This window comes from Molothrus aeneus, chromosome Z, assembly GCF_037042795.1.
Source record: "Molothrus aeneus isolate 106 chromosome Z, BPBGC_Maene_1.0, whole genome shotgun sequence".
Lineage (NCBI taxonomy): Eukaryota > Metazoa > Chordata > Aves > Passeriformes > Icteridae > Molothrus > Molothrus aeneus.
In genome coordinates this window covers 24,034,386-24,322,743 of record NC_089680.1, presented here as the reverse complement: position 1 = coordinate 24,322,743, position 288,358 = coordinate 24,034,386, and the positions used below count along the sequence as shown (strand labels likewise).

At 37.5% G+C, this 288,358-nt stretch overlaps 1 protein-coding gene across 5 annotated transcripts; it reads right to left on the bottom strand.

Moving 5' to 3' along the window:
- Positions 1–103,359: 103,359 nt before the first annotated feature.
- Positions 103,360–269,459, bottom strand: NFIB (nuclear factor I B). Of its 5 annotated transcripts, none has more exons than XM_066568723.1 (12): positions 269,165–269,459; positions 262,586–263,117; positions 171,113–171,166; positions 159,998–160,066; positions 157,790–157,910; positions 155,774–155,892; positions 141,804–141,935; positions 139,183–139,367; positions 128,552–128,717; positions 124,926–125,008; positions 116,034–116,122; positions 103,360–105,286 (listed from the first exon to the last, which is right to left on the bottom strand). In XM_066568723.1, exons 1-12 carry the CDS (start codon positions 269,192–269,194, stop codon positions 105,157–105,159), a joined length of 1,710 nt encoding a protein of 569 aa, XP_066424820.1. In that variant the 5' UTR covers positions 269,195–269,459; the 3' UTR covers positions 103,360–105,156. The 5 variants fall into 5 exon arrangements, with proteins under 5 accessions (XP_066424820.1, XP_066424821.1, XP_066424817.1 ...); XM_066568724.1 differs by having other exon boundaries at positions 128,579–128,717; XM_066568720.1 differs by lacking the exon at positions 116,034–116,122 and having other exon boundaries at positions 105,166–105,286.
- Positions 269,460–288,358: the final 18,899 nt, after the last annotated feature.

The following is a 288,358-nucleotide window of genomic DNA, read 5'->3' as shown; positions in this document are numbered from 1 at the left end:
TTGAAAACTCTCTGAATGGCTGGGCTCTGAGAGTGGTGATCAGTAGGGGCAAAGCTGGCAGTAATAATTAGAAGTGAACCCCAGGAGTCAGTGCTGAATCTGATCCTGTTTAACATCTTCATTAATATTTTGGATGATGGGAGAAAGCATGCCCTCAGCAAATTTGCCAGTTATGCAAACTCAGAAGTCGTGGTTGATACACCAGAAGCTCACCCTGCTTCTGTATTCATCACCAGAGAGATCTTGGCAGGGTGGAGAAATGAACCAACAGATTTTTCATTAAATTCATTAATGAAATTTTCATTAATGAAAATTTATTTTTAATTCATTTTCAATTCATTAAACAAGGAGAAGACCAAAGTACTACCCTGGGGAAAGAGCAATCAAATACACCCAAATATCCTAAGGGTCATCTAGAACCCATTTCGGAGCCATTATAAAGGCAGAATTTTCTTGCAAGTCACAACAAGTGGAAAATTGGCCACCTGTGACTTCTCTGAAACTCTCTTCACTTTCTGGGAATGTAACATACAGCCAGAAAGGGGACTACTAATCAGCTTACAACAAGGATTATGTAACAGTTTTTCAAAGCACTGTTTACAAGAAAGATAGTTCCTAAAATACCCAAGGTATGTTATGTCCCATCTAGTCTTCAGAAGGCAAAACCATACATAGCTATGGATGCTTTTTTCCTTATAGTGCTTTTTTCCTCAAATGTCAGTTTTCTGTTTCTGTACTAAATTGTCTAATTTTTGAATAAAGAATACTAATGAAAATCAATGAAAATTTAAAATTTTTACACACATTGTTTTTAAATCTTTTCAAGATTTTATGAATCTCAAATCTATTCCTGGGTACCTGGGAAGTATAGGACAGCCTATACTTCCTTGAATATTTTGTGTTAGCTAAATTAGATTTCCACTGAACTCAGCACTTATTCATGGACACAGTCTTTGGTCTGGTTTTGGTTTTGGAGATCATTTCTTTATTACAAGTCTGCCAGATCCATTCGTCTGTGATCAAGAAAATCTACCTCTCTGGATGGAAGCAGATAATGGTATGCATGAAGACCCATATGCATGAAGTATACACAGTGGAGGTTGTGGACAACTTTACCCTTAATTCACAACATACAACTACTGCATCCAAGCCCAGGCAGGTCAGAAACTGAACAAGAATGTGGAACTCCTATACCTCAGGTAACTCTTTCAGCCAGCACATTTAATTTTCCCAATTAAATGGAAGTTACCACTCCAAAATAACTGAAAATGATTTCTTTAGAAGAGACAGTGAGAAAATGCATTGACAAGCTTGTATTGGTTTGGAAATACCATGAGAATCCTGTTTTAAAAGCCAAGTTTACATTAAGGATGAAGATGTTAGAGTAGACTAGGTGGACTAAGTCAGCTGGCCTTGTACTATACATAATACAGATATTGGGAAGAGAGGGGAACAGGTAGGGTTGGAAGCTATTGAGATACCTGACCTTCTACTTAATGGAGAGGAAACATTTTGTCATGTACTTCAGTCAATGCCTTCTGAACTCATAGCAAATGGGAGGCCTTGAGCACTTATTGCTGAAGATCTGCTGGCACCTTTTGCAGTAGTGGAGAAAGTTACCTCCAGTGTCTTGGGCAATTTTCAACAACAGTAATTATACTCTGCCAGCACAATTTCCCTTGTAACTGCAGTTGAAGCAGATATTTTTTACTTCCTCCTCCTAAAAAGAATGCTTTGCATTTTGTGGAATGGAGGAGCTGCTGTGCTCCACCCCAGAGATGGTTACGTTTCACTGGTGGTTGAATTGATCTTTAAGTGTGTACAGCTGGCAACACACTTGGAGTCCTTTCTGGAACGGAAGACATTTTGTAAGTATAGAGTAGTCTTAAGAAAGTAGCACAAGATGAGATGTTATATACCAAACCTCTGACTCATTTCTTGCTCCCCCAGTTTAAGTAGATCAGCTCTCAAATCAGATTAGTATGAAAACATATTTTGGCCTTGAACTTTTGGCGCAATGTCTACAAAGAATTACAGGTTTTGGCTTGTTTACCTTTTCCTTCTGTGGCATAGGATGCTATGTATGACTTGGTAAAAATATATATTAATTCAATACACCCATCTGCCTTCCTTCTGCTTCTCACAAATACACACACTACATGTTTAATCCAACTAACCTTCTTAATTTAAGAAACAGCCTTGGTGAGTGGCAGTTTTTAAAGTAGCTTAACACAAAACACACAACAGAACTATGAAAAATTCTCAGGTTACTCTGTTTGGCACTTAATGATTTGGATCGGTGCCAAAGCCAAGCTACTGAAAAAATCCTCCACTCCAAGGCCTGTGCAAGGTGACAATGCCTCCTTTAAGAAACATAAACTTAACTCACATGATTTAGCTTGCCAATTGTTCTAATCTGCTAAATCACATATTGTTCCGATGTGTTTTGAGACTAAGAGAGGGAGGAGATGTGAGAATTTAAAATGTGTGCTTGGTAGGGGAAGAGCTGGCCCTTTAGACCAAGAGGCTGAGCACACAATATAGTAAATATCCTTTTAATATTTTGTTCATTTCAGCAAGCAGCAACAGGAAAAATAATTTTGAAATCTGTCAGCACATTTCAGCATCATTAGTTTCTGTATCAGATTTGCTACCATTCAAAAATGCATCAGGAGACAAAGCAGGAAGAGTTAAATATCTTTACTGGAATCTGAGGTCTGTAAGGAGGTGAAATTGGATTAGATCTGTGGAAATAGGGACAGTTTACATTACCAGAGGGGCCCTACCTGTCTCTTGGCTTGACAAGGAACAATGCCTTCAGCATATGGCATTACAATGGATTAGTGATCAAGTGCAATTAATCCTAATACATCCTCTCTTGAACCTCAGTGGCTTGTTAGCTGGGGAAAAAAAATCTGCTGTCCCTAAAGTGTCAGGTGAAACTCATTTGAGGTAAGGCTACCATGTGGAGCTGTGCCTCCATCTGGTGACTCCCTTTTGTGATATTCAAACAGAAGGTGTTTTAATGAGGCTTTTATAGCAGGCACCACCTGCCACTGATCTTCCTCTCTAAAAAGTTGCAATTAGAGGATTGATTTTACAGTATGGCTTGAATCTTAACCCTGGGAATTCTTCATGAGATGCAAATCTGGGAGTGATGTTGTAATTCTAAAATACTATTTTGGCTTTTGGTTTAGACAGAATTGGTTAGAGAAAATTGTGGTTTGGCTAATTGCAACCAGTTATATGGTGGCTTCTCCCTTTTCAGATGGATTAATAGAATGTCATCTCAAAATTAAATATCTAAGCTGATGGTGACCATATGTCTCCACTCAAATCCTTGTATATTAGTGATAGAGCTAAACTACTAACAGGATAGGGTGGGAGGCAAGGAGGGAATTAGGAAAAGCTTCACAACTAAGAGAATAATGGCATTTTAACCATGCATGAACTTCAAGAAATCTTACAACAGTCACTGTGACAAGTAACAGGAGGACAGCAATTCTGTGATTTTTGAACTTCAGTTTTAAGGTCGGTTTTAATTATGGAGTGAAAAAAGGAGAAACTTTTACTCCAAAATAAAGTAAAAAATAACTATTTTCTGCCTTGTGGTATCTTCGTCATTGCCCAAGTATAACAGCCGGAAGACTGCTGCTATCTTTCCTACCATGCTCTCAGGAAAGAAGATGATGATAGTCCTTGCTCTGCCTGACAGAACTCCTTCACACTTTCACTACCCAACTAAATTGGCTTCATATGTTGGCACAGCGCACCACTCCTCAGATTCACACAGTGTGAGCTGACTGGGAACTGTACACACAACAAGCAGCTCTTTTCAGAGCTTCAAGGTTCAGTAAAATCAAAGCCAATTTTTTCCTTAAGGGCCCCCATTGGCCCTTTCACAGAGACTATTTCCAGGCCTAATGTTCATGATAGAAAAGAGCAGTTTCTTCTGTATGCATAAATCTTTCCCCTCTGATGCATGTGCTTTTTTGGAAGAAACAGGCAGGAAGCAAAGGCATCAAACACACTTTTCAGGCAAAGAAGAAGGTTTCATCAAAGCAGTCAATGAAACAGTAGCAAGAAGCAGAAAATACTGCAAAATCTTAGCTGTGGAAGTTATGAGTGCCTATGTATTTGCCTGTGTCACAAAATCGCTGTGTTCAGATGATGCTGTGTAGAAAGAGAATAGGAAAGAAAGTAAAGCACAGACTGAGGGAAGTATGAGCTGTCTGCCCTATGTGCTCAGCTCTTTAATGGTCAGTATCCAACAGCCAGTAGCCATTGTCATCAAATCACAGGTCAGAAAATTAGATTTAGCAGAATCTTTGTTCTACATTTCATAGATGACTTACCTTGCTATAAAAATGACAAGTCTTCAGGTGTGAATTCATTACCCCTAACGTGTGATAGTAAAAAACTTCTAAACATTCTAGAAAACAAAGGCAAAAATTACTTTTAATAAGGCTTGCTTCTGTATTATGTTGCCCAAAAGGCAAGAATTTGCATAGCTTTAGTGCTGGACTCAGCTCTCAACCTTCAGCAACAGGAAGTTAGCCAGCTACACCATGGTGCAAAGCAAATTACTTTCACAAGGCTTGTAATATGTCATTCATTAAGATGACTCTCTTGGCGTCCAGTGTGGGTGTCCGCTTGCTCTACTGTAGAGCTTGAGGGAATATGAAAGTTGCCAAACCACTAAAAGAGCTGAGCATTAGAAGCCACTGTGGTCACAGGGCTAATGCCAGCACCAAATGGAATGTACCAACCAAACTGCAGATGTGAACTCTGGCTATGTAACTCAGCATGCAGTCCTTTCAGATTAAATGAGCTGAAAAATTACAAAAGTTTCATCCTCTAGCCCATGTGTGTATGCCTAAGTAGGCCTATAATTCATTGTTGCTCAATAAGGTCTTTTAATTTTCCTTCATATTCACTTCTCCTCTCAAACTTCCTTTAAGCAGGCTGATTTTTTAATGTTTAATGTGAATTCTAAAACTTTGGAGTTAGAAATAACCTCCCATTTATATGAAAAAATATTCTTACACACTGAAAGCAGAAAAGAATATAGATATAGCCAGTAATTCTTCAACTTAATTGATATTGTTTAATTCTAGATGCAAATTAACTACCATGCAGGCCCTTTCTTACTCTTCCCATGCCCCTGTCTGGTGGGGAGGAGAATCACAAAGTAAAAGTAAACCTTGTGGGTTAAGAACAATTTAATAGCTGGAAAAGAATACAACAGTAATAATAACAGTTGTAATTATATGGAGAGGGAGAGAGAGTAATGCAACCCAAGAGGAACAAGTGATGTGCAATAAAATTACTCACCACCTGCTGGTTGCTGCCCAGCCCATCCCCCAAAAGTAGTCAGGCCCTTTCTGTGTAACTCCCTACAGTTCACAGCAGTCACCCCCCTTCCACATAACTTCCCCAGTTTATATACTGAGCACGATGTTCTACTGGATGGTAGATTCCTACTCATCTGACCTGTCTCCCTTACAGCTCTTTATGTAGCTCTTCATGGGCAGCTCATGAGACAATGAAGTCCTTGACTTCAGGTGAACACTACCTACCAACAGCCAAAACATCAATGTGTTATCAACATCATTCTCATCTAAATCCAAAGCAATGGACCAGCTGTTAAGAAAATTAACCCTATCCCAGCAGAAACTAGGACAAATTTTGCTGTGGTTTTCTTTGTGTCACAGTTCAGGCCTGAAAATAATCTTCTGCATTAGGTCTAAAGAAACTAAAAAACATTAATAGAAATTATGTTATAGAAATTGGTGTATTTAGATGTCAGAATTGCTCCCCAGAAATTAGGTAATATAACATTTTCGCTTTCATGCTGTTACTTCAGGCCAGTCTAAAACAGAGGTATTTCTTAAAAGTGCAATGCATAACATCAAAGTAAAGGCTGAATTAGACAGATCAACTCCATCTCTACAGTCTGAATAAGCAGTTTTTAAAAATCTTAAGTTGAACAGTAATATAGAGAGACTTCTTTAAGATGGGTGAGGAGACATGAGAGAAGGATTTTATTTATGCATTGCAACTCAACTCATCGGCTGTATTTCTTAGGATGCACTAGGAAGTGCTGACCCCGTTCTTTGACTGAATTAACACACTCTGACACCACTCATCAATTATCTCTTATGCAAATACAGAATCTGTTCTATATCTTACATATGACCTGAAACACAGTTGTATAAAAGCGAACACAGACATTTTGTTGACTTTACATTGGAAAGCTTACTTTTTGTTCTTGGACATCTTAGAAACTGTTCCATAGTATAGTATTTGATGATACATATCAGAGCAGAAGTAGAAGTAAGCTTTCAAGTGATGAGTCATAAAGGTTATACCAAATGCACTACCTGATAAATTATATTAGTGAAATAACCTCATGGTGTCCTGTGTTGTTAACCTCACAATTATAGCTGGGAAAACAGACTTCAAGACTGAAGACTGAGATGGTTGTGTAGCCTAAATACATTATTTCCACGGAACACCTATAAGCAGCTAAGCTCTCCATCTCAGTATATTCTTTCCCTTCTTCTTTCTGCCTACATACATCTTTCAGCCATGATCCTTTCCCTGCAACTTGGTACCCAGAGCCCTGGAGTTTTGCATTTTGGGAGTTTACGTGCTCTGCTGTGTGATTCCTTTCTGTTTGATGCCAACTATTTCACCATGAGGGATATAAGCTGCTATAATCATAAATGCCACCAGTTGCAAACTCCCATAATTTTATTATGAATGCTGCAATATGTGGTTTTAATTAAAGTTTCATATGATACTATAATTCGTAACTTTCACTGTCCTGATTTTCCTTTATTTGAAATGTCAGTCACTGTTTATCTCTGTTAATGAAGTCACATTTCAGTTATTTTCCTTCATTGCATTGTCATACATGACGGTAGGGCTACACTTCACTGAGATGGTGATCAGCTCTCTCTATTTTCAGATTCAGCTTGACCAGGATTAACTGAGGATACCCACAGAAAAACAATCGTCCACTTCCTCACATAAAGCCTGATAAGAGGTAGATGATGCAAACAGCTGACAAGAGTCTTGAAGGACAGGACAATGTCTCTGTAAGTGGTTTAAAATAGGGGGGAGAGAGCAGCATGAGCACAGTCTGTATGCATTCACTTTACAGAAATCAGGTACTAATAAAAAGCTTAAATTCTACTGTATTCCAGAGCTCCTATATTTTATTGAACCTTGATTTTTGTACAAATTTGTCAAAACTTGATAGTGCTGTTCCTCTGTTATTCCCGGGAATGGAGGTACAAAACAACATTATCTGTTAGTATCTCCCAGGACTCACCAATGAATATAGCAAGTAGTCAGAGCTGGAATCCTGCACTTGCACCTACAGATTCTCTAGATTTCCTCAGAGTTTGCAAAGTTTTCTCCCACCACTTTTTTTCTGCTTTCAGAAAGGACGAGGGAAATGGTTTTAGTGGATCAAGTTCAACATTCACCTTAATTTCTGTTTGAAATATAAGAATGTTTGAGAAAAAACAGCCCCTTCTGTCCAGGAATATAGTCTAGGTGAGCTCCAGAGCATCTGCCATTTCAGGTAACATTATTTTCTGTATCTGGAACTGAAATCTTGCTAAAAAATGGTGTCATATGTTTTATACCTGGCCATTGCAGAAAGACTATTGATTTGTTTTCTTTTACATTCTAGGCCCTTCATTATGTTCAGAAATAAATCTTCTACCTTTTCCTTTCATGCTCTTTTTTTCACAGCTCCTCTTCCCCTACTGTCTCATGCTATATCAAGGTATTCTTTTCCTTCAGAATATGGGCTCCTCCAGTTGGTTCTGTATATTTTCCCCATATGGCTCAGGGGAGAATTTTCTGGGAGTGAAGGGATAGAGTTGCAATTTTTTACTCCATAGTTGCAATTTTTTACTCCAGCACCAACATGAGATTGAGCATGTAGTTTCCAGGACTTTCATAGAACTGTTTGGTTGTGTTACTGCATACAGTGCAACTGGAAACGTATTACCCATAGTTGTGTCCTGGGACTGTGGTTGGACTCAATTTCCTCAAAATGTAACTGAAAAATATTTATATTATAGCCACAATATCCAACACATATTATACTTTATTATTCATCCAACACTGAAAAGCTCCAGACCCCAATGGGAGAGACCAAACTCAGGTGAGCACAGAGTTCTTTCCTAACAAGCAGCATTCTGTCACTGCAAACAAATGTGTTCTCAAACCCATCATCTAGCATTTTGGTATCTGAGGGTGAGAGAGAAGGAAAGGCCAGAGGAATCTGTCTTCTTCGGGAAATTTCTTGAAATGGGGAGGAGGGGGACGGTTCTCATCCTTTGAAGGGTACTTGAAGATTCAGTTTGAAAGATGAAACTGAGAAAGTCCCTCAAATAGGTCTCTGAAACTGTCTACACTTTGGGTTCAAGAATAACCCAAATGCAGAGGGCAATCACCATGTGTGCCAGTTCATGTAGTTTCAGTTAAGGTCTTCATTCTGATTTTTAAGTGCTGATGCATCGGTGAGAAATATAATCTGATTAACCTTAAGAAATTAGCTGTTGAGGAAGGCCACTTGGTAAGAACAGTGTGGGTTAAGGGGGAAAAAAATCTCATCTCCAGCTTTGCAATTCCTATCTCTTTTTTTAAAAAATAAGAGTTTCATCTATTCTTCTGTCACCTAGAAGAGAAACTTTGATAGTAAGGAAGAAATCCTTACTGAAAACCACATATAAAATCAGTTTGAATAGGTTTTAGGAGAAACCTATCCTCCTTTTTCTTTTACTAGATAGTAAAATTAAACAAGGTGCTGGTATTCAGGTCATTTTTGTGGAGAGTAAAACTATAATTGCTGTGATAATGTGTCATTATTGCTGCTTTAATACAATGGCAAATACACCCCACCTTAGCCATCATATCTCTTATCACCATAATATCTAACCACACACTGCTTTCATTACAGCTGCCATGCTGCTTTCTCAATGTAGACAGAACTGGTGGGAGGAGAGGGGATGCCACCAAGGTGATACAACTGAAGTCTTTGTTCTTCAAGGAGAATCTTGCAGAATCTTCCAAGTGGAACCAAGGCTGGTTCAGCTGGGAGAAGACACAGCTTCAGGGACACCCAGCAGCATTTCTGACACTGGCAGGAGGGGATGGAGAAGATGCAACCAGGCTCGGTGTTGCTTGGCAGGAAGATGAGAGGTAGAAGCACAAGCTGAAACACACAGAGCTCAGGCTTCAGAGAAAAGACCCTTTCCTCCTGAGTACAGCCCGGGGGTGGGACAGCTGCCCAGGGTGGTTGAACTGTCTCCATCATTGGGAACATCTCACACCTTGACTGGAAGAGCACCCAAGCAGGCCAGTCTGAGCCCACAGCTGAGTCTGCTCTGGGCAGGGCCCGGGTCTGGAGACCTCCCCTTCTTCTAGAATATGTTGTCTTATGATCTCAGTGCACAGTAATCCTCGTCATATTTCAGGAATTGGAAGGACATAAAAAAGTGTGATTCATCCTATGATCCAAGTTTACACAGAAAGCCAATTGCTAAGCAAGGAATTTAGTTCCAGTCTTCCTCTAATCATTAAAATTTGGATTCCACTGAACACAAAGATGCAGGTTTCAAGACTCTAAAACATAAATGTAGATAAAGTTGTGTTGAATGTGGTAATATCTGAAGTCCTAAAAAAGAACTAATTTCTGTTCTAAGAACAGTCCCCAATCATTTATGTTGTCCTTGAAATTGAATTTTCTAGTAAGTGAAAGTGGTAACTAATTACTCAAGAGATCAAAGAAATTGATGTGAGGAGCACTCCTGCATTTGTATCCACGGTATGTCTGACTGGAGTTGTTTGGAGGAAGAATGGCTGCTGCATGTAAAAATTAAATGTTGTGTCTGGTTAGCCTACTCGCCTGTAAGAAACAAAGGCTAGAGTCAGCACTTTTGCACTATGATGTCCTACCTTAGCTATGTGCTTAGAAATGGGACTGGGTGTAACAGAGCACAGAGTTAAAAAACTCACAGCACAAAGCTTCTCAGATTTTTGATACTTAATTAAAAATTACAGAAGATAGAAATTAGGAAAAGACTGTGAGAGCAGACTTTGGAGCTGTGACAGATGTGGTTGATGTAAACAGAAATACAGCAGAGGATCTGATCCAAGGACCATGCCCACAGTAAGCAGGACATTAGCAAGATATCTCCTACCTCCTTCTCATGGTTCTGGGACAAGGAAATATTAAAGACTGACTAGGCAAAACTAGAAAAAAAGAGAAAAGCTTATGGCTTGACTGAGATTTCTATGAACTGAAAGTCTGAAGAAATACCACTTACTCAATGCTAGTGTGAAAACAGGATAAAAAATTAGTATGTCAATTTGTTTCACACAGGTATTTTCCTCTAATATTGAATCATAGGTTTCCAAAAAATTGTGGTAACATATGGGATGCATATGCAGAATTCAGAAAAATAATACCTATATACCTAGTGGGTTTTGGAACTTAAATGATACAGTAAGGTGGGGGTATTTTTGGGAATCTTGTAATTAGTGGCTTCTGTAACAGATGATTTCATTTTTTGTTGACACTTTCATTTTTTCAAATGTTATTTTTTTGTCATCAGACTTACTGAAAAGATGTTAGCATATTCTATTCAACAAGTATGATCCCAAAAACCATTTTTTTATTGTTCAGATATGTTCCAGAGTTTTAGTTAAGTAATTGCTGACTTATTCCCTAGTCCTGTGGCTTTCTTGGACAGGTGAAATAAAATGTTTCACAAGTCCCTTACTTCTGACGTACCAACTACCATCATGTGGCAATATACCCAGTGATTTTGGCTCTGTGGCTTGTGTAACTGTCAGAATTTTGTGGCTTTTTAATAATGGCTTGACCTACATGGCACCAGGTATGCCATTATCAGACAGGACTTATCCTTCTCAAAGGGGTGAAAGGACTTTGCTCACAACCTTATTGAGAGAGCTTTAAACAAGACTTGAGGGGGGAAAGGTATAAGATCAGGATTGGCCATGACAAGCCATGGTTACCCGTGGTATACACTAAGGTTAGAGGGAAGGATACTAGTGAGGACCCTCAGCCTGCTGCCCTGAGATGTGCTGAGTACACCAGAGCACACTTGAAGTCTTAGAGGGGCTCCAGAAGTAAGAGGAGTCAACAAGGAAACTCCCGGGAAATATCTCAAAGAAATGATGGGATGCTTCACTAAGGCAATACAACCAACAGCCCAGCAGCAGTGCTTCTCTGCCAGTGCATGCAGCGTGGGCAGCAACCAGGAAGAGATGGAAGCCACCCTGCTGCTGGAAAGCTACTAAATAGTCGCCATTACTGCAACTTGTTGGGGTGAATCCCATGTCTAGAGTGTAGTGATCAATGGCTACAGGCCATTCAGAAGTTTCAGGAAAGGAAAGAGAGATGGTGGGGTTGCCCTCTACATCAAGAAGTGGATTGAGTGTGAAGAGTTGTCTCTGAAGAGCAGCCATGAGCAGGTCAAGAAGTTTCTGGGTAAGAACTCAAGACCAACACAACAAAGAGATCATTGTGGATGTTGTCTACTATAGGTCCCAAATCAAGGGGAACCTATCTGCGAAGCCTTCTCACTCCAGCTACAAGAAGGATCATGCTTGCAGGCTCTTGCTCTGCTGGGGGACTTCAACCACCCAACATCTGCTGGAAAGTAGCACAGTGAACTGCAGGCAAACCAGGAGATGGCCAGAACACATGAAGGATAACTTCTTAAGCCAGGAAATAGACAGCCCTAACAGAAGGAAAGCCACACTGGATTTGATGGTCACCAGAGAAATCAGATACAACAAGATTGGAGCAGCTTGTGATCAAACACTGGTCGTCACAGTCCTAAGAAATAGGGGTCAAGCAAAGAGTAAAATCAGGACCCCAAACTTTAAGAAGAACAACTTTCAGCTCTTCAAGGAGTTAATTTGCAGGAGCCTCTGGGAACTGCCCTCAGGAACAGGGTAGCAGAACAGATCTGGTACATCATTTAGGATATTTTCCAAAGAGCAGAAGAGCTCTCAATCACCAGGTGTAACAAGAAAACAAGGACAGCATTTTTAAGAGGACTTGTTGAGACAGAAAAAGCAGTAATCCTTTTAAAACATAAGAGGGTAAATTCAGACTAGATAGAAGGGAAAAAATTTTCATGATGAAGTGAGTGAAACACTGGCAGTTCACTCAGGCAATCTGATCGATGCCCCATCACTTGATATAGTAAAGACGAGGCTGGATGGGGCTCCAAGCAATGTCACTAGTATATGCTATCTCTGCTGACTGCAGGAGAGTTGGAACAAGGTAATATTTAAAAGACCCTTCCAACATAAAAAAGTCTATGATTCTGTGAGATTAATTAGAATATAAATTAATTTTTATATCATAACAGTGTTTTCACTGAAGAATGTGTAACTGTACTCATTTTTAACTAAAATATACCTGTGGCAACTGGATAGCCTAACTCTCAAGTGCTGCTTTCAAATTTTTCACTCCATCTGAGGGTATAATTTGTCTTTATCCAATAGTATAGTAAGCAGCAACCATTTCAATTATCTTTAAATTATGTCCCCCTGAACAGAAACAGAGGATTAAATGTTGCATGGAGAACATGATTTGCCATCTCTCCCCTGTCTGTCCCATACACCCCACCCCACCCACAAAAGTCAGTGCCTTGTTAATCTCAGATTCAGCGACTCCTTGGAAGAAAAGGTTCAGCTGAGATGGTGGAATTTTTTGAGCTTTCAACCTCCATTTGGCTGTGATCCACTGGCCTTAGGAAAGGGGATTAGATTTTACATTTCTTATCGCCACTGGTGTTATCAGACTCTGTTTTTTTTTAAACCAGAGTCTGTCTGCTAGAATTTAATGAACAAAAGTGCTTCTATGAACTACTGGTATGTATAGTCAGATGTAATTCTGTTTATTCAAGACAGTGCAAGAGAATAGATCCCACTGTATTTAACAACTTAATCTACCAATTGTATAACAGCATTTGTGACTCATTTTCCATGAGCACTGTAGCTCTAAACAGAAATGGATTAGCCACGGTATATTAAATCTTTTTGGTATTATACAGAGTTTGGTATTAAACAGAGTTGTAGTGTGCTTCAGGGGAGGTTGATATGGAAATTTATTACTGGAAAATATTTTTAAAGACATATAATGCCAATAATGCATTGTACCTCTCTGTCACAGAAAGAAAATTTTCCTTCCTATAATCACTAAAAAGGTGTCCAGGGAAGACACCACTGCAAATCTACCAGTAAAGTGTGCACATAAAAGTATCTGCTTTTGTAGAAATAATAATTGCTAGCATTATCCTAGATATTCAGGTAGAACCAAATGCTAGAGTCACTGTCACACTTTGAGCAAAGGAGTAACTGAAAGGGTATCAGAAACATTTTCTGGAGCTCATCTCTTTATACAGGATTAGTGGAATTTGTTAGAAACATATGTTATCCGTGTAGAGGGGGGTATGGTTAAACTTTATTTTGAGGTTTGATGTCTCTCACATTTGCTAAATTACTTAAGTGGTTTTAGATTTAATGCAGGTAAATAAAAGAGTAAAAAAAATTAATATTGGAAGTAAAAGTTCCACAGGCTCACTATCAGATTCCATTATAAATCCTGTTGTCAGCCAGTTTATTAAAGGGCCTAAAAAAGTTGGCTTGATAGAGAAGTTACTAGGGGTAGTCTGAAAGACAAACATCATTTTTCTACAAAGTTTAAAAAATTCTGGACAAACTTTTTAATGTGCAAGCTATTACTCTGTCCAGTTTTAACTAGTCTCTTACTTGTTTTTACATCCCTAATAAAATACTTCTATGAAAATATTCATCCAGATGTTATTTATCTTTAAAATGCATTTAAATATGTTAGTAAATCTAATTTCAAAAAGAAGGTGCAAGTTACTGAATTGTTGAAATCCAAGTCAGTAGCTAGCTCAGAAATCCTATAAGCCTTTCTGTTTCTTATGGAAAGGTGTGAGTTGATTTCCTTTCATATAACTGGTGAGGTTAATTTTCTTCCTGGGAACCCTAGAAATCCAAGGTTAAAATAAAATCAGTACTTTGAACAAGTAAATATGCTGAATATTTTCAGCCTCTTGTTACATTTTAGCAAGAACCCAAAATGATTTTCAGTGAAGTAGGCTTCTGGTCTTGACTCTCAGCTTTCAGTAAACTGAATAAAGGTGAATTATATGAATAATTTTTTTAAAAAATGCACTATTTGTTGCTGATGATCCGATTTTATTATGAGATGTTGGTCAGAACAAAATTATGTGCATTATATTTTAAATATTTCATACGTATTCTAGTACCAAAATGGTTAGAGACCAAAAGTATTGCGCTGTAAGTTTTTTAACAGATACTATGATCATGGGTTTTTTTGAGTTTGATGTTGAGCAAAACCCCAGGAATTACTGCTTCATAATTTGTGTTGTGGTGCTAAATTAATTTGCAGATTGTGGTAATATTTTTTAATCAGTAAATATTACCTCCATAGCATAAAGTGCATCACAGTCATTCCTAATGCAGGAGTAAGGTGGTAAAATAATGTCATTTATTTATCACAGTTTCATTGGGGAAGAAAATAAAAATAGATATATAAAACTTGGCTGTACTAGTGGTACAGCAATGCAAATTTTCAGAATTTAATTTTCAAGTACTTTAGTAAAGCTCGGAACTTTATCATTGTGGTAATGAGTGCTTCCCGCTCTCAACTACTGGTACCTGCTCAGCTTAACACAGCTCTCTTAGACTAAGATTTTTTTCAAAGAGAGACTGTAAATCCAGAAATATTGATTTTTCAGTTCGCAGAAGCATTCATACCTTCACATTCACTTCAGATTTATTTCTTTGATTTGTTTTTGTGACTCAGCTGCTTTTATTTACATGAAAAATTCACTTTTCTTTCTACAGCATACAGAAAAACATTCTTTGATGTTTGGCTTAAGTAAAGCCAAAGAGAAAATCATGCTTTCTTAATTAGCAAAGTACAAGAATTTGTACTTTTTGTATTTTTTATTCCTAATTTGCATGAAGAGCATCTCTAGTCAAATAAATTCTTACATGACATAATTTCAAAATTATTTCCCATCTTGGACTTACAGCCCTGATCTACAGATGTCACTTCCTGATACCTTCAAGATGAAGATGGCAAAGAATAGGAGAACTTTTCAGTAAAATATTTTCCTTTTGTAAGTTCCTATATTATTGACAGCTTGTTATATCCAAGGATGTGAAGAAAGTTTATAACAGGCAAATGCACAATGCAAGTGGAGGGTACCATCCCACTATGCAATATATAGTATGGAAAACACTAACAAAAATTCCTTTGAGTGTTACCTGGACAACTCTGTGAAATATTCAACTTGTGACACCCTTAAAATACTTCCTGCTGTCAGACACACTGAATTGATAGTGAATCTGGCCCTCAAAATCTGTCCCTACTTTACTGTAGCCATGGCTAAAGTTTAGCCAAAGATTTTTAAATGAAAGAATGACAATATGTTTAGTAATATCCATTTAGAAGGCCCATTTAAGTCAGATGAGAGCAGAAAAATTATTTAAGTTCAAAAATGCATCAGACATTTATATGGCCTTGAAGTCAAATAGGGGGTAAATGATGCTGTTTGGCAGAGTTAAATTTTATACAAAGTGTTGTGAAGGATATAGTTTTTCCATTTCACTGGTAATAATGTCCCCCTTTTGGAAGTAAGGCATTACTGAAATCACAGTCAAGATAAATTCAGAGTGTGTTACACACATAGACAAAAACCGAAGTGTAATACGCACAGTGTAGAGTCATGTGAGGGCGTTACAGAGATACATGTAGGAACAGAGCTGAAATTCCTTAACAAAATAATATAATGCAGAAAACTACTGGATATATTTTTGTCTTGTAAGAAGCCAAAGAAAAAACTTTCTAAAATCGAAAAGAAAATAAAAGAATAGTCATTATTCCTTCTCTTTTACCTGCTCAAGTTTGAACACATCTTCTACTTTTCTTCAAAGATCTGTTTCCAGTACTGCAGGTGTGACTCACAGAGCATAGACATCTGTGACTCATAGCACAAAACAGAGGGGAAATCTATGAAGAGTTGGCAGATTATATCAGCTACTGGCAAGCAACAACCATTGCACCTCTATGTAAAGCTTCAAAAACTAAGAGACCAGTAAGTTTTTCCAGCTGCACATTCTTACCTTCTTCAATCTACAGCAAACATAGCGAACACAGGCTAGCCACGCACAGAGTTCCCCTATGAAGACTTAAATGCCATCTACTGTAGGGTCTTCATTTTCTGATCAATGCATTCTCTATGATAAAATAGGTATTTAACCAAATAATGGTTTGGTATTTAACCAAAATAATGTCAATACTTAATGTTACCATAGACAATTAAAAAAAAATTAAGTACAGATTCAGTATTGTCTTGTCTAAAAGTTATGCAACATCATAGCAGAAGAACCAACTCTTGCTTCTACACCCAGAAATATTTTTATATGTACATAAAAGCAAACTAAATTTCAATTCACTTAAATATCATACAGACAACAAGCGGGCACATTCTGATATCCTCACTTTAACACAGCTGATTTCACTGAGAGTTGTTCTGGAAGAGCTACAAACCACCCTTGCCTATGAAGATATTTCAATTCATTCCTGGTTGTGGGCATGAATATTAACTGGAGTCTTCCAAAAGCATTCTGTTGACCTTCACGGATAAATCCCATTAAAAATGTGCTCTTCAGCCACTAAATTATTGCCACTAAATGCATAGCTGTTGCTGCATATGGTTGAAGTCTTTGTCTTCCATTATTGCCCAGTTTCCAAAGTATCAACTTTTTCTCTGAGATGCCTTCATTTGCTTTATTTATAAACATATTCTGTCATTTATAGCTGAGCTAGAACCATCTGACAATTCCTGAAAAATAAGAATTGGGTTTTCTATTAAACCAAATATAGTGAATGTCCAGCTTTTTAATAATTCTTCTTACAGTAAAGTGCTAATGTAGAGCATATTAATAATATTGAATACAACCTATTTTAACAATATTGAAGACTAAAACCTTTTTTTTTCTCTTCCTAGAAAGACAACTTCACACAAAAAACATTGGAAGGGTGGAGAAGCTATATTTATTAGGGTGCTAACAGGCGTTGGGCTGTTTATGAAATAGTATCAATTTCAGAAAAGATAATGAAATTGCTTATAAATTAAAATTCTAGTCATTTGAATCACTGGAGTACATTGAACTCCTTAAAGCCAAGTAAAAAGAAAAGCCAAGTAGTGATACTCCATAGTATCACTAAGGGCAGTTTTATGATATTTTTGCACTTACTCCAACACTCATAGGATTAAAGAATAAAAAATCTTACTTTGATGATTATAGACAAAGTGACAAATGAGTCACTTTATGGTAGAAATGACTAGGAAAAAAGCAAACACATGGCTTGTTTGCATGTCTTTGTACAAGTTTTGCTAATCCTGCACTACTTTTGTGTAGAAATCTGTGGCGGTATGTCTAACGGATCCCAGGAAGAATAACCAGACACCTCATCACCTCTGTATCATTGTATTTTTCTATAAAGTGCAGAGGTCAACAAGCAGCAACTGGCTTACTAGTGGTAGAGTAGTTGACATGCACTAAAACAGATTGCCAGTTGGATGAATGCTTATCTGTGGTAACTTAACTGGGCATTGGAAGCAGAGTTTGAATTGGCTTTGAAGTCCTTTCTTCTTTCTTAGATTCTATCTTTTATAATTTTAGCAGAAGATACACATTACAAGAAATGCTGTTAGCAAATGATAAGGCTGTCACAGTTTTAAACAATCTATCTTAATATTTATGAGAGGTGTACATGTTCATAAGCAGAAAAGGCTACCCCTGTTGATGTGAGCATCTCAAGAATGTACCTTGTCTCATATAAATTTTTCCTTGTAATATTTCTGCTATCACTTCAAAGTCAATTGAAAACTCCCAAAGCAGAAATCTTTCTACATTATATTTCGCCCATTATTAAAAAGCCCCAGCTAAAGGCACTATTAGCAGAGTTTTTAATGGTTACTGCTGTGCTTACATGGTCATATTAATCCAGAATGATCTGGAGTTTTTCCTAACCATTTGGTTTTTTCAGTGTAAAGTAATGAGCACTAGGATGGAGTCTGCATATTTTCTGTCAATGCAGAAGTAAAAGTGTCTGTGGACTCAGTAACTCACATCACCAACACTGAATGAGCAGCAATGAAAGATTAAGCTCCCGTATTGCACCCTCCTTTAATGTTAATTACATTCTCTAACAGGACACATCTTTTCTTTAAATCACATATAGCATGTGTTGAAAATATAGCTATGATCAGAATAATAACTATACAAAATGGCAACTTAAAACTTAACAGGTCTATGCATAGAAAGCATTCTGACCTAAAACTGATTATCTTCTTACCACTATGAACTGGCATTGCCTTTTATTTATTGTGATTCTGTTAGCTCTATGACACTAATCTTACTGTGAGAGAGTAAAATATATTCTGGCTAAGACATAACCGATAAAATGCTAACACTTTAGCTCTAGCTGAAGTTTGCTTAGGATCTGGGCTATAGAACTACATGAGAAAAGATGAAAGCTGGGTCTTAGAGACCTGGCTGACTTTCCCAAGCATGGATACTGGGCATTCAGGATTTAGTATTTCTCTAATTTCATACTATTTTTTTAATTGATATATTTGATCTGAGACTTGATAGAAAATTTTCGTTCAATAGAAACACGCAAATTAACTACTGTACATTATATAGTGCATATAAACACATAGTATATATATATATATTTTTCTTTTCAACATTCCTGGTATCTTGCCCTCCAGCTGAAGATACAGAACATTGCACACAAGTTTCAGCGAGTCAGAACTAATATAGGGTAGATACCTGCTCTTCTACTGAGTCACCTTTGGTGAAAACCTGAGACGTTTTGGATAAAGCCTTCAGATATGATGTAAATTACTAAAATAATAATTGTTGACCCTATACATATATCTGCTTCCCAGAGTGTAAAAGACAGCATGAAACTTTCACTTATGAATAAGAAAGTTGCATATAAAAGTCAACGTGAAACTCAATTCCATGTCAGAAATGTAGGGACTTTAAAACTTAATGTAAGATGGCAAATACTGCAAGAAAGGGGGAAGACTTCAGAGGAATAACCAGTTTTGAGTGCAACACATTCATGTACAGATTTTCTGAATGGATTTGGATGGATTTTATATAACATCTATAAAATGCCACTTGAAATTATAAAAATGTACACTCTTACAAACCTGAATTTACATAGGCTGTGATTTTAATTCTAATAGCAAGTTGTCTTTCATCTTAACAGGACAAATTCACCTTTAGATATACCAAAAATACACAACTGTTTGCAGCTTATAAAAAGGATGCAAACATTTAGTATGTGGTGACCTTGACTTTATTATGGTGAGAGCTTTCCCTACTGCTCACCTGATATCAAAGTCTCAACAGTAGTATTTACATTTAGTATCAGCTAGAGCCAAGTGAATTTTGAAGAATTTTCTAAATCAGCATTGGTCCACTTGACCTAGCAAAACATCCTCAGGTTAGAAAATGGCCTGTTTTTCATTGTTTCCCAAGAAACTCAGGAAGGCTGTTTTACCAGGATAATGGGACACAAGATTTCACAATTATGAGTACACCTCACCACAAAAAAGGCTTTAATTTGACACATAAATAACCACAAATTATCACACTCGTAGAATCATATAACTATAAATTAATTGGGGCTGGAAGGATCAGCCATAAAGGTCATACAGTTCCAACCCGCCTTTCATGGAGTGGGACACCATCCTCATCTGCCCTTCCAAATCAAAGCGAGCCAAAGGGAGGACTAATTGAAAGTTTTCATGGTAAAATAGCTTCTACATCAGCAAAGCCATGAGACTTGAAAGTTGTCACCTATATGCAACTGAAAAACTTTTCCCTCTTGATAGCTTGAACAACACAGCCACTTTCTTAAGGACAGAATGAGTCCAGAAAGGCTGCAAAATTTTTTTCCTTCTATTCCTTTCTCTCCTCTTTCTTTTTTCATTAAAGAAACAGAAGAATTTTCACAATGTATTTTCCAAAAACATTTAGTGTTGTCATATTTAATATTTCTGTTTTCTCTGCCAGTGATAGGGTAAAAAATTCAACAAAGATATGCAACACAATAGGACATTTAATAACATTTGATGAAATGAGAATGCAAAAAATTATGAATTAAGATAGATATTTTATCAATATCTTTGCAAGCTGTATAAACAAGTAGAAGAGAAGTCTTGTAGGAGTTTTCAATCTGGAATAAAATTTTGTTGCATGTGATTTTTTTTGAGTCCTTGAACAAATGATTGGCTTTGAAGGGTTCATGGTGCATTCAAAGCTTTAAAGACTTTTCATCTAAAATTACATCCATTTCAGCAGAGTAACATTCTTATTGCACTGTTTATTTTACTTCTGTTATGCCAGTATATGCATACACATAACATACATGGAGTCATATGTGTCCCCACTTTGACATTACACTATTAAGAATGTGGTCTCAGAGCTTTTAGTTGGATTTGAGTCTTAAATGTCCCCTACTATTAAGGCAGGGGAAAAGAATGCATAAAAATTTGTCCCAGAAAATAAAATTCTTCAGATAATTTTGTAAAAAAAAATTCTAATTTTTTTACAAGTTTGATCTAAGATAACAGTAATGATTGTATTCACACATGTTTTTACTCTTTAATAAGTTTTTAAAATAGCCTGTACATACAAAAAGGGTGGAAAAATTCTCCCTGTAAAAATTTGTAAGTAGATCTTCCACAAAAATTATAGAAGGTTTTTGAGCTAAACCTAGATAGTTTTGAACAGCTCTAGATCTTTAATCACTGCTCAGTTCTCAGACTTCAAGCTCTGGTGCAGTCAGAGATATTTTATACACACAGCATGTGCTTCACTATAAAACAAAGCAATCAGCTTCCAACAGAGATCCCAACAGAAAATTGTCTGTATGTGTGATTAAGTTTTTTCCATGTTACTCCATTTTTGGGAATCATGCTGTAAAAAACCACAAAAGGTAAAATGAGTTCTTGATTTGTGAATGTCTAAACTGTAGAAGAATTTTATAAAAGGAATAAAAAAGGTATAGAGAAACCCTCCTTAGTATTGTGCAGCAGGAGCACAGACCCTGCCATATGAGCCTCACCAGGGAAATTTAAAGTAGGAGTTCTAGCAATGTAACGTGATTTGGCAAGAGCTGAACTTGAATGTGGTTGTGAGGTCCCCATAAGCAACATATGCTTTCACTAAGCTGCAGTATTCCTTCCTTCCTTAGCCCAAACTTTGAAATTACTGCTTTGTATTTAAGAAAATTATATAGTTCTACGCCAAACCAAAGTTGTTAGTTCTTGATAAAACTATCATATTATGAAATTACAACTCATCCAGAGGAAGAGAAAAAAAGTGAATATTTAATTTTAACCACTTTAGGGGAAAAAAACAAAAAGAAACAAAAGTGGAGAGAAGGAGGGGGAGAGAATGAAGGAAGAAGGAGAGGGAGGGAGATATCTGCATATGATTATGAAATGAACTTTGAATCTTTTCTATTTCTGCAGCCAGGAATGTCTGATTTTTTTTATACCTTACTGGAGTGAAAATTTGAAATATACCCTGAATGTAGAAACCTTGTACTTACGTGATTGTGGAAAATTATATATTAAAATGGAAAACAAACACCTTCCAGACACAACTGGAGATTGAAACACATCTAAAAGCAAAGTTGCCAATCTGGAATTTGGAAACAAAGAACATATTTTAATTTCTTTTGCTTCCCACTCAATGAGTGGGATGACAGCGCTGCCCAGGAAGGTTCTGACATGCCCTCAAATTATTCTGTGTAGTTTTACTTCCTGTATTCTTTGTCATGTGAAAGCTGACAAACTTTCCTTTTCAAACTAGATTAATTTAACCATCATAATAATATCACCCTTCTATTTCTTGTATTATTATTATTAATACCACACCAGTAGCATGCCACGACAGGAAAACCAGCTCTAACATACCAGCTCAGAGAGTTATCCCAAGACCAAGAGAATAAGAACTTATTCTGAGGCTTGCTTGCTGAAGGAAGACAATGCAAGACTAAAGGAGAAAGACCAGCAGTTTACCAGAATGATCACCTTATTTTCAAGTTACATTTTAGAAATCAAATATGTTTCTGCACATAACCACAGCCCTTTTGTGAGGGTGTGGCCCTGGTCTGACATAGGTGTTCTCTGCTCTTGCTCTTGTGGGACAACACAGGACCCTGAAGGCAAGCAGTGTTTCTCCATGAGCCACACCCTAACTCTGGATGAAGGATTGCTACCCAGTCTTTCCTTTATCCCAGGTGGGATGTGTCTGATGTAACACCTTCAGATCTTTTCCAGTGGGTGCTTTAGGCTCTTATTCAGAGTGTATCTGTAAACTGCAAGCAAGCTACCTTTAAGAAACCGAGGGCTCTCTTAAGAAGCTAGGGCAAGGAAGGGAGGATTAGGGAGTATTTTCCAAAAAAAATAACCACAAAAAAGCTGAAATGAAAATGGACATCCTTTAATACCAAATAATAGAGAAAAACCAGCACAAAGAGGGAAAAAAAACCAAACAACACACAAACAGAAAAGAAAACATTCTCCAGAAGAATCCCTACACTGCAGTTTGTTTCAGACTAACAGAAGGTACTTGACAGAGTCTTCTTACACCCAACAAGTACAAGACCAATGAGACTAGGCATATTGCTGAAAATGATGGTAAATTGTGTGCACTGCAGAGTGACCAGAAGTACTGGCTCTTAAATTTACATTGTTAGGAGCAACTAGCTTCTATCAATTTTTGTGACAATTAGATCGATATTTAGGTATGGAGGAACAGGATTGTACCAGACCTGGGAATCCCAGACCAGAAATGGGGATTTTTTTTTTCTCATGGTTTAAGTTTTAGTTTTTTGGATTGGTCAAAGAAAAATTTTCTGAAAACCATATCTTCTTAAGCACATCAATTCCAATAGGCTAGACCTGAATAACATTGCCACTGCATTTTCCAGTCCACTCCCAGCCCTGACCCTGATTATCATCTGGAACCATCACTGTGAAACCACATCACATGTGAACCTCATGAAATTCAAGAAGGACCAGTGTAAGGTCCTGCACCTGGGTCAGTGCAAACAGCAGTATCACCAGATACTGCGAGGTGAATGGATTGGGAATAGCCCTGTGGAGAGGGACTTAGCAATACTGGCAGGTAAAAATTTAGACATCACCTGGCAGTGTACACTTACATCCCAGGACACCAACCTTACCTTGGGCTTCATCAAAAGAAGCCAGCAGGTGGAGGGAGGTGATTCTGCCCCTTTAGTCTGCTCTTGCAAGACCACACCTGACCAACTGCATCCAGCTCTGAGGTCCCAAAACATGGATCTGTCCAAAGGAGGCCAAAAAATTATCAGAGGACTGGAACATTTCTGTCATGAATGGCTAGGAAAGCTTGGGCTGTTCAGCGTGGAGAAGAGGCGTCACTTAGGTCATCTGGTAATTTTAAATGGGCCCTATAAAAAAGAGGGAGGGCTACGATTTATATATAGAGAGAGGTAAAAGAGGAACAGTTTTAAACTAGAAGAGATTAGGAAGGAATTCTTTATTGTGAGGGTGGTGATGCACTGTCACGGGTTGCCCAGAGAGCTCAGGAAATTCCAGTTCTGGAAATGTTCAAGGCCAGGCTGGGTAGGCTTAGAGAAACCTGGTATAGTAGGTGTCCCTCCCCAGGGCAGTGGGGTTTGGAACAGAAGACCTTTGAAAGTCCCTTACAACCTAAATCATTATATGACTGCATGATCCTCCATAGCAGGAAACTGGAAGCCTTCATGTCAGCATCTTAAAAATTGACATTTTAAGATTCTTCAGAATAAGGTGCCCCCCTGGAGAAACAAATGCTCATAAAAGACATGAAAGGCAGTTCAGCTTGTCTTTTGACTAATAGGCCATGGCACAAACATGAATAAATTGTTTTAATTCATCTATTTTTAAAACTAGGCAGGCAGGAGTAATAAACTACCTATCAGAATCATCCCAAATACAGAAATTTCAAATCCTCTACTAAACTCAGCCTCACCTATTCCTCATAGCAAGAAAAATCTAAGCATCCCAAGCTCTGAGGAAGTTCTGATTTCAAAGCCAGCAGCTGGCATTATTTACCATTTACCTATGCAAGCATGAGCTCCAGGAATATACATTTAAAATGAAAAATAATTTAGGCAGATACCAAAAACCTGACAATAATTTCCAAATAGGAAATATTACACTAATTAAATGCCACAAATCACCAAAAAAATCTGTAGGAGTGAAAAAGCACAATCTTAACCAACCAGGGCAAAATTTATGCCTCTTACATGTCTGCTGTGTCTGATGCCTCAGTAAATAAATGTTTTACATGGTACATTGGTGATAAAAAGAGCAAAATTTTATCTTATTAAATTCTAGTATTCAAAAGTATATCCTCAAAACCTGTATTTGTGTGTTTCTGAGCTACTCTTAATTAACTGGCTGCTCGATATAGCCATTGTTTTAAAATAGATAATCTGCACCAAAATTCTCTTTCAATAAGCAAATGAAGGGAATGTAGTGCTAAAGTATTTATAAACTGTTTCTTTTTTTCTTCAGATTTTGCCATATCCTGCTTTATGTTCTGGGATATTATCAAATCATCAGAATAAGTCAAATACAGCTAAGGGCCAGATTTTCTACTGTACTTTCCTTAACCAATATGACGCTAGATTAAAAAAACAAAACCAAACCAAAACCCTAAGAAGGTAAAATTATGTCAGAAAAGTCTCTTGAACATGCTTTATTGCTGAAATTTGTAAGTTCTTCTCTGTGAAAAATATAGTTCCTGGAACACTATCAAACTCAGTAACAGGGGATGATAACTGGCACAGGAAACACTAGAACATTTGCTGTGGAGTAACATTATTTAAAAGAATTTTTCATGTTGGGTTTTTTCTGTGCTGCTCTTCATGTTATTGAATAATGTTTCTTAATAAACCTTTTTTTTTCCTTCTAGCATATTTCTTACTACAAAGTTCACATGGAAAATTATCAAGTGCTACTTATATTTTCTTGCTTCATAATCAATCAATAACAATATAGGAATGGAATGTTAATGAACTGGTCAAGTCATCAGAGTCTAGAATTAAAGATAGTATGAAAAAAGAATTAGACCTAGTTTGAACACAGGATTGTTGGTGACCATCTCTCCAATTTACTTTCTCCAGTTATAAAATAAATTAATATCATCTCTTACAGTAGTATGAAGATAAGTTTTATTTACTGGGCAAAAATTTTCACAATTTTCAGATGCAAATTTCTAAAGGAACATTACAAAAAAAATCTTACTGACAAGGCCAATGAAAGAATCATAATATCACAATATACTTTGGCACTTAGCTGTTTACAAAAAAATTATCTGCTATTATTTTTGAAAGCTATTTAGAAGAAATTTTCACCTGCATTTGTGAAATACTTTGCCATTAATTTACTGAAGTTTCATATTTATTTCTGAAAGAGCTCTAGCAGCGTTCATTCCAAATTTTAAGAAACAAAATTAAAAGGGTGTGCCTTTCTTATTAACCTGGAATAATTTAACAATTTTCTGTAGGGTATTTTTATTCCTTTTTCTTAATTGCTAAGACTACTTGCTAATTTCATCTACTTTTCACATTTTTGCTTCTGGCAGAGCTTTTATTGTATAAAAGAGTGGTTTTATTGGGTTTTGGTTTTTATCATTTAGCAGAAAGCCAAAACAAAGTAGCTGGAAATCATTTTGAGTGGAATTTTGGCAGTGGAAAAGAGAGATGGGTAGGTATAGTGTGTGCCTAGATAATACAGTTTTTCTTTTTCTACAGAAAGGTTTTTTTTCTCATGTTGGCAAAAAAGTCTCAACACACTAATGCTTTATTCTGTTCTATAATTTCTCAGCATGATGACTGGTTTACCTTGCATAACAATGACAATTCTTTGCTGCATTTTTATGCATTCTTACAAAATTCATTGTGACAAAATATTCTGCTTTCAGCTAGGAGAGAGTTAATTTCTCCTCAGCAGCTGCTACAGTGCTGTGTTTTGCATTCAGAATGAGAATGGTGTTGGTAATGCACTGATGTTTTGGTTTTTAGCTAAATTGTGTTTATCCTAAATAGAGGATTTTTCCTTATCTCAAGAACTTGTCTCCCACTTCTTTCACTCACCTTCTCTGCCAGTGAGAAGGTGAGTGAAAGAACTGGGAAGGAGCACAGGCAGAACAGGTTACCTGAACAGTGCAGAAGGATATGCTACACCATAAAATGTCATGCCCAGTATATAACTGGGAGGGGTATCCAGAAGGGGTCAATCTGGGTTTGGGAAGGGGAATCTGGCACCAGTCAGTGGGTGGTGAGCAATTACATTGTGCATCACTTGATTTTTCCCTTATTATTATCATCACTGTTATTATAGTTTACCATTATTACTGTACTTTTACTTTATTTTCAATTCTAAAACTGTTCTTATTGCAATCTACAGGTTTGACTTTGATTTTTCTTCCCATTCCACCCGCTTGAAGTAGGGAGAGAAGGAGATTGATTGAGAAGCTTAATTTCCAGCTGGGAATAAACCCCAACATGCTTCAGAAGTTAATCACTGTGCCATTTAAATGATTCAGCTTTTTGTTGTTGTTCATGCTGTAAAAAATCAATAAGACATAAGAAAAGAAAACATATAAAGATATCCCTTACCAGATAAAGAGCTATAATCCTTTAGGTATTTTGTAATTTTCTAGTAGTACTCACATTCTGTGACATACTTGTTTACTTTTGAGTCATATATTTATTATGTACTACAGTAATAGAATTATACAATAATTGAAATTAATCCATGCTATATTTTTTCAACAAAGATAAAATGGGAGAAGCCTTAAAAATATTGAAGAATGTTAGGGTTTTTTGGATTCCTTCTTTTCAGTTGTGTTATTAGGCAACTCAAAGATAAGACAAATTTAATTTCCACCACTTCAGACTTTATGAGGTCAGAAAGTCAGACTTTGCATTCTGCACTTTGCAATAACTCTTCTACCTTTAATTGGTACAATCAGATAAACCTGAATTGGTAAACTGAATGCAAGAAGCAGTGAAGAATCCATTTCTCATTTCTGCACTCTGTTTCCCTTTTGCAGTAGGACTTGAAGTGATGGACAAAAACCAGCAGTACTTAAATATTTTGGCATAGCCAAGTATTGGCATACCAGTATTGGAACAAATATTGTGTTCAATCACGATCCCATTGTTTTACTGTTTCTACCAAAATTGAAGCTTGAATTCATAATGAAAGAAGGGGAAAGAAATTTCCAAACACGAAGATGTTTAGATGCTAAGCTTCATTATTCCATTCTTAAACTCTATCCACTCTTTAATTAAAAAGAAATAATGCTCACCCAATTAATATTACTGCTGACCATTTAGCATGGCAATGGATGGGAAAAGGAAACCCAATCTGCAACCAGAAACTACTCACAGCCACCATGAATGGTTAAGTAGTAGAACTCATGCAACAGAAGGACAGCGAAGTAAGGTGTTGACTGATTTCTCTCTCCCTCTGTCTTCCTCTACTCCACTCTCCAACTTTTGTTAAAGTTTGGTCCAAGCTGCAGGTATCTAAAGTTAGCTGCTTTACCTCATTCCAACAAAACAAATCAAGCATGAATCACAGCCCTTCCTTCCCCTGAGCATTGCCAGTAGATCTGAGGCTTCTGTTCAGATCCAAGAATTTGTCTTTTCCCTTCTACTGCCAACTAAAATACATTTGGTAATATTTAATTGAGGTTCCTATTCGGATTATATGGTCTCTATGCTAAGAACAAGGCTTTAGCTTCCCAACTCCCAGTGGCATGGTTAAAGACACAAATATCAAATTGGGAACATAACCCTTCATTTAGATTTAATATGGAGAGTTATTGTGAATTAAATAACTATCAAGTGATTATTAAACCTTACCTAGAGATTAACAAGCATTATTAATTTCATAGCAGTTAACCCTCTGTAACTGTGTCTTTTGTAATCAGTTGGCATTTACTTATTAGTGTTATAGAGAGCTGTCACAGCTTTGAACGTTATGCCACTGTTTTATACTATTACAGATATTTTAATAGCCTTTAGTTATCTATATTATGAGAAATAGCCACCTTAATTAATTACAATTTTATGTATTTTTGAGAGCTAAAATTCAAAGTTCCACCTAATGAGCATATTACAGTGTGAAGTCAAACAAGAGGCATATTGGGCCTGTATTTTTTCCTCATGTGGGAAAGTGTTTTACAAGCAGAAGCTCACATTTAGCAGTGTTAAGTGAAGCAGGCAATATTGAACACAATATCTGGCGTTTCAAAATTTAGTATTTCACTTGATTCTGAAGAGCACATGTGTAGGGTACTGTAAGTATTAGTGTAAGTGCAGTATAAAATGTGATGAGTACAGCAGGAAGCAATCTGATCCCATATTCTTGAAAGTCTGTGATGTAGTCACTGAGAGCTGCTGTCTGTAAAAAGAAGCAGTACTCAAATAAGAGTCACTAAATTTACTTCATTGGCTGATCATCTCCCATGAGCTCCATCTCACCCAAATCAGCTTGCTACATAGCTATGCCATATCCATTTTTTCACTATTTTCTTTTAGCAGTCTATGGCTAGGCAGTAATTTCTCAATAGGTAGTGGTCATTTTTTCACTACACTATCACTCCCATAGAGGATTTATCTAGATTTGTGTTGGTCATGAGTATTTTAAATTTCTGTAATCAAGATGTGTGATTAAAGGTTGTGTTGTTGTAAGTTCCTTTTTCTATTTTTTTTTTCCTTTCTGGTTTTTACATCTACATCTATGTACTTATGCTGCCCCATACAAAATCAATATCTTCAGTTTGGCTGACAGCTGGATGAGAATATTAAGATCTGGCTGCAAAACCATTGAAGTGCAAGGGAAGGAAAGAAACCAGGCAAGAGCATACATAACATATCACTGTCCCAGACAGCACAGAGGTTCATAGAGTCACTCTCCCTGAGTTTAAATCAGAGCATAGGAGACTTCTCTCATGTGGGTTTTAGATCCTAATCATGTTTCTGTCCTTCCCATGTACACAGATACATCTGAACAGTGGGTCTTCTTGGTACACCCACACAAACAGTTGTCCTGGGGAAGAGCTGGAGCATCACTTGAGTGCAAAAAGGGCTGTTCCAGACCTGTCGCTCTCATACTATAGAGATGTTATTAATCCTTGGCAAAGACAGCTTGATAGTCCAGGCATGCTTCCCCCATATGGTAGAAGTCCAATTGTTCCTTGTAGGAATCCTTATAGGTCTGCTAGTACAGCACTTTCCCCAGCCACTCACCTAGAACATCTTCATGTCCATAGAGAATAAGAGAATTTCTCATGATATTAGAATAACAGTGATTACCAAGTCCACTTTTTCAGGGGTTTTTAAACCTTATTTTGCCATGTGGAATGTGGTTCATCTCCTGAGGTTGTCTGGACTAATCTTCTACAAATGCAGTACACTGAAAAGTCTAGAGCCTCAGGTGTCAGCAGTACCATGGTCCTTCCAGGTCCTTTTCTGGATGCCCTTGCTGCTTTCAGACTGCAGAAATGTTTAAACCCTCTGACAGGTTTGGAGCTATGTGTAGGGATAGCTAAATGAAGTTTTAATGGCCTATGATGTACAAAAGGTGAGGTGGGGTGATATAATGGTCCTCCCTGGCCTATTTAATAAGTCTCAGGAAAACAAATTTCAGAAATATACCTTCAGGGATATTTTTCCTCCCTTTTATTGCTAATTTGGCAGTACTTCTGTGTTCCAGTCAACTGTAGCTATGTCAGACTGATGAAAGACTGCCCCTGGCTCACCCTTTAATGGGCTGATGCAGCCATGTGGCACCAGTTCAAGCAAGAACATTTCCATCCCGTTTCTGCTATCTGCTATTAAAAACTGTTTTCCTGTGTAGGTAGTGGGAATGTAAGTGTCTGCAAGCAACTTGTACCAGCCCAACCATTTTGTACAAACTAATGAAATTACATCACTGGGCAATGACAGACCCAGCCCTCACAGAGACCACATTAAACCCTGAAGCAGTTCAACTCCTCTCTCACAACTGTCTCAGACTATGGGGTAGTGACAGTTTGGAAGATTTAGAGGGTGAAAAATGCCTCTGCTTTTACTTGGCACTGAAAAAAATGACACCAATTATATTTTAAAAAAAGAAGAATTTTGTCTAGCAGTAACAACTAAAAGTTCTATTTTCTCATTTTTAAAGACTTTCCATGCAAGTTAGCTGACTGATTAACAGGCATCATTAAATTACTGTATTTAGAAAGCTGGAATATGGTCAAGTGTTGGCTTGTTCTCCTCCCAGGACCAAGGATATGAAACACATTTGTAATTCTATAAAGATGCTTCCAAAAAGGAAAGTCACACAGAGCACATGCCTGCTTCCTCTGTGAAGTAGCTGGTATGTCTCCAGTGGCTTCAACAGAGCAGGCGTGATTTATGCCAGCTCAGGGTCTGGCCCACAGTATCCATTTTTTCTCACTAAAATAAGCTTATTTTGCCTGCCTTCATGCATGCAAAGATATTCAGCCTATAATCAAAGGATGGTAAAAAGCACTAGGACTACCAAATATGAAAAGAAACACTTCCAGTAGTCATCCCTGGAGCATACCTAAACATCACACACGGGCACAATGATATCAACTTCCTGCAACTGTTCATGAAAACCAATTTGCATCTTCCCAAAGAGTTAAGGGAACACAGAGTTAAGAGCCCAGCAGGGAAGGATCATCCTGGTTAACACCTTCACCTAGCCTGAGCATAGGTGGAAGTGGCCCAGGACAAGAAATGCTTTTGAAAGAAATCTCTTGCACTTGGAAATTTAGTCTCTAACAGACTGAAAACCTGATATCTCTCATTGTACAATGTGCTGATTTTCAACAGATTAGAAATCCTCAAAACTCATCAATAACTCACAGTGTATGTCAGAGGTTGTTGAGAGGTTAGCACATAAAATAGACCACCTCTGTAGGGAAACTGCCATGTGCCTTTAAAATTTACTTAGTCAAAGAAGGACAAAGGAATTGTTTTAATGAGGTTGTTTTCAGTTGTCTTTTGTTTCGTATTTTACACAGGAAAAAGGAAAATATTTTTTCAGTTCAGGGCATCTGAATCATATTTCCAATGGGACAGGCACTTTTAGGACAGTAAGTTCTGAGGTATAAATAACCTTCAGTGAATTGAATCATAGTCATTTCGTTTTTACATATGTGGAAACACTCAACTTCCAAAAGCTGTGCTAAAATTCTGTTTTAGGGAGGTATTACATCTGTGTTTAAATTAAGGTATTTTGGCACATAACATCTCAAAACTACAGATTGAACAATACAGTACATTACATATTGATGAGAAATTCAGCTGTATCAATAATGTACATTTATTCCAGGTTTCTGCATACAGTCAGCGCCTTTGGTCTATAAATTGCAAAAGACTCAGTTTGGTGAAAATTTAGTCTAATTGCCAAGCACTGTTAAAAAGGGAAAATAGGGAATAGAAAACAACAACACTTAAGAGTTGAGGACATTCATTAATCCTCTTTTCAGAAGATATTTTGAATGGATAAAGTAGCATTCTTTTCATTTTTCTGTTTGTTTGTTTCAATTCTGATGCTCAACAGACATTATAGGTTCAATTTATTTCTTCAAGCTTTCATTAAGGTTAGTCTGAATATCATAGTCGGGAAAATGCAGAATATCACATTTACTACAGTTCAATTCTATACCTTTTTCTTTGATAGGTGAGGATCTTGAGTACAAGGTAGGATAATTTTTTAAAAGTGTGTTACTTTTAAAAGTAACAGGTATGAGTGTCCTGGAGTAATGTGCCCAGGAAGATGTGATGACCAAGGCCCCAGTTTCACAGCCTCTCCCACACAATCTACAAATGCCCAGATCCTCAAATGGCCCCAGAAAAGACAGTCTTTTGGTTTAGAGTTTTGACATCCCTGCCTGATGCCTTTATGTTTCTAGATGTGTGGTGACAGTTTAGATATGGTCTTGGAGGTTCTGTTTGTTTTATAAGCAGAAAGGGACACAATGCTATCATAAAAACACAAAACCCTCAGATTGTGTCTTTCTGGTTCTCTAGAGTAAAATAATTTTGCTGGTTAGTTAGCTTTTGAAGCATTTCACATTGGCTTATTACTCAAAAACAATACAAGTTAAATCTGCTTTAAATGAAGAAAACCTGAGTATTAAGTACTGACCATAATGGCTATTGTAAAACACATACACAAAGAAAAACAGTCAAGACTGTTTTTCATACACAAAGAAAAACAGGTCAAGACTGGGTCTCCATTTGTACCATGAAAGACTTTCAAAAAAAGAGCAGTGAAGCTAACTAGTCAGAGTCAAAGTCAAGGTAAAACTTTTGGGGTATTAGAAGAGATGTAAGCAGCACACAAAAAACAGCTTTCACTATCTGCACACTTTAAATTTCCAGCACTTTTAGGACTCTGAAGAAAACTAGCAATATGAGAAGAGTGAATGTTTCTTCTGAAGCTGTGTTTCCTTCATGGAGATACCTTATGTCAAGAACTATATCCCCATATATGTTAGTACACTAACCAGTGAACCTGTTTCTTCATATGACAGCTATGTTAATGACAACAATAAAAATGCAGCATAAGAAACATGAAATGAAAAATTGATTCAGCCCCCAAACGTTTCTGAAGATGGAAGAACCATTTATAGAGAGTGAATTAAATATAGTGCTCCTCATTTATCAGCAATAAATCACAGAAGGGTTTTAATCACTATAAGCCATGTCTTGATGCTGGGACAGTGCTCAGAACTTAGGCTGGTCTTGCCTCCACTTCCAGTGTTTCACAGAACTGTCAATGGGTCATGCTCCCATCATGTTTCTGTGTTCAATGAAAGCAAAGAGCATGAAAGACATGGTGATAACCATCATCTTCTAGAAGAAAATTATATTCGTTTTATTTTCCTTGGGTTTTTTTTTGCTTTTTTTTTTCTTTTTATTTTTTGTGCAGAGAATGATCTCTAATACATGGTCATCATGCAAATATTAACAAAATATGAGTGAAACAATGCACTGATCATCTGAATCCAGCAATAATTGGTGGGCTGTGAAAGAAAAAATGTCTTGCTGAAAAGCATAAATTATCCATCCAAGCAAGAAACATGGCACAGAAAAAGGAAGGAAGGACTTGTTGTTTTTAGCAACTCTTCTTTTTCAAACAGTTCTTCAGCCTTGAAAAAAAGGCAGTTAATATTGGTTATACAAGCTACAGTGTCAGAAAACTATTGCTGCTGAACCAGATCAGGTGACTTGAAGTGAAAACCATAAATGATTCCAGAAAATTAAAGATTATTGGCACCATTTCAAATATTAAATTTACCTCTTAAGTTACCAAGATTTTATTTTATTTTATTTTATTTTATTTTATTTTATTTTATTTTATTTTATTTTATTTTATTTTATTTTATTTTATTTTATTTTATTTTATTTTATTTATTTTTTTATTAAAGCATCACTAAGTTTTAAATTCAGAACCTATATAATAAAACATGCAGAATTTAAAGATTGGTTGGCTAAGGGTGTGGTTAATGATGAGTAAAAGGACATACTTTATAAAACTTAATAGGAGTTTATAGGAGTTTCAGTTTATCACATATAAAATTTTCCTCTTGTAACACCTACAATTTGTGCTGAAAAGTGAAAAAAGATACATTTAGATGTAGTCAGAAGTTACTCAGGTGCTAGCAAAGGAAAAAATATCAAACTCAAGGAATATTTGTCTGAAAAATTCCACAATCATAGCAATAAAAATAACTCCTCTGTTGCCATCCCTGTCTTTTTCCTTTATTTTTTATAATTTAAGCTCACTATTGGGGAACTCGTCTTACCCAAAAATCATGCTCAAAAAAAAAACTGTGAGTCCATCTACAGTGGGAAGAGGGGCTTTTTGAAGTATTTCCAGGGAAAAGTCTATAAATGTAATGTTCAACTTACTTTAAAAGTAAGCCTTTCTTTAAAGATAGGTAACTAATGATATATTTAATGAATTTTCAAGGGGTAATTAAGAAGCTTATCATAGGCATGCTTACCATGAAGAGCGCATGGATATTTCCTGTAGATAGAAAAGTTTTGCCACAAGTTTTCCTCTCAAAAACTTTTGCCACTTTACTTTTATGCCAGAAGACTAAAGAAGATTTTAACTATGAGGATTGGGTAGAAAAGTTTAAAGAATTTAAGAGATTGTTCATCCACCACAAAACTACCAGATCTCTTTTTTGATCTGAATTGTGCTGCAGTTTCAGATAAGCTTAGATGGAAAAAAAGCAGCTGCAGAATGGTTACTTTAGCCTAAAGATTACAACACTGGTAGCCACAGAAAGCCCCTCCAAAAAATAAATGTCAAGAAAAAATCCATTGATACAGTCATCCTCACCTTCAGTTCTTTAAACCAAATAATGTATGATCCTGAGCTCATCTCAGAGCTCAGTTTGATAGTAACAGATGCATAAAAAGATTGTGAAGAACAAGCACAGACAGGTGACATGTGAGAAAACACTTTCATTGCAAAGCCTGGCATGAACAAGAATGATTGAGCATTTTTTATAGCCTTTTCATCTTTAGACGTTAATTCTGTTTCAACACCTGGAGAAACTGAGACTCATGATTAGATAAGCTGACAAGTTAAAAGAAGCAGCAGCAAAATTAAGGTGAAAAAAAGAATGAATGAGAAGCAGTCAAGACAAAGTTCATCTTCCTCGCCCAGAATCTTCAACATTTTGGCGACATACCATTGGATTTCAGGAACTCAGCCTGGGGAAAGATCTATGGGGAATGGCTGCAAAAGTGCAAATAAGACCCCTCAGAAGTAATAAGAAAATTATGAGCTTGACACAGCTGTCCTTTACTCTTCTCCTTAGTTATGTCCACTGTTCTATCCTCTCTTTATTTTATCTTTTCTCTCACTTTTTTCCCTTCCTTTCATCAAAGCCTTTTAATTAGCCTTCATCACCTCGCCACGTGTTCCCCCCAACCAACACACTACTGGCATCTGCCCCTGTTGCACTATTCATGTTGCTTATTGCAGCTGAGCCTATTCTTTGTCTTGTTTTTCTCTATTCCATCCAACAAGTAATTCAGAGCAATTCTGAGATACTTTTTTTTAAAGCCTCTAGGTCCGAGCATTATCATAGTAATTAATTATATGGAAGCAAGGAGCTGGCAGTCAAGATAAGAAATCTACTCCCAGTCTTCTGTTGAAATTATGCTGCTTTGCTGCTGCAGTATAAACAGATAGCTGGACCATCTGCCTCAGTTCTTCTGGACTAAAAACTTCTTGGCTGCCTGTGATTGTGCATTTTGCTTTGTTTTCAGAAACATTACTGTACATACTCTGACCTGGCATAGCTGATGAGGGTAAATAGTTCCACTACCTTCAGTAGGTTCAATAGCATGAAACTCAAATCTCTGTCATGACAAAATAATGAAAAGTGACATCATGTGAAAATCTAAACCATATACTTCAAACAGTTGTTATTGTCCTCCTATCATCCATCACTAACCACAATTAAAAATAATGACTTCAAGAAAAAAAGAGGCCAAAATTTTGTGACTATAAAGGGGAAAATTCCTAATTTCTGTTTGCAGCCTTCTAAAGATATGTCTCGCTGCATGATTTTAAGTGCTTAGAAATAACTGTTGAACACAGCCAAGATGGTAAAAGAGATGTAGCCTGTAATTAAAATAAATCAATTAATGTTTTTGTTCCCTTCAGTTTTACCTATAGGCTATGTACTTCCCATGGAACCAGGCCACCCATTGAAGCAATCCACCCAAGTGTGGCATCTGTTTGTTCAAAATCCCCTGAGAATAAAACACCTTCTATCTCAACAAGTGTGAAGAAGCATAATTATTTGTACTCATGTAACTTACAAATTTTCTACTCAATCTCAAAAAAATATAGTTTGTTTTTCTGCTTTTCCTCTCCTCTTTTGATGTTAGATTAAATATGACAACCCTTATCAGTCAGCAAAATGAAACAAACTCATTCAAAAGCCTCAGGGGCAAGGGATTTCTTTAATCACATTCACACAAATTATGAGGATTTCAGATAGATGAGGTAATATAGTTGAGTATTAGCGGTTGTAATTTAACAACTCATGAAGCAACAAAAAACCAAACCCAAAAACACATAGGTTATGTCTGCTTTGCTAAATAAGTGATAAGTGCTTATCATGGAAATATATTTGTACATCAGGTGCCTTGATCAAGGAGTCCAAGGTAGAAGATGGCTCCTGATAAGAATGTCTTGCTGAGATTGCATCCAGGCTAGTTTACAAATTAACTCAGTTCAAACTGTGATCATGTCAAATTTCTTAAGCTGGAGAAAGGGAAGATCATCTAATTGTGTGTCATCAACACCGGGGATGACTGAGAGGTAGAGACAAGAACTGTACAATGGTCAGCAAGGAAAAATTGAGAGTTAAACCTGCCTTCATTTTTGTGGTGGCAAAATAACACCCAGTACTAATGTACCTTAAAATCTAGTAAAGAAATGACTGAAGTAAATGACCAAAGATGCTCCTTTACTCAAAGGAACTTTGGTTTTGTATGAATTAGAAAATTGTTGCTTGTACAATATAGGCATCAAAACAGATGAAGAATATGGAAAGAATATGGAAACTGATTTAGAGTGCAACTTTTGAAAGAAGAAATGTAAGAAGTGCTTTTCTTCAGCCAAACTGCAATACCAAGGGCATTCTGCCCTTCAACCCTGATCAGAGTTAAAAAGAAAAACTTTCCTAAACATTATCATCTAATATTGGCCTTTTCTCATAGGAGAAATTATGCATTTTTTTCATCATTTTTGTGTCCCTTTGCTGGACAATGTTCATTATGTCCATGCCTCTCTTGCTTTGAGGAGCCCAGAACTGAACCCAGCACTGTTGCCTCACCAGTGCTGAGGAGAGGAGAATCACCTCCTTCAACTCACTGGAAGTACATTACTACATCATGAGATCCCTCCTGCTGCCTTTGCTGCAAGGGCACCTTTCTGGCTCCACCAGGATCCCCATGCTCTTTTCTGCAAAGCTGCTCTTCAGCTGAGTATTCCTCAGCATATAGGGGTACATCGGATCATTCTTCATCAAATGCAGGATCCTGCACTTCTCGTTGTTCAACTTCATGAAGTTCCTCCATCTTCAATTCCTTCACTCAATCCTTATTTCTTCAACATTTATCGCTTCTAGTATATTGGTGTGGTGTCTTGTTACTTCTTCAATTAATGGTAAATAACATGAATTCTTGAAAGCTTCTAACTATTCTTCCATAGTCAACAATAAAAAATTAAGGGGCATGCTTTCTTCTAAATAAATTTAAAATCTTTCATCACTTCATGAAAGTATAATGGCTCAACTCTGAATTCAAAATCATCTTCTCCTCAACGGTCACTGCAATACCCTTCCCACAATAAAATTCCACCCTGATGGTGATTACATTTTAGTGATGACTGTAGGGAGCTAGTTTATCTCCTAAATCTGCACTGGGATTTGAAAAGCCTTTTTGATTACTTCTGAGAGAAAAATCATTGTACAAATGAAGTTGAGATAATGAGGCACTTGTGTGTAAAGTGCGTTTGCTATTTCCAGCTTTTGTGCTAGAAAATAGTAGAAAATATTATCACTCAAATAAAAGGTGAATTGAATCTAGGGGTTCTGCAGAATGTCACATGGAACAAGATTCCTGTACCGAGGACAGAGGAAACCAAGTCCACATCCTCAAGGACAGAGGAAACCAAGACTGTTTTCTGAAAAGCTTGTAATTGCCCAAGAATTTCCTCCATGAAGAAGAAGAAACAGCAGACAGGTAGATCTGGTCTTTTTAGACAAGAAGACAGACATATGTTAAGGTTATTTGTTGTGATGGCCCTACACAACAAGAATGCTGTTCAGAACCTACCTGTGAAAATGGAGAATGTGAAAACAGGTTGTGCTTATTTTGCTTTTATACTGGATTTGAGTATGAACTGAGTTCTACAGGGGAAAAAATGAGCTAGTGTATCTCAGTATCATTTAATTAAAACAATTAATTATACAAACCATTCAGATGACAATTACCCCCAAAGGTATAGGGATAGGATCACTCAGTTAAGAAGAAACAGTTGCAATAAACAAGACTGTAACAAAACGAATAAATTAAAAGGATGGACAGAAAGAAGTTCTGTTTTCCATTCTTTGATTGTAGTATCATAGATGGTAGCATAATGAGGAGTGAGTTTTATGGTGCACTGATAACTGCTAGAGAAGAGAAAGAGGCCAACAAGAAATACTCTATACTTATTAATATTCTGAAAACATAGTCTGCAAGTTTGGTTGATAATCCTAAAAGTCAAAGCTTCAACCAGCAGCTCGAGAGTAGTGAAATAAATAACTGCTTAATGCATAATTTTCTAGGCAATTCATTAGTAAAGCATTAAAAATATTTCAAACTAATTTTTCTACTTTATACTAAACAAAATATAAGCATGAAATGCCATAGGTGAATATTTTAATTTTATTCTTTCCTTCTTCTAGTCCTTACTGTAGCACTTAGAAAATTCTAAGAAGAATTGACAAAAGCAATAGAGATTTCATCAGGTGAGCTTATACAACTTCATATCTGCAATCAGCTATTTGATACTCCCCAATACAACCGTTACTGAAGTTGATTAATATTCATTCAAGAGGTAGAAAACTCTTGAAAGAAGTGAATTGCTTCTCCTGCAAAATCTTCTCACAGGCTTACTTATTTTCACTGTATCATAAACAGACATTTGGTTGATTTAATCACCTTGGAAACATAGAAATTGCATTGACTCAGAGTAACACCATGCAAACGTGGCTTTCCACTACACATAGGTAAGTCTTCCTTGCCTTGCCTAGTGCCACATAAAGGTAACTAACTCATCAGAGTCCTTCAAGAGCACCAATCTCTGTATTGCATTCCCAGTTCCTCCTTCCCATTTCTGAGGTACTATTTCCTCTCAGAACAGTATTCTACATTTCACCATCTTCCACATCTCTTCTCCAAATTCCTGGTGTAGGTAGTGAGAAACTTTGTCACAAGCTAAGACTTCAGTGGTGGGATTAATTTCAAATCTAAACTGAAATAGTGGCTTTCTACCCAAATGCCATAAGACCAAACTCTTTTTAAACTAAATATCTCATACCTCTCACTGCTTCACGTGCTTCAGTAGTCACTGAAATATATTCAAGGAGTTGAAAAGCACGGTGAAAATAATCCCCATAGTTACTGACAATAGAAGGAACTGTAGCACTTCACTTGTCTTTGTGGGAACTCGTTTCCCTTGTGAGAGACAAGAAGAAAGTCTGTATTCGACTGCTACCTCCCTCTGTGTTATGTATCTAGAAAACTCTCAGAATCACATCTGGAGGTTTGATAGTATCAGCTGTGCTATATAGGAAGTATTGCAGTTACAGTCCGAGCACTTCCTTGTTAGGAAGGATTAAACAGTTACCAAGACTCAGCCAGGCATCTAGCTCACTTTTCACAGTTCCACCAGAATGAATTGCTGTAAGGATCATGGAGAAACACTGGGGTGTCTTAGGGTGGAGTCCACATCCTCAAACCTAAAAGGTTCAATAGCAGCACCAATGGTGCTGTACTCTCAGAGGTGGAGCTTTGCTGTGGGAACATTTGCAGTCCTGGGAGTTAATTCAGGTTAGATGTGCCTGCCAAAAAGTCAGATTAACTATGTAGTAAATGTCTACATTCAAAATTGATTTGTAAGATGTTTAGTTTAGGGGTTTTCTTACTTATCCACTAAAGGCACCTTTTTAATGGCACATGACAATGAATTGATTGATTGGATAGCACTGAAACCCGTGGAAAGGGCTGCAGAGGAGCCTTTGAAGCTCCCAGACACCTTACAACACAAGCATAGATTGAGCTTGTCACCTTTTGAGGAGCAAAAACAGTCAAGGTACACTGAAAAAGCCATTTTTTAACTAGGAAGCAAAGTGTGACAGTATTGCTGCAGATGTCTGTAGACCCCTGACATGAACTGTCATTAAATAATTTGTCATTTCCATCTAATTAGATAACAATATATCACAAAACCCAGCAACAGAAAGCATACCTTGTAATCCACCAAGTACAAGTCAATGGATGCACCTGGCTTACTGCAGTTTGATATACTTAAGGCATTTCAACAAACCAGGGTGGGGAGGCAGGATGGGGAGAATATTACAGCTGCCAGACCACAAGATGAGGCAAAACTGATACAAGTGTGTGATAGATCCAAGTGTTTATTTGTACATGGACATCATTCAAACATTCCAAGAGATGTGCTGACATCTTCCAAGATGAGAGCATGCCAGCTGGCCTGGTTTAGGATCTGTGTTATGAGTGGAACCAACAAAAGAGGTTTCATTCTACTCAGTATTCCAATACCTCCAAATTTGTTAATTTTCCAAATCAGAACAAATAGACCACTTTAAATACAATGGAAGGTAAAAAAATTCAGGCATTTATCTTTAATTATAAATAGCCCTGATATGGTGGTGGCATAATTTATAAAAGGCAAATCTGGTTGAGAATCTTATCAATTTATTTAAACAATTTCTGTTACAAGTGAAAGTTCTGAAGTTCGGGAAACAGGGGGTTGGGGGTTCATTTAGTTTTCAAGTGTAGAATTTTTGCCAAAAATAAGTATAAGCAACTGACATTGGATTAGAGTTGTTTTTTTTTTAACACAAACAGAATTCAGACCTTTGTCTCAGGCAGAATTCAAGGCATTTCTTTAGAAATTGATCAAATCTACCTTCACCCGTCTGAATGCTGATTGATTTTTCCAACTGAATTAAATACAATGAGAATTAAATAATACTTTTCTGGCTACAAACTGAGGCTTAACTACATATTTAGCTAACAACCTTCTGTAAAAACATATTCACATGCTTATTTAAAAGGGAAATAGTCCATAATCTAGAAAAAATCTTTTAAGCAAAATAGGTTCATATCTTATAAAATGTGTCATAGTAAAATGAAAATATAATATTTTGACCATATTTGATCCTAAATTATCCTTCCCTTCTTAAGTTTTCCAATTTTAAGGAAATCTAATTCCCTATTTAACATTTATATGACCATATTGTACCAGTTCATATCTGAGGGTAACAGAGGAATTATATAAACTATGTAATAATCTCTCTCTAGAAAAGTCTTTTGACAAAATGGAATATTCCAGTGCATTCATAAACCTGTCCAGAAACTGTTGTTTTACCAGCTTTACCAGAACTGTAACAGGTGTGAAAAAAGCCTCCAAGACAGTAGCAAAGAAATAAGCACCGAAAGCAGTTCAAACATCTTCAGCTTCCCAATTCCATTTCCAAGATATTAAGAAAGAGAAAATATCTCTCTGAAGGGCTGCTGTGAAATGCAAGCTGACACCATTCCCATTTCTAGAAAGAGGATGGCAACATGAGGAATAAAAGAGGATTTAAAGCTCATTACTTGTTATTATATTGAGACATGTCAAAAGGACCATTTTGGAATCTGAGGATTGTTATGTAACATTTCAGAAAAAGGATAAAACCAACTTTTTATTAGCATATACAGTAATCAATGGTGAAAACACTTCCCTAGGATGATATTCAGAATGAACCAATATGTTGATGACATCTACACACTGGGTTATGAAAATCAAACAGGTGTAATGTTTTGTAAGCAAGTGCTTTCATTAGACACTATTTCAAACATATGCAGAAAGTTACAGAGTTTGGTTTTGGACTTTTTTGATTTTCTAAATGTTCAGTACAGTAAACTATTTGAAGTGGTCAGGATGGATTGTGATCTACCTAAAATTCACACTTACATCATTGTCTGTTGTCACTTTCAACTTTCATTTAGACAATGGAAAAGAGATTTGTATCCCTAGAAACATTCACAACAGCAGAGTAGTTTAAGTTTTCAAGATAAAATTGTAAGAGACAGCATTATCATGGTCATGTCAGGCTTTCATTCATCTGGATGGGCTGAATGGCTCTAGCAGATGCCAACATGCCAAATTTTGTTTCCTGAATTACATCCTTACCATGTGAAATCCTGCCATTTAAAACATCCCTCCATAAAACCTCCATATGAAGTAGGCCAAGCAGGAAAGCAACTGAAAATGAGGAGTATATACATCTTGCCTGTCCAACTCCGAGGCACTGGTGACACTTTTGAACAGATGTGCCAGCCCAAAAGCTGTTCACAGTAGACTGGTGGGTTTTTGGCTCCTTCAACCACTCAGGTTCCTCAGCAGACCCCTCTACTCTTTTTTATTTCAACATCCACTCCATATGCAGATATTTTATGTGCAATAAGAAAGTGATTTTTCTGTGTTAAAAAATAAAACCAAGCCAGAACCCCAGCAAACAGAGTTGAAGTACATTTTTTTTTTTAATGGATGTTCTAGTTATTTAATTACTCTTGTTATTTGTTTTTTGTGAATAGTTCCTCAGGTGGGCTAACACAGATAAGACCAAAGAAAATGCATTCTGGTTTTGTCATTTTTCTGCTTAGTGTCTGTTAAAGTATAAAACTGGGGCTAGATGAAAAACCTGCATGATTGATTTTAGGCACAAGATGTTCTAATCCAGCAGTAAAAAGCAAACTCTCTGAGGCAAAAATTCTTTACCTTGTAAAAAGTACACCACTATAATGTTACTGGAGTGCCTCAACAAAGTGCATTTCTTCTAGTTAAAGGTATTAGTGAGAATGGCATGTTCTGACAGCATCCAGCTTGGAACAGCCAAAGAAATATTTTTTAAATGTGCTTAATATCAGCAGCACCAACTAAAGAACAATGCTCTGGACACTTGAAAAGATGCTGACCTCCATTGTCTTAAAGTGTTCAAACCAACCTCTGCTTTCTGCTCATAATGTACAAAATAACAAGAAACCTTGATGCTTTAAGTCAAGGCAAATACCAGAAACAGCAAGAGGCAGCAGTCAAACCTAAAATTTTTTAAGGTGAAATTATGACATGACAAAGATCTACCTATCCTGGGGTCTTATCATACCTGCATATTAAAATGGTGAGGTATATGTTCCCCATTATTTAGGTCTACATTATTGCAAATTTTCATACTTATATTTCTTGCAAAGATTTCTTATCAGATAGATACTCCTCATATCCATAAAATCAGAATTCTGTTACCTATCAACAGGTTGTAGAACAGACTGACATACATCCTAGTCTTGCAAAGCAACGAGTCCATTTAAAAGTGTAATTGAAACACCAAACGTTTAGCTGTTCCATTGCTGTGAAAATGTTATTTATTACAAAGTGTTTCCATTGATACAAATGGACTTTTTTTTGCTCCTCTACTCAGATTCACAGCAGTTTTACTAATTCTGAGAATGAATCAGAGAAAAAGAAATATACCTGCTGCTTATTTGTGTGCTTACAAGCATCATTAAATTTGCCTGCTTACAGGAGTTATATTCCCTACTTTTTCTGGAAATCAAATGACAGAAAAACAAACTTGGAATGAGCCCAAACCCCAAAATCAGATCCAAACCTACAGCAAACATCTCTAAAATGTGAAGTTATTTATAGCAAGGGTGGTGGTTTCGGTATATCTCTAACCAAAACCTCAGACTGAGCTTTGGTTTTGATTCAAAGTGTTAAAACTATAGGTTCCTTCTGATTCTCTCTAAATTATTTGGCTCGTTGCTTGTCTGAGGTACAAATTACTCAAGCAGGAATTCTCTGGCAATTTGTCCATGGAATAGTGATTAAATCCTGTCTGCAAAGACATAACATTAGAGCTGATACAATAAAGTTTGCATTCAAAGATGAAGCATTTGCAGTTGGAGGTGGCCCACACTGGGAATTCCTTAGGAGGCCCTTAAAACCACAAGCTACTTTTTCCTTTCCAGGGCCCTTCCTTATTATTCCTTTCTTTTTCATCTCAGACTGCAGTTTGAAACTTGATCCTATTTCACGAGATGGGGGTTGGTGTGGAGTTAGAGGAAAAGGAAAAGAGGAGATTTTATGCCAACAGAAGAAATACAACAGTAACACTCCAGAAATATGCTCTATTGTAACTAATAATGTGAAGTTATAAAAACATGTAGGTACAATTTGCAGACAGCACTGGGCACAGTAAAGGCCCATCACTCTGCTGTTCTCTGGTTTTTTTCTCATTAGGAAGATTGTTTCAGACTGCCTTTCCTGATTCCGAATACTCACTCTCCCTTGGGTTTGCAGCATTCTTTCCTTTAACTGCCTTATTGTCTCTATAAACCATGGGCTAATCTCCCAAAGGCAAAATAATTCAGCATACTTCTTCTCCCTCTCTATTTCCCATCCCTCTCCCTTGTCACCTTCACATGCCATTTTTACTATAATCACGGCTCCGGGATCAGGGCTGACAACATACCATTCACCCTCTTGACTCTGTACACACCCCAGCCAGGTTCCAATATCTTGAGAGAGAAACCAGGACATCTATATTAGAAGCAAGCAAAAGCCTGATTTCTGAACAACATTACCAAGCCCCAGAGAAGACCTGAGAGATTTCCTGTGCCACAGTTTCAACACAGGCAATATTCTTCCTGCATATGCATTGCCTAGCAGTGTAGCTTGATCCTCTCTGCAGCCTCTTGACATTATTGCTATGCTGCTAAGAAATGTTGAGCTGTGAAGTGAGAGACAGTAGGAAATTAAATCCTCTTCATTTTTCTTGCTTTCTCTTGCCTCTCACTTCCCTGCTCTCTGCCCCTGTCTTTTCTATGACAGAAAACCTGAAGATTTATTTCCCTCACCTCTAACTGGCATATTTATTGTTGAGCAGTAGATTCACTATTAGGAGTTCTTACAGGAAAGCCAGAGAGAAATTTTGAAAACCACTTTTCTATTGAAAATCTGGATTAGAAGACAACTGCTGTCAACACTGCCCACCTGCTGTTCTTAAACACTCTTCTATGAACAGTTCAAACACTAATTATGCCCCTAGGCTGTTGGTGCTGAACAAATAACCAAGAATTTTACCGAAGAAGTGAAAACACAGAAATGGAGAAAATTGTTTGAAAGGATGAGGAAAATTCAAGTCTTTCTGAGATATCTTAATGGAAGGCGTGTCATAGAGCTGGGAACACAGTATGAGCAACCTGTGCCTGTACTACTTTCATGATAAACCCATGTGGAAGTTGTAGGAGGCTTTTTCCATTATAGCACCTCAGTTAAATTACGATTTTCACGGTCAGTGTTAAGATTCCCATGACATGGTGCACATATGCTACAGGTGCAATGTGCCTACCACTGTTTGAAATTTAGGACAAAATCGTGGTAATGGGAGATTGTGTTCATTCCCAACAGCGTAAATGCTGCATTTATACAACAGCCTTGCAAGAACACATGCTGTTGAGACCATCCAGGGTAAAACTAGTATCTTGCTGAGAGCTAGTGAGCTGTTTTGTGAAAGCTGGTTGCACACCTTGTTGTGATGTGCAACAAAGCTAATAAAACTTTTGAACCATGCTGGATGATGTGATCTGACTGCAGTTTGTTCAGCTTCATTGAAGAGGTAATTAAAAATAACTCGGGAAGGCAATAGTTTTAATCCAGCAGGTGAATTGAAGACCTAATTTTATACTGGATAATTCACATTTTTTGAATCTTTCACTTAAAACAAAAAAAAAAATCATAACCAAAACCAAACACCAAGCAACTAAAAAAACCCACAAAAAAGAAAAAATTGACAAAAAAACCACCAACCCTTCCCCTTTCCTCACTACCCCAAACAAAACAAAACACTAAACAACCCTAAGCCAAACAAACAAAAAAAAACAGCCTGGGGAGAAAAGCAGACCCCAAAATGCATAATGAAACACTGCTGCAATTGGCTATGTCTGTGGACTTTAGGCCTCTCCGCTCTCAATTATAGACACAAGGCTTCTGATGGACAGTAGGTTGGTTTTGTTTTATTTTTCAGCTTTCTGTGTTTCTTTTAGGATTCGAATTCAGGTGACCTTACCCAGAAAAATGGCTGGGAGGGAATCTGGGGCTGCAGGGAAAGAAGTCATGCCCTGGGAAAGGCTGAGTGAGTAGCCATAGAAGCCAGATGTGGTAGAAAGAATGTGTTGGTGACCAGAGGAGACTGCAGTGTCACTCTGAGACTGCAGTGTCAGACTCTGAAGATTACAGAAAGCAATTCAAAGCAAGTATGAAACCTACCTTTAAGACCACAATAGCAAGTGGAAAATCTTTGTATAAACAATACTTTTAAAAAGAACCCTGTTTTGTCTCCCTACATTTTATGTTTCCCTTTCAAAAGCTGAATGACCCACTGGGTTCTTTTAATAAAGCCTAATGATGATGATGATGATAATAGAAGTTAGAGGAGGAGGAGGAGGAGTAATAATAATAGTAATAATAATAATAATAATAATAATAATAATAATAATAATAATAATAATAATAATAATAATAATAATAATAATAATTTTCTCACACTGGGACATTATCTCAGCCTATTCATATCAAATCTCTGTTCAGTTTAGTTTCTGTACTCTATAGAGGATTGTGATCTTGCTCACTAACACCTCTTGCAAGAATTTTTAACGACCAGGGGCCCGGATTTTCTCTTGCTGCAGCTGTACCTTAACAGTCAAAATTCTAGAGAAAACATAGTCAAGGAGCAGCAAGGGAATTTCGTTATTTGGAGAGGGTTGAAGTCCTTCACAGAATAGAGCATAAATCCTGCAAGTATCTTGAGCAGTGAGTATCACTTCACACTACAAAGGACTAGACAAACCAAGAAAGGACCTGTAGTCCCATTTATATTTGCAAAAAAGAGTTCCAGAAAAAAAAAAGAATAGTAGAAAGATGACTATCTCAGAGCTAGCCTTGTCTCATGTATTTGATGTTTTTAATCTCAAGTTCGACCTGATTTTTCATTTAACTCCCATAGAGAGGACTAAGAAGACAGCATTAACAAATGGGTTTGTAGGAAGCTGTATGACACATATGAGTGAGATTCTGTGAGACAGAGGATATAATTAGGAGAAAATATATGTCAGTAGCAGATGTAGGTGAAAGGTTAAAAAATGCAATACAGAGGCAAGAGGTCTAAAGCAACTACTGGAATAACTAGAGTTAACCAATATAAGACAGTCACGTGTCTGAGGCCAAAGCTTATGGAAGGCCAACAGTGTTTTGGCACTCAATGCTCTTTAAATAACTTCAACATATTTCTAAAAAGAAAGGCTATAGGAACTCCACATTGCAGGAAAAATACTAACCAGACACAGGTTCACATGTTATTGCAAACAGCAAAAATCTATATCATAACCAGCACATAAAAAGAAATGCAAAACTTATAACATTTTGCAAGCATCAGCAAAGTGAACTAAGATAATGAAAACATCACTAGCTAAAAATTTTGAGGGAAATATGGATGCTGTAGAAGAAATCCTCATTTGAAATACCATTCTACCTGAAGATTCTGTGCATTAGTTTTCATCTGGACATGAGTATTTAATGAATAGTAAAGAAAAATTTTTATTATAAAGGAAGAAAAACTACATGCATTAGGGAACAGAATGTGAGAACAAGGAAAACTAACTACATTTTAGAGGCTGATATCAGTTACCAAACTTGCAGATAGACCCAAGGGACAGAGCATGTAGAGCACATACAGAGAATGTAGTAGTATACAAAGAAAAAAAAAGCCAGAGTAAAATAATGATTTTGAATTAAGCACTCCACCATGAGAAAGATCTATTTATCTTTTTTATGAATGAGAACAATTGCAAACTGCAATATTGTCACTGTCAGGATAGGTTAAAACTCAGACACATAGGCAATGCCATTTCTTCCATTTTACCTATCCAAAGGCCCTGAAAGAAGATATTAAGCTGCTTCACATCTGTCTTTTTGTTCAAACAGACTACAGGGAGTTAAAAAACAAAACAGGACAGATTGAAGAAAGAGAGATTCAGGAAACAATGACCAGAACAAGTGGCATTTATTCTTAACAGCTGCAGTGTTTATTTTAGAAGAAAACGTGTGCATGTCTGGGTGCAAGACACCTCAGGGTTTAATCAGGCATTCTTATGAAAGTCAGCTATGAGGTGCTCTATGAATATGCGTAATTGTGTTTTTGCTGTTGATTGAAGAACTGGGCAGTTAATTTTTGTCAGGGGTATGACGTATTATGGCATAGACTGTGCCTCTCCATGGCAGAAAACCTAGGCACCAGGGGTGTCACTGTCATTCAGAGTTAGTCAGTCACTCTTTTGGAGACTAAAGCCATTGTTTGACAGGAACTACAAACTGTAATCCCTGGACTGTGAAGGGGAGGCAGGGCACTCTCATTCAGTGTACATATGTATCTGAGACAAAAGGACTCATGCCTTCATACAAAACTGATTATCAGCCAGCACTAGTAAAAGACTTCTCCCCTGGTTAAACTGTTCCATGACTTTGTGCCTTGCAAGCAATTTATGTTGTCCATGGAGGCACTTAGAAATTCTTTTTGACAATAGATTGGCCTAGGCTGTTCATAGGTTTGTTCCTCTTCTGTAATTAGTGTATACTAATTACAGTATAACTAACTATACGATAGTTACAAAGATTTCGTGAAGATTTCTGAAATAACTTTGTTGTACCAGAGGTTCAAACAGGTTGGACTTGAAGAATTAGCACTTCAAGTGGCAGAGATCCTTCATCCCCATTCAGAGGTTTCTTTGGCACAAAATCTTTTGGGCAGGAACTATAGGTCAATCTTCAACTGCCAAAAAGACATTAGGAAAATCAGAAATAATTCAAAAATGTGCCATTAGTTGTCTAACTATGTAGACAAATATTTTAATCCTGTAAAATATAGATAAAACGTAAACACTGAGCTTTCTGTGTGTCTATTTTCTGCTAAATAAAATATTTTAATACTTCATAGTTGTGTCCAGTCACCCAAAAAAAAGTAAAACGCCATCTCAGGTTTTTATAATAAAATTACCTGAAAACTAAGCAAAAGATTAAATAATCAGTTATGTATGATTGCTATCTCATGTTTAGATATTCATACTGCATTCCTAACACAATTACTATACACTGTGGAATAAAACTCCATTGGCAGCACCCACTGTCATTGTCTTCTTTGCTTCATTTCAAGTATAATCATCTTGATGTGGGTTATTCATTAGAACATATAAACTTGTCATTTTCAGTATTTTTCTTCTTTTTCTGTCAGTGGACCCAGAAAGACACATTCACTGAAATTCAAATTTGTTGAAAATATTATTAATATTGATTAGAATTTAACAAAACTATGTTAAATATGTATTCTTGAATCCCTTCTAAAAACACTTATCTTTCTCAGAGCGTGGCTTTGGTAAAGCTTTCTGATTAAAGAGAGCAGTTACACTATAACTTCAAAAAGAGGAACAGAAAATAGAGCAGAATCTTTTTATATTAATACATATAAATATATTGTTGCATTAACATAAACAATACTAGCAATAGTTCTAACAATTTCAATAGGAGCATTTTTTTCCTAGGAGGTACACTGGCTGGAGTTTAAGGAGATACAATAGCTATGCAAAAGTGTTTGATCCAGAGGTCATCGAAGGAAAGAGCATGAATGATTTATGTTGGAAGCAACCTGTGGATATAATCTGCCTTGTTCAAGCAGATCCAACTGCCCTGATCAAGCAGGACCACCTGGAACAGCTGGACCATCTCCAAGGATGGAAATTCTCTGGGCAATCTTCATTAGTGCTTGGTCACCCTCACAGTAAAGTACTTCCTGAAGTTCACAAGAAACTTCATATATTTCAGTTTGTGCCCATTTCCTCTGGTCCTGTCTCTTTAAAGAGCCTGTTTCTGTCCTCTTTGCATTCTTCCTTTAAGTATTTATATGCATTAATGATTTTCCTGAAGAGCCTTCTCTTTCCAGCCTGAACTGTCTCCAGTCCTTTCTCAAAGGAGAAATGCTGCATTTCCTTCATGGTCTTAGTGGCTCTTTGCTGGAAAATCTTCAGAGTATGTCCACATCTCTCTTGGACTGAGGAGCTCAAAACTCAACCAGGACTCCAAGGGTGGCCTCACTAGTGCTGAGGAGAGATGAATCATAGAACCATTACAGTTACAAAAGACCTTGAAGTCCAGCCATCAACTTGGCACCACTATGTTCACCACTAAACCATAACCCTAAGTGCCACACCCACACACATTTTGAACACTTCCAGGCATGGTGATCCTACCACTTCCCTTGGTGGTCTGTTCCAATGCCTGATTGTTCTTTGAGTAAAAAAAAATGTTTGTAATTTCCATTCTAAACCTCCTCTGGCACAACTTAAGGCCGCTTCCTCCTGTCCTTTCACTTGTTACTTGGGAGAAGTAACAAAATCCATGCCTTACCACAAACACCTTTCAAGCAGTTGTAGAGAGAGACAAGGTGTTCTCCTGAGCCTCCTTTTCTCCAGTCTGTACTACCCCAGTTCCCTTGGCTGTTCCTTACAATACTTGTGCCACAGACCCTTCACCAGCTTCTTTGCCATTCTCTAAACATGCTCCAGCACGCCAAAGCTTTTCTTCTAGTAAGAGGCCCAAAACTGAGCACAGGTTTTCAGGTGAGGCTTCAGCAGTGCCTAGGACAGGGGGTGGGGTGTGCAGTGAAGGATGGCCTCCATCGACCTGCTGGCAATACTTCAAAGCAGCACAGGATCCCATCTGCTCCATTGGCTGTGTTTTTTGCAAGGACACATTGTTGCCTCATGTTCAATTTGGGATCTACCAGGTTCCCTGAGTCCTATTTGCCTAGCTGCTCTCCAGCTGAGTGGCCCTCAGCATACAGTCAAACATCAGCTTGTTTATCCCCAGGGGCAAGACCTTGCACTTCTCCTTGCTCACCCTCATGTGGTGGTTTGACAGGAAATGTGTTTTTTGGGATGCTGTGTTTTTGGCCAATGGATATTCAGGCTTTAATATTGGCATTTAACCTGGCCATTGGGACATGGACACGCCTCTGAGAACACGGGGTTAAAAGCAGGGCTCTCCCTTGGGAGGGTCCTCTTGGGTTTCTGGCGGGAAAGAGTTCCGGTCTGTCCCCAGGCCCAGCTGCTGGCTGGGCAGGGGAGGGGAAAGCCATGTGGCCGGGAGAGGTAGGCCTGAGCCCGGGGGTGGAAGGGTGGAAGAGAGAGAGAGAGAGAGAGAGAGAGAGAGAGAGAGACACCGGGAGCCATCGGGCAGCCCCCCCTGAGAGACACAGAGAGAGAGAGAGAAAGAGAGAGAGACACCGGGAGCCATCGGGCAGCCCCCCCTGAGAGACACAGAGAGAGAGAGAGAAAGAGAGAGAGACACCGGGAGCCATCGGGCAGCCCCCCCTGAGAGACACAGAGAGAGAGAGAGAAAGAGAGAGAGACACCGGGAGCCATCGGGCAGCCCCCCCTGAGAGACACAGAGAGAGAGAGAAAGAGAGAGCCACTGCCTGGGACTGTAACCTTGAAGCTTGATAAACATGGGCCTGTGCCGGCAGCACGGCTGGGACGGAGAAGAGGGGGGGGTTCAGCCGGCCGCTTGTAGGAGCTTTTAACCCCTTTTTGGAGAATGAGAACTTTACAGAACATTGACCTTTCCTAGAAGATAGAGTGGAAGATGAGGAAAGAAATGGGCCAGTGTGAGAGAGGTCTGGGCGAGTGAGAGATAGTGGAAGAATAGAGAAGAATCCTAGTGGGAAGAGATGATGGAGTGGCTTTTGCTGGACTCTTTTTGTACAGCCATGGACAGACCCATGTTCCTTGTGATACAGAGACTGCATTCTAGGGGGAGGCAATGGCCACAGAACCAAGAGGGTTCAGTGTTGATGCCCCTCGGCCCCAGGGGGTGAAAATATGGGGGGTACAGGTGTCCCAAAGGAGAGATTGTGGGGACAGGTGTCCCAAAAGAGAGATGGACAGAACCATGTTCCTTGTGATACAGAAACTGCTCAGTGTTGATGCCCCTCGGCCCCAGGGGGTGAAAAAATATGGGGGGGACAGGTGTCCCAAAGGAGAGACTGTGCCTTTTTAACCAAAAATGTCATGGTTTGACACTGGCACAATGCCAGTGCCCCCATGAAGATTTTTGGTTCCCTGACCAGGAATCGAATTTTGGGGGAATGATAAGATAAAGTTGTGAGTAAAGCTGTGAGATGGGACCAAAGAAGAATAAGAACAAAGCATGTATTGAGTTAAGGTAGATGCATAGTAAAAATCTGGGGATGAAGGTTTTATGGTCAGGGAACCAAAAGTCTTCATGGGGGCACTGGCATTGTGCCAGTGTCAAACCATGACATCCTCACCGAGTCCTTGTTGCCCCATTTCTCTGGGCTGTTAAGAGCCCTCTGGCTGGCAACAGGATCATCTGGTGTATCAGCCACTCCTTCCTGTTTTGTGCCAGCAGCAAATTTGCTGAGGGAAAATTCTGCCTCATCAGCCAGATTATTAATGAAGATGTTTCACAGAACCTGACCCAGTCATAACCTAATATTTTACTGTCATTATTGGCTTCCAACTAGACTTGGTTTCACTCTCTGGACCTGGGCATTCAGTCGGTTTTCAACCAACATCACTGACAATTCATCCAACATTAACAGGGATCTTATGGGTGACAGTGTGAAAGGCCTTACTGAAGGCATGTAGGCAATATCCTCTGCTCTCATATCATCTATTAAACCAGTCATTTATGGCAGAAGCTTATAAAGTCAGTCAGTCATTACTTCCCTATGATGAAGCCATGTTTCTGATGATTGTCGCATCCTTTTTTCATCCTTCATTTGCTTAGAAATGGTTTACAGGATTAGGTGCTCCACCACTTTCAGAGAGGTCAGGGTGAGGCTGACTGACTTATGAGAAAAAGAGTAGATCCACAATGCTCAGATAATGCGTGCAGATTGATTTGTTGGTTTCAAATGGTTTAAATGTATTATGACTCAAGCAATTTTTAGGCCAAAACTCCACAGGCATCCCAAACACAGAGTAAAGTCATTAACAAATGAGCAGGAAACAAAGAACTTTGGGTCATTCCACTTCTTTGCATCATTGGAGTTCAATATAGGAGGATTCATAAATGGAACAGCACAAGAGGATTCATTATATTCACTGCACCACAGCTTAGCCTTTCAAAATTCTACCTTACACAAAACTTTTCCATCCACTCCCCCTCTGTACTTCCAGTTCAAGAACATTTTATTTAAAAGGAATGAGAAAAAATAAGCCCTCTATCTGCAGTGCTTCAAGTCCCTTCTAACTAAACTTGGACTTCAAAGTTAAGCACTGTGTCACACATATTGGTATTTACCCATCCCTGTTTTTTCCGCTCAATGTAGAAATGCTAATTTTTTTGTTGAGGTAGTGTGATGTCCCAGAGGTGGATGGGAAGGAGTCAAATAATTAACTAAACTCCTGCTGAAAATATAGACATTTTCTCCTTTCTTTTCCCCTTAAACCCCTTAAAGATTTGGGGTTTTTTTGTCATCTCAGAGCCATTATTAACTTCTCCTTAACTGTTATAAATTGTGGGGAGTGGACAACCTCAAAATTAAAACATAGAAATGCAAAGAAAAGTGAGAAAATTGCTCTGTAAGGACTTACTTTTAAAAAATTTTAATGTTCCATAATGGAATGTTATCACTATGTAAGTGCAATCCCAATCAAAACCTTGTGTTTTGTTAAAAATAAATCTTGCTTAAGACATTAATTACTCATTTCCAGACTAAATAGCAAACTTTCAACATGTAAGGGAATAAGGGTCCTTCAATTATACTATCTGGCTGCTGCCAATAACATGGTTTCTTTGATATTTATCTTGCAGTTTTTATAGTTTATTGCTATTTCCCGCATATTCAGGTATCTGACTCAAATCCCAGTAAGAAAAGAATAGGTAATGGCTGCATACCCTTGATGAAGTACCTTTCTTAGTACAAGATGTTTGATTGTTCCACACATAGCCACCATTTTCTTTTTGTTTTCCCTGTCCGACCTTATCTGATTGTTCCACTGGACTTTCTTGCCGGCTTGCACTTTTTTCCACTCTAGAAGTGACCTTATGACAAGCATCAAAGCTCATCTGGAGAGACAAATGAGAGGAGGCTCCCAGATATCACACAGTAGCACTTATGCCAGCTCCTTGTCTGAAGGGTGGAGAAAGCACCTGGTCTTCATTAGGATCACTGCACTGGTTAAGGAATTGCAGGTTTAAAAGTATATAGCTAAAATCTGACAAAATACCTTTCATAGTAACATTAGATCTGCCTCAGGTATGTTTTATCCTGCCTTGAAAGCTTGAGCAAGCAGTGTCCTGTAATTGTGAAACCAGAGTTATCACTTACTGGGAAGAATTCTTTAACAAATTATAAATAATTTCTCTGAAATTACCTTAATTTATGATAAAAGCATGGCTAAACTCTGGTCTCTATCACCTTCCCTTTTATCTTTTTGCAAATATGATTCCATACTATCAAACAGGCCCACCCAGTCATAATGAACGGCTGCAGCTAGTTCTCTCTTTAATGAATTTGGAACTGGACATGTTTCATAGATTATGCTTTCTGGATTGCTGCAAAATTATTTAGTTCATTCCCTGTCATCACTAATTTTTCCCTCCCACTCAAGGCATTGGTGTTTGGATATAAGATATTGTTTTAGTCTCTTATACAGAACAGAAACAGTAGAGGAGACTGGTTCTGTTTGAATTTCTCCAAATATGTTGAGAATTTGGACAAGACTTTGAGTTTTATCTCAATTTAACACCTCAGGGAGGCAAAAAATGCTTGAAGATCTTGTTTAACTAACTTCTTGCTAAGTAAGATATAGGTTTGTAAACATATACAGATATTAATTTTTTTATTATTTGTATTATCAACTTCAGACAAGATGTCCATTTATTCATGCTAGGAAGATAAACTGTTCAGAAGCAGACCTTAATATGGAAAAGGGAAATACCAACTATTTCACTATGTTGCTGCACTGAAAAAAATTATTAATAAGAAACAAATTTTTTCAGATAAACAAAATTATTTTCTGTGTCACAGGTTGTCTCAGGGCATGATAGATTTCTCTCTGAAGTAAGAATAGAATAATTTTTTTTTACTTCACTTCACGATCTTCTTTTTATCTCTGTGTCATTTAGAATACAATTTTAAACCCATTTTCTTATAATATCACTTATTAATATAAATCTAAGTCCCTAGTAGCAGCTGTCCAAAGACAGCAATGGTGAAGCTGACCTATAAGGAATTGATAAATGGTAGCAGCTTTGCTCCTTTAGACAGATTTGTTCTGTAGTGGAGAGAAACATAATATATCCAAGAACATTTTTTTTCACCTTTCTTTCTAGCCATTGGTTTTTTTGGGGTTTTTTTTGGGGGGGGGGGCTGGTTTGGTTTGGTTAGTTTGTTTATTTGTTTGTTTATTTATTTTGTGTTGGGATTTTTGTTTGTTTTGGGTTTGGTTTTGTTGTTGTTCTTATTGTTGTTTATTGTTGTTTTGTTTTGTGGCTTTTTTTGGGTTTTGGGGTAGTTTTTAGGTTTTTGTCTTTTTGGTTTTTTAAGTTAGTTATGGGTAATACAGCTTGTGTTAAAACTGGATCTCAGTGAGTAGACATTCAGACATTACTGAGATAATGAATTCTGATGCATTCAGGCATTTGTTTATCCATCTAATATATCAGTTTTGGATCAATCTTTTCATCAGAAATTTGTCTTTTCAGAAAGTTCTATTAGAAACCTCAAGGAATACAGTCACAAAGGAGTTAAACCACAGAAAAGCAGCTAGGACTAAAATTGATGTTTTTATTCAAAATTTATTTTAAAATTTTAAAGTTCAATTTAGAGTTTAAAAGAAAACTTCTTGGATTGTCCTTTGGAAAGTATACTGAACTCCCTCTAAGCAATTTTATTTATAGGGTTTCAATTTTCCAGCATGAGATGCAACCGGTGGGCCATAAATCAGTTTTGAATTTCTTTAACGAAAACATTCCTTTCCGATTTAATTCTTCCCATGCAGGATCATGTTCTCTTCTGAGTGACAAGAATGTGTGAATGCTGAACTCAAATGCACAGACTCCTAAACTACTATAATCACAATCTACCTGATCCCTAAATGTTTTCAGCAGTTTGTTACCAATATTTTGTTACCAAACATATTTTTAAAATGTAACTTCATTGTGCAATGACTGTCCAGCTTTAAAACAAATAATATTTTGTACATCTCAGTACACTTGTATGACAAACTGTATATATGGACGCCATTAAGAAAAGATTTCTCTCACCTTTTTAAATTAAATTTTCAGCTTCCTTACAGAAATAATAATTTCTTCATTATGCAGCAACAGAGCTGCAAAGCTTATAGTGTGCTGATCTGCAGCATTTGGATAGTCTTTACTTTCAGAGTGTACATGAGTCCTGTTTCTTTGAGCAGGTGGTAGAACAGAGGCAGTGAAAAGGGATCCAGTTGCATATACAAAACATCTTTCATCAAAAGGCCTTTGTTAACCAGTTAGACTTTGTTGGATGTAGTTCAGGCTCAGTGACCCCTTTCCTACTACATATTGAACCTTTCAGCTGAGAAACCTCTCATTCAAGGTTATTAGAGACAGTATGGTGTATAGAGGAAAGTCTCCGTGGGACAGGAGTGTTGTAAAGAGTTCATTACATCACTATTGTTCTGGGCATAGCTATCATATAGCAATTTTTGCTCCTTTCATGGAAAATTTCACTCTGGATTCCTGTATCCCAAGATTCAATAATAGGCAAGACATTAGCACCTTTTCCCACTGACTTGTAGTCGTGGATGGACCAGCCTGTTGTACAACTCCACTTGCTTCCTTCTCAGAAATTTTCTGTTCTAGAGCCAAATCCTAAGAACAGTTTCCTACTAGTTTAGCCTACCAAACCAAAAGCCCAAAATATTTGTCTGATTTATTTCCTGGCAGTACATTTCAGGCCCTCTGTACATATCTCAAACACCCCCCCACACCTTTCCCCCCCAGAAGAATGACCAAGAACTATACAGCAATCTTTAATAAATTTGTATTGAAGCAATGGATCAATTCCCCTTTTTTTAATATATATATAGCTTTGTTTCCCCAGTACATCTGCAACATCCCCTCTGATTATTCCAGCTGCTTCTAACTCTGATATTCACAGCCATTTAAATTTCTTTTCCTTTAGTGAAAAAGTAATGAAATAATTTTAGCTTTCTCCTTATACTGCAATTATTTTAAATGGCTGATAAGTAATACGCCTTTTAAAGTAGCAGATATCTTTTACACCCAAAAATGAGACTAGAGAACAAATATCTGTTAACTACAAATACAAATACATACAAATGCAAAATGTGAGTGAAAGAGAGCCCAAGTTTAGTGCCTGATTCAGGGGAATGGCTGGTAGCTCAGATACCTGCTTAAAGAGGTCATAGCTGCCCTAGCAAGCTGGCATGAATCCCAGCCCAGAACAGTGCTTCTGCCTGCTTCTTCCCGTCCAGTAGGGTACTGATCTCTCCAGGAGGGAGACTCAAGAGGAATTTGAGGTACATATAGGCTAAAGGCTGGCTGACAACTACAGTTATGACAGTGTGGTCATGGAAGTTGAAAACAGAGTCAAAGTCACTGAAAACTGAGCATCATTAATTTTTTTCACTCACATACTTTAATTACTGTTCTTTAAAATGTAATTCACATTCTATTCTTACTAGCATTCTTTAATGATCCTAATTTATCATGATTGATCTTCTCCCAGATTCTTTAAAAATGCCATGATGGTGCAGTTTATAGTAAACTTGGACAAAAACACACTTAAGTGCTATCAGAAGAGTTAATTTCAGCTACAGTACATTCCTGAGTGAATTCACTATTAAGTGTGTATTTTATGTCATTAAAATAAATTTTAAAAAAGTGGTAAAAACAAGCCAGTAAGAAGGTAGTAAAATACTTCCAGGATTTTTAGAGGAAAGAAAAAAAACCCACAACATTTATGTCTGAATAAATTCTGGACACGGAAATATACTTCAATGCAACATTTTCAAATAATAAAATTATCTTTTTTGTAAAGTAAGTGTGAAGTTGTTTGAGGTTTTATTGATACATAGTGTGGAAGTGATGCATTGCTTAAACAGACCTTAACATTTTCAGTCTAAAAATTTATCCTAAAACGGAGTGCCTTGTGCCGTATTCTGAACACTAATTGGTGAAATATTGCAGTATGACAGGGAACAGGCACTCATGAACTCATAATACAGTTTTTTTCTCCAGGCTCCGCCCTTACAACTATTCAAGGTTTTGCCAGTCTGCTATCATTTGTCAGTACTGCTATCATTTAGTACTACACAGCTTTCTGTTCCCATTTATTGTAAAATTATACCAGTTCCTTCTTAAAGGATTAAAGATTCTAACTGGTTTTTCCTAAGGTAGCTATTGGTTTGAAAGATCATAGTAGCTTTGGAGAATCCTTGAAGTGTTCTCAGTCCCTTTAACCATTCATTTGAAGCACAGGAACTTCTGCCTTCCTTGCAAGCAACAGAAAATTAATCATCATTCAGTTTCTGTTTGCTGCTAATTGAGTGGCATTATTCCCCAGCCTTTTATTTGAATGTGCCATATAGGTACAGTATATACAGTATATGTTCATGTATCCCAGCAACTGCAACAACGCAATTATGCTGATACAGGAATTCATCTGCTCCAAAACAGGCATGGGAATGAATCTTAATATTTGTCAAAGATCCAGCTAACCAATGTCAAAAAAAAAAAAAAAAAAATTCAGACTGTATGCAGGGCTCTCCCAGTCAGGTAGTCCCAATTGTCCACCCCTTCTCTTATTTTTCCATACAGCGGTAACTCATTTTTGTCAACATTAAGATATAGATTCACACCTAGGGCAATAAAACCCTAGTGCCACTTAAACCTCAAAAATATCAAGTAGTAAATTACTGTGTTACTGTCATCTTAGTGCCCCTTCCTCAAGTTGCAGAATTTTCATATGGAGGATGGCAGGGGCAGTGTTTCTCTTCAAAGATAATGCCTATTTCCAATAGTCCCTGTCCCACCAAGGCAGACTTGTCTGATAGCAAAAAAATGAAACTCAATTTTGTTTTGCTTGAATTATGTCATAACAATTCCTATCAAAATGCAAGCATTTACATAGAAGACTTCAATCTGTTCACTAGATTTTACTCTTAAGCAGACACATGAAGAGCATGTACATGAATATGTATATTCAGGCATATGTATTTTTATTTTGTGTGCAACTACATATTTTTAAAATCTCAATCCACATACAGAGACATCAATGCATAGATGTGGAGCTCTGAAGCTAGGAGTTATGATACTGTTGCTTTGTAACAAAAAGAAGTGAAGAGAGCATCCACCCCCCCAGCTCCCCCATCTTACTCTTCCTGACACACTCACTTCACTCCTCCATGATTCCAATACCAACTTAATAACCAGCACTGAGATTAGCTGAGCTTGGGCTGATGTTTTGGCAAGTATTCTCATACTCTAGCTGAGTCAGGAAGATTTTCCAGGTAGCTTTCACACAAAATTAAACTGTGTAGAGAGGTTGAGCCAGGGCAGTATTTTTCTCTAATACTACAAGAGTTCATGTCAGAGTTTATCTCCTATTCCTTCCACGGACTCTAGTTCATGTGTGCCAGTTCAAAATCCTCAGTGTCCTGACAAGTTTCAACTAAGGAACTCAGGATGAAAACCTCTCTAGAATTTGTCAGCTGCAGAGGAAATCAAGCCAAGTAGCCTGCGTTTTGCATAGCTTCTGGTTTGCCTTTGTGGTGCTTGAAGCAAGGAAACAGGGTCGGCAGACTAGTCACAGTAAGATATATTTAGCCACTGTCTGCAGACTTCACATGTTGCCATTTGGCATTTGTTCTTGATACAAGCCAAGTGCTAAGTATAAGAAAAACCACATGCCAAGCTGTTATGCACCTCCAGCAAGACAATGGTTTAATTGCACTGTGGTCTGTCTTAAAGGCTTTAATGTTAAGTGGTAGAAATAGTTTCTTCACTGTGTGGTTTGGAGCAAGGCAGGGGATAGAATGGAAAGCTGTACAGTGTGAAAGACAATTAAATAGCAAGACATGATAAATCATGCATTTTTATAGTAGTCATTACACCTTATGTGTTACCAGCCTAAAATATGACTTAGTAGTGTCCTGGTTCTGTATGTTTCTTTGATTTGATTTAGGACATGAAGCATAAAATGTGTGATGCCTTTGCTTTGAATATTTCTCAAAATATTAACCTCTGCCTGCTGAAGTGAGCAGAGTGTAGCAAACATTTGCACTCAATCTCCTTTCTCCCACAGACACACTTGGTAGTTGAGCTGAAAGGCTTTATTTCCTCTCCACTCCACCTACAGCACCTTAAGCTTGGAGATGTTCTGTGTTATTCACTGCATTTGAGTGGTGACTCTCACTCTTCCAGAAGTCAAAACCACAGCTGATCTGCCTCTGGCCTGCTAGGCAAATTGAGGTTTTTCTCCTTTTTCTGCCTCTGCTTTCCCAAGTGCAAAATGCAAAATGGTTATTTCAAGGTCCATAGGTTTAAGTTTATACGTCTCACTCTGGTAACCAGCCTTAGACATACATCTGAAGCTGCTTTGGACCTTATTGTCTCCCAGATGCTACTTGCAGACTCATACATACAAAACCAACTCTCTCTGTTAGCTGCTTCAGACTGGTGGAAGTTACAATTACCCAGTTCAGACCCTGGGTCTCTGACTTGAATCTACTGTCAGTCCAGTGGACAAGTCTCAGAACTTCTATTCTCAACCGTACCCAGTGCAGGCCACCCCAATTCATGGCTCCCAAACCTCTTACCCTATTTACCACTAATTTCTCCAGTTGTGGGCACCTTGTGCACACCCCTGTGACCCATGTGATCCTGTGACCCATAATTGGGACTGAGCCACCACAAAAGAATACTCACAGATATGCCCCATTCAAAACAGAAATGATGATCAGTGAGTGGACAGACACTGCTGAACACACCCTGCTCATACACGTCCCCTTCCAGTAAAGTACTGGACCTGTAGGAAAAACATGGGAGACAGAGCCACACTACCTAGAGCAAAGTTTCTGCTTTTCCTACAACTACACACCAGGATTTTTCTTCCTGCCACAAAAGGGACTTCTAATCACCTCTTGTATCATGAAGGCTTCACAGCAAGGTGAAAGGGTTCTATTTTCTTGCTAGATAGAGGAAAATTGAAAAATGCACCATTCGTTTTTCTTGTAAATATGGGTAGATTTAGTTTGGTTTTGTCCCTCTGTTTACTTTTATGATCTGGTGGATGAACTGATAATGTGGGTATTTTTCACATAATGACAGAGACATGACGTCCTAAACAAGAAGTAGACCAATGAAACCCCAGGAAAGTAATGTCATGCTGTTCCTAACGCATTACAATAAAAATATATCCCATTGCCCATCAGTTTTTGTGAGGTTATGGATGTTTGGATGAAAGAAAGCATGTAAGTGCAGCATGGGAGTAGGGACTTTTTTAGCTGCTTTCAGTCTAGAGCATTATATTTGTTTTATTTCGCTGATTATAAAATGATTACATCTGGGGAACATATTTCAGAGCTGTAATTCTGCACTCTTCTACCAGTGTCTGTCTGCAGGTGACAGCACAGATGAAAGGACAAATCCTATGATCTGCCTAGCACATTATTACCTTACTACACATGTAGGTCCACTAATTTTAGCCTACTCATTGACTATGATTTGACAATGATCAAAAGAAGGAAGTACCACAAAATGCAGAGCAGAATAAAGTAGCCAGATGTATGATTTTTTACTGATCAAGTTGATTGAGAAGTGGACCAATGAAAAGCTGGTCTGAAAGTTGATTAGAAAAAAATTAGATATTGCCCTACATATGAATGTTGTTACACAGGCCTGTAGTTAGACATTTTGCAGTATCTCTTTTTTTTTTCTTTTTAATGAAAAGCTGAGCACAAATGAATAGCCCCTTTGTAGAAAAAAACACCTATTGTTTTTTTGTCTTAATTTGTTTATATTTTAAATACCATTGGCTCAGGAAGTCTGACAAATCCTGTTTCTCAGAAGAGAGAAAAACATTGTTGACTGACAGTTTTTTGGGAGGATAAGTATTGGTGCAAATCATCCCACCCTTTTTGCTAAACATTTTTTTTCAAACGCAGCTGGGCAACTACCTGAATGATTCCATATCCAATTTGATAATTTTGATGCTATTCTAAGTAAAATTTTCATTGTGCAAATATTTTGCAATTCCTCTTGTTTATATGTAGTATCTTGTCTGTTGTAGGCTAGGATGAGAGTTGTATCAATAACCATGAAGGCCTCATTTTTACTCCAAAGTTAAAAAACTAGAAGGCAAAATGGCAAGTGCAATAATTTTTCCCCACAACTACATCTCACGCACCTACAAAACTGCTTTATAAAATTGATCAAAACCATGGTTTGCTTCCCAACATAGTACTGTAAGTGTACTCTAAGTACATGACCACTCTGTGGAAGTAAGCCTGGAAAGAGTGAAAAGTGGGAAGGGGGACTGAGAGTATCTTAGAATGCACAAAAAAAATACAAAACCAAAAACCTTAAACCAAAACAGAACAAAAAAAAAAAAAAAAATCCCTGCTATGGAAATGAAAACATGTACCCTCATAAAGGAAAGCATGAGTAATTCAATGGAGCTGCTGTTCAACAACAGTTTGTCCAGCTGAAAATATTACTTCTGTCAAGTAGCCAAGGTGAATGTCAGCTTAGGTTATCTGCTGTAGGAGTGCCAGAGATGTGGGTGAGATCTTCACAGGAAGACTCAGCACACATGTACTTAACTGTGAGGTCCAACTCCAAGTTTTCTTTAGTCAATTATACTGGCATCTCTTTTTGCTTATTACCCGTCTTCCTGTGTACTTTGCAGACTCCCTGAGGCTCATCTTACCTTCTCATTCACCCCTTCTGAAGAGATAATCTTGGGAGAACATTCTGGCTAGTATCAAGGGTATTTAGGTACACAGGGGTTTTTTCTCTACAATCCATAAAACACAAAACATAAGACATTTTAAACTGGAATATCCCTTTCATAATCTTCATTGTGTTTTCAGGAATTAATCAGCCCATTCCTCAACCCTCTGCAGAGTTTATCTCCTTCCTTTGAACTTGCTGGACATAAAAAGCCACAAAGTTACTTACCATGGAAAAGAAGGAAGTCAAAAGTTTTTTGTCCAGCCAGAAACCTGTGTTCAGCCATGCTTTTGCTAGTCTCAATCTGGAGTAGCTCTCTAAAAGTATTAATGCACCTGAGTAATAATGGCATAAGACCTTAATAAGCCATAACCTTTACAAAAAGATGCTGTTACCAAGCACCAGCAGAGTTACAGCACCTCTAATAGTGAGCTACAATCCCACAGTAATGGCCCAACTTTTTCCTGCTCTTTGATAGACTCTTAAACTTTGAGTGATGGGAACCCAGACTTCACATTGTTCCCAGACATTTGGACACACTGTGTGTAAAGGATGTCTTTCCAGACAATGCTGCTTAGCTTCAGGGAAAGCATTTTCTTATTTCCACATTTATTAGCTGAGCAAAATCAACCCTTTACTGCATGGTCATCCACCTGGAATTGCTGTCATATGAAAGAAGGGGATCTTAGTAGACAAAGAATAGGAGCACTAATAGAAAAGTTTATAAAAGCTCATTATAGCTGCAGCCCCATCAGCAGTCTTGGCATTCAATTATTCCCTAAGAGAGACTGATGTGTAAAGAACATTTCCTGCTCTCATATGCACTCTGTCCCTCTTCTAGTAAAGAAAATGAATCTTTCTTTAATTAATTTAGTGCAGGCCAATAGTGTTCAACATCGGAAATAGTGTATTACCTACATTTTTATAAAGAATTTATAGTTCCACTCAAAAATATCTTCCAAAGGAAACTGCTAGAAGGTGACCTGACTCATAAAGTCTTTCAAAGGAGTGAGGGAGTGTGACAAAGAGACATATTTCATAACATACAGGATACCTAGTAATTGTGATGGCTAACTCTTTACCACTGGAAGGGGTTTTGCAACATCTTCAACAGTATTCATATCAAAAAGTTATAAGGAAAGCCCAGTAAGTCTGAAATTTCATAATCATTGCATTACCATTTATTAATAGTTCCTGTTCTGTGATTTAAAAAAAAAATCATGTCATTTTTTTCTTCTAAGGTACCTTCTGAGATGATCTGTTGTTCAGAACTCAGTCTCTAGGAGGACTTCCTTCTTCTGTAACTGCTACCCTCTTCCTTTAGTAGTTTTTCCTACTAAATCTGAAAAAAAATATTGCTAATGGTATTTTTTCTTGACTCTTGATGTTTTGTACAGATGTTAATAAACTAATACCACAGTCCCAGCAGAGAGACAGAGCAGTTTGGTGCTCAGGGTGATAGAAAGAGGCAGTGACATAACTTGTATTAGAAGATATGCTCAGCTGACTATGAGTGACTGTTGCATAAAACCACATTTCTCCTTCGCCAATTTCTTAATGTTTGAGTCACAGGTGTGTACACACATGAAAAAAAAAAAAGATAAGAGAGCAGACAGACCTCTTTTACTCCTGTTGAAATGGCACTGGTCACTTCTGGGAATCATAACAAAGGTGAGATTTAAAGTAAAACTCAAGCTGCGGACAGACTGTTGGAACCATGTTCTCCCTTGAGCAATTCCAGTAATATACAATTTTATTGATCTTGTTTGCTTTATAGAGCATACACTTCTTATTTTTCTTTCCTGTTTCCCAACACTTTCCTAATAAGAGCCTGTTTTGTGGAACTGTTTTATGGAAATCATTAAAAGTTGATGGAAGTTTAAATTTTGCTGACTTTTTCTGAGAAATGGAATGGAAGGGAATGGAAACATCAAAACAAGAAGTCTTCAAGCGCAATTAAATAACAAGGTCTGCTCAAAATCAGTAATTTATCTAGGACCTAGAGAGAGCCACTTTCATCTCCCTAAAAGTGCATTGGCGCAAACAGTACAGTATATCTGACATCTGTGCACCCATATCTGTCAGATAAAATGTTTAAACCTGCCCTACTCATTCTATATAATAAAAAAAAAATATTGCTCTAATAGAACAGTGTCAGAGGATCAGCTGTTTGGAAAATAAATGCTTCTGCATTCATGAACCAGCAGGAGGTCATTGACCTATTCTAGTCCATGGGCATTGGCTCTTAATTATAAATAATTTTAAAATGTTCTGTGAAATGAATGTTTATATTAAAAATATTTTGCTATAAATACAGGGTTTATTAAGGAATTTTATGATCAGCACAGCCCTACAGCATGTCTTTAACATTCTCTTTTCATATAATGAGGCTATAGAGACAAAACCACAAGTTAGGGACACCAGGACACGGAAGAAATCACTTGTTGTCTCTCCAAGAAATACTTTTTGTGACTTCCCAGAATTTATCATCATATTAGGAACTATTATATATGTAAATCTCTTTACTAACTCTATTTGTACAGAGGACCACTTTTTGAGGCTAGTGTGCTTTTCTTAATTAAATTGGATTCATGATTATTTTGTAGGTTTGTGGTGATAACTGCTTCCTGTTTTTATTTAAGTTCTTCAGAAATAGAACATAGCAAATACTTCTATATACATTTATAATATTAAAAGCCTCAATTTTACAGTAATAACTTGGAAAAGAGGAATAATTAGCTAATACCTGTAATTCAAATATTAATGTTTTGTTGGTCAGGATTCTTTCTGACCTTAAAAATTAAAAAGTATAATAAGACAAAATTATAATTTTACTAGCACTTAAATTTCTAAATATGATCCAATGCTCACAAATTTTTCCATGTGGTCTTTCAGTTTAAAAAAAGGGAAAACTTAAAAAGCACAGCCTCTGGATACTCCTCAAGAAGTATCATCAGAAAATCTGACTCAAAGCTCCAAAACTAGGAAATTTCCATGTCTCCTTACTACAGTATTCAGTGAGAAAGATGTATACAGGATAATCTGCCAAGAGACCCTGAAAGAGTGGGTCAACTTACATATCCTTCAGGTACACCTGGAAACCTCTATGCTTGACTAACCCTGGGCTTTTTTAGAAAATGTGTATCATTAAAAAGTAGATGACTGAAAAACCATCAGTCATCTTTTAATTCTGTTCATATAGAATGTCTGTTACCCTCCCAAGTACATAAATTGTCCATTTCACATAAACTCTAAGATTAAATCTTTGACATATTTTTTAGGATGATTCTCAGCACAGAAAGGACATCTTGGAGCAAGTCCAGAGAAATACTGTCAAGTTTATTGGAAAGATGGACCACCTCTGAGGAGGTGAGGAAAGGCTGGGGGAACTGGGGTTTTTCACCTGGAAAAGAGAAGACTCCAGGTTGACTTAATTGCAGCCTTCCAGGACCTGAAGGGAATTTACAAGAGAGATGGAGAGACACTAGTTCTGTGAGCCTGTAGTGACAGGACAAGAGGGAGTGGCTCCAAACTGAAAGAGAGTAGGTTTGGATGAAATGCTAGAATAAAATTCTTTACTGTGAGGGTGGTGAAGAAGAAGGTGTCCAGAGAAACTGTGGGCACCTGGGAGTGTTCAAGACAGGTTGGATGGGGCTCAGAGCAATCTGTTCCACTGAAAGGTGTCCCTGCACATGGCCACGTGTTTGGAACTAGATTCTCTTTAAAGTCCCTTCCAACACAAACCGTTCTATGATTCTATTGGTAAAGCTAAAATACCATGTAAAAACTGCATTAAAATTTGTATGAGTCATCTTTAATGCATCCTCTAACTCTCTAGTGTAACCACTACACGTTTACTTTAAATCTAATTAGAGGATTTTAAGAAAAGATAGCTATGATTGTCTACACATCAAGGGCTGTAATCTGTTCTAGGCCCCTCACTACAAGACATTGAGGATTGTGTCCAGAGAAGGTCAGCAAAGTTGATTAAGGGTCTGGAGTTCCATGAGAGGCAGCTGAGGGACCTGGGGTTGTTTAGCTGGAGAAAAGGAAGGTCGGGGGGACTTAATCACTCTCTACAACTTGGGCTTGTGGCAAGGTGGGGATCAGTCTCTTTTCTCAAGTAACAGGGGACAGAATGAGACTGAATGATCTCAAGTTGCACCAGGAAAAGTTTAGATTGGATATTAGGAAACATTTATTCACAGAAACCAGACAGGCATTGAAAAGGGCAACCCAGGAAACTGGTTGCTTCATTCTCCCTGAAGGTACTTAAAAGAGAGGTAGAAGTGGCACTAGTAGTGGACTTGCCATTGTCAGGTTTATGGTTGGACTTGATGATCTCACAAGTCTTTTCCAACCTAAGTGGTTCTATGAACAATGACTGGATTATGTGGACCTTTGCATTCACTCTGGACTTTAGCAGGTTTTGCAGTCAACACAACTGTAGCAAACAAAAGATAACAAAAGATTTTATGCTGCCTCAAACTTTTGAGAAAACAGGTCCTGCTTGCCTCCCTCAAGCATCATCATAGGAATACATGTGTACAATTCACAGAAGTCACATTTAAAGAAAATTTTCACTGAGCTTTTATAGACCTACCAGGTGCTATGCTGCCAATCTTTTTTAATTAAAGAGAATACTGCTTGCTTTTCTACCTGTGCGTTCACATGAAGATGGTCTTTTGATTTTAATCCTACTTGCTCAATAAATTGAAAAGTTTTGAATTACTGTCCATGTGTCCATAGTATAGGTCTTCAGACTACAAATTTTTCTTCAATGCCTTTGAAAATCATGTTTTGGTATATCATTCCTAGCAATACCATAAATGCCAACCAAAAATTCTGGGAAGCAGGCCTACACCTTCTGCAAATACTTAGCAACACTATGTCTTTGGTTTATTTCTTGTGTGAATCATGGTCTTACCTTTAAATGCTCTGGCTTTTGTCACTCTAGGCTTCAGTCACTGCTCTTGTCACTATAATTTTGTCAGAGAATTATCCAGGCAGAGCAGAATGGGCAGGAATACTCAGCACAGCAGTGTAATCTTTCACGTTATCCTAATACTGTCTGGCTTGGATGTATTGAAGTACATAGCTCCAAGACAGGCAGCAGTGGAAATGTAATTTGCAAAGACTTATTGGAAGGCAGAGAGCCCCTAACGAGATGAGTAATTTAGAAGTCATGATACCAATCCTATTTCTCCCAGTAGACTCTTTGGCAGCTTACTGGTTTCTCTTTTCCTCTCTGCCCCACACCTACTACTTGCCTGTGTTCAAAGGGTTAACAGCAAATCAGGCTGAAGTGGCATGTATTACCATGTCTTCTGCATGACTGATACTGCAATCGATCTGCAGCGGTTCATTTTCTCTCTGGAATCTCTGCCTACTGAGAACAAATACAAACACATGTGGAACCAATAGGAAGCAGACCAAGGGGTTTAAGAGTGTGTACCAACCTATGTCAGAAAGTTCTCACTTAACAGATGGGGCAATTAATAAAACAGTCAAGTGGTATGACTGCGTCAAGGTGCCTTTAAGTGCTAACAATCCTCTTTTGTCTTACTACTGTAGTGTACAGATGGATTTCAACTGAGAATAAGCAGTGCTTTGTGCCCATGTTTGCCATCGTACAGTGTCACAGTATTTATAGGGTGCCAGGTGTCCAGTGCCTATTATTTTAAGTATAAATAGGAAACTGGTTCCCTCCCTTCTAATTCCCCCCTGCTCCAAGTATTTCAAGTGATGAAGTGATCACTAATCAGGGTAGAATTAAACTTTACAAGTAAATCAGCCTTTTTATCAATTTATAAAGGACTGATTTGCCATAAAGTAAAGCTAACACAATGCTGCCTCAGTTAACGCGCATTTTTACTGCACTGGTCCTACACAAGAAAGTGCTTTATAGGGCAGTCCAAACCCCACAGTATGCCTTGTGACATCATATGTTGATTCTCAGAATAAGATAATAATTTTTCCCTATATAAATGAGTATGAATTGCAAAATTTTCTATTTCCTATATATGACTTTCAGGGATTTTTTACCAAGATTATTAATCTTTGTGTCCCTACAAATTCAGCTGTACTCCTCTGCACCTCTGTCTCATGTTCATTCTCCTTTTCTTCTCTTCCTTTTCCCTTTTTCTTTCCTATTATCTGTTTTTTTTTTCCTGACAATTGCATATCATAGCTGGCACAGAACATCCCTCATCCTTGGAGAGGACTGTTTTCAGTTAACCACAAATAATTTTAGAGTCCTTTGAGATAAAAATGCTGTAAAAATACTTTCATGCTCAAAATAGAGTATAATAAATGTTGGTCTGTATTTGCATACATCATCAAAAATTCCTTCTCAGTCCAGGACAGAAATAGAGCAGTGAAGGTGAGATTGTTTCCTCAGGACCACTGACTTAAGCCTCGGAATCATCATATGCTGCCCAGCTGCCAGTTATTGTGCTAGCAGTGCACTAGAGAAGGGCGTTTAGCGAGACACTTGATGCACAGGCAGCCTGATATCTTTTGAATTTTACTTTCTCCTTTTGTTAAACTGCTAAATGGAGGAGTGAAGTCTAGCAAAAAGACGCCATTGCAAGATATTGGAGTGTTTTAGTTCTACTGTTGTAAGGAGTAAGTATTTGATTCCATTCCCTAAACATTACATGATTTGTCATTACATACTGCATAACTAATAATATTCTTTATTGTGCATTATTGGCTTTATTGTGGTTATTGCTATAATGCTTTTTACCTCAAGTACACATCAAAGTAAAAATGGAAGACTGATTTAAACCTCAGAGCAGACAAGAAAGGGTATCCCTTTATCAGCAGCAGAAATATTCTATTGATGGCAAAAAGGGAGGAAAAAATATGTTTGTTTTGATCTTTTTTTCTCCTTTATTTTGCACATAACAAAGGCATTGCCTCAAACTATTTTTCACTCTGGTGAGTAAGGTTTGCAGAATAAAGTCCTGGCTATTATAAATGTAATGAGCTTGTCAATTCACCAAAAATTGATGGAGTCACCCCCACCCATTTGTGAAATCATTAAATTAGATGCCACTCACAGAGAAATCTCTTACTATGACTGATGATGACTACATGCAATTTCCCCAATTATACTTGTTCCAATTTAAAATAGAATTTGCTGCTGGCTTTTCTTTCACTATTCTGTGTTCACTCAGCTTATACACCAGCTAGCCAGTTCACCATAAGGAGAACATTTTTACTCAAGACAAGACTTTTAATTAAGGCTGGAGAGAATTGTAGGAAACCTGTGTGGTTGAAAATTAAAGAAAATTGCTGTAAAATCAAAGACCGAGTCTTTATGACAAACTAATTGCAAACATTCATAAGCTTGAATCTGAAGAAAAAAGAAGCTTCAGCCAGTCCTAACTAAAATGAGTCCTACTGCCCCACTAGTGCAAGTTAGTCCTTTAGATAGTAAGCTTTACAGGCATCTCCCAATCTATTGTAAATTTTCTCTGTGGACTGAGAGAGTAGCATGTTGCCACTTCTGCCCACACCTTCACATTGGGTTGCAGAGCATGTAGACAAATAGAGGTAGATTTACTGCCATGTCTACAACATGACATCCTTGATCAAACATCCACTAGCCACTTACAGTATAATGGAGTGACAACACTCGGGGAAGGAAGAGCATTTTAAATTTCCACAATAAACATTACAGCATCCTTTCCTCTTGTGGAATCTTTATTGTGTTTTCATGACTAAGGTCTGGCACTAAAGAAGCTGTAGGTCTTAGTTTGGTTAAAGCTGGTTGGTTTCTTTGTTTTATGCTGTGCATGTGTTGTTTGTAGATTAAGAGACATTTGGAGGAGAAATAGCCTCCTGGAGTTAGACCAGATTCTCCTTATCTCCTCCAACACACCTTGGACACCTAGTGCACCTACCTATAATTAAGGAAATAAATGTCTCTACAGTGATCCATGGACATGTAGATGACTCATCTGCACAGGAAAGAAAGGAACTCTAGACACAACACGTCAGACAATTCTTTTCAAGTTTTACAGTGTGATGGGAATATACTAATGTCCAATGGGGTGGTGTGTTCCACTGATTTCCAAAAAGTTGTAACTGTTGTCTCACCACAGCATTATCTGCTCCACATTTCAACTTACCTTGACATTTTTGCAGCATAATAGTTCTTGTATGGCTGGCAGATCCTGAGTAGGTGGAAAACATGTGACTCAAGAGAAGCATTCAATTTCATTATGGTTTAACCAAGCCAGCAAATAAGCACCACACAGCTGCTCATTGAGGCCTGCACAGTGAGATGGGAAAGAGAATTGAAAGAGTAAAACCAAAAGAATTCATGAGTTGAGATAAAAACAGATTAATAGGTACTGCAGAAGCCACACGTACAAGCAAAGCAAAACAAAGAATTAATTCACTGATTCCCATGGGCAGGTAGGTTTTCAGCCATCCCCAGGAAATCAGGGTTCCATCACGTGCAGCAGTGTCTTGGGAAGAAAAATCCTACAACTCCAAATGTCTCCCTTCTACCTTCTTCCTCCAGCTCAATATGGTGAGCATGTCACTCTGTGGTGACATCCCTTTGTAGGTTACTCTGTGGTAGGTTACATCCCTTTGGTCAGCTCTCCTGGCTTGCTGTACCCCAGGACTCTCAGTGGTAGGGCAGTGCAAGGAGCAGAAAAGGCCTTGATGGTGCATCAGTGCTGCTTAGCAGTAACAAGGACATCCACCCTTATCAACACTGATTTCTGGCAGAAATCCAAAACAGAGCCACACACCAGCTACTACAGAGAGATTTTACTCTATTGGCTAAGACCAGTACAAATATTCACAGCAGAAGTTTTGCTTTTCATTGAGTCTAGCACTGTAAGGCAACACAAATGTCCTTGTTTATGACCAGTGAACAGAAACTCAACTTTCTCATTGTTATTCAAACTTGCTGCCAAAATTCATTAGGCTCTTTGCTTGAACCACCATTGATATTAAGCAATTGCTGCTGCAAATGTGCCAGATGGTATCACACACCAACTCAAAGCTGACATCTTTTAGTTCAAAGCCTTTCACAATAGTAAAAAATCTTTCACAGTTGAACAAATTGCAAATAATTTGCAAGCCCCCTTTTTTAAGAACTAACTTCAATTTATTTTGGTGGTTTCAGAAAATGCTGTTGAGTCTCAATGACAAGATGGTACATTTCTAGATATGCCTACTGGAAAGAATAGGAAAAAAAACCCCAAATTCCACTTCCCAGTTATGACTGTCCTTCAAATACAGTCTGATTCAACAATCCCCTCCTAACAGGCTTTAACTTCTTGTGTGCTGTATGGATGGCTAAACTAGTTATCTGGTTGCTTGTAGAGATGTATAAAACCTGCAAATTGCTCCAGGCTACTTTTCAGGAGAGAAGCAGCAGAGAAAGCCAGAAGGCTTAAAAGACTGCAGTCTAATGAAGAGCTGTCTCACTTTCCCTCATTGTAGGAGCTTCCAGGTTGCAGCACAGCTCTAAGAGTTTTGGAGAGTGACTGAGCAGGAGATACTGCCCAGGCAGCTGGGAAACATGCTTGCTCAGCACATACACTGCAGCTTTGGCCAGCTGGACTTGCATACAGTGTCCCACAGAGATTAAAGCTAACCTTCTGTACAATGCCAGAGTGGCACTAGTACAACAAAAAACCTGATCTGCTTTACGGTTTGAGCTGTGATAGACCCAAAAAGTAGAAGGACATCTGCTCTGGACACTGATCATGGAGACAGACCAAGTTAACGTAGAAACTATTGCCAATACTGTGTACGAGAAATAAACCCCACTGGGATGGACACATACAGATGGGTGGTTTCAGCTCCATGCATTCTACAGTGTGGCTGAAGCACAGCCTATGAGAAAAAAAAGTGTATGTAATATGCCAGTTATATTTAACCTCAGTTATATATTGAGAAATCACACCCTTACCCATTCCTCCCCCCATTTACTCTTGCAACTCAATTAATCTAACAGCAAATATTTTAATAAAAGGCCCCTTTGGGTTTGTATCATGCCATTGTTTTGGGAAAACAAGTTTATAGTTTTTGTAATGTCCATCTTCCCCTTCCCCAAACACTCTGTTTCCTGCCAATCATACAGGAACACAGAGTGCCAGGCGCATTGACAGGATGTTTGTTTGCTGCTGACGTTAGCTGAGTTGCAAGTCTCAGCACTTATGCTGAAAATCCAAGCACAAGAAAATTCTCAAACAATTATTTTAGCATTAATAGGGTTGTTTATACTCTAAATGAGCAATAGATTACTCCCAAGTGAGGAAAACTTGCTGGTGAACCCACAATCTTCAACAGTTTTCATATTCTAATAGTTCTGAAAAACAAACACCAGAAAACATAAAGTTTTAAACTCTTAAACACAACTAGACCTTTTAGGTATTGTCAGTAAAGTAAAAAATAATACCAGCATTCCGCAAGCTGAGAGATCTAAAGAATATTTTTTTTTTCCTCTAAATTAATTTTAAATAGTTGCTATTTAGCATTCCATAGGCAGGCTTCTACTCTGATAATAAAACATAATTATTTCAGGATATCAAATGTTGTAACAGTGTGAGATACAGTGCAAAGACAATCAAAAGACATTTCTAGGTATCGTACTAGTTCATTATGTATTTCCTATGTGCTGCTCCATTCTCTACTGCTAACCTGCTTGTGGATCTTCCAGATAAAACACAGCTCTGTCATGTTGCATCACTATAACTGAAGAGGCTGGGTCACTTTACACAAAACGGTGAAAATTTTGCCTGTTTGGACAGAAGAAAGCAAAGACTCCAAGATAAATTTGATCCCTACAACTGGTTAAACAGTAATAAGTGTAGTATTATTACTCTGTATTAACTAAAAGGCCACACAGCAATTCTGATTAATTCAGAACATAAATGTTCACACTTGTCACAGGCTAGAGGATTATTCTATTCACAGGCTTCTGTCCCTCTCTGCCAATCCATTCTTAAGAGTTGGAAAGGTTCTGTTTATTTTTTCTTTCAATATTGTATGCCTTCATACATATCTCAAGTGTAGCAAGTGTGCTCAGACCCAGAGTCCTATTTTTTTTTCTCAAAAATGCAATATATGACTACAACTAAATTAATATTTTAAAAAGGACTTTAAAAATCTGCAGGTTTCTGAAGACATATTCCAGAATATACCAAGATTCAATTCAAAGTAAGAATATGATGCACTAATTAGCAGATACATATTTGTGAGACGAATACAGTGAAATCAGTGCACAACTCTGAATGATGGAGTGTGTCTATTTCCAAACTAAAAAATGCTTACCTTCTAGGCTTATACATTGTTCTTAGGTTTCCAGCTTGCACATTTTCTTAGAGCAATCAGCTGCATTACCCCACAACATCTTTCAATGCCTGGACTTGTGGGTAACAAAAAAAAGCAGCACTAGAGAAGCCTTCAGAGTGGGGCTTTCCTGAGTTGTTGATTTGCGCATATCAAGAAGGGGCCAATAACAGCCTGAAGACATCTATTAATAGCATACTGACCCAGGAACAGAAAGGATAGTCAGCCTCAATAGACAGTGTTGATCAGATTTTTTCTGCTATGGACTTTTTGTCAAATTGCCTTTGCAGAGATATAATTCTAACTGAGATAATATTCTACATAAACAGAAACATATTTGTGTGATAGTACATTTATCCTATCTCTTCAGCAGTCTCTCCTCTGTCTTAATGGCCTGAGACCAGTGCCTGTTGATTATCTACTGGCTCCCTTTTTTGCATGTCCAATACAAAAGCCTGATCCTTCATCCTGACAGCCTCAGTGGACTGAGGCCAAAGTGACCTCTCAAGTCCACATGATTTGCAGCATTTCCAAAGAACTGCAAATCACATGTGTGAAAATCATCTATGTCTTCAATGAATCTTACATCTTCAATCAATCTTTCATCTTCAATGAAATTAGGTCTTGTGCTTAAGGACCTTACAAGGACTCAGAACAGGAAAAGTAAGTTTCTTTTGCTGCCAGAAGTTTCTTGTTGTGCCATAGGGTATATTTGATTTCCTGTCTTTACCTGGGCTAATTGGAGGATAGACGTCATTACATATGCCATGATCCTATGTTTACATTTGTCAGGACTGGTGTGTGGTAAAAGTACTCCCTAGCTCTACTGGACCCATATACTTTGGCAAAAATCCAGACTGAAGAGTGCCATCCTGGTTCTTTGTCTTCCCCTAAAGAGAGCACTGGAACAATATAGTGGATCTGGGAAGCCCTCCTGAGATTAGATATGACCTTTTTCATAACTGTTCTTCTGTAGACACACAAAAAAAAATATGTTTCCTTCTGCATTTTGACTCAGATTTAAAGGTTTGTTTCAGGTACTGAGCTGCATGGTTTTGTAAGTGGGGGAGTCATGTTTTAATAACATGCACTTACTGTATCTTCTAAGTAGGCAGGAGCTTTCAGTCTATCATACATACAAAATGATGAAGATGGCATGCATTTTCTGTGCAGCTGTGAAAAGCTTTGCTTGAGATCAGAGCATGCTCTAGGCTGACCATTTCATTTCCCTGTGGAAAACCAGCCTTCTATATCAGCTGTTCTTCCACAGAAAAAACATAGATTACAAAAGCAGAGAGAGAACATGGAAAGATAATATAATAATATGAAGAAACAAATCCAGCCCCCTTGAAGTAACAAGAGTTTGGTTTGCGTTTTGGGGTTTTTATTTTCCATGCTGTACTTTAGCATTTTGGTACTGTGGTGAAATATCTAATTAAAACAGACACACTAGCTAGATTAAACAGCCAACAGCCAACATTCTTTTTTTTTTTTCTTTTTTTTTTTCCTTCTTTCCCATGGCTGGAAGTATCTGAGAATACAGTAAAAAAGGTTTGAGGAATTTTCTTGTTCAGGACCATAGAGGTCACTGACATTATTGTCCTACCTAGGCATTTTAAAGTGGGAACCCCAAAAACAGCATGGGAGAGGTACTTTTTTACGCCTTCAGGGAAAAATTATTTTCAGAAAAAATGCACCAGAAATCATAGCACAGTCTTTAGTTACAGTTGAAAAAAATGTACAACCAAAATTTAAATGGTATGACTGAAATCTCATTTAAAAAAAATATGGTCTTACAGATATTGAAAATATTTTAATTTTAGAAACAAAGTTGTAGTAATTCTATTTTACAGGCCTTGCAAACAACAAAAGAATAATGGGCTTGTTACAATAGGAAGCAGACTTCACAAAAAAATGGAAAGGAAAAAAAAGAAAAGTTAATGAAACCAGGGGTTAAGTGAATTTAGTTTTGTTCCTTACATAAGTTTCGGTGTTGTAAAATATGGCACATTTAGTACTGTGCGTTCACTCAGAAAGCCAAACAGAAACTTGTCATCATGGTTTGGAGAGCACAAGGGCTCTCCTTTCTCATGTTTCAACTAAACAGTCTCCACTTGGGCTGAGGAACATATCATATATCATAAATCACTCTCTGATAGATATTTGGCAGCTAGTCAGAACCCCAGGCTATGCAACATACAGTATGGAACATTTTTAAGGTGGAATCTAGATTTTGGAACTTAAAGACCTAATAACATCTCAAAATGTTTTATTACTTTCTGGAATTAAAAAAAAAAAAAAAAGAGAATGCCTAAGAAAGAATTCTCCATATGGTTTTAGGTTCTGAATAGTGCATGTGCATACACGTACATACCTAACTACATACATAGGTACATACGTACAGAGAGTCATGGAACTTTAAACCTGAAGGGTTCGTTCAAATGAATAAAAATGAAAAAAAAAAAAATAAGGAGCATGATTACAGCTAACCCTTACAGCTATGAAATAGCAAAGAAGTACTGGAATGAAGTACTGGAATCTATTTTTCATCGGTTAAAGGTCTTAACTATTTCATTGCCTTGGAATGCAAGAGGTTTTAAGATACCCAAGCACATGTACTCCAGATTCTGGTCGTTTTGATAAGAAGATTTTGTGCAAAGGTTTTTATCTTCTTATTTATGAAATGCCATGTGTGCATAAGGTGGTGAGAGTACTGATGACAAAAACAGTGTTGAGTACATAACTGATGGTAATTAACCCCTTCATCAAAGTGCATCACTGATCAGTTCAGGAAGGCATGCTTTATCACAATTTCAGGGCTGTGGCAGCTTCTAGAAGTATGTATTGATTGACAAGATTATGGAGGAACTGTTTCCCTGGGTTTGTGCAGTGTGTCACGGGACACTTATGGGTTAACTTTATGTCATGGTGTTCTCAATGTACTCAGTACTTAGACTGAGCAGTTCTTAGAAGGGTGAAATGGAAACAGGAGAAATTGCAGAGCATGTGGTATGGGGGTTGGACTGCAAGAAACAGAGACACATGAGAAAAAAAGAAAGCTGCTGCAAAAAGTCCAGAGCAAGCTAAATTCAAACTATGTATTTACTGATATTTTTGGAGAACAACGTAATAATTTCCAATATGTTTTATAATTTAGGCTCTAATCTTATTAACACACAGGATAGTAAAAAGATTGCACTTAAAAATAATTTTGTTTACATTTGATTATGCCACTTTTGTTAAATTTATGCAATGCTTAAATGTTTTATTTTATATTAAATGAGAATATGAAAAATTGCAACTCAGTCCCTGCTTTATCTATGACTGTGACAAATTTAGACAGATTCTGTGCTGAAAACGCACAAAAATCTATTTATGCTTAAGTTGATTAAACCACTACTTGATTATCTATCTTACATCAAGGAAAAGGAATCCAGGGCCATACAATCATAAAGCACTGAAATATAGCTATTTTGTGTATAAACTTCTCTTTCTAAAGTTTTCTAAAGCTAGGCATATAAAATTTAATTAGCAATGAATGTTGCACTTTTCCGAAATGGTCAGTACAATTAAGTGGAATACAGATGATCATCCTTGTTATTTACATGTTTGATAGTTTCACTCTTCATATGATTATCTAGCTGATACAGTGTATTAGTGAAAATACATTTTTCTGCTCTATAAAAAGACAGTTCTCTGAGTAGGTAGCAGGCTATTTAAGATGTCAAGAAATGAGAAGTATTTATAAATTTCTGTCCTTGCTGCTCTGACTGCTCCTTCAATTCACAGTCTAAATGATTTACATCCTGTTTATATATATGCATATGCCTACTCCGACATCCTACAATAACATGTTACAAAGGTCATACAGTGCTTTCTATTCTAGCCCTCTTTTCCTGTAGCTCTGAATTTCAATTTATCACTTTTCAGTCTTGAAAAAGACTGCAGAACTTTGCATTCTTGGTTTATACCTGGAGGACACTATTTATTTATTTATTACTTTGCAGGTCAAGCAGGTCATGCTTAGCCCCTGCAGATCTCAGGATTTCCTACCCAGCATTTCTTGTTGTATAAATACATATGTCCATGTTTATAAACTGTGTTCTACTCTCTGAGAACTTTGATAAGGGTAAAAAAAAGATACAGTCCACAGATGTGTCTATGCTTTACAAACAAGATTCCAAAATTCCTTTTAAGAGTTTGTGAATATATATATTTTAATAAAATAGTAATTCAACATTAATTATTAATGTAATTAAGCATTAATTATTAATTAAAACCATAGCTGCAATAAAATTTAAAAAGTTTAATCCAGTAGACAGGGGCATTGCATGCAGTATTAAACCCTGATAGTCTGGCCCAAATGATCATGAGAATAAACATAATTAATCCTGTAGTTTACAGAACAATTTGAATATATAACAAAAAGCTCTGCTAACTTTTCAATAAGTAAGGAGATAATGTTCTTCTAAATGCTTCATCTATATGTTTGCTTTCATAGAATCATAGAATTGTTAAGGTTGCAAAACACCTTTAATATCATTGATTCCAACTCTTAACTGAGCACTGCCATATTCAGAGCTAACGCTTGTCCCCATGTAACATATCTCCTTTATTTTTTTTTAACACTTCCAGTGATTCCATCACTTCCCTGACAGCCTGTTTCAGTGTCTGAACACCTTTTCATAAAAGACATTAATCTACAATTTGCTATTGTCAGAACTTAATTTTGTTTTTAGATCTATTTTGGCTATTTTAAGTGTTTACAGGAAGAATAAAAGGATTACCATGGAAAAACCTTGCCACTTCCATAGTAAGGCAGCTCTAACCAGGTATTTTAAAGATCACACTTTGTTCTTTTCACCTTTGTCATAGATCTCAGGTGACTTCTTACACCTGAGGATATTTTATGTTCATGTTTAAATCTTCAAAAGACTTTTTAAAGTCTGTCTATAAAGCTAATGTTATCTGTCTGCTGCCAATGAAAATCAGTAACCTGGATAACAAATCTATAAGGTATCTTTGAAAGTGTTAGGCTTGTTCTACTGAACAAATTGTTAACTTATAATTAAACTTTTAGTTTCAGCCTTCATTTCAGTTTAAAACGGAGAAAAGCAAAAACTTCTTTTCTTAAGTTATTTTTGAACAGCATCCACTCATGCCAGCCTTTTAGGGCTGTTACTATTCATAGGGAAATAAAATTTAGTAGACTTGTTACAATGAATTCTAAAATTTGATTCACACATCGTTTTAATTCCTCTCCACTTCTTTTCTATCCAATGACTGTTTAGAAAGAGCTGAAAATATATCAGCAGGGGGGAAGGGAAATGGATTATTAGAGTCTGTCAGTGTTAGTCTTCTTTGCCTTTGAAAGAACAGCCTTGAGGACTAAAAAAAACTTGATATTTGGGGAGTCGGAGAACATTATTCAGCATCAACTATAAAATAGGCTGTATAAAGGGGGAAAACTGTCATGCTAATGTAGTTTCAAAGCTGTCATTTTCTATAATTTAGTAATCATATTTATTAAACAAAACCAGGAGCAGCGCTTTCACCAGTAAAGTTAAATAAGGGGTCCCAGAAAATTTTTAGGTTTTTCAGAGCAAAACTTTTGATTTTGTGTCTGGCAGCACAATTTAAACAAGGCATCTTGGAGGAACCAACCTCCTTTTCCAAGAAAACTGGCTTGTGTATTTTCTCTTTTTGATGTTCATAAATTGGCCATGGATGTGTTCAAACCCTAAAGTGTTTAAACAAGATGTCAGCTACAGGAGTAAAGTTTTACTGTTTCCTGAATAATCTTTAGTCTTCTTCACAGAGTGGATCCCAGCCAGCTACCCTTCCAAGCTGTGAGAACACTTCCCATAAACTGCTACTTCCATGTGAAGAAAAACAACAGCAGAATCTTTTATACTCACAGGACAGATAAGAACATGAGACAAAAAAGAGGAAATGTGGGAGTAGCCTCTCCAATGAGAGAGCTAAAACTCACCTCACCTCATTGTAGGGGTGCAATTTATTAAACATTTTCTAATTGCAAAAGTTCCAACAAGGCCCCTGGAGAGAAGAGCATGTGGAAGGTAGCCTGCCTGCTCATGGGGCTTCAGGTATATGTGAGCATTTCTGGTAAGGCGATCAGTGGACGTACGAAGCCACAGAACACAGTGCTTCAGGGAATGGCAATGAGTTTGGCACAGGGTAAGGAGAACCTGAGTGCTGCTAGGAAGCCCTCCCTTGAATTTCTGCAACATAACTAACAACAGCTGAATATGGCATTTTATATTCAGCTAATAGGCAGCTTAGCAAACTGACTTTGCACAGCATTTTATTTAAATGCAGCTGTAGAGTGGTCTTTTCTGATAAAAGAAAACAAAAAAAACCCCCAAAAGCCAAAAAACCCCATCCTACCACACCCCCCCCCCAAAAATAAAACAAAAGAAAACAAACAAACAAAAAAAACCTCTCTTTGAAATTAGTTTAATTATCTTATGTTAAAACAGCACTAAAAAAAATATTTTTGGATATTTTAGCTTCCCACTGACTGAGTAAATTAGTTTTCCCTACTTGTGTTATTTAACCTGATGTCTTAGAGAAATGAACTCCCACCATTACTTACCGTACAAAATCTACAGTGTGTTATTCATTGAAAAGGAAGAAGCATCTTGGCTAGATTCCTTGGGGAAAGATAGCCTGTCATATTTGAAAAGACTTATTTGTGAAAATGCACTCAAGAGGATTTTTTTTTGCACAGCCCTCCTTGTTTCTGCTTTGAGCACCATTATCAGAAACTGAGTTTCAGGATTCATTTGAAATCATAATCATGAGAAGTGAAGAAGGACTTTTCTCTCTAGTCATCGGCTCTTCCACTTAGTTATTCAAAATTTCCTTGTAATTATGATTGCATATTTTAAAGTCACGCATCTGGTTCTGCCTCTCCCTCCATTTGTTTCCCTGCTCCCAAGATAATTACATTTTGACAAAAATTTATTGAGACATCTGTTTTTTGCTTCAGATCTCCAGGTCATTCTGCAGCCATAACAGCGGCGCAGCACGGCTCAGCCATTTTCACCATGGAGGGGGCTGCAGAAACTAAACTGATGGCCAGACTGGGGAGAAATCTCAGTATAAATTTGCCAGCTGGTTTAAGGTGGAAAGAAAGAGAATGCTTGTGAATGGAAGGGGAGATAAAAAGGAGCATCTTTCTGATGATATTATCCTTCCAGCACTTGTAGTTCACTTCTGATGAAGTTAACTTGTACAAAATCAGCAGTGCCAGCAAGCAATCACTCTGTAAGGCAAATGCTGAATTAGTACAGCAAGGCACAGGGACAACTGGCAAAAAGTAAAAGGAAATTTTAATAACATAGCAGACAGAACCTCAACTAGAACATTTTGTGAAAGAGCAGGCAGGAATAAAGCAATTCATTAAAAGGAGGGGGCCATGTCTTTAAATACACGTGTTTAAAACCACTGCCTTTCTGGCTGGCCCTAATTAGGATCCATGACACTGTAGTCCAGACAGATTACATTTCAATATACAATCTTATCTTAGTTATCTTAGAATTTAACACATACACAAGCAAAATGGTATGATTTAAAGACTGCATGATCAGATGATATTCAGGAGAAGCAGAAGCTAGAATGCTTTATATTTGCTACCACCACAGCTTAGTCCTAAAATAAACTGCCAATCCCTTTAGTAGCAGTAATACCTCCTAATTTTCTCTATTCACTTTTAGGATATGTTACAAACATTGTGTGCATGATCAGCTATATTTCCCATTTCAGGAACTACCAAAATATAGTCCAAAATATTCAGTGAATGTTGACATTAGTCAGAATTTATGTTCAGGGTAGGGAGAACTTGGAGTTCTCTTAATAAAGTTTTTTATTAAGACCCTAAAGCATATTTTATTAAATGTCTCCCAAATCCCAAACAAACCACAGTTTATCATTATTAAACCTCATCTTAGCTAAATCCCACATAGTGAAAAATTTTCTGTTGCTCCATAGGATTCCTCTCACAAACCCCAACATATCCTTTCTAAACTTAACAGAAAAAGTTTCTTTTCCAGTTTTTCTTAAACCAAGAAATTTTCCATTTGGTAATGTGACATCAGTGATCTGTTGCCGTATTTAATTTTATAAGCCAGGAGATATTTCCCTGTAGAAACAAAAGTTTGTCTTTCAGCTATAGCAAATTACCTGCTTCTTTTGAAGAAGTGCTATTCTCTTCATACTTCAAGGCAAACCATGTAATTATACTCTAGCCACTCCCTTATTGCAGTGGAAGAAAGGCATAGTGATCATGGGCGAGAAAAAAAGGTATTTTATGAACTATTTCATTGAAATGAAATTAGTTAGTAGTCATCCCCTGAAGAGAAAGATGTATCACAAAGAAACAGGGGATCCTCATTGCCTGTAAACTCCATGGACCAAAACAAAAGAAAAAAAAAAAAAGAGAGTATGTGCTCAGTTTTCTTTGAGGTTTTATAATGTTTGAGGTTTTATAATGACACAGCACTTTCTTGGGTTAGGCCATTAGGTTTAGAAGGAAATAACTTACAAATGTTACTATGCAATTGCAATTGCAAAGTTCAACCAGTTTTTACAGAGACTTTTTCCCTTGCACTTCAGATTGGGCATTTTTGCTTGCTGGACAGTTTTCTGATCAGTAATTTTGGTAAGAAGTTTCCCTTCTTTTCTTAGTTTCTTTTTTGTCATCCCTGTTTTAATGTGCTCTTTGTTGCATCTGAGCAAAGTCAGTCTGACTTTGGGAAGTAGTGCATTTTGGAGAATGGAGGAGGGAAGTACTTATTATCTTAATTCATCCCTATATCTCTGGGAAGATAAATGTTTCCTCGTCCCTCCATGCTCCTGGAGCAGAAGCTGAATGCAGGTTGCTTAAACTGGTGAGCACTTGGCCCATTGCCAAATATTCTTCCACTTGTTCACTTAAACATTTCCCTTGAGAAAATGCCCTTTATTTGATATATGAGGTGTAAATTCAACCTCCATCTTCACTCTTTTCTGCCATTTATTGAGCTTACATTGCTAGCTGTGCCAAGACACATCAGTTGGACTAGTGATGAGTTTGTCAGTTTACAGGTTACCCCAAGAGGCCCTGAAAACTTATCTCAAGTGTAGAACTCATTTCACTATCAGATGAGATCATGCAGATGAGAGAGACAGAGAACCTGCTTTCATTTTGGCAGCACAAGGAATGTGCATCATTGAGAGATGCTTATAAAAGCCTACTTAAAAAACAAAAAGGATCTCAAGCACAGAACACTTTTTTCATTATGTGTTCTGTAGACACTAATATGATGACCCAAGATATTTCTACTTAAAACCAAATTGAATATGCAGGAAATAAAACAAATAAATAAGCAAACAAAATGAACAAAGTAAAACAAACCATTCCTTGATTTTCCTATGCACTGATAGAAGAAAGTACAGTCTGTTTAGCCTCATGAAATCTCTGACAATGGACATGGACACAAAGTATTAAATGTATATAGGACAAAGGAAGACTCAAACCCCTACATGTTTTGTCAGATGTTTTGCTGGCTGCTCAGATTTGATAAATGTTAGACTAGTAATGACCACTGTATAACAGCAATTTAATCTCACAGACTCATTCACAATTTTTTCCCATGCCATTGCTCAGAAAGGCCAATATTTGTGTTTTATGAAAACATAAATGTTTCTGTAATTGTGCTCTTATTTGTTGGCTGCTCTGTGTTCCTGTGTTTTGATGCATCTGTTTATGTCACATTTGCTATGGCAAGTTTTGTCTGACACAGCAAGCATTTTGATTCCTGAATTATTAATACACAAATATGAACTGTGATTGAACAAGAGCCATTGAAACTCAAGTTTGAATGAGTATAATGTTTTGGTTTACTCTAATAAATAAAGCAGCAAGTCCTTCTTGAGTGTTCAAAACCATTCTGTTTTCACAAGTAGCAATATTTTAGGAGTCTTCAGGACTCTTCAAGAATATATGTAGTAAAAGAATACAGAAAAATATAATTATTGTTATCATACAGGTTGTCTTTACACAGTTCATTGTAGTGTTTTGCTCAATTGGCTTTTTGGAAATACGTTAATCTTGTCAGTTCTCCACTGGTGTTCCTACACTGAGACAAGCAATACTGTTACTCTTACTGTACCTCTCTCTGATGCTGGGTCTCTTTACTGTGTTCCCACTCTGAATTTGAATTTAGTTCTGCTCTAAAAAAGAACTCTTAAAGTATTGTATTTGAACCTGTGTGTCACTGAATTGTAATACAAGAGAGTATCTAGTATACAAGATGTACTACTCCTAAAAGGCCCAGCAAGAAGAAAAATATTTTAGCTGTTTAACACACAATCTTGAGACTCTATCTCAGTCATTGTGTGGACAGTCATTAGGCAGAATATCCTAAATCCCACCCAAGAGACACTTTTTTACTTTCTTGATAGGAAGGAATGATTTTGTATTTTTCAATAAAATATGCATCAAAAAAAATTCTTTTTTTTTGTTGTTGTCGTCTTCAAGCACAAAATATCATAGGAACCTGAGTGTCTTGTGGCATGAGAATTACCGCAGTGAGCTGGCACATGTGGGAATGCTATCCATGGAAAGGTCTGATTTTGGAGTCCCAGATCCTGAAATACCTGCCAGTACTCCAGGTGATGTCAAACATTTGGGCATACCAAAAAAAAGGCTGAGAAAATGCAAGCTGTATTTGATGCAAAACTTTTCTACTGGCTCTGTCTTCACCAGGAACTCCTGTAATAGGGCTGCAGCCCACTTCTGTGTATTTCCCTTCACTCCAAAATTATTGTGTGGGACAGGAAAAACACCTGGCTTCTGGCATCAGTTTGTTCTAGTACCTTATTGTTAGTCTTGAGTTTGTTTTGTATGTTATCTCCACCTCTTTGCAATCATGTACAAACCTGCTCAAATGGCTTGAAGGGATTAAAATAATTTTGAAAAAATCATTAATCTTAGCTAGTCTCTGCACAGCTACCATTGAACAAAGGGTCACACTATTTTTTCTTCATCCCTGGGAAGAGTGTGCATAAGTAGTGACAGCCTCTGGCGGGTTAGATCAGCCCTTAGCCCACTGCACACAGAGAGAACTGTAGTTGCTCATATTCTCTGTGATGTTAAAACATGTGCAGCCACTAGAATTTGTTCTGTTGGACAGAGCTTAAAAGAGGAAGGATGTTGAATTTATTCCTTTATCCCCAGAAATAAAAAGAGCCTGTCTTTTCTCTGGTGACCAGAATGAGTGAGGCAACTGATCAGTTCAACTTGTGCGTAAGTTTTACCTACCACTGCAGAGTCTTCATTTCCTTGTCATTAATCAGTCACAAGGCTTGCTGCTCCCTCTGCCCTCAAAGTAGCTTGCACAGCAACAGTAATGTCTGTCTCCACTCTTCCACTTCAAGAAATGACTGGGACATTTTCTCTTCCTACTACTGAGCTAGAGCCTTTTCAAAGGAAACTGTAATGCATCTTGTTTTGGAAGTTATCAAGAAAGGAGTTATTTCAAAGTGCTTAGATAAGCAAACCCACAGCCGCAGGCTGGCTCTCTGCCCTCTGCTTCAACTCCCAAAATTTATACCCCTTCCAAGTACAGCCATTGAGAAGCTCATCACTCCCTCCATAACTTCATTCAAATAATCATTTCTCATCAAAACCAAAATTGCCAGTAGGAGGAATTTTACATGAGTGGTTCCACAAAATAATATCAACTTTGGCAACAAAAACTTTTCTGTTTTCTTGCAGCACAAAGTACAGTTATCTAACCTATAATCCTGAGGATAGATCAGACAAAGGAAAATGACAAGCATACTGAATTTAGGTGTAAAGAAGTTGGGAGTTTGGTATGAGTTTGCCTCTGTGGAAGAATTTAGTGTGCGCTGTGCTAGACACAGGTGGCTCCAACAGACCCATCACAGGACACAGCTGAACCCATCAGCTAAGTTGTGACACCTTGTGGAAAACATATGTAAGACTGAGCAAAAAATACTGCACAGACAGTGAAGAGTGGGGGGAAGAGGCTGAGGAATGGACCTGTGAACACCTAGGTCAGAAAAGGAGATGGAGGAAGAGATAGAGCAGACCACACTAGAGCACTTAATTCCCTTTAAGCCATGGGAGGAATACCAGAACAGATATTCACGCTACTGGCCATGGAGGATCCCATGTTGGATCAAGTGCTTGTTTCCTGGAGGCCCGCTTGTATGAGTTACCTCACTTTGGAGCAGGGGAAGAGTGTGAGGAGGAAGAAGCAGCAGAGAGGAGCTGCTATGGACAGACTGTAAACCCCTATTCCCTATCCTCCTGTGCTTCTTGGAGAAGGGGTAAGGTAGACGATTTGGAGTGAAAGACTGAAGTTGTTCCTTGGAAAAAGGGAGAGGTGGAGGGAAAGAGATTTTTGGTTTCATCTTTGTTTCTCACCAGTCTATTTTTAAATGGCTATAAATCAAATTAATTTTCCATATGCCAAGTTTGTTTTTGCTTGTGAGGGCAATTTTTAAATGATATACCTGTCTTTATCTCAATCCAACAGCTTTTTCATCTTATTTTCTCTTAATCCTTTTGAGAATGAGGAGTGAGAAAGCAGATGGCAGGGGTCTTGCAGCCAGGAAAGGTCAGCCCTCAACAGACACAAAAGGAAAAATTCTGATTTCAAGAAAGTTGTATCTCCAGCATACACATACAAAGAGTTTACCTGCACCATATTCACACAGAGTTTGAATAGCCTGATAAGGAAAGAAAAGATAAAAGTAAAAACACTTAAAAATTAAACCCAGGTAGAACTCAGGAAATATTTCAAAATATTACTGAAAAAAATTAAAATGTAAATAGCAAATCAAAGTTTAAAATAAAACTGATGGAGCCTCTCAGACAGAAATAAAACTTTTAAAACCAAACTTGGATAACGTGCAGACTTTATTTTGAAAGTATAAGGCACAGTTCAATAGCCATTTGGTTTCACAACCGAGAATTTTTTATTTGTACAAAGAATGAAATGGTCAAGAAAGAAAACCTACAAATAAATCCTGCTTCCACCAATTCTTTAACAATTATTTTAACCTATTCCTTTGTACTTTCTTATTAGTAAGTCATTCCTTGGCAATGATACTGAAAGATAACAGAAGGAATTAAGGCATTACACGTTCAAGAACAGACATCTGCAAAAGGCGCTAAGTAACACAGTATGGCACCAGTCTGGTTTGAAGTCCAGTCATTACTGTTTAGTTAATTTTATCCAGATATTCTTATTTTGATATGAAGGTAATTTTTGCATTGGGTGGAAAAACAGCTTAAGAAAAGATGTTTAAAAAAGTATTTTATTTGAACCTGAGAGCTGAAGACTCTACCATCTCTTTTGGTTGCTTTGTAGTAACATCAATCTTTAAAAAAACCCAAAATCTACGTGTTTTTTAATTTTAATTGCCCTGCTTCAGCTTAAAGGCATTTTCCTACTACTGTATGTCATATATATTTGATAAAGAAACCACTCTTAATTTTAAGCACTCTAAATTTTCCACAATCCTTTTTTCTCAATTCCAAGTATATAAAAATATTTCTTCCTCCAAGATGATCCATTCCTGCTACAGCTTTGAGCTATTGCAGGACAACCATAGTACTTTCACTATCATTGCAGACACACATAAAAACCACAGCAATGCCCCAGTTGAATGGGAGTGTTAATCTGCTGGAAGGTAGGAAGGCTCTGAAGAGGGCTCTAAACACTCCGGTTCGATGGGCCAAGGCCAATGGCATGAGCTTCAACAGAAACAAGTGGAAGGTCTTACCCTTGAGTCATAAAAACCCCATTAAAAAAAAATGCAACTGTCTGGTGGAAGAGCAGCTGGAAAGCTTCTTAGTGGAGAAGGACCTGGGGGTGCTGGTCAACAGAGGCTGAGCATGGCCTAGCATGTGGCCAGGAGAGAAGAAGGCCAATGGCATCCTGGCCTGTATCAGCAGCAGTGTAGCCAGCAGGACCAGGGAAGAGATCATTCCCCTGTCCTTGCAACTGGTGAGCCTACACTCCAAATCCTGTGTTCAGTTTTGGGGCCCTAATGGCAAGAAGGACATTGAGGTACAAGAGTGAGTGCAGAGAAAGGAAATGAAGCTGGTGAAGAGTCTGGAGCACAAGGTTCATTAGGAGTAGCTGAGGTTGTTTAGGCTGGAGAAAAGTAGGCTCAGGGGAGACCTTGCTGTGTTCTAGAACCACCAGAAAGGAAGTTGTAGTAAGGCGGCAGTCAGTCTCTTTTTCCAGGCAACTAGTGATAGAACAAGGGAAAATGGCCTCAAGTTGCATCAGGGGAGATTCAGGTTGAATATTAGGAAAAATTCTTTACTGAAAGAGTAGTTAAGCATTGGAACAAGCTGCCCAGGGAACTGGCAGAGTCACAGTTCCTGGAAATGTGCAAAACCAAGTAGACTTGGCACTTTTTGATAAAGTTTAGTGGGCATGGTACTATTCAACAGAAGGTTGGACTTGATGATCTTGGAGATCTTTTCTAACTTTAATGGTTTTGTGGTTCTATGAGTAACTTGTCTGGATTTTTTCAGTTCACATTACTTTTTATGATACAGTTATTTTTTAAACCACCCATTCAAACTTTAACATTTTTTCAGGCTTTTGGAACTTCTATAGTGCTTAATATTTTTTTAAGTTAACATGTTGCATAGAATCATAAGATAGTTTGGGTTAGAAGGGACCCTACATAGTATTTACTCACAACTCCACATTTATATACTTGCAGGTACAAATCACCTTTGACTCTCCTCGAGAACTCCCCTGTGGCCCTGTGCTTTGCAGATACTGCTCTTCATCCTTGGCAAAGAACTGTGAAGCATGTCAACATCCTGATGACATACAGGGACTATTTTCTGCTTCTTTGCAAATAGGAACACTTTTAAGGGACCACCTCTCTGGAATCAGTCTCTCCAGCATCATTATGAAATTTTCATCATCTCCATTTGGTAATGGATCTGTTTTGCTGCAAGGGTTTCTTTGTTCCTAATGTTTCTGGCTCCTCTTTATTCTGAGCCCATTACTTTTTAAGTGTGGGGTTTTTTCCCTCTATCATTTTTTGTCATGTTACATCTGTCCTTTTTTGGACAGCTTCTCTTTTTCCCTTCCTTTCTTCTTTTTGTTTTTTGGGATGGTTTTCACTTTTGGTTTGTTTCTGTATTGTTGCTGTTCTTGCTGTTACCTTTTGGGGTTTTTTGAAACACTACATTCGGATGCATCAGAGAAGATGTCAGATTAATTTCTTTTCACTTAAAAGGACTGAAATCCAAATTATTCATGAAAGTGTTCAAGTTGGAAAAAAAAAGTCTTGCAAGGTGATTGTGAAAGTAGTTATTAGACCATCATCACCATTAAATTTCTTACTTCTTTTGTGCTGGATTAGTTAATTGCTGTCTAGGAGAAAAAGGCATATCCCATCAGCATAAACCTAATCAGAAGACAAATATCTTCTAAGCGTTTAAGGCAACAAAACACATAGTAAATGAGGAGAACAGAAGTTGCAACTCATGCTATGCATGTTAACAGCAATAAATGATGTTGGTTCAGAGCATATTATTGGCAAAAAATTATGATTTAAAAAATTTTGCAGCCTGTGCAGCATACACATTCCCTCACAACAAATGACATAGACCCCAGGCAGACTGAAAAATGACAATAACTCATTCAATAGTGTCTAAAGGCACCTCTTATTTATTTTTAGACAATGCTTGGTTTTTCTATCCCAGCCTTTTGACCTAGACACCAAATCCCATCTAGCAGATGGGCTCCTCATTTGCAGATTTTGACAGTAAAACAAAGGAAAAACATCAGGCAAGACCAACAAGAGTGCTCCTCCTGCCACTCTCGGCCCCTCTAAATTGATCCTTCTAAATGGCAAACCAGGCCATAATTCAGCAGTACGTTCCTGCCCTTTATTGACAGCAGTTCCTATCGTTGCCTTACAGTATTTGCCCTGCAGATTTGTTCATCAGGTCACCTCTGCTATGCTCTCAGAGCAGCTGTTCAGCTGCAAAATGCAACACCACTGTATGGGACACTTGTTTTAGTTTAAAGCTGATTCATTCATTTGTGAGCTGACTTGCCATCCGGATATACATCTCTTCAGCTTTTTTAATTTTGATCCCTTTCAGTGAAGATTCTCATACTTTAGAGAACTTTTTCAAAAAACAGGTATTTGGTAAGGGAACAAAGACTTTCATCCAGGTTCTGAATGTAAAATCAAAATGGTAACAGAACCATACAGATCATGCAAATTGTGTAAAGGAACATCAACAATCAATTAATTTGATAACATTTCCTCCAACTGAAGAATTCATTTGAATGCCTATAAGTATAATCAACACCACTTAAATAGCTGAAAAGAAAGAATTTAATACAGAATGTGAAAATAGTAAATGGGGACAATGTCAAAAAATTGTAACACTCAACTCGGGGAACTTTATTCTCCAATTATTCCTGCATGTGGTGTTCAGATTTTCCAGTGGCCTGCTGTGGAGGTAATATATTGTTTATATTGAATCAGGCATCTCAGCCATGAATCCCCAGGTACAGAGCCCATATATGCAGTTATGTAGTCCTCAGGAGAATTTTGTATCTTTCTCCTAAGTATCAGATTTTTTAACTCAGCCACTTAAGGCTGTCTTTGCTGAAGAAAGTTTACACTTTTCCCAATTCCTCTTCAGAGAGGAAGTCTCAGCACTAAAATACAATCTAACACTGCATTTTTAGCAATGCAAAGGCTCTGGCTTTGAGCAGCAGTCATATTAATATTTCCTTTTCTCCTATAACTGCTAAGGTGATGACATCACTGGAAATCATATCCCTCTATTTATTTCATTAGCAGGTGAGACCTTCTGCTCAACCAAAGACCAGTTGTGGAAATTAGATGATTTTACATATTTCACTAACAAAAAAAGCAGAGTAGTACTAGGAGCCAAGGCAAACAGGTGAATGTTTTCATACTTTGCAAGGTTTCTGACTTGCAAGAAAACTTTGACTGCAGAGGAAGTGATTTTGATTCCTTCACTCAAGCTAGAAAACTTCAGCTTGAAGAATCTGAGGTCTGTTAAAACTCTTAATGTAGCCAAGTGACTTCCACAGAGAAAGCACTGATCATCACTCAGACTTTATGAAAACAAGCTATGTTAGAAGGCTGCCAAATCTGGTTCTTCCAAAAATGTGAATTTAGGTTGTAATAGTAGTTTCTTACTTATATTGATGGGAACACGTAGAACCCTCAGTGAAATCTAGGGACATAAGTTCTTATAGGCTAAGTATGTGCTGTGATCCTGTTTGGCCATATAGAATCAAAGGTACAGGAAGGTTAAAGCCTGACTATTCTAGCTTTCATCCTCCATGGGCTTTCATTTTCAAAATGATTATTGGAAATCATCGTTCAGTTTTGCTTCTGCTAAGAACACTCACAATTAAGCCTTTGATGGCACACATACATATTTTATCAGCAAATCAACGGGTAAGTTCAATGTGTAGCTCTCAAAACACAACCTTGAAATAATACTGGCTTCAAAAGCTACTTTTTCTTATGAAACAACATTAAATATTGTTGCGTCTTAGTGACCTTTTTAATCTTCAACATCTGCTCCGTTCTCTATTAAGAGTTAATGATAATGATTGCAATTTCACCCATATTCCTCAGGAAGTACCTGCATTTTTTTTTTAAGCAGATTTTTAATTCAGCCCAAGTATCTTTACACTGTATAGGTGTTGTCAATGTGCCTGGATAGTGGCACACAAGACTAAGAGCAGAGCACACAAGTTTGGTGTCATTACTCCAGGCTGGTGGAGGCATCAGAGATTAAGCTCCTGCTTACAGACTGCTTTTAATATTTCTGCTTTTAATCTCCTATAGAGTCTGTGGCACAGCACCTGGGACCTACCAGAGTGCTACATATATCAGCAAGCACAGAGCACAGTTTGGTCCTAGGGCAGGCTCCTGACCCCAGCTCACATCTCCCTGCTTTCTCAGCCTGGGGGCTTGACTGAAGCACAAAGCCCCTGAGGTATTGCCTGTCCCAGGGAACAGGGAGTGAAGACATCCTTGAAGCTGCTTTGAGGTGCCATTAATTTGAAACATTCCCTTTCTATACCAATCCTTCCTTCATTTTTATAGATTGTCCCCCATCCACTCTTTTACTGTTAACTGCTAGAAAACATAATTTAAAACCATAATTTTGCCTTATACTATGATCAAGCTGCAGGAATATTCTCTTTGCTGGATACTTCTGGACAGGACCTCCCCACCCATTGCTCTACTCATGCCTAACAAAGCCCTGCAGAAAGGTTTTGTCTACCAGCATAACTCAACCATCTTTGTTAAGTCTTTCTTGCTTTCCCCACAACTCTTGATCAAATATGTCAAAGGGAAGTTGTTTTTCCTTACAATACTACAATCACTTGACTTTCTCTATAGGATAAAATAATCCAGCCCCAGCAATAAAACTCTCAGCTTTTGTTAATTTTTTTAAGTCACCATTAAATACTGGATTTAAGTGCAACGAAGACAGAATTTACCTGAAGTTTAAATTATGAGATGACTGAACCCAGCAAGTCCCACCTCCTCTTGAGACATGAAGTCAGCCAGCCTTAAGTCAGGCTGGAGATGGTCTTCTGATCCCGTGGTGCTGTGGCATAACTACTCCTTGCAGAATTGCTGCCACTGGAGGTGAAGAGGGTAGGATATCTGCCATCTCTGCAGGTGCTCTTGGTGCTCATTCATCCTTCTACTGCTCCCTGGGATGTAAAGGGATCCTACCTGAGCTCAGGCTCACCCATTGTTTGCCACCTCCCTCCTTGGGGCAGAGTGATCCAACTCTACCACCTTTCATCCTCAGGAGAGACAAGGAGGGAACTTCTGATTGACATCAGGCTGAGATAGTGGGGAATGGCAAGTAAGGAGCCTTAGCAATTGAAGAATGAGGGCAAAGACAAGAAGAAGAAGAAGGCCTAATTGAAGAATTAGGGTAAAGAATTAGGGTAAAGGGAAGGGGGTTCACTGAGCATACTGGAGAAGAATCTGAGCCCGCGGAAAGACAAGGACAGGACTGGCAGCAGGAGTTGCTTATGAAGGCAGCTGCTAGTCTGGATATGTCAGCTGCCCATCTCTTCAGCCCCTAGAGAGTTTTAATGTTTCACAGTGAGATGCTGTGCCAAGCCAAATTTCATCCTTGAGCACAGGACAAGACACTTCCTTTTCTAGTTTTACCCTAATATCATCCTCCTGGGATACTCTGAACAATTATCAAAATTCAAAGTGAATTAACTTGTAAATGTATAAGATAGCAGGGGTTTCTGTTCCTCACATTGTTCTTTGCCTGAAACATCAAAAGTCTGAACAGAAGGTTTATATATCAAAAAACTGCTGTGAAGGATCCTTGCATATATCCTTAAAAACAAGAGATGTGACCGGAAAACTGGCTACTAGAAGGTCATCATTGTATCACTCAATTTATCTTCCCTATTCCACTCTACATAAGTGTTCCAAAGATCCTCAAGACTTCTTAGGACCAAAGATTGAAAGCCACTCTCCTAAAGGAACACACCATCCACAGCAAATACTGTTGGAGCTTCCTATTGATACATCAGTCCAGGCTTGCCAGGACCCCATAGCTCTTGCTGCTGTCTCCTCCTGAGCAGAGAGATCCTGGCCCCCCTAAACGCACACTCATCCTAGTGTGATGCTAGCTTGGCATGCCCAGAAAGCACTAAGTAAAGAAGATTAACAGGTGGACATCTGATTGCAGCAATTTTTTTAGCATTATCTACTTACCTTACTTTCACATACTCCAAAGTGTCTTAACTCATCTACAGTCCACAATTTATTATTTCCAGCTTGTGCAAGTTCTGAGTCTTAGAGGCATCATGTTATATTTACTTAATTTTCTCATCAATGAGTGGATTTTATGAGTACTGTGGTGTATGTCCTCCTCTCCTGTTCAAAGTAAAACCAAATTAACATACATTAGATACTTTAGGTATTGGATACAAGTGAATTCCTATATCACATTCCTTCTAAAGGAGGGACTGAGGGTGGAAGGAGATCAAGCCACCTAAAAAGAAGAAAAAGAAAGGCAACAAAAGGAAAACAACCAAAACACCACCAAGAAAAAAACCCAACCTTATCTTTATATTCTTGTCTCCATGAAAGAGAAAATACTCTCAGGTTCTAATGGTTATCACAAATCAATGTTTTCTGGTCTGTGAAACAAGTCTACTATAAGTAACTGTGATATTTTTCCACTGTACTTTGGCAGAAAACTACACTACGGGAAACATTTCAATCTCAAATAATTTGAGAGAGAGGTGTTTTACAACCAGAAAAATGCCTGAAAAGTGTTTAAGTACTAAAACCCCCACCTACCCTTGGGTGACCTCATTGCATTGTGTGGCATTTCAGTGCTCTAACTGAGGGAACCATTTGTTTCTTGAAACATCAGCAACTATCTGATCGGAGAGTTTCTGAAAATTGAATAGACAGCTGCCTACAATTGATATGGCTCCAGCTTCACGGTGCTGCAGTGCTTGATTTGTCAGTTATGTAGAGATATATTTCTTACCCCTGCCCCAGTCCTTGGTGTATCAGACTTTCTTGCCTGTCTGCCCACAGCAATGAGTGCTGGTTTTGGCAGCTGCAGTGTGTCTAAATTAAGCCAATGGAGACAATTGTTTTGTAGTGAGCATCATCTTAGCTGCAGAAACTATTATTTTCTGCTTCGAACATCTGCTTTCACCCTCAGGCACCCATCTCAAGGGAAAAAAGAAAAAGGTATAGATATTAAGGCCTGGAAAAAATGTTCACCTTAATTAAGATGCTTTGGCAGCAAAATAGATGTTTTCTAATAAGACCTGTTAGAAATCAGTTGAGGGATTTCTAGTAATTCCCAGTGGCATCAGTCAGCTTTTTCAGAGGAGATGTCCCACCTACTCCTCAATCTCTCTTTTTTTAAAGCAGCAGATTCTGTTTAGATACCTCATAACAGCATGTGCAGACAACCACTATAAGAGAATGTTGATATGAAAGACTGGTGGTGTCCTTATAATTCCCATATGTTGCTTTTTCCTTAAATTTCATATTTTTCAATGTCCTATAACTTTGTTCATTCCATTCTTTCTCAGAACATACTGATATGACAGAGTAAGAAAAGTGGATACAGGGTACAACATAATGGTGAATGCCATAAAAGGTAAATTTAGAAATTGAGTTCAAGACACACTTGAATGCTTGCTCAGCTCTTTAGAGCTCTCAGTAGCTCAGTCCATCAACATTTCTGGGTAATGGCCTTGGTCATAGTGGCTGCTCTCATGTCAAGAACCTTAAATAAACTATTTGTGAACACTAAAGATGCATTTTCCAGGCAGAAGTAGGATGCCTCTTCTAATGAAGATCTTGGTTAGGTCCTGCTTATGTCTGTCAAAATGACAATGCCAACAGTTTGCTTTAGTTTGGACTCTGTTCTTAAATCTTAGTCGACATAGTTCTACCATTTCTTGGGGTGACTTATATAATCTATCTATGAAAAAAATCTTGTGAAACAATCCTGTAGTTACCTTACCAGAAAGACTTTAGGTTGCAGCTCTCCTGAGTGGAGATGTGACAAAGCGCCTGAGAATCACCTGGATAGCAGCAATCTTCTTCCCTCCAGCAAATTCCAGACAAAATTCAGTTCAGTCCTGAGAGTTCAATAACCATGTGTTCATACACACTCCTGGATGTGACTCAGACACTGGCAGTTAAACACTCCCAAGGGTCCCCTAGCATTCAGGAGAACAGATCCAAAGAAACAGAATGCCAGGGGAACATCCCCAAAGAAATGGACACCCATGGGCCAAGGCTCACAAGCAAGATGCCAAGACAATGTTTGCTTTAAGTATTACCCAAGAAATCAGAAGCTGATTGACCAACAGTTTTACTGTGCAAATTTAGATCTGTAATGAACATAAAAATTAAGATAATTCTCAAAAAGAAACTCAAATATAGCAAAGATTTCAGAACTTCATGTAATGATTTAAGCAGCAAAAATCTTTGTGGTTGCTCTGCACACTTCTACTTTGTTGCTCGTGCATGTGTTTGGATCTGGTGTCAAGATTTATGTTATTTTTCAATTATAATTTTTATGCTCATGGGAAAATACACAAAAATAACACTGGACCTGTTAAAAAACAGTTGTTTGTCCATTTTTTCTCAAAAATCTTGTAAATGGGAAAGCTGTAAGGCCTGAACTAGTAGTGTTCCTCTTTTTGTATCACCACAACATTGCAAGCCATGCTCTTTGCATTCTCTCCTTCCTGCTCCTTTCATATTGGTGGTATAGGACACTGTATTGTGTATCTTGAGCATGGCATTGCAGCTCTGGCTATGGCATTGGCAGTCTCAGGCAGCTGCCATTCTCCTTCCAGCTATTTGCATCAGAGTCACCATAGAGCTGGCACGCACAGAGTCGGGGATCAAGGTCGTGGAGGATTGCTGCACACTTCATCAGCGGCCTGCTTTGCGGTCAGCTGAAGAGTGGCTGGAGAAATAGGGCAGGTTTTTATCAGAAAGAAGAGGCTGAACTCAATTGTCTCTGGATTATTCAGGAAAGTTTTCTGGTTTGGAGCTTTAAACATGGAACCTGAGGGCCTTAATATAGTCTTCAAATCATGGCCAAATGGCACCACTCAATGAAACCCCAACTGGAAAAATCATTTGAATTTCCTAAATTTTCATGCCTGACAATTTGTTTTGGAAAGACACACACATAGAAAAGGGCCTCACACAGAAAAAAATGAGTGCATTTAATAAACAAATGGTCATTGTGTTAAGAAACCAGTAGGGAAAAATTAAAAAAAAAAATTATATTTTTCACATCACTGGTTGCAGGCGGATAAAACTTATGCTCTAGAAACTGAAGAATACTTTCATTTAAGTATATGGAGAGCTGCTTCACTTCACTGTGGGGCAAAATTTTATTATTTATATATAATCCAGTTTAAATGTTGACACTCTTATCCCACCAGTAATTTGACCATATTCATGTTACTTGTTAACTGTTGGTACTGATTTATGGAATCCTAGTGGTTTGAGAAGAAAATTTTCTATTTCCCAGAACATGAACTGAATGAAACATCCCATATGTACATCTGATTCATGCTTACGAAAAGTAGTTCTTTTGTAGAATTGAAAGATCTTGACCTAATGTAAAGATTCCTGGTTTCAGGAAGAATTTTGGGAAGATTCGATATTCCTGTTTTTATTCAACAAAAATGTAATCATGAAGATGGTTAAGAAATCAAGGATTGACTGTCTGTCACAAATCAATAACATTAAAACAAAACAGAGGTCTCCTGACCTTCTGCTATCATGCCTAATTTTACATCACAGGAGATGCAGTTCAGATTGATGCCTTTTTCTGATCCCTGAAATCATGAGCTAGATACAATTAGGTGATAAAAATGCAGTTACCTTTTATGAAGGGCCCCCTCAGGTGCACAACATGCTGAAGTAAATGCCAAAAATATGCTGAAAATGCACACGTGACACAGAGGAAATACAGTTTTATAAGTTTAGAAAATTAGCATAATTGACAAGAATCCCCAATTAGAAACACAGATGTTGAGGTAATTCCCCCTTTTGGTTCTACCCTCTTCAGAAGCCTCCCTTCCTTGCTAGTTGTTTATGGGACAATGTCTTGACCTTCGTTCTCAGAAGAAGGAAGATAGGATAGGGGCCTAGGAATGTAGTTTGTCTTTCTGTCAAACAGGATGGGAAACTACTAGCACAAATCTATATAGTTATACCATAATAAGCTACAGAGCTACAAATATTTCTGAAGAGTATATAAAAGAAAAAAAATTGGTTTGGCATCAAGATTACCTGTATAATTACTAGTGTTGGTTGAATATGATGAAAACTAAATGTAAAATTTAAATTGAGCTGATTACCTGATTGCATCTCCTTTTGCTCTTGTTTTCCTCCATTTTCAGTGTAAGTAAGTTAAGCCTAAATGTGCGCAAACAAATATGTAAATCTCAACTAGACATACACAGAATTCCATAAGTTTTGCCATGCTATCAGGCTACAAGGTTTTAGGTTTGTTGCTAAAATATTCCCAATTATGACTTTTAGAGACAGAAAAGAAAACATAAGGCCAGGTCTGTAGCATAGCTCATTTTTATTGTTTAAACAGTTTTTGCATAGGAAATATATCCGCTTCCAGTAATTGACTGCAGTATGAGCAGCTGCTAGCAGTATAGGCTGGATATAACAGTAACAATCACATTAAGTCAAGCTTGATTTACACCAGTTTAAAACTTGTGGCAGTTGAGTTCATTTGTAACCTAAAAAAAAAAAAGTACCAGAAAGAACACTTTATCCTCCAACCAGGCACAATAAAAACCTTTGTTAACACTCAGGCTAAAATCAGGTCTGATGCCAGAGGGCTCTAATTCCAAAATTAAGTAGCTGTACTGTAATGCATCCTACTAGTGAAGGTTCATTACACAAAGACTCTGTAGGCACCTTCTTTTTAATTAAAATGTAACCTTCAGGATTTATGGCCTACAGTATGGGAAAAAATGCCAAAAGTTTTAAAATGGATCAACCCTGGTATGTAGCTAGCAAGCAATAACTGACTACTTGTCACCTACAGTTGTACTAAATGTATCTAAAGAAACACACAGCCCTACAAAAGTTTTCTCAGAGAAATATCATTGAGATGGGGTGCCTCTTCCCAGATTACTAAATGTTCTATATGATATAAGCACAAATTAACAGCTTGATGAAGACATAATCTAATGCAGCTCTTTAGAAGCCTATGCCTGGGACTGAGGAACCCCTCACATTCTACAATGTTGTAGAGATTATTTTTGAAGAAAATGTTATCTGAAACATATTTACAACTGAACTCAACAGAGACTGTGAAATTGAACAGGCACTGCTCATTTGTTTGAGTTTTTGGTAAACATTTTGCTGGTTTTTGTTTCTTTCTCATTTTGCATCAACTTCTATCAGTCCATGCAACTTCAATGCCCTCAATGAAAAATGCATAATAAGCCATACTTCTTAAAAAACTTCCTTCTGCATATAGAGATACATTTGCCACATCAGTCCCTGTAGCACAGTTTTCAAAATCATTCTGTCAAAAATACAGTAATACAAAGACTAGCTTTAGTGTCACTAGCTCACACTGCTCTCCATTTATTTAGGCCACCTTTTGTTTTACTGTTACGGTATCATGCAATGAAAGTATCAAAGGCTTATTCTATTCATGATGCTAGTGGCACTGAAGCCCTTTTCACAAATTCAACATACATCTGAATTGCAACACACAGATATTTCTAAAGAGTACTAACTAGTGAACCCTTTTATCATAAAAAAAAAAAAACCAAACAACTACTTACAACCATTGAAGAAAAAATTGCAACAAAAAAAATGTAAAAATTGACCGTCTCCAACTTGTCCCCTTTACTATTGACAACGTGACCAACAGAGCTGTGGCATGGAAACAGTACAAAGAGTTGTCATGGCAATAAGTTTGGCTGATGCAAAGGTCATTGTGCAGGTTTAAAGGGCAAAATCAGTGGTCCATGTTATCCTCCAACTGCAGTGCTCCACCACACCCACACAATTTTGAGGAATTAATAAAACTGGGGAACTAGCAGAAAGTGCAAATAAGAAGGAGGCGGTTTTTGGCTCCTTCAGCATGGAGAAGAACATTCAGCTTTGAGCTTTTACTGTTTAACTTGATTAGCTGGCATGGGATTTTACTCTCTTTTTTTTTCCCCTAAAGTTTTCTATAGAAACCCAATAAAAAATCCAGGAGCATACAGCTGGTTAACTTTAGCAAAAGACCTTGACAGGATCATGTAAACCATAAAGGATGTCATGCTTGGGGCCTTACTGCCAGCAACATTAGAGAGTTTTTTCATTAAAAGTGAAAACTGTACACTGAATATGGGAAAACTTTCTGCAGCCTTCATAATCTCACACAGTACATATAATTTAGGTCTAAGTACAGAACACACTCCGGTGTCACAGATGTCTTTGTGCAATCTCTTTCATTAAGTCCTTATGAAGCTACAAGTTGCAAATCCAAAATTCTGCTCCCTGAGGACACAGCTGTGTGAGACTTAAGTACTGTTTTAGCTCTCTGCCTATCCTGAATAGCTCTGTGAACCTAATCTTAAATACCATCATGTAACAATCACAAAAACTTTTGCTAAAGGCCATATATACTAATAAAAAAAAGACAGTGGTGCTTCCAACATTTTGAAATGCTCTGAAAACCAACTTTTCCAATACTAAATACAACAAAATAACCTTCATAAAATATAATTTTCTCCATTTACATTTTTAAAGAATTAGTAACCTATGCTTTTCAAGCACAGGAATATGCGAAATAACTCCTAACATGGACAGATTTTTTTTTAATACATAAATTAAGAAACTGGAGAGTTTTAACCCAAGTCCAGTTTCTAAACAAAGAATATTCTTGTTTAAAAATGGAAACAAATTTCCATTATAATTGTTAAAAAGTTAGCTTTACAAACAAGGGTATTTTAATTAAAAAAAAATTCTTAACAAAACTATACAGTGTACAAATTACTGTCTACAAGGTAGGCGGTTTAGTCAGAAGATCATCCTTTCTTCTTGCTACTTGCAGCTTCACAAACTCATTCACATATTTTCAATGGAGCTGCCCACCTGAACATCACCCCACAACTATATTGCTATAATTAATATTTTTGCCATGTCTTTATGTACAGTCTCCTTCACTGCCTTTTTTTTCCTTAGTCAAGCCTCAAGCGTTCATGTCACTCCAGGGGAAACACACTTCAGTGGCACAGCCATGAGGCCAGGGCTGCAAAGCAACTTAATAAAGGCAGAACAGTGCACATAGAACGGGGTGGCTCAATTTAGTCAGAATACACTTCCTGGTGAAGGAGGAGGCCAGAGACTGGATTTGAGTTCTCAATCTTATCTTAATCTTTTGACTGCTGAGCTTAAAAAAAAAAACCAACAAAACCAAACTAAAACCAAGCATACAGTAAATGAAAAGCTCATTATCTTCCAAGAAGGCTTTTCTATTAGAGAGGCAGGTGACAAAAACCCACAGTTGCTGAATAACCCAGTTTAAAGAAGGAGTTTACTTCTCTAAAAAATTGCATCTTTAAGCTCAGATTTTTTCATACAAGAGGCCAGATAAAAAAAAAAAAACCTCTCTTAAGGGCATCTCTCTACCTACAAAAGGCAATTTCCATTCTGGATATTTCATGTTGAAGCCTGAACTTGTTCCAGTTTTGTCCCAGTGTGGTATTAAAAGCTTCCAGGGAATACCTTTTTAATGGAACTAATCAAGGATATGCCCTCAGCACAGTTCTGCTCCCAGACTACTCTGTATCATGACGTGTAAAGGACAACATATACTTTGTTTTACCAGGCCAAGGCCTGAGGCACATTGTGATTGGGTCTAGCAGACTTTGCCACGTGCTTAGCAAACAAATTTACTTACTGAAGGGTTCTGAAAGAGAACCAAAGAACCCCACATTTCTTTTTGTGTCTGTGTCTTATCTGTTTGGTTTTTTTTTTTTTTCCAGTTTAGCTAAATCTCAAAGTTTATTTTCCTACAATTCCCATCTCTGTAGCCATTCAAGCTCTGCCTACACACTCTGTTCTTGTGGACACATGGGGATGTGGCACCACCACTGCTCTTAACCACAGCTGGAGCCAGAAGGGACTGATGGTGGTACACCCTGACCAGGGCTCATTGGGGTGGCTGCTGCTGGAATTGTGCCTCTGGCACTGTTCCAGTGTAGGAAAACCTCCCAAACACAGAGACAACTGCAAAGGGATGAATTTTCCCATCCACATGACTATATGCTCCTCTGCTTTCACCCTAGTAGAAGACTGGGCTTTAAAGAAAGATTAACCCTGTGTTGAGCCCTACATTGCAGAGATGCCCTGTGTGTAAGAGATCACCAGCAACATGCCCATTACTGGTCTGCAAAATGAGATCTTACTGGAAATGCACTTTTATTACCATGGTCTAATTCCTTGCGTAAAGAAACTCCTTCTCCACTACACCCCAGAGGTCTCCATTTGATCTCTATGAGAAGACTGCAAATTTCTGACATAGTCCAACCAGGCTGAAAATTGTAATTCAAATGCTGAATTTGAATTGCTGGGGCAAGAGGGGACTGGAATATAAAAAAAAAAAATATGTACAGGAAAAAAGTCAAGCAGAATAAGGGGGCAAATTCTCTGCTTGAGCATCTCTAGAGTCTACTGAAGTCAGTGGAATTATGTCAGCAAAGATTTTGGCCCTGTACTTGCATTTCCTAGACAAAGCAAACATCGTTGTCATTCTGAGCTAAAAACATTTTCTAACATGAACACTTCAGGATGCATTATCTTTGCCAGAATGGAAAAGACTTCATCTCACTGTGGGTCTTGACCTCTTTCTCTGTCTGTCTCTCTTTCTCGTGAAAAAAAACCTTGAAGTAAAACAATTTCCTCAAGTCAAGTCTGCCTCCAACAGAATTCATTATTTATTTTTAAAATCCAGAAATGATTTCAGCTTGCACCCCAGGTGGGAAGTTAAAAAGAGGGAACCTATTTGAAAGTTTGTCACAGTAGGCAGAACAGTTGCTTTGCAGCCCTTGCCTGGCTAAGGGTGCACTGCTTCACAGCTACACTGTAAAGTGTTAAAAATCCTCCCCCCACCCCAGAATATATATATATGTATGTATAAAAAAAAATCCCCTGTCCACCTCTCAGTACAGAAAAGGACCTCATCACACTGCAAAAATAGCAGTACCCACTTTGGTCAATTAAAACAAACAAAAAAAGCATACATTATTTTTTTTTTTAAATCTGTGTACTTACCTATAATAACCAATACAGCTAAAAGCACTACCTACATAGGCAAAACTTGGTATTGCATAATTCGTATAAATTTGTATCCCCTCCCCCCAATATTAATTGGAAGATGAAAAACATGAAAGGTTAATAGAAAAAACACCAAAATACTGAAAATATTGCTGGTCGATTACAATTCTTAAGCGGCAACTATACACAGCCATGATATGCTCTATAAATGTGAGATAAAGGTATAACTGTCTAAAAAATCCATGATGTCACACATTTTTCGCATCTGGAGTACAAAATATTTTTTCATAAAAATGGTAAAGATTTAAAATTATAATAAATGCAGCAAAACAAGTGTAGTGATGTCAATTTTTTTGTAGTTTTTTTTCTTTTTTTCTTTTTTTCCATTTTTTAGATTTCAAGGCAAGGCACGTAATGTGGACATTATATCTTCGTGCAAATTAGGATTACTGGAAAGAGTATTTTAAATTTTTAAAGAGACATATAGGCAAAATGTCTGCCCATGCACATTATATTTCTGTCAATATGTGAAAATTGTTGAACAAGGCTAACTTCTGAAAGCACCATGCAAGTTTACAGCACCCTGTAATTAGACTTACATTAAGAGTGCATTATTTAAATACAACATATCCCCATCCTGGTATTACCAGTTTGTAAACGGTAAGCTTTGCCCTTGTGACATGGATTTGCCTATGTCTTTGTCTCTATGATGTAGATTTTACAGAAACATGTAAACCCTATGGGTTCTTGATGCAACAAGTAACTTTAAATAAATAAATCCTACCCCTCTGTGGAAGCAGCAGCTAAACCAACATAAGTGCTGTGTTTCCATTGATTTCTTATTCTCAAGGACGTGATTTGTCTTGACTTAATGCCTTTTAATGCCCTCAAAAACCGAGGGGAAAAATAAGTTTGTTCAAAGTAATTTTTTTATTTTTAATCCCCTCAATTTAGAGTCCAAGGGCTGAAGGACTTATAGTGATGACCTCTTAGATATGATTTTTAAATTGCACTTGCCTCTGTAAGTGTTTCTTTACTGGGGAAAATGTCACTTTTTTTCTTTTTTTACTGTTGCATGAGAAGATAACACTTTTACCTGCGTAGAGGCATTTCTTCCATAGAGCCCGTGTGTTCATACTGATTGAAAATTTTAACTGCATAACACACTAGAAAAAGGCTGAATTAAGGGCCAAAGTTTAATAAATCCATACTGATAACTAAAGGCTACAGAGCTTATTTTTAAAACATTTAGAAATCAGACTGTTGAGAAAATATCTGGCTCACGGCCCTTGTCCTCCCGCAGCTCCGCTGCCTAGCCTTTGTTTTGTGAGATAACCAGGAATAGTGATCTCATGCGTAAACAACAAGAATACTAAACCAACAGAACTAGCTTATCATGCAAATATTAAGGCATCTAGAAAGTCAGTTAAAATATATTGTCAGAGACAGAACATCTATTTCCCAGTGGACTTCATATAACAAAGGCTACTAAGGAGGAGCTGCATTCTACTCATCAGTGAAATATCATCGACCCTTTGTATATCATTTCAGTTTCAACCATAAGAGAATTAATGATTGTAAGAGCTGCAATTGCTGGTCTATTTTTGTTCTTCTTTCTTCAGGTTCTTTTCTCATACTGTCTTCTTCTCTTTTCCCTTTTTTCTTTTTTTTTTTTAATTTTGCTTTTAATTTTTTTCCCTCAGTTGCTTGTTTCTGCTTGAAGGAAAGGCTCTCCAATTATGTTCAAACCATAATTTGGGACATTTGTCGGCAGGATCGGTGTCCTATTTGATACTTGGAAAGGAACCAAGCTAGCCCAGGTACCAGGACTGTTGAAAAGGGGAAAGAGACAAGGAGGGAAAGAGAGAGAAAAAAAAAACATATATTAAACATGTATACAATGAATTTGAATCAAGGTCCAGCTAATATTCATTAATAATAGCACTACTTAAGATAAAGCTGGAAAGAAAATTTGTGAATGTAACTTGAGATTCTACTTCCTAGTTTTCTTTGTGAAAGTATGAGTTGTTTGAAAGAAAAATAATTGTGTTGAACTCAGTAGCAAGTTGTATGATTCCTGAGTTACACTAAGTGGTCTGTTTGTTTATGAAAACCTCCAAAAATGTCATATGCAAATATATAGAGAAGACACAACTAAACCATACAAATGACACTACACAGTGCAATGGATATCATTTAAGAGCTAGTGAAATATACCACAGGGTACAGGTGTTCTTTTTTCAAGAATACAGCATAAAGATTCAGTGGTTCAGCATCCTGTGAGATTTCCTCCACTTTACAACACATCAGTTTATCTTGTCACCATCCCAAGATGGGCCTCTGAGATTTAAGGATGCCCATAAGAACAGAGGATTTTTATGTTCAAAAAAATTGGTTTTAAAAAAAAAATTCCCTAAGAATGTCAGTTTCAGAAACACCAGTTAACACAGGATCCAATCATCTAAACACTTGCAGCTAAGGGTAGCCATGAGTTGAGGGTAACAGCAAGTACCATATTTTTTAAAACAAGCCTCTGAGAAAAAAAAGTATTTTCAAGGATGATTCAATGACTAGGAACTTAAGTCATCATTTTAAAAGAACTCTGTCACTAAGGAGCTGAAGTCCCAATGGCATTCACAGGTTCACCAGGCACCAATCAGTAGTACTTGCAAGATGGATGGATACTCAAAGATGGGTCTCATCTGCTGTGTTCAGTACCCAGTAGCCTGAGCAGCCCTTTCCTTAGATGTGGTTCTGGCAACCCAGAAGTCCAAAACAAACTATCGTAAGCTATATGATTCTATGACTTCAGAGAAAGTTTTGTCACATTTATTCAGAAGAAAAACAGCATCATCAAGTCAGCATCACTGCCAAAGAGCTAATACCAGCACTGGACATATAGCATGCAAACCCACCCTTCCTCTGCATTTCATTGTATTGAGCTTTTCCAGTGTTTATCTCAAACATAAGTGCTTATTTCGAATTATATTCCAGGATTAGGCCAACAAGCTTCCTGATAACACATCTGCAGCCCTTCAACATGTGTATCGTGGAGGCAAAAAGTTTTCTTCCTTCTATATCTTTTGGCCCATTTCTTCACAGCTCTCTCCCTGGACAGGCAGATGCGCTTTTATGGCATCAGGTGTAAAGAGGAAAATTGACCTTTTTTATCTATTTCCAATGTTCATGACATAATTACATTTCATTTGGCAGCTTTTATGATCATTTCAGTTGCTGAAAAGTGGTCAACTTATTTTGTGAATACCAGGGGACAAGTTTCTCAGGTCTTTCACAGTAAAAAAATACAAACAGCTTCTGTAATTTACTTCTGTTTGAAAATACTTACCTCACTAAACTTGCTAATTTACTATTTTAACTCCTAGCAATTAATTTCCGGTGCTATGTTTTACACACACAAAAAAGTGGAAATAGTTCTTGACCTGCTTGTCTCAATAAAGACCATATTCCCAAAGGAGAAGGACTAATCTTATTTCATGAAGAAAATATAATAAATATTAATATCTTAATGCTTTCAATGTCTGAAGTATAAATACTTTTCAATAAGGCTGTTGTTTTTTTACTTCAGTTGGGTGTATTCTCAAAGAACACCTAAAAATCTGCAGAGTCTTAACTTTTCAGAAAATCTTTTTTTAAAATTGCTGTTTTCAAAAATTTAAGATCAGCTAATATGTTTAATTTTTTTTGTTGTTTTAATTCTATTGACTATTACAAAAAAAATCTGCTATTGAAGGAAAATAAAAACCTTTTTTGAAATTTGAAAATCACAGTTAGACCACAAATCTTGAAGCACTCACAAAAAACTTAAACCTTGTTATGCACGAAAGATTTTTCCAAGATGATATAATGAAAAGAATATGTTCCAAAAAGAAAATAAAAATTCAATACCAGAATTTCATTTAAGTGGCTTAATTGTTTCAACTTATTCTTCATCTTCCTTCACAATTTGTTTTAAAATGCATTTTTTGTTCCTTCCTCTTTGGATTTCAGTGATGTTAAGAAGTAAATGCTGAAATAATGGACACAAAGCAAATTGCCTCCAAGCATGTGGATTTATAAAAATAAGAACTAGTAGTAAAAAATAAAGACCCAGTCAGATTTGTTTGCTTGGGATCTGTCTGCATATATGTTTACAATGCACAGTTCTTTGCCGTCCTGTTACATGGGATTTACAGTGTTTAGTGACTTCAAAAAGATAGAGGACTAACTCAAAGATTATAAATTTTGTTTGAGGTCAACACTCTATTTAAAAAATTTCTTTGGCAAAGGCTAAACACACAGGCTCCAGGTTATCTTTCTGAAGATTTATAGTGCATGTCAACAATTGGATAAATACAGTTTTGACTTTTTGTTTTGTTTTTAAGTTGCCAGCCCTCTAGTGACTACAGTGGGTGAAGGAAACAAGTCAGTTCTGACTAAAAGCAAATTAGTATTTGCAACAAAGTTTTTATCTGATACTTCAAATACAAGACAGAGATCTTGATTTTTATGGAAACTGCTCAATAAAAATAAGTTGTAGCAAGTTCCTAATATGACCGTTGTTGCCATATGACCTAACAGTTTAATATAGGTGTTTATTTAAACATTTCAAGCCTCCCACCTTGTATTATGACCATGACAAAAATGCAGACTGCAAGAAATTTGTCAGTACTACTTATGAATCCTGAGGGAGTAATACATCACCCATGTTAACACTGTGCATATCCCACAGGAGTTTCAAAGCCCCTTGTCTCAAAGCTCACACCAAGCCTTCTGCCAGAGATGTTGCACAGGCAGCAGAGCACCTGGGGGGACCAAGACAGCCACACACTGTCTGCCTGCAGGACTGGAACAGCCACCTCTTCCCCACCTCTGGAGGTAGTTGAAGTCCTGGTCTAAGCACACACACTGGGCAGAGTCTGGCTGCACTGGCCCATTCCCTCTGTTTGCTGGCATTTCCTAAGACATTCTTTTCAAGGCTTGATGAGTTCTGGTTGTAGTTTAGAAAATAACATTATCATACTGCAGGTGGATGCAACTCTATCTTGGGCCACCCCAGTCCAGGTACCACCATCAGGGGCTTCCTGAAGACAAAGGAAGAAAACTGAATGAAAACTATTGAGGAAAACAGCCCTAGTCACAGCACAGAGCTCCAAGAACAGCTGTGACACAACTGTGAATAACCAAACACACAACACAAGCTCTGCTAAGCTACATGCATATGGCTGTCTATCCAATATTCCCACCACCCCCTTTACATTTATGGCAAATTTAGTTGGACTTTCATCTGTCCTATGAGCCACACTCTGCTTTGTAGCTCCCCAGCACTTCCCACAATATGAAGCCAAGCAAGGCTAACTGCCCAGAAGAGCAAGGTCTTCCTGTTAGCCTTCTCCAGCCTACTCAGAAAGGACCTCTCTGAGTATTGCAGAGCTTAGCTTCTGCCATGGAAACCATCCAATGTCTTTTTTTGCAGAACATCCTAGCAGGAGTGACAGATACTTCAGGTTGCAAAGCAACCTCTGTCTAGGTGCCCACATGAGCAGGAAATGGAGGAACACTTTTCCCTTCACCATACCATCCAGCAGTTGCTGTGAGTTAAAATTCAGCACTTGGTTTCACAAAACCAAGAGGCAACACTCTGCCTTTGTCCACTAAGCGCCTCAACCAGGGAAGCCAAAATTCTTTCCATTGCCCAGAACACAGACAAGGTGGTTGTACTTGTAGAAGTTAACAGGATGCCCACATGGCTGCTTCCTCAGATAAGAAATCTTTGTATATGAGTGGAATTAAGCAGGTCTACCCCACACTCCCGTTTACTACTCCTGAGGAAATCTGTTATCCATTTGCTGACAGAAGTTATAATATAAATGCCTTTCCACTGAAACATGAAGTGAGACCTAAAAAACTGCTCAAGGCTAAGTTTTGAAGAAAATTACGTGAGAAGCACCATAAGAATCTGTTGTGAGATTCAGATCTATCTTTGTTGCAGGACCACCTTCCTGAAGCATCACACTTTTAAGTGATTTCACTACTGCTAGCAGTTTTCTCGTCACCATAGCTAGACCATCAAATACATTATACAGTCAACAGTTCCCTCTCTATCTACAGGAAGTATAATGTATTTATCTGTTCAAATGCAATAAAACAGCAAAGGAAAATTCTGCAAGCATACTACAGGGTTAACATTCTCCATTATACTTTCCATTACAGTTTCCAGATGTTAATTCAATCAAGATTTCTGCCATGATTTCCTCTTAAAGATAATAATTTCTGTTTCAAGAACCTCTGATTAAAATATTACTGGAATGGACCACAAGTAGTGCTTATATTATATGTATATACAGTCCACTTTGGAGGTTATAATAACATAAAGACCATAATAATGTTAAACAATTAACTAAATGCAATAAAAAATAAATCTAATCTGACCTGAATAAATGTGGAGGTCTTTCATATTCTTATTTTCCATCAGTTACTACCTTCCTTCTTTTGCAGTTTCAGAAGTCTGTAAGAGTATTTTACCATTCAGAAAGTACATCTAAAGCAGTATTTCCTTCTTGCAGCTTTACTATAATATACATGAACTCACTAGCTTACAGAAGGTAGAGGAGAGCCTGCAAAGTCAGTCCTTGGATGGAAAAGGTAGAAATACCTTTCAATCAATGTTGAGTGAAATGACGGTAGTAAACCACCAAGCAAGGAACTTCTCTCTAGTAAGTATTTGCCCATGTAAATGCAGGGAGTTTTACCATTTAAAATTATTTGGATCATAAGAATTTTGGAAATGCAATTTTGCTACTCTCAGTGTCCTGGTTAAATTTCCACTTCTGCATTTCTGCCAAAAGAATAACCACCCTTCCAACATCCACTTAAAGGAGTACTTCTGTTACCATTATGAACTGGCATCCATAGGTAAATAGCTTCCAAATTTCACCTCCAAGTTGAGTACTTGTTTCAAGACATGTGTGAAGTATCTTAGTTTAGTTTAGGATGACTTCTGCAGTTTAGCAGGCACATATCACCCATCTAGCAGACAGAGGAGTTAAAGATTTATGCCCATGGGAGGGAAAAGGAAAATCTATAAGAATACTATTTATTCTATTCCCTGCAAAACTTCTTTTTGTGGCAGTGAAACACAAAAAGGTACACAAAGGTCAGGAAGAGGCTACAGAACCCATTACTTACAAAGAATACCCACAACAGAGGGAGTGCCCAGAGAAATCGTGCATTTCCATGCTGTGCTTTGGACCATTCATGTACAAGAATTTGGTGCAGGAACAGGACTAACAGCAGATTTCAAACATGCACTTGCACAGAGGAGGCTCTGACCAAGTCAAGACAAACCACAGAGAACTTGTGCGTGGTTACCAGAGTCCACTGGGGTGCCCATGAAAAACTAACTCTCAACTTTACACACCTGCACTACATTTTTCTTTTCCCAAATATCACTATTTTAATTTCAAACCATTAGAATTTTTACCTTAACATTTTAAAAAAATGTAACTACAAGTTTATCAAATTAGCATGACTAAATAATAATACAGATGATCCTAATTGTACCAAACAAACAAACAAAATAAACCCCAAACAAATCAGTTCTACTGATTCAAAAGAAACAATTGGAGGTAACATGATAAGGAAGTAGAAAGCTGGAGTAACCAAGGGGTTAAATATAAAGTTTACACTTGGGAATTCTCAATAATATGCTCCTCCTTCCCTAGCAGCTGCCAAAAATCATCTGACAGGAAACATAAGATTAAGTTTGTCCCACCTAAGAGAACAAAGAGATCTCAGAACAGGCAACCAGTTCACTGCAGAGCAAGAACTTTTCTAATTCTGTTGGAATCTGCAGTGCTGCTCAGAAATTATTACTGAAGTTGTTTTCTTTATTTTAGCATCTTGCTTCTAGATCAACTCATTCATTTTGGTCACACTGCAGTTCTTGTTGCTTCTCCCATAAAGTTTAACTTAAAGCTCCAAACATAATCATGTGGAAAATGGACATTATTGATTCCTATGGTCCATTGTTCCCCCATTCTAAGTCCCTGAAGTTCAAGTTCAATCTGGAATTACATCATGTCTGGTTTCTCCTGGTTACCAGACGGCTTGAGACGTGACCACAGCTACAGAAAAAACAAACAGCCTTCTTCACGCTTCGGCTCCCCTATCGATTCAAACATAAACTTTTTTTTTTTCTCTCAAGTATGCCTCAAGTATGGAGCATGGTTAATTTAGAGATTAAGTTCCAAATTAGATTATCTAATGGCATCTTAATGGATTGCTGACCCATTTCCTGTGAGATGGCAGCATGCAAGTCTGGCTTGAATACAACTAATTTCTTAGGAAGTGTTCTTAGGAAGTGTTTCTTAGGAAGATCCTTGCCTGGATGGGGAGGAAACAATGTTTTGTACATCATTATGCATTACAGAGTTGTGCATAACTATTAGAATTAGTTACTTAAATTTATAAAGATAAGAAATCATTTGATTTTCTCTCTATGAATATTTTTGCACTCAGGAAACTTAAGGCTTTTTGTTCTTGAATTGTAATGAAATGCTACTTTTATTCCAAACCATTGCTGGGGAGAGGAATGAGGGAGGGACACAGGTCACAGTGTATGAACTACTGCTCTAACAGGTGTCTGTGTTTGCCAAAATGTGTTTCCACAGACATCCTGTGTAATTTTAGCTATATGCTTTCTCAATACAAATCGTGAACAAGATATTGTAAGGCAAAAGCAATATGCACCCATTCTCAATTCCCCTTCGACTTCTCTCTCTGATAAATCAGATTTCCCCATTTGATTGCCTTATCAGCACTGTTAGCATAAATACACAGTGGTGTGGGGAGGGTGGGGAGTGGGAGGGAGAGGAATGATGCTTGGAATGCTGAATACCCCACAGCTACAGCTGAGAAAGAAATTCAGCACTCTGAGAACAGTGCTCCCCTCAGCATCTCCAGGATTGAGCCAGCTGTTGTACTATGCTGATGTGTCAAGATAACAGAATGAAAGCATGAAATTCTAGCCTAGTCCATTTGCCTGGATAGGGTAAAGGTAATGTTAAACAGTTAATGCAGAATGATTGTTAAAAGAATTAATATAAATAAAAATACATTTGTTGATAGCTGAATTGAAGCGTACACTTTGGCAATGCAAAGTTGCTAACAGTCTGTGGAAGACTTGCAAAAATTCCACACAGTCTAGGAGAGACCCATCATGCCAGCTTTTATGAGTATTTATACTGGAAATACCATCAGTGGTGTAATGAGTGGCTTAGATTTAGGATCAAACTCATGCTATCAGCCTCACACACACACCCCCATTTTTGTCACTCTCACTTTTTTCTTAAATGTACTTTTTGCATACAGTCTTTCCCTCACATAGTGACTGAGACTGTATTTTTCTAAATGAGCCTTACAGATTTTCACAGCTTTTCCTCGCCTTCTGTCTCTAGGAAAAAAGAACTGCCATTATCAAAAAAATAAGGATTTGGGGTTTTTTAATGGTTTTGAATATCTTCTTCACAAGTACACCAAAAAATTACCTAAATGATCATAAAAGTATTGGAAAGTTTATTTCTACTGATGTGTTTAAATGGTGTTCAATTTCAGCAGACACAAAAAAATACATTTTTAATAAATATAAAAAGTCATATAACAACAGAATATTCTAAATGTTCTAAGTAAGCAATGAAAAAATCAAACCAATCCAAATAAAAGCTGTAGATGGTTTGATATGAGGAGCAAAGTAAAAATTACTACTTCTAAATACTTCACCAAATAACTGGGATAGGGTTTTTTTCCATTTTATTTTGGGTTTTTTAGGATGCTCACTGAATGTTTAATATAAATATTTCTTTTAAAGATACTAGAATGTTTAACTCAGCTATGCAGACTATTTATTTTTTGTTATCACTTTTCACTGCAAGACTTCTGGGTTTGTAGAAAAGGGTGTATCAGTGATCTAAGTTTTTGTGGCTTTTTGGTCCTTTTTTGTTTAGTATTACTCATATTCTCTTTTCTGCAAAGTTCAGTCTTTGCATACAGACCACTACTGTTTTATACCTGAATATTTAGATGCCAACAGACACATAATTTTCTAAGGAAATAAAACAAAAAAGAAGAAATTTGAAATCTATGCATTTTACCTACCACGAGGTGGGATAGGCAACTATTAGTAAGACAAAGACACACAGAAATAACAGAAAATTTTTTGTCATTCACCTTTTCCAAACTTCCAAGGTGTGGTTCACCAACAATGCCTGACGACAAAGGTTTCAACCTGACCATATCTGCTACCTTGTATCTGTAGAGACAGAGCAGCTAACACTGAGGGACTGCCAACATTTTCACCTGCCTGAGGTCAATAACCCTTCTGAAAATCAGTATACTTAACCACAAAAGACTGATGTAAAAGGTGAGATTGAGTACAATCAAACTGAGCTCTGCAGATCTAAAGAAATCACATAATCAAACATTTATCGAACCATTTGGAGTTGCAACAACTTGTTTGGATTGGTGTATATTTCTTTGCCCACATGTGACAATTACTTTTGAAATATATTCTTGTTTTCTTATGTTGGCTTTAGTGTTAGAAGACTCACTGCCCATTAACCTGTGCAGGTATAATTTCTCTTCTTAGGTCCTTATCTCTGTGGCATTTGAAGAATGTCATTTTTAAAAACCCAACAACTAAAAGCCATCTGCTTAGGCGGAACTGTTTGCTTCCTTGTCCTTCTAGGCTGTGCATAATCCAAGAGAAAGTGGCATAGCCTAGGCCTCAAAAAAATGTCCATGGCAGGTTTTGTGCCCAAGCTCTTCTGCCAGTGCTTGTGTTTGTTGGTAGGGTCACAGTGGCAGGCAGCATTCTGGAGTGATCTGCAAAGCAGTGTGGTCTGTAACAGGAAATGGATCATGGAGAAGGCTTTCAATCACCACTAAAGTTTCCTGGATCATCACATAGAAATGTTTTCCTCCACTTTTCCTTTCTTTTCACAATTTATGCCCAGGGTGTTGTATGATGGTACTGAAAAACAGAATTCACCAAACTCTAGGACAGCGCTTCTATCGGTGTAACTGGCATTGCTTTAAGGGGGGCTCGAGTGACGACTGATTAAAACTGTGTGAGGATGCTCCTAGCTAGGTTGTTGTGATGTAATTTTCTAATGCCTGTCAATGCCCTGAAAAATGTCACTTTGTAGTGGGAGAATAAATCACCCCCTCTGTGCTATAAAAGCTTCGTTTCCATTCACTCCTGGCAGTACATTGAAAACTATAGCAATTACTGTGTGATGGGGATTTGTAATGTGAATCACAGCCCTTGAGGAGATGAGGTGAATCCATTAGCTAATTTTCCATTGTACTCTCTAATATATAAGGAAAGAAATGACAAGGTCTTATTTTACCGCCACAATTCTTCCAGATTTAAAACATTGCTTCATATAAATTGAAGAAAAAAAAAAAACAAACAACCAAATACAGGAGAAATTAAACTTCAGATTTGTAAACAGCACTAGTTTTTAAATTCAGTAATTTCTTTTCCAAGTTGATACTCAAAACTCCCAAAACTTCTAGCAATCCATAGTACCATCAGCACAATGCATCAGAAGGCATTTTGTTTATAGTACGTATAAATTACACTCACACACATACTAACACTATCTATTCAGAAGTACATATATTTTCATGTACACATAAATTTCTAAAAAAATATTTTAAATTATTTAATGAGTGAGTGGCTAATACTTCATCTGATAGGCTCCCAACCTACAAGCCTTACATGGACAACTCTCATTGAGTGCTACAGATAATCCTGTACATGAAAAAGATGAAAACTGATGTATCAAAATTATGTTGATTAGTTTATATGCCTATTTAGATAAACAGGCTGTTTATCTAAATTATTTAGATAAACAGGCTGTTTATCTTTCTGCTGTTATCACAGTCCACTATATACCAAGAGATGTAAAATCTAATAAATTAATAATATATCAAAGGTTAATAAAGTTTATTGTTTGGTTTATTTGTTGGGGGGAGAATAGGGTGGGCTCATAGAAAAAGAAACTTCTTTTGTAAATCGTTCCTAACTTTTCTGTTATCTAGTTGAAAAATAAAATGGTTCGTATCTTACCTTTAGTGACCTAAAACTACACCAGCCAATTGGTAAGAAATGTCTCTAGGAATAATATAGTTATTCTTCACCCAAAACCAACCACCACCTCAGCCATTTATTATTATACTCATCTACACCTCTAAAAGCACAGTTTTCTTTCTCTTAACAATCAGGTCCCAAAAATATGAGAGCAAAGACATTTTTAAAGCCTAAGATCAGCATTTCCTTCAACTCGCAAACCCTTTGCATAGGACAGCAAATGACATTATTTCAGGTGTCACATTAAGGGATCATCTAATGTCAGCTTGCATGAAAGATAACCTGAATGTGTTTAGGAGAAATGTTACACACATATTTTTATCATAATGCTGTCACATATAATCTGGAGGCCCACTAAAACAGATATTGCCGCTCTATGCAACTTTTTAGAGGCAGTGTAGGGGTGGAAATAATTAAAATGTTACCTTTGCCAAGTAATTCCCAATGTATCCTCACTGGCACTGGGGTATAAATGCCTGCCGTTTTGATTCATGGTCCAGTCACAAATTCTCAGCTGTCAATTGAAACCTAGCAGTCAGATATGGATCGAGCATACTACAGTTTTTAGTACTTAAATGAATACATGCAAACTAGTACTGTACATGGCAAAAGTCTTACTTTCCCAATAAGTAACTTTAAAAAACAAAACAAAGAAAAATAACTTATTTTGAGAGATAAATGCCTATAGACTTGTTTAATATAATGCCACTTTAATATGATCCTCTATTAATAAAGCATAAAAGAGTAACTTGTGTGTAGCACATAACAATTAGCCATTATTAGATTACAAACTGAGCTGGAATAAAAGGAAATGTTAATAATCAATAGTGCGATACTTTAAGAAAGGAAATAATTATGCTGTCTTTTTAAGCAGTGCTCTATATAATGTGTATTTAGTATGGTAAAATATAATCAATATCTTCTAGCATGCTTTTGGTAAATATAGAAGACATGCAATTTATAGAAAATTTGCCAAAATTAAACAAATTCTATGTTGTTATCTAACCATTTAAGAAGAGTAAAGATATTTTGTAACTGAAGTTTATTAATCAAGTGTTACTGAAAGGGGTATCACTTCGCAAGAGGTGATAAAATAATCTAATCGTGTTCAGACTCAGAAAAGTAGAATTTAAAATACTTACTGCATTTTAATATAAAGACAAATGTACTAAATATTAGCTGAAACAAATTCTTCCCAGATCCTCAAATCATCAGTTCTGCCTTCACAGACTGTTCAAGCAACCCTCAGCAGCTCTGTTTATTTAACAGCTGCCCAATAGTGTTAGCAGATTTATTGAAAATATATGCTGCTTATTTTTAAGCTTAAGAAAGTGAACTTATCTGGTTTCTGAAGAAAATATATGTTTTATTCTCTGTATAGTCATGTTTATATAAATTGCTGTACTATAATATATTATTAGACACTCTGAAGATAATCTTGCCGAGTTTAATTGCATTCAATGCATTTTAGTTTTCTCTGTCCATGTTCCCATTCTTGAGATAGCACAGGCTACAGCAAACAAACTACAATAAACTGTTTTCACAGGAGCACAATTTATTGCAGTCTTTTCCTGAAAAATACAAATGCTGAGGACAAGACAATATTGCAAACCTGACCCTGTCTGGCTGTTAGACTAATAAGCTTCCTGCTGTTAAGGTCTGAGAAATGGAAATGTTAGTCTTTGATGTTTTCATAGGGATTGTTTCTTGTTTGTTATCTAAAGAACTCCAAGGGACCTTCTAAAGGCCATTAAAAGCATGACTAAACCACATGAAATTAACCAGAAAAGGAAACATGCAGTTTAAAAGTTTGCTAGAGGTAACTGTGAATAATATATTAAACATGTTTAAAGAAATGGGTAAGTAAACATTTGATTTAGTCACTATACAAAATGGGATCCTGAGCTTGATTTTAATAATGAAAACATAATAAAATATGTCAGCCCAGTTATTCAATGTACAGTAGACATATTTCTGCTATTATACTTAAGGATGTCATCATCTTCACTACAAATGCATATTTTAGAGCTTCTTAACTTAGCTATAAAAACTCAGTTGCAGCTGAAACAAAAGACTGAAAGGTTAAACCCTCCCACCCATCCACCTCTTTTACTTCTTCACAAAATATAAAATCTATGCATAAACAACCTGTGGCTGATTAGAACCATTAAAAATATACTAAAATCACAAACTTAGCATTACCAAATTATTATATTCACTTAGTTATAACTCAAAAATCTGGCAAGCACTTAACTTGTTATATAGATCTTAATTGCATTTGCCATTTGGGGAAAAGAGCAAGAGACTGATATATTGCATTTTAGTAAATTAGCTTCTGCACTATATCACTGTATTCTTCCCACAGTCTGTGTGAAAACCTTCCACACATACAGTTTATGTGTTAAATTTATCATTAAGAAAGCACCACAAAGTTTTTGAAACATATTTCATAAATGTTAGTAATGGCATGCTGCTTATTATATACAGTCACATGTACCTCGACTCACATACAGCCAAATACTGCAAAGAAAATAATGCAACATGTTCATTTCATACCTAATCTGTAAGCATGTACGTGCACATTTATAAGAAGGTTCATGCTCCATGAGACTCACAGTTAGTACTGTGTTCACTGCACCATGCTTGCAGTACAGACAACACCGTGGAGAGGTGCAGGTTTGCATGACAGCTGGCTCTGTGACAAGCCCAGGGCTGTATTAGTTGTACTGAAATACACCTTCCAATGTAAAAAACTGCTGTTCCACATTCCTCAGTTGGCTCACATAGATGCCCCATTGTCTTTAAAAATTAACCTGCCCGGAATTTTTATTTTTTTAAACTCTCCCTCATGTAAAACTTCCTCTCCCAAGTCACCCCTATTGAAAGATGTCTGCATGTCTAAGATTTAGAAATACCACTTCCAAAGTCTGCATCTGCATCCTTTGCATATGTTGAGTGGCTTCTGGGTAAAAATACTTTAGAATTTAATAGAACTCTGTAAGTCTGGACTCCTTTTGATGGAAAAAGTCTGATCTCAGCAGCAGTGGGAGGCTGCCCTGGGAGCAGGGAGGATGTCCACGTAGCCCAGAAGGGAAAGCTTGGGTGCATAGACATGACATGAATACTAAGCTTTGGAAGGACATAAGGCACTTTACTACAGTATTTCAAGTGCTATATATCATCTGGAGTAATACTGAAAGCTTTCTGTCTAGTTCTCCTCAGAGTAACTTAGGTACCTCTAAAACCATGCTACAGTGTTAGCTGGAGTGGAGAAGGCACAGTCATTCTTACCCACTATAAGCCACCCTAAAAGTATTTCTCTGCAAGATATATGAAGAGGAGAGGCAGGAAACTAATTGAGAAAACTTACATTCCTCAGTAGAGAGTCATAAGAAATGGTCCCCAGGAGATATCTAATAACTGCTGAAAACATTACTAATTTTCTCAAATGTATGTTATGAATGAAAAATCAATTACCTGACTTGACATGTGACATGGTGAAAAGTCTTCCCTAGAAGGCTGCTGAACAGACTTGACCTTGAGTCCACAGTTCTGTGGATTTTTAGCAAAGCAAGCCACAAATACCTCACTACCATAACATCTTCCATCCTCAAAACATTATCAGTGATTTTCTTATTTATCTCTTATTTAACTACAAGAGAAAGAGGATGAGTCTATACTATGAAGTGGAAATGGATGCCCAGCCTTGCAGAAGATGAGGAATCCTCACAGGTAGTTGAGGCATTTTCCTAGTCCTGGATCCTAGGCTCTGCCCTTATTCCTATGACACACCCCCACTGCTGCACTCATGAAGCAGCTGAGAGCACAAAGCACTGCATGCATCTCTCCTGGGAGGCAGTGCAACTCCTTCATTCACCTCAGATATTTTACAGGAAGGGAACACAAGCTTGGAAGTGGACACAGGCCTGGAGACAAGCAAAGAAGAAGACTGAATGCTTCTCTTCTGTAGAATGCCAGGAAATTGATTTTGTTTTACACTTTCCAGAGCTGTGAGACATACTGATGTGAAGTTCTACCCAAGTGCTAGATTTTACTATAGCTGTCTTCACAGTTTAAACAGCACCTTGCAAGCACAACCATCCTGCAGTGTTTTAAGTATGCAAATCACACATACATTAAAAACCCACAGCCCAACAGCTCAATCTTTAATCACAGTATGAATGATTTTTAGGGGTTAGTATTTAAGCAGATTTTGTAGCCTTGTATGTAAAGAATGGCTAAGACTAACATCCATTTCAAGTTTCTGTGATAGCTAGTGAAAGAAGAATTGTAATTTGGAAAGTGTAATAGGAGACTGCTATAGCTTCTGTTAGTTGAGAAGAGACCATAAAACTTAACATTTGCATATTGTCATTGTTCTGACTGAAACTTCCTTTAAATGTGTTTCCTTTCCAGCAAGCTTATGTGAAAGGTGACCTCTTAGCCATTTACATACCTCCCTGGCAATCATGTGACCCAGTTTTACGTCAAACTGTCAATTATGATAAGGGACACAATAAGAACAGGCTAAGTGTTGATAACCTGTTTCCTGACTTTACTGACAAGTTCTCTTTAGGAGTCCGCCTGTGTTCTTCTTTCAGCTGCTGCTGAATGCAAAAGTAACATCCACTCAAAACATTTTGTAAACAAATACTCTGTGTTCAGTGGACATTTAAGTTCAAAATTTCCGTGATTAATATAGTATGAAGAGAACTACATTTTGAACTGTGCAGCTCAGCAACTAAAGGATTCATCTGGTAAGAAGAAATTTCTACTGAAGAGACAGGGAAGGCATTTGTGGGAAATAAAAAGCTATCTACAGTTTTCTGATTATTTTGGAGACCTTATTGCTATGTATATTGAAAAGGTCTCACTCATTATTGTAAAATCTGTGTGAAAATCATGAATGCAACATAGCATCATACCCAGAAAGTGGAAGCTTTAGTGAAAACCATGACACTGAGTTTATCAGTGCAAAAATTGGAAGAGTTCATTAACTCCTCAGCAACTGGGACAGCATTAGTTAACACAGTGAAAGTTTTAGAGATTATTGTTAACAACCTTAATAGCTATTCCATTTATTTATGTTTTCTAATTAAAAATAGAATCATCCATACAAGGCCAGAGGTGCACTAAAATTAAATGGTCAAGAACAAAAACCTTGCAGTTATTTCATTCATTCGAACAGAAACCTTATTTTTTTGTGGTATTATTCATCTGCACTTGCAATAAATACAAGTGTCTATCCATCCATCTATCCATCCATTCATCCATCCATCCATCCATCCATCCATCCATCCATCCATCCATCCATCCATCCATCCATTCATCCATCCATCCATCCATCTTTTTAAACTATTTACACAGGCAAAGTATATGACTAGTATTTCTGGCAACCTTCTAGCATTATTGCCAGAAACAACATGACCTGACTCTAAGTGTTTGTCATTTCAATACCATAATAAATCCATGAAGTTGGAGAACCATGACACAAGGAGGCTAAATGTCATCACATAACTGTGAGGATCCTGATCATTAGGACTTTGTTACTGAATTAATGATCTGGCCATTAAAGTTCCTTAGACAAAGTTACTAGAATCTGGCAAGGAGTTGTGTCCACTTACAGAGGGCAGAATTTGACTGACTTTCCTCAGTTTGTTTGTTGTTTTTTTCCTCTAGTCTAGGCTTAGAAATCTTCAATAAATGCACATTAATAGGGAGGAGGAGGATGAAGGTGCACCCATATAACTGAAAAGATTACCCACCTCTCTTTTATTTTATTTAATTTAGCTAGGATGTCTCTCAGCAGAGATAAATAACAGTGAGCATTAGATTTGGCTTCAGAAAATACTTCCACCAATGACCAACAATAAAATCAAGAAAAATTTTCTCATTCAGTTACTAGCTCTTATCATGTCCCTTGCCCTCTCCCATGGTGTTCTTCCTGCAGTTATGTTATCAACACTTAACAAGTCTCAGAAGCTGATGCTGAATCAAAAAAAGAAAAAACAAGTGGTCATCACTCATTTCTAATAGACAGAGGAGGTATGATATGAATTTTTTTACAAGTAAGTGCCAAGATATATATGATTCTCCAAATTCCTCTGAAGCAAGATGTTATTTTTTGTAACTATTTATGCCACAGCATAGAAATAGATGGCATTTCAAGGCAAGTAATGGGGAGATCCACCAGCTAGTGTATCAGAAAGTGGACTGCATAGTTATCATTCCCCATTAGAATCTAGTCTTTCTAAATATCAATGTTACAGGCTAAGTAATGCATATAACATCACAATTTCATAGTATTCACATCAGTAAAAGCCAAAAAATTCTCTCACTGGCCCTATTAGGTATTGTCTTTCAAAGTTTTTTTCAGTGCTTCCTATCTAAATGTGAGTATTTAGGGTTGCTTTGCGGTACATGGTTTACTGGAACTTCTAGGAAGCTATCACTTTGTCCAGACTCCATGTGAGCGTGTGTTACAAAATACATGTGTAACTTTCTAATTCATTGTGGTTACTGTAACTTAAATGGGCTACATAATGGCTCTTTTTAACAGCAAAAAAAACTACTCGTGGGTACTTGCTAATATTCCTCATAACCAGAGAAAATAAATCTTCATAAAGACTCCTCCAATGAAGTAAAAAAGGTACTAGTGACAATATTTATTCTTGAGGGGTCACTGTGCATTACAGGGAGGAATGTTTAAAAGATTTCTCTGGAACTAAAACCAATGGCTTTCTAATTGAAAATTTCTCTCCACTAATACAAAATGATTAATCACCTTATTTCACGTACCCCTTGATTTTTCTTTTCATTCATCATGGGTTGCTTTAAAGCAAATGCATTTAAAATATGCCACAAGAAGACTGGTCTCTTTTGAATTGTTGTAAAGTAATGAAAGGACATAGTAAATCAATCCCATTTGTGCCTTACCAAAGGATAACCTTTGCTCTATTGAAGTTGTTTAGACAATCTCAATGCTCTACGTTACTTTCTACACACACACACACACGTGTCATCTCTAGAATTGGAGATGAAGGTAACTAATGAAGGTAACTAGTGAAGGTAATTAATTCATTAGAAACATACCTATAAATACTTAGATATCCATATTTATCCATCTGAAAAACTTCAAGTATTCTGTTCTTTCAGATAGTTTCAGCTGGCCATACTAGTCCTTAATTTTCTACGCATCTGTAGGCATTCATACACACAAACACACTCAGGCAAACACAGACATGTCCATTGCATATGTTAGAAGAGAATAGTGAGTTAAGCACAAAGACAATAAAACATTGATATTTTTAAATATATTACATGGCTCATTGGTCACCAATTGATGCTCTTGGATTAATACAATGAGACCATTAATCAATACACTTTAAAAAGGGAAACATTGGTTTAACACAGTAGCATTAAATAATTTTTCTGCTTCTGAAGTGAATATGAGATTTAGTTTAGTTTCCCCTTCCCTTTAAGCCATTTGGCCACATGTTTTACCACGGAAGGGAGTATCAGACACAACACATGTCAGTACCAAAGACCTATGAGATCCCCCTCACTTTGATGTTCCAAGAACACTGCTGAAATTTTGAAATCTATTTTGATCTACACAAAGACAAAAATAAATAGAAGATGCCAAACATCAGCAATATATATGTCAAGTTCAGCCAGGACAAAATTAAAAATGCTTCTACTACTTTCTGGCATGTGATGAGAAGTCTTTCAATGAGCTTGGAACGCGGAGTTGGCCTAAGTAGGAGCAGCCTGCAGAAAGAATTGTGTCCAGAACTACAAAGGGGAAAAAACATATTACACATCCCTAAATTAACAGGATGTCAGAGATATTTCAAAGAACACTGTTTAAAACTTCACAAGAACTCTACAAATTACATTCACTCTGCATAAAAAAGAGAGGTGTTGTGTGTGCCTTAAAAAACAATAATCATATGTTGTGTATCTTGAAAAAAACCATTTCATAGTAATTACAACATATTTCATAATAAAAAATCTTGGGGAGGTTAAAAAAAATCTAACAAAACAATATGGCAGAAAAGTTTTTGAGAAATTAATGGCTGGAGGAGCTACTAATAGTCACTACATATTTTCATAATAAAGTGTATAGATGTTTGAATTTAATCTTACTAGTCAAAAAAATAGTTGGCAATGCATCAGCTATTTTGAATAAATTATCATCTTTATGATTTTCTCTGATCTCTGCATGTGGTGACCTTTAAAATGGACATACTGCCTCCTTGCCATGTGAGTGGGTATGGATAGGGAGTTTCAGCTGAAGCAAGGGTCAGCTATATCTTAACAATGTAGAACAGGTAGGTTTTACTGAAAAATGAAACAAAAATGCATATAAACTGCTGACAGTAACACAAGTCTGAGAAAAAAATACAGTATGACAAATACCAAGCCTACTTAACACCCTCTTTCTTATTGCCACATTCAGCTTTTCTCCTTGTAACATTTCTATTGCTGTGAACTTCAAAGTCCTATACTGTTAACATCTAAGAGGAACACAAACACACATCATAAAGTACATTAAAATACTAAAGGGTCTGAATTTATTTTTGAAATGTACCATTTCTGTATATGCATGGCCTTGCTACTGACTGCAGCTAATTTATTTGTATGCCATCATTAACCTCAGCTCTATATTTTCACAGTTTGGGTAAACACTTCATTTGCATTAAATTTGCAGCATTAATGAGATGTGAAATTTAAAATGCTACTTGAAATATAAATGATGTAAGAAACTAGAATAAAAATGTGGTTTTGTCACGTTTGAAATCAGCAGACCAATTTAAATCTATTACGCTAGAAATGATAATGCACTGCCTTGAGAATTTGGTTTTACAACCGATCTTCTAAAAGTAAAATGAAGAAATGTGTTAAACATCTGGAGGAAATGGAAACAAAACTTGAAAATAATAAACTGTATTTTTTGTTTTGAAAGTTTTGCTTATTTTTATAAACTGATTTTGAAATTAGTATTTGTTTCTTAAACACCTCATTCTACTTCCTAAAATCCTATTAAAGATTAAATGTATGAACGCCTGAAAAATAAAATATTGAAAGAAACATATCAGGAGTTCCTTAAGATGGGACCAATCTAAGAAAGAAAGAATAGTCTGAACTGATATTTCTTAAAGCATTCAATTTGTTTCGAACAAACATCATCTTCACATGACAAGTGCTGAAAACCTCAAGATTTCAGTCTAATCCAAGATACCCGTGGCAGCATGTAGGAAGGTAATACCACAAAAGCTTCTCTACATCATTACACCTATGTGAAACTTGCCCACCTGTTGCTGGTGTAGGAAGGATGGGTCTCTTGGGCTTAGTCCCACATATCGATTGGCTTGGGATGTGCCTGAGGCTGTATAGGCTGATTAAGGAAGAACAAAACATATTGATAAAAATACCAACCTATCATATCTATTACCTTGTGCAGGTACAGTACAAACATGAGAGATCCAGAGTTATGATTTTGCAATATATAGGAAGTGTCTTTGGCTTTCCTTTAAGAGAAAGCAAAAGAAATATTAGACCAAATTTGGAAAGGCATGTGTAAATTCCTATAAACTTCAATGGAAGCTGCATGTGTAAATCACAATGATGTCTCTTGACAATAGTAGTTCCTTTGATTAATTTTTTTTCAACTTATTTCCTAATTTATTTATTTGAACTAATCACACTTTTAATTTCTATTATACCAATCTAAAGCAACGGTGAAATCACTGAAATTGCAATGCTGACAGAAAATATTCATGATCATGATATTTTTATTTCTGTAAAGGCCCTGTTTTTAACGAGAAAGTACCAAACAACTGTAAAAGTAGAACATAAATTTGAACAAAAAGTTTGCTTATGTGGCATTAAATGAATTTTTGCAGTAATGGGATATAATCTGATTTATATTTTCCTAAGAAGGGAGCTAATTCTTACTGTGCAATATAACAGAAAACATTCAACTCCACCATACATCAGAAAACAATATTTTCTGAGGGGAGCGACTAAAACAATTCTCTCTCTACCTGCTTCAGAAGATTGAAGAAATCCATTTCTGAGGAGAAAGGGAATGTCAAGTGAAGCTAGGATTAGCTACAGGGAATGGATCCCCCACCTGTAGGACAAATTCCTCTCTGGTCTCTCCCAGTAATTCCTAAAAGTCATTATGTTCCTATGTGGCAGTTATCAAATTAGTTAGGTGGTCTTACTCAGCTTACCAGTGTGGAGATGTCCACACTGCAATCTGTAGCATCAGAGCCTGGAAATTTGCTGGAAAACTAGCAAAGACTTAGTAGCAAAACTACTAAAACTGGACAGACATATACAAGCATGCCAGTGAGAAGCTAGATGAGAGTACTTACTAAACTGGCCTGCTAATATTAAGTTCACATGGGAAAAAAACCAAGAAAATGTATTCATTTTTTAAAAAATTAAAAATTCTATATACACTAAATAGGCTTTACTGAAAAACTATAATAAGAATTAACCAATTATTAGAAGGAAATTATGATGGAGGCCTCAGGGTTCCACAAATATTATTTGTAAAGCATGATGTTCTTTCTCATTAATAAAAATTCTGCTATTGCACTTCAGAATGAAAAGCAGTGCAAATCATTTGTCAATTTATTTCCATCACACTGAATAATAATGATATTTTTTTGTCCAAGTTATATAAATATATAACTATATGTATTTTGGACCAATCAAACAGTCAATTACTGCAAATAAAAGTAAAACAATGTATAAATCATGCTAAGTGTTGATTTTCCCATTAGGTTAACATCAGTAATCTGTGCGGTGGACCTATTATGACTGATAATACAGTTTGACTGATTATACAGTTTATATGCATTCATATATAATTTATATATCAAAAGGACACAATCCCTCATTTTTATTGTTATTTTCTTCATCAATAAGCTATATTTCTTCATTTTTTTATGCTCTTACAGTTTTCAACCCAGTGTCAAAAGCCTATATCAAGGAGATAGTTTTCTGAGAATCATAACATACCTGAGCAGGTGAGCTGTATACCTATCTTGTAGGCAGTACAGCCACATTGAAAAAAACTTGCATATAGGGATTTTTCCTATTATTATTTATGTGCTGTAGTGGCAAGAATTTACTTGGAAACTAATATGGAAGCATGGAGAAAGCCTTATTTTATGTATCTAAGCCAAGGTGTTCTAAAGGTTCCGCAGGAATCAGCTACTCAGGTTCCCATGAGTTGCACAAGAAACTGGGTGCTTATTTGATTGGAAAATATGATCTAAATAGTTCACTTGGTAGTAGAACAATGTACAGATTAGGTATGCTTTCCTATAATGATGATTAAGGTCATATAACCAGAAAACATCCCTAAAAAGTTCTGGCATTTACTGTGTTCTTTTTGCCACTTTTATCAGAAACCCTGTCCTCATCTAAGAGAGATATGTAGGCCAAGCACAATCATGTCAAAGTAGAATGAAACCACAAGTACTTGAAACTGTACAAGAATTTAGTTTTCTCAGTTTTCTGTTCTGGTGCAAATGTTTAGAGCATCAGCTTCTACTTTGCTGCTAAAACTAACTTTTCTTAAAAGGTCCAAAAACTGTACCAAAAATCACCAGTGAAGCTACAGACATACTCCTAGCAAAACTAGCAAAACTATTATACTTAAGACCTCTTAACAAAACTAGTATACTGAAAGAATAAATAAAATACTTCCATATATATATATATATATATATATATATATATATATATATATATATATATGTATATATATATTTATACTTCAGCAGTAGTTTCTCCAAAAGTTACTATCTTTTTATGATAAATGCTTAAAACAGTTTGCTCTTTTACATCTTATGCCTTTGAGTCTCACATCTTCCTCAGATGCTAATGAAAAGTTTTAAAGAGGTATAACACCTGAAAAGGATAGTTTATGGTCTCCATTAATGGCAGACCAATAGTTAGGGAGTGTATCTGAAGTTCAAATATTAAATAGGTCTAGAACAAGTAATTTAAATGTTACAAATCCTAAAGAGACTAATACTTTTAAAGACTGTTAAGATTTTTTTCCAAGAATCTGGAACTGTCTCCTAAAAATCTTCACTACTCTGTTAAATGCTGGTAACACGGCCATCTCAAATCCAAATAAAAGTTCAAGGACAACAGAAATTCAGAACAAAAATTCAGTTAAAAAGCAGAATTCTGCACCACTTATTATGAATATTCTGAAGGGAGAAATTAGTCTAGATATTTGCCTGTATTTCTGCAATTCCATTGAAGATAATAGGACAAATAACATGATCCTATATGTAGTAAAGAGATTAAAACATTGAAGTTAGAGTTTTTTGCTTTCTATTTTAAAAAACAACAAGCACATACAGTGGATCTACCATCCCTTGTAGAAATTACAAGGAATGAAAATTTTCTTTTGCCACAACAGTTGTTTTTGCTAAAAATGACACAACCTATATTAACATGCAATTATCATAGCTCCGATTCAGCATGTGTTTTAACAAGGTTTGATTTCTGTAGGAAAGTTCATTGAGGAGCAAATTATCCAGTCCCTGTTTGGAATTCCATCTGTGGGTCATTGTAAAACCTTACTGTCTGGGTGTGCTTCTCAATGTCTTAACAATGTCCACCTCAGATGAAAAAACACATTTTCTTTTCCTTGAATAGTGGTCAAATATGCAGGCTTTTCATTTTCATTTTGCTTGTCATGTCACAAACTTTGGTTTGTGAAACATTATCCATTGATTGAAATTTTGAGAGGAAAAGCTTTGCAGTCAGACCATGTTTGCTCTCCATGTAAAATGATGAGCACTCACTTGGTCAAATAGTAGGAAAAGGCGCCTTTTTCTGGCCTCAATTTGAAATAATTTCAAATCTTTGATGGACATTTTTTGTTTCCTAAAGAAATACTTACTGGTTGCTGTAGGTGAAGATGCCTCACCTTCAGTGGATGTAGTGATGGGTTTAGTATCTGTCATGGTCAGGGTCACAGGTCGCACCGCACTGTGATGGGGAGAGGGTGCCAAAACTGGAGTAAAATGGCCAGGCACTTTCCCTACTACTTGACCACTGCTGTTAGGCTACAAAACAAAACCAAAAGAATGCCTTGTGAAACATACATGTTGTGTTTAAGGAGCCTACCTATTTTAGGGATTTCCAGAATTGCCCATCACCATAGCACCTGTGTTTTTGAATGTGCTGCTCTAAATAGGCTTTGTATTTCCATGTGATATTTTCACCAGACAGGCCCCTTTTCAGATAGGTAGTACTTTTTGGATGCTTAGGTAGCAGTACTTTTTGGTAAGCAGTCTTCCGCATTCTTCCTACCTGGGTGCACATGCATCAGATTGTTTCAAAATATTTTTGCTGCTCATGCAGTGTCTGTGAACCAAAATCCCATGACAGCAGAAGTAAACTGACCAGGCACAGGCTGTAATGTATGAAGTATTAAGAGCAAACAATTGATGTAAAACCTCTGTATTCACATGCCATACCACTCTGACTTGGAGAATAACCAAGACTTGACCACAGCTGTCCACAGAGATTTCTCACACTGGAAAGCTAACTAATGATTCACAATCAGGGAATAGGGTAGAGGGTTTGGATATGATGCACTATCATGTACACATTATAACATCTAGCAAAAAGCCACCTACTAAAAACACAGAAGTGTTTAATAATGGGAACTTTGCAAGTCAAGAGTATAATAAGTAGACACTTCTTTCATAGATACAAGAGGCTGTCTGCATATGACCCTGTGGCAGGTACAGGTCATCAAGGTAATATGGTACTTTCTACATGTAGGCACATCTGAATATGGCAATGTTGACTGGTAAATATATGTTTATCCAGTGCTTAAACATACCTTAGACATTCTGCATGACTGCAAGTACTCCAAGGGTAAATAACTTGCAATAACAACTAGCACATAGTAAATGGTTTTTACAACAGCAGCTGATAACTTCTGTCTTAAACTGATTGTGTGCTCTATGAGTCACAAGTATCTTAAAAGAGTCATACAAACATGAAATACTTGGAATCTATTAATCAGAAGCATCATGTCAAATTAAGATAACCTAAAGACGTGGACTGATAAAGGACATAATTCAACTGATTCAAGGAAAGGTTAAAGGAGGTAAGCATGACTATGGTAATGAAATAATAACTGGACTGGCACAATTACCACAAGTATGTGAGAAGTATAAACACACAGAAGAGGAAGGAATTATTTGGAAAATACAGGAAATGCATACTTGGGGTAATGGAATAAAATTGAGAAGGAGGAAATTTAAAATTAATAGCACAAGAAACTTCCTGGCAGTATGATTCACTAAACTTTGCAAATGCACCCAAGGGAGAGTCTTGTTTAGGACATCTAAAGCTAAATTAGCAGAAAACACTAGAAAATACAAGTGCAAATGGAAACCAATATGGTATCCATAGGAACATAGAGCAGTTAGCTGACTAACTTCCCTCTCTAAAATCACAAGCCTTACAATGAAAAATAACAGTAAAAAAACCGCAGTAATTATGAGTGGCAAACTACCCCTCCTAATGAGAAAAAGTTGCTCTCTAGACACAACTCTTGTCAGGAAGACATGCTCACTAAGTTGGACTGGATTTTCTCTATGCTTCTAGGGAATCTGCTGCAGATGCAAGCCTCTTCTCCTGTCCTGGCAGCCCAGCTGTCCACAGAGCCTGCTGGAGGGAGTACCACCTCTCAGCTGCATCTGGTAGCTTGTAGGTAGAGTCACTGACCTGCAACCACAAGGCTGCCTCAGAAGCCTTAGGTTATGTGGTATACTAACATCACAAAAGTAGCTGAGAATCTCTTACCAAAATGATCAACTTTTATTAAAACTAAGAAAGAAGATTCTGTGAAGTGTATGGATTTAAACAGACAGTATAATCAGCTTACAAAAGCAGCTGTCTCCAAAGACAGACAAGAATAAATTAGAATAAATTAAAATAAATTTGAAGATCACAGGAGACCATGATGATTTACAGAAATGTATCTCCTTATATTGTACTGTAGTGATCCCAGCCGGGGATCCAGTGGCTCACATGGACCTCAGCTTTGTCCTTATCCATATGGCCCAAATGAGCAAACACACTCCTTGTTCCAACAAAGATTAAGAAAAAGATTATACTTATACCCCATTTTCTTCTAAACCAAATTCTTCCCTGTGTGATAACATAATGGCAGTGCAGTACATCACCCTACTCCATCCAAATAGAGGGTGAAATCCTGTGCTTTTTGACAGCCGTAGAGGATTTACCAGTGATTTCAGTACATGCAGTTTGTGATCCCCCACACCAAGTGCTTCCATTTCTTTTTCTTTTTTAATTCCCTGAATCTCCTCCTAAGTGGAATTTCTATATCTGTCTAACATGTAAAAGATAGTGCAGATGCATTACAATGACACTGAGGTCTTCTATTCACAGAAAAGAAACCTCTGAGGTAAAAAACAGTGAAAACTTGTTACTTTAGTAAGTTTAATTCTTATATTCCAAGACTTCACACTCTGCACATTAGATTTCAAATCTAATTGTAGGTAAGCACATACCTGGTGTGAAGTTTACAAATACAATTCTTCTTCAACAGTCGAGCTGTCTTTGAGATGTAAACCAAGGTCCTCCTTTTGACAAAGATTTTCATAGGAAATGGTACACTTGAAATTTGCTTTAAACTTCAGTGTTTTTCGTAAGTGTGTTACTTTTGAAAACAGAGTTTATGAATGGTACACTTATACTCTCACAAATTCTATTAGAGTGACATCTATCATAAGAAGCCTTCAAAAAACATCCATATTTGTTTTTCTTGCATGCAGTGAAGAAGAGTGGAGCAATTAACCAAACTAATATTTAAGTTATCATAACTAGTTTGCAGTTTAAGATTGGAAAAGTACTCCTAAAAAAACAGATCATGTAATTGCCCTAGAGTTATTGCTTTGGACTGTCTTCAGATTGGTGCAGATAGTGCTGCATCAGTTTATAGTCAGTTCTCACTTCAATGGTTATCTTTGGAAACACAAAATTAAAATGATAGCAGTATAAGCTCATGAACATCGGCTCTCTCAAGTGTCTCAAGTCCTCCAAGCTGCTTTAAGTTTTCAGTCCAAAAAGGGAAACCCTTTTGTCAGAAACAGCTCCTTCATAATCTTGTTGAAAACTGACAGCTAGAAAGAATTTCTGTGACCTATTCCCCTTTTGTCCTTTATAGTTATATCAAACAATATTTTAGCATGGAAACTACATATCTATTTGGACACTATCCACTTGAATTAAAAATACTTACAAATACTTACAGTACTTCATTTAACTCAAATTAATTTTTCCTTATACAAAACAAATTCAATATTCTAGTTCCAGTTTTCCTCAAGAGATTCTTACAGACAAATGCATTGCAGGTGAAGAATCAGCTGTTACCATCAAAGAGGGCATCAATATGTCTATATGATGGATTCACAGAGGCGATGCCTGAGGCATAAACCTCAAGCAAATTCCATAGAGGCAGCTGTGTTAGATAAACAAGCTGTGCATTGGAAAATTTGTGAGGAAAAGAAGTAAACATAATGAAGGTCTGGGAATGTTAGCCCTTATTTATGCAGGCATATATTTTTCTGCTCTTGGATTGAACGCTAATTTATCTTCAGATCTGCTATAATTTTGATCTTTTTTAATTCCACCATCTTGGTTTGGCACAGTTTAATTCATTTATGTGCCCAAAGGCAAAGGCAAGTTGCATTTGCTGTCACAGCTGTAACGTAACTCAGAATATGAGACTGTTGTTATCTGATGGTGTGCACTGTGCACATTTTATTTTAATCCTCAGCTCTGAAGTCTGAAGAGAAACCTCTAACCAATATGAATGTGGACTTTCTTAAAGTCAGGATTCACTGTATCTCTTTTCCCTGATAGGATTTTTGAACATATTTATAATCAGTATTCAATCAATCTCCTTTCAGACTTTTGTTCACATACATTCCTAAATAACACCATATTTAACCTTAGTTATTCAGGTACAATTCAAGACAGCGTTTTTTCATATAGTCTACTACTTTCAGTGTTACAAAAAAATATTTCTGATGCTATAATGAAATAGAGACTACTAACATCTACTGATGACCTAACCAAACACAACAAAAGTTTGAAACATCTATTAAGAAATTTACATGAACTATTTATTGCTTAAATTATAAAATATATTGGATGCTCACATATACACTTAAAAAAAATTGTAATTATACTTCTCAATTCCAAATGAAATAATCCAATTTTCCTTGAAATCTTAAGTACAAATCACCTTCAAACAAATAATTAACAAAGGCCAGAAATTATATTAATCTGTGTATGTCCTAGGTATAGCTACATATGATACTCTGCTAGGTGTTTCAGAAAGAAGTTACAAGGCTTAACTAAACATTATATTACTCCATCTAACCACTACACTTGGAGGATAACATATTTGCTTCTCAAAACCCAGGGTTTTAATAGAAATTCTGTGTTTCACAATGTTGTCATATTATAGCTAGGTGATAACCCAGTGAATGCAGTTTAGTCAAACTGGATATCATGCATTTGGAAATACCATTTCACCCATTTTCTCTCAAGAATTCTGTTTGCTTGTAAAGGTGAAATTCCAGTATTATGGTGAAAAATATTACTATAAAACCCTATAGCAGGATAGTTTTGAGAAGGCTGATTGAATTAATTTTGTTGAAGAAGGTATAGGAGATAGAGTTTTGGATATTTTGGTCCTTTGTTCCCATACCAAATATCTTACATGAAAAATTGTTTACTAGACACGCCTCTGAACCTGGAGATCATAGCTGATAAGTTCTGTTTTTGAGCCCAGGTCATTGTGCTGTACAGTGCCCACGGAGAGTGATGAATGTTTTAGAAAATTTACAACTGAAAGAAATCAGAAATATCTTCCATTTTTCTAATTTCCCTCTCTCCTTTTTGTCTAGGACACCCTAATGCTCTATCACCTCTGAAAATCGAATGGCCATGTTATTCTCCCACCAGACATAGCTGAATGGTACAGCAGTCAGTTTCACAAAATGTGTGAAACACATATCCTCAATTCATTACACATCTGGCTAATAATGATGCTTCTGAGACTCTGCTAAACATAAGGAAATGGCATTACTAGAGTACCACCAGTGTGACTGTAGAAAATGCTGTACAGCAGTTTGAACATGGTGTGCTCCGTAAAGGATTTGCTTCTCATAAATAAAGGCTGCACAGGTTTCCTTTCTCTGCTATTGAACACCAAAGTAGCAACAGGAATGCACTTTGTCTTCTTTTAGTGCCCGTTACCACTTTTCAGCGGAATGAATCTCCCTAGCTTGCCTATTAAGAATCTGAGTAACTAATTGTGACAGCATATCTTACACAGACCTCTCGAATACCACACCAGAGCTTTATGTCGTATGACATGCAGCTACCTGCATGAAAAATTAGCTTTAGAGAAATACACCTTGCTGCCAGTTCTTGGCTGACAACATCCCTAGTGTGCTTTCTATAAGAAATCAAGGTGTCGACTTTGATCTAGAAAGGCCTAAGTCTCATTCATTTGGTGAACTGATATATGAATTTTCATGTTGATGTAATGCTGCCAAAACTGAGAGCAACTGCAGAGTTTCAGCAATCCATGTTCAGACATGGATCTCATAAGACAGTCTAGAGTCCTACATCCCAAATCACAATTTTACCTGTGATAAACTTTACCTGGATAAGTTTGGGTGACAGAAGCATGGGAAAGAATTCTTTGTAGACAAATGTTCAAAATATATGTTTATATTACATAGTATTTCATGCACTCTGGAGAATTAAACTCATTCATTTAGAGCAGATTAAATACAAGATAATAATTTACAACTGCTATTAAATCTTAAAACAGGTTGTCAGTAGATAGTGTTAAGCTAGGACTCAACCTTTGCCTCCCAATTGCAATTAAAAACTGCACCTTGCCTTATTTAATCTTCAATAATTCTTAAAAATTACAAGGAAAGACTTGCTCAAGAAGCTGAAAATTATTAAACATCAACAAATAAAAGAGGTCCTAGCTATACCAAAGAAACCACATGCACACAATTTTACATGTTTTGGCTTACTCTGCTAGTATTCTCCCAAGAATCAAGAGGAAACACTTTGACCAGGCCAAAGAAGATCCCTTCAAGATCCCTTCATCAATACCAAATGACTGTAGTTATTGTATTGAAGAATTTAAGACAAAGCATCTGCCTAGCATCCCTGAAGAACGTTTCTTTCATTGAACAAAACGTTCAATATCCCAATCCACTACAGGAGGAAAATAAGTGGCCTCATCAGCTTCCGGAAACAAATATTCTCAAGCACTACAGATATTTCTGTCTTCAGACAAAGATAAAAGCAATGAAAAGACAAAGCTGCAAACTAACCCACTCTGCAATAAAGTATGTTTTATCAGACACAGGAATTTTAGGCAAATATGCAGTCATATATACTGAAAATATGCAGCAGCTCACTCAGCCTGTAGTGAATAACACATGTAAGCCATTTTCTGTAAGAAGAAAACAGTCCAATACTTAACTCACATCAACTTCAGTTAGTTTTACCCTATCATGAAAACAGCATATTTCATCATAAATATCACAACATTTGAGCTAAGGTTACAGAAAAACTGTGCCCTTCATAATAACATACTCAAAAAGCTTGGAAGATTGTTTGCTTCTGTTTATTTGGTTCAGTCAGAAAAAAAGATAATTCTTACTGATATCAGGATGTTCCTCAGCAGGATTCACCTCAACTGTTTGCTTTACTGCATTTCTTTATCACACTTGCGGATCCTTTTTCTGAGATTCGCTACACCTTCATCAGGAAATTATTCCATTTAACTCAACTGTGAACTATGTTTGGAGGTTTTGGTTTTGATTTTAGCCACACAAGTGATGTTGTGCTTGACTGTTTTTTCAGGCTTATTGGATATCTTATTTTGATACTGTATATAATTCCTACACTCCTGAGTAATAATGGATTTCATGTGTGTGTGTATTTGTGTGCGTGTGTGCATCTGTACTTGTGCACACAGATACAGAGGAGGTGATATTTTCTAAGATTAAAAGATTCACCCATCTGGAATCATTCTAAAAGGAAATACATGCTGGAAATTTGTGGTAGCTTTGAAAACCTCACTCTACGTGGATAAACCCCATAGGAGGATTAGACACATATCGATTGATTAGTTTTTGATGAAACTTGCATTGAATAATCAGTAGCAGTCAGGGACACCTGTACCCCATCATAATACAGATCCATCCTCACACATAAAATCTCAACCAGTAACATGAGTACCTAGCTAAGAAGGAAAGCATTGAAATAAATATACTAGAAAGGGCTTAGCAGAAATTCTAAATCAGTGGAAAGTACAACAGTTCTCAAAACCCTGGGAACTTACCAGACTACTAGCTTGAGACAAGTCCAGCTCTATATCTAACAATATCTATTTCTGTTCAGTACATTTGTTTGTTTATTCTCCATATTGGGCAGGGGATGAAAAGCAGATATTCATGAAACTGGCAGCAACAGCTCCCTTTTGTTTAGGATCATCCATTGTTGAACCATTTTTCACTGCAGCCAAAGGGCCTGTTTGAACTTCCTGACTGTTCATCACACATAATTTGGACTATTTAACATTATGTCAAGAAAATTGCTCAGTGCTTCCCATAATGGGAACCTATGAGATCTCTATATCCTTGAACTAATTTTACTTAAAGTATTCCATTGAATAGCATGACTGTCTCCCTATAATCAGTGCAGCAGTAATGTAATTAATCTCAAAATTGCTGTGGGGAGTACAAGGCATCTCAGTTGCTTGTTGTAACAGTCTAAATTAGTGTATTACTGAAAGATGTTCAGGAGGAACAGTTCATTTTAGGTAAATGCTGTCAGGGTATCCATCCTTTCTATTTCTCCAGCTAAATTAAAACTATCATCATAGTTCTCCTTTTGAAATCCAAATGAGTATGTTTTGAGGTGGGAAAGTATAATTAAATTTAATGTGGTATTCCTACAGATGCAGTTTTGAATTTTATAATAATTAAATTTGTTTGAATAAAAATTCATGTTTTATTTAGAAAAGAATAAATGGTTTGGCTCAAAGCACCCTATTGTATCAGAACAATTCCCTTTTGTCACTGAAACTTCACAGACAGTTGCTTCTTCTTTTCCTAAGCAAAAAATTTATCCTGCTGTTTTACTTTTCATACAGCCAAACTTTAACTATTTTATTTAGTGATATTTTGACTAGGCATTCAACTGCTCAAATTTACAGCAAATCTAAGAGATGAACTTCAAAGAATTAAATTTTTAAAATATCTCACTGATAATAGTGATTAATGATAATAAATTATGGTAAATATATGATGCAGATGACTGAAACTGAATATTTTCTGTCATTTACCCTATCTCCTCTTGTCAGGAACTAAACCAAATCTCAAATGAAATGAAAAATATTACCCTATAAAAGGTTATGAAAAGTTATGAAAGTAGTAAACTTGGGCTAGTTAAATCTGTTATTCCCTATGGAATATACAAAAATATGAAGTCTTCTCAGTTTGCTACTACTCTGTAAAAAATCATCAGACTAAAATTTAATCTTTTAAGGTCAAAAGATTATTTTTTCAACCAGAGGTAAGGGAAAAGAGTTGGGAAAAAAGTTGAAAGCATAACTCCTGCTCAATTAATATACTCTCCAATGTTAAAATCATAAGACAGCACATTATTCAACTGAAAGAAAGTCAGATACTTCATTTAGATGTCGTTTTTTTCGGTAATGATCCGAAGTAGGATGTGGAACAATCCAGAGAGATTATCACCTAATCTGCTCTTTTAACATATATAAGAAATCAAAATGTAAGTAAAACAAGCACTGAATAATTAAAGAAATGCATAACAGTAAGAGCCTGATTTAATTTGCATAATTTTTCCCTTAATAGTGCCTAATTAAGACATCAGTTTAAAAAAAAAAATCCAACAGAACTCTGAGATTTTCCACACTGAATTAAAGCTAAGGACTTTTAATGGGTGTCTAAATTAGACTTTGTTATTCATGGAAATTTTACACAAATTAAAATCAGGTCCTGCATGCAACATTCCCAGCTGAGTCTCAGAAAAAATGCTATACAGGATTGAAAGAATTTTAATCCATGTGCAGATAGCAATTTGTATTCTGAAGTCAACATACACTGCGTGCAGTTTTTTGTTTAATTTGCAGTAATACTGTAACAAGCAAAACCCACATAGTCAGAATTTCTCTCTTCAAAGTAAATTTTGATTTTATGGGCCCACCTTTTTTTCCTTTTTTTTTTCGTTAATTAAATATATAGGAAGTCACGCAACTGGGACCAGGAAATTAGCCCTTGGGGACGATAGCCACCATGAACAGTCTTCACAGTCCAAAGGGTACATATCTGTTTTTCAACTGAGAAATTTTGATTCAGTCTCAAGTTCCAATGCTGCTATTACCAAAATGAATGCTGCAAGGCCTGTCATTATTGGTGAAAAAAAACCAACCTTAGCCCAAAACCAAAATACTGTCATAGCAACCCCTTCATCCCTGCTAAGAAAGTCCATCCAAAGGAACCTAACTCTTAGTAGAAAGAAAACCTGTCTCCAGTTTTCATACCGAAGGCTCTTGCAAAAAAACATGCTAAAGCACTAGCAACACGGCCCCACAAGAGCCTTTCAGGAAAGGCATCAAAAAAACAAACAGTCTTAGCAGCAAAGATTACATTACACTGACATTGGACATACTCCAGGTATTGACAGACCAAGTCTCAACTGCAGTTTATCCTGTAGTGCAAATCACATGGTAACTGTGCGTGCTGATGCTATCATGGAAAGCAGTTTTGCACACAGACCTTCACAAATGACTTTACTAATGAAAAACATGTCAATTTCCAATAGCAGACACAACTTTGAACCCGTGCAGTTGCCAGGAATGCATCTGCTACAGCATGTTCTCTAGAAAGGGAAGAAAAAAGAATTTGTATGTCTCACTATGCAAAGAAATATCAGTGCCTGCAAAGAAATATCAGTGCCTATAAGTGTTGTGCTCACTATGCAAAGAAATATCAGCGCCTATGGAACAGGGCAAGTACTAACTTGCAAGAGTTTACTTTCATTGCCAGGCTATAAATATACCCGTATGTCCACACGGGTACTTGGACATGGGTATGTACCATCACGCTCCTTGTAGTGGAGCTTTGCCTCTGGTGGCCCAGCCTGCAGGAGGGGTGCAGGACCAGGACCTGCCCTGTTGCTGCTGGCAGGGCTTTCAGTAGAGTATTTTTCTTACACTTGACAGAGGAAAACAAGTAAATATGATTAACCTGCACCCTCTATTCAATCATGATGAACAGGATAAGTTCTATCACTTATATAGCAGCTCCAGACTTCTCTAACACCAGAACTGGCTAGGCACCAGTCTAGATGCCTTGGAAGACACATATTCCTCACAGAACTGGTTTTGGAGTTATTGACATAATTTTACAGTACCTGGCTGGTCTGCGGGCTGGACGGGTCGTAAGAAGGTACATAGTTCTTCAGAGTATCCTGAGGATTCAGGTGGGGAGGATATCTGATCGTTGGATGAGAGAAGTAGCTAGATGGGGCAGGAGGGAGAATAGCTTGTGCTGGAAATGGCAGTGGTGAAGGTGGAGGTGGAGTTCTAGTTGAGATGACTGGAGAAGATAAAATAAAATTAAAATTACTTCGCATCTTGTTTCTTCTAAAATTCTTCACCTCTGTGTTACAGCAAAAAAAATAAAAAGTCAGTTATAAATCAATGTATTGAACTCCTGCTTAATGGCATTTTTACAGAAAAACTTAATGCCTTCCCATTATCTCAGGAAATGAAAAGTGCAACTGTTTCAAATTCATAAATAGTGCATCTTGTTTTGGTTTTGTGGGTTATGCCATCATAGTTTTTTCTTTTTATTTTTTTAAACAGGAGTCATTCTCCAGCATAAAGGTTCTTCCAATTACACAATTTTCCCACCTGGAGCCCAAAGAAATCAAATCAAATACTAAATAAAGCCCCCACTTTTATTTACAGCACTCCAACACTGAGGAAAATCACCAAGAAACGATGATTCCTTGCTGCATTGCAATCTATCCTCCTCATTTGGGGACAGGACACTATCTACTCATGAATATTGCCACAAATATTTGCTGACCTTTATGAAAATGTTAATGAACGTTCAACTTCTTCAGTACCTGAGAATCCAATCGACCCAATAAAATTGTCTTTGACTAATAAAAAATTATCTACACTACCCATTTTTATTATTATCATTCTCTTTATTTCCAGCCCCTACAAAAATAAAATTTTCTACCTAAAGATTGCGTGTAGTGACTAAACTAACCATGTTTTCACAGTGCAAGGAAGGTACAGCTTGTCCTTCTGGTGCCCACTTGTCAGTCTGGAAGTGTGGAACTTTGTTATATCACACTGCAGAAGAGCACACTTTCCACCCTTACTACACACCTAGAGAGCACACACTTGGTGTATTAAAACAAGAGGTACTTAGTTCAATGGAAATGGAGAAGAGACAGGGAGTTTCCATTTTCATTAGTGGAAAATACAAAATCAGGTCTTTAAAAGCAAGGATGTTTATACACTGTTCAATGGTTCTCTACTGTATCAGCACAAGCACATGAACACTGCTCTTCTGGACCACCTTTCATATCTCTGGGTTTCTTCAGCTTAATTTTTAAAGGACTTCCTATATTTTTGGGCATTGCTCATCGGCGTAATAGAACAGGCTACAAAGATTAAAATGGGGTTTCCCAGCAAGTAAATAATTCACCAATCACAAGATAGGTTATGATTGTCACTCAAGTATGTATATTATAAAACTATACTCTGAATTTAATATAAAGATATACTCATAAGTGATTTTGGGTATTTTTTTTTGGTTGGCTGGGGTTTTTTGGGGGGTTTTTGGGTTCGTTTGGGTTTTTTTAGGAGGTTCATTTTACTGGCAGTTCCACCAAGTTCAGTTTAAACAAAATACTAGTTACTCCTCTGGCATGTCAGAGCTATGAAAAACAAACACAAATAAAGTGAAATCTGTCCCTTCCATTTCACCCATCATCTCTATATGCTTGAGTATCTGCTGGTAGTGGAAACCTCAGAGTGACCAGAATGAGTCCAGGACCATTGTAATAAAAATAAGTGGATGTTAAGGGGAAAATAGTCCTTATTGATGAGTTTAAAGGGAGCCACTTGAAATCATGGAGGAAAAATAAAACAGAAACTTCTCAAAGCAAAACTGCATGAGAAGAAAAAAACCAAAGTTTTTTTCTTTCTCAACCAAAGAAAAAAACCCAAAGTTTTCAAATCTGTTTTACTCTAGTCACTCAATTCTGCTTAAGAAATTAAAACTTTTATATGTAGTTTATGTCAAGGAGACATGATGAGATGTTGAAGAGACACTTCTGAGGATTGTGTTCTCATCTGAAAACCAGGGTCAGTCTCACCTATAAAATTAAACAGACCATGATGCTGGAATTACCCTGTCATTACTGACAAACTCTCAAGACAACATGCATTCTGTCACATTTCACATATCTCATCCTTACTTCAAGTGAATTTTTACTTCAAGTGGATTTACTAATGATTTCAGAAAACAGGTGTTGGAAAATACTTAATCAGGACTTTTTAGACTCAGCATTCAAAAGAAGCACTGGTACTTATTTCATTGTGTCACATAGTGAACATGGTTGTGACTTCTCTTGTGTATTAAATCCTGCCATTCTGGTATTTAAATACAATATAGTCATAGCAACAATAATAAAAAAGGGATTTAGGTGAGAGGATGAAATAAAGGGAGGATTTTTCCTCTGTCAGTTTCTTTATGCATTGTACAGTTTATTTTATTCACTGGTTAATCCTAAATCCTTTTTAGTGACTTCCAGCAGTCAGATTACCTGAACAGCTAAATGAACACCCTTGTAAGGATATCCCAACCTTTTCCATTTTTATTTTCACCAGTATTCTAAATTGGATTAGGTCTCTAAGAAAGTCTGCAAAAATGCATCACAATCTGATTATAGCAAAGGAGAACAGAGCAAATGAACAGGGAGGTTTTTATTTCCTCCTACATAACCCTCACCACTGTGTGCAACTCCTGGGATTCCTGGGTGGTGATGCTGGGGAAAAGTGCTCAGTCTTGATGAAGAATCTTGGGGAGAAGTAGGACTAAACAAAGGCTTTTCAGGTTTCTTCATTGTAGGAGAAGACATATCTACAATAAAAAAACAAAATAACAATAACATTAGCTTAGAAGCCTGCCTAGGACACATCATTTTATAGACTGAAAATACTTCTTTCTCTTTTTCTTGCACAAATATGGTATGATAATCCAAATCCCATATGGTGAATAAACTAATTTTAAATTACTGCTTTCAAAATTGAGAATTAAAAATAATGTTCTAACAGGTCCTTGTCTTGCAAAACAGACACTACATTTCTTTCATACCATACAAGTCAAACAGTGAAGAAATGGATGTCTTTACAACCTTCCCAGACACCCCTCAGCTCCCTAGTACATCACCAAATCTTCTGTTCCTTCAACAGCCACTTAATTTTTATTGCATTTCTCAATGCAACACCTACACTCAGGTGTGTAGGGCAATTGCCATACACATGCCAGTTTATGGTATTTATTATTTTATTACTTCAAAACGTATCCCTTACTCTTCCCAAAACTATAATGAAACAATGTAACTTCCCTAAGAACAAGGGATACTTTAACTATTCTCATATTTTCCATGTCTCAAGGATGGTCTTGTCACTTCTTCCTTTGAGTTTCCCAATCAATAAAAGCATTTCTTTAGAGCTCACTATATGAAGATAACAGACTGATAGGGACAAATGTATGATTTCTACCAAGCTTACTGAAGTTCCCCAGAGCAAAAGTACTGGATTTTTTCGGAAAGTTTACATTAATTGATCAATATTTGTTGGACTTTGCACCAAATTATTTCAAATATAATTACCATATTTTTATAGAACAAACATTAATATTATAACTGGTTCCATTTCAAATCAATGGAATTTCAAAACAATTACTTCTGCTTTCAACTCATGTTCAAAGCAGAGGTAATTCCTTAAGCACTTTACTGGACAGGGGCCACACTGCAGCTGCCTTTCTTACATGGACCATGTTATTTTTAAAATTATTTTGACCCTTTTAATATTGGCATACTCTATTACTCTATTCTGCTAAGACAGGCCTGCAAAATCTGAATGCCTTCCTGAGACATAAATGGATCAATGTTTTCTGAACTGAGCTTAGAGCAGGACACATGAAACTGAGTCCACTTCTTTACCCTGTCCTATCCTGCTGTCAAGCCCTGCACAGGCACTGCCACTAGACACAGAGCAGACTCTGCCTGTGACCCTCCACCGTCCCCTGCAAGTCCCACGCTCCACTTTGATCCTGACTACTACGTCTGATGAGTGCCTGAATACCCTGAAAAGTTCATCTCTTCAACAGTGCTGCAGAAAAACGATTTATTTGTTTTTAAGTTTCAGGAGGGGATTCCAATCCTTATTACTTTGAGAATGAAAATAAAACAGACTTTTGGAAAAAATAATCTGAAATACAGATGAAAAGCAGAAAGATGTCAAAAGCACTCAGACAAAGTCATTTTAAGGTCAAAATTAATCAGACACAGTGTCCTGTCCTGCTGAGAATGTTCTTCAAATGTTAAAATTCTCAGTGCTGTTCCAAATCACTGTTATTTGTATTCTCATATTACTTTGGAGATACAGCACCCAAACAGGTTGCATGTTATACATTCTAAAGCATCACATCAAAGTAAAAAGGGCTTATGCAAATAAAAAAAGTTAGAACATCTCATCTTCCAACAAGGTAAACCAGCCTACGTAGGAGGGCAGAAGAGCTGCTGTGAAAGATAGCATATGTAGCCTGTTATCAGCAGCTTGCACAAATGGTGCTCCAGATGTATAGCTGCTCAAGACAGCCCAAGGCAACAATTTTGATCAATTCTAATGTGATAAAATGCTGCAGGGAAAGTGCAGAAACATGTTTACATCAGCCTTTAATTAAACTGTTGTTCACTTCCAAAGAACCTTAGGAAACACTGATGAGACTTGAGTTTTGGCAATTTCCTCATCAAAGCAAAGACCCTCTTCCTCTGTCTAAAGCAGCTTGCCATCCAGGCAGTTCCTGGATGAGTGTCATTTTGACACAGCACTTGGTAAGCCACCTGTAAGGAGAACTCAGCTGGAACCAAATAGTGACCCAGGGCAAGTTTAAACATCCACCTGCCCATTTCTGGACACCTGACCTACTTTCTTGATCACCACCACAGCACAGCAGTTTCTCTTTCTTGCTTATGAGGGATGCTTATGAGAAGAGCTAGAAGATTCCATAAACAAATAATAAATATCTTTCAATCTTTTAATTCTATAAATCTTCTTCTTAGTATATTTTCTACTGCTTGGTTTCACAAACCTTTTTTTACAAGGTACACTCTTGCAAACAACAATCTGTAAAGATTTATTTACAACTCAGTAGTGTAGCATCACCTCCAGAGAAAGTAAGATAAACCCATATTCAGCTTACAGTATTTATCACTGTCATGAAGGACAAAAAACCATGGAGTCCATAGCACCACTGTCAAGCTATAAGAGGCATCCTTCCATGCTACAGTTTTAAATGAACTGCTCTTTCTCAGAGGCAGTACTTGGAATGATTTCTGGTTGCAGGATACACTACACACATCACAGGCAGCTTGACCTCAGTCTTCACCTCATCCAATAGGTACTCTTGTGTGAAGCACATGAAAATTTCAGTAAAATTTTGAATTCACTTTGGATGTCTGTATAATGACAAAAATCTCACTATGGTCAGGGGAATTTGTTTGGCTTTACACCTGTACATGTGAAGAAGGCGCAGAGCCACTTTGCACAGGCAAAGCCAGCATCACCATTTTTTCTGATAGCTCAATATGATTTCCTTTAACATTGTGTATTTCTCAACTGTGCATTTTAATAAGGCACCTAATACTGAATACTGACAGCTGAGTGACTTTAAACCACAACCACCTCTCCCTTATTGAAAAAAAGGCTTTGTTATATCTGCCCCAAAGATTTGGCACTAGGACTGGATTAAAACTAAACAGCATGAATATAAAAACATTTTAATTCATTTATCTTCTCCACAAAAGGAAGAAAAGGAGTGGGGACATATTTTTATACAGATATGAGAATAAATATGAAAGAAAGAGAAATGTGCCTGAACAGCTTGGTGTCTGAGATACTTGATGTTTGTAACAAAGAGTGGCTTAGAGTTCCTGTTCTATACCAGACAGAAACCAGTCTGTGCAACTAGCTCATCCCTTTTACAAATCTGTACCCTAATCCTTGACTTTTTGGTGTCTCATTCCACTTCACTGTAAGTGTTATCTTGGACCAGAGATAAGGCCTCCTAAAAATTTATTTATTTCCATGAAAAATTCTGGTAATTGAGGTTCTCCAGAATGAAAAATCAACAAAATAAAACAGAACAAACAAATCATGGTCAGTTCCATGCTATGGATTTCTGAGGTAAATTTTAACAATTCTCAAGGTGAAGGCTTTTGTACTCACTTTTGTGAGAAACAACAGGGTCATGGAGCTGCATGCATACTGCTTAGCAGCTGAGAGTGTTCTGAACTTTAGGACCAGTGTCAAAGTGGGGAAGGGCTGTTCACTTCACATTCAAAAGACTGATCTGTTTTACCTCACATTTTAAAAACTGATCTCAGTTTTACTTTTACTTCTGCATCAAGTGTGGCAAACCATTTTACATATGAAAACTTTACACTAGATTAGAATTTTTCAGTGTATGATAACCTCCCATTTTCAAATCAGCCTACTTAGTGCCAATGTTATTTTCACAGACACACGTCTGATATTACAAAATCCAGTCTACCAGACTGTGACACCTGTTTTCCCATCAGGAGCCATGCCCAAGGCTAATCAAATGCTCTGTTGTGCTATTATGCCATTTCACAACAGATAAACCATTTCAGTGTATCATCTTTTGAGATTTGTATTTAAAACCTAAAAAGAGAAACTAGACTAGAATTTCTAGCCATTTTCAGTATTGTAAGCTGTCAAGAAAAATACTAAAACAATACTGTAATTCAGAAAAACTACAGCAAAATGAGTCAATTAATTGCAATAGCAACTGAATTATTTCTTTTTTCATTAGTCATATAATTAATTACACTATTTTATTTTGCTTTGCTCTCTAAGTATTAATATACATAAGAGAAGAAAGTGATACAAGAACTTCCAGACAACTGAAACACAACAGTCAGAACCCTTTAGATGGAGCAGACATGTCATTCTTCTCCTCCTTAACTACGTGAACTTGCCGAATGCTGTACTCCATTCCCAAAAGTAACATTCTGTGGGCTATGTTTACCTTGAAGATTTTCTTTACCTCAGCAGAAAGTGGTTTGGGCAAGAGACAGAAGGGTTTTACCTACCTGCCCTTACACCTTCCAGCATACAGGGGGAAGGTGGATATAGGGAGGCAGGGTGGAAAACCCGGACAAATACCTGTATGAATGAATGTAGGACACTCTTTGCTGGTGTTTCTGACTGTATAAAATTGGACAACTGAAATTTTCCATTGCATTACTGACTATCCTACTTTTTATGGACAGAAAGTAAAACTCAGTACAGTTCCTGTTAAAATTCTATGCACTAGCTTTTCGGAAGTATAATCTAGTGCATGGACATTTAAACTAAAGTAATTGGGAAACCTGCATACACATTTCCCCAAATTTTTTTTTCAATTTTAACAGAACACTATTTATAAAATGGGGGATGACCAAAGCTATGATGGTAGATCAAATTAATATTGAATATGTGAACACCAAAACTTTCCCCATCCCAAAATAATTTTAAAAAATGTTCACCTATGGGACAGGCATACAGACCTAATCCCATAACTGTTATTTGACAAGATCATATTACATGTAGGTAATTAACTGCCATAATGAAGACATGTATGTCTGTGTAAACTTACAGCTATTCCCACCAAGATAAGGCTGAAACTATGGTACACTGTCCTGTAAAGGCTGTGGGCAGCAATTCTTCATTCTCATCTATAAACACACCTCACCACTTCTCACCAGGAAGTAACAGTAAAACACCAAGGGGAGGTTTATAATCAGCATGACTATGTTACTATAACTGCACTGTTTCCAAGAGAAGAAACATAGCTTTTTTTCCCATGCATTGACCTTCTAGATAAAGCTGCCCAGCTTTCCTCACCTTTCCTCATCCTCATCTCATACCAGAAACACTGTCCTGCTGTGAGACACCCAAGCTGCAGGTGCCGTCATGGAGATCACTGGGATCTGGGATGCTGCTGTTGGAAGGAGGTGAGAATATCTCCATCCCCTTCACAGTGACCCACAGTGACCAGCTGCACCTCTGCAGCCTCTCCTGTCTCACATCTTCCTACAACTGCAGACTCAGTTTATCCAGCCACTTCTGTATCAACACAGCGTGTCAGATGTTGTATGGGAAGTACTTGGGACTAACACAGAGCTCAGTGGGGGGCTACCTCTTAAACATAGAGTAGGCACAGAAGTAATGGGGCTGACTTTGGAAATAGAGATAAAAGGCATCAGACCAAAAATACTGTGTTGCTAGAGCAAATGTCTAGATCACTAAAAAAGCCACTGCCATAAAAAAAAAACCCTTAAGCAACTTCAGTGTATTTCAGGTACTTGAGTACTTTTTTGTTTATCTTTACACTTCAGAAATAGAGTGAGCCATTTCATCTTCTATGAATCACTGTAAAGAGGCGTGATTCATGTACACAGCTGTGATAGAAGAGCATTTTGGAAGAATGAGAAAAATGTACCAAAAAAGTTATAAAGACTTTGGAGTAGTATTAGTCATTTATTAAGTTATCCTACAGAAAGTCATCCAGACTTCAAGGAAAAATGTACAGCTGTAACATTTCCTTAAGACTGAGACTTTGGCCAGGAAAGGACCATGGCCAGAAAATAAAATCAATACTGTAATCATAACTGCCAAAGTCACAAAAGTATTTCCAGTTTCTAATGCAATAAGATTAAATGGCTAATTGAGATAAAATAATGTGATGGAATTTGTTGATTTAGAAGCATTCAGATTATGAAATCTTTTTATTACTCTTATCTAATGGTCTCTAATGGTAACAGTTAGGAATATTTTAAGAGTTGTGCCACATTAATTGTTGATCCATCTGGAGAATGTTTTTAAAAATCATTAAGTCAAACTGAAATATACTACTTTGGTCAAGTTTGATACAGATTGTTTGAAAGTAGTAAAAAAGTACCTTTTCAAATATATCTATGTATAAACGCAGAAACACAGAATCTGTGAATGAAGAGGGGTGCCCAAAAAATGACAATACCTCTTCTTTCCATAAATGAAGACATTCTGCACCACATGTTAAATTATGCAGACTAACACATACCCTTCAAGTTCTAAAAAGAAGTGATCCGTTTCAAAATACTAAATCTCTTATTCAGCAAAATTGGAATAAGAAAATTACACATAATAGCTCCTGGGACAAATCTTACATTAAGAAATTCATTGTATCACTCATTTCAATCAAAAGATGTCTACCATCCAGATAACAGGATGTTGCCATGATACAAAATTCATCACGGGATAATGGCCACGAATACAAGAAAAATTCTTTTTTCACTAACATGTTTCATTGATCAATATGGAGACCTTAAGTGTATTCACCTCACTAATCACACATAGAAAACATTAAGTAATAGGTCTTTCCACAATATATTTGTCAAAACAAAAGACAAAGAATGTGTAATGAGATTTTTTTACAGCAACTTTATTGAGCAAATAACAGTAATTTCCAGGAACTCAAAAAAAAATCAAACCTTTTTTGTATGCTTCCTATTGCATCTCCAATTATATTTGTCCTTCTGTTTATATTTCTAAACACTCTTCATTCAGTTGGAAACTTAAGTGTTCATGGGTTGAAGGAAAAGTCAGGTCTCTGCTCTGCCCAAAAGAAAAACTTCCTCATCCGTTATTCTGAATACTTGGAGATATTTATGAACAATTGTAAATTTGTCTAAATCAATTTTAAATACAGAAAACCAGATATAATCTTTGTTGTTTTGTTTTTTGAAGACAGCATAAACTTGTCATTCTCAATAATGCAGTATGTCAATTTTCTTGATGTACGAGCAACTTACTCATTCTAAGGTAACATTTTTGCCATCCTGTTCATAGTATGTTTTTCTTTCTCTGTATTTTCATTAAATAAGTATTTGGGAGATCCTTCACCTATTTTTCTATACATAGTGCCTTTCAAGCTTTAAGTGTTTTTCATCTTTATAAAAATAACTTTTTACTTATTCCAGGTACCAGCAGCTTGTCTTGCAAAATTGTCACTATAGAAAACAAAAGCAAACCAATTCCCTATTGATCTTGGATTTGTTTAAACTATCCCAACATTTGACATTATTTTTAAGAAGCAGACAAAGTTCATGCACTGAATTCTGCCAACATCTTTTTTCTCAATGAGGAAAAACAAGGAGGACTCAAATAGGGTCTTCAAGTAACTCTTCCTTGTAAGGCTGTTGTTTGTTACCATGATGCCATTTTCAGAGGCACAGCTGCCAACAGGCTCACAGAAGCCATGGCTAAGAGTTTACTCTGGAAATACACTTTGAAAAGTTAGTCTTGGTGAAACATATCTCTTATTTTACAAATGTGAAGTTATGAAAATTTACCAAGTGGTAGTATTTGATTACAGTGCTGAAAATAATCCTATCATACTAGTCAAAACCGCATAAAATTATTATATTATATAGAGATTATAAATTATTGTATTATATAGAGATACAGAGATACAAAATGTATGTGTATGCATGTGTATACATTGTTTAAAAAGTATTTTGAAATAAAAATATACAAAGGTAGAAGCAACAAGCTACTAATAAGACAGAAATTGCTTTCAAATATACTTTGACATGGAAGGATTTTGAGAATTCAGTCTAAGTCAAAAACACAGAATGGCATTTAACAGATATTGATCAAGGTAAACCTTTGCAAACTGAATTGATCTGTTAGATGGAGAGTGTGTTTCTAAAGTATTAGCCCTCAGAAGGAGCACCAGGAGCTGGAAAAAATCCTTTACCCTGTCCAACACAGGATACCAAAAAGCCAAGGTGCTCTGTTACTGTTCTCAACTCCTGGACTACATTAGCTACTTCCTCTTTTAGTTCCCTCACTTCAGAAATAAGAACATCCATCCTTGACAGTTGATGAGAAGAAGATCCAAGAAAGAAACAGTGATCATGAAGGACCCCAGTGGGGAAGGAGTTTCCAGTGGATGGGGAGAAAGAAAAAGGGGACAAGTGTCCGGAAGAGGAGTATCCAACAAAGGGTGTCGGGACCTGAGAAGTGGAGGGTCCAACAGAGGCTGGCCAAGCAACAGGTGAAGGCGGTCCAGCTGTTTCAGTTTTAATGGAATGATGGCATCTTGGCTCTTGACTGTTGGTAGAGGTGGGTGAGGTGTAAGAGAATGAACATGATGAAGAAACTGTAAAATTAAAATTCAGTTCATTGTATATTGATAATCAGTATTTCCAGACACCTGACTACTATGGAAATCCACATGAATCTCTCCACTTTTGTAATGAACAGTGTGTATTGATGACAACTGTTATATTTATTTCCAATGTACACAATGTTGTAACATTATAACAGTAAAACAGATCTCAAGGACAAATACAGAAATTGTCTGAAATTATGTTAATGAACTTTCTTAAGCCAGCTTTCAAAAAGGAGGCCATAGATGCGAACACTGTCCTTCTCTTTTCCGATATTTCTGTTTCCTTACAAGTTAAGAAAAAAAGCATCTAATTTACTTGCCAGTAAGTAAATCAAGATGTTCACCAACAGTTATTAGCCTATTAATCCTAAAGATCCTTTAGCCACTGCACTAGTCACTAGAGACATTTTAAATTTTTAGTAACTTCCTCTTCCATATTTTGTGAGGGAATTTCTTTTTTTTTTTACTGCATAAAATTTCTAAATTGCTCAAAAACTCATCAACTTTACTCAGGCAGAAACTTACATCTATCTCACAAAATCTTACTAGTGCAGGAACTTAAAATTTTGTTTGATATGAAAACATAGTGAAGAATTCAGTAACAGCAACCTGGAGAAAGGAAGACTGGGAGAGATCTACAGTAAATTAGTTATTAGACATAGAGGTATTTCTAATTGATGGAGATTTAAGACATGATCCAGACATTATTGAAGTTATTCAGGCATCCAGTTGGAAGAAACAAGCCACAAGAGAGAAAAAATAACTTGTACAATATCTGAGAGAAGACACAGCAATTGAAATCCCAATTGTCATGTTAGGGCTCAACTTCTAAATAATGCAGCATTCTCAGAGATGACTTTTCCCTTTTTTGGGCTGTAGGATTTTTGGAGGACAGTTAGTTACTTGAAAGGCTAATGGTAAAAGTCTTGGGAGAAATCTCTGCAGTTATAAAACTGCCTATTTGCACTACCAGAAAACCTCAAACCTGTTTAAAAAAATCACACAAATAGAAGCATATTTTTAGCATTTCAAAATAGCAAAAAATAATGGCAAAAACTACAGAATCTTCCCACATTGACTGGATGTCTCCAAAATAAAAAACAACACTGTCATTCCACAGTATTTTTTTAATCTGTTTTTGAAACAGTTACACATACTCTTGTGGTTACATATATTTTTAAAATAGTCAAAAACTATTTTGCAAGCCAGTGGAGCAAATCTCCAGGACAGTATCATGGCTTAATAAGATTTTCTTTTTTTCTATAAGGATCAAAGATCAAACTTCAATAAATAAAAATATTTTAAAACTTAATTTTCATGTTAATTTGGGTTAATTAGAGAAGGCTAATACTTTTATATCAGATTGGTAACATAACTCTTTGTGGATTTTTTTCTTACCAAGTGTATGCCATCTATAAAGTTACTATTTTTAGGGTACGCTTGCTTATTTCTGCCCAGAGTTACAACTTCAAAGAGACAGCTCCCCCAAAACAGACTATAAAGCACAACATCTGGAAATCTTATCAAAACATTTTTGGAAGTACTATGACAGGAAGACAGTTAACAGCAAAAGGACAGTCTGGAGTTTTACAACTGAAAGCAGAGTCTGGTATGAGCAATATTTACTGTAACTAGGCTAGATTTCTTTTTCTTACATCCACAAATGCTACATCCTGGCAACACCACAAGTACTCCTATATTCATGTCCCTGAACCTCACGATGCATGCCTGCACAGAGAAGTTATAAAACCTATCATGAATACAACAAAATCACTCCTCTCCTAAACTCTTCTTACGTACTAAACTATGATTTTTTTTCAAAGCAATGAAAGGTTAATCTAACCCATTTCACCCTACTGCAAAATTTTCCTCTGTCCTATTTTTAATTTCAGTATATTTCTGTGTTGCCCATTAATTCTGTCTCATTCTCTCTATCAAAACTGTTAGAATGCCCCTCAGACACCTAGGAAAATCCTAAATATTTTATTCAAATGTGTTTCAGATGTTATTGTTTTATTGCAACTATCCTGTTCCAAACTACCACTTATGACATTTCTGTTACTTTAGAAATATTTAAATAAACATGTGAAAAGCCTTAATGATAAAAGAGTGTTTCAAATTTATGTCATTTCAGTTTCTATGAAAATACTTTACATTTAGATACGGTAATGAAGAAACTAAACCTATTTCATTTCAGAAGTTAAAAATCTCTTTCTGTCAAGTCCAAAACTGAGACAATGAAACTGAAATTAACAATGGCATATTTTAGTATCAACACTATTCCTGATGTTGTCTCTCTTAGAAAAGTTAAAATTGCATTTGTGTGGTAGAGAAGCTATTTACCCATAAACATGATATCCAGAGACATATTTATTCGTGGGTACTGTGAAACGATTTGCATTTTTGGTGATGATGACCTGTGGATATTGCCTGAAGAAGCAATCTGATGTGGCCACATGATCATTCCTTCTTGACACTGGATAAACACAAATGTGATCCCAAAAGTCCTATTTCTTTTTCATTTATCTTAACCTCATATAGCACACAGATTTACATAGATAAAAGGGAAATAGCACAAGTGAGATCTCTGGCATAGAAATCACCTCCAAAATTTACTTATATTATCTTTGTGTTTGCAGGCATATGGAAGCAGAAAATATATTTTCATAAATACAATATCATGATACAACATCTGTGTCTGAAAGGAGCTTTTAAACAGATACATATAAGTAATTGAATCATCATAGACTATCCAGAGCTGGAAAGGACCAAGAAAGGATCACCATAGTCCTACTCCTGGCTCTGCACAGGGCAGCCCCGAGAACCATATGTGTGTGAGGACTGTCCAAATGCTTCTTGAACTCTGTTCAAGAATGGAATCTCTGTTCAAGATTAGAGCTATGTCCACTTCCCTGAGGAGCCTGTTCCAACCACCCTTTGTGTGAAGAGCCTTCTCCTAATATTTAACCTAATCTGTCATTACTTTGGGTCATACCACTGGTCACCAGAGAGATTAAATCAGTGCCATGAAGATGATACCAAGCATCTAACAAACTAGCAGCAGAACAAATATGCCAGGAGCTGCCCCACACTACTTCCCACTGAGCCTGGGCACCTAGGGTAGGGATTGCTTATCAGTTACTACTTATGGTGTTTCTGCAGCAGCAAATAATCTCAGAAAGTGATCAGAGGCAAACATAACTTTTTTGGGGCAAAAGACTTCTATTTCCCCCAGTACAATGTTTTTTGCACTGGACAGTGCTGTATCTGTGCCTCTGCAGCAATGGAAGAACATCTTAAGGATGGAAAAAAGAAAGTCCATAATAGTGACTTGAAGGCTATCTCTCTGACAGGAATCTGGTAAAATTTAACTAAGCTCATTAGTGCTGGAGGACAGGACATTCAGGGAGGGATGCAAACTCCAGGAAGCAAAACACCCTGATTTAAGTCTATCATTTATCTTCCTCATATTGGAGTTCCCTGTTTTATGGAACATATTAAAAGCTATTTCACTCCAGAAGTCTAGCTACCTAATAACACAGAAATTAAGTAAAGGTTCATTGAAAATACACTCAAGCAATTTAAATCATAACATTGTTCACTACTGGTAACTGTAACATGAAGTTCATACAAACATAAACAAATCCAGTGTTCATGGAAAATAATTCTTTGCAAGCAGAATGATTCAAAATCTAAAATGCAGTTGAGATACTTAAGAACTATAAAGATCACCTGAGAAAGGCTCTGTCAGCAGGACTTGCACTCAGGAGTCTATTTGGCAGAGCACTTCCCAGAAGCCCCTACAGCTCACTCAGCAGGACAAAACTACATTTCACAAATGGGGATACATGTCTTCCCTACAACTATAAAAAATAATTTATCTAGAAAGTAAAAAAATAATTTGAGGTATGGTCCTGTCTTTCATGAAGAATTTTAATAAAGTTTCATGGCAAAACAAGTAGCATTCACAGAGAAAAATATTTTGCATAAGGAGGAAGATTCTGGATGGCAGATCTGCTATTTATACTGTTCTTAAATTAGATTATGCAAAACCACAGGCAAGCTTCTTTTTAAAAAATACAAAAGTGAATGCTTCAAACAGGGAAAAATAAATATCAGAGGCTCCCTAAGAAATGATGTACAAAAGAAATTATGAAGAAAAAACTAGTTAACCCTAGAACAGCCTAATGGTAAGAACGCAGATAAAAAGGTAGGCGAAAGAAGATTAAAATGAGACCCACTATAATAGAAATGTGAGAGTTTGGCAACTAAAAGACATACCAGTCAGATGTTTCCTTGCACATGGAGATGAAATAGGAAACTTAGCAGGGGGAAAAAAAGAGTTGGGGTTTTTTTGTTTGGTTTTTTGTTGTTGTTGTTGTTGGGGTCTTTTTATTTTGGGGGTTTTTTTGGGTTTGTTTTTGTTTTTTGGTTTTTTTGTTGATTTTTTTTTTGTTTGGTTCTTTTGTTGTTGTTGTTTTTTTAAGAAGCTTTAAAAGAATATAAAAATGAGGTAAGACCAAAGGGTCACTCAGTTGTGGAAGAACTGAGAGCAATGATCAGCAGTCGATATGAAAACTATTGAAAGATTCACAAAGGAAGGAACTGCATGTCTTTTTAACTATTTCCCTTTTACATACTATGCCTTACATGTCACAGTCCGTCCAGACAGCTGCAGTACCTCAGCCACAGGATCCATTAACCAATACTGTTCAAACATATGAGTTTAAACACATTCTCACATAACAAAGGGGAGGGAAAAGACTGCACAGGCACCTAGGTTTATAAAACATCAAGATAACATGAGAGAGAGTTATGACAATTGATTTCACTCTTTTGACTCTTGATTAATTTCACTCTTCTTCTCCACAGTAAGCATGTTTGTTGCTTTGGATAACCCAGAACATGCCACTACTTACCAATCCCCTCAGACAGAGTCCCACAGAGCTACATGTGGGCTCTTCAGAAAGAGCCTATTGGATCTAATCTGAGTCACATGGTAGAGACTAAATGTCCATGCCATGGTAATAAAGAAATGGTGTAATCTTATGTTTTAGTAATCATATTAAGGAGATCTTTTGATTTCTGAAAGCACTGGACTCCAAATTCTACTGGGATGATCACGGCACAGACAATATCAAGTACCTCGTTTGTCACATGTCTTTTCAAACAATAATGCTATCACCAGATAGAAAAATATTATTACTATTATTATTATTATTATTATCATCATTATCATTATCGTTATCATTATCATTACTATTATTATTATGCTGTTGTGTAAATAATAATAATGTTGTTTATGTTGGTTGTTAATACAATATCCTGTTTGTTTTAAATACATTTACAAAACCAGCAAATACATACTCCACACAGAGTAAAGATTCTTCTAAAAAGCCATCATTTTATTGCCGCAATGAAATGCCTATATTTGAGCATAATTCAAGGTAAAATAACTCCATGCTACTCACCTTGATCTCTTTCATGCCATGTCCTGCTTCCTGCAGCTGGTGAATTTGGAGAAGGATAGAAGTCTCCTGTGGGGCTTGGCTCCATATTTTCATCTATGGAGATAGTTTTGGGTCTTTTGCTGTTGAAGAATTGCGAGATTTGTCAGTGAATATAATATTCATCTAGCAGTGGTATATAAACTACCAAAGCCAAAAAAGCCCCCCAAAACCCTGGATATTACAACCTACATTACCTTGCACAGGCAATGTTAATAATACATGATGCAGGTATGCACTTGCGTTATTCACACAACTAAATATTTCAAAGATGGCATGAATGGGTAACATAACAGTCCACAGCATTTCATGGAACAATAAACCAGTTCCTGTAGCCTACCAAAGACTACAGGACTACCTTCATTGTGTCATGAAGGTACTAAACTCTATGCAAGAACCATTAAGTGAAGCAAGTCACTGGAAAGTGTTACCAATAATGCCAAGGTAGAACAGGAACTTTTTTGAATGTGGTAATAAGGAAAAAATATACTTTACTGCATTTCATCAGGTCAAACTCCCAAACTTTTCAAAGAGGGCTAGTTTGAAACAAACACTTTTCATTTTTGACTAGTTTAATGAAAAACAACAAAAGGCCCATATTTCAAATCACACCATATAAAATGAGGCAGAACTTCAAAACAGTGAAGGAAAGTGAAGTTTCTTCATAGCAATATATACTGAACCTGTTTTTACTGACTGCCAAAGAAAACAAGAATAAGGTTTTAATGGTGTGGTGGTATTATTATTATTATTATTATTATTATTATTATTATTATTATTATTATTATTATTATTATTATTATTATTATTACTGCTGCTACTACTACTGCTACTACTACTACTACTACTACTACTACTGCTACACTACTACTACAACTGCTATTGCTACAGTATGATAATTAATCCATCTATTCTAATTAATCCATCAATTTCTAAAATGTATTTGGTGTACTGCCAAGCTGAAAATATGATAGAATGAAATATGGAAACATGAGCAAAATAACTCAGAAGAATCAAGTGCTGGTGGAAGAATACCTCAGTGCCCTGATAGTCCTATTAAGTCCTGTCCGATTGTGCAGACACTTCCTGACTGACTGGGGTGCAGAAATGTGGGGCAATGACAGCTCCTGTAGTGCTTGTGATTTCATGGTATAGCAGGCAGTTTCAGAAAACCAAGGGGCCCTAGGGGTCTGACAGACACTACATGATCTGGTAGTCAGGAGGAGGGCACAGAAGGGCACAGCCCTACATTCATGGGCCCACTAGCTGTTCTAAGGGAGGAAATGAGACCTTTTTCTCAGAGATGAGAGAAGGGAGCATGTTGAACAAGGGGGAAATCAGTCCCTCAGATTAAATTGCCTGTAGCAGGCAAACGGAGACTCTTGAGAAAAATTAACCTGTAACTATCTCACATGCTCGTCCTTCTTTCCATCCTGTTGGGAAATGCTGCCTGAAGAATCGAGGCATGAAACATAGTTGCATGAGCTGGGCTGTTATGGATGAAAACGTCTTTATATACCTGTCCTAAGATGTTTTCTAGAGGAAACAGTATCTGTCCAAACATATCTTGCAAGACGGAGGTCCAAGAGGGAGGGAGCCCTGAAAGACAGCCCTTCTGCCTGCAACCACTCTGAGCCCTGCCAGCATTCTCCCAAGTGCTAGACCTTCCTGCAGCTCAGCAGCACTTTGTGGAAGTGTAGCTGTCCTCCTGGCAAAACGATTTAGTGCGCACTTCAAACCCTGAAAAAAGCTTCCACCATCTTCAATGTCATGCAAGACGGCAGGCAACAATGACAACATTTCAAATGACAAAATTTATAATTTACAAGTCTGTACAGAGATTATGGCGACATACATAAGTAGCTAGCCTCACAAAATCAGAGGAAATTAACAAAGCAGTTGACTGTTGACAGGATTTGTGAATTGCTTGTCCTACACTATTAAACATGGTTCACATTAGCACTTATTTCAAGTTTTTACCTGCTTGGTGGAGAGGACAAGGACCTCTGTAGGTTTACACCCGAATTCATATCATGGTAATATGGCTGGCTCGGAAGATCTCCAATTGGGAAGTTTACTCCACTTCCTTGGGTTATGGGTGCTGAAAAACACATCATCATAAGAAGTCAGAGATAATCTTCTATCTTTTTAGCTATCTTTTCTTTTTTAACACTTGGAAAAATATCAGGATGTTACTACAAGGACCTAATTTTCTGCCTCTTGTGGAAACCAAGTACAGACAAGTTGCATCAATGATTATGTATCTAAAAAGTGAATTGTCTTCTGTAGTATTAACTTAGCAGTTGTGCAGACAGAATACATTTATTTTATAAGAGATAACATGGAATCACCAATATGGAAAAGATAATACAAACCTCAAGGACTATAATGAATGAGGCCAGGTTTATGAGGGCAGCTAGTATTACTTATTAAAGAACTGAAAAAATGGAAATAAGAAACATGGATAAACACTAATTCCTTTTCCTTAATATTAAATCTGCTGTATTAAAAATAGCCTGCTATGTTGACAGCCTGGTTTTCTGCCTTCTTTTTCTTTTGCCCAGTGCCACGTATTCTGCTTTGCATATGTGCACCTACATGCATTTGCACACACAGTCAGTGTTACCTTCACCTCCTTATAGGGTCTGTGTACCACACAGACTCTGGTAATTCAAGAATAAATTATGTATTACATATTGTGGTGTATTTACCTTTGTTCATTGTCTGTGCATTGTGCATTTTAACTACCTTTGGCACTTAAAAGAATAATTGCACATTGTGTAATGTATTTGAAGGTTTGTATTTTTCCTGACAGTTTAAGTACAACTTTGTTGCGGCTTGAGGTTAAACAAATGCATGGTAAGAAATCCCACAGAAACCACATCCTTTAATGCTTATTATTAGAAGTATATCATGTATAACAGCTCCATAATGCACAGTTTCATAGCACAATTAAAATATTGTTTCTTTTTTAACCTGAATGGCCTTATACTTTAAAATGTACTTAACCACCTGACAACAAAAAGAAAGCTATAATTCACACATCCTCAGCCTTCTAAAACAGCAAAATCATATCTTCAGCAGGCACAAGAAAGAATATGTCTTAGCATTGCAGGATTGCAATGCTCACTGTTTTGCTGAAGGATTTAACAAAATTTCAGTTGTTGAATATTAATTTCTGACCACAGAAAATTAAATAACCCATGCCTCTGAAGCCTCAGAAAGTTAATTAAATTCTTCAAGGACCCTGACCCTGCATAAGTTAACACCTGTGCAAAATATGGACAGACATTTTAGAAATTTTGGAAACCTCTTTTACTTTTTCCTCACCTCACCAGAAAAGTGATTTTTCTGGACCATTCAGTCTTTACAATGTTGTATCATCACTGTGGACACTTCTACACTTCTACAACTTTCAACTATTCTTCTTTACTTCCTAATGAAGTCTTGGGAGAAATACTTTAATAGGGTTGATAGTAAAGGGAGAAAAGAAAGGGTCAGGAAGCAATGTAAAATGAAAATATGGACACGTTTTATGCTATACTATTCTAGCAACTGTTAGATGTCAACAAAAGAAACCTTCTATTCTTTTTGGTTTTTCATTCTGCAGTCAAAGCTTCACCTGTACTTTTATATTTAATATTTATGAAGATTTTTACATGTTCATGTGTGTAATATTTCTGATGGCAAAACAAGACAATGTAATTAGAAATTCAGTTACAGCCAATGCTAAGACTAAAAGAAACACAAAGATTTTATACATTGTTGGTCATCCTTTATATTCATACTGTGATTTTTAACAGTTGCAAATGAAAAACAAACCTAAAGGAATAATCTGATCTTTTAGCAATACCCAAGGATGTGTAGGGCATCCTTAAAAAACTGTTAAGTCTAACAATGGAAGGTTTTGCTACATATGGTAATTTTATTGAAACATCAGACCACTAGGTGTGCAGAGGGAGATATAACAAATTGATTCCACCTTTAAATATCAAAGAGATAGAAGACCTATTTGTTTTATTACAAACATGTGCAAGATGTAATACTGTGGTAAAATATATCAAAATTGTGCATGGTTATAGGCATTTCCTATGCATCTTATGTCTTGTGGAGAAAAAAGTTCAAGGAAGAAACCTTCACTTGATTATAGGAGGCTTTGGAAACAATTAAACACAAATGTTAACTTACTTCTTGACACCCTCACAAGTTCTGACACGTTGAATACTCCAGATTTCACAAAACTGTCCTCAAGGTACACTGAAAAAGACCACAGAACCATAGTCAGTATAATGATAAGATTAATAAATAACTACAGATAGATTTATACACTAGCTAACAATGGTGTTAACAGAGCCACAGAACAATAATACAAGATCAAAGTGCATCCAAAGCTGATCACAGGATCTAATGTGAGTTGAAACTGAGGGTAAAAAAAGTGCAAAAAAGTCTTAAGGATCTGTGATAGAGCAATTTTTTAAAAGAATATGAAAACTAACAAGCAATATACTTAGTCCCTAGCTATCCATCTGAAAAGTGTCTGAAAGCTAGTTTCTTTTACTAGTATCTGGAAATTTAAGCTACTATTGAACTACAACCAGTATCAGCTGGATAAGCAATATCCTCACAGAGCAGTCCTGTCCTTGCATGTTTCTGCTAAAGAGATTTTTACTTAACTCTCACCTTGTTGATTGTGACTTTGCAGTACAGCCTGCATTAACAAGTCATTATCTACTAGAAAAACAGGAACTGAACAAAGCAGCTGAGCTATTCAGTGGGGTATATTTTATACACATGCTGAATTGTATATCTAGAAACCTATGTTTAAGAAAACACATATTATTATTTTGGCCTGTATTCACTTATTCTGAGATAAATGTATTTGATATACTTTCTCTGATGTGAAATTCAAGCATAAGTTGAAGTATTGCTGTGAAACAGCAGCTGATAAGACTTATCTCAGCAGTGTAACTAGTAACATTATGCAAAGAGAGCCAAGAAACCCATTTTTCTGTGGAAGCCTCACATGCAAAAGCTGTATTAGTGAATTTGAGATTACATAGCATCATGGCCTTTTATAGGTAATAATAACAAGCATTTACAAACAAAAGTATTTAGATCTATACTTGGTGCACATTGCTGCTTCAACAGTCTTACTTTTTAATTTCTTTTCATGTAAGGCTGTGCACTAAGAATTTCTTACTGTGGTTACTCTAGTCTCTTTTCTGAATAAACATCATTTTTTTCTTTTGGAAATAAACTTCCAACTTGCTCTTCCCAATGTTTGAAGGAGCAAAAGTATTCTAGATATTTTAACTAACAAAACTAATAAACAAAAATACTGGAATACCTATTGATTTAGAAAACAGTGGTTTGGTACTATTCTCTTTGGATTTCTTTTGGAAATTGTTGCTTTTATCTTCAAGTGATTTAGCAAAAACATGGCCACTATAATCAGAAAAGTAACTACAAAAGCAGTACCCACTACCTGAGAGGTCTGTCCTAGGTATATCTGGAGAAACGTCTACTCACTTTCCAGGGTCAAAAAGAGGGCAGAGATAAAAAGAGTGGTTTTCCCTGCTTACTAGTCTAACAGAGCTGCCTCATCCAGCGTCCCTGGTATTATTTACCAGTAAAGGTATAAACAGTGCATCAGAGAGCATTAGCTGAAATAATAGGAACCCATCTGACCAAGCACATTTCCCAACATCTCTGTTATGCTGTCAGTCTTTCCCAGCTGAGAACCATCCCATGACCAAGCACCACGGGTGTACAGAGCACTGTAGGCCTGTGGGATCATCCCGAACAGTGTTCTGCCATTGCAGTCGTCTTCTCATCTCCCAGTCAATGTCACTTCATACGCTATTCCTGCATGTCTTTATTCCCTCTAGTAGCTCTTCAGGTCTCCCTCCCTTTTTAATTCTCTTCCTTTCATATTTCTCTGTCTCTAATTTTAAACAGATTTTCTCCATATCCATTACTTTTTCCTCTCTTACCATCCTTCACCTGGATTTTGCCATCTGCAGTGTCTAAGAACTGAAAGATTTCCCCTTAATTTTATGCATACTCTTCCACTGTTCCTCCATGTTTTTTGTGTGGATGAAAACATTACATAGCTTCTGAAACATGTACTTCTTTATTTGACAGAACTTGGTATACCCATATAATAAAAAAATGCAAACAGTAAATTTTTGCTTTTCCTTTCCTCCTCAGTTATTGTTTTTTAATCTAAGATCAGGCAAGCTGGATGAATCCTAGTATAATTCCTCAAGCAGTGGCAATCTTTCTCTTCTCTGCTTATTTCCTCCAGCAGGAACAATCTAAAGTACTACATGGAAGGGAGATTTCCAAAGAGAAAGTGGTTTCTTGATTTTAGTTGGCTCATAAGTGAAGTGTGGCATAAAGCCAGTGTACAACCATGCAGCCAGCTCTGAAACTGGTAATGAGACATGACTGAACTTCTCTGCTGTTTATCCAAGCACAACTACTTTGAAGCACAACGTCTCTCATTCAAGACTAACTTGAGAGAAGCTCTAGCCAAGTGTAAATTAATCAAGCTATCATTATAGTAAGAACAAGAGGCAAGGCTCATATTAAAAGAAGAAAAAGCCTATGTTTGATTTTATATGTAAGAACACAGATGTTTACATGTGTTCATGCATACACACCCAGACATATATGTTTAATCTTCTGTCTACTCTCATGGATTCCTAGTTTTTCTCACTGGCAATATTGAGAATACATACATAATATAAAGAGCAATACAGTGTTTCTCTCCTTGTGATAATGACATGGGAGCAGGAAAAGTATTTTACCATCAAGTGGTACCACCATCTCTCATCCCCTCACAAAAGGATGTATTGTTGAATGATGGGACATGTCTTTTTCACTCCTGCCTTGAAATGGCCAAAAATAATGACATTCACAGATATATGCAAATGCTTTGGCTGGCATAAGGAAAGAAAGGGAAATTGAAGCTACTTTCAATCTCAATCAACATGAAAATACAACTTGAATTTTTTCTCTATGTATTGTGACAAATTATTATGAAAGAATTAATGCAAAAATAAACAATCAGTGTCATAGCACTGAGAAACTTCATCCTGAGCTTTATGTTCTGACAGGAAAGGTGGACTCCACCAGTGACTCTGGGCGCATGTTAAGGTCCAATACCAGTGAACTTCAAAAGTTTCACCTAGTTATGAAGATCACCTGCAATGAGTGTGTTACACAACTGTTACTTGGCTCCCAACTGTACAAGAGGAAAATATTCTGTGCCATCAAATTGCTGTAATTTGTTGTGGAAACACATTCTATGTAACACAGAGGTTAAAGAACAAAACTCTTAACATGCAGAAGCTAAGTAGTATAGGACATTTTCTGTATGCAGAAGCTAAGCATTATAGGACATTTTCTGTTTATGATGTGAGATACTGCCTTTTACCTAATGAAGCTGATCACACCACTGAGTAAGAGTTAACATTTGTATTCACATTATTACACTTCATGCAAGACAAAAATATGTAGTTTATATCAATATACTTCATACAATATAGGCCTTACTGGGTTTTTTGATTGCCCCTTCCTAATGCACTGTTTATATTAATACGTAAAAGAGCCTTAAATTAGCACTCTTGGTGTGTGTTTCTGATCTGTTCAGTACAGACATTAATGCACTTGATATGTCTATTGTATTCCTCACAGACAATTTACTGTATCATTTGATAGTCATTGTAACACTGCTGTCTTTATCATTCAAACCTAATGAAAGCATTGAATATTGTTTTTTAATAAAACTCATCCTGCCTGAGAGATGGCACTCTGAAATGCATGTTACTAATTGTCATTATTCTTAAAAATCTGATTTCTACAAAAGGAGAATGTCTGACAAAACCGCCATAGTGAGATCTTGTACAGAGAGTCAGTAACTTCCAAAACACATACACAAGAGTGGATTTTTTACATTTTTGCCTAGTTTTTGTACATGGAGACTATAAAATCTTTCTCTCCTTATCTTTTTTAAAGAAAAATCACTCATGAAAAATATACTTTCCATACAATTCCACAATGGCCAAGCCAGTGGCATCAACAATGAAAGAACAGGTTAAGCCAAGCAGCAGTTCTGATCAAGCTCCCATATACAGTCAGTAAAGGGAGAAACCTGCAGCAATGCCTCCAACTGCTGTAGAAGTTACCGCCCTACTCCTTGCACCTCTCCCACTCTATTTCTGCACTATGCCTTGTACTCTTCCTTGAAGAGATGAGTTACACGTGCAGCTTTTAACTGTTCTAACAATGCAGAAACTTAAAGGGTTGGGAAGGAGGAGGAAATATAGTTTCAACTGACTGAAAAATTTCAGTTTGCTGAAACAATTCCTTAACAAGCTTGTTCTCACATTACTTAAAAGCTTACTAGTGACGTTTAGCTTTGAAAATTTTTAACTGATCTTTTTATGTCTTCTGATTTAATTGTGCTTTTATGAATAGAATGCCTGTTTATGTTCTGCTGCATATTGGCTACCACCTAACCATAAAACTGTTTCCTGGTATGATTATAAATATAGTTTTCTCATTGATACTGCCTTCGTTTTGAGCAACTTATAAAAGAAGGGTGAGGACCCAACCAGTACCGGAAACAATTTTTTATTAATATATTTTTATTTATGGATCTTTAGAAAGAGGAATTATAGAATAGCAAATAGACTTACTAGCAATAAGAAAAATACACAAACATCAGGAGCTACCGTGAGAAGAAAGGCTGAAAACTCTGGTTTAAAGCAGACATAAACTTTAAGTTATGCAGGGTAATGCTGCTAGCTACAGCTTTGTACAGATATTATTTACAGTCAGAAGTGGTAGTGAAAAATTAGTCTCACATTGTTCGTAAGTCAAAACACAGTCAGCAGACATACAGTTTGTTTTCTAGTTACTGCATGCATTTTGAAACCAGTGCCTGAAAAACAGTACCAGAAACAAGTTGCTACCGAAACAGAATATCTTAAAGACTGATATGGGTGGATAATATTTGCTAAGTAGTGATAAAGATTTCAGTGATGATGTCATTGAAACAATTGAACTAAGGTCTACCTAGAGAATGAGGCTATTTTTGTTGTCACACAACCTTCTGCAGTCATGTAGCATGCCCACAGCTTGGTTTGGGCTCTTTTCCCCTAAAAGTTGCAATAATGTTGTAACTGGGACAGGAAAAAAACTTGCAAAAAGACCCCCTGACTCCACTGAACTTTTAACACAATTAGGAACTGAAAAGCCAAATGTACCATTTTCAGAAACAAATGAGATATTTGACATTCTCAAAATTATAGACAGAACAATAGTCATCTGTGTTGCATTAATTTGAAGAAGTAAAAACCACGTTTAATTGATTCTGAAATCCATGGCTAGAATTCAAGAAGTGAGTTGCCCTGAAACCTAGCAAGAAACAGAAAGGGTAAGTAACACATATACATATTGCTTTCTGTTCCAGAGGGTCTCAGGATATACCAAAACTATAGCCAAGACTTAAGAAAAAGCTGGGGGAACCGCTTTCTAACAGCTATAGGACTAGTAGGTACCAAAAGGGAATTTTCTGATGCCAAAGGAGGTTTCTGGAATTCTAGCTGATAACATAAGAGTTTTTAGTAAATTCTTTCTCTGCGCATGCTTTGAAGTAAAACCATCACATCCACCATTGAACACAACAGCATCTGAATCAACAGGAGAATTGATCACAGCATCTCTTACTCACACAGCAGTTTCATAAAGGACAGCCAGTGCAAACAAGAATGTAAAAGTAATCCTAAACCTGCAGACAGTAGTAATTGCCCGCACCAAATTCCAAACCATCCCGAAAGACCAAAAACTCTTTCTTTTGGAAAGCAGGGCTGTGCAATCTGTGCAGCTGGGCACTGACCTCAGAATGCCCCACCTAACCCCCTCCCAGCTCACTGCTGGGAAGCTGATAAAGAAAAGTATCATCTCTCAACCTCTGACATTGCTAGTTCATAGAACATTTGGGAAAGAGAGAACTTCACAGAAAATCAAGATCTGACCAAACCCAACCCTGTTTTATTTGAAGATCACTATCTGAGATGGCACAGCTACAAGCATATGAGAAACAGCAAGCATTTCAGGATATCTACTTCCATGCTGAAAAAGAGGTGGATATTTGTTTATTTAGATACAATTCTGCTGGAATTCCCTATACTGCTACTATGTCATCATTGCTTCCACAAGAAAAGCTGCTTACAATGATGAGGCCAGGGAATATCTCTTCTATTCCAATTAATTATGGGGCTAATTCTCCACCCACAAGAGGGTAGCTTGCAATAGAATAAAATAATGAAAGCATCTGTAGTCTGAGACACTCAAAACTCAAAGACATTTGTGTATTGCATTTCCAAAAGGGTGGAAAGGTTGAGACCATGTTCCTCTTCAGAGGTTATTTCTGAAACTACAAATTCTAAAACTTAATATTAAAATACTTTTATCCATAGCAGAAATATGTAGTCAAATTTATTACACACTTCTAAGGGCTTGATCCAAAAAAATGTTCACCCAATGGCTACTAGGCCATATGAAAGTGCAAGGAAAGCCTTTGGGGCTCTACAGCTGCAAGACAGATTTGCATACTGAGAGACAGGTGAGGCTCATTGCAAGGGTTTTGGCAACACCTTCTTTAACTAAAAAACAAATAAAACAAAACAAAATGAACTTCAGAGTTGGAGATTTCACTCAGGTCTTCTTTGGAAGTTGTTCCTAAAATAAATTTTCTAGGGAAAATAGAAGAGGAAAAACAATTCCAGTACAGTGAGGATGTGGCTTCAACTACCTATACCTCATTCAGATTAAGGATTTTATCTCTAGGCAAATTCCCTAACAACATATCCTGGGTTATTGTGAAAGAAAGAAGGAAACCAATGGGGTGTAATGAAAGGCAAAGAGACAGAGACAGTTTGTCCATATCTTCATCTAGAAGTGTTATCCCATATAAATAATTTAATATTTATTAGCACAAAAGCTCAAACCTGAGTTCTCTGCATTCTGAATGATCTTACAGTCATAAAAATTTATGCAAATATTTTTTAAACCAGCTAAAATTGAGTAAATTGTATCAAGAAAAAAGTCAAAACAAATAAAAAACCTAATGTTTGCCACTTGCTAGGAAACTTATCTAGTAACCCAAACTCGTCTGCTTGGATAAAAGGAAAAATCTGAACACATTCATCTTCCCTCACCAAAAAGGCTCATACCTGTGTGTGTCAGGATAGCTAGGTTTTCTTTGCACTTTCTGAAAAGCTATCTTTTGTATTTCCCATTGCTGGACAAAAATGGCTCCAAAATATAGAAGGCACCCATTAAAAATTGACTTAAAATTATCTTCACAGAGTCTCCTCCCTGTCCTATCCACATGGTGTTTAACTCTATCAATATTGCTACTTTTTACTCCTGTTTTAGTTGCTTATAAAGGCTGTCTTTAAAGATTTGAGCAACACAGTAACAACTGGACACAGTCGTGTTAATGCTGATGTATAAATCAAATCAAGCAGCAACCTCAAACCAAGGGCAAATGGCAAGAAGTCTTATTAATATCAAGTCATTGTGGCCAGCAGGCAGAAAGGGACAGAATAATAAAGCAAAGTAAAATCTAGAAAATCCTCACCTAGAAGAACTGGCTAGTAAGGACTGTATCTTTGAAGACCATATTGTTATGGTTGGGGTCAATATCATTAGCCTGATTACAGTTCTAGATATTTTTCTCTTTTTACTTACCCTCATAATTTTCTCATGCTTAAGAGATTAATTTACTAAAAGAGGACATCTTCTGTCTTCAGTACATATTCTGTCACACCACTGTCCATATTTCCAGATACACTAGTGAAGACTTATTTTTTGGATTTTCTTAAACTGTACAAAAGACCTATGGAACTTGGAGGGAGCAAATAATGATGCAGCGTTAGACTGAAACTGCCACACTAGGTTACCTTTAACAGACTGCTTCAGCTATAGCTCAGAACATTCTGAGCACAAAGTAAGAAACAAGACAGGCCTAAAGTACTTTGATTATGTTTGGGTTTTGGTGGCTTGCTGGTGTTTGTTTTTTGTGTGCAAAAATACGGGCATTTTCATATTTCTAATCAGGTGTGCCTTTATCTGTTCAGACACCCTCACTGGGGCCCTTGTCATGTCCATTCTCTCTTTTAAATAATGTAAACTTTTAATAATTAGGACTGTGCTAGCACAGCACAAACTTTTAGATATCAAGAACTTGAAGACTGATGCAGACAACAGTAGTGTTCAGATTTTTCTCCTCTCTCAGTTTAATTCTGCTCACCTATCTGTCTGGAACTTATTTAATAGTACCTGCAGAGAAGCAAAATTTACAACCCAGCCCTCTGAAAAACCTTTATAAAAGATTAAACCTTTATAAAAATGTATTTATGCTAATACAAATATATATTTAATAATATATTTTATTTAAAAAATAATTCAAAGTTATCTAAAAATAAAACTTAGAGGAGGATACCCCTGGATGTACCCACAAAAGCTACATCCCACTATCACCACAAACTATACCACAGGTCTTATCACTGCATCGAGCTATCAAAATATTAGGAACATATTGTAAAGAATTCCAACAAATGCTCTTCACGTTCTTTTGTTTGGCAAGTGACACTACCCTCTCTCCAACTTGTTGTTAGGACAGCAAATTACCAGACACCCTAAAGAATGCAACAGTCTCGCCAAACCTAGGAAAAAACCACTCTTAACACCAACAGCTTTGCCAACTACCACTCAGTTTCCAGCAACCTCTTCTTTGGCAGTGTCCTTATGAAAGTGGTGGCATCCAAAAGCTAGCAGCACACATCCCTTGCCAGCAACCTGGCTCCTTGACATACAGGCACTAGAACAAAACATGCTAGAAGAACAACCCTCCTGGCACTACCAATCCACATACTCCTGGCTGGGGGCTAAAAACAAACCTCAGAGTGGATATACCCCAGGGTTCTGACAGAAGTGACTGTCTGGCTCTAATAATAAGAATCGTGTGAAGTTTAGTAAGAAAGAATAGCACAGTAGTGCTTTTCCCAGAGAAGCTGAATGGCATGCAATTCCTTCTCATTCTCCTGCACAGCCCCAGAAGTCCTGTATTCTCCAATGCCACAAACCACAGCACTTTCACCTTGCCAGTTTAACTCCAAAACAGTATTACACAGGGAAGCTGAACAAAGCTAGAAGGTCATCCTCCAACAGATGACATTCAATTATCCTTCTGTCTCTGCTTAAATGAAGGGTTTCAAGGGAACCAAGGCACAGCTTATATTTTCTGTCCCCACTTGGCAGCAGACAAAGGGATAATACTGGCTGCAGTGACTCCAAATCATGAGAAATTATTATTTTAAGCATATTTAAGCATATTTTAAGCAGAAAGTTTCATGATGTTTCAGATTTAGCTGCTTTCTACGTCCCTTCACATTCTGAGACAGTGGAGTTTGTCAAACATTACATCTTGACCCGTAAGTCTGCCCACAAGAAAGCCTCTGCAGCTTGTCTGCTGCCTCCCCAAGGCTCTTACTGGCAACAAGATTACTCCTTAGTGGAGTTAAGGCTGAGGGCCGGAGGGACTGGAATCACTATAGGGTGTGATCCTCACTAGTAAAATACGTACTGCTACCTTCCTACTCCAAATGCTAAATGGCACTTCAAAACCAGAATTTTAAAACATGTTGAAGGAGAGTTGACTCTGCCTTCAGCTTCCCAAACCCAGAAGGTACAAAAAAGTCCTTCAAAATCAGAAGGGGTAAGGTAATGTGCTTGGCTTTTCTTGCACTTACAGGGATGTTCTAAAAGCAAATAAATTTTCTACGGTTAAATGGTCCAAGTTTCAAAAACAGTAATTATCCACAGAGAAACTTTTCATATTTATTTTGAGTCAATTTGCTTCTTTGGATTTTTAAACCACTATTCTACATAATGTGGGCATGTATTTAGTAGAAAAATAAAATTTCATTCTCAAAATCCCACACAGTTTGGAAAGAAATAGCATCAAAATCTCCAACTGGAACTGATAACACGCCTGCATGATCCCTTAAAGAAAAAAAATCGCTTGCATTAGAGCTTAGAATGATGTTATTTGACTTGTTCTGTCCTCTTACCTCTAAAGTACATCTGCTATCTTCAAGTATACATATCTGGGGTTTACTTTACAGGAATATGACTTTATATATAACAATCTTTGATGGTTCTCCCACTTTTGGATATTCACAGGCAATACACATGACATATTTCACAAATAGAGAATTCTTTGATGATATACATATTACAAAATGGTACAACCACAAAGCAGACTGTTTATCCTAATGTTGTAACAGATCCAGAAAATATCCATGTATATGTTAGCTGCCCAGCAACACAAAATTACGTCCTGGTCAGAATATGGTTTATTTCTTATTTGGAAGATCAAACTGAGTCAGTTGCAGCTTGTTTCAAATATACACATCTTCTGAGAGCTAAAATGAGAAGACACGATGTGATGATGGTGGGTAGAGTCACTTCTTGGTCATTTAGAAGTGATAGTGTGTCTGTCACAATTGTTTGTCTTAGTCTGATAAAATTCATAACATGGCAAAGGTTTACAAGATTTACTAGTACAGCCCAATTGATTAGAAGGACAGGCTCATAAAAATTCAAGGAACCTTTTGTCTAAACAGACTGGAATGGCAAAACTTGGGTTTGATTTTCTCCTGTGTTTTTATTTTAAAAGAATCCTTGAAAGGACCATTTACACTAACATCTCTCTCAAAGGAATATCAAGTGTCACTAGCCATGATGCATTAACATGTTCAAAGACTGCTCTGAGCTGATGCCAAAAAATAATTTTAAATTAACACATTTTTATTTTATAAAGCACATATGAAAAGTAAAAAAGCTGGTCGTGTAGTCACAGAGTTTAAGCATAGGTCAATTTTCTTTTGCCTGAGATGAAAGAAAACTAGTAGCATTGGAAGACTTTTATAAAAATAAAGTTATTTGGGATCTTGTTTCTTTACTCCCACTTCCTTGCCCATCCCCACTTAGAAAATGCTAAAAAGCATGAGATGAAAGAAAAACTCCTTAGATAAAATTAATGTTGATGAAATAGCAATTAAGGCACTGCTAGTTTAGAGGAACTAAAGTATCACAATTTATCCTGATTATTTTACCAGTGCAAGATAGGTTGCTGACTAATTAAACTCTCTTTAGGCATTATCAGTAGTATCATTGTTCTCAAACAATGTTAGATGCACGTGTTCTGGAACTTATATTTACCTGGTGGATTCTTGGCAGGATCATTGTGGCTTGGACTTCCTGGTTGTCCAGAATCTATAAAGAAATGAAAGAAATGTTTTAATAATTTGTTTTGCAAGTATCTCACAATCTTTTAATACCCTCTATTAACTATTAAACTAATGCTTTACTTTATTCTTTAAAGGTCATTTCCCTGACTTTCTATGTGACGCATTATTGAACAAACACTCTACCTGTAAGCTATTTTATGCAGAGGTAGAAACATTGTGAAAGATGCAATGATCCTCATAAGAGGAACTTGTAGATCACTGAATAAGGACAAGAGAGTCATTCAGTCAAATACTTAAGTTGTAAGCACATTTACAAGGGTACCTTTTCATTACCTTTCCCACCATCCCCCAAATATAATATTGCATAATGAGCAAAGCAGAGGTAACTTCTTCTCATTCAATGACCAGAGAGACACACTGTATCAGGCAATTAGTGGTGCTTGCAGTGATGAGGCCTTTTGCCTTAGCTTTTTCTTAAAGCACAAAGGCCTACATTGCTTCCACAGACTCATGACTGCAATGAGGATATGACAGTCTGTTTAAATACAATATGGTCTTTGTGCTCCTAGCCCGTGAGAACTGCTGTTGTGAAATTAAGATTATGTAATGTAAAAACTAACAAAACTCAAATGCTGTAGAATTCAAACTGTGTTCTTTTGCACCTACATGCACCTACATGCACCATACATGCACCTATTGAATCAAGAGGAGAATGTAATTTCATGTTAATACACTAAATAATAAATTATATCCTTATTCATAAAAACAGTTTCTTTTAAAAACATCTACTTTTCACTGTATTCCCACATCAATAATACAACAAAACCCTGCTCCACTGCAAGAAACTAACAAAGATATAAAAAACAAAAAATGCAGAGAAGAAGAAAATAAATTAGGCACCACCATTTTTTCCACATACAGGCTGGTTTTGGAGCTGTTTTAGAGTCTGAATAAAAAATAACAATTTTCTTAAATGTAGTGGTGCTATTAATAGCGTAAGATCACCAAAAGATTGCATCATAGCACCATAGAAACTGCTACCACCAAATGAATTCCAGATGGATGTAGAGTTGTTGAATGCATTGCTGCTTACAGTGCCCAAATTAAAGAAAAAATATTATATAAAAGAAGAAAATGCCTATCAACAAATATTTTTCCTTAAATTACCATTACTACTTCTTATAGCTGATGTACTCCACATCTTAGAATGAGAGATTCGCTCTACCTGCTACAAGAAGTTCATTGAATTCTGTTGCTACCCATTATGCATCTTCGTAAACATGGCTTGACTCACATGTCTCTCAAACTCTTTAAGTTAGCACAAGCTTGATTCTACAGAAGATTTCAACTGAGATGGAAATCCTTTTCACTCAGCTCAGGTTCTACTAAGCTGATCTTAATGGCAGTTATCCCAAAATTTATATATCTGGGTAGCTACCTGAGTACTGGAATTCCAAGGCACATGTGAAACACAGTTCAAATGTTGTTAAAAAAAAACAATTAACTTTTCCAATACTGAATTAAATCACTCTTGTGCACAATAAAATGCACATTGAATAGGGAATTTCCCATGAAATTTCATTTATCTTCTTCAGCCTTGGGCAGGAAACATGAAGGGCAAGACTATGAGTTGGATTCTGCCCTTACCATGGCTTGGCACCTGGGTACTCTCAGGTGTCCCATTGTGCAGCACAGTATGCAGCCATTCAGTCTGTTTCTTTGCATGATGTGATACTTTCCTTAATATAATTAAATCAAGTTAATTTGAAAACTAAATCAGCTACAAGAACTGCTAAGAGTCTAATGTTTCTCCACATATGGACCAATTTGTGGAGAATCCTTTTTCCTGTGTGAATTAGAATGTTCCTCTAACAGACATTCTTTGACTCTACAAACCTTACATACCACTATTTAAATTCAAATTATAAGAGAGGATTAATTTTACACAGCAATGGTCCAAGTGTAAAACTACAGCAGATATGTGGCTAAATGAACTGTCATTTTGGTAGTAGATAAAACCAATAAAGCTTGAACAACAGCTTCAGGATCACAAAGATTTGAAACTGAATTAATGAGACCTACCAGAAAATAACTTTTGAAGTTTTCTCCTGTTAAAATTAATTTTAAAAAAGGACAAAGTGAAATAATTTTTCGGGTCTTGCACAGAAATTTGTCTTTACTTCTAGTTTCTGTATTCAGGATTTAAAGATTAATGGCAGTTTGAATAATTGTTATTATAGTAAGAAATTTAGCAAAGAATTTTCTAATTGTAGGGATAAGCAGTTGGCTATTTATTATAATTTTCCAGTCAGCCTTAGCTTTGGGTTTTGTTAACTACTCAGTAATCATGGCTTTTATGTATTGATTATCAATCTGTGTTTTTTGAGATCTCAACGAGATTTTGAGAATACTGAGGAAGAATATGAGAAGAAACTTATCTAAGCCTTCACTAAATGCAGTTGAAAAATCAAAGACTTTTATTCTGTATGAGAGCATCAAGCTATTGAACTCTGCACTTAAAACACAGAGAAGCATCTGATCCTCAAGATGAAAGACACAGACTTGAGATAGCCTGTGATGATTCAATTCTTTTACCAATGTCAGTGATTACAAAGCACTCTTCTGTTTTGATTGGATGCAAACAGCTTTGCAAAGTACAAAAGAATCATGGTCATTATAGGATTAAATTATATAACTTCATATAAACAGAACACTGAATGAACAGCTACATTGGAGCAATGTTGTTCTAAAAGAGGGAGTAAGAGCCATTTTTGGGAAGCCACAGAAGCTACAGAAGTAGAAGACTTGTTAAGACACTTTAAATCTTTCTTTGTCCTCATCTGTACAAGACCACTAATTAACAACATGAGCCCTTTCTTCCAGGAAGGGGAGATGGAGAAAGACATAAAACAAATTCACTGTCTGTCTAGCAGGACTTGCATTCAATTGTCCCAGCAAATAACTCTTACACATTAAAAAAAATTAAAAAAATAAAAAAAACTACACAACAACCAAAAGCAAAAGAAATCAAACCACCAAAAGAAAACCCAAGCAACTTCATAAGCTAGAAGCTGGATGGAAAAATACACAACAAGAAGAAAATCAAATCCCATCATGTTTATGCAATGAAACTGAAATTTTCATAATTTTCATTTAGCTAGCTCCCAACAGTAAGTTCCCTTATTTTTGTTGTTGCTGTTGTTGTTGTTGTAGTGGTTGATAGGGAGTAAAATGTCTCCTACACATACCATTTCCCCAAAATGGCTTTCATGTGCACCTCACAGCTACAGTAGCACATCTTCTACTCTGTTCTTCTTGGTGCTGACTGATAAAACTTATCTTTGATAACTTATTGCCCCATGGATGAACAACTAATATGAAACAGGCTCAAGCCAGACTTTACTTTTAACAGGTCATGTAACCCTGATGCCCTTTATGTATAACTTATCATGATTTAGCACAGCTATCTCCAAGGCATTCAAACTTTATATCAAATTACTCTTGCTTCTAGGAGACTGTGTGAAAGGATGAGACAAGAAGCTGACATATATTTAATACTTAATTTTTTTCCTATGTTTTCATTTCCAGGAGTTGATCACAATGAGCATCTGTGAGTGCAGGTAACTCCCAGTGCAGCCAGAGTTAAGACTGACTGCTGAGGCCTGCTTCAAGTGAAAAAATAAGCTTCCATTTTCCCTGTGGTACACTAGGAAAAGTCTTAGCTGAGTTCCCACACATAAGACAGAGGAAAATTTTAAAAAGCTGTTTCCTTAAAGTCCATTTAGCAAAGGATGAGATGCTCTCACCCTTTGAACCACATTGTCTTTGACAAGCAGGAAGGACACCCATGCCAGCAAAGCCAAGCAAGTCACATTGTTGCTCACCAGCTTCTTGAAGGAGTTTTAGTACTGCTCACCTCAGTAACCTAACCTTTCACTTTTCAGTTGATATGATACTCTCTTTAAAAAGTAAGCTGCTATACCTTCCTTATGCCCCATCCTGTACAAGAAATTTTGGTTTTAAGGCTCTCTGTTAGAGCATAATACCAAAGGCACTGAAAACAAGTAGCAGCAGAATCTGTTAAAATCTAAAAATATTTTCTAAAGCCATGTCTTGGGGAAATAAGTAGATTGTCTACAGGCATCACAGTAATGAAATGAACTTGCTCAGTGGTTTCAGTGAACACATTTCTATTTGCCACAGGCTATGAGGACAGCCTTTAATCAGCCTCAGCTGATCTCAGCTGATCAACACTAATTTAATCATTCACCACCAGGTAAATACATCCTTGTTCTTTGATAGTCTCTGATTTTGGTGTGAGGGATAAGGAACCACAGAGATGTGGCCATCACCAAACCATGTATGACATTGTCCAAACTTTCTCATTCATATACAGCACTTGACATCTGACAGAGTCACTATCATGAACAAGAATCACAACAACCTTCCAGAATGTCAGGATTACTTTGCCATCTGACATCACTTGACACAAATGTTGTACCCCTGAAAATCACAAGATCACAGGTTACCATAGTGTGGTAGAGACCTCGGAATGTCTTCCATCTAAGCCCCTGTCTAATCAGTTCTTGATCTCTCAAAGACTCTCAGAACATCCACAGCAAAGAAAAGTAAGACATCTTCCTCTTCTCCAAAGCAAATAACATGAGCCGCAAAAATCCATAAAAACAAAGGGATAACTAATTTATCCCTGAACTTTAAATCATTACCTTGACTTATTATTACTCTAATTTTACTACATAACTACCTTTTACTGCCTACACTATTTTACCTTGACAAAGCAACTGATTGGTTTGACAAATTTCCCAAACAATTGTAACAATTTCATTTTGAAAAGCAGTGTCTTTCTTAGTGTAGTCTTTCTCCATTGGACAATAGAGACCATCTGTACTATTTTAATAGCATTATTCACACCAATTCTTGTGATAGAACAGGTAAAAGTGGTTTAATGCATTATCCACTGAAAAGTGGATAGCATCCACTGAAAGGCTGCTACAAACATGGAAATGCTAGTGTCACCCTTGTTTTCATAAGTGTGTTAACTTGAGGGGGGATTTATTTTTCACATCTTCAGAGATCATTACACTTAATTCAAATACTTCTGCAGAAAATTTTGGCTCTGTAAGGTCTTCTGATAAAATGTTCACCACCACCAATTTGTTTGGTAGAACACATGTCCTGTTAGGAGTTCTGAGGGAACTGACATTGTTTAGCCTGGAGAAAAGGAGGCTGAACATTATTGCCCTCTGCAGGAGGTTGACGGGAGGTTGTAACCAGGTGGGGACAGTCTCTTCTCCCATGTACCAATCAATAAAACAAGAGGAAACAGCCTAAAATTGCACGTAGGGAGGTTTAATTTTGACACTAGGGAAAAATTCTTCACCAAAAGGTGGCCAGCCATTGGAATCAGCCACCCAGGGGAGTCAGAAGGTCACCTTCCATGAAGGAATTTCACAGACCTAGAGATGTGACAATTAGGAGCATAGTTTAAGGGTGGATTTGGCAAAGTTAGTTTACAGTTGGACTTCAAGATTTAAAGGTCTTTTTCAACCTAAAGGATTCCATGATTATATGTCCCTGAAGAGATATGGTATGCAGCACAGTTACAGAAGGAGAAAGCAGCACCTTAAAAAACAAGTAGGGCTTCACTGTGAGAAAGGCATGTTTGCCCTTGCATCTCTCCCAACAGTATATACTTGTTAGCAATATGTGTTCATGACACCCATGACATCCACAACACTGAATCAGTGACTTCTTTTAAAAACATTGTTCTACTACGCTTATTCTGCAAGGACTTCCTCTGTGTTTACAACACAGCTCTGCTATTGCACTGGGTAACTACACAAAGAGCTAGTCCTATACATTTTTATTGTGCTTCATATTCATACAACTGGTGGTAGATGAGAAGCATAGAAAAGGGACCCAGGAGGCATGGTTGGGACCTCTCAGGAGACCAGTGAAACAGCAGAAGCTACCCTGAAGGCTGGATGTGGTAATCCTTGCAGCCAGGCGTCATCAGCGCCCATGTGTTGCACCAGGAGCTGTAAGAGTGACTTAGGCTCTTTACGTCAGAAGAGTGCTGCTGTTTAACCGTCACCTACCCAAAAAAGGCAGCAAAAAACAGAGCTGACTACTCACCCCAGAAAGCTGAGCTGTCTCTCTTGGTGTTGGTACCTAGGCTTTAGTCCAAGCAGGCAAGTCACTCCACAAAGCCTTCAGGGCTCAGCCCATGGAGGCACTTCTGCTGGCAGCTGGTCAGGATAGCCAGCAGAAGCTGCACTCAGTTTCCAATTCAGTTTAAACTTGTTTGCTTTGAACACAGCAAGAGCTATTAAGCCATCAGCTGACCCATTTCCCCACATGCCTCTGTGCCCTCCCAGCCCAGAGAAGCTTGCCTGTGGCTGTGTGAAACCCCACATCTCTTCCACTGGAGGAGCATCCCCACGCCTGGGCTTGCCGGGGCAATGCCAGTTCCACGTGGGCTGGCACTGAGATGGTGTGTGATGGGCTGGGGCATCAGAGCCCAACAGGTCATGGCAGGCTCCCTGCTTCACCTGCTCTTTTATCAGCAGATCTGACTCCGCCAAGTCACCCAACTGGCCATTGTCAAGACAGTTAACTTTCCTTCAGAGTATTTTAATTAGGTAAATAAAAAATGGTAATTAAATCAACATTACGTAATGTGTTTCTGATTTGTAATCTCATTTAAATTAATTAACTGACTCAATCCTTGTTTAGTTTTTAAACTGCCCTAGTTAAGAAGTGGAGCTCTGGGAGTAAATTCAGATTTTATATAGTTGAAAGAAATCCAAGGACCTAGAAGCACTTACAAGAACAAAAATAGCAATACGGATAGTAAGATTTTCAGCTTTATATCCCATGCATAGATTTATCTTTTTAATTTAAATTCCTTTATTTGTTTATGTGGCATAAGTCACAACAATTATTTATTCAAAATATTTCTTATACAATTTATAAAGACCAGATGTTGCTCCTATTGAAAACTGAACAAATTTCCCCAGCTGTGCTACAAGTTGTGCATGGAATATACACATATGTATGCACACACATGCACACACACATTTTTAAGTTAAGAAAAGGGTTACATTTTTTCATGGCCTGAAACAAATATTTCCCATACCTCATAAAATTAGTTGAGCTCTTTCTTGACATGTACATTAAGAAGAGATTTACATAGGTATCAAGCCATATGTGGATGAATGTGAAAGAATGACATTTCTTTCCAAAAGTTGTTGGATTCAGTTGGAAAAGATGAGATATGAATGCTTAATCTTCTCCATCTGGAGGATACTGTGGATACTACTATAGTCAGAAATATTCAGAAGTCAGTTATGGAAACCAAGAAGTCCTTTTACGTTAAGGTATATCTCATAAAGAGCTTTTTTTCCGATTCTTCAGAAAATCAAAAGCAAAATGTAGAACACAGTGAGGATTTATTGTGATGTTTAGAAAAGGAAGAAATTATATGATAGACTATATTAATTTAAAAGTTCATATTTGCAAGCAAATAATAGGAATTTCCTTTCATATACCTTCATCTAGATAATAAACCATCCACTTTATTCTGTTCTGTAAGACAGAGTTGACCCTGATGTATATGCAATACAAATTGCTGAGATCTTTACAGAATCACAGAATCAATTAGGTTGGAATAGACCTCTGAGCTTATTGAGTCCAACCTATGATTGAATTCCACCTTGTGAGTTAGAGACAGCACATGTCAGACATGGCAGTAAGAGACAGATCCAGTCTTTTCTTAAACACCTCCGGCATGTTGACTCCATCACTTCCCTGGGCAGTCTATTACAGTTTCTAGGCACCCTTTCTGTGAAGAAATTCTTCCTGACATCCAACCTGAATCTGCTGAATGGATTCTGGTTTCAGGGAAGCTAATGTAAATTCTACCACTGAGTCCCATGCAATCAGGATTTTATTTTCTGTTGAACTGTAGAGCAGTAAAGCAAAAAGAGTTCAGGGAGATAAAATTCACATTTCCACAACATTCTTAGGGGATAAGGATGACAGGAGTAAGAAAAAATCAGTTTTGTTAACATGAATCACAGACAAAGGTTGTTAAAAATCAATGAAAAGTTGCTCTATCAAGTTTTGGATGAGGCACTTTATGGTAAATTACAGCTTAAAAGAACAAAAAAAAAAACATAGTTCAGCAAATACTGTAGGACAGATTGGCATTTTTTTTCTTCCAAGTGCATTGCACTCTCCACTAAATCATACAGTAATAAAAGACAGATTCCTCAGCAGTTCAGACATTTACAATTGTATGCTACTTAACTTACTTCTAAGAGACATTGGGGCATAAGGAACGCCATAGTTCTGTGGATCTTCAACTAACACATTTTTTTATCAGAGATCTTTGTGAAAAAAAGTCTCAAATAGAAGTATAAACACATGTTCTTTATAAGGTGGGTTTAATTTCATCTGCTGTAATCTAAAAGTTCATAGACAAAATATGCACCATTGTGCCTAACCATATTCACACACACTCACACACACACACAATTAAAACAAACTAACCATGACAAAAGAAGGATTAAATCTATTAATGGGCACTAAGTACATAATATACAAGAACTGGCTGAGAAAAATCACCCCAGCTTTTCATGCCAGTGGTTCAAACCTTGATTTTAATTTCATGTGTGCTCACAGGCACCATGTTTACACACAGGTTTGTAACAAATGATGAGAAAGTACTGAAGCAAAAGTGATAAAAAAATTATGACCTACGAATTAGTTTTCTCTCTACTTTGACCTTTTACAGTAGGTAAAAATTAGAAGTAGCTAGTCAAATTATGTGCCCCGGCAGAATTTAAAATGTAAAACTGACTAAAGCATACAAATGCACGACCAACTCAGTTTTGAGTTTGTGCAGCAATGTTCTGCAAATAAATGCAAGGAATTATTTTTAAAGCATGTAACTTACAAAGAAAAAAAGTCATCTTGGTTTACAGCATGTAAACCATGACTTTCAAGTTTAAAACAAAGCAATTTTAAAGAACATTTTTCCCACAGGTTCCTCATCTCCCTACTAGCAAAAGTACAGCCGTTACTGTTGTACTGGTCAAAAGCTATTAAAATTATTAGAAGTATTTAAAAAGTATTAATGTATTACATATTTGATCATATTCATTTGTGCCTGCCCAACATAGCTCTGTAGTTTTGTGGCTAATATCACATGCAGCATCTGTTTGAAATTCCATAGTTTTCACTGGATATTACACATCACATCTTTAAAGTTCCCTAATTTCTAATTTCCCTAACTTTCTAAGCATCTATGTAGGTGAAGTTCCCTGGCAGGGACTATTGTACCTGATGGGTACAATACAAGCTGCAGTTCTGCAAGATATTAAAATATGCTTGCCCATTCAATATACAGCAGAGACTGCTTTTGCTCTTCCAATTTTGTTTTATTTACAAAAGTTGGCACATGTTCTTGCAGTACCTAAGGGTATTATATACTTGAAAAAAGGATACTACTTTTTATTTAAAAAAACCAGATGGTTCAAATTCCAAGTCTTTCATTTTTATTGCTTACTAGTTGTTGGGGGCTTTTTGCATGAGTAAAAATTGAGTGCTAATTAAGGGGGGGTCAGAGGGGAGAATGAAGGAGAACAAAAACCCTGACTCAAAATTCTTGCTGCACCTGGTAATTTGCCAGTGCCTTGAATACTATTTAACCATCCACTGTTTCTAAGGCTTATTTTCTTACCATTACTCTATCACAGCAGGACCTTGAGAAAGTTACCAAGACTGGTTTGGTCTGCCGCTATAAAAAAGAAAGTCTTTGGAGTTAAAAAACCTTGTACATGTTTACGGAAAATATATCAGAAACTCAAGTTTCAGTCTGTGTACAAAGCAAAAGAAGTTGTACCACCCAAAAGCTCCAAGACATGAAGACAGAATGAGTAACCTTAGAAATTCAACATCTCCTATAAGTGCAGATTTAAGTTCTTATTAAAGGCCCTCTGACACAAAAAAACCCCACCCTTTCTGCTAGCTAAATATATAAAATAAAATTCAATCCAAACAGAACTTTCCATTTTAATAACCCTTTATATTAATGTATCTGTGCATATATGTGTGTATGTGTGCAGAAATTATAAATTCATATAGATTCCGGCTTATTTTACTTATAGCCAATGTTTTGGGCTTTGAGAAGGTGGAAGTCTAATGGGTTAAATATGTTGACTCTCTTGTGCACTACTGGAAGAACAGAAATAAATGTGAACAACAGCACTTTCACAACAGCATTCCTCACAGAAATTTTTTGAGATTTTTCAAAAAACGTTAGAGCGAAAAATAGCAACTTCATACTTGCACTGCCCTTCTTCTGTGAACAATACTAATAATTTTCCCTATTGTGCACCCACATAGCAGGTTCAAGATTCAGTTTAATACCTTAAGTGTATTCAAGCCCCTTGGCAGCTCTGTTTTCCTGAACAAATGGGTTAAAAGCACGTGACCTGAAGGAGTTAGATGAGACACAATGTACTGCACAATAGTTCAGTTGTATGCACTGAAATTATGGCAGACCTTTTTACAACTGATTTCAAGCATGTGACAATACTCTAATGGAAATCTGCAAACCCATTTTGCTTTACCTTCCTCCCTTCTGCCTGTCTCTCCCTGCTCCACAAAAATACACAACACACCTTGTGTGATTCTGAAATGATTACAGCTCCCTTTTCAGCCCAGCCTTCTTTTGGTGTGGTTTTTACTAACACTCCAGAGCAGTGTAAAGTCAATCTGTCTGTGCTGCTTGAGCAACTTAAAGTGAAATCAGAAAAGTGCACAATGCCAAGTCTAAACTTCATTCACATCTGCCTAATTTTGAGCAGTTCAGGTTTCCAGGTTTCTAGTTGCTAGAATTTGTATTGATATGCAGATGAGACCAATTGGCTAGTTTGATATTAAATTTTACACTTATGAACAGCTGTATTAAGCAAATCTCCAAAGCCCCAAAATGCTTTTATCCTTTCGAGTAGTTTTCCAGGAGGTGTTGTACCTCTAAATAAGAATTGTATCCCTTTAATGCCAACTTAAAAGTGAAGTGTGAACAACAATGGAGCCTTTTTGAGGACAGCAGTATGATATCAGTAATGGCAAGAACATGAGAAAATACAATTCTCACGTGAAATTCACCTTGGCCTAGGGCAGTGTTTCTCCACCCAGTGGGTGTGATTGACAGGCAAGCATTGAAGAGGGCCCACTAGTAAATCACACATCACACTTGTATAAACAAACCAAGAAAAACAAAACAAACCAAAAGGGGAAAAAAAAGGGGACTGATCCCAGGACACAGCACAGTTAAGTCTGTTGGTCAGAATTCCTCCCAGATTACTTCTCCCCTGCCCCTACCTCCACAAAAGTGTGAAACTGCCCCACAGTAATAAACACGTCTCATATGATACTCTTCTGTTCAATGGCCCACATTCATTTGCACATGTGGAAGGACAGCTAAGGTGTATGACCTGCCTGCAGTAGAGCAAACCAACATCAGGATTGGTAACAGAAGCACTCCACCAACAGCAAAGCAATCTCCAGAAACTAAGCATAGACCAGCACATTGTTTGGCCAATTTTTCTAAAGTGATTCTGGCATTACTCTTCCTACATACACAATTGCTAAAATTAAAGCTGTGTAACAACATTAAAACACATTCCATATCAAGTCAGTTTGCCTGCTCTAAGTCTAAAGCCCTGTGTCCCCCCAGGAAACACTAGGAATATTGTACGGACCCTTTCTTCTATTTTAATCAAATGAGCAATGAAATCACTTCCATACGCATAGCTAATGATAACAGCATGATGTAAGTGTTCAGAAGATGGAAACAGTACATGAAGACAGATAGCCATGACAATAAGAATAAAAGTAAAGTTTTATACCAAGTTTAGTCTAGAGATTACCAAGTTCGTTAGACAGTATGTGACTGTATATAGGAGACAGTCCAGAAAACATCACTAGGAAGATTGTTAAGCTTGCAAATCTACAGTGTTTTCATATACCACTTAGTTCAGCCACAGCAAGTGCAGGGATCTTTGCACGGTTCTCACCTTCACCATTTCAAACAACACACCACAGCCTAGCATTAAGTTCATGTAGAATACAGGCAATCACATGAGGATCTCTCTGCAAAGGCATATGTCAACACCAAAAGGATAGCTGCCTTCCCAAATGTATTAGCATAAGTCTACTTTAATAAGCAGCAGATGGAAAAAAATGTAATCAGTGTGTTGCAGTGTTACAAAAAAAAAATACTAGACTAAACACAGATAAAAACATTCACCATCAAAAAATGACAGTTATTAAGTTATAAGGCATGAAAAAAGAAGTGCACTGATTTTAGGGCAGAACAAGTTAAATTCTCTGGACTGTATTTTTTCATGAGATTATTAGGGAAGAGTGACAGAAAACTGACATATTTTTGTACACGTGCAATTGCCCACAACCAATATTTGACCCTAGAAAAGGCACAGTTACCCCATTAAAGACTTTGGCAGCTCCATTTACCCAGGTCTATAATTAACTTTAGGCATATTATATTGCTAAAGATTTACTGTATTGTTAAACTGTTAAAGATTTACTCTAAGATAACTTGTAATGACACATATTCTTTTCCCTATCTCCTATTTGCATTGTCTCTCTACCCTCCTTGTGGCACTGCTATACACCTTGGAATATTCTTCAACCCTGCAATTTTTGCAGTACCCAGCAAAACATTTTTAGTTAAAAAATGTAAAACCACTAAGAGTTGTACAGGTTTCTTGCTCATCTGAATAAGAGGCAATTCAATATTGCTTATTATGAAATTATTATTATCAAGCCTATTGCTGAAGGCATCCTTGTGGGTTTTTTTTAATTTTGCTTCTTGCCATTACTTTAAAGAAACACCTTCTCTTTAAGGATGTGAGGGTAGGGGAGAAGCTGAGACAATGATGAGTAAAGTTTCCTTTGAAGACTGACTGAAATAGTAAGCTGTGCTTTTCAACCTGGGCTTTGATGAATCATCTCAACAGAAGGCTTACCTTACAAGTATGGAACTTTAAAACTCATGGTCAACAGTCACTCTGCATTGAAGGCTACTATTATCAGTCTAAGTGTTTAGGTTAAAATTTGGAGGTTAAAATAATAAGTGAATATCATTACCATGATAAGAAACATTACAGGAATAGAAGTGGTAGATATGTTTTTCTGCTTCTATCTCACAAGATAAGGAGAGGCTGAACCACAATCAGAAAAATTAATTTTATTCTAGAGAAAATATATAAAACCATACAGGAGTTTTCAGATTCATGTTGATTAAATTTCTTAAAGCTGCATACTTATTATTAGATTTTTCCAATTATAAATACTACAGAAAGACAAGTTTTCTTAGTGGTTACAACAGGGTCACAGATATTAATGCAGCTGTAGATCCAACTGCTGAGATCTGTAGTACTAGCTTCCAAAGGAACTTGACTCCTCAATATAATAAAACAGCAAGAATAAGAAAAATCAAGTCGGGTGAGGAAGGGGAGAGACATAAATCCACAAAATCAAAAGGTTATTATATGCCTTAAGCACTTAGAATTCCATTAGAGGAATTTTAAGAAAGCTTCAGTGCTCCCTGCCACCATGAGCACTTTTTAGAACTATGATAGGTACACTCTCCTGCAAAAACTTCTCTGTATGCCTGCCTATGTGGCGTGTACTTTCCATTTAGCCAAATACAGAAGAATAGAAGGGAAATACAAATGTTGGCATAGGTGATTTCAAGCCTTAGTTGTTTGACCTTTTTGTATAAGCTTTTGGCATCTGTGACTTGGCAGGCAGAATGCAGGCCAAGCCAGAACAAAGAGGAAGACAGGAAGCAGAAAGCTGGCCATGTCTCCTTGGCAGTCAGCATTGCAACAGGGTGAAAAACCATGTTGTTGCCAAACCAGAAACAGTGGGGGAAGCCCAGATAGTTGGCAAGCCACATACGGCTGTATTGTACATCCTAAACACTAAATGCTTGATAAACTGAAGTGCTATACCAGAGCCTAATCTATTTAAACTCTTCTGCTCTACAGGGGAATACTCCATTTGCCCTTGTTTATGTGTTTCCTAAGGAACTGACACAGCATCGTTACTATCATCTATGGGCTGGCAGGGTAAAATCCTGCTGCCACTGTATGAGTGCTTTCAGCATCCTTCTAAAAAATCCACTAAGACACTGCTAGAGCATGGAATCACCTCCAGACACATCCCTGTCTTGCCCCCAACCCCTGCTCCTGAGGATCCGAGCTTTAAAATACCCTCAGGATGCATTGGCAGCAGATTGCTAGTTGTGGTAAACTGCATTTACCACTTTGAAAATAGTTTTTTAATTCTTAACATGTCATCTGAACATATTATTTCATGTCCAGCATTTGCCCCAACATTATGCCAACAATTCAGCTTCAAACCCATGATGAGAAAATAGCTTTGGTTTTGCATACTCCCAAATACCTGAACAAAGGGAGGTTGTTTTGGACTCTTCTGTGGGTATCCTGGGCACAGAATTGGGGATGTCACTTCCAGCCCAGTGCTCCGCAGATTGCTGCAGGCTGTTGCAGCCTGGGGCAGTGCAGCAGTGGTGCTCATTGCCTCAAAGGAAGAGGTGGGAACGTTGCCAACATGTGCAGAGGGAGGAATACTATAGATGGTTCCTCCACTGGTTAGTCGAGGTTTCTTGCACTTACAGTGGACCACAAATTTCAAAGGGGACATGGGAGAGTGTGGCACATGTTGCTCAGCTCCCCAGGAAGGTCTGGCTCCCTGCTAGACATGGAGATTTTCTTCCACATAGAGGACCCTCAGCAGCCAGTGACCCTCAGTGTAGAGGATCTCTGCTCTCCCAGACTGGTACAAAATCACAAAACCACCTCTTGCGAACCCCAGCTGTTTAGGAGGCTTATTCATAAAGAAAAAAATACGAGGTCTATTTTGTCCCCAAATACCACCCATGGTTCAATAAAGCCTTAGGAAGGGAGGCAACAGGGGGATGGCATTCTATACAGATTATTTACCAATAATCCATTAAAGTACTGGTGTCAAAGATGACTGATAATCTCTTTGTAGATGTGGAATGCATTTCTCACTGCTTTTCAGATCTTTCATTCCCGTGGCCAGGATCTTACTATCTTGATTACATGTTATTTTAACACCAATGAATTGCAAAGCATAATTTTTTTTAAATGCTTGATTCTGCCTTTGGGCCTTGACCAGCATTCTCACAGACTCCCATGGCCAAATAAAGGAGAAAATAAAGATCCCACTCATCACAGTCCTTTGCCACCAAACTGAATTTTTATTGTTAATGGAGAGGCCAAAATCTATTAAAAAGTTTCATACCACTCCCAAAAGCACTCTGTTCTGTACTGTAATTATACTCTAATCACAGCAACAATGCTGAACAACTGTGTTCCTAATAAAGAAGAGGGCACTTGAGATAACCATATAATTCCAATTTATCAGCAAAATTAATTGATTGATTGATTGATTGATTGATTGATAGAAAGTAATACAACTATAAATTTAAAGCAATGATCACTTCCTACAGTAGGAGTGCAAGAAAATGTCATGTGATCATGCAGGACAAGAAGTTATTTGGATTCCTGCAGTAGTCAATTGTATGGGATCATAAATAAACTATATTCCCTTCCTCACAGCTAATCTTTATAGCTCAACAGGTTGCAGAGACAGAATTAGTCCTACAAGTAGGTCCTAGCTTATATCATTAGTGTTTAGCATCTGCTTGTGCTGACCTTCTTCAATCAGTTTTTTAATATATCTATGCTGTTATGCTTTAGTACTGAGTAACTTAATCACATTTCTATGATGTCTACTATAAACAATAAATTCACTTTTATAAATTCACTTTTTAAAATAAATGCATTTAGGATTAACTCACTTCAATGAAAGTTGGGAAAAGGCAAATCAATTGGAAGAAGCTCTTGTTTTTCTGATTGCCTTTCACTCATATTAAGAACCTAAATTTCTGGAATCCATTAACAATTTATGTAGTTAATTTCATTAAGATGTTTTTGGGCCATAACACACCCATTAAAAAACTTTCTGGTAAACTATGCCCTCAGTCTTTTCACTTTTTTATCTACTTGCATACCTTCCCTCATTTGAAGTTTAAAGCAAAAATACTACAACAGGCCCCAACAAGTTTCTGCACGTCAACTGTAAAGGCACTTTGCTTTCCTTAGCCAGTCATCCCACTGCCTCACACCACCACATCCTGGCCCCACACACAGGGAAACCAAGGCTGAATACTCTGTGGGGCAGAGACCATTATCCAGACTGCAGTGGGACTATAAAAAGCCTTCATTCTGCTGCTGCTATGGCATAATCATCAGCAATAAGTGGCTTGGCCTGGAAATATAAATGTCAAAATTAAAGTAGACAAGACAGCTTCTTTTGGCTGTCCATCCAAGTTTCATAACTAAAGTCTCAACATACTTTCAAAAAAAAAAACCAACCAACCAACAATCAGTCCTATTCCTCAGTTTGTCCAAACTGAAGTGATCCTTTAAATCCTGAAGTCTGGCACCCCTAGAGAACATGCTAATGTGATTCCGTGACTGTGCTTACTCTGTGTTGCCTAGCTCCTGAATACAGAGCCCTCCAGACCAGGGACAGCCCCTCTGACACAGTCTGATCCCCCTCAGAATTGGGGAGGGAATGTGAGGAAGGACTCCACCTTTTGGCCTTTCAAAGTCACGCTTTTCATGCCCACAAAATGCAAAAGTTATTAGAGAGAATTACTTTAATTTATTTGATAGTCAGTGAAAATATTTTTTCTAATATGCCTTTTTATATTATAAAACATTAACCAATTTCACAACGCAAATTAACTCATGTCATTATAAAATACTGCAACCTCCAGCATTCTGGAGTTTTCAGGAGAGGCTCTTTGGCTGCTTTTGCCATCTAAGGCTGAATAATGCTTGTGATAGGAAATTATTTTTCTTTTACTCTATGAGAACAATTACTGCAGCTATCACACAATTATTGCAATTAAAGTTGTGAAGACTGCTGTTCAGCGCTATTCTCTGTAACACCATTTTGCAATACCAGGAACATTTGTCTTTTCTAATGATCACCACCAGCAAAAATGTCCTTTTGTAGCTCTTTAAGTGATTTCATTTCTTTCTATTAATATCCCGTTACTTGCTTTGGGAAAAACAAAGGAGACAGGCCCCAATTAATATATACTTTTAAAGCAAAGGCTTTTAGTGAAGCCAGAGCTAAGGCATTTTAAAACAGGAATTGACACTTCCCTTTACAACAGCCTAACATTTTCAATGTGCCTTGCTAAATGGATAGAAAGCCTCCAAAATACTTCAAATCTGTGTTTCATAAACTGTAGTCTAAGAGAAGCAGCAATAAAGTTTATTGCAGACCTAAAGTATCTGCATAAACCCCGTTAATTGAAAAGTGGGTGGAGAGGGCTGCCAAATTAAATGTTTACATTAGCACAGCTGTATTGTAAAAACATTCTGCCCCCTGTGCTTTGTAATTATAAGATATTTCTAGACTGTGTATCTCTGCAAAGTTTATCTCTACTGCCAAGAGTGTTTTGGCACAGAGTGTTTGCAATTTTTGGCAGCCAGAGAGCTCTCAGCACAGGCAGTATCTAAAATGGCTGCCAAACAGTTATCCCGAAATGTCGTCGATCTAGTGTCGTCCTGCATGAAGGGCAAAAGTCAAAACTCGTTCTAAAACCATCAGTTTGTTTTAAGTGAGGCAAGGAGCTGGTTTTCCAGACAAGAGTGGGACCTGGCACCGCAGGTCAGTCACACCAGGCTTACCAGTACACTGTGCACAGCAGTGGGCTAAAAGACATGCTGACTGCTCCACACATACCATCACTGGGGAGAAAGGGGGGAGGAGGGGTTTCCTGAAGGGAAGCTTACTTTATTGTTTTAAATTATGCACAAATCGTCATATGCTTCCCCTGCGCCAGGAGCAGACACGTTGGGACATTGCAAAGCCCAGCTACTCTGTGCTCAGGCACGAGGCACCAGCAAAGCCCCAACACTTTATACCTCCTTCACACTGATTGCATTTGCCAGCTTTTAAAGAAAATCCCTGTCTTTTCCAAGCTACCAGCAAAATTTAAAAAACCCTTCTAAACATCTCAAGCCTTTGCTGTGACTGTCTCTATTTTATTTGAGGTGGACTGCCTCATCAAGATATGCCAGCCATGTGCAGAATTAGCAAACCTTAACTATTCTGTCCCAGGTCTATATAACAGACAGAAGAGTGTTCTTTCATTGTGTCCAATGTCAAGACAAATGTAAATTGAGAGATTCCTTAGGCCTTGTACTCTGCTCTAACCATAACTGTGCACAACCAAAGCAAAAGCTTTTCACTGCTTTCCTGTGTCTTGCTGGGCAGTTTCACAAGATTCTGGTGGTTTGGATAATGACAGCTGACACTTGAATGCATCATGATGTTTTCACTGAATTCTCTTTACAAGATAAAGCTCTACAGGCATTTTAGCATTACTTGGAATTAAAAAATAAAAAGGAAGTGTCCGCAGAAGAAAAAAGTATTCCATTAGTAGAAGAATCACAACCTTACAGACACTAAGTGAATACAAAGCTTGTCTTATGGCTGCTGCCCCTATCTATTTACAGTCCTGAGCTTCCCTATCAACTATCATTAAATAATAACATCTGAACATGAGCTTTTTGTAAAAATGCTAGTCAACAAATCCATTAAATATTTATTGCTCATGGCCACATTGCATCAGAAGAGTTCAGATCAACCCCAGTCAATTATTTATATAACTATATTTCATTTCTAATCCTTTCTACTCTATTGAGAATTTTTTTTACTGCTAAATAGAGAAGACATTCACTTTGATGGTTATGTCCACTCAATATGCTTCTGAATTAAGTGACTTTCACCTTTGTTTAATTAGTAATCAGGGTCAAAGTCACACAGCTGTGTAATACTGATGTCCTTGTAAGGTCCCAGTGAGCTGAGGTTAAGGTTCCAAAGAGCATCTCATCCATTAATATTTAATAAGTGTATCTCTAAACTGCTGTCTACCAAAAAAAGAGGAAAAAAAAAAAGGGGGACAAAACTAGCAAGGGACTATGTTTATCAATCTCTCATGCAAAGGGACATCTTCAAAAAATCACACCACTTTCCATCTTATCTGCTGCTTACAGCCTCTACAGATGAAGCTTCATTCTGTAAATATCGTGCCACTCTTCTTCCTTTCAAAGACATATATGCATTTGAAAGATAAATATCTACCTGTTCCCCATTTCTCATCCTCACTGAGTTAACAATGCACTTTTACTTAAAACACTAAAAAAACACAGGCTATTTTCCTCTATGGATGCACTGAGTACTTCACTTACTGAGAATCCTGAAACTTCCCCTGGACTGAAAGAAATATTGGAAGTGCTCAAGAATACAATTCTGTTCATTTATGAGAGACAAAACCCAGATGTACAACAACAGCTTTGCCCAGCTCAAATTCCAGGGTCTCACTTTATCAGACCATCCTGATACCAGGCCAGTGACTTGGGATAAAGGTGACTATATACTTGCAGGTAACTCAGCACCTTCATGCTATAAGCAGTAAAAAAAAATGAGATTGCATCCCCAGTCCCTAGGTTCTGCATGCTACTGGCAAACTGGTTTACTAAATCCAAAGTGAACAAATTTTACCTATTCCAACTTTAAAATGACTGTGAAATTCCATTTACAGTATTAAAAAAATATTCCATTTACTCATGTTATACTTTTAATGGTGTAGGAAACATCCTTGTATCTTATCAGTATCAGAGTATTTTAGTATCTTAGCAGTTCCGCTTGTGTATTTAGAAAGGCTCTACCAATTGGATCACATTTTCACTGGAATATGGCTTGCTGAAGTAGTCAAAGGATCAAGATATATTTTATTATTTGCACTTGCTCCTACATGATCTTCCTTTAGTTGAAAATTTTCAAGACAGGAAAACTCAGAGTATTTCCTCTTTCAGGAGCACCACTAAAGATGTTTCGGACTTACATAAGTGTTATGAATAACACCTCCACTTTCCTTGTATTCCTTAGCTAATGGCTAGAATTTATGGCTAAATCTCATAAAAATCTCCTGGAAGAGAACACTGAATTGTGTACTTCACTCTAAAGCATGAAGGGGCAAAAATTATCACAATATAATTCTGGATTTTACATCAATCTATTATTTGTTTATTCTACACATCCAGAGGTTCCTAATCTATCTTCCCTGAAGTATACAAAGCTATATGCAAAAAGAAAGTCAGATGGATAGATCCTTGAAAGTCAAGGTGTCACAATCAGTGTTGGCAATATGTTTTTTTTTTGCTCTCTGAGCCATATGTATTTTAGTATTTGTAGTACTTTCTTAAAGTCCTGCATCAAGTAAACCTAATTTCTTAAATATTCATGCTGTCCTGATACTCATGCAGCACTTGTGCACTTATGTATGTGCAAAATTGAACCAAAAGTCTTTATTTTGCGAACAGAATCTCTATTAGTATAAGAGTTTCTCCCTTTTATACAGAAAATATATTCCTAAATCAAAATCTCCAACTGAAGATGATCTACCAGCTGCAGCATCTCCTTGAGACCATTGTTAACTAATTACATATGCTCATGGCCAGCTTCAGTTATGTCAGGCACACAGTTACTATATTAGAGGTTAAAGGGAGGAGGAATGTAGGCTGAACTACACCAGGGATTCTGAAGTGCTATTCCTACAAAAATACTGAGTGCATCACCCACAAACCTAAAATAATCACTGCAGCACTCTTCAGTAAGCATCCCCAGCATACAGTTTTTCTATCTCCACATATTTGTCACAGGAAAATAGTGTAAGCATCTTGTGACAAAAGTCACAAGATCATTCTCTTTTGATACTAAGGGCTATCCTTCATGAGTCTCCTTATACATGCAAACCATTGTCATCTTCTTCGCTTAAATTACATGCAAAGCATGACTGCTTTCTAAGGGACCAAGCTTTAAAATTTTTAAGTCCAAATTAGAGGCCTGACAACAGAATGGAAACTTTTATGAGAACTCAACAGTTGTCAATGTGTGCTAATATAACAAACTATTTAAACAGATGGAGGCATTTTTATTTAAAGTTTCTGCTTTGCTACTAACTCTTCAATCCATCCCTTACTAAATTTCAGTTCCACATTCCTCTCTGTATTTCCTATTGTTATCTTCATTATCTCTATGATGATTTTTTTTTCTCTGATAGTATTCGTAGGTTTTAGAAAATAGCATCCAGGGACTGGAAATGGGGATACTTTTTAGTGAATAAGGACTCTAAGTTATCACTTTTATTTTTTAATGATGGAAAGAAAAGTAATGAATCAGCCTTCTTTTAAAAAAGTGTTCATATATCTTTATACAATGAACCATCCCTGTCCTTGTGCCCAGGCATTAGAATCTGTTGAGAGTATTACCTAGTCTTATCTACGTCACTATTTGAGTGAACTCTAAATTTTAAAGATAGGTCAGAGGAAACATTGCCTGTTGAGAAGAAATGTTTGCAGAATAACAATTAAATCACATCAGACAACCAGCCTACCACTAACTGACTTCCGGCATTAATTTTGAAGCTATTTACATTATGTTAGCTCTTAATATAGTGTGCACAGATTGACAATGTCTCCACAGCCATGTAGCCTTCACTGTCTTTTACGGTAAAGTCCAACCAGAAGCTTTCAGTACTTTTTCTGCATGAGAAAGGAGTACTCTCAGGGCAAAAGGTGGTGCTAGCATGGAAAGGAGCATTCACAACACAAATTTAATATCCTTGCAGGGCAAAGTTTTGCATTATGAGAAGAAATATGCAAAACTGTCATTAGCAAACATTAGCAATATCATCATCAAAGACTTAACATTTACTAGAAGGCAATTGCTTGAAAACCTGGTTTTAATTGTGCATACATATTTTTATTCATTAAAATGAGCAACCAATAAAATCCCGCACTATGGTGTCCCAGCCTCATAACACATTAATAAAGTTTCTTAAAGGTTTTGGCAGGGGGCCAGCACAGTCCATTAACTCCTTGCAAGTTGTAAAAGAAGTAAAGTCATTTTGGGCTGCCTTGTGGTTATGAATGAAACAGCAGGCAGTCTGTATGGAAACGTCACTTTGGATATGGCATTGGTAATGGATGCTTTGCTGTTCAATCAAAGCAGCATGGGGATAAGTTAATGCACTGAATCACAATCTAAATCCTGAGAAACTGCAAAACTAATTTAGTTAAAAGTGGAAGGAAAATACCAAAAGGTTCCTAGTTATGAAGCTCTGTGTATTTTACTAGTAGGCTATCACATTGTAACAGGGTAAACTTGCCCACTGTGAAACCAAAATTATATGATAACTTATTATACAATTAGTTTTCAATTATTCTAATGATTCTGTAAGGCTTCTTAGTAAGATCCATCACATTTTGGGCATTACTTTTAGCAAACAGCATAATCAAATAAACTACCATTTTGCCTTATCTTACCCTTTTCTCTCTGAATGTACAAAACATTTTAATTTCCTTGTTTTCTTCTTTTACACAAAGGAGCATAAATAACTTAAGCAATTGGTAACTAAGTGGCTGTCTTTAGCTCTGTCAAACAATTTGAATTAAAGTGCTATACTTTCCCCTTAAGCTTTATGCTACCATCTGTTCTCCCTTTTCATAACATTACAAGCATTTGGTTTTGGAGAAGGGATTTAGTGTTTTGCATCCTTTTGAGAGCAAAAGGCAAATTTGAATGGTGTTGAATATTTTGAGAGCCAACAAGATTTTCCAAGCAAGGGAACGAGTAAGCTGTAGAATTAGAGCATTTTCCTTAAGGTGTGGCCAATCTTTCCTCTTGCCTTATCGTAAAACATCAACAATGTACTTTTTGATTAAAAACATATTCTGAAAAAACAGCATATTGAAGAGGTTTTTGTAAGGAACAGTAAACGGAAAACAACTTGGGGAACAAAAGACTGTGCACTCCTTAGCAAAACAACTAAAATGCCACAGACTGTTCATCGATGCTGTAATAATAGTTTTGGGTATTTTGATGATTATTTCAAACTAAAAAGTTGAAGGTTACATGAAATTTCCAGTGTGCAAACCTCCCTGAAGGATTTGGGAGGGACAACCAACTAATGAGTTGGAATGATGTATTAATCCTTTACCTCTGACAACCCAGTGCAAATGTGGCTTACATCACAAAAACAGAAGTTGTTTGTCTAGCACCTAGTGGGACTTTGCCACACTACATAACCACAAAACATGTGAAAATTAGCAGTATCTTCAGAGGATGCCAAGTAGTGAAATAGATGGGTTCTTGAGGCCAAGGGGGAAACCCAACAGATCTTACTACAAAAGCTTACAAGAGCTTACAAAATAACTTTGACACAATTATGTCAAATTCTCTTTGATTTAGCTGCCACTGGGCACCAAGCATTTCATCCATAAGCAGCAATGACATATATCTGCACCAAAGCCAGCTTCTATTTCAATATATAAGATAGTTTTCAAAAGCTCATTTGGTCACCTGGAAATACAACTAATTTGTTTTTATTGTATGAAATATATTCACACCCTTTAGAATCAAAGTACATCCAGCAACCTGGTTATCTAAAGATTTTCCACTGCCTGGGGATGGAAAATAAGAGAAGACACAGTCATCTTAAAATGGCTAATAAAGTCTGTGGCTCCAAAAATTTTTAGAGCTTAATGTTTGTTCATGTACTTTGTCTCTGAAGTCAATGGCATCTCTCAGTAACTCCAAGGTAAACCACGAATAGTTCTACAGACATCCTTTGAATTAAAGCAAATATATTTAGACAAATGAAAAGTTTGGTCTGCAAATTGCATTTCACACACAGCTGAATGTCAGTCTCTGAAATATGCTTTTTAAGCCACACACAACTCACAGATGCCACTGTTTATAAACCTAATTAATCTGTATTGTTGAATACACATCTAACTTGTGAGTAGGTTTATTGGAGCCCAATGGACTAATTTAGGCAGAAAGAAAGATATTCCACCTGAGCCTTCCAAAAAAATTAACTTTCATACAGAAAACAATCTGCAAATTGTAATAACATATCTGTCAACCTTGCCACTGAAAAAAATGTGCTGTATATTAGAGAAATTGAATTGGAATTTAAGTTGGGTATATTACACGTATCTAGGTTGAAGTGCTTCTATTGTTTGGGCTCTTAGGAAAAAACAGTCAAATTGCTTTATTTTTTCCTACCAGCATCCACCTTGAGGGGGAGCAGAAGATTGTCTGTGAAAGGTGTTTTTGAAAATTTCCCCCAGTTGGCTTCTGGAAAAATTTATGTGATACCACAGGACATGTTCATCTTTCAAAAAAAATACCATATTCAATTATAATACCTAGTCCCACGGTGTGCAGGAATGGAAAGCTGTAAGAGAGGATTGAGATCTCAATCCTGGGTATTTTTTCATACTCTAAATAAACAATTTGTTTTCTGAAATGGAACACAGAGTTTATCCATTCTGAGTACTCTTTCCTTCATAATGATATAAAGGACACATATGAACAATCATGTCCCCCAGCATGACATAGTTCCAAGTGACCATTGCTCTGTAGATGTAGATCAGTCTGGCTGGGCTTTTTGCTATTTGATTTTTATTTGCCTGTATTTCTTTTTACTGTTAAGCAAAAAAGAGTGAAGGTGCTTGATCTGCACTGAAAATAAAGGAGGAGACCTTTCTCAATTTTTAATTTTTTTATTTTACGTGAGTTTTTTAAAATTGTTACTATGTATTTAGTGATTGCAGTCAGAAGTCTGGAATGCTGGAATAGTTGCAAAAGAAAATTATTATCTTAACGTGGACAACAACAACCAGTCTATTAAAAATAGTAGCAGGAAAAAATCCTATATTAAATAGTACAGACTTATTTCCCTAACAAAGGAAAAATGCATATTTTCTTTCTATAATGCTGTTTGTGTTATAGAAAGATGGTGCCAGCTCTTGTTTTACCACTCTCAGATGAGCTCCATGGAAAGAAATTCTCAGTCTTGACAACAATTCTCACTAGTTAAATATAGGGTCTTTTACAGATGAGACTTCTTGAGGTACATCCTGGGCACAAGCCACAGTAAGTAGCTTTGCTAAAATTTAATCTACTTAGTCTCTGCCAGTTTTGTTAGCCATTCCTGGCATGTACATGGTAACACTGCATGCCCAAAACATATCTGATGTGAGCCAGGAGGGGAACCAGAGTCTTCAATGTTGGCTGACAGCCTCATGTACCATTTACCAGAAATGGAAGAGGCCTTCCAGAAGAATAGCTTATCTACAGATGCTCTCTAAAATCACAAGATAGAGCAATGTGCAGAGCAGCTATGACTGCTATTAGACTGTTAAACTACAGCTCATCAGAGAAGCAAAATGGGGCAGGGTCGTACTTTTCCTAGACTACCAGCCCTGCAAACACAACTTTGCACCATCTCACGTAAAAACCACAACAAACTAAAAAATGTATGTGAACACCTGTAAAAACCAATCCTTCTCTGACCAGCTGAATTACTCAAACTTTTCTCTGACTCTCGTATTTTTTATGCCTCTTATCAGCTCCAGTTGGTGGTGAAGGAAAAAGAGGGCAGAAACTGGTGGAAGCTATTTTCCTGCCATACCTCTCTCATCTTGAATCTACTTAGTGTTCTCTTTCTTGTTTCTGGGAGAAGAGAACTTAAAAAAATGTAAATGACATTTTGTTGATTAGCACAGGAATAAGATGCAATGAGACCCATCCACTCTAGTGGCCAGAAAGAAAGCTGGAGTCTCCACAAGGGGAAAAATGTCATGAGACTGAGGTTCCCAATGAAAAACAGAGGTTAAGCAAGAGTGAGAAGGCATAACAGGGATACAGAGCAGACAGCACACAGCACAGAAGATAATCTGCTCCCTCCATCTATTCAGTTCACCAAGAAATGCAGAATCTTAGCATCCTTCCCCTAACATGGATAAGTGCATCTTCCAGAGATGTGGGCAAGTGTTCACTGCAAAACAATAACAAGGGTATTTACGCAGTAGCACAGATAGGTCCATTCTTTTCCCAAGAGAAATGCAATTTCTTTTTGCTGAGTAAGCTGTGCTTTTGGCTTGAGAGCTCTAAATATTCATATTGATAGGGGATTCATTTCTCTACAAATACCACTGTAGATGGAGTGGCATCATCTCATTAATTAAATCGAAAACATACTACATAATGCTAATCCCTCAACACTATACTCTCAACTGGGTTTGCATAACTTGTACCCAGATATTACAGCACTCCATTGACTTTTCCATTTCACCACACTTCAGGAATGTCTAATGAGTCACAGTTTGTCTAGATGCTTCTGAGAGTCACGATCTTCCCCACAGCAACTCATTGTATCCAGGTGTAAAACAAAATAAAAAATAAATTCATTCACTTTTCTACAATGTGGTAGCAGAGTGGGGCAAGAGATGGAAACTTTAACAGATGTTTTCAAACTCTTTTGAGAGAGAAAACTGTAGAATTATATTTTTCCTCTCTTTTTTTAGCAGATCAGTAGAATGATATCTTTTTACTACACATGGCTAAACTCAATCTTCTTTTAATGTGCATTTATTAGACATGAATACACAGTAAAATAAAAAAATTGAAAGAGAGAGAGCTAAGTCCTCAAAGTGACAAAATATTAGCATGAACTGTGTGCATGCTACCTTTAATGTTTTTACCACATGCAGAAATCTTTTTTAAAATAATAGTATATATGACTGTTCAAGGGATCACTCAGGGGAACTGGCTGTATGTTATTTACAGATCTACAAGTGATATTTATAATCATTATCAAACATTTCTCCCTAAAATGCTAACCTATGAATTATTTTTTCAGCATGAATTAAATATTTATTACACATAAAGACAAGGATATTCCCAATAAAGCTATAGGTAATTTTTATTGAGAATAATTTGAGAATTCAGTTTGTGGTATTCATGGTATGGAGTCTTCCCATCTAGAGATGGAGTTGATGTCGATGTCAAAACATTTATGCCTCATGGAAAAAATTAGGCATCTTACAATAATCTAACTTTCCTTTACAGTTCCTCTGCCTTTATCTTTTTTCTTTTTCATACAAAAAATTTCCTCTTTCATAAAAGTCTTCTTCATCCCATATCTCACTCACCTCGTATTTTTCCTGTTTTTTCTAAATTGCCACACGTTGTCCCTTTCGGAACCCAGCATTTTTGATCAGGGTGCTCACCCTAACTAAACTATGCAGTTTGAATGCTGGTTGTTTGTAGGACTTCTCCCTTCTAGTGAAAAAAATTACAGGGGGGAAAAACCCCCAGTTATATCACGCAACTGCACAGATACCTAGAATTCAACATGTACACAAGATAGAAAAGAAATGCATGTGAAAAGATGTCAATAAATGTGTTTTCAAAAGAAAAACAAACTTAATAAATTCCTTCATGCAGTCTTTCACCAGGGAACACTGCAGAATGCAGAATGCACTGCAGATACAACTGCCTACCCCACTAGGTCACACCTCCCAGTCTTAACTCATGATCATATTTCAAAGAGTGATCAGCACTATGTAATTGTGATGATAATGATTATTTATAATTTCCCCATTGCAAAATTATGAAATATTAGACCTAGGTAGAAAACTCTGATGGCCTTCCAATTTTATATAAATATATATATATTTTAGTATTTCTGTCACAGCTGCCAAAGCTGTAGTGTTTGCAGGCATTATTTCTAGTAGAGTTTGAGGTCATTTAGCAGTCACTGGAAAATTATCCAGTCTCCCTCCTTGGTCCTCAGAGCTGCCATAAGAAAAAATGCAAAAACATACTGCTCTTAGATTGGTCTAGACAACTTTACACATACCAGCTGGCAGCGTCTTGTCATTATTCATAAATATGGTGTAAGAAATAACTGCTACTCAGATTTTGATGAATCCCAAATATAAGTGCCCACATTTAGAAGGCAAGTTGATGCTGGCTTATGTAACAGTTGGGGATTTGAATTTCCTGAAAAATCAGTGAACCTCTTAACTGGAGACCAAGCAATTTCACTATGTGATTTCTGTGCTAGTTGTAGGCTAATTGGGCCTGAGGTAACCTATTACACTGAAATGATATTTGCACTTGCTACTGGTTACAGTAATTAAGCTCAAAGAGCCTGGAGAAACATCATTAGTGCAATGTAGTTGCTTTTATTTGATATTTCTCTCTGTAAAGTACTTTGTAACTCTAGGATATAAACCACACACACCTGAAAGAGCCAACTTCATGTGCATTCTTATTCACTAAGAGTTCTAGTAGAATTAGCAAGTCACACTACTTGGAAGAGTAAAATTAGGGAGCTTCAGAGAACATTCCTACTCTGCAACTGCAAAAGGACCCTGCAATGGCAAGTGCATTTTACATATGAACTGAATTTTAGTTCAGGAACATTTCCCCTCCTATTGTTTTCTCTCAATAGGAAAGGGAAAGCTCCAAAAGTAATTTTGAATTCTACTTATTTTGGTTAAAAAATTATTTTTCTTATTTTTCTTCTTTTACCCTCAAGCATATCCCTGTTTTGGAAAGCATTCCATCTAAATGTTTCAAAGAGGCAAAAAAGTGCCTGTGGTTTGGCTCCCACTGAAGTTTCTCATGGATGGCTTCTGGAAGAACTAATTTATTTAGAATCTTTCATCGTTACTATAATTACTATTATACAATTTCAGGTTTTTTTAGAATTTTTTTTTTTTGCTGTAGTTTAATCCTGTGTGGAAAAAAATCTTTTTCAATAGATTTTTCAGCTGTTTTGGGGGGAGGCAGGGGAGGAATTTGGCATGGCTAACTTTCATATGCTACTTTAACAAGAGATGTTATTTGTCCTCTAATTTTGATTTTGACATTCAGACGTTTTATAAGCAACAAGATATCTCTGGTGCTAGAGAGTTTTGAAAAACTACCTAAAAATTGTTTGGTTATTTGCTTCTATTGTAAGTCATGTAGGAAAATTCTGCAAAGCAACTGTGCAACATTGGGTCATCATACACAGGAAACCCATTTCCTGAATTTTCAGGTGTATTTAGCCTACCCACCTTCTGGTACAAGAACAGGGCTCTGAAAAGCATTCTCTACTGACCTGGCTGCATTGCCATAGCTTTACTTGTGAAATCAATAGTCAATTTTGAAAATCTCACCTGAACATATTTCTATTGTATTCATAATTTTCTTTTCCTGGTGACACTACCATGCCAGGACATCAAGACACTTAGATGACCTTCCTTCACTTTGCATACACAAAACACACATTTTGAATGAGTTCCAAAGGTAAGATAAAATACTTCTGGACATTTATCTTGTGCAGTGATCCCATAAGCAGAATATGGATGTTATACACTTATGATATGTGATGGTGTACTACTTTTGAACACAGTTCAGTCCTTGTATCATTCTGCAGTGTAATGGATCTGCAACCTTTTCCTTCCTCTCTCCCAGCTTCCTCCATCCCTTTTGTGCCTTCTTCTCTCTTGTCCCTTTCAAAAGTGGAAATTTATCAATGGTTGTAGCAGCCCACAGCATGCTGGTACCAAACACAGGTGACAGTGATCCCACAGTAAGCCTTCTACAGGAAAATGCCATTTTAAACGTTGACATGACATGGAGGATGTCTTAAACTAAATTCCCACTGGAAGATGGAACACTGAATTTTTTAATGCTTTCTTCCTAACTCTGGAAAGCTTTGGCAACAAGAAAAAACATCTAGTTTCCTAGTTCTTCATCTTTTGGCTTGATGGAACTGGATTGGAAGAGAATATGATTTTACATAGGAGGCAATAACCTAGAAGGCACTCCAAGTCTCTGACTGGCACAAAATAATGTCATGCTTGCCAACAACCATTCTCAGTGCCAATATCAGCCTCCATGCTCTAGTTACAGTTCAGGACAAAACTTAGAGGAAATGTGGTTTGACCAAGGGCTTTTCCTTGTCCAGAAAACATACTTTATCCTGGCAGAGGCTGTAAATAGGTGGTGTGCAGCCCCCTGTAATACACCCTCTATAGGGAGAAGCTCTCCACTCTCCATAATACAAGCATCAAAATCTGGTCAACTGCTGTGATTAAAAAAACTACCTTATTTGAATGCAGTGTAGAAGGAAGATCAACTCCATCTGCAAAACACTCTGTGTTCATGAAGCCTTTGGCAGCAGAAATGTTATCACAAACAATTTTGATTGCATGTGAAAAAAAGCTCTAAGTGAAAATTATTTTTTCTTCATCTATTGTGTAATGAAGAGATTAACTCCCTTAACAGTAGGTTCTCTTTTTGAAGGTGTACATCCTACTTTCATTGTCTTATTTTTTTACTAATGAGAGGTTTATAGCTGGTTTTAACTTAAGAATGATTGCTGGTGGTGAAATGCAGTAATTACGTGATGTATGACAAGAGACAAAGCTGCATACTATGGAACTTGCATAAAATGCAAACTTAATCTTCCTTATATGAAAAGGAATACTTCACAAGCTGGCAGATCTTCAGCTTTGAGTAATGAGACCCTTTTCTTTTTCTGCATAGGAAAAAAAATGCGTTAACAAAAGCAGGAACTAAAATATCTCTATTTTCTCCTCTCTCTTGTTCACAAATTATAGTATTACAGGAGTTCTGGAATTTGAAATGTCATGATTTGAGAAGTTACGGGAAGCAAAAGAAGTGTCCTCTGATAGTAAAATCCAGTCAAATTTGAAAATGAGTTCATAATCAGTTCATACTTAAGGCCTTTGAGTTCATCATTTCCATCATACTAATTTAATTTAGAAGCAAAACAGAAATCTTAGGTAAAGGCCAAAAGGCATTATGGGCATGAAAGTTAAACTAACATTGCATTCTGTTTTAAAAAAAGAAAAAAAAAAGTAGGAGGAAGAGAAAGAAAAGGAGCAGCAGCAAGTAGTGGGCAGGTCAATAGTGTTTGTACGGTTTCTGCATGACTGCATTTTCTCATGCAAGAGGTACTTCTGAACTACAATGGGACTGTGGTAAACCATCTGTTTAGAGATTAAGGATCCATCAACACTGAATGTTCAGTTCAACATAAACTGGTAATTTGTTTAACTCTGCATTTGCCATTGTCCCCCAGAACCACTCAACAAATATTACCTCTTTAACCATGTGGACAAAGAGAAAATGTATTTTCTACATGATCTTGCAATAATAGTGAGGTAGCTATAAATTATAATGAAAATTAAAATCAATCTGAAAATTTAGGTCCAGTAACTAGACTGCAGCTGTGGAATTCAAAGGCCGGTTGGTGATTGTCAACAGATATTTGAAGCATTCAAATAGTAAAAGTACAAGGCATATCCTGAAATAGGAGTGTAAACAAGCTGGGAGTCTAAAAATCAAGAAAAAATTGAATTTTTACTCTAAATTTTAGGAAAATTTTCATTTTCATGAGATATTTAGCCCTGTTTATGTTTTCCCAAAGGAGCAATATAACATACTTTGCCAAGCTATACTAGGTTTGTGGAAGTAGGTGTGTTTGAAATGCATATTTCAGTGAGATATCTGATGAGAAAGGGTTAGGTATGGAAGGCGCTGGTCTCATTTACTGATTAGTACCACAACCCCAAGGACTAGAATGTCTACATCATAGACTAGACTAAAATCCCTACACCAATAATAAGCAGTACATTGGCCTAACTGGTTAAAAGGCAGTCCAAAAAATGGTAAATCATACAGATTTTACTGTTTATGTCACACCAGGGTTACAAAGTTTCCCACAGCCACGTGAAAGCTCCTATTCAGCTAGCTGAACTGCTTGCTCACTAAAGACAAAGTTTGCAAACTCCTGCTAAAAGGCAAAAGAAAACCACTAATAGCCTGAGCTGAGAAAGCAACTTCCCCTATGGGCAGGTTATTCTCTAGCTGTTAGTTAATGTGTTCCTTGCACACTGCTATCAAACATGGAGTGCTGCACCAAGAGCTAAGTACATGGACCTGGACCACTGAATCCTGTTTGATATGGTAACATTCCTCTGTGGTCACAACACAGTTCTGTTGTAGCATCTTATGCACTTCCACACAGAATTTGTGACCTATCCTCAAGGGGTCCTCTTATAACAAGGCACTCCTGCCTGCCCAGGGCAATAAAGCACGTGTTCAGTTTCTATAAGCTCTGAGAATGTACCTCAGGATGCCCTGTAGAGAGAATGCCTTCCTGAGCTGGCTCACAATCTGTCAGCAGTCTGCCTCCTTCCCCACATGAGGCAAAGAAAAGGGGAGTTAGTGAAAACAACTAAAGAATGCAGCATCCTGTACCCTGAAAATTGGTTTATCTGTTTCAGATATACTGTATGCTTGCTTATTAGTTGACTCCCACTGACCGATATGTTCACGTGGGGAAAGTATTTCTCATCAGAATTTTAAGAGAAGAAGAAAACCCTCAATCATTATGTTTTATGAAAATATTCTTCTTTGGGAAATAAAAGTTCTAAAGACGTATGTCAGCACTGCTCCTCTGTAGGAGTAGATATATCAAAAACCAGACCATAAACAAGAAGTTAGTAAGCTGAGGCCCAAAATCTCCTGCCCAAAAGTGACTATAATGAAATCTGAGGAATAGAACTAACAGTAGCTCTGTCTCATAAATTCACCAGGCCTGTCACAAGACAGATGACTAGCCATGATTACCAAATGCACCGGTGTTTTTGTTTGCTTCTTAACCTCACTGATTGATGCTGACACTGAGTAGAGTGTTTATCTATCAAGACAGGATAGTCACAAGTTCCTAGAACTACTACCTCTTCCTTGTTCTCACTACTTGCTACACCCTCTCCTGGCATCAAGCCCTGAAATAGTCCATAAACACCTTAGGGCAGATATTATGTCTGTGTTGGTTTTGCACAGTGCCCAGTGGGATTAAATTTTGCTCCCAAACATCATTTCTAGAGATTTTTCAAATACACTTTTTCAAGGTGGCTGAGGAGCTTGGAGTATTGTTTTTATCAAGTGTCATCAAGATTTTGTTCACATTTTTCTTGGCCCCCACTTTACTTCATGTAATAGAAAACTGTCATTTAAAGTATGAATAAAAATATTTTTAAATCTTTATTAAATATTCAAGAGGAATCACAGGTGCACTCTCTTCATGCTTTTCCTGCCCTTACGGCCTCGTAGACATTTTCTATCCATACGGCTTCTTCAGCAGAGGTGCAAATATCACATTCCTAATTTTTCTACTAATGTAAGTGTTCCTTGATGTGGGAAAAACAAACAAACAACAAAAAAATCCTAACCTTTTCTAATAACTTATTTTTTTTTTACAGGCAATGAAAGATCCTTGACCGTGTGACAAAACTTAGTGCTTTCCAGATAACAGTCCTACATTTACCTTATTTTCTAAATTATCTAAGCAATGTAAACAATATTCAGAAAGCTTTATTATTATTCAATCTCAGTCCCCCAGAATCCACTTTCTGAGGAATGTATCAGCTAGACGAAGGAAGAGAGACCCTAAGCTTGGCTTGGGCAAGCATTTCTGTTGCCCTTTGTGATTAACAGTGAACTACCTGACTCCTAGGCATCCCAGGGATAATTGCTCAGTTTTAAAGCCAGAGTGTCCTAGTCACAAAGTATTGTAAGAAAATTCATATCTTTTGCTGGTTTTATTTCAGGTTGAATGGCTGCAGACTAACAGGACAGTTGTGCCTCACAGTAAAGGATGTGCTCCCAACTGCAACAGAATCATTTTTTCTTAGCATTCAAGTTTATAAACACCACCAAAAAAAAATTTAGAACAAAGGAAATACCAACAGAACTAGTAATTGAAGCTGCACTTCAAAAGAAAATCCACAGATGAAGTATGGGAATTATTTAATGCAACATCAGAGAGTTCTAGGTTGTCACCTTCATGGAAAGTCATAAGATTTAAGCATGAACTCTTAAATGTATCATGGATTGGATGGGGTTCAAAAATCAGATCTACAGAGAACAAGTAGGTGGTTTGCTGGTGGAAAGAAGCAGTTGTTTAAGTTGCTGCCAAGGACAACCATGGAGTGTCCCCAGGGCAGAATGTCATTTCAGGACTGCATCTCAAGAACAGGTGGCCTTCAAAGTACAGGTCCCCATTGAATTTTACGCACACTGGGATGAACCCATGGAAGTCTCTTCCTTTGCATGAGATCTAAAATGTTTCCATATGTTCTTGAGGAGTTAGGTTTGATAAACTTCGTATCATGGTCTTCTTCCATGCATTTTACATAGTTCTTTATTTTCTACCCAATGTGTGTAACACAGCATGAGGTATTGAAAAAATCTCCCTTTCTCCAGCTCAGTGACTGACAAAACTGATGGCTAAAAGCTACTTTTGACTCATTTGTGAACTATCTGCTGACATTATTATAAATTTTGGCACACACTAAATATGTTGTGAATCAATTGAATTTGGCTGGTGGGAAAAGATGGACAGCTGTATGGTCCAGCTTCTCTTCTGCCACCCACAGAAGACTGTTTCATCCAATGTTATCTGGTCATACAAGCAAAAAACATTACCTAAGGACTCAAAGGTATACTAAGTTACTTTGTCAATGACACTAAATTGGACAAAGTGTTGACTGCCTTGAGGGTAGAAGAGTCCTGCAGAGAGACCTTGACAAATTAGAGGGCTATGCAATCACCAGCTCTATGAAGCTTAAAGAAAATAAGAGTTGCACCTGGGATGGGGCAACTATGGTTGTGTATAGAGACTGGAAGAAGAGAGGCTGGAAAGCAGTGCTGTGGGAAGGGCCCTGAGGGTAGTGACTGACAGCAGCTGAACATGAGCCAGCAGTGCCCAGGTGGCCAAGGCCAATGGGATCCTGACCTGTACCAGCAACAATGTGGCCAGCAGGGCCAGGGCAGGGATTGTCCTCCTGTACTCAGCACTGGTGAGGTGACACCTTGAGTGCTGTGTTCAGTGCTGGGGCCTTCAGTTTAGGAAGGACTTTGAGATGCTGGAATGCATCTGGAGAGGGCAACAGTGGTGGAGAAGGGTCTGGAGCACAAGTGCTATGAGGAGCACTTCTTGATGGAGTTGATGTATTTTAGCCTGGAGAGGAGGGTGAGCTTATCACTCTCAGGGGTGAGCTTATCACTCAGGGGGTGAGCTTATCACTCTCTGACTGCCTGAAAGAAGTCTGTAGCCAGGTGGGCACCAATCTCTTCTTGCAGGCAACCAGCAATTGGACAAGAGGACAGAGTCTAAAGCTGTACCAGGGGAGGTTTAGGCTGGACATTAGAAAATAAATCTTCACAGAAAGAGTGATTGGACATTGGAATGGGCTTCCCAGGGAGGTGGTGGAGTCACTGTTCCCTACAGTGTTTAAGAAAAGATTGGATGTGGCACTTAGTACCATTGCTTAGCTGATGCAGCAGTATTCAGTCATAGGTTGGATTCAATGATCTGAAAGGACTTTTCCAACATAATTGATTCTGAGATTCTGTGATTCTATCCTGGTCAGTGGCAAGTTGAACATGAGTCAGCAGTGCCCTGGCAGCCAGGAGGGCCAACCCTGTCCTAGGGGGCATCAGGCACAGCATCACACTTGGGCAAGAGGCAGGGATTGTCCTGCTCTGCTTTGAGCTGGGGCAGCCTCACCTCGAGTGCTGGGGGCTGGTTTGAGTGCCACAATATAAGAAATCAAACTACTAGAGAGTATCCAAAGAATGGCCACAAAGACAATGAAAGGTCTGGAGGGGAAGTCATGTGAGGTCACTTGGTTTTTCAGACTGGAGAACACAAATCTGAGGGGACACCTCATTGCAGCAGATAGCTTCCTTCTGTGGGGAAGAAGAGGGGCAGGCACTGAGATCTTTTCTCTTGTGAATGGTGACAAGACTGAAGGAAAAAGCATGAAACTGTGTGAAGAGAGATCTAGGCTGGATATTAAAAAAAGCTTCTCATCCAAAGAGTGATTGGGCCCTGTAAAAGGCTCCCTGGGGAAGTGGTCACAGCCTGAGAGAGTTCAAGAAGTGTTTGGACAGCGCATGGTGTGACTCTGGGGTGATTCTGTGTACAGACAGAACTCAAAGATTGCTGTGGGTCCCTGCCAACTCAGGATATTCCATGATAATTCTATGGTTCTGATTTTGCAATGTTTCTGCTGTTGCCTCTGTGATCTGTGACAGAAGTCCTTTTAAAATTCACTTTGAAGGACATGTTTAATGATTGAGACAGTAGTCAGAATTGATCATTTGCTCTCTGAAAGACACTTACCTTCCTCATTAACATAAAACCAAAAGAAACACAAAATGTGCAAGACTGCAATGCCCAGAGGGATTACAGAGAGAGCATGATTTAAAATAATCAATGTTCATCTCTGTAAATTACAGGATGTTTTTCTTGAGAACTTAATTCATGTTATGTTATCATTTTTTCATGTGCTGGAGAGCCCATATAATGCACATTTCTCTGTTCCTGCTAAACTTCACAAAAATTTTTGGATTCTGTGTAGAGAATGAGGACATATTTTCATATAGTGTTATTGTTTTACTACTTCCCATGTTTATTTGGACAGATTCATAGCACTGGGTAGAAAATGTATTGGTTGGCAACTTCAGTTTTGGAAGAGAAAGTAAACACATGGTGATTAGCGAACACTGAACTCTACTGTGTTTAATTTTGGCTTAACAAAAACTAGAAACTCATACAGACAAATGCATGATCCAGAGACCCTTTACTATTTTGTTCCAAGCCGGAGCATTTGTCTGTACGCTGCTTCCTAACCCTTCTTTGGAGAATTTCCAAGATTATACTTTTTTGCCTTTTCTTTAAATATGTTTACTAACACCAACTTCACATGCCAATAAGGCACTAGTTAACAAAAGAAATTTGCCTCTGAGATGTAATTGAAATCACTAAACTAACAAATTAAACACAGTTTAAAAACAAAACCAAAAAATATTGAAAAATTCTGCCTACTGTTGTTAAATAAAAGGTCACAAGAGTCATTTATAAAAGACCCCAGAAAAAATATTGGAAAGATTCTCAATGAATTTCAAGGCTAAAGATAAATACACAACAACCACCTATCCTTCCAGTTGTCATTGGTCTTTTTAGTCCTTGATTTACCTACCCTGAAAGTTGGGGGGTTTAAGGCATTGACTCTTACTACCTGCAAATGAATTGTCTTTTCAGAGATTATGACAGACCCCTTTAAGTGGAGTTAAGTGCTCAGAGCAGAAAAATAGGAGCATGAAGTCATACAGCCTATTTTCACAGCAACCATTGAATCTTCTGGCAAGAATTTATTTTTTTTCTGTGCTTAGTTTCATCTTATTGTTGCCATATTTCTCAGATTCAAAGAAGGGTTGGTTGTTTTACTCACACCTGTAAAACAGCCTCAGAAAGAGTGCAAGTCTTAGAATTTGTTATCTCATCTCCCTTGCCACACTTTTCTAACTACTTGGCAAATATTTTTCCTGAAGACAAAATAACCTCAGAGCCACAGGTGACTATGAGGTATAGAGAAATACACAGCAAAGCCTTTTACATGTTTGCCACATGCGATGCACAAAGTAATCACTGAGCAACTTTCCATACTCCATAAAGATGAAAAGCATTTCCTTCCACCAAGCCCTGCAGCAGAGGGCCGCATCCGCCAGAGCCATTCGGTTGATTTCAAACAAAGGTAGGAAGTGGCTGTATCCTAATGCTTCATTGTGGTCCCATGAGTCAGTGCTTTGGAACTCACTACCTATTCTTCACTCTTTTACCAGAAGAAGGAAAAAAAAAAAAAAAAGAAAAAAAGCCCACCCAGAAAAGAAGCAGATAAACAGAAACAGCAAGGGTGTTCAGATAAACGCTTTGCTCAAGAGAGAGCTCCTGGCTCCTGGTCCTTAACTTTTCTTTTCAATTCCTAATCTCCAGCTCTGCAATAACATTTACTCACCAGCAGGAAATCACTTGTGGTGAAGAGTTTTCCTACTGCTACAATGGCCCAGCACTGAACTGACCTGTCAAAGCCATGTTGTTGGGGAGAAAGACAGAAGTTCTACAGGCTGAGAAGGTGACTCAGTAACCCTTCTGAGTGGAAAACCACTCTTGCAAACACAAACATAGGAAGGTTATTCACAATAGTAACTAAGGTAGCCAAGCCACAAGAAGTAAATTTTCACTTACTGGTTAGCATATTTTTTTCAGGGTTAAGAGATACCTTTTACTGAAAGCATAAGCATGAAGGAACAACGGAAGTGTTGCCAAAACCACATCACACAGTGTTGACCATGCTATTCTTCCTAGCCGACAAAACTGCTTATGATGTGGATGACCAGATTAACATTACAAGAGCTGTGGCACTGCATGCTGATATGGTATGCTACTGGGCAAACACCACAGCATTTTAAAAATTCCTACCAAAAAAAAGGTATTGAAAACTTCACTATTGTTTTATACCACTAGAAATCATGTTATCCACCACAGATATGCAGCTGCCTCTTAAGTTGAACAGTGACAAATACTTAACAGTGAAATTAAAAATACTCAGTATTTCCAAAGCCCAGTATGTCAGAAATACCTCAAGCTGAGTATAACAAACCTCTGCCGTTACAAACATTCACAATTAACATAATTTTGTCTTCTCAAAGGTACCTATGGTGACTGCAAGATCCTGCACCATCATTAGTACTACATAAGATTACATGGATAGGATACAGGACAGTGACCTCATTCAGGGAGGGGACACTTTACTGTTCAAATGGAGACACCAGTTACATGATCTGTTAGAGAACAGCATTAAAAAGCAAAAAAATAAAAAAATAAAAAATGAAAAAAATAGTTCAGCTAGACTGCATTATACCTTTTTTAACATCACTGAAAGACATTACTGTATATTTTATAACTTGAGAAGTTATAGCATAGACTCAATGGTGTTTTATATGACCATATCCAAATGTAAAAATAATGTAATTGTTCTTCTGTTGAAGAGATAAAATTTCAACCTCTAAATATATGGGTAGTTTGTAGATTGAAATATTTTTTGAGATTTCCATAACATTCACTAAATTTTAGAGGTTTTGAATTTTATGAAAAATGCACTCCAGTTCTCCCTATACAAAGCAGAAGACTATACTCTTGTTTTTAGAAAATCTTGATTTAACTGTTGTTAAGGTACATCATTACATATCTTCTGACTCTCATACTAATAATTGTCTTTTTGCTCATTTAAAAGATATAAGTAATGCCCCTTTGTTTTGTTTTGTTGTTGGTTTTGGGGGGTTTTTTGGTTGTTTTTTTTTTTTTGCTAACATCTAACAATAAAATTCTTTCATGTCTTTAGGATATTTTAGGGACTCGGGCTGACCATATTACCAAAACTGTATGGAGTGCATAACATCATATAACAATGAGTAATCTGCATGAAATTCCCTTATACTTTGCCAACATATCAGATAGTCAGAACTGTTTACAGAGGTACAAAAACCATGGAGAGCACAGTTTATAAAACAAAAAAGGAAATGTACTCTATGCAACAGGAAAATTAAAACACAGTAACAGCACTATCTTGTTAGAAACACTTGGCAGCATATCTAAAGCATCATGGTCAAAGGCATGATGCAGTATGTGCTGTGTTCCAGTCAGAAGCATTTGCAAACTCCAGACCTCTCTAGCCATCATCACCACCTCATTTGGCAGTGGCTCCAAAAACTCAGTTCATCTAGTCTAAATTTACTCCACATGAAATAGACACAAACTTACTAGAGCTATGTTATGTTCATGCAAAAAAAAAAAAAATAGGAGCATTGGCAACAGCAATACAGCACAAATCGGGGCAGCTACAAAGACAGTTGCACTGTATCATGAAAGCCCTCTTCTACATCAGTGCACATCCTGTTTTTATTTTAAATTTTCAGTGACACTTCTCTTTATTTGTCTTCCTTTCCAAGTTCTTCCAGTTTCTCAGCTCCACACTTTTTTTCCATGTTGCTGCTGCTGCTGCACTGGACAGAGAACCAATGTGTTCAGAATAGATAACAAGCAGTGTTTTGAGTGGATAAAAAGGCGAAAGGACACCAAAAAAAGAAATGACATCTCTTTGATTAGAAGCTCAGCTACAAAAACTCTGAAGACTGTGTTCCGCTTTTCTAAAAGTTATTAACTAAAATTATTTTGTCAGATTCCCTAAAAAAGCCCAGCAAAGGAAATTATTACATTCAGCCACATTGAATTCACATTACTGTGAATTCCATATTTCTGCTATGTTTCTTAAAACAAACATGCATAAACTGAAAGGGGTCTTTTAAAGCAGCTTTGAGGATTGAGAGATTTGCTTTTCCGTACACTTTGTCATTAATGTGTCACTACTCAGAAGAGTGAGGACAAGAAACAATCTCAAAGACAGATTGGTGCATACCAAAGACTGCATAGAAGACACAAGCTAAACTATCTGAAAGCAGAGGTGTTAAGGTGAACAAAAATATTTCTTTTTATGTTTCTATTTTTCAAACTTACTTGAAGACAACAAAGAGGCAAATTTTTCTATTATCTATTAAAAACCCTTTGAGCATTCTGAGTAGATGGTGCCTTCTCAGTTCTTTCCTATGAGTTTTCAGACAGAAAAAACAAGAATGTAGGGCTGTATTCCCAAAACTTGTTACTGAAAGGCTTCAATCATGAAATTGCAATACGAGCTCCCAGCCACAATACAGGACAAAACATGATGTAGCTCTATAAAAAAGAGGAAAGTGGAAGAAGTACCATTTTGTCTTCTCATTAGAGAAGAATTGAGACAAAAACCTTACTTGAAATTTACAGACTAAATCCTAGACTTCTTCAAAATTAAGGAAAAAAGTGTTTTAATTGTCATGTGTAAGTACCTTCATAGGGAGAAAATAACAGATCATAAAGAGGTTGTCCTTTTATGTGAATGGCACAGCAAGAACTTTACAGTGAAGCTAAACAACCTCAATTTAGCACCAGCAAGAATGACAAAGCAATGGAACAAACTAGCAAATTATGAAATTTTAAGACATATTTTTTTGTCTCAGAGGAGTAATTTATTTCATGTATCTAAACTTTGAAAACAAAATTTATGTATATAAGTGTCTATTCTTTATTAAAGTAATCAGAGATATTGTTTGAGCCAAGGGCTAGAGCACTCCTGTAACCTATGTTCTTCCCCTTTCAAGAGATGTAACCCTGACTAACTGACTTTGCACTTCTACCTTAATTTCTTCATCTGTAAAATGGAGATAACACTACTGATTTACATATCTCCGTGCATAATGTGAATTAACTAATGTTTTAAATTGACAAAAAGATGAAAGCCAATTTTAGGCATAGTTTGATTAAAAGAACCATTCATACCATCTGCAAATTATTTTAAAAAATTCCTTTAGAAATTTCTTGCAAAGATCAATAATAATTATACCAACCAGGGAGTCCAGATATTAATCACTTAAAGGTTGTTCTGTCATATTCATGAATGTCACAGAAATATCAGTGTTGCTTCTAAAATGTGACTGAGAGTGGCCCCTCTGAAAACAAAGTGTTCAGGAGTTCAGGACTGAAGTCCTCCCACCTTCACATAAATTCTGTGGCTGTCATGAGCCTTTCTCCTGTTCTATACATCAGATATGTCTGTTTGTAGAAAAAAAAAGACTATGAAGAAGGCCAAGTTTTAATTTAGAATTTAATAAAAATTGATTAAGCATCACAGAGCACAAACAAAGCTGCTCCATAAATCTCTCAGCTCTTTTTATGCAGGAATGAAAGAAAACACTGTCTGCTGAAGCAGATGACAGATGCTGGCTTAAAGATAAGTATTATTTATACTTCTGTACCAGATTTCTTCTTATGCATATCTTATCATGCATGGATATACAATCAACAAAGCAATTATTCTGTATCAGTCAAAGACCTTAAAACATAATTTTTCTCCATGGGAATTGATTTTATACAATTCATTGTTCAATAAAAATTGAGAAAAAAAGAAATTTAAGCATTTCAAGAAAATGTTTAAATTATATCTGAAATACTCTTTCCTGCTGAAATGCTTAAATGAGGCAGTTGAAAAGTCTATAAACTGTCATGTTCAGAAGTGCACTGAGGCTTTGCAAATCACTGAGGAGTACTTCTAATATCTGCAAATATCTGAAAGCAGGGAATTTTTAATAAAATTAGCTAATGCAAGTCATTTCTCCTCAGACTAGTCCAACAGACTCTTCCCTCGCTGGAAAATGTAGAGTGCACAGCTATAATCCATGGTAGCAAGTTTTAGCATTATTATGAGTATGAACATATATTTTTGATTCATAAGTAAAATTAAATATAACTTCCACAATATATTTTCTTCCTTTTCTTATGTCTTACCTTTCCCCTTCCCCCATGAACACTCATTTAGCAGTAGTTCACTGAAACACTGTATTTTTTTGGCTTAATAATCAAAAAGAAAAGAGAGAAAAGGATACAATAATCTAAATGGCTGAAGAAACCTTCCTGCAATGATCTACTCTAATTTTTCTAAGACCAGATTTTGAGTAATGGAGATATAAACAGCATGTTTGTGCCATTATATACAGAATGGCGGGCACCTGTATCATATCACATATCATATACAGGCACCTCCATCATAATCACAAAAAAGTTGTTCTGAGAGAATTCAAGTGATAATTCCTCAGAATTAAACTGGCAAAGAAATTAGCTTCTAGGCACTTTCTTTAATTCAATACAATTGTGTCTTGAGACTCAGAAATTTATAACTAAAACACATTACATAAATCAGCACTTATGCTACCATGCAGAATTAATTTTTCTTTTTGAGTTATACAGAAATACACCATAGAAGGATAGAGAAGAAGATAATCAATTAGAGGATAATAAGTCTTCATGAGTTTCTAGAATACTATTGTTCCCCATAAAGATACACCACACAGGAAAGTTTATCTGAGTAAGCAAGAAGTCCTCTTTTCAAATCTGGCTATTAATACCCATCAAAAATATCTTGACAGCCTGAAAAAAGATTAAGCTTGAAGTGAATTAAGAGCTTTAGTGCACATGTATATCTTACCTCTATATGAACAGTGTGCTTTTTCATTCATAGTGAATGACACTAAAAAGACTAGCTACTATATTTATGGGATTTAAACAGTTTTGACTTCTTCCTTTTAATTAAAAATGCTAAATTTTTTTGCCATGCCCGAACCCTTCAAAGTGATTATGTGTTCATGTTAGAAGTTATTTACAATGACTGGCCAGTCCACTGATCAGCCATTGTCTGTCAGGCAGACATTTGAATTATGACCTAAACCAAAGAGGCTTAAGAATAAGGTTACTTAAAGTTTTAGAAAATAAGAGGAGAAAGGCTTCTGAAAGAAGCACCAAAATACATTCATTTTAAGTAGTCTAAAGTAGTTCCCAAATTGCCACTCACTGACTGGACTGTTGAGGGCAATGTCTCATAAATCAGTGGAGTCCAAGTATTATTTTCACAGCAGAGGATAGGAAAGTGAAATATAAATGGAGTTTTCCAAAATATTTAAATGGAAACCTCCCAAAGGTATCCTCAGAATGTATTTCTTTAATTTCTCTGCCTGCCATTTTCTTAAGAAGTAGGAAAATAATTTCAAATACAGCCAATCTGAAGAACCAGCTAACTTGCACTGTAAGAAATGCAAAAGTATGCCAGTGCATGTGACATACGCAGATTTGACACTGTGTCTATACATGTAGCAGATGAAATACAAAGACACAAAATAATAAGCTTTTATGTTTCTCACAATTGTCAGAGATGGAAATGTCATAAAAAATTTTCACCTACTTCAGAAGAATTTGGATTAGCTTCTCTGAATCATAATAGTAACACAGGAAACTCCTTTTTTGAAAATTTAGAAATTTATGTAAAAATGTCAGTGGCTTGTTTTATATTATTATTGACTTTAAGACAAATTTGTCCTGGAAAAAAGATCACTATCAAGCAAAATACTACACAAAATAGCCACTGAAAAAATATCTATTCTACAGACCTAATTTTAGCACTTCTTTCTCTTTGTGGGATAGTACTGTAACTGTATTTCCACCAAGTCACCTGCTAAACAGGCCTCTTGCTAATATAACCTTTCTTGTTTAAATTTATGACTTATTCATTACACTTCTGATAGTCAACAGTCTTCTGTTTATGAAAATCACATTTTCAAAATTATTAACAAATATAACTGTCCCTCTATGCTGAATATCCCACTTTTTGCTTTTTTTTTTCCCCATAGATGTGAGAACACATCAAAATTTTAATTGAAAGTAATACATCTGAGTTTGTCTGTCACAATAAATACTAAATGTTCTGGGCCTTTCCAAAGGTTGACTTTTCTTTTGCCTATCTTTCCTCCAGGAACTTCTGCAGTGTAGGAACTTAGCAGTGCTGAGTAACTAGTAGAATGTAACATTTCACTAAAAATGAAACAAACCTTAGAAACTTCAAAGAAAAACAAATCTACTGGGATTTCTCTGAAAATTGGCAAGAAAGGCATTAGGAAAGCAAAAAACCCAAACAAGAAAAGGAGACTCCTGCTCCTTAAGACTAAAATATATAACAAGTGAGAAAAAGTGGCATCCCTAGTCAACAAAGTCCTCTCTGGCACCCATTCTTCAAAGGGAAGCACTGTCAGGGCTGAGCTGCTAAACAGTTAATCTTCAGTAACTCCACTAAAGAGCAGTAGTGGCAGGCTGCCCATCATTCTCTTAGACAGAGCTTGTCAGAGAAAGTAGGGCAGCTTGTCCAGCCCAGCAGTCAACTGATTACTAGCGAGCTCAATGGGGCCGCTGGCCAACTCCTGAGACTGCTGCCAGCCCCTTGGGTATTCAAAGGCCAGGATCCAGTGTGGCTCAGTTTGCCAGAATCACATGATGTCAGTGCTGTTTTCTCCAGACCAGAATAACCAGTCATTCAGGTTGCTGCAAATGGTATGCAAACAAATGTCATAAGCTCAGCAAGGCATGCACCTGCATTAACTTCCAGGGGTTACAGGCACAGGTTGGATCCTCACCTCTGCACAGTGCTACAGTGCTTCTGAGATCCAGATGGGCGCAGAGTGGTGTCCATTCAGGCCTCCTGCAGCAGCTATAATTTAAAAAACTGCTACAGCAGTTTCACTGACCAAATCCCCCTCTGGAAACTACATTTCCAAATATTTTTTTTAAAAAGAGATTACACCAGAGAGTTGGGTCTGGTAGAGCTGAACAGAGACCAGCTAGGTATTTACAGTTAGATGTATGGAATAGAAATGAAACATCTAAAATGTCTAAGAAGAAAATGTGCATTCATTTAATATCTAAGGAAATCCAAAATAAAAAAATTAAACTGATTTCTAAGCAGTATATTTTTGAGAAAGATTTCTTTCCCTGCAAATTTTACCCAAACCAATACACAGACTTGTCGACTTTTCATCTGATATACTCAATAGCATATATAATACTGTGAATGTGCAAATGATTTGCCAAGTGAAATGCAGTGATGGTAGAAAAAAAAGAACAAAATTTCCACTTCAAAATTTGCAGATTTGTAACGCTCACAAGCTGCATGGGGTGCCATTAGGGTTCTGAACTCTGAGTCTGACTAAGTGAAGAAAAAACAGGCAGCCCGTTCCCTGCAGGGCTTTTTGGGTTTGGGGGTTTCTTTTGCAGGTTCTGTTGCCTGTATCCATGTATGAAGCCCAGATAAATATCCCAAACGTATTAAGTGGTGCTGCACCTGGGTCAACACAGACTGGGGGATGATCAGATTGAGAGCAGCCCTGGGGAGAAAGACTTTGGGATGCTGGGGGAGGAGAGGCTGGACATGACCCAGCCATGTGCACTCAGAGCCCAGAAAGTCAAACGTGTCCTGGGCTGCATCCAAAGCAGCGTGGGCAGCAGGGCCAGGGAGGGAATTCTGCCCCTCTGCTCTGCTCTGCTGAGAGCCCACCTGGAACCCTGCATCCAGTTCTGGGGCCCCAGCACAGGAAGGATGTGGACCTGTTGGAGAGAGACCACAGAAGGCCACCAAGTTGATCAGAGGGAGGGAGCACCTCTTGTATGCGGAAAGGCTGAGAGAATTTTCATTTTTCACTCTGGAGAAGAGAAGGCTTTAGGGTGACCTAATAGTGGTCATCTAGTACCTGGAGAGGTACTAGGACAAGACAAGGGGTAATGGGTTCAAAATTATATTATGTTTAATTTAGGTATTAGAAAATTCTTTGCTGTGATGATGGTGAGACATTGATTGCCAGAGGAGGCTGTGGATGTCCTATCCCTGGTAGTGTTCAAGGCCCTGTTGAAAAGGGCTTGAAGTAACCTGGTCTAGTTGAAGGTATCCCTGGTCATGGCGGGGGATTTGGAATGAAATTATCTTCAGGATCCCCTTCCAAACCAAACCATTCTATTATTCTATTTTTAGGAAAGTCCTCTGGACTTCATGGAGAATAACCACTAAGAAGAGTGAAAACTAAGCTGAAGAGTACCTCTGGCATTCTTACAACTTTAAAAAAAAAAAAAGTGATGGAGTTAACAGTAATTTTCACAAAGCTAAATTCTACTGATTTTGACCACTTTTAGGTAGTATCTTTATGTCTAAACCAAAAGAAGCAGTGATGCAAGATAAAAACCAATGGGAGTGTTGTGGAAAAATTGGCTTTAAACACTGAGCTAGAGCCTCAGGCCCAACACAGCTGCCCAGAATACTTGAGGAAGCCAGGAATTCTCACAACACAGACAGACTTGGGAACAAAAAAAAATCTCTAGCTGACAAAGTAAGCATGTCAGGATGGCCGGGTGACAAAAGCAGATGGGGTTGAAATGCAGTCCCAAACCCCTTTGGCTCAAATGTCTGTCTCTGGAGATGTGTGCCAGTATCTGCCTGCAAAAATGCAGGGACTCCTTTTCATTTGGAGGATCACTGCCAATTTCCAAAGTCAATCCAACAGTAAGTAACATCTCAGCTTTTGACTTGTCCTTGTTCACTCTAGTGTCTATCTGTTGCAGAATTATGAATTAGAGTTAAATCACACATAACTTTAAACCTCAGCCAATGATCAGCAGAAGCATGGCACTCTGAAATAACAACAGGTGTGTGTTTCTCAGATTTCCTTGGTATTAGCAACATCCCCTCCCCTCCAGCATCTGAGACTTTTGACAAGTGGCCCTTCTGTCTCTTCCCTAGTTTAACCAGAAAGGATGTAAAGTTGCACCTATGACAGCCATTTCTATCAGCTTGAAGAAGCAGCTATGACCATAAAATGAAAAACAATGTCAAATTACAGAAGTTAGAAAAGCAGTGATCCAATAATAACCAAGAGATGTTAAAACTGCCACTCATTTAATTTTCAAGACAGAATAACAAACGTAACACATAGTTTGTTCAATTTGGAGGAGAAACATATTTTTTGTCATTCAGACGCAGTACTCTTCCACCTGGTGGCAATTAGGCTTGTAGTGTATATTATTCTAAATCCTAGAATAAAGATACTACCACACACTATCAGAGATCAAATTACAGTGCCTGTTTTTCAGAGTAATGTCACTTATTCTTGGGAAAAGCACAGTACAATAGCTACACTATGTAGAAACTAAGCAAAAATATGGCTCATGACTCACAAATTAAATCCAAGTACTTCATGTAAATCTTTTGGAAATGTGAATATCCAGGATGCAAAGCAAGAGGCTGGCATTAGTATTACAGCATTCTCTCAAAATCCATTTAAGCTAAGTGTTGTGCCATATGAGCCTCAACTCCTATGAGCCTGGTAAATATATAAGGCAAATTCATCTCTGAAAAATGTGTGTTTTTAATGAACTGTGATCTTCACTGCCACTAACAACTAGTTCTATCACTTCATTTGGTCTCCTTTGCTATGAAGTATCTCAATATATTATACAATCTGTCATTTTGACATCTCCCTCTTACTACTTATATGACTGTTGCCAATCCCAAAGATAAAATTTATTTAATTAGAGGTATAATACTAGGAGTCAAATTCAGATTTCAAGGTAACTCTAGTTTTGGTTCCTCTAGTTACTGATTTCTAACAGAATTGTATTCAAGATTTGCATTTCATACAAAGACTGCATACTGTTTCTAAAACTCTGTTATTCTCAGCTTTTAAGTGTTAGAGGCATGCCACATGATGATGCCTTTGTTTAATTTTTTTTTCTTTATCAGCTGGTGAGGTTTTTTGCTCCCATATTCTAATGTTTACTTCATTAAATTGAATTTAAGATTAAGGAAATGGTGAGGGAAACAGGATTTCATATTGTGCTCAAAACACAGAGCTACGAAATGGTCTTACAATTTGCTGTAATGCATTTACTTGTCACTGAGACATAGGACATAAGCTGTAGTGACGTATCAGTCAAATATCCCCTTCATATAAGCAGGCCAAAAAGCAGCTAATTATCATTTTCACCATGATAATGATTGTTTTCTCACTACCCAAAAATCCAAAAATAAGGATGGAAAAGCTCTCTGAAAAGTCTACTCAATGGTCACAAATCACAGGAATGGAGTTAGCACAAGTTTTTGTACTTTTACAGAGCAGGTCATTTCTTCAACTGGTCTGTCTCTAAGGTACAGTGAAACTGAAAGTTTAAAAATAAGGGAAAGAAGTCATCTTATCATACAATGAAGAGACAGCCAGACTGGACTGAAATAATCCTGTCTGGTGAACACCCTGGCCTTTGGTGTTTCAGTAAGTCAAGCAGCATCCTGGGTCCATGTCCTCACACACTCACAAGGCCAACACAAGCCCAGTCACCAGTTTGTCCTGTAATATAGGAGCACAGAATCAAGCCTGGGGGACTTGGGCACAGTCCCTAAGCCACTGCAGTCAGGGGAGGTGGGAGACTCAGGAGTTCTCAGCAAGTTCTCAGCAGCCACTGAGGAGCACAGCACGTTGTAGAAACAAAGCAGTTTTTTCTGCCCATGCCTTAAAGAAATCCCCCAAACTTTTTCTAAGTTTTCCATGGCAGGCTTTTACACGATTGCATGAACACACCCAGAGGTGGCAGGCAGCTGAATTGCCTTAGAGCTCTGCATTTTTTTAACCAATTTTTCTTTTTAAGTCTACTGTGTATTTTTTGGAAAGCTGATGGAGAGCAGCACTTTTGGGCACTCTCACTTTGGAGAGGGGCATAATTTGACACTGCAAGCCTCATCCTACTGAATGGGAAAAAAAAACCTGAAGAGCAGCCTGGTCTCTTGAAATTCTTCTTTGAAAGTAAATGGATTCCAAGCATATTAAATTACAGTCCTTAATGAGACAATTTAGTCAGAGCCTCTCAAGTTCATAATTTTTCATTTGTCTATACACTTTGCTGAGATGAGGCACCTGCCTCTACAGGAGTTATGCTTCCTTTCCTTCCTCCCCCCTTACACATACCACTGCAAATCTGAAGGAATATTTCAATCACCACTTTGATAAAGAAGATCATTTTGGCATATAGGTGATCTCCTAACAGATTAAGGATATTTACTTTCTTCCTGATGGATCATTCCCAGAGATATCAGCACAACACAACCTACGCAATTAGTTTTCACAGGTGGCTGTTTTGCCTCCAGTAAAACTGCTTTCTTTCTCCTCCTGCAAGTCATAGCAGAGCAAATGTATATAAAAACATTTCAGATATGAAATAAACACTTTCATAAAAGCAGCTGTGATGCAATGCATCATTTCTGTCTGACCTGAGCTATGGAATGAACTTTTGTTGCCAGAATCAAAGATGGTAAGGAGAGAGTGGAGGACAGAGGCCAGGACAGGGCTGGGGGAAGATCAGGGCTCAGAATAGCACAGTGTAAAATGACCTCAAACACTCAAAGGGTAAATGCCTGTTTGGTGCAAGCACACAATCTCTACGTACTCTGCTGCACAATCTGTGCAAACAGGCTCATGCTGCCATGCAAGAAAAACCAAGACAGTTATCTACAGCAGAGAGTTAGGAAAGGCAAGCCCCTCACATATTATGTGGCAGCAGTGGATTTCCTCAAGCATAGTAAAAAGCACATCTGAAGCTGTAATTTCACCTTCATATCCTTTAACTGGTCACTGTCTAGGAAAGTATAAAAGAAAAACTTCCTAAAACTGCCGAATGACATTTTCAAAATAATACAAGTCAATGGGGAAATCTCAGACAAAATGTCTATTAAAGATGTCTCTATGAAAAGAATCTCAAACTGTTACACAGTTTGATTCAAGTGAAGTTTTTTGACAAGTTCCTTTAAGACTACTCTACATAGGAATCTGGCTGTACTATTTAAACATCTGTGAAGCTTATTTGGAAATGGTTTTTTTTCAGTATTCAAAGAAGAAAACATAGGAGAAAAATATTATTCATTTTTGTGAAGTATTTTCTTGATCATTGCAAGGAGCCTACAAAGATATTAGAACATTCAGCCTCCACAACTGATATGGGTTTTTTGCAACACTTCCTAAGCACAAGGTGCAAACCTAGGCATGGTATCTCAGGTTTCACTTTTAACTGGTACCACCACCTCACTCATATTGGAGTCTAACTCAAAGTGCCAGTTGAGCAAGAAAGTTGTTCTTAAATTACTTTTTCTGGAATTCTGTTTTTCTCTCAAAGATGCAATGCATACAGTAATGTTTTAATGCAGGGGGGAAAGACAGAAAGACAGAAAGAAAGAGGAAGGATTTGATAACTCCTTCAGCTTATTGATTTTGGTGAGCAATTACAATTTTTTTCCAGGTAATTTTATGCACCATAGCACAGCAAGTGACAGGTCTCACCAGAGGCTTCAATTTTTTTAGGGCAGAAGATTTTGGCATTTTCAGAAACACAAAAAAAAAATAAGAAGAAAAGAAAAAGAGTAAATGTGATTACAATTTTGATGATCTTTCATGTAAAAGTTTGAGTTTGGTATTGATTACTAGGTAGGAATGTAGAAACCACCATAGTGGTTTCATCCTCAAATTCAGTGCACAAAATATATGTAGCAAGAGTCTAGAGCTCCCCTAAAAAAACTGTTAGTGATTCACAATACTTGGGATTGTAGTTCAACTAATAATTAAAATTATTTTATGTAGCTCACTGAGATCGTATGAGGACATACTGTATCTGTGGGGATAAACTATTATAGTTTTATGTATATTACATAATTAACTGCAAAAAGGTCAAAGGCCTAATCTGCCATTCTTCATGCAAAGTATTAATAAAAGCACTTTCTTCTATCGATACAAGAATTGACCAGAAGGGTTTTCTTGTGTAATCTAAATATAAAATTTGGAGTGATAATCTGAAGAAATATGAATAACTGCAAAAATATGGTCAAATTTTTGAAAATAAATACACACTTAGTAATATGAACACATTTTTTCCTAGTCTGTAAAATAATGTTTCACTAGATTAATTGGAGAGTGATGGACACTGGAGTGGGGATTCACCTTCAAAAGGGCAGAAAGAATAAGTAATTTTTAAAAAAGTCTGAAAAGACTAATATGAAAATCTGTAAAAATAAGTGGTGAGTTCATTATTAAAACACCAGCAACATGTTTATCCAGGGCCAACCTACTCATTTTGGAACCTAAAGAAGACTTTTTTGAAGAGCTATATAGTTAAGATAGCATGAGAAATAAATTCTAGCCTACTATTAGAGCTACATTTGTTTATTAAAGTTGCACACCTGTACAGATTGACTCAAGGCAAAGTACAATTGAGGATATAATTTGGCATTGGTAGAATAGTTTTTACATGAGAAGGAGCAAGTCCCATACAGCTATAACATACTCTGGATAAGTTTGTAAGTTGATAGGGTGGAAAACAAAAATAATTTACACTGTGTTGCTCAGACACAAACAGAGAACTCTCTCAGGATAATGTTTAGACCTTCTGCACACTGTCATACCAGCCTCTTTACATAAATTAATACTGCCATTCACAGCAAGTCTCTAAGGAAACCCAAATTACCTCAACTTCCATGATGTGTTCAAAACACTTTGAAGAAATTAGGGTCTGATTTTGTGCTACTAGGTAGCTTATTTTTCTTCATATCTTTGCCATCGAAAGTCCCTTGCCACAGAAAAGAACCAGCAATTTCTGACTCTCTAATGACTAATGGCTGCTTACCACACCAGTATCAGATCTGAAATATGCTTCACAGCTCTGTGGCTTCATGGTTTCACAAGCATTTGTATTTCCAAGAAGAAATAAATAATGCCAAGGAGGCAAGGAGAAATAGCTGAGGTTTGTTCATTCCCTCCATTCACTACTGCCATTTCAGCAAGCCAAAAATTAATTCTTGTTCCTTACTTGAAATGATCCTAAAAAGACATATTTTCTAAAGCTGTGTCATTTCCATTAATAAATCAAATATGATTACATTATATTTTTAACAGGATAATGTGTACCAGTAATGTGCTCTTCTTTATCCTAGGTTTTTACCATTCTTCTACTTCTCAGAAGAAACTCCTTGTTCCCACTATATTAAAAACCAACAGCTTTTCCCCTCACTTGCCTATTTGATGAAGAAATGAGACAAGAAGAGAGAACATATTCCTCTACTTAAATCCAAAGAGGACCTCAAGAGCTGGTAGCAAAAGCTGCAGAAAGTCTAGCACTGTTCCTGAGCTGGAAATGCTCAAAGCACTCAGCACCCTCAAATGGACTTTTCTGCCAAAATCTGATGTGACTGTAAGCTAATATGCAAACTGAATCTCTGCAAGGGCTTACAACTTGGCCACATTCAAGTCTTTTTCAGAAGAACAGCAACAGGAATACCCTGATACCACAATGACCTCTATGCCAAATTTCAAGACTTTGCTCAACAGCAGGGAGAAGGCAAAGCTTGTTAACAAAACAGCTGTAAGATACATAAACAAAAAATATGTTTGATTGTAATAAATGTCATTTTTAGGAATGTTTTGCTGAAACTTTATAATAAAGTTCAGCCCCAGGTACATTCTGCATGGCAAAGGCAAAGATCAAAGTGAAGCTTAACTGATTTATAAACAAAGGGAAGGACCCTTGTAATGGGAAGATCCTGGCCACCTCAACACTAAATAGGGATACCCATTAAGAATAAAAAGAAATAATGAACTTTTTAAGAAAAAAAAGAAAAACTAATCAATTGCAGACATTTTAGAATTGTAATAAAATGAACATAGGAAAAGTCTGTATGTAGGAGCTGAAATATCATTCCAGATTTCTGCCAAACAGAATATGAACACTAGCCAAGTTTGACATAGAATTTGGATCTTCATGGGGTATAGTGATAGCATTTAGCCTCATCAGGGATTTGTCTTTGAAAACATTCTGGATTAAAAAATTCTGGGCCCAAAAGCTGTTGACCAGTCTCCTATTCTATCCAGCTGCTTTAAGCAGAAGTCAAAGTCACCCTTCTTAGCCCATAAAACACTGCATATTCACTGTTTTTAAGGAACTTTTGGGGTTCAGAACAGTGCCTAGCTGAAAAATGGTTGCATCTCTCTATCTTCTTCATAGCAATATGGAAAGGACAAGGTCAGATTTTTAAGATTTCCATGATGAATAGAGGCTTTGCTTCTCAGCTTAGATGCACTGTAAAAAGCCCTTCATTAGAGAAATCCATAATGTCCTCTGCCCCTTTAGAAGGCAGGCTCCTTTGTGAGTCTTTCCCCTGCTGTGATTAGGAAATCACCTTTCTCCAATAAAATCTACCTAGTGTCATGCCAAGTAAGAAGACCACACAGAAATCTTGTTTTCATAAGCCCATCATGTCTTCAGAAACAGGGAGTGGACTTGACTCTTCCTTAAGTGATTTACCTAAGTAAATGTGTTTTGAAAACTCTGGTAAAGAGACAACCACATGATATTAACATGATATAAAATAGGTGTAAAGGGAACAATGTACAGTAAAAACTTGCTAAATCACAGAAGCCAGTAATACACATATACACAAGAGAAGCTTTCTCTTTAGCAAATATAAAATAAAGAATTCATACACTGAAGTCCTGGATCATAAATACATAGATTTATATTAAACTGTCAAAGTACTGCCTCTGTCAGGGGATTTGTCTGATTTCAAGGGAATTGTAGCCTCTTTCAGGAGATTCTGCTCCTTGGAAACAGTGAAGACCTCAGATATTCTAGCTCCACTAAGTACTTTGCATACTGGGATTCTGGATAAATTTGTGTCTCTGGATTCTTGAACTTTATGAAGCAGTTCATCTTGGCATGATAACACGGAGTTTTTGCTCCTCTTCCAGCTTTATGTATGGTAAAACACAGGATTCAGTTTCACCTCTAGTTATGTTAGTTAGGCTAGAAAGGCTGCTGGAATAGCATTTTGGGAAAAGACTGAGGAGAAGCATTTTGAAATGCCTAGATATTAGCTATTTGCCAACTCACAAATTTTAAGAAGTTAATAAAGTTAAAATCTCAGTACCCATGCATTATTATAAAGAGAAATAAAGTAATTTAAAGCTTTTACAGTGAATGTATAGGTCATAACCCCTAATCTTTCACTATGGCTTGTAATGACACTGACAAAATTTAACTGTTCACCCCTTTGAAATAAAACTGATACATGATACTTATGAAAGTACAATACTTTGTGGCCATCAAAACCTGCCAGTGTTTCTGTTATTATATTCTGTGTCCTTTTGCAGAAACTAAGTTGATTCAGTTGATTGCATATCATCTTTTCTTCACTAAAAAAAATTAAGTCATAGAACAAAGTACTCACTTTTTTGAACTTACTGACTTAGTAACCTAGGGAAATGCTACAGAACAAAAGATGACTACAACACAAACATTTCTGCAGCTGAATTGGGCACAGACTACAGTTTTACTGAAAAATCTCACAGCATCTAGCCAGCATTATTCAACTGGTAGAAGCTTTTGTTTTACATCTGGCCCTTGCCTCATAAGAAGATATTTCACAAAATGTTGGGCTAAAAATCTTATGAGATCAAGACAACACTTTCTTTCTCCAACTGAAGCATAAATAGTTTAAAAATTGACTGACTTGCTATTTCAGCATTTCTGATCCCAGATGGAACCAGGAACTAGAGAATAATTCCAGAAAAAAAAGTAAGTGAGAATCTTGTTTACTCTTTTACATCCTTGAAAATACATCTGATTCAAGGTTGGCTTTAACTAGCTGTTAGACGGTAGCTCAAGCAGCTCAAACATTCATAAAGAATTTTTCTTCTTGAAGCTCATATGTTAGAGCAGCACCTAGTATAAGTAACTATTTCTGCCAAAATTACACCAGTCATTTGCCAAAGACTTTCCTGTTTACATTCACACTTGTTGCCACATTCATCTATTGTCTATCATATATATTATCCATTACTCTTCAAAGTCACTGTAACTCATATTTGTGTGATTATTATTCTTTGCTCTACAGAGTTTTATCTTTGGACAGTCCTGAACTAAACAGTAGTGACTGCAATGTCAGTGATTTTTTGCTATAGCATTTCATCGTTCCTTTTGTATCTGCAATTTTTGTCATGGAAGAAACTTTAGGCCTTGTGTGTACTTTTCCTATAGTAAGTGTCAGAAACACTGACCATAGGAAAAAGATATTAACATCAGAGTAGAGTCTCCATTGATTACCAACTCCATATGCTATTATTTTCATTGTTAACATCTATTACTGGGATGATTACAGCCATCTTGTATAAACAGAATAACATTTAATGAAACAAAGTTGAACTTTTACATGTGAAGAGATTATTTATTTCACATTCACTTTAACCTCTTTTGGGTTTTTTTCCCTTACAAAAGTGCTGAGAGATTAGATTGGTGCTCTAGGGACTGTTAAACTTATTTTAATGTATCTTAAACATCTTTTAACTATTTCTTTTCTGTGAATCTGACATATGATGCATCTGGGAAATTGAAAGACCTTCAGGAAAACAAGAAACCATTCTGCAAATACACAGTTAAATGTTCAGTGTTTTAGAAAGAGTAAACCAAAGCAAGCAACTAATGTCTTCTTTTTTTTAATGTTCATTTGGTTCCTTTTCAGACAAAATTATCCCCAACTTCAATATAGGCAATATGATTAAAGGGTCAGAAGGAAATTGTATGAGGCCCTTAGCAGCAAAGTTTTTGTATATATCCTTTGCAGACTGATGTTCTTTGTGTCCTAGCCGATCTGCGAACTCTTTTTTTCCCCTATTACTAGATATATGATTTTGAGAGTGGTTGGTGTTTTCTGCTTTTTTTTTTCAGAAGACAAATCTTAATCCTATCCATGCAGTTGAATGAGATATAAAATAGTGCCATTTTGGAGAAGAGTTAAGGACCAACATCTTAATGTTTACTGGTCAATCAAGGAAGAAAAACTAGGAATTATATGGAATTAATACCTGAAGGTAAGGAATAATATATGGAGAGTCCTACAACATCAGCTTCCTGGTGCTGCATGAAAAGGTAGAAAAACCAAGATTCCCAGGTCAGTCTGGCCACCATATGAAGATGCATAGAGCTGTCCTTTGCTGTTCTCCCCTAAAGTAATTTAATTGCTTGTGTTTTGAAATGTTGCTTCATTATGATCTCTTCTTTTTAAATTGTATTATTCCAGACCCTAGCTTTAGAAATCCTAAAAGGATAAGGTCAGCAGGTCAGAAAGAGTCCATGGACTTGCTGAAGGACCACCATGAAAAAAACCACTGCTAAAATTAAGGAAAAAAATTCTTAGACCAATGCATTTCGTCCATTCATGAGAGAAAAAATTTATCTTTGATTTTCAGCTACCATATTGCTGTCTTGTGAAGCAAGTAAATGTACTGTGTTCAGACTGGAAAATCAAATCTGAGCTAGTAAAAAGAACATTGTTGTAAATAAAATCTTAGTTTGAGCTTTTATGACTCTTACAATCCTTACTGAAGAAGACTAACAAAGTTTACAAGTCAAACATATCAAATAGTTAACTGTGCATATTTGTAAAGAATATACAAATGTCCTTTAAGCTCTCTGTCCTTTTAAAAACAATATTAACTACATTTTAAACAGCAATGAAAGATCAAATGTCTTTTACATCTTCTATGTACCAGTAAATTTCCGTGGTCAAAGAGACTGTAGGAACAACTTCCCTCTAAGTACCATATCAATCTGCAAAAGACTTAGCAAACTATCAATGCAGATAACAAATAAAACATAAAGGCATATTACCCAGAACATCATCTTTTACCAAGTGCAGTCACATGGATCTTGTGATATTTTTATGCTGTATTTAGTATAACAAGCATCTATTTCTTTTAAGTCATTTATACTACACAAACATACAATCTATTGATTTCTGCCAACAAAGGGATTTTCCTTCTCCACAGAACTACAGTCTATGCATATACAGTTTTGAAAGATACGATGGAAGCTCCAAGTGTTTTAATAGCCCATTATCAAAAATTATCCCTTGGCAATAAAAGCCCAGACCATTGGCTTGAGATCAAGTCAATGAAAAATGGGATTATACAATTTTATCAAGAGAGGGAGAGAGACAGAGAAATGTGTTTTAAAAAAACCTAGGATCATAGAGCGGGGGGAAAACCCAGAGAGGGTAAAAGAGAGATCAGCTCCATTTTCAACCCAATCTACTTGTCTCTCACATACAAATCCTCTGGATTTTGTAAGTGGTTTTGGCTTGGTTTTTTTTTTTTCTTTTAAAAGAATTAAAATGGCCTAATGTTTTATATTTGTTTTTTTTTAATAAAGAAGAAAAAAATCTCCCTTGAAAAAAAAAACAAAACAAGAGGTGACAGGAAACAAAACAGCATTTTGTCTTAAATTTGCACAACCTAATTTATAGTAATAAAGCAGAACCTAAGAGTTCTGGTAAATGTCAGTGCAGTCATGTTCATTACATATGTTGATAGGTATGAAGCAAAGTCTCTGTAGGCCCTTCAAAAATTGCACACAGCCGATTTAATGCAAACCAGAAGTCACTGACTGCTGGATGAACATTCGGTTTCATTCCCACATGGATATTAAGACAAAGCAGAGGGAGGGGGCTTCCTCCACATTTATTTACAGTTAAAGGGTGGGTCTTGAGGAATGAGCATGAGGCCAGTGAAGAATGGATTTGGTTTATGGGAAGACACCTCCCAGCCTCCCATTCTGCAGCCACCGCAGCGAAAGCGCCTGGGTTGTGTGTAACCTCCTCCCTCCCCCATCTCGCATCTGCCTTGCCCAATCTCGTCTGGGCCTGCTCCAATAACAACATCTGCTTGGCAGCTTTTCAAACCCATGGATAGTTATCTAACTGAGGCTTTTGTGCTGCACTGTTTATTCTATGTGAAGAAATGCCTCCTTAGTTGAAAGAGTACTTTAGAAAAGCTGTGCAGCTATTAGCAAGTGAAGCACAAGGCTAATAACCCCCACCTGCTCATCAAATTAATTATGACATCTGAGTCATTATAACTCAGAAAGAACTCATGACTGCAGACTTGCCACACGTAGAAATAAAAACACTGCGCATTAGAGGAGGGAAATATATGGGGTGGGTGTAGGGGGGTGGGGAGAGATAGTCCAGGAAGAAAAGAAATCTAACCTTCCCCAATTCAGTTATTAAAAATGTGCCTTACTAACTGCCCAAAGGCAAAGACTGAAGGAGAGAGGATAGGAGTGCATAGAACTTTCCTGCAGAACACATTTCTACCCCTCTGGGTGGGCTCTATCAAAAAAAGAAGAAAAACATATTAACAGATTGATCTTCACAGAATGATTGTAAATCTGCATGTTTTGTGAAAAATCTTGTTTCCATAAGATTTCATAGTAACCTGGTAATTCTTATCTCTTCTTTCCCTCCCCAATACAGTTACTACAAATGTAACAGACATATCTTAATCTTAAGTAATGAAATGTTCAGACTTAATGAGGACTAGAGTAAGGAAAATTTTGTGGGGAGGAAAAAACTATAATACATCAGCAAAACTTTAACTATTTATAAAATAGCAAAAGAAATAAAATACTCAATAAGTAAAATATCTGCGAGGCAGATTTCTCTTGGTTCAGACTGCAAAGGATAAAACATTGCCACATTTTGTATGCACATGTTGCCTACTAATTTGATTACTGAAGCTACTTTGCCACAATTCACGCAGATAATAAGTTCATTTCTTTCAAACACAGGTATGAACTCAACTAAAATGTTTAAACCATACATTTGTTGCTACACTTCTAAATGTCTCCAGCATTCAGACAAAAGATATGAGTTTCCTGTACTTTGTAACACTTTTCTGGAAATCATAACAATTTTTCACTGTGAAAGACAGTCCTGCACCTCACCCTGTACTTCAGTCTCAAAAGTGGTTTTTAAATGCAAACTGTAACTAATGGCTAATTAATTTTAAATAATTCTCAGACTCTTATCAAAATCAGAGATAGGTAAAACAAATCATTAATAAGTTCATATACAATGTGTTTTAGTTCGGTGAATAAAAATAAATTGGACAGTAAATACATTATTGTTGGAAAAGTCTTTTGTCTTTCGTTAGTCCCAACTGATTCACTGTCAATAGTACTTCCTCCAAAACAGAACACAGAGTTGCTGAGTAACGTCTCTGTTAAAAAGAGCACACCTCCAAGAAATGTTTCTATCACAGGCAAGACTTTTTAATCGGTTACAGAAATAAAAATCATTTTCTAAGTCAGTCACAAAACACAGCCTGAAAAGTAGATAGGAAATTACTTGTTACAGATCATTTTCATCTACTTCACTGCTCCCATTAGTGCATATTTTTCACTGTGTTAATAGCAAATACCACCCGTTCCAAGTAAAGACCTCCAGCGCTATTTCTGGTGAAAAAATGTTGTAGAATTAGCTTTCAGACAAGATGATACTGGTTGTCTGGCTTCTTCATATTTTTCAAGTAATATGTATGCAAATTACTGGGAAAACCATGTCAAAACCTCATTTTGACTATTCATTTTTATTTGGTTATACTTCAATTATTTTTGCTACTTGAAGGAAAATTTTGGTTGATTTATACAACTTTTTCATTTAGCCCAAAGTTGAGAGGTGTAAAAAGAAAGTAAATACTAAAGAGGAAGTCCCAGCTTTGCTTTTACCAAATAAGACTGCTACGTATCCTAGAAAATAAATAATTATCACTTGAATGTGTCAATGCCATAGAACCAGAATAAAGAAGAAAAAGGAAATATATTAATCACATAGACAGGCTGTTCTGCACCGATTTTTATGCCTGCAAGGATAAGCCTCACATTCTGTCTTCTCAAAAGCTCCACTTTTGGAGAAATTCTATTTAAAGGGGACTTGATGTGTTGGTATTGAAACCTATGGCTTCCTCCACAGTATGATTAGGTCTGTAGGCAGAAAAATTACCCTGCTCCTCCCTGCTATGCTCATACTCCCTGACACAGAGCTGTTTGCAGTGCCCTTCCCACAATCTGTTCCTGCCCTGCCTGATCCATAGGTACATTTTGGCCCTTCACATCACAGAAAGCACCAGGAAAACAGTGAAGAAATAAAGCAAGGAAGAACATGGTGCATTCAGGATTCTCACTGACTTTAGTCAAATGGATTATTTGATAAAAAGGATATACAGTTTTTATTCACTGATAAAAGCATGGGTAATTCAATTTGCAGGAATGTACTGCTTCTGTTCTTACTGTAAGAACAAACAAATCATAAATTGCTCTAGGACATGCTGCCCTGCAGAAGCACTTAAGCATAGCGATAAACCACACTGAATCTGGCCTTGAGCTAATATGTTTAGGGAGTTCTAACAGGAAAGAAAAGGATTTTTTTTTCTCAGCTGTTAACTGAATCTACAAGAATGCACAGAACCAAAGTTTGAGTAGTACCATCAATTTACCAAATACCTAGTAAATCTAAATTTCATCTGAAGGCTCTATGGATTTTTCCCAAAATATTATCTCAGAACCAGAAATTAAAGTAAGTAGAGACGTAGAATTCTTGAGTCTAAATTTAAATCCAGACAACTGTTTGCAAATGCAATATCCAAGTGGAAAGAGTTTATGCTAAACTGGTCTAAATATTTTAAAGTTATTTTTTCATAACTAGTTCCCACAGTTAAGGAATTCCTTTACCATGATGAATGATAAATATGTATTCCAGAAAAATGCAGCTAGAGCATGAAAGCTTGCGCACCCACACACAGACACAGGCACTGCATACACATTATGTATGCTAAAGTGCATGAAGGGAACATTATGGAAAAGGTGTGATCTGTGATAACCACATATGAAAAAACAATTCTATACAGAATTTTCTGACAGGTTGCTAGATTTAACAACATTGTCATTGAACTCTTAAAAATGCCACAGGACACAGCAGTTAAGGGTGCATATTTCTCCAAATTCTGCAGTTCCTAGATCTTTACAAAGCGTATTGCTTCTCATATCCACATAATCTCTGCACACATCTCCACCCCTGCTTCCTTCCCAATGGTACGTGGTCTTGAAAATACAAATGTTCAAGTTTCCTGGAGCTGAGTGAAGGAGGAAAAGTCACACTCCCCAGGGGCAAAACTAAAGGTTCTCGGCACCCCTGAAGTTGTTAACTACAATACAACATAACGTGTCACTTCACCATAATTAGTAAGAGGGAAACAGCCTTTTTTTCACCTTCAATGGCATTAACAAGATAAGACGAGGAATTTCAGATCATATCTGAAGGCACAAAAGTGTCTGATCAAGAAAGTGCTTATATGGACAAGGAGTGACATTTTATGCATCAAGCAGAAAAAAAACAAAACACACACAAAAAAAATCACAGCACCACAATTCTGCTCAAAAATAAGAAAAGACTCCTCAGATTACTTTTTTGTCTTCAATTTTTTTCTTGATAAGGGTGTTCTCCATTATTTCTCCCAATTTTATAAATGCTCTTTTCCTCCTTCATGTAAATATATCTTTTCTGAGCATGCCACTTTGGGTATGCAAAATGTTTTGCTCTGAAAGCCTCAATTCTCCAGCCTTTTGTAACTAACATAAATTATTTTGTTTGTCAATCCATCTTTCTCTCCTACACCGTAACTTTCAAAGTGAAGAACCAGAGATGGTACTGCAAACTTTTACTCTTCTGCAGCTATTCATCCTGAAACCTGTATTTACATATTCCAATATTTTAAGGCTTCTACAAGAGTTTTGATCTTATAAGAAAGGGCAGGATGTACTATGTGCTACACTTGTTCAGGTTTAGGCATGGAGGAGGGGTGTAAAACACAAGTAAAAGCAGCACATAAAACTGACCTGCTAATGGCTCAAATCCCCCAGCTACAGAGCAAATCCCATATAAACAGGGACAGTGGTTTCCTCTCATGGATCTATCAATGTGCCTTAATGATTTTCTAGAGTAACTACATCAAAGAGAGCAACAATTGCTCAGTAAACCATGCCCATTCATTCTCGGATTTCTCTGCTGAGATCACCAACCATTTCAATGATGCTTTTCTATAAAACAGTCACCAGTTCACCAGAAACAAGACTAAATCCTCAATCTTTTATCCAAGTAAGACCACATTCTTCAGCAGGCATTTCTGACAACACTTTTATTCCTGACTTTTACTGGTCAATCACAGTAGCAGCTCCAAGTCTCTTGAGTGCAGTTTTTACCATTTTCAGACTGAGATTTGTTCATGTTCAATAATCATCAATTAGTGTGTGCTCCAACCACAACAGTGCTTGGAAAGAACACTGCAGCAGACAATCCTACCACAGACCTCCTCTGAACAGCAGGACAGCAGACAAGAGGACATCTAGCACTGGGACAGACTAAAAAAGGGAAAAAAAATTAAGTTTGGAGGGCTTGAGTTTTGAAATTTGTGATTTTTGGGAGGCCGGGTGGGGTGTTCATATTTTCCTATATTTTTCCTTTGATGCAGCATCCTTCACTACCAAAGACAAGGAGTCACTGTAAACCCGTTCCACCACCACTAGATAAATAGTGGCCAAATGCGTTGTCCTGCCTTCAACTATACTTTCTGTTTCTGTTCTAAATCACGCGCAATTACAGATTATACCAACAGAGTGTATGTTTCTGGTGCTGGCTGCCAAAATTATTTTAAAAAGTAGTGTAGCTCACTGTGATTAAGTCAAACCAAAACTCTCATCAGTGCCAGATGTGACACTACTGCCAACTGTTAGACTATAGCACCCATTGTGGGATCATTCTTCCTCTCTATCTGTGCAATAAAGTAGCTGGACTTTGTTCCCCCGAGTGACACATCAGTGCTTTATTCAGAAATGCAAACTCATTTTTGGGCAAAACAGAAGCCTTTCCCCCCACCCCAGATGACAATATACTTATGAGATTTTAGACATAATTGAGGACACAAACTAAAGTTATAAAGCGGGACTTATATTTTGACAATGATGCTCTTAAAAATGAAGATTTTATTATTTTATATAAGAACATAATTTCATCTCTTTTGTGGATCTACTAGAGTGCCCAATTTTTCATTTTAATTTTATAGACTTCAGGGAAAACGTTTCAGGTTTTTTCCCATCAGCATAAAATTAATATTGTAAGGATAAAATTTGAAAAACTTGCCCCCAGTCATCAAGCCAAAACAGAACACTGAATTCTCAAAAATCTGGTCCAGAGATTTTGGATTCTTATATATACTCCTTATCAGGACTTATCGACAGTTCCAAAACCACAATCTGTGAAATGCCACAGTCATTTCCTATTTTTAGAAACAAGGTAATACAGCAGTCTCCAAGACAGCACAATGCAATATCCACGAAGAATTGCTGATTTTATACTGAAAAGCACTGCACTGCTTTTTATTCAAGTGCTTTGAAGAGTCTTACAAATATGATTTTGCCTTACCATGACTGGAGATAAGCAAATGTGTTAAGAGTTTCAGTCTAAGAGCAAAGCTGAAGCACCTAGCAATATCCAAATGAGCTTTGCCTTTTAACTGCATTCAGGCAGGAATCAAGGAAAAGCTCACTAATAAAACTGAAGAACCTGATCTAAATTCCCAGAGAATTCAAGTTCCTGGCCATTGATTGACAGGGACTAAGACAGTTTACAATCTGAATGGATGCATACAAAATGAAAATGGAGATTTGAAATTTTTGACAAATCTATGAGCAGGTCCAAAAACACGTGCTGAAAAAACTTTTGTTAAGTCAAGATCGCATCTTCTCTATCATTTTAATAGAAACACTAAAGGAAATTAATTTCCTCCTTTAGTGTTAGGGATACATAGGGATATATTAAAATAGCATTCGTTATACTGGATGCATTTTTCTGTTCCTACAACAGCAGAATAACATTCATTGTAATGTTCATTTAATGTTATTTTTCATATACTTTTTCCCCCAAACTTTTAATCTCAATTCTACTGAAGATGAATTGTTAGTCTAACAAAAGTAACTACAGGAACTTTTTTTTCTATTAAAAGTTACAAGAAGAATTGCTAGATATGAACTGTATATGATGAATTCTCTCTTCGGCAGCCCATCCACACCAGTTGCACAGGAAAATACGGTAGCTTCCAAGTTGTATTTCATTTAACAGTCTGTCTACACTGGGCAGTCACTACAGCATTGTCCAGAGTTAGCAATGCCATCATATTTCTAAACTCTGCCAATGCAATAAATTTTCCTGCACAAAGCCACTCAGCACAAGCTAAGAATGTTCACACCAAGAGCTAGTACAAAGCTTTCACTGGAGTGCAGAAGAGAGTAGCTGAGTTTGCAGCTGTGCTTATTTATCTTACTTTTAAAAGGCTTTCCATACAGAGAGAAAACTCTAAACCCATTTGAAGAATATTTAATATACAACACTACTGTCCTAAAATTTCTCTATTGTTTGGAGGAGGCAAAAGGGTGGAAGAGAAGAATGAAGAATAGCGGCATTTAGGTTGGAGTCTCCAAACACAATAAGAAAGTACACAAACATAAAATTTTTTGTCAAAAGTTTTGAAATTAACAAATCAGTTCTGAACTCCTAAATCACAGTTTCCCTCATAGAAGCCAAAAAACTGTTTACCTACACTAACTCAAATTTTCCTCATACCTCCTGATTTAAGCTCATTCCAGACCTCAGCTAAAACAACTGCTATCAGGTCTCATCCTTCTTACAAGTAGAGATGTGTTTAAAAAATTGTCTTCAAAACAGTGAGTACAATTGTTATTGAGTCTTTTTTTCCATACCAAGTCTTTAAAAAATGTAATGCAGAATACATCTGTGATGCTTTGTATAACTGTTACATGCTTAGCTCAATGCAGTAAGCTTGAAGTAAGTATGAAGGAAGAAGTCTCACTTCCTTCTTTTTTACCAATTAAGGAAAGACTTAATGCCCCATGGCATATGCAATGAATGGAGTCTTCTTCCAAGAGGAAACACCTTTCAATGCCAAGTGAACTGGGTGTAGGTAGCCAGGAGCTGGCACTGGGGGGATGCAGGGCTGGCCTCTGTGGAACAGACAGTGTCTGCCCTGGCCCCAGCAGACTCCAACAGATCCACCACAGGGCAAAGCCAGACCCTCCGCCAAGATGGAGATGCCCCTAGGAAAATGTATGCCACAAAGGGCAAAACAATGAGGACCGAGGGAAAACTGTGATAAATAACCCTAAAAATACTAAGCCCACAGGAGAAGGATATGGAGGAGGTGGTCCAGGACTTGTGGTGGAGCAAGTATTTCCCTGCAGCCTGTGGAAAGGACCACACCAGTATTGCGGAATGAGTAAGTTTGGAAGGGAGCACTGGAGGTAATATCGTCTGACTTCCTTGCTCAAGAAGAGTCCCCTAAAGTATGTAATTTAGGCCTGTGTCCAATCAGTGTTTGGGTATCTCTGTTTGAAGGAGACTCCACAGCTTTTTTAGGAAACCAGTTTACCCACACAATAAAGTTTCTCCTCATGTTCAGATGTCCACACTGCAGCTGGTGGAGGACTCCACATTGGAGCAGGTTAATATTTCCTAAAGGACTACACTCCATGGAGAAGATGCTTGCTGGAACACAGGAAAAGGGTGAAGGAGATGCAGAAAGCAGCTGTTCTGAGCTGACCAAAACTCTAGTTCCCCATCTTCCTGCACCACTAGACCCAGGACAGAGAGTGGTAGAAGAGTCAGGAATGAAGGTGTAAAGTTGATCCTGTAAAAAGGCAAGAGGTGGGAGGAAGGTGGCTACATTTTCCCTGTGTTTCTCACAATCTAACTCTATTTTAGTTGACAGTAAATTAGATCAATTTTCCCCAAATTGAGTATGTTTACCGATGGGGGTAATCTGTAAGTGACCCCCCCATCTTTATCTCGACCCACCAGCTTTCTGTCCTCATTTTCTCCTCTGTTCTGCTGAGCAGGCAGAGTGAGACAGCAGCTGGGTGGGCATGTGGCAGCCAGCCAAGGTCAACCTACCACAGTAAAAAAAGACAAAACAGGCTCTGTCTTTTTCTTGTTGCAACAGAATATGCTGTTCTTGCCTGTCTCTCCTAGTAGTGTCAAGACTAAAAGCCAGAATCTCAATTCATGACATAAGTTGTCTTTCACCACTATTTATTCATCAAGAAAAAAAAAACGGTATTTTTGCATTTACAACTGAGAGGTGACAATATTTCCACATCAAAGGTTTTAAAACCTAAGAAAATTCAGATTTCTCTCAATTTTTATACAATGTTGGTCATTGTTCTGATGAAAGGTGGACATAAGTATGGACCAGAGTACAGATGCACCTACCTCGCTTTTTGGCACATACAGTGTGCAATCAAATAAAAGCTTGTTAACAAAAGATTTGTCCAAAACAGCAGATTTACCAGGACTGCTATTCTGGTATAATACAATACCGCTTTGGAAAACTTGCCTTGGAACTAAAATATCCTTTCCTCTTCTAAAGCATATTTTTTCACTTCTAGTCATTTGGAGCTAAAACAGTAATTTATAGTGAAATAGTTCCAACAGAATACACTATTTAAAATTCTGTATTTTTACATCTAGAGTGACAAAGAGACATGAGAGAAATGAGATTACTGTTTTAAAGCTAAGAGGGAAACTCACACCCCTTCAAAAAATGAAATGGCTGCTTACTCTTGTGCTGTGTTTCGTTGCATTATATTTCAAAGCATCAAATCATTACATCTGCTTTTTGTTAATATAGTATTTTAAACCAATGCATTTCCAGACTAAATTCATCCTCTGATTACCTAAACAATTCCTACCAGCACAAAACAGAAATCAGCAAAGACATGAGACAAACAACCAGGAGTTTCAGGGCAAGAGAAGGCTTCTGTGGGAAGCTGTAGGGAGATAGTCAGAGGGGAATAGGGATGACTTCTTTAAAAAAGACTCTAAGTCATCTCAGCTGTTTCATGAAGTTGTACCCTTAAATTTATCAGAACATTTGAAACACTTTACTGTGAAATAAAAGATGTGTCTAAGACCCTAAAGAGTCTAACATGTGGAAAAGTGGTTACTAAAGGAAGAAAAAGACTGATTTCCTGATTAGAAAATTTATTTTATGGAAAAGGCTTCTATTCTAGTTTTGAAGTCTCTAAACAGTGGTCATACCCTATTTTTAAAAATTCAACAGAAAGAGAGGGAAGTTATAGCAGAAAACAAAAAGGTGGGGAGAAAGTAATTCTGACTAAGAAATAGTCTTCAATACCTGTCCATTTTATGCACACCGCCTCTGTGAATTTTTTCTTAGTGAAAACAACAGCATTTCTCACAAACACACATACATACAGACAAACAATAACAACAACCACCACAAAAAAACCGCATCTAGGACTCCTGGTAAATTAGTAGGGACACAATCATCATATCCCAGAATTCAAATATAACACTTAGCTTTCTGGCAGAGCTCACGCTTAACTCCTCCAGACACTCAGCGCGTGCTCACAAGCAAACATTATAGAATTTTTGAATCAGTAAGTCATTTGGAAGAATCTCCAGAAGTGTGCCGAGGCATGCTTCTGGTGCTGTGCCAAATTATGTGCTTCTGTTTGTGGCTTTCATATATAGATTAGACAGATGCACAAGCATGTACTATTTGGCAAGTAGTGACAATAGCCTATTCTGAATTTAGCAATTCAAACTTCACTGAAGTTTTACTAGGTGAAAGAAAAAAATAGTGACATAATATTTGGGCTCTGCCTTTATATCCTTTTGGCATCTTCCTGCTCACTTGCAAAAGACAAGAAGCCCCTGTAATTCCAGAATGTCCTCTTTAGATCATTCTAATGCAGGAATTTCAAAGCAAAGGTTGAAATGTCACATGCAATTAAAATGGCGCTCGCATTAATTTGCTCTTATTCTAAACACTCTCAAAATTTCCACGATTTCACTGCATAAGTACATAAAACTTCCATTTCTGGTCACAGATCCACCTGGAAATTAATAGTTAAAGGCCCAATTATCCAGCCTTGTGACCTGACCGTGCCATAGGTAAATACAGACTTTCTTACAATACATACCATGGGTTCACAGGCTTAATAACCACAGAGTTCTTCCTTCCTCCTTCCTCCAGAGCACTTACCACAATGAGGTTGAATGACATACCTGGGGCAATGCTTCTTGATTCTCTACACTTCAGAGCTTGAAACACCGGAATTTCAAACAAAGCTTTCTTCTAGATCCTGCAATCATTACAATGTTCTGCAAATAACAGACTTTAATCTTCACTTTAATCTGAGTTTACCAGAAATATAAACACAAGTGCCATTGTCTTCTGTAAATCACATACAAAATGTCGTGCAAGGTCAGTCCATTCACAATCTGCCACTTGCCTCAGTTTATAGGTAAGAGTTAGGCATGGAAAAATGTACAGAAACCAGGAAACTCTTTTTTAAATTATAGAAAGGATTAGATACTGAAAGTGGCTCATTGTTAATTGAGTCCCATGTGTGAAAGCTACAGGAAGATTAGTTTATACAGCTGCTGCTCTTTGTCAAAACATTGCTAACAAGGTACACATGTTAAATCTGTGCATCTCCTTTCAGTCCCTAAAAAAGAATGACCACATTAAATCCCATGACAAATGTTAATTTAGAAAAAAAATCACTGTTATTTCCTGGGGAATTCAACTATTTCAGACTGTTCTTATTTTATTATGATAATAAGCATTTTTTAGGCAATCTTCCATCAAATGAAAACTAAGTGAAGAGCAGAGACGTAGGAACAGAAGGAAACTGAAGGTTAAATCCTAGTAATTTCTCCTCAGGATCTTCAAATCTAAGTCTTCAAGGACTGTTTTGAAACAGAACAAAAAAGTAATGTAGCAGTCATTGCCAGCAGAATGCTTTTAAATCCAAAGCATTCATAACTCATTAAAAATAGTGTTCTGAAACTAATGTGAACTTAAAATTTATTCTGCTTTTTACAGTCTCCAAAAAAAATCAGGGGGACTAGAAATTGAAACAAATGAGGAGGGTCTTCAACAAGGAATCAGAGAGAACAAAGCCTACAGCAAGCCTATCTCTCCATCACTCCATGCAAACTGTAAATAGGCAACCAGGCCTTCCTAAGAGGGAAGAGAGTTAGCTGGAGCCACTCCTGCTGCTGCTAGGTCATGTTACAAGGGTGAGCTAAATTGCTAAGTGGCAGCTGGGCACTTCAAAGGGAACCTCTAGAAGACAGTAGCTGCATCTGAAAAGCAACTGGTCTCACCATCCCCCTCCCAGACACATGGCCTCCCTCATCCCTGTCACTTGACCTAGAAGGGAGCTGTTTGTGAGGTCAATGTGACCACTCCCCTGTTCACATTGCTATTACAAGTATGGGAGTATATTTGTAGGCAATGGAATGCAAGCCTTGACTGTGCCATGAGCCAGCTGGCTAGAACTGAGTGCCATGTAGTTGCTGCAATGTGCCTGGCGGGCTCAACATTGTAGGGAAAGTTTGTTAGGTCTGCTCACAAAATGCCATATAAGTATGTCCTAATCTTCCTTCAATTTTCTTAACTACTGGCTGGCTAAACCACTTTAGTACAAAGCATTTTTCTAGAAGGTGAGTTCACACTTTTCTGCGTAAAAGTTAGGTTGTGACAAAAATGTCCTGCTACCACATGCTTCGCAGCAGTGCCCAGAGATATCCTTAAAAATATAATTGTGCTCTCCCTTCTGAAACTGCCAATATAATGGTACCCCACAAGACTAATGCAAGAGGAAGTTTAGTGGACTCTCAGGGAACCAAGAGGAAACATACTGATAAATGTGGTTAGGACACCAACCCTCATTTTCAGCAGCTGAGAACCAGGTAATGTGGACCATTTGAATGGGCACAGGGACTGTACACTGGAGATCAAAATTTCCTTTTCAATTTAGCATATATTTTTTGTTTGGCCTAAGCAAAGTTGCTTAATGCACTAAATGAAGAAAGTTTATATTAACTTCAGACCTCTTGCTACCTGTTATATCCAATTAGACCCTTCAGTATCTTCAGGTCACTTAGATCTACCTCTTGTGTTCCATATTTTGCTAAACATTTTTCATCATATAGATTATGAAAGATTTGCATCTTTTCACATGGTGATACTGGTGATGTTCAGGAAATTAAATATTTCTTGTGTTGAATTAAACTTTGCCTCAGTAAGAAAATAATATTTAAATATATGCATGATTATGGCAGGAAGAAAAAATAAAAACATGAACCACAACAAATAAGCTATATTCTACATACAGAGTATTCACATTTAGCTGCCAAAATATCAAAAAAATTATACATGTAAAATAAATATACATGTAAACTTCTGTGCAAATGAGTTGTATTCTTAGATGCTAAGACTTCCATTATTAGAGAATACCTGTTGCATATAAGTCTTAATTATACTCATTTCAACCTTAGAGGCAGCTGCCTTATTTAAATGTTTAACAAATGTGAGCAAGCAGTAGAGAGTAGTGGCTGTGACACTTCACAGTTGAACTCCGATGTATGTGTTCTAACCTTGCTTACATAATTCCACCACTAAGGGTAAAAACTGCACAGGTTCCACACAGCACAAAGCCAAAAAATCATTATCTAGAATTTACAATTTTAGAAAATCATTATCTAGAATTTTAGAAAATCATTATCTAGAATTGACAATTTTGCTGAGCCAAACGGAAGAAGTAGCAAATAAGTACAACAAGATATTCACAAAACAGGTAACTTAAACTCTCTTTGAGTGTTCACATAAACATAACAGACAGTGGTAAACCCCCCCAAAACCAAATTTAAATAACAGCCATCATTAAAACAAAAGAATGTATAGCAATGATTTCATCCTGTAATTCTTTCTTGAGGTACTGCATCAATGGCTTATCTTAACTTCACTTTCCTAGTTTACTGCTTAGCTATGAACGTGGAAGTAATTGCAGTTGCTGGCTTCTAACTCTCTCTGTAAACTACGGAGAGATAAACTGCTATTACTGCAAATACACACTACAAATAATCATGTTTTGACAACATAGGCAAAGGATAAAAAAAATCTGAAAAACACCAAAAGGAAAGCTGATGAGAGCAATCATAAAGATTGTGGCAGAAAGTACACCAAGGTCACTTACGGCACATATTAATTTGCTGTAGGCCAAAGGTTCATTCCATTCACATGAACAAATGGGTTCATATTTTAAAGTAGAGGCCTCCGAAAAATCTGGAGTTGTTTAGATGCCTCAGATTTCTCACTTCTCAGCAAATGTGTGAGAATGCTACCTGCCACTTTCAAGTATTTACTTTGTATAGGAAATAAATTTCTGCAACTCATTAAATCCATAAGGCACATATTATTTTGATATTGTTATCTGAATGAGTGCTATGCCAGAGTCACAATTTTGTGGTTTCCAGGATGAACCTCTCAAGTGTTCTGGCAGAAATATGCTATTGTATTGTGTAATTTCTTTTCACTCCTTCCACAGAGAGTCTTCAAAAGAACTGCCCATGCTATCCAAACACTTTTTATCAATGAAGACTGTACTAATGATCTTCACCATTTCTTATGAACTACCATGAGCTTTTGACATTAAACATTTAATTTGGAAGGGTATTTAACACACTTCAGTATGATTCTGTGGATAGGGAGCATATTACTTAAATGGGTAATCTGTACACTACAGAGTGAAACACACTCCTTCTGAAGCTTATGCATTTATACATGTCAACAGTCAAACTAAAAAATTTAGCTGTGTCTGAGGAGTTTTGAAAATCAAAAATGAAGAAAGAGATATTGTCATTTTAAAAACACTATGAATTCATTAATGAAACTTAAATGATGCTTGATCCAAAAAGAAATCATAGCAGCATATGGCATGGTTCTACACTTTCATAGGGTTAGAAACTTTTATAGATTACCTTTTTTGCATCAATAGCAATGACAGCATCACAAGAAGCATCAGCTACTGATCTCCCAGAAAATACCAGGCAATTCCAAAACAATCTACTAGATGAACTCATCCTTTATATTTTTATATATGTTTTAGTTAGTTTATTTTCTTTTGAACTAATGAAATTTCCTTCTTAGCAATTTTTAAAGCATAATTGTGTTTATTTACAAGGTGTCCTATTTGGTTTGGTGTATTGAGATTTTGTAACAGCTATAAAGATTAGGAAATATGTTTTCAGTATAATTAACTGAAATCTGGTTTTCTATGACAAAATTTTAGCTGCCTTCCAGAGTTTCCTCTACTGACAGCCATTTTAACAACTGTCATAGGAAAAAAAAGTTAAAAATCTAAGCATTTATAAGCATCAGAGCACGATTTCTCCATTGACTTTAGATTTTATTGCCAGAGATAAGATATGTAAACAAAATAGTTGTTGTAAAGAACATGATGTAGAACATACTTATTGATTTATGCTTGTGAAAAAATATTTTCTTATTCAGAGAATTTAATTTCAGAATACAGTACCACAATGAGTATCAGAAATTACCAAACCAAATCAGTTTAATGATTTGTTTTATCTAGCAGTAAGAAAGTGCTAAGAATCACAGCCTGCAGGTTGGAATGCAGCTATACCATGCTGAGTACTGCTTTAGCACAGAATTCCACACCAAGCATTTCAAATACCACTGTGCACCACAATCTCCACAGAGCTGAAGATCCTGCTGTGCTTGGTGCTGAGCTGAGGCACAGAAGGATGTGGATCTCAAATACCTGCATTCCTTCTCCACTCAGACACTCAGTTGCAAGTCTGTGTAAAGCATTTCTAGAAGCAGCAACAAAAAGGTAGTGTGTTTACATGAACAGTTGTCATTTCTTAGACAGGTATTTCAAAAGGGAAATTCTGCAAAACTCTTTTTGCCTTCCAAAGGTGGTCACCTTCAGCAAGAGCCCCATAACATAGCAGAATGACAGGAGATCCTGTTATCTTAATGACTTAACAGGGTAAATTGGTTCTGATGAAGAAGAATGTTATTTCTCCTGAGATACGAGAGAGAAATATAGAAAACTATAGAGAATGAGACAAGGAACCACTTGTTACAAGTAGTCTTCTGAAAATAAACAATGAACTATTCAAAACTAACTGATTGGCTTCCTTCTTGTTCAGAGTCAGTTCTACTTTCTTCCCATGTAGTCACAATCTTCTGTAATGTATTTCCAAATTCTGGCAAGGATTGATTTAAAATATCAGAAAAAAATCTCAAACCGGAACAAAGTCCTATTTAAAATTTAAAAGAGCCACAAATGTTAGTTACATTTTTTTATATTTAACCTTACACAAACAAAAGACAAATTCTGACCCTAAAGAACTTACATTTCTTGGGAATTGAGACAGGGTAGGCAAATTAAATAGTGTGCACAATTGTATTTCAGCAAGCTTGATCTTATACACTTACTATTTTGAAAATGCTAATTCTGCATAGTTCCAAAAAATAAGAAAAAAAATTTCTGCTAATTGAACTAATTACCACTAGCAAATAAAGATGACAATATCTCAATACAGAAAATTAATATAAGTGCTTGCTTGATATTTTCATAATATAAACAAACTTTCTAGAGATTTTGCTTGCCTTTTTTTTCTAAAATCTTTCCTATTAGTATATATGAAAACAAATGTGTAAATTGTCTTTCTCTAAGTCTCAAGACCTGTTCCCTGGAAGTGAGAATTTTGTAATTTTGGTTGATGTTCATCTCCATTCTGCCTTTTTAAGCATAGTATAATAGATTTATGTTGCATATTTAGCATAGGTCTGATCTTTCACAGAGCTCAATTTAAAATCTAGAAAATACTCCCTAAGGCATATTGTTTGCTTCTCCAAAGCAATTACTTCTAAGTAAACTGGTACATTTCAACTCACATTAAAAATAATTAAGAGTATAACTCCTAATCATTTCCTAAAAAACATGAGGGAAAATAACAGGTCTATGACAGGGAAGGAGGAATTGTGATAACCACAGTGCAGAGATACAGATGACATAGTAGAAAAACCTATAGTAAACATTTTTCCCCTAATGAAAAGTATGCTTAATTATGAATCTTGCACACTGAAGGAAACTTGACTCATAATAATCAGAAAAGATAAGGAGACAAAAAGATGCTGTAAAGTTACAGCTTATGAATAAAAGCACCACCTTAGAAAATGTTACTTTCTCAAGTAACTGCACAGAAATTTTATTTATATTCTAGCTTTTGCACATCTGTTAAATACCAGTCCCTCAAGCCTTGCCTATTAGACTTTGAACACTATTTATTCATTTTACAGAAGTAAAAGTATAATCATTAGATTATACTTTAGCAGGAAATTTTACAAGAATTTGCAATTATGCAGAGGAATAACACGCCTCCTGTCCACCCACCCTGCATTTGCTGACAACAACCTAGCACTGTAGGCATATTTGAAATCTTACTCCTCTTTTCCCACTGATCCCATGAAATGAGTAACAGTAGCTTATTGTCTATTACATGGCTCATGGAAATCCCAGGCCATTGTCCTTGTCATGCGCAGACTGACTGTAAATTTTAAGTGCAGGGAATCCAAAGCATGGATAAAGTGCTAGAACTATTGTGCATGCACTTCATTATTGATAGAGACTCCCTTGGCTTTTGAACATCAGATTTTTAACCCTGACACATAATGGCCCAACTGACCGGCCCAGATATTTTGCTATTCTTTTCTACATCTATTTTATTAGAACCTCTGTGCTACAAGGGACAATGAATGATACTTGTCCCTATCTTCAACTGCACAACCCAAGGAAAGTTCTTAAAGGAAAGCAAAGGAACTGGACTTGCTCTCCCCAACATAATCACCTTTTGCTGTTCTTTTTTAGTTGCTTGCAGTATTACCTACTGGCCATCCATGCTTCCACAGCAAATGCCAAGTGAACTCTTTGACTGTAATACTTCAGTTAATTCAGCCAAAGCAGCATAGACTTGAACTGCAAGACCCAAAATACCTAAAAATTTTACTGAAGGCATTTCTTTCTGTTTCCAAAACTCAAAAAACAATGATAGTCTTTAATCTATGTGCCAAAAGCCTCTTTCAGTATCTAAGCATATCTGAACATCTGCAATCTGGTTCACAAACTTCATACAGCATGGGTATGGGACAGTAGCAACCGTGCATAGTTAGATATAGTATTTTCCCTAGAGTAAATAAAAATATGTAAGAAAGGAAGAGAGACACAGCATATAATGAGAGTTGCTCTTGGTAATAATCCACTTTATAGCAAAAGATAACAGTGTTACTATTTTGCTATTTTCTTTTAGTCCAGATAAAATGTTTCCTCAGAGTTTTCTTTAACAGTCATGAGATTATCACAGTTGGTGCAACAGATGTTGGTCCCTAGGAAGAATGGCCTGATCCTGTAAAACCTGCTTTCTCATGTGCAGGCCCTTTGAAATCAGTGGGATTTATGTAAATAGGGATTTGCAGGATTAGGTTTACAGTCTAGGGAGTCTGCAGTACTTCAGTCATACGTGTTCTAGTTTTGTTGCCTGGGAACTCAATGCACCAGAATAGCTTCTGAACAGGCCTTTAAAAAACATCCTTTACAGAAGAAATATGAATCTGAACACAGTCCTTGCAACATGAATTCAGCATTAGGACTTTGAATTACTGTAAAACAACCAAATAAGATTCAAAGAGATCAGATGAGATCCACATTAACCTACAAAATACAAGAAGAATGTCCCTCAAATTTACAACTGTGAGGAAAGGGAGGAAGATAAATCAGAGATTCTTTTTTCCTTTCTTTGTTTTTCTCATTGTTCCTAAATAGAACACAACATTCCATATGTATATTTTCTTCTTCCAGCATTAAAACCCAGAGGTACAAGCATTCTGTATAAAGTAACTTTGGGTTACTAAGGAGACAGAAGAAGACAGATTACTATTCAGAAATCAACAGACCTGTCTAGTTCAGGGGTTGCAAAACTGGTGCTGTTGGCAATAGAGATGGCATCTTCCAGCACCCCCTACTCACACACACTCTGGGGTTGTCCTCATGCAGCCCCTGCCCGCTGCTCCCTAGCCCCACACCCTCTCTCTTCCCTCACCTCACCCATTCCCCACATCCACACAAGTTGTGGCAGGAGCTGGGTTACTGCTGCAGTTTTCATTGGCAAGGAGGCACAAACAGCTCAGAGCCACCTAGCACTCAAATAGTGACAGAATCCAAAAAAGCTGATGAGTGTGAATTGTCTGTGAAAACACTCCGTGAAGATAGGAAATGCTGGCATATTTATTTATCACTGATGATGTCCAGAGAAGCAGTTACTCTGCCACTCAGCTGTCTGCCCCTCAGGCAATGAGAAATATGTCAGCATGGCACTGGTGGGGCCTCACCTTGAATTCTGTGTTCAGTTTTGGGCTACTACGGCAAATACTTTGAGGTGCTGAAGCAAATCCAGGGAAAGGGCAAAAGAGGTTGCAAAAGGTCTAGAGAAAAACTTCCATGAGGAGCAGTTGAGAGAGTTGGCATTCTTTAGCCTGGAAGTAAAAAGAAGAGTCTCCATCTGAGAGGAGACTTTGGCGCTCTCTCTGTAACGATCTGAAAGGAGATTGTAGCCAGTGGTTGTCAGCCTCTTCTCCCAAGTAACAGGACACAAGGCAAGAGGAAAAGGCCTCAAGTACCACCAGGGGAGGTTTAAATTGATTATTAGGATATAAATTGATTACTAAAAGAGGTGTCAAGCACTGGAACAGGCTGCCTAGGGAAGCAGCTGACCTGCTATCCCTGGAGGCAGTGAAAAGAGGAGTAGATGTAGCACTCAGGGATTACTGGTGAACTTGGCGTTGCTAGTTTCCTAGTTGGATTTGATGATTTTAGAGGTCTTTTCTAACTTAAGTGACTCTAGAATTCCATGTGCCACTTTCAAAGAGGTCATGTGTTACCAGAGACAGAGAAATCATCAACAAAAACCAAAGGCACTTTTGTCAATAAAATGCATAATGCAAGGATGTGTACCAAACAACATGCAAACTCACTGGAAACTACATATCAAACACCTCATGACAGACACAGTCATATGCATATATTATTATTATTGGAAAATAGAACACACATATAACAGAGACAAGTTCAAATTAATCTGTAGTTACTCCAATGGGCAAATTTTTCCAGAGTAGATTGACATCATCCTGTAGGGAACCCAAAGGAGCAGTTTACATGAAAGCACATGAAGATGCCAGATGAATGCAATTTTGCTGCTTTCAGGACCCACATGAGGCTCCTCAGACCTCACCATGATCTTTCTGGTTATCACTATGTTGTTATAATGCATAGGCAAACTTTGGCAGAATCAAATTTAAAAACTGTAGAGTCTTTTTGGAACTTTTGTAACATGTGTACATGAATCAATAAATTCTGTTCTGTTCATTTTGACACCTGTTTCCAGGGCATTATCCACTACTACTGCCATTTCATAGTGTCTCAACTGCACTTTCTGGTCTCTGACAAGGGTGCCTATCAATGGCAAGAGAAGTGTCATGAGCACAGAGAAGACGGAATCTCATTCTACTGTAACATGGAATTTAAGGAAAAAATCTATGTATAGCACTCTCTGTAGGTTCCTCACCAGATGGAATAGGGAGTTCTGTGTTAATGCTCATCCTACTGTGATACACATCAGCAAGCCCAAGTTACCAATAATATGACTTGAATTCTGACAAGGTCAAACTGTCTGGACTATATTTAAAACACTTTTATCTTACTGGAATAGGATAATGTGTTCTAAGACTATATACCAGAGGAACATAAGACTCTTCTGCTGATTTAACCTAGTCTCAGAAGCTTAAGCTCTATACCATGCTTCAGGTCAATTACAGCTGAACAATGCAGAAGAACAGCACAGGACTCTAACACAACACTGGCCTTCTGATCAGAGACTAAGCAGACTTTGTCCAGAAAATCAATTTAAAGACCACAACAATCTGAGAGAAAGTTTGTGTGATTTTAGTTGCTCATTGTTTGAGAATTCAAAGCTCAGAAAAGGAGGAAATTTTACTACTGTATTAGCACCACTGAACCCTGAAATTAGAAAGAATATCAAGTGATCACCTGAACCACTTCTCTGCTAGATCAGGTCATGTCATCTTAGTAGATGCTCCCTAAACCTGTCCCTGATTTAAAAACCATTGTCCTCATCATTAGAAAGATCCTGAATTTTTTTCTTGAGCATATTCATAACTGATGAAATGTTGTGGCTTTACTTCTTGACCTACCTATAAGGAAGGCTAATCAGAAAATTAGAAAGTTTCTGGCTACCTCCAAATAATTCAGACTTTTTTCCTCATGTACATAGAGCAACCAAAACTAGACAGCATTGAAAAACATCTTTAGTTCTTTCAGTTGGATGCAATTAGTAGTGTGTGAGTCCTTCCAACAATTATTGCAACTTCATTCTAGGACTTGGTTCACACTACCGAATGATCAATATAAGTATTTGACTCTATGACGATCCTCATCCTGAACCTGAATTACATCTTTGAATGCACATTCTTTATGTCACACAAATATTGAAGGACAAACAACAGATTAATTGCTGGCCCTAATGCTGTGTTTGTGAGTGCTAAGAAGCCATTCCAAATGTTCCAAAAAGGATTAATGCAGTATAACAAGTCTATTTAATTACTGAAAGACCAGTGATCCTCATTTTACTATAAGCAGCTTTTCCTTTATTTGGAGGTTGTAAATAGAACAGAAATCACTACAGGACAACTATAATTCTTGTACCAGAATATTAAAGTTGTATCCACAATATAGTGAAAAAATGTATGAACGGCCAGGAAGATCTACATAATGCATTTGTGTATGATAAAGCAAGATCAGCATATATTTTAAAATACACCAGAACTCCTCACTTTAAAGTGCAAAAAACAACTTTATGCTCTAAGTAACAATTTGATATGTTTTCTTAACTAAAAAAAAAAGGGCAGCAATTAAGCCAGTTAAAGTAATTATACATAGCTTTACAACAAGTTCCCTTGGGTTTAATAAAACCACCTAAGGCTGTGGCTCCTACAACATAAGCCTCTACAAGTCACTGAAATGCAGGCCATAAACTCACCTATGAATGCATATATGGCAAAATCACAACCTGATATCCTTTAAATTCTATGTCTGAATCCAAAGGGCCAATCAATTTTTCAATTCTCTTTTCTGCACAAGCTGGTTATTCTTTAACTGGAAGTTAAACAATAGAATAAGTTTTTATGTTAACCCTTGTTTTGCTGTAAACTGCACTGCTTCAGTATCAGCTGGAAAAAGGCATGGACATACTTCATTTTTTGAAAATTATTGCCACTTCCCACTCTGAGAAGCAGACACAATAATTTCGTATGTGTTGGTATGGCTAGCTCATTACCAAACCTAAAATATCATTATAAAGGAAGGAATGAGGAAAGCAGTGACTGAAGGAGTAAAAGTAGATGGCATACTGGGTCCAAAAAACACAGGCTACTAATTACTTAGGAGCGTTTCACTACAATCACTTGGGGCTTCAGGGAAAGCTCGGCCCTCTAAGACTCAATCCTGGACTAAGTCCCTACAGACCAATGTTGTGCCCATCAGCTGCCTCACAAATCAGACTTCTCCAAGTCTGGGAGATGAAACAGGAAGGCCAGCATGTTCCAGATAATAGGTACACTGTTACATTAGCTTGGGGTTTCATCTCACACCTCACCAAATTCCTGACCATCCATCCTGAGCATGGGACCACGGTGCAGGAACTTTAGTATTCAAGTGGCCCACTTGACTGAAAACCTGTGGTGAGAGCAGAGAAGACAGGAAAGCAGACTGAGCTCATAGGCCTCCCCTGCATGCACCGCAGATGCCTCCTTTGTGGTTGAATGTTGATGAATATCCATACAGTTGTCCCAGAATGAGTGTTTCTTTTATCTTTCTGTCTGGAGTATATTTTTGCTTTACTGTCTCAGGGCAGGGAAACTCAGAGAGCTGTCTGTGCCAGGTCCCATCCCAAGGGCCAGCCCTGCCCTGACCGAAGCAGGGGTGACTGGAGGAGCACTGCTCCCAGTGCCCCGCTCCCCTGTGAGGGGCCAGCCCTGCTGCGGGGTTTCGCTCTGACACCTCTCCTACGGAGCAGTAACACCGCAGGGCTCAGAGGCAAGGAATGCTCTGCGCCGGCCCTCCCTGCTGGGGCAAGTTCCTTCTGTCTGGGCATGAGAAAATTGGGTACAACATTGCTTTATGTCACAGAGCCCTCTTGGGGGCTGGGCACCAGCACATGGGTTTTGCTTGCAGTGGAATACAGGGACTTTTTAGCCAGTACTTATCTCAGTTTTTATCACAATCCTCGCTGGGCCAACATTGAAGCAAGATGTGTTCTCTCTCCCCGGTCCAGAGACACAGTGATATTAATTAACTTGCCTGCAGTCACCCGGTGAGACAACGACGGGGTTGGGGACCAGGGACAAGGATTTTTAAGTCCTTGCAACTAAACATTGAGTCATACTTTACATTGTCATCACAGCCATAGCATTCAAGTTCCTCTTACACCAGCATTCCCACCCTCTTCCTTCAGAGGAACTATGTAACTGCAATTAGAAATCACACCTAGCTTGCAGAGTTTCACACAGGAAGAAAATGTTTCAACATATACAAGTGCACAGGAATGCTGTATGTAAACAAACCATCTGATTTCTTTTTCAAGAAGTAAAAAGGAATGAGTTTACAAAGAAATCAGTTGTACTGCAGAAACACGGACCTGCTCATGTGCTGTGAAAGTCAGTGCACAGTGCAGTGAAAGAATATGGAGTTTAAACTATGTCAACTCGATTTAATAAATCCACTCATATGAACAAAGTCTAAGGCTAAGGAGTTAAAAAAAGAGCATACCAGTTATCTGATGACCACAGGAATACAAATTTACTTGCTTTATAATGGTACTAGTACTATAATCAGTACCAGTCTATAAGCTTTCTTAACCTAGCCACAGTTTTTTGACAGATCCAGCCACTGATTTTGAAAGGCTCTACTTCCTAAAACAGTGTCACAATGTGGCACATAATTAGATGTAATACCCATTTCTACAAAATAAACTGTCCCGGCAGTCAAATTGTTAGTAATTATGGGAAGCACAAAGTCTACATCAAGAAGCTGACATTAGCATCTGAGATACTGACAGTAGGTAGCCTGTCAGGGTAAGCGGCCAATGACTGCCCCCCACCAAGAATAATTCTTAAGGACAAGTAGCTTCCACTAGAAATAATGTATTCCTATTGGTTGTTTTTTTTACAGAAGTCATATAAAGATTGTTCTCCCTCCCTTTTACTAAGATTAGATACTGCATCAAGCATCGTGTTTAAAGTCCTCTGCTTTAGAAACCATGATTGCTTTTAAGTACAAGCTAGGTCATTAGAAATTTATGTTTTGGTATTAAAGAAATCAATAGCCACTTATGACATTGACAGGAAACACTCCTCCATTTCTCGCCAAAAATCTATTTTGATCACTCTTGTGTCCTAAAAATTGAAATACTGTGCATACTTATTAGATTTTCATTACAAAATATATTCAAAGCAGAACATTCTTCCCAGCACATCCCACTCAAACAAAGCTCACAATGAAATGGGATTGACTAAGACCAATTGCGTTTCCCCTTGAAAAAAGTAGTGACCCCGTGCACCCCAACATAACAGGAATGCACAGCAGTCAGAGAGGGGATGGAGGTTTCCTCCAGCTCTCAGAAATTCCCTCACTACCTCTTCTACTATGAAGGGCTATCAATTTGTCCCCCTCACTGCTAGCAGACAATAGGAGGTGACATCACCAAAGGACTTCCAAAGGAGGGTACAGATGCTCTGGAGGGACACTGAAAACCCACTGGGGTGTAAATTCAGGGCCGAGGTCTTCTTGTCAGCAACCACCACAAAGAAGTGGAGGAAGTGGCATGGCCACTGAACAACTGAGAGGTCAAGCAGTTCACAGCCATTTCATGACCCAGACAAACCAAGGTCAAGAGATTCAGGTAGCAACTTGGCATGGGCATGAATTACAGCACAAATGAATTGTTTTAACAAATCAGCTTTGGTCAATTAAACCTAACAAGATGTATTGCATCACATAGCCAGGTTCTTGACACTAAGGCCAGGAGCTGAGGCCAGCCTTGCAAAACACATCTTTTAACATGGCATAACAAATTTAAGGTAATCCCTCTAGAAACTGCAGATGTCAGAGTAAGTTGTCTTGATTAGGAGAAATTTTCACACTTTTAAATCAGGGACACTGGAGTGGAGTTATCCCTTCAAAAAGTCTGGCATCATTTTCAATGGCATTACTCAGGCAATGGAAAGCTGATGCTGCAGTAAGTATATTTGCTATCTCTCAGACACAATGCACATCCGTAATAATCTTCTAAACATTTCCCTGTTAGCTACTTAACAAAAAAGGCTGAAAATGGTTTGGCGTTTTAGCCCAGTGCAATTCACAAGCAAAAATATATACTATTTTAATTTCATTCAATTTCTAAAGGCATAGAGTTTGTAATTACTGAATTCTAAAGTATGCACACTGTTTTGTTTCTATTTTAAAGAAAATATGCAAATCTTATGACACCTCAGAAGACGGCTTATGAGGGATATGGCAAGGAAATTGACTGGAAATTAAAATACAATGCTAGATTTAAGATAAATAGATAACTATCTTTCAGTTGTTTAAATTGATTCTTTATGAAAAAATGTGTAGTAACTCAGGTTAATATTGCATGGAGATCAGGAAGTCAAATACGTAAACAATATGTTCAAAAGATTCATCTAATTCAAAACTTATAATTATCAATTGTTAAATAATTCCAAACAATACAGAATATACTTACCTGTGCACACCATTTGTCTCCAACAATCACAGAATTTTTTCCCTAATTTCTCAACAACCACACCAAGTTTCTCAGAGTTCACTACCTGTTCCTTTTTGCATTTGGCTTTCCTGTTCACCTTCTAAGGAAGAAAAAATGGGAACAGTTTTGATCAATATCCATATGTATTTTATTCAGAGGGGAAATAAAAAGCCCACTTAAAGCCACTGAGATGTCTTTAGTGAAGGTGCCTTTATGGAAGGACACCGGAAAACTTGACATGTCCATTCTACTCTGGAGATGTGCAGTTACTTAATAAAAAAGTGCAAGGTTTCACTGAGAAAAAAGAACACAATGATTGAAGCTTAGCTGAACACAATGAGTCAGCTAAGTTTTCTTTCACACCTTTCCTCATCACAGTAACTTCTCCTTATTTCAATATTATTTCTTGGAGTAAAAACAAACAAACATACATGTAATTTAAAAATTCCAAACACCAAAGGCAGTTAGGAACAAATTAAGGTTAAAATTACTCCAAGGTCCCCATAATTTTAAGTCACCTTTCTGACCTGAAGAGGGGTCTCATATAAAGTGGAACATAACACACAAGAGTCATAAGGCATGAAGGCAAAAGCTCTGGTCCTCAGGTAATCTAAAAACATTCGAAACACTATGACTGATAAACAAACTTTAGACTATCAGCAATTTCTGAAAATGCCCCCCAAACACCAAGTGGCCATCTGAAGTGCTCATCTCCCACAACTCTTTTTGAGGGCAGGACAGAAATGGGACTGGGTGGAGGGGGCAGGTGGACTAGGATAAAAGTCACATTACAATGTTGATGTTCCCAAGAAGCAGCTAAAGAAATATACTTATTTAAAATTTAAAAAGCACAATATGCTTCAGAAAAGGAAAGAATCCCCCTCAGAGAAGAACTGGTGGGGATAGCACAAGTAAACTTTTTGTCAATAAAAAGATGATGGGGGGGAAATATAAACAACTGTGCTAGAAGAATGCTTCCAGGTTCACACACAGCTCACTGCTACAAGACAGCACAATAGACACACCAAAATGAACTCTGCTTTCTCTAAGAGCTAATAATCTGAGATTTACTTCCCTTTTACTAGCTTCTGAGACTTTCAAACCTCTTCTAATCCAGGTTTCAATGCTCTGAGCCATGGTTTTGGCAAAAACTTCTAAAAATTCCACCAGAGTTTAAAATTACAAAAATTAAAAAAAGATGCAGAGTAAAATCATGAAACCTCCCTATAATTAATGACATCTTGTTTGACATCTGTCAAACAAACTGAATAGTATCAGAGACTTTCTTCCCTTTTCACAATCACTTAGTATCTGTAAAGCAGCTCCTCATAAGGAGCTTTCTTCACCCCACAATGGAAGGAGCAACCCTATTCAGTTAACATAGCCATTTAACTTGATCTGAAAAGCATCCTAGTCCCAGCAATTACATCAAAGAAACATTTCACCTTGCTGTTGAGACAGGAAAGTAGCACTTCAGGAAACCTCTTGAGTTACAGTGTTTGGCATTGTGGACCACCATTTCAGAGGGCCACCTGTCCTTGACATGACTATGCTACTACACTAGCAGCAGGGAAGAGGAGAAGGAGGAAACACAGGGAAAAAAAGAAAGTTGGATAAGGAAGTGGACTTGACAGCAACGTCATGCAATTAACTTTAAAATCCAGCCTGCAGTGGTATTTAGCATTCAATTATTTTAACGAAGTTTTCACAGTTACAGTGAATTCAAATATGCATGAACATTTAAGAAATTTAAAACATAAAATCCTGTTTTAAATTGAGGTATTCCCTTTATTAATGAGTCCTCTTGTATATAGTTCAGAATAATCCTTTTTGTTCACAGTATTCTGTCTGAAACTACCACAAAGCAAGAATTTTTTGATTAATTTTCCATTCTTTACTTTATCGCTCCTTGTTTTGAACTAAATGTCACTCATAAATTAACAATGACCTCTATGTTTTCAAGTAGCTGAACAGAATTTATTTAAACTTAAGTTTCTTTTATCTTAAACACAATTGATGTTATTAACCCTGTGAAAATTAGTGTATCAGGTAAGAAAAATCGGAATTAGGTAAATGTTCCTTCCTGAAATGCACATAAATTTAATTCTTGTTAACAGTAAATAATTTAGCACTAAATAGTGCTAAATAGTGGAAAATTTCCTTTTCTTTTTCACGACCCACATTCCTGCTCTTAAGAAAGCTTTTTTTTTAATTTAAAAGAAAAAATTAAACATTTTGAATTCTGCAAACCTACTACCTGAATGCTAGTTCACACATCAATGTTCTGAAAAAATTAAAATTGGTAAGTGGCCTTTCAAAATGTTTCAGTATCCTAGATCTTCATAAGCAAAGTAACTATAATAATCAATTGAGAAATATTATTACATCCATATATAGACTGGATTAACCTCCATTCCCTAATGACAAATGTGTTTCTTGCCCATAATTTTCAATACAATAGAGACAGTCAACAACGAAATAGTTATCCAAAATTTTACGTTAGAAAACTAGAAAAATAATATAATAATAATATGTTATAATAATAATATAATAATAATATAATAATAATGTTATAATAATAACAGTGTCTTTTTCAGTTCACACAAAAAAGTTTTTTAAATTTGCGTTCTCTTCACACCTCAACAGACTGGAATTGTCCAGAGCAATTCAGTTTTTAAAAGGTTGATTATTCCCTATGAGATTTGTGAACTACTAAAATCTCTTCTCGTATTAGAGTAGACAATATATAAACTCATACTTCTGGTTCTGTACTGGCTTTCTGATTCAAAATTTAGATTTAGAGCAGGGGATCGCATGCCATTTCACTGTGCAAGAAACAAGATCCTGGAGCATATAGAAGCCTGTAGGTACAGGCATTAATAAGCTCTATTTCCTGCTGTTCCTGCTGTAACTCATCATTTGCTGTGTAAACTCCCAACAAATCACCTTGCACTTTGATATATCTTTCTGCAAAACAGGTAAAATGTTCTACTGTGTGTTCCCAGGTAAAGTATTCAGAAGGAGGCAAATCATTAAGATTAAATGAAGTAGAAACAATCAGCAAATGTTCGATTCATCTAAGCTCATTGCTTTTTTATTAATTGTATTTGGGAACATCAGTGCACACAAAAAAAGGTGAACCCTCATCCAAAATCTATCTGGGTGGCATGGTATTTAGGCATATGACCATAATATGACTTAACCAAGAACTGCTTATAACATTATTTTGAGTGTGATTTTAAGTGGAAAATTCATGTAGTCACAGCAAACTAACCAAAACAATTTCATTATCATTTTAAAATATTAACAGAATGACTACACAATAAATTTTCTCAACTTACAGAATGAAAACTCAAATGTAATGTGAAACTACTATGCAAACCTCTTTCAAAATTTGAGCTCCCTATAGACATAAATTGACAAAAATCAAAAAAGCTTTTAAAAAGATTAAGCCATTGATAAACCCACCCACTCCTGCAATTCAGACATATCTTGTTAAAAAAGAATTACAATTCCTTCTGGAAGAGGGCATGTTTTCCAAGTAAGACAAGACACACGTGTTGCCAGGACTGTCTGAATTGGGAAAGCGATATCCCCACTTGGCTGGGGATTGCCAGTTTGCTGGCATTAAGCTCCGGGCGGAAGCGTTTCAGCTTGATGCGGCGGCAGCACCCTGGACCCAGCTGAGGTTATCTGCAAGAGCGCTCTTCAGGAGCGTGGGCACCACACCGGGGTGTGCCCGTGCCCCCTCCCACGCTCCCCCCAGCACGGCACAGCACCTGCAGCACAGCAGGGCACTGCCAACCTCCCCAGCACAGGGCCAGCTCAGCACGAGAGCCCTGCATACAAAATTCTCCCCTTGGCCAGCCAGTGCCCTCGCTGCTCTCTAATCTTTCTCTTGCTTTTTTCCTTTTTTTTCCCTGGCCCAGTACCCCCCCCCCTCCAATCCTCAAGAGACAGGACACAGTCTAGCAACTCAGGGACTTACATAGGCCAGGCTTCCTTCTGCGCAGCCCTTTGGGTAGAGCTGCTAATCCTTCTTATTAATTAATGAGATAATAGCAGTTAACTGGAAAGCAATATTAATGTTAACTATCTAGGAAACTTCCAAGAGAAATGATTTATTCTTTTTGCCAATTTCCTGATAACAAAGTTGCACAGCTGGAGCTGTGGTAGCATCTTGATGGTGTAAGAAGTTAAAAAAAGGAAGAGTGCCTGAACACTACGGGACTAAGGACATCTGCATCTATTTTCTTCCCTACTCCCTAGATATTTTAAAAGAGCCTCTCCTCCTTTGACTCCAGACTTTATTAACAACTGGGAACGGGCTCCCCCAGCTATATCACCCTTCCATAAGGACAAAGGAGAGTGTAAACAGTAACATGACTGTTCAGAGAAATGTACTCTGAGACACATGCGCTAAAAACACTTAAAAATCTTAACATTTACATGTAGCACTGCTTCAGTTCTTTAAACTCTCAAACTCCCAAGGTGTACTATGCTTCATTCAGTATATGCTGAATTACCTAACATCAAGTTTGCATTTTATTCATGCTGCAAAAAAAATGTAGTGGAGATGATGAGGGAATTCAGAATTCTGCAGACAAGGCACATTGCTATAGATATTTTAAGTTTTAGAAAAAAATAAGACAATTTCTAGCTTTTTTTTTTTAATTAGTCACTGTAAGAGTAAGTAAAACATCCATCTGAAGGAGAGATTTATATTATCTTGGTTCTGTTGCAGCAAACAAGTACTGCAGCTTTCATTCACTGATTGTCAAAAACTTTCCAATGTGCCCACTGCAATGCGGATGCCAACCAACGAATCAAAGGCATTCAGCAACTAGACAAAGAGGGTCTGATGCCAACCTCGGTGCCACTGGCAACCATTATTGGCATCAAGCACATTGTCTGCCTTTTTTTCCCCTCTCCTGGCACTCGACAAACAAAATGGCGGTTCTTGTAGCAACGGGAACACAGTATAAGCGCTGCGCTGAATTAAATACCATCAAATGATTTTATGGACTGAAATTCATTTCATACCAAATGATAGACACTCTCTGATGTTCACAGGAAAAAAAAAAAAAGGACAATTCTGTCAATAGAAACAATGTTCACACCATTTTCAAGTTTGGGTTTTATAAACGATCTGTGTGGGACACACGCACCCCCCTGATACACACAACAAGCAGAGCCCTATAGAAGCCCGTTGTGATTAATAGTTATTTTCATGTTAAACATTGATCACAATGTGTACTTCCCATTTTCTTCCTCCTTTTCAGTCAAAGGAGCAGCATTGCAACCTATGTCAATCCTCTTTTTTCCTTTTTTGTCTTTTAAGAAGATAGCATAAAATGAATAGAGGGGAAAAAAGATGCTGAATTTTGAGATGAGCGAAAAGTAGCATCTGATGAAGTTCATCAATGATAGGACTTCATTGATCAGTACTTATTTCTTCTTTCAAGGCAGACATGGAAGTAGAAGCTCTTTTTGTTAAGAACTGAAAACATTATTGACACTTCTAGATCTGGAAATTGTCAATATATTGTAACATTACTCTGTACTGCAATGCGGATGCCAACCAACAAATCACAGACATCCTAGGCTAAACAAAGAAGGTCTGATGCCAATCCTGGTGCCACTGGCAACCATCACTGGCACTCGAACTATCCTTCCTCCCCTTTTTTTCCCTAATCTTCTATTTTAAAGCAACAAAAAAAGCAAACTACTTGGCCCCTTTTTTCATTTTATGTGCTAATTCCTTCTTCATATTTTGTTCAGCGATTTAATTTTTTTGTGTTTCCACTTAGCTTTTACATGGTGCTATTAGGCGTTTTATATGTTCTGAAAGATAAAAAGCAAAACACCACAGGTATAATGCAACATTTTTGGTTGACTTCATGCATATCTTTCACAGAGCCTGGCACTCTCAATCAAGTACCCTCAAAAGTGCCACAATTAACCTGATTTCAATGAATATAGAGAATCAAAGTTTGATAAAATGGAAAAAAAAATGACATAGACAACTTAATATGACTTTTTCAAGAAGAGAGCCAAGAGATGTTAATGGAAGACTTAAAGTAAAGCAACAAAATACAAAAGACATGCAGTTAGCAATTAACAAAAAGGTCTTCTACGAGTGACTTGGAAATAGAAATTAGCCATCTTCATTTTCAGTATATTCTCAAAGTAGCATTGTGTAATTTTGAAAGTTATAATATTATAACATGCTTAACTTCCTCATTTCCAATTAGACAAAAGTGTTTTAAATAAACTTATATTCTCAATACATTTAGATCAACAAAATCAGCTATGCCCTGAAATTCCTTCTCCCACTTCAAGTTACTGCCTTTCAACAACTTATAAGTCAACAGTGTGTTAAGAGTACTCTGACCCCAGTTTCTTTGGCTCAAGAGGTACTTAAACTGTTTTGCCTCCCTTTGTAGTTTTGACTTTTAGAGACAGGTAAATCCATAGAATTAATCAGTAAGTTATGACTTACACTATATGCATTCATAATATAATTTGATTTTTTTTCCTACAAAAGGAATTTAAAGGTAAAAATTACTTGTAATTAAGCTACTTTGTTTAATGTTGTCAAAGAAATCTTTCTTCCTGTATTATTTGGGGTCAGATTTACTAGACTACGCAGCTACTTAAAGTCACTGTAAAATACATAAACGTGTCTACCGCTGTGCTGAGACAAAAAAAAACCCAAAAAATACTAGGGGGAGTGTGGGGGTGGCAGGAGAAGCCAATATTTTTTTCACAACAAATAATATATACATTCACAAAAGCAGTTCTTCACTTGCATGAGTAAATGCTAAAAGATAACTACTTAAAACAAAATATTTCATTGTGCAGCTCTCCTCTTAAAAAACGGATATACACCAAATGAAGCCATGCAATTTTAGGTTTTTGTTACTAACAAAATCAATTCAATTTGTTTTCCAGTTAAATCTCATAGTTATTTACCAAGCATCAGATAACAGCCTGCCATCTGCCCTTCTGCAGGCCATTTCTACCTACTACCAGGCCAAGTTGTGAAATGGCCCACTATCTGCAGATGGTCGAACTTTCCCTAGTTGAGATCTGTGGCTAAAAAAGAAATGCATTATTACTGCTGATCAGCCAGCATTACAAAGACACTTAGAACACAGTATCATTATCAGAAAGAACCAAAATGACCCTAAACAGAGAAAAAGTACTTTGGAAGGCTTACTATCAGAGAAAAAAAAAAAATGAAAGAAAAAAACAAACCAACACCTTTATCTACTTTCAGCCATTTACAATTTTAGGGAACCTGCCTATGGGTATTGTTATTGAATATCCAATATATGAAATATGGCTAGTAGGTTTTCCCCTGACACGTGATTATCAGAAGCCCTGTTTTTATTTTCATTCTGTAATACTAAGTTTAAGAAGCTTTTCTATAGAGCTCCTGCAATTTTCCACATTTCAATTACCTGCCAAATAAAAGTATATGAGTGTCATTATGAAAATACACTCTTCATAAAAATTTCTCAAAATATTATGACGTGGATCTTTGTTTTAAAGCTCAAATAGATAAGATGAGCTACTGATGTAAAATATGAATAAAACATTACATATTGTGTGCAGCAATTCTGATTCTATTTGGCATTTACATGAAATACAGCCGTGATAAAGTATTTTCAAGCTTTGTTTTATAGGTATGAGAAAGTCTACAATTGCTCTTCAATGTGCTCAGTTTAAGGATTACTTCTTGATTAATTATAACAACAAAGACAATAATAAATATTTGTAGTATTTGTTGTGACTGTGCAATTGCATATACCTGCATCTGTTCTTAATAGTACTGGGGTGGGGGGTTTTGTTTTGTTTTTCTTTAAAAACACAATTTGAAAACAATGTTTTCTGAAGTCACAACTATGTATTGCCACTTTTTCACAATAAATAAAAGGCAACTTCAGTGGAATGAAAGTACTGCCTTGGTACATGTCTCTCTCGCTCATGAAAGAGGCACGCGTGTCAAATATGCATGTCACACAGGTCTGCAGGAATTTGTGTGCGTTTAAGTACAGATGTATATATGCTGATTTACAAATGGATATGTAGCCACACTACATCTATGGACCACAGAACAATGTTTCACTGGAAGCCAGCCCACAGGGGAAACAGGGCTACTTGGAGTCAGAGTCTGACATACTAACATAGAAACATGACAGTCTGCTTCCTACCTTGCTCCTGCACGTAGTATGCCAAAAACAAATCAAGCTCCTTGACTGATACTGTTATGTGATGTGGCTGGACGCAAAGTGCTGGATTTGTGCAATGTGGGGATTTCATGAGACGTTCTCCATCCGTACTTTCCAAGGGGATGCCTTTGAACAGGATCACCATGACTAGATCCAGACGCCAGACTTTGTCAGCCTGTCGCAGGCAATCGATTCTCCTAATCTTGCCCTTCTGGTCAGGATTGGACAATACACAGCATGGGTGCTTCTTCCCAGTAACTGTGAGCACAAAATCCTCCCGGAACTCTTGGCGAATATCTTTGCGCAGCTTGGCCAGGAGCCTAGATGCCCACTTCTGTTTAATTTCAGGCTTTTCACTAAGTAGCTCATCCTTGACTGCTCTTTCCTCATCCTTTGACATTCGTTTCTCATGTTTTTTAAAGTACTTGCGTTTTCGAGCCTGAAGATTGAACCAAGTATAGGCAATTGCACGGACATGTGGAAGAAGTGCCTCAATGAACGGGTGAAATTCATCCTGTGGAAAGAAGTGAAGGAAAAAAAAGAAGAAGAGAACAAGAAAACTCAAAGTCAGCAAGTTCTCATAACCAAAGCACCATCAAGAAACATTTTTGAAAATCTTTAAGTGAAATACGAGATGAAGAGAATAAGCACGTAAAATTTACACAAATTTCATATTTCATTCCTTGAAAGAACTATGTGAAAATTTTATTTTGTACCTCCCCTCACTTCATCCCACAACTCTGCAGAGACAACACAATTTAAGAGATGCTACCAAGATGTTTTGTTCCTAACATTTAAATATTTGAACAGCTAACATCAAGAAAAGTACCATTGCACAAAGAGGACACTGCACGGTTTTAAAAAATCTGAGCAGAAATGTTCAGAAGGCTGAGGCAAATGCCACAGTTCATTTCTCTTCTCTGTGGCACAGAAACACAAAGCATATACATGCTCAGTGTAATGCCACACAGTTCCCGCTTTTGGAGCATGCTCTCAGCAAGAGACTGCTGGTGGCACAAAGAGCATGCGCCATTAAACTTGATCCATTTTCTTATCAAACATCCAACATTCCAGCACTGAAACAGCACCATTCCAGTGGTGGTAACTAGAGAAACCAGTATAGAGTAAGGAAAAGCAGGCAAAAGACACATGTCATATACAAATCTTGAACAGAAGCTTCTGTACTTTCAGCTCTTCTCGATTCCCTCCCACCACCCCAAAGCTCTGTAAAATTAAGACTTTATGAAGGTGAGAACAAAAATTACATTTATGTCCTTCCAGCAGTTCCACTGTGAATTTTGAGGCCCCACGGAGTCAGTTAATTTGCTAACTGATCACATGAGTGCGGCAATTTTTCTAAACCCCTTAAAAATCAATCTGAGGTGTACAATGAAAATTGGCAACTTGGCACAAACTTTGCATTCTTTGTGTTTCTACATGCTGTGGCAAAGAGACATTATGAGTCCACCGCTGGTCCAGTGCTGCTTTTGTGAGATCCATGCCATTTATATACAGTTTCAAAATAACCCTTTCTGTTGTCTGGCTTCACCTGCAAGTTCTTATCTTCTGCCTAGCAGCAATATGGATTGCATTAAGGAGGTAATGCTTAGTTGTTGTCTACAGGCACATCCTATAGCAATTAAATTAATTTCATTTGTCTGCTTAAAGTACCATCCTACACTTCCATGTTAATATCTAAATAGACCTTCCCCAAAAACTTATTTTCCATTAACAAGTCTGCTGTTTAAAACACTGCAATCTGCTTATCAAACATTACTATATTTTGGGTTGAAAGGGAGACCTTAGGGGAGGTATCCTTCTTCCTGTGTGTAGGGATATTTAGTTTTAAATACCACGCAGATTGCTCATTATACTTAGTGGCACAGTGCAATCAAACTAAAACTGAACCTTTTTTATGCAATTATATTCAAGAATACAATTAACAAACTACTATTTTAGTTACGCTGCCAGACAAGGAATGAATTATGTTTAATCAATAGGCTGATTAACTCCATTAGGTAAAAATGATGAAAGTATAACTAATGGTCTCAATTATAGAATGCAGACTGCCATTGCAGAAGCTTCAGGCAAAGAATTCCACATTTAAATCTTTGAATTTCAAACAAACTTCAAAATTTCCTGAATGTTGCAAAACCCACTAGATCTAGTTACCTCTCTAACCATCCTCAAATCAAACAGAAAACAATAGAAAAGTTACAAGCAGTTTACCTATGATCATGTTGTCTTCATAGAAAAAAAAAAAAATTAAGCAAAGGTGGGGGGGAAAGGAAAAAAAGAATAGAGAGGCAATATAGGAAGATACTTCAGGACATAAACAATTTCATTACAGTATGATGCTTGTCAAAGACCTACAAAGGCAACAATTAAACTGATTAGTAGTTTCCAGCAGAGATTTGAACAATTCTGTTACTATACTGGTACATAAAACTAGGCCGTGGAAAGAGTTAAACCACAATCTGTTCTTTGTGTGGGAAGGCAGTACTGCTCTGAGCAACCACAGCCCATGATAAGACTTCCCTATCTTCATATGCTTTCTGATGCCATGCTTTTTTCCCTTTCAATTATAACTACTAAAGAAAGTTTATTTTTTCTCCTACAGAAGTCATCTTAATTGAAGTATTGATTTTTTTTTTTTTTTTAATTAGTGGAAGCATAACAACCGTACTGTGTTAAGTCCTCACAATTCATTTTAGGCTGAATAAAACAGATTTACTACAGATTTTGAAAATTCTAACAGCTGGGGCTAAAGGTGGGGTGAAGGCCGGTGGCTGAAGAGCTTTTGGAGAAATTAATCTTTGCCTCAATACAATGATTTCTCCTACATCTAAACAGACTTTGGCATTTATAACTTAAAATGGCAATAAAATAATCATGGACGTATTCTACTTTAGTAAAATACTGCACATCTAGTTTTAATTTTGAAGAAGAGCATCATAAATTAATAAATTATTTCAGATTGACTATGCCTTGAGGTAATGCATATAGTATTAACAATAATAAACTATAGCACTTTATATCTATGAAAATTTTATAGAGAATTTCACTGATTAAATTCTAGTCTGTAGTAGTTGAATATTTCCCTTTTAAAAATAGGGAGAAAAAAACCCACAAAAACATGCACACCAGAAACTCCAATCTTTTAAAAACTGTATTCAGGGTTTTCTTTCACAGTATTATTAAGTTGTAAAGACATACATATAGGTGAAAAGTGTTGAGAAGAAACACAGCAAAGAACATTCTGTTTGAAAGAAATTTTTTCAGATTTTTTGAGCTATTCACTGTGCACCTGGAGCATTTTCAAATGAAACTACTATTTGACATAGGGAAGTGCCCATAAAAACGATCCTAAATGGACATTTGCAATTAATCACATTCTCACACACATTCTCCACCAAATCTCCTAAAAAGATATCAACAGAATTTTATTTTTTCTCCTTAATATTCATATAGACAATAGTAAATTATTTTTTGTTTTTATGTGGCACTTGCTCATGTGCCACAGTTGCTCTTGCAATGAAGCGATTTATAAAGGTAAGATTTTCAAATGTCATATCAAATAGCTAAGGTAAACCATTGTGCACTGGCAATTTAAATTAAAATCTAAGTTACTATACAACATCTATGTTCCTGGTAAAGAAAGGAAAAAACAGCAGTCATCTAGTGACAATAGGTAGGCCAAGTTTTCTTTATTGAAAAGATAAAGAGGATATGCAGTGCTCTTCTCCTATCTTTCACTTTTAAACTTTGTATCAGCCCATGAAAGCTCAAATTGAGGACTGTGCAGCAAATACACCGGGCAGAAGTATGGAAATTTTATACAGAAAGCTTCATCTACTCAACTTCCCTGCACAGATTTTCTCATGCCTAGTGAAACATATAGGCACAAAAGAAAATACTACATATTCTGAGATTTTGGACTACTGTAACATAATAAACCATGGCAAAAATATCACAAGAGAGCAAGCACTAAAAGGCATGCAGTAAACTGCATCCTATTCATGCCTCATCAAGACTGATAAATCCAGTTTCCAGTCATTCCAAAACATAGAGAAAGTGGGAAACTGAGGAAGGGAGCCTGCAAAATTAAATTGCATTTGGTAAGTTTTCTTCTACCTTGGAGTTATTTTCACCCACAAAACTTTTATTGTAAGTGTGATGGGTAACACTCAAATCGACAAGATTTGTCTTAAAGCTGTACTTTGGATTTAGACTTGTTATTAAAACGTGCTTCAGCACTGTCTCAGCACAAACTGAACTACCACTTTCATCAGCAGCTCCATCCAAACAGGTGTTCTGTGTTTACTTTTACCAAAACATTTTCTTCTGAACCTTTGCTAACACAGTCAATGAGCATTGCAAGAGTCCTAGAGACAGAGAATACAATAGAGAGAACAATTGTGGCAGTAATGTTTTAATGCAGTTGCTACTCCAAGTGAAATGAATCAATTTTTGCCTTAAACAAATAAAAAATACCAGATTTAAGTTCTCATTACTGGTGTCAGTTTAATTTTTAATTTATATAGAGAAAAAAAATAATTTCTAAACTTCTCTTATAATTCCAAGCAGGTAGAAAAAGATTCCAAACTAAAATCAATTTGTTGCAACTGTATTACATGTATGTATTACCAAATGTTAACTGTCTCTGCATGGCACATGGTAGAGTATGGCTGTAAAATATTATGGAGAAAGTAGCAATGCACAAAAGCCAAAAACTGCTTTCTTGGATTAATGGCAGTAGAAGTACAATGTGGCATTTTTTTATACACCTGAGTGCAGTATTTTAATACAAATTTGAAAAGAATGAAGAAATCTATTACATCAATGAGTCCAAAAAGAAAATATAATTTTTAAAAAGTCATTAGAGAAGGAAACAAGATCGTGAAATACCGCTGTAAAAGAGGTGGTTGTGAAAACCTGTGTCTCAAATGCAAAAACTGCTTTCTTAACTTGTACTGTCAGGTTTATATTCTGATGCAGAGGTCTTATTGCCCATCAATAATTCCACACGGTGGATAGCCTACACAGAATTAATTTTGCTAACCACAGATTCCACGCTAAGTAGTTATTTCTATGTGTGTACCTGCAAGCATGTGCGTCTCTGTTACACAAAATGCTTCTTCCTATGTTTCTCTTTTGAAGAAGAAATATCTCAATAACACTTTTTTCTAGCTTTCTTCCACTGCAGCTCACGTTTACTTACTGAAAATATCCATATCTAAGTCAATCACACTTAGATGCCAAACAAAATATAAACAATAAAAAATGTGTCAGCCAAAAAACTGCAAGACTGTGTCCAATCACTGAATAAGCCTTATCATTGTTTCCATCTTCAATCACAATTTATGAATACTTTAGTCCTTTCGAATTACAATGGTTTGTAACTGCGGAATAACTTAAATCATGCTTATTTATTCACGGTGCAACTGTAAGTGCACCGCTGGCCTCTCCGTAGCAGCCTTGGAGCAGACATTATTTTCGCACATTTTCTGCTTCTTTAGCTATTTGTTACACCAATGCAGAAGCAAGCAGTTATCGCTTAATCAGTTTACATCACATCCTCCTAAGACAGACTTTCACGAAAGCTGAAAACTATCCCCGGGCTTTGAAGACAGGGTTTACCGTCCGAAAAAGGCTCCGGTGCCCCAGCGCTCGCTCGCCGATACCGTACACCGGCCGAGGACGCTCCAGGGCCACCCGGTGAACTTCTCAAACATGCTTCCGAAACCCTTAAGTTTCAAAATCTGCGCTTTGCCGCGGCGCGGACCCCCGCTCGAGCTGCCCCCTGCCCTCCTCGCCCCGCTCCGCACCGCGCCGACCGCCGCTCCCCTCCCGCCGTCCGTCCCGGTGACAGCCGCCGCTCGCCATCGAAAAGCGGCCGCAAGCGTGGCTGTAAGAAAAGGGTCGGTCTTTCCCCGTGCTGGGGAGAGGGCACGCTCCTCCGCCGGCACCACACTTCAGCGGGGAGGGGGAAAACGACGTGCCCTTGTATAACCGAACGAGAAAACACTGCACAGCTTGGTCATCCCCGCTCACATCTCCCTCATTGTTGGCAGCCTGCATATTATTAATTAAGCGTAAGACGGGATTACTTCGCACCGGCCAGTGGTCGTGTTTTGTCAAAAAAACCACTTTTCCTTTCAAATCCTTTCATTAGGCTGTGTGTAAACAGGCGAGCTGAAAAGAGTGCAAATCGCTTGATTCCAATCAAATCAATACTTCCCAAACACGGTATTTTAGCATAATTATGCTCATTTCCAGTTTGTTAACCTTTGACTTCTTATGCACCAACAATTAACAGCATTTGTCTACGGGTGACACTTTGAATGGATCTCCCCAAAACAATGGCGTGGTACAGTTTATTCTTTAATATTCCCTCCTGAGAGAGGAGTTTGGATCTGACAAACAGTTACGACTGTGCTTTAACCCGTTACAACTACTAGCAATGACTCATTAATAACCCACATACATATTTTTTTTAAATCCCAACAAACACGTGAAAATAAACAAATTAACAAATAAATTAAATAAAAGCGTCTATACCTGAGTGAGACAGATTGGAGAATACATCATGACTTCGCTTTGAGAACACGCAGCCCGGAGAGCCCCTAAGAAAAGCCTCAAAAAGGAATAATTTCATCTATTCATTTTACAGTCATCTGAGACTCAAGGAAGATGAAATCAATCAGGACGGGGCTCTGCTCTGGATCACCACAACTTCACAACAAACCCCAGTCCTCCTTAAATAGCCAAAGATTCAAGTTCACTCCGTGTGCTAGATTTCCCGGGGTGAAATCCAATCTACACTTTTAACCCTCTTGTAGTCGGCGGCGCAGGAGTCTTGCTTTTGCTGCTGCTGCTGCTGCTGGTTGTTTTGCAGATGAGGGGGGAAGGACTCGGGGGGGGGGGGGGGTTGGGAGGGTGGGCGGGAGGATTTTTTTGTTTGGCTTTTTTTTATCCTTTTTTTCTTTTTTTTTTTTTCTTTTTTGTTTTTTTTTTTTTTTTTTGGGGGGGGGGGGGGGGCGGTGTTTTTTCTTTCTTCAGAAGTTGGTGGTGCTGCCGTAATAACACGACACTGTCACCACGCTTTCGAAAGTTCAAGGTTACAGCCCGGAGCGGAGCAAGAGGCTCCCGAACAGCGATGGCAAGCGAAACTTCGCCGGGCGGTCGGGACCGTGCCGCGGGGGCGCGCCGAGGCGGGGGCGCGCTCGGGCGGGCAGAGCGGGCGGTGCGGCCTGCGGGCTCCTCCGGCAGCCTCTGCTCGCCCGCCCGTCCTCTCTCTGCGGGCAGCGGCGAGAGACTGCCTTCCAAACGGCCACCGTAATAAAATGATCTCCTGGAAATTCAAACGATAAATCTCTCCCCGGCGCTCCCACCCGATTTGCTCTCAACGTGTCCGTGAGTGTCCCCCCCCTACCCCGCCCCTGACTCTGCAAAACTTGGAAGTTGAAAAATTCACCAGTTACACCCTGTGGACCCTATTCCAGCTCTCTCCCCAGATGAGACTTAAGTATTTTTGTTTAATTATTTAATTACACAATCACCGTTTACACTCCTCCTCCTGCAAACACATTCCTTCTCCACCAGATCCCCTTCCTCTGCCCTCCCTCTGCATTCATTACCCCCGAACGCTGCAGAAGGAACGAGCACGTTTCGCAAACATCCCTCCCTCATTTTCCCGCTCTTCTGGTGGGAGAAAGTTGCGGGGGCGAAGGGGAGGGGGGGTGGGGGGGGGCTGCCATCTGCGAGAGGTTTCTTTTTCTTCTTTCGGGGTACGACTTTGCCAGCTGCGGCGGGGCTCAGGCGCCCCCGCTTCCCCCCACCCTCGGCGGGGGACGCGGGGGAGGGCAGCCCCCTCCGCCCCCCTCCCCGAACGGGGGGAGCCTGTCCCGCACCGCCGGAGACTGATGTCCCCGCCCTCGCCGGCTGCGGCCGGGGGCTGCGAAGGGGACCCGGCTCCCGGGCGGCAACAGGGTGCCAGGGTCTGGTTTCATTCTCCGGGGGCAGCTTTAACCAGGGGAGCTGGGAATGGGGGGTAAACAGTGAGTGAAAATTATTTCTGCTCCTGTGAGGCGGGCTGCGGTGCTGTGCCCAGCTCAGGGGGCGTCCGGTGTGTGCGGCCCCCGGCCCCAGCACCGCCGCTGCGGGCAGTGCAGCGCTCCCTCCCGCTGCCCTTGCGCAGCCCCCGGCGGCGTGCCGGAGGGACCGCTGACTTCCTCTTTGCCCAAAGTGAGAGTTTATTCACGTCAGGCATTTCACAACGACACATCAAGGAAAGTAAGCAGGTTCAAGTCAACCATGAAATGGTCACTTTTTAACCCCGTCCTGTCCTCATTAGGGAAATGCTCAAACACAGCCCATTTTCAAAGAGGGCTCTTAATGAGGGGAGCTTGCCAAGGCTACCAGCTGCAATTCCCATAAATTTACAAACCAAAAGAAGCAGGGGGATGAGTGGGGGAAGGAGAGACCCCGTACAAGACAGGTAATGTCAAAGGAAACAGCAAGAGACCAATGCGGTAACCTTTGCAGAATCCATGCCCCATCTCTATTGCTCGGTTTCTGGCTGGCTACTCTTGCCCAGTACCCTCAGATTTGCAGGGGTCAAACAACCGTCGTGCATCTTCTCTTCTACAGACTGTACTGATAAGGGACAAGTTAAGGACATACATTTAGGCAGAGATGAATGACAAAAACTTGGGGTTAACCATAATTAGCAAAACTTATTTTTATATCTGGTGTAAAATACCCCCGAAATCCCATTGTTTTTCCCTCTACCCAGACACAAAAAGCTGATAATGCCAGCTCTAAATTATGGAGTTTCCCTTTGAATAAGTATTCTATTTAGCTGGAGTTAATTTACCATAAAAGACATTCCTCTTGGCACAAATGCACTGGTGTCCTTGAACACACCTCTTTGAGTGCTTGAACTCTTACACAACAAGCCATTATTGCAGACCTGATTTAAAATGACAATAACTCTCCTCTGTCTCTTTTATCACTCTCATCCCTCCATAAGGATGAGGGCAACCTAACCAAATCCATAACACCACATCAGCAAGGCTGCCCCTGTGAGCTGCATAGATGTGAGAAGTCTCTCCTTTCCCAGGCAGGGCTTGCAGAAGGCCCCACTCCCCTCCCTTGGTATGGCCAAGGGATTACAGTTGCACTAGGGTCCTGCGCACTAAAAGCAAGAACTACCTGGCAGTCTGGCAAGCAGGAAAAAACAAATGTAGGGAGGCAGAGAGAAACCAGTCACTTTCTACAGCCTTTGCTACTGCAAGGGATAGGGAGTCAGTGTGAGATTGTGTTTGCATTGCCATGAGAGGTGGCTGAGGGTGGGTTTGCATCTCTACCCAGAGGGCACAAGGTGAGAGATGAGCACAGACAGCCCTACAGCATGTGCCCGTATCCCCCAGAATAGCACTGCTGCAGAACAGGCAAAGCCAGATACCCCCACCCCCAGAGCCAGCCTGCTGGCCAGGATTGGACAGGCTTCTCATATGAAAGCATCTTGGGGAAAATGGAACTGCCCAGCCAGCATGGCTCAAGCAGCATTTTGTCCTCTGTATGATCTCTAGGGCATGGCAGGTGTGGTACATGGTGCCATTGGTTTGCCCATGGGTTTGACCCAAAGGCTCCCAGTATATCACAGAAAGCAGGCTGTACTGGGCACCCAAACATGTGTTTTGGCTCTGTTGCTCCTGGTTAATCCCAGTGGGAACCCATAAAGGATGAAGGCTTTGTCCTGGGAGAACCCTGCTCAGATACACATGTGTGCACATGCTTATGCCCCCCCATCCTCCTCCATCCCACCTCAACCCCTCATCTCCTTTCCCAGAAAAGCAAGCTAAATATTTTCAGAATGGATAAAGAACTACATGAAAATCATAACAAAGTGTAAGTCCCTATCACTTTGCTGCAGAGGCATGTTTAAAAGGGTATGTGGTAACTGGGTTAGCCTGGAGAAATATGGCATTAATGCAGCAAGGACAGTAGGCATAGTGGCTGGCCCTTGGCATGCAGGGAGACCTTGTGAGAAAGTGGTTCAGTTACTTTCAAATTCTGGCTTGCATTATTTCCTCAACCACCCCAAGACCCTTCTCTCCATCCTCACATACTAATGCTGCAAGTTCTCTACCCTTGAAGCTCCAGGCTGGAGGACAATTGCTTTTTGTCTTCACTGCCAGAGCTATGCCAACATCATGCTGTATCTGGAAGTTCAACTAGCATTTCAATGTGGGCAATTAAAAAAATAAAAGTCAATATCTGACACACCCAGTGAGACACACTGAGAGTGGTTCTCTGACACTAATCCTAGCCCATCGACTTCACAGGGCCAGGCTGGCCTAAGGGATCCCACTCTCAGGTGGGGTGCAATATGCGACCAGATAACACTGCATGAACACACACATACACACACACACACACACACAGAGCTAGGCACCTGCACGCAGCTGCTAGAAACCTTCATGTGACAGAAATGGACATTCAGGAAGAAAAGGCAGCTTTCACATTAGTAAGTGGCAGATACCAAAGCTCACCATAAGCCTGCATTCTCCAGACTGGGGAACTGCTCCCATGCTCTCCCTGCCCCCACTAAGCTCTGGCTGGGTGGCTAGGATGGGAGGACATCCACTGCCCACACTGCATGATCTGAGATGCTCATCTCACAGGAAAGAACCACAAAGGTTTTTTGACACCATGGGCAGATGGGCTCACTCTCCTCCACCCATTCTAGTTTTCCAGGGCAGTTTCATGCCAGTGGTGCAGACCCTAGCATGCCAAACTTGCACTAAATGTAGAAAGGCCATTTAGACCACTTATATCCCACCTAGACCAGAATTTCAGCTCTTGTCCTTTGGCTGAGCAATTGCTTAAGTTTTTCAAGTTTTGGAGCACAGGACTATTATTAATGGAACAAAACTAAAGGAATTACTAATGCTGAAGCGTGAAGCCTAAGATTATCTCAGAATAAATGTGGGCAGTTTGGCCAAATATCTAAACATACACATACTGAGCTTCTAAGAAATCAAGTTTTCATGAAAATTCCAGTTGTCTCTTTATAGAAATCAGAATGAACTGATTCTGGCGCATGCCTTTTCATCCAAAGTATGGAATATCTGAGAACTAGCATCAAAACTCTTATGTGAGAGGTCTTTGGGATCCAAAACAGAAGTTTTTTATCTAGTTTAACAATATCGTTAACTCCTTTTTCACCCTTTGTTAGAAAATGTCATTAGTACACATGTCCATTCAATTACTTGAATACATGCATAAATACTGAGCACAAATAGAGTATAGTTAATGTCCCTTATGCACAACAAGTAACCTAAACTATTATATTATATTATATTATATTATATTATATTATATTATATTATATTATATTATATTATATTATATTATATTATATTATATTATATTATATTATATTATATTATATGTATTATATTGTCACCTGATGGTGATTGTATTTGATGATTCTATCATGGTGCCTTGCAAGTCTTCTTGTACAAGCATATTAACCTACAAAGTAAACCTCTGCATCTTTGGCATAAGCAGAGCCTTCAACAGTTTTTTTAATGCAGGAATATTGTCTGTGTAGGGCAACATATATGTATATACAAACATATGTATATGCACAAAAATACAGAGAAAACAAACACATAAACAGTTAAATAAGAAAACAGTTAAATAAGAAAACTGTTTGGCTTATAGGGCCTTGATATGCTTCACATGAGACTGAATTTTAAGTTATTTTTGACTTAAAATGTAAACAACAGTCAGTACAACTTCTAAGCCAGTACAGTATCATACAACAAAAAAATTATGTATCTTATAATTACTAGCATTCTTTACTTGGTTTTGGGTGGTAGGAAGAAACATATATTATACATAAACTATGTATATGTATGATCAGATAGAAAGTGTGCATATAGACAATGAAAAGGAAAGAAATACACTACTTGCTCTAAACAGAGACACACATACATATGACGGGTGTGTGCGCTTGACCCCTGTCCACATATGGTTTGATGGGGACTATAATACTTGAGTTTCCCACAGCTCCCTGACCAGCAAATAAAAACATCAAACCTCAAGTGTAAAGCTGTAAACCACAGCATTTTGGGTTACACAACTGTGCAGTTTTTGTCCTCACTGCAGGTCACATCCTTGGCCTTACAAAAGCATGAAACCCTCTTTTTCCAATACAGTAAATTCTTTAAAAATTCACATGTGCTGATTTCAAATGCCCTGGACACAAACAGCAACGACAACACCACAAAATTCCAACACATTTCTTTTTTGGCAGTTTATATCACTTGCCAGATTTTGAGAATATTGGGATGGAGTGGGGATGGGGGCAGCATGTAGAAGCTGGATTTAAATGTCTGCCTAAATTAGACTTATAGTAGTAGTAGTGCTTGATCTTTTTCTTGTGATTCAATGTTAAAATTGCAAGCGTTGCAGCTCAAAACCGCTTCAGAGAATGTTACGAGTTAATCCTGTGTGTTTTGGCACCTTTTCCCTGACAGCTACTGTACTTTAGAGAAAAAAAGAAGAAAAAAAAAAAGCTGGAAATCTTGTCTGTCCCGTCACAAGTTGAATGGCAGCACTTTCCAGCAGCGGGAGGAGAAGATGGCTATGTTCACAGAACTAATAATAATTCAGATCACGCCACATCGGCATCTTGTGTCAGAGTCGAAACTGGCTTCCCCGCCCCCTTCAACCTGAGAGCTGCCAAGTCCTCACACACTCCGCATTCAACCACAACTTAATGGATGGGATATTGTGCATTAAAATGTGGCCCAGACACACAGGGGAAGAGAGGACAAGAAGGAAAGCAGACACACGCACACACACATACAAACAGACACGCAAGAGAAAGGAATGAATTAAAATACACACACAGGTCCTACAACAAAACAGCAGTGAAAAAAGGCAGGGGGGGGTGGCAAAGGAACAAAAAGAAACCCTCCAGAGTAACTTTAAAAAACAAGTCAGTAATGTCACCCTAACACTGCATCCTGCTACATGGCATGAAAGAGACCAGCACAAGCCCCCAGACAATTTATGGAGCAGACGATACACAGCAGCAATGCCATTTCCTCCACATGATACATTCAAATTGCAGTCCATTAACTACAAACACCGCTAAAACAGCCAGAGAGAAAATATTGTATTAAAATGTGAGTAAGGAAGCGATTTCTACGGCAACAAGAAAGAAAGATCTGTCTGTTAGGTACCAATAAAGTAGCATTTGCATTAATCCTTTCCAGCATTTAACTGATAGTTGTCTGCCAGAGAAAAGGGGGGAGGGGGAAAAACTTGAAGCAGGAAACATGCCAAGTTCAGCACTTTTAGATGCAAACTCCCATCAACTGATTTCTGGCATAAAAGTGTGACCCACATGGAAAAGCTGCCAAAAAAAAAGCCAAATACAAACAATCCACCACTTATATCTTATCCTGTAAAGCAGAAGTGGTATCAGCATTTGAGAATAGGGTATAACATCCACTTTGAAACCACAGAGACGCAATCTCAGCCTGGAGGAATTGCAAAAGAAGAGTCAATTGAACTAAAAATTTATATATATATATATATGTGTGTGTGCGTGTGTGTGTGTGTAAAAATAAAAGCACCATGTGCCATTGTGGTGTATTGTATTAAATAAATGAGATCTTGAAATCTGCAACATACCACTCGGCCTTTGGCTTCACATTTTCCTGGATGCATCTCAATTTTTTCAAGGACTCAGTGGTTTTGGGGTTTTTTTGGGTTTTTTTGTTGTTGTTGTTGTTATTTGTTTGTTTTTTGTTGTTGTTGTTGCTGGTTTTGTGGTTGTGCTTTTGCTGTCGTTGTTCTTGGTATTTTGTTTGTATTTTTTATTTCCAGAAATGACCTTTTAGCTTTTGGGTAAAACCCCTTTGGGACGGGGTGTATGGGGGTTTTTTGTTTTGTTTTGTTTGCTGTTGCTGGTTTGGGATGTTTTAGGGGATTTCTTAGGGGAAGAGATGGAGATTATTACTAGTATTACTATTGCTATTACTATCATTATTATTATTTGCTCAGGTTGGTTATTGGCTTTCTTTTGGATTTATTTTGTTGCCAGCTTTTTGCCTGACACGGAGAGGGATGAAAATTCTTGGAGTGAGGGAAAAGGCGTTGAAGTCACAGCCTGTGGGCAGAGCGCTCCTCCTCCTCCTCTTCCTCTCTTCCCAGTCTCCTTTCCTTTCTTGAGCTGCCAGGCTGCAGAGCACGTTTCAGTGGCGTCTGGCTTGAACCCGGCCCAAGAATTCCTTCCCCGCCTCAGCCCAAATTTTAAACTCCTATATAACCACACACATATAACTGTTTATTTTTACGGCAGGGACGCCTCTGCGCGCCCATGCCCGCGTTCCCCCTCCGCCCCTCATGCGAGCACGGAGCGTAGCGGCCGGGCCGCCCCGGCCTCCTTCCAGTTCCGGCCTCCTTCCAGCTCCGGCCTCCTTCCAGCTTCGGCCTCGGGCCGCCCCGACCTCCTTCCAGCTCCGGCCCCGGGCTGCTCGGCCCCGATCTGCTCCGGCCCCGGGCTGCTCCTCCTCCTCCGCCTCTTCCATCCCTGCCCGAGCTGCGCCGCCGCCCGCGGGAAGCGCGGCTCTCCGCTTCCGCCTGGCGGCTGCCGCACGCAGCGGGGCCGCCGCGGGATTTCGCAGATCAGGGACGGATAATATTTTAGTTTAGCCCTCTCAGGCCACGCTAGGCAAGTACGGATCCTTTTTTTTTTCCTTTTTTTTTCTTTTTTTTTTTTTTTTCCTAGGAAGGTTTTTGCGCGCAGGTTGTGTAATTTCGTGGTTTCAGATGACATCTTTTATAAGCTATCACATCACACTGCTCGCTCCCTGTAGGATTAACTGCGCTCCAGAGGAATTGTTCTCCAGTCCAAACCCGACGGCAGTAAGGCAAACTCACAGAGGAAGGATTTCACATCTAAAACTTCCTACACAATTAAAGCACTTACAATGAAATAAATAAAAGTGCATGAGGTAAAAGTGTGTGAAGAGTTTTAATCAATCAGATAACAAATACATTCCTTCCTGTAAGAAACTGGCAAGTACAAACTGTAAAGAATCTTCATAATTACTTGGAGGCCATTGCTGGGAGAATGGAGGCCTCTCAGGAAGTTAGTTTTCTTTTGTTTGATTTGAGATAAACAGTTTAGGCGTCTAAAAATTCAGTCTATGCTTAACATTAAGTAGAAATTGCCATAAAATAGGGAAAAAATTGAAATATAAGCTTTCATACTTAAGACCAATCACTGTAGAATTCTGGTTTATTTTTCAGAGTTTATCTTTTTTCATCCTTTTACAAAGAAGTCAAACCTAGAAAAAATGAATTATGAATTTGTCTGTTCAGTGATCAGGAGAAATGACTGTTCATGCTATGTGTGGCAGATTTTGAAAACTTTACGCCAGCTAGTCAGTCGAGTGGAGAGCAGACCTTTCCCAATGACAAAAAGAATTTGCAGGTGTTGTTTTTTACAACATGTTTTAAATGTTTTCCCTTTTTTTACAGAATAAAAGTTTTATTTTTGAAAGTTGCACACAATTAAAAATTTGTGCTAGTCATCAATGCTTAACAGAGTTTTTGCAAGAACTTTAGAAATATTTTGTTTAGGTTTTGAGGCTTTTTTTTTTTACTCCTTATGTTTGATTTTGGTGTTGCTGTTGTGATTGCTAACAAAGATTCAATTTCTGGTAGACAATCCCATTACTCTCCGCAGCTTTCTGTTTTGTTGATTGGTTGGTTGTTTTTGTTGAGTCCATATATTTGCTAAGCCTAACTTGCATGTGATTTAGCAAACAATTGCTAAATTGATTTTTATTCTATCAAATGACAGAAATAATGACATCAAGAAAGAAATAAATATTTCAGTCCTTTAGAAAGAAAAATTGTATTGCATGAAGTTGTCATACTCTATCACTTTAGCTTACAACTAGATGGTCATAAGCAACTTTTGTGAACTTTTAAGTTCAAAATTTGTGTTATGTATAATTTCCATTGCTTTTGATTTCTGTGTTCCATTGCTTTTGATTTCTGTAATCAGCACTAACATGTGTTGATTATGGCTTTCTTCTCCATAAATGTAATCAATGGCTTACATATTTTGTAACAGGCTGACCTTAAGTTCTGTTGATTCTTGAATTTTTTTGCTCTTCTGAGGCTTTAATATCTATATACTTAATACTTTTTATCATTCAGAATGGGTAAAACAGGAAAAGACTGTAAATAAGTCGGTTACCCATCTGTGTATGAGCAGATAGCAATCTGGAGGAAGATAGACTCACTTGCAGAATTTCCACTAAAACAAATAGCAAAGAATTATTTGACATCTTTACGACAGAATTTGTGAGAAATACAAAATATTTCAAGATACATTATTTTTGAAGATGCTGCTGTAAATTTATTTTTTTAAAATCTCTGTGTTTTCAAGGTTTGCTTACTACCTGACAGGACAGGAAAATTAAATGAGTGAATGGAGACCTGGTGAATCAATGGTTCAACAGTCCAGTCTGTGAAGAAGTCCAGTCATGGGATAGACGGAGCAAACAAGGATCACATTAGGCAACAATGCAGTAGGCAGGATCTCAGTACAGTTTGACTGTGTGCAATGGCATAAGCCATTCTTATTCATAACAGGACAGCTGAGAAAACCACATAGCTTTGGATTAATACATCATTTTGCACATATGAAAAAATGCTCTTGACCCACCAGCTTTCAAGTAGGAGCTTCCCACTTTTCATGGAAAGGCCACTGTAGCAAAAAGTTGCTGCTTCCTATTCCTGAAACAACCCTTTCAGGTTTGTCTGAGCAGGGCACTATGAAAACTCTATGATTTTGCACATGTGCACAACACTTGCTCATTACTTCTGGAAGTCCATACTTTTGCCGTGCTGCTCTTTACAGAACCCCAGCCCCACCGAGCCTCCTGCACAGTCTCCTAGCAACTAGGAGAATTATAACTCTCATTTTGGCACTGGCGAAATGATTCCTTCTGCTGCTTCCCCCAGGCAAGCACTCTACAGTCCAGGGTGAAATGCACTGGGCAAAGAGATGGAGAGTACTGGTCAGAAGGCTTGCAGAGGCTGATGTCTGTAATTCCCTGTGTTGCCAAGCAAAGCCTGGAGTTCCCACCTGCTAGGGCAGGGTCAAGTGCCAGTTGTTTCCTGCCCTGCTCTGGCATATTAGATAGGGGAGAATACAAGCAGATTCCATAATTTTTTTTTTAAATTTTGTGACTTCTGTAAGAAGTAGTAAAGTTGTTACAGTAGATCAGAGTTTTCGTTTTGAATAACTTCATTTTGGAAAGGAAATTTGGCATATAGACTTTTAGTCAGCAGCAAGTCTCCCTTTACTTGTCCAGGAAAGCAACTGCAGAATCCTGATGCACAGCATTTTTTCCTGCATAATTAATAGTCTCATATTATGTACTTTTATTTGTTTAGACCTCTACTTCTACTATAATATGGCAGAAACAGTATCACAATATCTCCACTCAACCGTATCATCACATCATCACCAAACAAATTAAAAGATTAGGAGATAAGTGAAACACTGAAAGGTAGAAAATCTTGTGCATGTTCCATACAAGAGCCTTCAGCTCTTCAACTCTCCTTAATAATAGAGCAAAGTGAAATTTCTTCCTCCGCACCCTCGTTTCTCTCAATCCACAGGATTGTTAAGGAACTGTAACATCATTGTTTTTAATAGGGAAAAAAAAAAAAGAAAAGCTGAGGCTTAATGGTAACATTTAAATGGCATAAATGGCATACAGAGCCCTTTGAGTTCACACCTCATTAAGGTGAACAGGAAGAGAAGGGGTGCACATCTTTGTTGTTACTTTTGCCTTGCAGCATTTTCAGCCAAGCTGTGTGAACAGACCAGGAGCATATTAACTTTGTAGCAGCTATGTTTTTGTAGCAAGTTTTTTTTGTTTGGGTTTTTTGGGTTTTTTTTTAAGTTCGAAAATTGCAAAACATTGTGAAATGGAGCCAGGGCAGGCCCTTAAAGGACAATTATTTTGGCTTCCTATTTTTTGCAAGCCAGTCTACCGCATCCAAATTTCCTCCCTTATCCAGTTTGAGGGGTTTCTTTTGACTAAATTTCACATGCCCTCCTATTTCTGATATGTGCTCCCTAGCACCAGAAGTGACTTGGCACAATATTTCTTGCTCTGGACAGAAGCATGCTTATCTGAGATGACCAAATGCAGGAACATCTGTAAGTTGTCTGTTACATACTCCTGTAGGAAACTCTATGTTGCCGTTGCATAGGTGATCATATTTGGCCCTAAAATAGGTTTTGCACTGGGATCCTTCAGCATGTTTGCTGACAACAGCAAGCTATGTGGTAAGGTCAACAAGCTGGAGGGAGACCTTGACAAGCTTGAGAGGCCGGTATGTGCACACATCATGAAGCAAGGCCAAGTACAAGGTCCTGCATCTGGAGTTGGAGCAATCCCAAGTACAAGTACAGGCTGGGTGGCGAATGGATTGAGAGCAGCCCTGGGGAGAAAAACTGGGGAGCGTTCATGGACAAGAAGGTCAACATGACCCAACTCCAGAGAACCAACCACATCCTCAGCTGCATGCAAAGCCAGTAGCCAGTAGGTCAAGGGAGGTGATTCTGCCTCTCTACTGTTCACGTCAGACCCCACGCAGAGTGCTGCATTCAGCTCTGGGGTTCAACATAACAAGGACATGGACCTGTTGGAACGAGTACAGACAGAGTCGAGTCACTAAGTTGATCTCTGGACTGGAGCGTCTGTCCTGTGAAGACTAGGCTGAGAGTTGGAGCTGTTCAATCTGGTGAAGAGAGGGCTTCAGGGAGATCTAACAGTACCTTCCAGTACCTAAACAAGGTCACAAGAAAGCTAGAGAGGGACTTTTCCCAAGGGTAGGTGGTGATAAGAATGGCCTTAAGCTGAAGGAGAATAGGTTTGGGTTAGATATTAGGAAGAAATTCTGTACTACAAAGGTGGTGAGGCACTGGCATATGTTGCTAAGAGAGGTTGTGGACTCTCCATACCTGGAGTAGGCTGGATGGGGCTCTGAACAGTGTGGTTAAGTGGAAAGCTCCCTACCCATGGCAGGGGGATTGGAAAGACATATTAAAGGTCCCCTCCAATAAAAACTATTATATTATTCTATGATTTCTGACTATATCTCCCAAGGCTTTAGCACATATCAGCTTGAGAGCATGATTCAAAAGAGTCAGAAGAAGGATTTCTGTGCAAAAGTTCTTCTAGCCTGCTAACCCAGCTTCTTACTTTCATTTCTATCCTTTTCTGTTACATCAACTGAATGTGGATCAACCACTCCCAAATATTGCTTTACTGTTATCATGCAGCAGAGATTAGGGAAGACAGTAAAAGTTATTTTCATGCAACTTGACACTGGGATGTCCAGGATAATGGAAGGAGACCTTCTTTTTGCTGGTGGATCATCTGACTGTCAGGCAGACGCTGACAGTTAGTGCATGCCACAGTCATTGTGGGTTGTCCTGTAGGCACACCATCATGACAACTTGCGCAAAAGAAATCTATTCTCTCAGCATGTGGTCTTGGGATATTTAACGCTTCTGCATGAAAAAGAAATATGCATGAAGATTGGCCATAAACTTTTCCTGCCTCCATCTCCAGGACCACCCAGCAGGGCAGATGTTTTTGTCCAAGCTGAATGGTTTTGACACTCGGTGTCTTTTTCATCCTGACTTCCACAGATCTTTGTCATTTTGGTGTCATCAAGGCAACTGAAGATCCTATGGTAGAGAAGATTTTTACATGATTGATGATTTTATTCCTGTAGCTGGAGTGCTTAAATCATAGCTAGGGTTTAGAAGAATGGACTTCACAAACCGCTCTGCAGACAGTGTTAGTACTGTGGATGTATGGACTTTACCAATCCAATAGAACACCTAACCATCTCAGCCTGAAAGACAATACAGGTTTCTGTCACCCACAGAATAGAATGATGATCAGACTGCTGCTTTCCCAGAGTGACATTCACCAGCTTGATCAGCAGGGATCTTGCTTCCTCACAAGAGTATGAAGAGTGATAAGATGTGTATGTCATTTTAAGAAACACCTCTTCATATACCCAGCAGAAGATTCTCAGCTGGTGGAGAGTGGTAAAGTGTGAACCCAGTAGGCTAAAGAAAAGGCAGTCCTTCTTACTGAATAATTTCTGAATAAAGTATGGCCAGTGCCATTTCTACTCCTGCCTTCTACAGTGTCTCACAAAATGCCTCTAAGGAAGAGGACCTCCAAGGCTCTCCAAGAGTTTTCAAGGCACAAAAGACCTGAGGTGGCTAGCCAGTGTGCTTGTCATCAGTGGGGCACAGTAAGCAGCAAAAGAACTAAATGAAAGCACTTTCTTCGGTGTTTTGTAATGCAAGAGAAAATTTCATACTATGGAAACAAAATAGGAAAAGACACTCTTCTTCAACATCCATGGATAGGTTTTCCATGGGTTTTTTGACTATCAGGAAATGGAATATTTTAGAGTCTTCCTAATTTCTTCTTCCATCCTGCACATTCACAAGCCTGGGGATACCTGTGAAGATTGTCTGACTTATTAAATAATTTTTAAAATATTAGAATAAAAATGTTACAGATAATCTGTTATATAAGCACTTTTAGAATCATCACAGGCATACCAGCTGCTTATAATAATGATTTTTAAAGATGCAGATTTGCACTGCCAGTAAGTGCTAGCAGTAGTCACACTGGTGGTTGAGAATGATTTCTGAAGGATACTGTTTCCCTTTGACCACACACCAATGCACTCTTTGGGAACAGAGTGAATGGTGAGCAGTTCCTACTTCCAGACCCAGAAAAACTGAAAATCTTGTACTGTGGTGACAGCTCTAGCTGTGTGAGAAGACGGTGTGGAGGAGAGGGCACCAGTGAAATATCTGGGCTGACTATGTTCCAGGAGTGGAAGGCTCTTGCCTTGGAAACCATAGAACAAGTCACTGCCCCTTTTTTGTCTTCTGTCTTGCTGTGGGCTCTTCAAGTCCTCATCAGAGAGGTCACTTTAGATTATTTCTTTTTCTTTTGTTTGGGATTTGTTGTTGTTGTTGATTGGTTGGCTGATGGTTTTTAGGGGTTTTTTAGTTGTTTTGTTCTGTTTTTTTTTGTTAGACGTTGCTCCCTCACTTCACTGGCTTAAATGTTTATCCAACAGATGTCCAGAGTCACAGTGTACTTCATGCCTATATGAGCTCTTTCATTATACTCTGTTGATTCTGCTCTGCTTATTGACTCACTCTAAGTGGACGAAGGTTTCTTCAGGAAAAATTATGACCATATCTCTTGTTCTCAATTCAAAGAAAAGAAAACTATGTTCTTTGTATTCTGTGACCTGGTAAGACCACAGAGTTCCTCTTTTATCCCTGCATTTCGGCCCGTATGTCATCTGCTAGCAACCAGGTACCCAGTTCATGAGTGCATTATGGGGGGAATTTCAGGTTAATTTTATAAATCACTGGAAAGAGAAGTCAGGGAAAATGGACTAGGTGGTCATTCCAGAATGTTTGTAAAGAGAGATTACTGGTCAAAAGACAAGTAATTTTCTTGTGTGTAAAAATCTACACCTGACACTGCATGAGTCACTTGCTAAAGAGCACACCATGATAGAGACAGTGTTGCTGAGCTACAGGAAGTTTGTTCTGGCCAAGAAGCCTACTGAATGTTGATACATTAATCTTTAAATGCTAAAGGTAAGTACTGGCATCCTGGATAGGAGAGGGGGACTATTTAAGCAGGCATTGACACAAGACTAAGGTGAAGATTAGCCCAAACTGTCAAATTTATTCTCTCCTTCTCTCCTAGGATGTGAGGAATGGACAACCTCAAGGAAGGCAAATTCCACAGCCTTGGGTGGAGATTTTTACAACATGCAATCACTGATGATCTACAGTCGGGACTTAGAGACAATGTCTCAGGAGTATAACTCCGTACTGTTGTCGTGTGAATGACAGAGAGTGCTGTCTAGAGAAACAAGAAGACAGAGCAGCTAAAGAAAACCCATAGTTTTCTTTTAAAAATAAAATATTTATTTCTAAAGCAAATATTTTCAGCAGTCGTGGGCTATTTAAGTTCACCATAGTCACAGCTGCGCAGGTGCACAACAAAGTGTGTTGTTGCTGTATTTTGCTGCACTGGACTTATAATGGCACATCCTGACATCATACAAAGCTTTCTTTTCTTCAACCCTGAACATGCCCCACTAACAGTATCAATTTTCCAAAATGAAGCTGTAAACCAGGAGAGTAACCAAACCCCTTGATGAGCTGGGTGTTATGACCTGGCTAACCTCAGCAGCATGTCCAAGGTGAAAGAAGCATGTAAAAATGGAATGGGCTACATGACAAGAGATTACATATGCATAAGGCACAGGTGACCACAGGTAATTTGTGTTGCATAGAGGTAAGCCACAATAAGGAAGAGGAGTGGAACAATACAGGCCCAGGGAACAGCACTGTAGCCCTGAAGAGTTACCGAAGTGTGGCATAACAGTTTTGAACTTTGCCAGGAGCCACTCACTCTCAGAGCCAGTTTTAGAATGAAACCAAGTCCTGGACAAGCATTCCTGTCTCTCAGGTGCATATAAATTCAGAGCAAAAAAAATTACTTAGAAGTATATAAGCTAAAATATGAATCCTGCTTTATACTTTAAACATAGAGTGACTTTCTGAAAGACTTGGTTTTGTGTTCAGAGGAAGACTTCCTGTCACATTAATATTTTTTACTAGACACAGGAAATTTGGGTTCCAAATGTGACATTTTCAGAACATTTTGAACATATGGAAAACAGGATATAATGGAGCTTTTCTGTAGTTTAATCATACCCAGTAGTTCTGTGAATACTCTAAATACAGAGATGCATGCACTCAAGTTCCTAAGGTAAGACTATTAATCTTTTTGTTAATTGGCTTAACTGATTAATGAAGCAATATATTTTGCAGCACAATATATACTATTGCAAGCAAGTGGCAAAGCAGGACACCATGGAGCTCTTGGGTAATGGAAGTAGAGAAAGTCAAAAGAAGGTGTGACTGCCAGCAGCAGGAAGTCAGTCTAGGCCAAGAGCAGCTCGATTTGACTAGGATGAGGAAAATCAAGCCTTGTCACAAGAATGGTACTGATTGGTAAGGCAAAACCAAATCAAAGCAAGTTTTACTTCTTTCATTGGCCTCCTAGCCCTCAATATTACCATTTTTTTCATAACTCCTCTCTGTCTTCCTTCTGCTTCTTGCTGAGCCAAAGAAAGGAAAATATGTTTGGAAGTAAGAGGAGCTGAAGCAGCAGAAAGATGTGTAAAGGGCATGAAGATTGGTCTATTAGACTTCACAGAATGTGAAGGAAAGTAATACATGAGCTTCTCCAAAGAGGTAAAATTAACTTACAGCCCATAAGTAGAAGTTTTTCAGTATATAATGTATTTTGCATATCTGCATCATAGTCTCTTATAGAGATATATTAGAGAGGAAAAAAAGTAAGCAGTGCTTTTCCATTGGAATATTATTTGATGTTTTCTTCTGCACCAATGAGAGTAGTTTGTTTTTTCCTTCCAGCGAAGGTTTTACTTTCCCTCACTGAACCACATCCTCTCATGTTTTCTGTGAAATTTTGACAGATGAAGTTCTCTGAGAAAAGATGGGTTTCTTTGTTTCTGGAATGCATTGTGCCTATAACTCTCATGGTCTCGATTCAGGAGTAGGATTTTTTTAAATATCTTTTTTCATTGCTACTCTCTTTTTAAGACTGAGCTGTGATAGTGGAATGGAAAATATTAGAAATAGGGCTTTTCCAGCACCTACAAAGCTGCTTGTTCCAACACCACTCCTTGAAGGCAGGATAAAGATTAAATCCAAACCACACCAAAAGGACACAGCACCATCCTTAATGCAGCAGTGCCCACACAGAGGTCCAAATTGCAGTTCAGACCAGGGTGATCCCAACCCCATCCTTGGCAGCTGCCCCAGGGCATAGGGCAGGCTACTGCCCCTACGGCAAGGACCACATTGGTGCCCACTCTCTTTTAGCCCAGGGGAGTCAAGGCAACTGCAGTGGGAAAGGTCCCATGGCAGCCAGTGTGGGGCTACACTGCTATGCTCTCCTCTCACCCCACACCGGGCAGGCAGAGGTGCCACAGCTGGAGGGGAGGCAGCTACAGAACAGCAAGACAGGGAAGACATGGCACTCCTGGGCTCCTTTCTTTGCCCTGCCAGGAGCACTTGCTCAGCATCTCTTTTTTCTTTCTTTTTTTTTTCTATTTTTTTAATGTTTGTTTTAATTTTATTGTATTTCCTACAATGTGGGAGGGAGCTGCAGCCAAAAATAATGTTGCCAAGCCAAGGGGATTGGCACACACTGCTTGGAGTCTGCAGCAAGAGCAGAGGCTTTAAATAGACTGAGCTCTGGCTACACGCTGCTCCTGGAGGGCTGGCAGTCTAACCCCAGTGAGCAGAGACACCAACTGAGGTGCAGGATAAGCTGCACCTCTCTGTCCCTGTGCCTGTGGGGTGTTATACTCCCATCTGTGTTCAGCCCCCTCACCACCCCTAGCTCCCTGCTCACCCCAGGGCAGACTGCAGGGCTGCAAGGGCTGGCAGTGCAATCCATCCCCTGGAAATAACTCTACAGTTACTAGAAATCTGTCATCAGTAAAGCTGTGGTGGTCTGGTGGCAGCACATGTGCATGGTGGGGAAGCCTCCGCTCCAAGTGTTACACGTGTGAAATGCCAAATGTGGTGAGAGCTAGCCCAGTGAGGAGGTATTGGGATGGTTTCACAACCCTGCTGCCACAAAAGCTGTGCAGTATTGCTGTTTCATTACACATTGACCACGGGTGAATTTTTTGAGATAAAGAAGATACACGATTTCTGTTTCATCATCCTTTCCCTGAACCAAAAGTAATCCTTGTGAACATCCCTCACCACTGCTAATCAAACAAAAACCTCAAAGTTGACCGGCAAGCCCAGTCAACTCTTCCCCCTTGCATGACAGTGCCATCCATGGGGGCAGGGTGACGAGCTCCGTTTTGTAGCAGGGCATGACAAAGCTGTCTCCTGCCCCTCTCGAAGATGTAGGAGGGCCCAGAAAAGAGCTTCTCTGAAGTCTACAGAGTTCTTTGGAGTATCGCTTTTTGCTTAGCGCTTTACGTGCAAAGAAAGCACGAACTCCTGCAAAGATGCAGTGCTGAAGGCTGAAGGCTGTTTGCTCCTTTGAATTCTCTTCTGCCTCTCAGCCCTTATTTCCTCAGCACCCCGTATTTCTGTCTCACAGCAGCTGCCGATGACTTTGCTCTCCGGGGGGAGAGGCCGCCTGCACGCTCCCCTGGCTCCCTCCCCGCCGGGGGGCGCTGGGGCTGGGGCCGCCCGTCCTGGCAGCTTGAGGGGGAGGCGGGCGGCCGCTCCGGGCAGCATCTTTCCGCTTGTTCTGCGGCCTCTCGCTGCTTCCGCTTCACACTCTCGCTGCAGGGCAGCTTGGCATGTCCTTCCCTGCACTTTCAAAGGCTGCCTGCGCAACTGAAGTCACTTTCTCTGCTTGCTAGTTTCATTCCCTAACTTCGGACTTGCTTCCTCTCCACAACCTCAATCTCCCAAACTGACGAATACCAAAACTGGGTCGGTTTCTTCCTGTTTCACTCAGTGCACATTTCTTTGACTCTTTCTATCGTTATTATTCT

What these genes read in the sequence shown, in the direction of transcription:
- NFIB (XM_066568723.1), bottom strand. Translation starts at nt 269,194, where the DNA reads ATGATGTATTCTCCAATCTGTCTCACTCAG. An exon ending in TTGTCCTCTCCACCAAGCAG is followed by an intron (nt 155,893 to 157,789) that starts GTAAAAACTTGA and finishes ATTCTTCAACAG; the next exon opens with CAAAAGACCCAAAACTATCT. An exon ending in TTGGGAATTACTTGGCAAAG is followed by an intron (nt 105,287 to 116,033) that starts GTAACATTTTAA and finishes CCTTTTCAACAG; the next exon opens with TCCTGGTACCTGGGCTAGCT.